Raw genomic sequence first — 288358 nt, forward strand, 5'->3', positions numbered from 1 at the left:
TCTCCTATTATCTACATATATTTCATGTTCATTCCCCACCTATAAAGCTCAGGGAATATAATATACACCTGTTTATATGGGATCTGTGTTCATTCTCCTATTATCTACATATAGTTCATGTTCACTGCCCCCTATAAAGCTCAGGGAATATAATATACACCTGTTTATATGGGATCTGTGTTCATTCTCCTATTATCTACATATATTTCATGTTCACTCCCCCCTATAAAGCTCAGGGAATATAATATACAGCTGTTTACATGGGATCTGTGTTCATTCTCCTATTATCTACATACATTTCATGTTCACTGCCCCCTATAAAGCTCAGGGAATATAATATACACCTGTTTATATGGGATCTGTGTTCATTCTCCTATTATCTACATATATTTCATGTTCACTTCCCCTATAAAGCTCAGGGAATATAATATACACCTGTTTATATGGGATATGTGTTCATTCTCCTATTATCTACATATATTTCATGTTCACTCCCCCCTATAAAGCTCAGGGAATATAATATACAGCTGTTTATATGGGATATGTGTTCATTCTCCTATTATCTACATTTATTTCATGTTCACTGCCCCCTATAAAGCTCAGGGAATATAATATACACCTGTTTATATGGGATCTGTGTTCATTCTCCTATTATCTACATATATTTCATGTTCACTTCCCCTATAAAGCTCAGGGAATATAATATACACCTGTTTATATGGGATCTGTGTTCATTCTCCTATTATCTACATATATTTCATGTTCACTTCCCCTATAAAGCTCAGGGAATATAATATACACCTGTTTATATGGGATCTGTGTTCATTCTCCTATTATCTACATATATTTCATGTTCACTGCCCCCTATAAAGCTCAGGGAATATAATATACACCTGTTTATATGGGATATGTGTTCATTCTCCTATTATCTATATATATTTCATGTTCACTCCCCCTTATAAAGCTCAGGGAATATAATATACAGATGTTTACATGGGATCTGTGTTCATTCTCCTATTATCTACGTATATTTCATGTTCACTCCCCCCTATAAAGCTCAGGGAATATAACATACAGCTGTTTACAGGGATCTGTGTTCATTCTCCTATTATCTACGTATATTTCATGTTCACTCCTCCCTATAAAGCTCAGGGAATATAATATACACCTGTTTATATGGGATCTGTGTTCAGTCTCCTATTATCTACGTATATTTCATGTTCACTCCCCCCTATAAAGCTCAGGGAATATAATATACACCTGTTTATATGGGATCTGTGTTCATTCTCCTATTATCTATATATATTTCATGTTCACTCCCCCCTATAAAGCTCAGGGAATACAATATACACCTGTTTATATGGGATATGTGTTCATTCTCCTATTATCTACATACATTTCATGTTCACTCCCCCCTATAAAGCTCAGGGAATATAATATACACCTGTTTATATGGGATATGTGTTCATTCTCCTATTATCTACATATATTTCATGTTCATTCCCCACCTATAAAGCTCAGGGAATATAATATACACCAGTTTATATGGGATCTGTGTTCATTCTCCTATTATCTACATATATTTCATGTTCACTGCCCCCTATAAAGCTCAGGGAATATAATATACACCTGTTTATATGGGATCTGTGTTCATTCTCCTATTATCTACATATATTTCATGTTCACTCCCCCCTATAAAGCTCAGGGAATATAATATACAGCTGTTTACATGGGATCTGTGTTCATTCTCCTATTATCTACATACATTTCATGTTCACTCCCCCCTATAAAGCTCAGGGAATATAATATACACTTGTTTATATGGGATCTGTGTTCATTCTCCTATTATCTACATATATTTCATGTTCACTTCCCCTATAAAGCTCAGGGAATATAATATACACCTGTTTATATGGGATCTGTGTTCATTCTCCTATTATCTACATATATTTCATGTTCACTGCCCCCTATAAAGCTCAGGGAATATAATATACACCTGTTTATATGGGATATGTGTTCATTCTCCTATTATCTATATATATTTCATGTTCACTCCCCCCTATAAAGCTCAGGGAATACAATATACACCTGTTTATATGGGATATGTGTTCATTCTCCTATTATCTACATACATTTCATGTTCACTCCCCCCTATAAAGCTCAGGGAATATAATATACACCTGTTTATATGGGATATGTGTTCATTCTCCTATTATCTACATATATTTCATATTCATTCCCCACCTATAAAGCTCAGGGAATATAATATACACCTGTTTATATGGGATCTGTGTTCATTCTCCTATTATCTACATATATTTCATGTTCACTGCCCCCTATAAAGCTCAGGGAATATAATATACACCTGTTTATATGGGATCTGTGTTCATTCTCCTATTATCTACATATATTTCATGTTCACTCCCCCCCTATAAAGCTCAGGGAATATAATATACAGCTGTTTACATGGGATCTGTGTTCATTCTCCTATTATCTACATACATTTCATGTTCACTCCCCCCTATAAAGCTCAGGGAATATAATATACACCTGTTTATATGGGATCTGTGTTCATTCTTCTATTATCTACATATATTTCATGTTCACTTCCCCTATAAAGCTCAGGGAATATAATATGCACCTGTTTATATGGGATATGTGTTCATTCTCCTATTATCTACATATATTTCATGTTCACTCCCCCCTATAAAGCTCAGGGAATATAATATACAGCTGTTTATATGGGATATGGGTTCATTCTCCTATTATCTACATATATTTCATGTTCACTGCCCCCTATAAAGCTCAGGGAATATAATATACACTTGTTTATATGGGATCTGTGTTCATTCTCCTATTATCTTCGTATATTTCATGTTCACTCCTCACTATAAAGCTCAGGGAATATAATATACACCTGTTTATATGGGATCTGTGTTCAGTCTCCTATTATCTACATATATTTCATGTTCACTCCCCCCTATAAAGCTCAGGGAATATAATATACACCTGTTTATATGGGATATGTGTTCATTCTCCTATTATCTACATATATTTCATGTTCACTCCCCCCTATAAAGCTCAGGGAATATAATATACACCTGTTTATATGGGATATGTGTTCATTCTCCTATTATCTACATATATTACATGTTCATTCCCCACCTATAAAGCTCAGGGAATATAATATACACCTGTTTATATGGGATCTGTGTTCATTCTCCTATTATCTACATATATTTCATGTTCACTGCCCCCTATAAAGCTCAGGGAATATAATATACACCTGTTTATATGGGATCTTTGTTCATTCTCCTATTATCTACATATATTTCATGTTCACTCCCCCCTATAAAGCTCAGGGAATATAATATACAGCTGTTTACATGGGATCTGTGTTCATTCTCCTATTATCTACATACATTTCATGTTCACTGCCCCCTATAAAGCTCAGGGAATATAATATACACCTGTTTATATGGGATCTGTGTTCATTCTCCTTTTATCTACATATATTTCATGTTCACTTCCCCTATAAAGCTCAGGGAATATAATATACACCTGTATATATGGGATCTGTGTTCATTCTCCTATTATCTACATATTTTTCATGTTCACTTCCCCTATAAAGCTCAGGGAATATAATATACATCTGTTTATATGGGATCTGTGTTCATTCTCCTATTATCTACATATATTTCATGTTCACTTCCCCTATAAAGCTCAGGGAATATAATATACACCTGTTTATATGGGATCTGTGTTCATTCTCCTATTATCTACATATATTTCATGTTCACTTCCCCTATAAAGCTCAGGGAATATAATATACATCTGTTTATATGGGATCTGTGTTCATTCTCCTATTATCTACATATATTTCATGTTCACTTCCCCTATAAAGCTCAGGGAATATAATATACACCTGTTTATATGGGATCTGTGTTCATTCTCCTATTATCTACATATATTTCATGTTCACTGCCCCCTATAAAGCTCAGGGAATATAATATACACCTGTTTATATGGGATATGTGTTCATTCTCCTATTATCTATATATATTTCATGTTCACTCCCCCCTATAAAGCTCAGGGAATACAATATACACCTGTTTATATGGGATATGTGTTCATTCTCCTATTATCTACATACATTTCATGTTCACTCCCCCCTATAAAGCTCAGGGAATATAATATACACCTGTTTATATGGGATATGTGTTCATTCTCCTATTATCTACATATATTTCATGTTCATTCCCCACCTATAAAGCTCAGGGAATATAATATACACCTGTTTATATGGGATCTGTGTTCATTCTCCTATTATCTACATATATTTCATGTTCACTGCCCCCTATAAAGCTCAGGGAATATAATATACACCTGTTTATATGGGATCTGTGTTCATTCTCCCATTATCTACATATATTTCATGTTCACTGCCCCCTATAAAGCTCAGGGAATATAATATACAGCTGTTTACATGGGATCTGTGTTCATTCTCCTATTATCTACATACATTTCATGTTCACTCCCCCCTATAAAGCTCAGGGAATATAATATACATCTGTTTATATGGGATCTGTGTTCATTCTCCTATTATCTACATATATTTCATGTTCACTTCCCCTATAAAGCTCAGGGAATATAATATACACCTGTTTATATGGGATATGTGTTCATTCTCCTATTATCTACATATATTTCATGTTCAATCCCCCCTATAAAGCTCAGGGAATATAATATACACTTGTTTATATGGGATCTGTGTTCATTCTCCTATTATCTACGTATATTTCATGTTCACTCCTCCCTATAAAGCTCAGGGAATATAATATACACCTGTTTATATGGGATCTGTGTTCAGTCTCCTATTATCTACATATATTTCATGTTCACTCCCCCCTATAAAGCTCAGGGAATATAATATACATCTGTTTATATGGGATCTGTGTTCATTCTCCTATTATCTACATATATTTCATGTTCACTTCCCCTATAAAGCTCAGGGAATATAATATACACCTGTTTATATGGGATATGTGTTCATTCTCCTATTATCTACATATATTTCATGTTCACTGCCCCCTATAAAGCTCAGGGAATATAATATACACTTGTTTATATGGGATCTGTGTTCATTCTCCTATTATCTACGTATATTTCATGTTCACTCCTCCCTATAAAGCTCAGGGAATATAATATACACCTGTTTATATGGGATCTGTGTTCAGTCTCCTATTATCTACATATATTTCATGTTCACTCCCCCCTATAAAGCTCAGGGAATATAATATACACCTGTTTATATGGGATATGTGTTCATTCTCCTATTATCTACATATATTTCATGTTCACTCCCCCCTATAAAGCTCAGGGAATATAATATACACCTGTTTATATGGGATATGTGTTCATTCTCCTATTATCTACATATATTTCATGTTCATTCCCCACCTATAAAGCTCAGGGAATATAATATACACCTGTTTATATGGGATCTGTGTTCATTCTCCTATTATCTACATATATTTCATGTTCACTGCCCCCTATAAAGCTCAGGGAATATAATATACACCTGTTTATATGGGATCTGTGTTCATTCTCCTATTATCTACATATATTTCATGTTCACTCCCCCCTATAAAGCTCAGGGAATATAATATACAGCTGTTTACATGGGATCTGTGTTCATTCTCCTATTATCTACATACATTTCATGTTCACTGCCCCCTATAAAGCTCAGGGAATATAATATACACCTGTTTATATGGGATCTGTGTTCATTCTCCTATTATCTACATATATTTCATGTTCACTTCCCCTATAAAGCTCAGGGAATATAATATACACCTGTATATATGGGATCTGTGTTAATTCTCCTATTATCTACATATATTTCATGTTCACTTCCCCTATAAAGCTCAGCGAATATAATATACATCTGTTTATATGGGATCTGTGTTCATTCTCCTATTATCTACATATATTTCATGTTCACTTCCCCTATAAAGCTCAGGGAATATAATATACACCTGTTTATATGGGACCTGTGTTCATTCTCCTATTATCTACATATATTTCATGTTCACTTCCCCTATAAAGCTCAGGGAATATAATATACAGCTGTTTATATGGGATATGTGTTCATTCTCCTATTATCTACATATATTTCATGTTCACTTCCCCTATAAAGCTCAGGGATTATAATATACACCTGTATATATGGGATCTGTGTTCATTCTCCTATTATCTACATATATTTCATGTTCACTTCCCCTATAAAGCTCAGGGAATATAATATACACCTGTATATATGGGATCTGTGTTCATTCTCCTATTATCTACATATATTTCATGTTCACTTCCCCTATAAAGCTCAGGGAATATAATATACATCTGTTTATATGGAATCTGTGTTCATTCTCCTATTATCTACATATATTTCATGTTCACTTCCCCTATAAAGCTCAGGGAATATAATATACACCTGTATATATGGGATCTGTGTTCATTCTCCTATTATCTACATATATTTCATGTTCACTTCCCCTATAAAGCTCAGGGAATATAATATACATCTGTTTATATGGGATCTGTGTTCATTCTCCTATTATCTACATATATTTCATGTTCACTTCCCCTATAAAGCTCAGGGAATATAATATACACCTGTTTATATGGGATCTGTGTTCATTCTCCTATTATCTACATATATTTCATGTTCACTTCCCCTATAAAGCTCAGGGAATATGATATACAGCTGTTTATATGGGATATGTGTTCATTCTCCTATTATCTACATATATTTCATGTTCACTTCCCCCTATAAAGCTCAGGGAATATAATATACAGCTGTTTATATGGGATATGTGTTCATTCTCCTATTATCTACATATATTTCATGTTCACTTCCCCTATAAAGCTCAGGGAATATAATATACACCTGCTTATATGGGATCTGTGTTCATTCTCCTATTATCTACATATATTTCATGTTCACTCCCCCTTATAAAGCTCAGGGAATATAATATACACCTGTTTATATGGGATCTGTGTTCATTCTCCTATTATCTACATATATTTCATGTTCACTCCCCCCTATAAAGCTCAGGGAATATAATATACAGCTGTTTATATGGGATATGTGTTCATTCTCCTATTATCTACATATATTTCATGTTCACTTCCCCTATAAAGCTCAGGGAATATAATATACACCTGTTTATATGGGATCTGTGTTCATTCTCCTATTATCTACATATATTTCATGTTCACTCCCCCTTATAAAGCTCAGGGAATATAATATACACCTGTTTATATGGGATCTGTGTTCATTCTCCTATTATCTACATATATTTCATGTTCACTCCCCCCTATAAAGCTCAGGGAATATAATATACAGCTGTTTATATGGGATATGTGTTCATTCTCCTATTATCTATATATATTTCATGTTCACTCCCACCTATAAAGCTCAGGGAATATAATATACACCTGTTTATATGGGATCTGTGTTCATTCTCCTATTATCTATATATATTTCATGTTCACTCCCCCCTATAAAGCTCAGGGAATATAATATATACCTGTTTATATGGGATATGTGTTCATTCTCCTATTATCTACATATATTTCATGTTCATTCCCCACCTATAAAGCTCAGGGAATATAATATACACCTGTTTATATGGGATCTGTGTTCATTCTCCTATTATCTATATATATTTCATGTTCACTCCCCCCTATAAAGCTCAGGGAATATAATATATACCTGTTTATATGGGATCTGTGTTCATTCTCCTATTATCTATATATATTTCATGTTCACTTCCCCTATAAAGCTCAGGGAATATAATATACACCTGTTTATATGGGATCTGTGTTCATTCTCCTATTATCTACATATATTTCATGTTCACTTCCCCTATAAAGCTCAGGGAATATAATATACACCTGTTTATATGGGATCTGTGTTCATTCTCCTATTATCTACATATATTTCATGTTCACTTCCCCTATAAAGCTCAGGGAATATGATATACAGCTGTTTATATGGGATATGTGTTCATTCTCCTATTATCTACATATATTTCATGTTCACTTCCCCCTATAAAGCTCAGGGAATATAATATACAGCTGTTTATATGGGATATGTGTTCATTCTCCTATTATCTACATATATTTCATGTTCACTTCCCCTATAAAGCTCAGGGAATATAATATACACCTGCTTATATGGGATCTGTGTTCATTCTCCTATTATCTACATATATTTCATGTTCACTCCCCCTTATAAAGCTCAGGGAATATAATATACACCTGTTTATATGGGATCTGTGTTCATTCTCCTATTATCTACATATATTTCATGTTCACTCCCCCCTATAAAGCTCAGGGAATATAATATACAGCTGTTTATATGGGATATGTGTTCATTCTCCTATTATCTACATATATTTCATGTTCACTTCCCCTATAAAGCTCAGGGAATATAATATACACCTGTTTATATGGGATCTGTGTTCATTCTCCTATTATCTACATATATTTCATGTTCACTCCCCCTTATAAAGCTCAGGGAATATAATATACACCTGTTTATATGGGATCTGTGTTCATTCTCCTATTATCTACATATATTTCATGTTCACTCCCCCCTATAAAGCTCAGGGAATATAATATACAGCTGTTTATATGGGATATGTGTTCATTCTCCTATTATCTATATATATTTCATGTTCACTCCCACCTATAAAGCTCAGGGAATATAATATACACCTGTTTATATGGGATCTGTGTTCATTCTCCTATTATCTATATATATTTCATGTTCACTCCCCCCTATAAAGCTCAGGGAATATAATATATACCTGTTTATATGGGATATGTGTTCATTCTCCTATTATCTACATATATTTCATGTTCATTCCCCACCTATAAAGCTCAGGGAATATAATATACACCTGTTTATATGGGATCTGTGTTCATTCTCCTATTATCTATATATATTTCATGTTCACTCCCCCCTATAAAGCTCAGGGAATATAATATATACCTGTTTATATGGGATCTGTGTTCATTCTCCTATTATCTATATATATTTCATGTTCACTTCCCCTATAAAGCTCAGGGAATATAATATACACCTGTTTATATGGGATCTGTGTTCATTCTCCTATTATCTACATATATTTCATGTTCACTTCCCCTATAAAGCTCAGGGAATATAATATACATCTGTTTATATGGGATCTGTGTTCATTCTCCTATTATCTACATATATTTCATGTTCACTTCCCCTATAAAGCTCAGGGAATATAATATACACCTGTTTATATGGGATCTGTGTTCATTCTCCTATTATCTACATATATTTCATGTTCACTGCCCCCTATAAAGCTCAGGGAATATAATATACACCTGTTTATATGGGATATGTGTTCATTCTCCTATTATCTATATATATTTCATGTTCACTCCCCCCTATAAAGCTCAGGGAATACAATATACACCTGTTTATATGGGATATGTGTTCATTCTCCTATTATCTACATACATTTCATGTTCACTCCCCCCTATAAAGCTCAGGGAATATAATATACACCTGTTTATATGGGATATGTGTTCATTCTCCTATTATCTACATATATTTCATGTTCATTCCCCACCTATAAAGCTCAGGGAATATAATATACACCTGTTTATATGGGATCTGTGTTCATTCTCCTATTATCTACATATATTTCATGTTCACTGCCCCCTATAAAGCTCAGGGAATATAATATACACCTGTTTATATGGGATCTGTGTTCATTCTCCCATTATCTACATATATTTCATGTTCACTGCCCCCTATAAAGCTCAGGGAATATAATATACAGCTGTTTACATGGGATCTGTGTTCATTCTCCTATTATCTACATACATTTCATGTTCACTCCCCCCTATAAAGCTCAGGGAATATAATATACATCTGTTTATATGGGATCTGTGTTCATTCTCCTATTATCTACATATATTTCATGTTCACTTCCCCTATAAAGCTCAGGGAATATAATATACACCTGTTTATATGGGATATGTGTTCATTCTCCTATTATCTACATATATTTCATGTTCAATCCCCCCTATAAAGCTCAGGGAATATAATATACAGCTGTTTATATGGGATATGGGTTCATTCTCCTATTATCTACATATATTTCATGTTCACTGCCCCCTATAAAGCTCAGGGAATATAATATACACTTGTTTATATGGGATCTGTGTTCATTCTCCTATTATCTACGTATATTTCATGTTCACTCCTCCCTATAAAGCTCAGGGAATATAATATACACCTGTTTATATGGGATCTGTGTTCAGTCTCCTATTATCTACATATATTTCATGTTCACTCCCCCCTATAAAGCTCAGGGAATATAATATACACCTGTTTATATGGGATATGTGTTCATTCTCCTATTATCTACATATATTTCATGTTCACTCCCCCCTATAAAGCTCAGGGAATATAATATACACCTGTTTATATGGGATATGTGTTCATTCTCCTATTATCTACATATATTTCATGTTCATTCCCCACCTATAAAGCTCAGGGAATATAATATACACCTGTTTATATGGGATCTGTGTTCATTCTCCTATTATCTACATATATTTCATGTTCACTGCCCCCTATAAAGCTCAGGGAATATAATATACACCTGTTTATATGGGATCTGTGTTCATTCTCCTATTATCTACATATATTTCATGTTCACTCCCCCCTATAAAGCTCAGGGAATATAATATACAGCTGTTTACATGGGATCTGTGTTCATTCTCCTATTATCTACATACATTTCATGTTCACTGCCCCCTATAAAGCTCAGGGAATATAATATACACCTGTTTATATGGGATCTGTGTTCATTCTCCTATTATCTACATATATTTCATGTTCACTTCCCCTATAAAGCTCAGGGAATATAATATACACCTGTATATATGGGATCTGTGTTAATTCTCCTATTATCTACATATATTTCATGTTCACTTCCCCTATAAAGCTCAGCGAATATAATATACATCTGTTTATATGGGATCTGTGTTCATTCTCCTATTATCTACATATATTTCATGTTCACTTCCCCTATAAAGCTCAGGGAATATAATATACACCTGTTTATATGGGACCTGTGTTCATTCTCCTATTATCTACATATATTTCATGTTCACTTCCCCTATAAAGCTCAGGGAATATAATATACAGCTGTTTATATGGGATATGTGTTCATTCTCCTATTATCTACATATATTTCATGTTCACTTCCCCTATAAAGCTCAGGGATTATAATATACACCTGTATATATGGGATCTGTGTTCATTCTCCTATTATCTACATATATTTCATGTTCACTTCCCCTATAAAGCTCAGGGAATATAATATACACCTGTATATATGGGATCTGTGTTCATTCTCCTATTATCTACATATATTTCATGTTCACTTCCCCTATAAAGCTCAGGGAATATAATATACATCTGTTTATATGGAATCTGTGTTCATTCTCCTATTATCTACATATATTTCATGTTCACTTCCCCTATAAAGCTCAGGGAATATAATATACACCTGTATATATGGGATCTGTGTTCATTCTCCTATTATCTACATATATTTCATGTTCACTTCCCCTATAAAGCTCAGGGAATATAATATACATCTGTTTATATGGGATCTGTGTTCATTCTCCTATTATCTACATATATTTCATGTTCACTTCCCCTATAAAGCTCAGGGAATATAATATACACCTGTTTATATGGGATCTGTGTTCATTCTCCTATTATCTACATATATTTCATGTTCACTTCCCCTATAAAGCTCAGGGAATATGATATACAGCTGTTTATATGGGATATGTGTTCATTCTCCTATTATCTACATATATTTCATGTTCACTTCCCCCTATAAAGCTCAGGGAATATAATATACAGCTGTTTATATGGGATATGTGTTCATTCTCCTATTATCTACATATATTTCATGTTCACTTCCCCTATAAAGCTCAGGGAATATAATATACACCTGCTTATATGGGATCTGTGTTCATTCTCCTATTATCTACATATATTTCATGTTCACTCCCCCTTATAAAGCTCAGGGAATATAATATACACCTGTTTATATGGGATCTGTGTTCATTCTCCTATTATCTACATATATTTCATGTTCACTCCCCCCTATAAAGCTCAGGGAATATAATATACAGCTGTTTATATGGGATATGTGTTCATTCTCCTATTATCTACATATATTTCATGTTCACTTCCCCTATAAAGCTCAGGGAATATAATATACACCTGTTTATATGGGATCTGTGTTCATTCTCCTATTATCTACATATATTTCATGTTCACTCCCCCTTATAAAGCTCAGGGAATATAATATACACCTGTTTATATGGGATCTGTGTTCATTCTCCTATTATCTACATATATTTCATGTTCACTCCCCCCTATAAAGCTCAGGGAATATAATATACAGCTGTTTATATGGGATATGTGTTCATTCTCCTATTATCTATATATATTTCATGTTCACTCCCACCTATAAAGCTCAGGGAATATAATATACACCTGTTTATATGGGATCTGTGTTCATTCTCCTATTATCTATATATATTTCATGTTCACTCCCCCCTATAAAGCTCCGGGAATATAATATATACCTGTTTATATGGGATATGTGTTCATTCTCCTATTATCTACATATATTTCATGTTCATTCCCCACCTATAAAGCTCAGGGAATATAATATACACCTGTTTATATGGGATCTGTGTTCATTCTCCTATTATCTATATATATTTCATGTTCACTCCCCCCTATAAAGCTCAGGGAATATAATATATACCTGTTTATATGGGATCTGTGTTCATTCTCCTATTATCTATATATATTTCATGTTCACTTCCCCTATAAAGCTCAGGGAATATAATATACAGCTGTTTACATGGGATATGTGTTCATTCTCCTATTATCTACATATATTTCATGTTCATTCCATGGGCAATTTGCATAAGAGATCTATAAAACCCTGCTATATTTTTGGGCCGATAAGTTACTATGTTCATTCTTTTTTATTCCTTTTCTTAATTCTTTTTAGTATGTCCCTCTTTTTATATAGTGTAAGTAAACTTCTGGTTTCACCTGTATATTCGGAAGGCGGCCATACAGTCTGATGTGCTGACTACATATATCTGGCAGGAGCCTACAGTCTAGGACTTCAGGCGAAACCAGGCTCCAAGGCGAGTCCGTGTGGTAGACAGATTCTACAGATGGCGCTAGTTCACATGAAGCGTTTCTCGTACAGATTACAATATGCGCCAATCCGGACTTTAAAGTACAACATGGTTTTAAGGATTTCTTTTTTCTCCGCCTGTAATAAGGGCATGAAACCCCCCACCCACATGTACTGCCTGCATAGTCAAGGTGTAGAGCACGCCGTGTTGTTTTCCTCAGACTTCCCTCAGAGCAGTGGAGCTGCTACACCAGTCAGCATAATGTCACGGTGACGGCCACACAGCAGCCACTGGCCACTGCCACAATACTGGGACAGCATACGCCCCCGCCAATCCCGTGGCTGATTCAGCGTCACGTGATCCATCAGTCTCTGAGGGCGGGAGCTGGCGCGATGACGTCACTCTGAACCTGTCACTGACATGTGACTGCAGGCAAATAGTAGAACGAGGGAGGCTGGAGACTGACAGGGCAGGACTGCATGGCAGGGAGAGGCGTGGACCGCACACAGGGCACTACATGCACGGTGCCTGGGGTAGTCCAGTGTTAGTGCTGCTGGTATACGGCAGCACAAGAGCGCTGCAAGAAGGTGCAAACACGGAACGGTTCAGGTCTGACCCCTGGTGGCCGCAGCAATACGGACCGTGTCTCGGTTACGTCACGCATGGATGCCCAGGTTGGAGAAGAGACCCCTGCGACCAGAGCGGGGCCTGTGCGGCATATTGTGGTGGTGGGCTTCCACCATAAGAAGGGCTGCCAGGTGAGACACTTCCCATGTGCGGGCTGTGTATTACATGCCCTCCGTGTGTGTACAGGGCACAGAGCCCCCGGGGTGCCTGTATACGGCTGTGAGCGCCTCCCTGCATGCTTCTGTGTGCACGATGATTGGGGAACGTCTGTCAGTCACTGCCCATGTCCTGGTGATGGGAGCTCTCTGCTGGTGCCTGGGTGCTTCACCTGCCTTTCTGTAGGTACAGAACACAGCCCACCAGCCTCTGAGGAGTACTGGGGGCGGGAAAGGACATAACCTGCAATGTTTATCCATGTGTCAGGCCTTCATAACAACATCCTGTACACGTCATGCAGGCTGCAGCATAGGCTGTGCACATTGTATAGACGAGCGTATGTATCCTGTACGCATCATACAGGCTGTACACATGGTATAACTATAGGCTGTAGCGTATGTATCCTGTACGCATCATACAGGCTGCACACATGGTTTAACTATAGGCTGTAGCGTATGTATCCTGTACGCATCATACAGGCTGTACACATGGTATAACTATAGGCTGTAGCGTATGTATCCTGTACGCATCATACAGGCTGTACACATGGTATAACTATAGGCTGTAGCGTATGTATCCTGTACGCATCATACAGGCTGTGCACATTGTATAGGCTGTGCACATTGTATAGGCAGTAGCGTATGTATCCTGTACGCATCATACAGGCTGTACACATGGTATAACTATAGGCTGTAGCATATGTATCCTGTACGCATCATACAGGCTGTACACATGGTATAACTATAGGCTGTAGCGTATGTATCCTGTACGCATCATACAGGCTGTACACATGGTATAACTATAGGCTGTAGCATATGTATCCTGTACGCAACATACAGGCTGTACACATGGTGTAACTATAGGCTGTAGCGTATGGTACAGGCTGTACACATGGTATAATTATAGGCTGTAGCGTATGTATCCTGTACGCAACATACAGGCTGTACACATGGTATAACTATAGGCTGGAGCGTATGTAAACTGTACGCGTCATACAGGCTGTACACATGGTATAACTATAGGCTGTAGCGTATGATGCGTACAGGATACATACGCTAGAGCCTATAGTTATACCATGTGTACAGCCTGCATGATGCTTACAGGATACATACGCTACAGCCTATAGGTATACCATGTGTACAGCTTGTATGTTACGTACAGGAAACATACGCTACAGCCTATACAATGTGCACAGCCTGTATGATGCGTACAGGATACACCATACGCTACAGCCTATAGTTATACCATGTGTACAGCCTGTATGATGCGTACAGGAAACATACAGGCTGTACACATGGTATAACTATAGGCTGTAGCGTATGGTGTTTCCTGTACGCAACATACAAGCTGTACACATGGTATACCTATAGGCTGTAGCGTATGTATCCTCTACGCATCATACATGCTGTACACATGGTATAACTATAGGCTGTAGCGTATGTATCCTGTACGCATCATACAGGCTGTGCACATCATACAGGCTGTGCACATTGTATAGGCTGTAGCGTATGTATCCTGTACGCATCATACAGGCTGTACACATGGTATAACTATAGGCTGTAGCGTATGTATCCTGTACGCAACATACAGGCTGTACACATGGTGTAACTATAGACTGTAGCGTATGTATCCTGTACGCATCATACAGGCTGTACACATGGTGTAACTATAGGCTGTAGCTTATGTATCCTGTACGCAACGTACAGGCTGTACACATGGTATAACTATAGGCTGTAGCGTATGTATCCTCTACGCATCATACATGCTGTACACATGGTATAACTATAGGCTGTAGCGTATGTATCCTGTACGCATCATACAGGCTGTGCACATTGTATAGGCTATAGCGTATGTATCCTGTACGCAACATACAGGCTGTACACATGGTGTAACTATAGGCTGTAGCGTATGTATCCTGTACGCATCATACAGGCTGTACACATGGTATAACTATAGGCTGTAGCGTATGTATCCTGTACGCATCATACAGGCTGTGCACATTGTATAGGCTATAGCGTATGTATCCTGTACGCAACATACAGGCTGTACACATGGTGTAACTATAGGCTGTAGCGTATGTATCCTGTACGCATCATACAGGCTGTACACATGGTATAACTATAGGCTGGAGCGTATGTAAACTGTACGCATCATACAGGCTGTACACATGGTATAACTATAGGCTGGAGCGTATGTAAACTGTACGCATCATACAGGCTGTACACATGGTATAACTATAGGCTGGAGCGTACGTATCCTGTACGCATCATACAGGCTGTACACATGGTATAACTATAGGCTGTAGCATATGTATCCTCTATGCATCATACAGGCTGTAGCATACACAGCACTGGCAAACATTAAGAGACCACTTTCAAATGTTCAGTTTGTCTGATTGTTCTCTTTCCAAGTATATTTTTGAGTAAAATGTAAACTGCTGACAACATGTCTTTGAATTTCCAAGTAATAAATTTTGTATTTATTTTCAGAAAATGAGAAATGGTCAAAAGAACAAACAAATGCAGTGCTTGCAGACCTCAAATAATGCTAAGAAAACAAGTTCAAAATCATTTAGAAACAACAATACTAATGTTTTAACTCGGGAAGAGTTCAGAAATCAATATTTTGTGTAATAACCATGATTTTTAATCACAGCTTTCATGCGTCTTGGCATGCTTGCAACCAGTCTTTCTCATTGCTTTTGGGTGACCTTATGCCACTCCTGGTACACAAATTTAAGCAGTTCTTCTTTGTTTTATGGCTTGTGACTATCCATCTTCCTCTTGATTACATTCCAGAGGTTTTCAATGGGGTTCAGGTCTGGAGATTGGGTAGCCATGACAGGGATTTGATGTGGTCATCCTTCATCCACACATTGATTGACCTAAGTGTGTGGCATGGCGCATTGTCCTGCTGGAAAAACCAGTCCTCAGAGTTGGAGAACATTGCCTGAGCAGAAGGAATCAACTGTTTTTCCAGGATAACCTTGTATGCGGCTTGATTCATACATCCTTTGGAAAGATTAATCTGCCCAAGTCCAGCCTTGCCGAAACATCCCCAGATCACCGATCCTCCACCAAATTTCACAGTGGGCGCAAGACACTATGGCTTGTACACCTCTCCAGGTCTCTGTCTAACCATTAGACGACCAGGTGTTGGGCAAAGCTGAAAATTAGACTCATCAGAGAAAATTACCTTACTCCAGTCCTCTATGGTCCAATTGTTATGGTCTTTGGCAAATTTCAGCCTGGCTCTCCTTTGCTTCTCATTGATGAAAGGCTTTTTTCTAGTTTTACATGACTTGAGCTCTGCTTTTAGGAGCCTGTTACCAACTATTCTTGCCTTGCACTTCAGCCCAGCTGCCATTTGCCATTCCTTTTGTAGGTCACTTGATGTCTTCCTGCGGTTGTTGAGTAGCATTCAAATAAGATGACGGTCATCCCAGTCAGTGGAGAGTCGTTTTCGGCCTCTTCCGGTCTGTAGCTTTGTTGTCCCCAATATCTGCTGCTTGACCTTGTTGTAATGGACTGCCATCTTAGAAATTTTAAGGATGGAGGCAACATGACGCTCACTGTATCCGTCTGTTAAGGCCGGTTTCACATTAGCGCTTTTTCAGCGCACGCACGGCCGGGGGTAGCTCCGCCCCCGAGCCGGCTCTCTGCCCGGCGTGCCCGCCCCTTGCTTGTAGCGCCGCCTACTAGCGGACAGCGGCGCCTGCGATCGGCGCACCCTATCTTTAGCATAGGGTGCGCAGGCCGTGCGCTAGTTGCGCTTTGACCTGCGCTGCGCACTTTTGACGGTGCGCCGTGCGCGCCAAAATCAAACTTTTCGGATTTTGGCGCGCACGGCGCACCGTCAAAAGTGCGCAGCGCAGGTCAAAGCGCAACTAGCGCACGGCCTGCGCACGATCTGCGCACCCTATGCTAAAGATAGGGTGCGCCGATCGCAGGCGCCGCTGTCCGCTAGTAGGCGGCGCTACAAGCAAGGGGCGGGCACACCGGGCAGAGAGCCGGCTCGGGGGCGGAGCTACCCCCGGCCGTGCGTGCGCTGAAAAAGCGCTAATGTGAAACCGGCCTAATAAAGCCAGAACTGAGTCCTTCTTTTCCTCTCTCAAGACTTTTTCATTTCAACTCATTTGGCATGGTTAAGTTATTTTTTTTTCATTCCTTTTACTTTTAGGATATTACTAGCACTTGTTTTGCCATCCAGCTTGTCCTATTGCAATAGGATTGGGAACACCACAGCAGGGTTTTTATACTTTCCTTCGTTAAATAAGATTTGGCTGAGGTGACCTAATCAGAAGCACACTAAGTAGAATGAGGGGTACTCTGGTTGGAATTCAACTGACTCTGGAATGGAATAAATGTCAGACATGTACAGAAGCTGATTTTTATAAAACTGTGCAGTGGTCTCTTAATTTTTGCCAGAGTTGTAGATTCTGTATGCATCATACAGGCTGTAGCATGTATGGGCTGTAGCATATATATCCTGTACGGGCTGCAGCGCGTATATATCGTGTGTGCACCGTACAGGCTGTAGCATAACAAATAGTATAATGGAAATTAGCTGTGACAATTAAGGCCAAAACCTGGGATTTGTATGCATATTATGATTTCCACAAAGAATGTATTTGGTGAAATCCACAACAAATCTCTGCATTTTCCGCAGTGAAAACTGACCTGCTGATTAGAAAATATTCAACCCAAGTCAATTTCTGTGTTGAAAATCTCTTCTTTTTGCAACTGTTTCCACAGTGGATTTTTCATCCACCAATCCATATTGAAAATCAAAAGCATTACCCTCCCGTGTGCATGTACCCTTATGGTAAAGCCACATGGATAGGATACACATGAATAGCTCTTATCTGGTCATATGGTCATATCCAGATGTAGTATAGTCTGGCTTTTCTCCTGAGTGATAACCGGTAGTATAATCTAGCTTTGCTCCCGAGTGATATCCGGTAGTATAGTCTAGCTTTGCTCCCGAGTGATATCCGGTAGTATAGTCTAGCTTTGCTCCCGAGTGATATCCGGTAGTATAGTCTAGCTTTGCTCCCGAGTGATAACCGGTAGTATAATCTAGCTTTGCTCCCGAGTGATAACCGGTAGTATAATCTAGCTTTGCTCCCGAGTGATATCCGGTAGTATAGTCTAGCTTTGCTCCCGAGTGATATCCGGTAGTATAGTCTAGCTTTGCTCCCGAGTGATATCCGGTAGTATAGTCTAGCTTTGCTCCCGAGTGATAACCGGTAGTATAATCTAGCTTTGCTCCCGAGTGATAACCGGTAGTATAATCTAGCTTTGCTCCCGAGTGATATCCGGTAGTATAGTCTAGCTTTGCTCCCGAGTGATATCCGGTAGTATAGTTTAGTTTAGCTTTGCCTTCTTGGTCTCTGCCTTGGCAGATAGAGTTTTACAAATTAATTTCTTAATCTCTTTGATTGCTCTCCTATAATGGTATTTGGCCAAATGAGATTGACCTATTCTTGGTTATTAATATCAAATCAGTGGCGATCCATCCCTGATTGGCTGTTAGCAGGTCTAAAAGCAGCCAGTCGATGTAAACATTGAATAGAGCTGTGCTAGCTAGGTCATCAGTATCCTATGCCCAGAGAACTCATGTATGTTGTTGGGGTATGTCTGGTGTCAGATTTGTAATTGTTTCTATTGACAACCATCAATTTCTTAGGCTGTTACTTCACCATAGAAAATAATTTATATAATACTTTGGCTTGTGAACAAGGCCAAAATATAAAGCGTGTGCGAATCATGTATAGTACCAAGAATGGGATCGGATTTTGTCATATGTAATGAGGACGAACCCCAAGAGGGAGGTAATCAATTTGGTCAAGAATATTTGTACTGAGGCCTAACTTTAGATTAAAGTGATTGTAGACAAACGCTCGCTGAGCCTTTGTAGAATCTCTGGGCTCAACTATTGGCTGCAGTACTGACGACCAACAAATACCAGGGCAGTGGCGAGTCTTTTTTTTTTTTTTCCTCTTCACAACTACCACAGTTTATAGCTTATAAACTGTTAAAGGTGACCATAGACTTTAAGAAAATAAAGAAATAAATATATATTTTTGCTTTTTATCCACATTTTTCCCTATACCCTGAGCGGCACTATTTTACCCTTTTGGCACTTTTTGTATTTTCCTGTTGATCTGGTCTTCTGTTATCTGCAGTCGTCTTGTTTGGTGAACACTTTCTATAGTATTCCCTGTCTGAGTGTAAGATGATATTCTCGTTATTCAGGTAAAGTTTTATTTCATAACCCTGCAGTTTTGAGCAAGTTGCCATCTGCATTTATTTTATTAGTCCTCTCAAGGAACTAACAAATGGTCAGAAGTTTAAAAAATATGTTCACCTCGCCCCCCTTTTCCCCATTAGAAATTAAAAAAAAAATTCACACATTTGGTATTGCTGCATTCGTAAAGGTCCGATATTTCAAAATATAAAATAAACTAGATGGAGGCCCGATTCTATTGCATCGGGGGGGTGGTAATATCACAATGGGGGCAGGCTTTGCAGCGTTAAAAATCTCTACCCCCCCCCCCATGTGCTCACCCACCTATCCACTCTCTCTTTCCCCATGTGCGGACTTCTCCCGTCTGTGCGCTCTTCTTTGACCTGTCTACCACATGTGCTATTCCCCTTGTCTGCTGTGTCTCTGCTTACTGTGCTGTGTTCTCCCCTCATGTGATGTCCCGTTTGAGCTGTCTCCCCCTCTGTGCTCTTTCTTACCCCTGTGTCTGACCATGTACAGAACATACCACAGCTCCTAGGCAGGGGAGGAAGCAAAAGACAATACTGACATTCAGGGCTGTGGAGTCGGAGTCGGAGTCGGTGCTCATTTTGGTGGAGTCGGAGTCGGAGTTGGAGTCGGTATAAAATGGACCGACTCCTAAAATATATAATAAATTGGGTACAGTAATTCAATGCAGGATGTGCTGAATATTTTTTCATAGGAGTTTGGGAAAGTTATGAAATGTCCTATAAATGGCTGTTATATTCCTGATCTAAGGCTACATTCACACACAGCGTTTTTCCTGTGTTTTTTGAGGATACGTTTTTCAGCTGCAAAAGCTGATCATCTTTTTAAAAAACTGCATCACCTGAAAGGTTTTTGAGCTCATAGATAATGTTTTCAATAGCAAAAGCAGATTAGAAATCTGCTCTATCTATCCATTTATCCATATCTGTCTATCCATATCGTATCTGTACCAAAAAGAATGAAAACCGGGTAGTACACCAATATATATTCTGTTCTATCTAAATATCTTGATTATTGGATCATAAAAATGATTAAATGTCTGAGATTCACATTGTACTACAATAAATTTTTCACTTAAATATAAGCAATATGTGTGGGAGTCGGAGTCGTGGAGTCGGAGTTGGAGTCGGTGTAAGGGAAATTGAGGAGTCGGAGTCGCAGGTTTGGCTTACCGACTCCACAGCCCTGCTGACATTACAGCAGGAGATCGCAGAGGATACATTTTGTGAGGTAAAATATTGTTTAAAAACAGTCAGTGAAATAATTTACCTCACAAAATGAATCCTCTGTGATCCCCTGCTGTAATGCCAGTATTGTCTTTTTCTTCCTCCCCTGCCCAGGATATGTGGTATGCTCCATACACGGTCAGACACAGACTATTTTTAAAATGAACTTTCGTTCGTGGGAAAACCCCATTAATGTGACCGGCTTCATCTGCCTGTAGACACGTCGAGCATCTGCCGCCGGGATCAGCAGAATGATTCACTGCGCCTGCGCAGAATTAGTGCAGGCGCAGTGCTGGTGGTACTGCGCAAGAGGATGTATGTTAGTGGTGCGTACAGCGTATAGAGTGTGTGTGGTGCGAAATTTCCGCACATTGGTCGTCGGGGTCGCAGGCAATTTCAGAAAAAGCAAGCTGGTCAAATATTAATGTATTTCATGAGCTGATGAACGCAGACAGGTATTTATATATGTAGATTGGTAATACAATTGTTTTCTTAATTAGAGGCCAAAAAATGTTTACCGGTTGAGGTGCCACCTGCAGATCATTGTGTCTTTCTGCAGGTTTATGAAAATTGATGTTTAAACTGTATTTAGTGATAAAATCATGAATGTGTGGTTTGTTTGCTGAAGGGAGTAAGCTTACCTCTCAAATGGTGTATCGTGTGTGAAGTAATTAGCGAAAAAGCAGTGCTTGTTTACAATTGTGTTGGTAGTGTGCTTTGGGGTACTGTGGTGCCACCTGCAGGTCATTTTTCCTTACTGCAGGTTCATGAAAATTAATGTTTAAACTGTATTTTGTGATCAAATCGTGGATGTGTGGTTTGTTTGGCTATTTTCTTGCTGAAAGGGGCAAGTTTACCTTTCAAATGGTGTATAAATTTTGTGTGTGGGAGCAGTATGAACGGAGATACAAAGGAATCACCAAAAAACAGTGTTTAGAAATAATAGAATATATTAATCAGATCAGTAAACTGCGTGATGAGAAGAAAAAACTCCAGAACTGCGTGTTTTTTTTTTTTTCAACAGCAACATAAGCAAAATGTAATAAGAGATAATCAAAACACTTAACTATCCCCAAATGATATCAATAAAAACATTGGCTTGGGGCCAGAAACCAAGCCATCACACAGGTACATATCCCAGAAATTGAAATTGTTACAACTCTCGGAAAATGACAAGCAAAATTTTTTTTTTTTTCTTTTTTACTAATTTGAGAATTTTTTTTTCCTCCACTTAACATACACGTATAGTTATTTTATGTGTGTAATTATGATAACCTGGAGAATGATATTGGCAGGTAATTTTTACCATAAATTGCTTTAAAGACATTGTCCACTACTTTGACTTGGTGAACAAGCCAGAACTCTTAACAGCAGGGCTGTGGAGTCGGTAAGCCACAGTTGCGACTCCGACTCCTGGATTTTATCAGGCTCCGACTCCGACTCCTTCATAAATGGCCAATTCATAACAACAAATTTACTGTTGTAAAATATTAAACATCGTGCTTATTCAGTTTCTCACCATCATATAAGTAATCAGACCACTTAGAGCAAAAACTACATTTATTAGAATACAATTAGAATATAGCAAATAACTTTTATAAACTTTTCTAAACTGTAAGTAAATATGCAATAAACACTTTTATGCAGTTAATAAGAAGAAATCTATAAATTTGTCCTCAGAAAAAGTATTGCCTCTGTCAGATCCTCCTTCATGGATGCCCTCAAATCTGATCTAATTATTTTGAGAGCAGAGAACAACCTCTCTACACTAACTTGTGTTGGTGGCAAAGCAGTAACCACTCGGGCAACATCTTTGACAATGTCAGGATACAGAGGAATCGCTTGTTGCCGTGTTATTTTTGATGAACGGTCAAATTTCTCAATTTCTTTTAGTGCACATGAAAAATTCTGCTGAAATGTACTGGCTGTGTTCCTTGATGGGGATGACTCTTCTTCTATGGGGGAACGCTTTGCACGCTCCTTGTGATCCAAATATTTTTCGAAATTAAATTCATCAGTTGATGATGAGGGTGAAGATGTGGCAAGACGACCAAATTCTTCTTGTTCCTCCTGACTGTTCTGCAACCCTTTCATCCTTACTGCTATTTCAAACAGAGCTTCTTTTCCTTTACTTAGTTGTTGATCATCTAGAAGAATCCGATGCATTGGGTCTACATAAACAGCTGCCAAAAGAATGTTATTTTGTAATAGTAGCTCCTCTCTCCGTTTCATTGATGTAGCAATGCCACTTGCAATTAACCCTCCTCTTTGGGACAGGCGAAACATCAGGTTCTTCGACTCCTTTAAGAAAATACCTGGAGTTAAGTCCTCTGCTTGTAATTTTTTAGTCACTCTAAATGGGTGCTCTAGCAATTTTTCCAGCTCAGTCACCTGATTCCACTGACTTTCATTTAGCGTCAGTTGAGGGTTAGCCATGTCTACAAGAAAGGTTTTCAGTTCAACCAAGCGCTGAATCATTAAGTAAGTACTGCCCCATCGTGTGGCTTGATCAATAATTGCCCCTTTTCCAGCACGTCTCTTCAAAATTGAGTCAACTTTAGGGGTTCTGGCAACAGTAGCCAATTTTCTCACCTTGCCAATCAGTGCAGCAGCATGTCCTTCTTGCAGACTGTCTCTTATAGCCAGCTGTAGCGTATGCACAACACAGCGCATGTGATGAATGAAAGAACATATTGACACAGTTTCAACAAGATCATCTAAACTATCATGTTGCTGTTCATCTGAAGCAACTTCAGTTTGCTCCTCAGTTACAATACTGTGTTCCTCTATTTCAAACATTTCTGTGTCTGTGGACCCAGAATGTTCTTCTAGCTGCTGGTCACCATCATTACTCTCATTCATTAGCTTAATAGTACTTATATTTGAAGCATTGTCAGTTACGACAGAAAGAACTTGCTCTTTTATAATAAATAATAATAATAATTTTTATTTATATAGCGCCAACATATTCCGCAGCACTTTACAATTAAGCGGGGACATGTACAGACAATAAATTCAATACAAGTTAAGACAATTCAAACAATGACATTAGGAGTGAGGTCCCTGCTCGCAAGCTTACAATCTACAAGGAAATGGGGGGACACAGTAGGTGAGAAATGCTTGTTAATTCAGGTCTGGCAATTATAATAGGGATTTTCATATAAAGCTGCATGATCCGGTCATCAGCCCGTGTGTTTAAGCGCAATAGACAAGTATCAAGTGCAGTTATCATGTGCATGAAGGGTGTGGAGACAGATGAATAGTAGGGTGCAGATTCAGAATAATATTTGGAAGGAGGGAACAGGGCAAAGTTAGCTTGCTGAGTAGTTGATGTGATAGGCTTCTTTGAAGAGATGGGTTTTCAAAGCGCGCTTGAATAGGTCAGGGCTAGGTATCAGTCTGATCGTCTGGGGAAGTGCATTCCAGAGAGCTGGAGCAGCACGAGAGAAGTCTTGGAGACGGAGGTGAGAGGTTCGGATTACGGGGGATGTTAGTCTTAGGTCATTTGTAGAACGGAGGGCACGTGTAGGGCGATAGACAGAGATGAGAGAGGAGATATAAGGCGGTGCAGAACAGTGGAGAGCTTTGTGGGTGAGAGAGATGAGTTTATACTGGACCCTGTAGCGAATAGGTAGCCAGTGTAATGACTGGCACAAGATGGAGGCATCGGTGAAGCGGCTGGACAGAAATATGACCCTGGCTGCCGCATTCAAGATGGATTGGAGAGGAGAAAGTTTGGTAAGAGGGAGACCGATCAGAAGAGAGTTGCAGTAGTCCAGGCGAGAATGAATAAGAGCGACAGTAAGAGTCTTAGCAGTGTCAAAGGTGAGAAGAGGTCGGATTCTGGAGATGTTTTTAAGATGCAGGTGACAAGAGCGACTGAGTGATCGGATGTACGGAGTAAAGGAAAGTTCAGTGTCGAATATGACCCCAAGACAGCGGGCATGCTGCTTGGGAGTTATGGTTGAACCCTCCAGGGTTATTTCGATGTTAGGTAGTGTGAGGTTAGTAGAGGGGAGAAACACAAGAAGTTCAGTTTTAGAGAGATTTAGTTTCAGATAGAGGGAGGACATGATGCTAGAGACAGCAGACAGACAATCCTTGGTATTTTGAATTAGGGTAGGGGTGATGTCAGGGGAAGAAGTGTATAATTGGGTGTCATCAGCATAGAGATGATACTGGAACCCAAATCTGCTGATTGTTTGTCCAATAGGGGCAGTGTATAAAGAGAAGAGGAGGGGGCCTAGGACTGAGCCCTGCGGGACCCCGATAGTAAGGGGACGAGAAGAGGAAGAGGAGCCAGAAAAAGATACAGTGAAGGAGCGGTCAGAGAGGTAGGAGGAGAACCAGGAGAGGGCTGTGTCCTTGAGGCCTATAGAGCGGAGCATAGTGAGGAGGAGCTGGTGATCCACAGTGTCAAATGCGGCAGAGAGATCCAGGAGAATCAGCAGGGAGCAATGACCTTTCGATTTAGCTGTTATTAAATCATTAGAGACTTTAGTGAGGGCAGTTTCAGTAGAGTGTAAAGAGCGGAAACCAGATTGTAAGGGGTCGAGAAGAGAGTTATCCGAGAGAGACTATGAACTTTTTTAAGTTCATAGTCTTGCAGAACCTTTTCCACCAAGACCTGGAGAAACTCACTGGTGTGATGAGCTTTGGAGTCTTTTACTGCCAATGTCTTGGTAACTATTTCATTTTTGTCACAAACAAATCGGACATTGATGGCAAAATAGTTCACTCTGTGACGTGTGCAGGCATCCATTTTAAGAAACAGAAAGCGTCCCTTGAGAGTTTTTTTAAGTTCTTCCTTTTGTTTAAAAGCTTCTTCGATTACTAATTTTCTAATACTCTCTCTTTCCAGAGAAACACCAAGCTTGCGGGCCATTTCCCCATTCAGACACACAAAAGCTGGTCGTGAAAATAATGAAAGGCACACTATCCTTTACAACAAGCTCTATGATCTGTTTTTTAAATGTATCTACTGTCATTGTCACAGTAACTTTGTCACTGACAAAATATCTTGCAACTGATGGCTGCAAAGTTCTCTGCTCCTTTGTTTAGCTGGAAGAGCTGGGCACTGGTTCATTGGTTTGGATGCAGTCTTTCTCATCCACTGCTTTCAGTACTTCTGGATGAAAGCGCTGTAAATGTCTCTTTAGATTAGAAGCTCTGGTAGGAGCATTTTTATCTTTGCCTGAATATGCACTCATCTTGGCTTCACAGCATTTGTTTTCGTCTGGATCATTTGTCATACACTGACAGACATAATGTTTTCTATCTTGAGTGATGATGAAATGTTCAAATACAGCTGATTTAATGTGATGCTTCTTTGACATTCTCTGGTTTTTAATTCTGCATTCACAATCCAAATGACAATTGTTTTTCCTAAAAACAATTGTACAAAATTATTGCCAGGTCGTACAACTGATATAGTGGTCAGTAATACTGTTATTATTCCTCATGTTCTCACAGTTAACTGATGCAAAGTTTGTTGAAAGGATAATACTTCTTACAGTCTTCCTCTTCTGAGTAGCAGGCAGCTGTGAGATGCTTGGAAGACGCACACCTAGTATGATCTAGTCTAGAGGAGGAGCTTTACTACTAAGAATTTGCAACACATTTTCACTTTCAGTTTCATACATTGTAAGCAGGGGGGTTGGGGCAGCATGAGGTTAACCAAGTATAAGATTAGATAAGGGCAGTGGAGAACAGTGACACACAAGAAGTAAGAAATGTCTCTATCTCCAGCAGAACTGCTTATCACTGTTGTTCATAGTTTGATAGAACATATATATTTGAGTAACATTTATAAAATTCATATGAAAGTTCAATTATGAAATATTAATACATTTTTTTTAAAGCTGGAGTCGGTACATTTCTACCGACTCCAACCAAAACTAACTCCGACTCCACGACTCCGACTCCACAGCCCTGCTTAACAGGCTAATTAACGGTATAGTACGTCCGATGGCAGTATCCCCCGCTTTGATGTGGGCTCCGGCGGTGAGCCCACCTAAAAGCCGGGACATGTCAACTGTTTTGAACAGCTGACATGTGCCCGCAATAGCCGCAGGTGGAATCGCGATCCGCCCGTGTCTATTAACTAGTTAAATGCCGCTGTCAAACTCTGACAGCGGCATTTAAAGGGAGTCTGTCACCCTTTTTTGGGCCTTTCAGCTTCCGGCATTGACATCAGGGGCTTATCTACAGCATTCTGTAATGCTGTAGATAAGCCCCTGATGTAACCTGAAAGAGAAGAAAAGCACGTTATATTATACTCACCGAGGTGGGCGGTCCGGTCCGATGGGTGTTGCGGTTTGGTCCGACGCCTCCCTTCTTCATGCGATGACGTCCTCTTCTCCCGTCCTATAATGGCTCCGGCGCAAGCGCACTCCTCTGCCCTGTTGAGGGCAGAGCAGAGTCCTGCAGAGCGCAGGTGTCGGGAGAGGTCTGGCGCCTGCGCACTGCAGAATTCTGCTGCGCCTGCGCCGGAGCCGTTACAGGACGGGAGAAGAGGACGTCATCGCATGAAGATGGGAGGCATCGGACTGCAACACCCATCGGACCGGACCGCCCACCTCAGTGAGTATAATATAACGTGTTTTTCTTCTCTTTCAGGTTACATCGGGGGCTTATCTACAGCATTACAGAATGCTGTAGATAAGCCCCCGATGTCTATGCCGGCAGCCAATAAGGCAAAAAAAAAGTGACAGATTACCTTTAACAAGCGCTTCCAGACATCCGTCCGGAAATGCGCTCACCGGTGGGGGGGAAAAAAAAAAAGCACCCAAATTTTGCAACCACCGCCAAATAGTTTCCAGGACAGAAATATCAATACACCTTAAAATTAGGCAAACTTAATTGTAAGGCACTTAGATGGTACGGGAGTCAAGTTCACTTATATTCAGACTTTAAATGCAGCACGGTGGCTCCGTGGTTAGCACTGCAGTCTTGCAGCGCTAGTGTCCTGGGATCAAATCCCACAAAGGAGCGCATCTGTAAGGACTTTTTATGTTTTCCTCGTGTTTGTGTGGATTTCCTCCTACACTCCGAAGACATATTGATAGGAAATTTAGATTGAGTCCCATTGGAGAAATGGCTATATAAGCAAAGCATAAAAAGCTCAGCAGAATAAACACGTTATCAGGTCATATATCAGAGATTGTGCACGAACATGTAATAACAATGTGCCGGAGAGGCCATTTTTAAGAAAACTCTACCTATTTCTACGAAATATTCACAAACTTTGCATTATTCATTCATAAAATGAGCAAAATAAACAATTGTGATGGGGGGGGGGGGAAGCCAAAAAGCGAACCTTCATGCGCAATGAGCCTGAGAGGTCACGGACGTCACACCTGCTGACCGTAAGGACAGCGGTAAATCTGAGTGGAGGGGTTTCAAGCAGCACCTAAAGATAGGAAGGTACTGGGATGGGCGAGATCCACTGCTGCCTTGCAGAAGAGGGGTAAGGAAAAACGTGTGAGCTTTCTGTCAAGCCTCTTGTGCCTGACGCAGGATAAAAGAAGCACTCCTCCTGCTATCAAAGTTTTCTCCTCTTAATATGTTGCAGTCATCATGTTATACGTATATGTGTATCTCCATTCAATGTTAGCAAGCAGTGTGAATGGTAACCATATTATTCAACTTCTGATCTGCACCAGCCTGCTTGTATCTCCATTCAATGTTAGCAAGCAGTGTGAATGGTAACCATATTATTCAACTTCTGAGCTATAATTCATCTGTTACATTGTTCTCAGGACTTAGGGCCCCGTCACACTTAGCGATCTCGCTAGCGAGATCGCTGCTGAGTCACAAGTTTTGTGACGTAACAGAGATCTCACCAGCGAGATCGCTGTGTGTGACAGCGATCAGCCCCCCTGATCGCTGATTGCTATTGGAAAGCCCTGGACATTTTTTTTGGTTGCTGGTCTCCGCTGGCCAGCACGCATCGCTGCATGTGACAGGCGGGAGACCAGCGATCAGCTGGTAACTAAGGTAAACGCAGGGTTTCTAAGCACGGCGCTGTGCTTAGAGACCCTCTGTGTACCTTAGTTACCTGCGCGCTGATGCAGGGAGCTGGTGACTAAGGTACACATCAGGTTTCTAAGTGACGCACGTCGCTTAGAAACCCGATGTGTACCCTAGTTACCAGCTCCCTGCATCAGCGCGCTGGTAACTAAGTACACAGCGACGCCGCGCGCTCGGCGTCGCTGGTCCTGATCGCTGGTGAAGCTGTCTGTTTGACAGCTCACCAGCGATCCTGACACGTTGATATCTTTGTCGGGATCGCTGGTGAGTCGCTATGTGTGACGGGGCCTTTACTGTTGTATATCCATGGGGGGGAATCACTGGAGAGGTTATCTCAGAAGTGTTTTAGCATAGAGATGGAATCAGGACTGGCTCTTTGATCATCTTTTGCACACCAAGAGGTGCTGAGCAGCTGTTGCTAATTTATAACTAAGCAGCTCCCACAATCCCTCTCTCTTGGCCCTGTAGTGGGGTGTATAAATGTAGACTAAAGGGGCCTTTACACCAGGGCTGTGGAGTCGGTAAGCCAAACCTGCGACTCCGACTCCTCAATTTCCCTTACACCGACTCCGACTCCACAACTCCGACTCCCACATATATTGCTTATATTTAAGTGAAAAATTTATTGTAGTACAATGTGAACATCAGTCATTTAATCATTTCTATGATCCATTAATCAAGATATTTAGATAGAACATAATATCTATTTATTGGAATACAACTTTAGAACACAAAAAACTGTAATAAATTGTAAATATGTAATACACTGTTTACATGTATATGGTACAGACCAAAGTTTGGACACACCTTCTCAGTCAAAAAGTGTGAAACAACTGAAAATATGTCTTATATTCTAGATTCTTCAATGTAGCCACCCTTTGCTTTGATTACTGCTTTGCACACTCTTGGCATTCTCTTGATGAGCTTCAAGTGGTAATCACCAGAAATGGTCTTCCAACAGTCTTGAAGGAGTTCCCAGAGATGCTTAGCACTTGTTGGCCCTTTTGCCTTCACTCTGCGGTCCAGCTCACCCCAAACCATCTCGACTGGGTTCAGGTCTGGTGACTGTGGAGGCCAGGTCATCTGGCGTAGCACCCCATCACTCTCCTTCTTGGTCAAATAGCCCTTACACAGCCTGGAGGTGTGTTTGAGGCCATTGTCCTGTTGAAAAATAAATGATGGTCCAACTAAACACAAACTGGATGGAATAGCATGCCGCTGCAAGATGCTGTGGTAGCCATGTTGGTTCAGTATGCCTTCAGTTTTGAATAAATCCCCAACAGTGTCACCAGCAAAGCACCCCCGCACCGTCACACCTCCTCCTCCATGCTTCTCGGTGGGAACCAGGCATGTAGAGTCCATCCGTTCACCTTTTCTGCGTCGCACAAAGACATGGTGGTTGGAGCCAAAGATCTCAAATTTGGACTCATCAGACCAAAGCACAGATTTCCACTGGTCTAATGTCCATTCCTTGTGTTCTCTAGCCCAAACAAGTCTCTTCTGCTTGTGGCCTGTTCTTAGCAGTGGTTTCCTAGCAACTATTTTACCATGAAGGCCTGCTGCACAAAGTCTCCTCTTAACAGTTGTTGTAGAGATGTGTCTGCTGCTAGAACTCTGTGTGGCATTGACCTGGTCTCTATTCTGAGCTGCTGTTAACCTGCGATTTCTGAGGCTGGTGACTAGGATGAACTTATCCTCCGCAGCAGAGGTGACTCTTGGTCTTCCTTTCCTGGGGCGGTCCTCATGTGAGCCAGTTTCTTTGTAGCGCTTGATGGTTTTTGCCAATGCACTTGGGGAGACTTTCAAAGTTTTCCCAATTGTTCGGACTGACTGACCTTCATTTCTTAAAGTAATGATGGCCACTCGTTTTTCTTTACTCAGCTGCTTTTTTCTTGCCATAATACAAATTCTAACAGTCTATTCAGTAGGACTATCACCTGTGTATCCACCAGACTCCTGCACAACACAACTGATGGTCCCAACCTCATTTATAAGGCAAGAAATCCCACTTATTAAACCTGACAGGGCACACCTGTGAAGTGAAAACCATTTCCGGTGACTACCTCTTGAAGCTTATCAAGAGAATGCCAAGAGTGTGCAAAGCAGAAATCAAAGCAAAAGGTGGCTACTTTGAAGAACCTAGAATATAAGACATACAGTATTTTCAGTTGTTTCACACTTTTTTGTTAATTATATAATTCCACATGTGTTAATTCATAGTTTTGATGCCTTCAGAGTGAATCTACAATTTTCATAGTCATGAAAATAAATAAAACGCTTTGATTGAGAAGGTGTGTCCAAACTTTTGGTCTGTACTGTGTGTGTGTGTGTGTGTGTGTGTGTGTGTGTGTGTGTGTGTGTACCTGACTGGTGCTAAAAAAAAGGAGTGTTAGTCTGTGTGCTATCCGGCTTTCATTCTTTTTGGTACAGATATGATATGGATAGACAGATATGGATAAATGGATATATAGATAGAGCAGATTTCTAATCTGCTTTTGCTATTGAAAACATTATCTATGAGCGCAAAAACCTTTCAGGTGATGCGGTTTTTTAAAAAGCTGATCTACTTTTGCAACTGAAAAACGAATCCTCAAAAAACGCAGGAAAAACGCTGTGTGTGAATGTAGCCTTAGATCAGGAATAGAACAGTCATTTATAGGACATTTCATAACTTTCCCAAATTCCTATGAAAAAATATTCAGCATATTCTGCATTGAACTACTGTACCCAATTTATTATATATTTTCGGAGTCGGTCCATTTTATACCGACTCCAACTCCGACTCCACCAAAATGAGCTCCGACTCCACGACTCCGACTCCACAGCCCTGCTTTACACATAGCGATATCGCTAAAGCGTCACCGATTTTGTGACGGAGCAGCGATATCGCTATGTGAGATACTTACCTCCGACCGGCTACCCCGCTGTCTGTCGCTGATCGCGCGAGATCGTCCAGTTCCATTTCTCGTCGGGCACTTCCTGCTGGGCTTCCTGCTGGCGCCGACGAGCGACGCGTGGACGCGGGCGGGAGGACGTCAGGATCGCCGCGTCTGAAAGGTAAGTAACGACTGTTGCTGCGTCGCTACATCGCTGTGAGATCTGCCTGTGTGACAGCTCACTAGCGACCATTTAGAGATGCACCAGCGATCCTGACCAGGTCGTATCGTCGGGATCGCTGGTGCATCGCTAAATGTAAAGGGGCCTTAACTCTAAGGGGCACGCAAGTGAGGGGTCAGCACGCATTAAGCAAAGCATCGCATTAGCTAAGCATCTAGCAAGACAGTTACTCCATGACATTTAGTTAGGACAGGAGTCAGGTAACCCACACTTTGCTGTATTTTTAGCCATGTGCTTTACTTTTATCCTCCTGTGTTCCCTTGCCATCCACATTCACCGCCCCATCCCTCACCCATCACCACTCATACACATCAGCCCCTCTGTACTTACCTCTCCCATGTACAGCTCCCATGCACTTCTCACCTTCCTGAAAAACCTCAGTCCATCTTGCCCAAACACATTCAACAAAAAAACTGCTAACATTTCAAATAACTACTTGCTCTTTATGTTCTTACTCCTACTAATTTCAGGGGACATCTTCCCCAACCCTGGTCCACCATCCTCCAACCTCAACCCCTACCCTACCCCATATCAAAACCAAAATAATCTATTTAATATTACTTGCACTCCTTCATCTCCTTCTTTCAATTGTGCTCTCTGGAATCCATCGGTCTGTATGTAACAAGCTTCCTTTCCTGCATAACTACTTTCTGAACAACTCTCTTAATCTGTTGGCCCTCACTGAAACCTGGATTCAGGATTCTGACACTGTCTCTCCTGCTGCCATTTCCTATGGTGGCTTACAATTCACTCATTCCCTGAGACCCATAAACAGACCTGGTGGTGGAGTCGGCATACTCCTGTCCCCACAATGCACTTTCCAGGTCATCCCCCCAGTTCCATCACTCTCATTCCCTTCTTTTGAGGTCCATGCCATCAGGCTCTTCCGTCCCCTCTCCCTCAGAGTAGCGGTCATATACCTGCACCCAGGCTCACCCACCCACTTCCTTGACCACTTTTCAGCCTGGCTGCCGCACTTCATGTCCTCAGAACTACCAACTCTTATCCTGGGAGACTTCAACATCCCCATTAACAGCCCTACTTCCACATCTGCATCCCAGCTTCTATCACTAACCACCTCTCTAGGCCTCTCACAGCTCTCAACCTCTGAGACACACAAAGACAGTAACACCCTTGACCTGGTCTTTGTCCGGCTTTGCTCAATCTCCTACCTAAATAACTCACCGCTTCCCCTCTCTGACCACAACATTCTCTCCTTCACGTTCACAAATCCTCGCCCACCCCAGCACACTCCTACCTATCACACATTCAGAAATCTACAAGCCATTAACCCTCAGACACTTTCAGATTCCCTCCAATCTTCCCTGTCCCCAATCTCCTCTTTTTCCTGTCCTGATCTGGCTGTTCATCACTACAACAACTTTTACAACCACCCTTGACCAGGTAGCGCCCCTCACCCTCAGAACCTCTAAACACAGAGTAAAACAGCCCTGGCTCACATCGCAAACTCAATTTCTCCAGCGATGCTCTAGGAGTACTGAACGCCGATGGAGAAAAACCCACACACCAGAAGACTTCATCCACTTCAAATTTATGCTAAGAACCTACAACTCTGCCCTTCACCTCGCCAAACAGACCTACTTCACCACCCTGATCTCCTCACTACCCAACAACCCCAAGAAACTTTTTGACACCTTTCACTCCCTCCTCAGGCCAAAAGCACAAGCTTTTAGCTCAGACATTTGTGCAAATGACCTGGCCTCCCATTTTATAGAGAAAATAGATAATATCCGTCTGGAAATCCGCTCCCAACCACCAAGTGCTGTGACTCCCATCCCTACTTGCATTTCCCCTGGCTCACTTTCCACATTTGATCCCATCACAGAAGAAGAAGTCTCCAGACTCCTCTCTTCTGCTCGCCCAATTACATGCACTACCGACCCCATTCCCTCACAACTCCTCCAGTCTCTCTCTCCAGTCATCACAACTCACCTAACTACAATCTTTAATCTCTCCCTCTCCTCAGGCATTTTCCCATCCTCCTTCAAACACTCTATCATTACTCCATTATTAAAGAAACCTGCTCTCGACCCAACCTGCACAAACTACAGACCAGTCTCCAATCTCCCCTTCATCTCTGAACTCTTGGAGCGCCTAGTCTACTGCCGCCTTACCCGTTACCTCTCCACTTACTCCCTCCTAGACCCTTCATAGTCTGGCTTCCGACCACTACATTCGACTGAAACTGCACTCATCAAAGTGACCAATGACCTTCTGACAGCAAAATGTAACGGTGAACACTCTCTGCTCATTCTTCTCGACCTTTCTGCAGCTTTGGACACTGTTGACCACCGTCTCCTACTCTATAGGCTCCAGTCACTAGGCATTAAGGACATCGCTCTCTCCTGGTTCTCTTCCTATCTCTCTGACCGCTCCTTCAGTGTTTTGTTCGCTGGCTCCACGTCATCTCTTCCTCTCGCTGTCGGGGTACCTCAGGGCTCAGTCCTTGGCCCCCTTCTCTTCTCTCTCTACACAGCCCCAATTGGACAGACCATCAGCAGATTTGGCTTTCAGTACCATCTTTATGCTGATGATACACAACTATATACACGTCATCCCCTGACCTTACCCCGGCTGTACAACAGAACAACAGTGACTGTCCGCAGTCTCCAACGTCATGTCCGCTCTCTATCTGAAACTTAACCTCTCAAAAACTGAACTTCTTCTGCTCCCACCATCTACTAACCTCCCTAAATCTGACATTTCCCTCTCCGTGGGTGGCACCATAATATCACCCCGGCAGCAGGCACGCTGTCTGGGTGTTATGTTTGACACCAACCTCTCCTTCACATCCCATATACAATGTCTTGTCCGCTCTTGCCGCCTACACCTAAAGAACATCTCCAGAATTCCCCCTTTTCTCACCATGGAAACAACAAAAACCCTCACTGTCGCATTGATCCACTCCCGCCTGGACTACTGCAATGCTCTATTAATTGGCCTCCCCGCTACTCGACTTTCCCCTCTCCAGTCCATACTTAATGCAGCAGCCAGGGTCATCTATCTGGCTAATCGGTACTCGGACGCGTCCGCTCTTCGCCACTCCTTACATTGGCTGTCCATTCATTATAGGGTCCAATTCAAAGTACTTGTTTTCACCCACAAAGCTCTCCACAGTGTGGCACCCCCCTACATCTCCTCCCTCATTTCTAACAGCGTAGCCGACCGCTGCGCTCTGCAAAAGACTTTCGACTAACCTCTACACTAATCCGCACCTCCCACTCCCGACTCCAAGACTTCTCCCGCGCTGCGCCAATCCTCTGCAATGCTCTACCCCAAGAAATTAGGACTATCCACAATTTGCACAGTTTTAGGCGCTCTCTCAAAACACATCTATTCAGAGCAGCCTATCACGTTCACTAATCAGTCATTTTATGTGCAAGTGTGAGTATGTAGCCCATTCACTATCTCTGTCCCCCACCTTCTCAAGATGGCTGGACCATCATTGTAAATACACACCTGTACTTTATATCTCCCCCCACTTCATTGTAGATTGTAAGCTCTCACAAGCAGGGTCGTTTTATTTTACTTTAATTACTGTATTGTTAACGTTGTTACTTATGACTTGTGTTTTGAAACTGTTAAACTGTAAAGCGCTGCAGAATATGTTGGCGCTATATAAATAAAGATTATTATTATTATAGAAACAAGAGGTCAATTTTCCCTGTATGAGTCATGAATCACTGCAAAAGTCTCTTGCAGGGGGTGGAGGGAGCAGCAGGGTCAGGAGTTGAAGAGGGGAATGAATGAATGCCATCCGCTCAATGCCGACTTTTATTTCCCATTGACTTGCATTGGGGTCGGGTTTCGGATGAAACTCCGACTTTTTTTTCCCTAGTCGGACCAGTTTCATCCTACTCAAATTTTGTTTCAGTCAGTTTTCACGAAACCCGATCCGACCAAGTCGCTCAACTCTTATCTATGGCTTTATAAAGAAGAAGATCCTGACCTTCCAGTGTCCAATAGCCTAGCCCTTATTAAATAGAAAGGAAAGCTTTAGTTGTGGCTTTTCCAGCATTTTCAGTGAAGCTACAGCTGTAATTTTGCTGGTCATCCGGCTTTATAGCGCCGGCTTGCTTCAGACGTGTACAGTTTACACTGGTGTGGTTGATGTGCTGGAATTAGTGTTAGTATATCACAATTTGAAATCTATGTACTTTGGCACCTTCCATAGAGAGAAAGTTTTTCTTTTTTTTTTTTTTTTTTTTTTTTTTTTTGTAATTCTTTATTTTATTAATAAAGAGAGATTACAGCAATACAGAAGCAAGACATGTTCACATTTTGAGGTACAAGTCTGTATGTAGAATTACAGAGCATTGATTATACAGTTTTACTCTTTTCAAACAACATAACACTTAACGAGGTAAATAACCTAACTAAAACTAACCCATTACATAGGCAGGTACCCTTGATGCTCTAGGGCATACTTTACAAAGAAAAACAAGCTCTTGAGGTTCTCCGATAAAAATATTAGTGAAGAGGCCCGATGAACCGCCCCCACCAGAATGTCGCCTCAGCCGATACAACGCTCTCTCATGCACATCTGTTGTAATTATGACCTTAGATAGTTTGAAGAAATTGGCTCAGTGGCCCCCAGGGCTCAATCACTCCTCGCTACTTACTCGGGCGCAGTGGCACCCCCCAGCCTCCCCGCAGTGCCCTACAAGTTTTTCTTTTACATAAAGTGGGTCATATGGTTATTTCTTTTGATTCCCACGCATAACTTACACATTCGTGCATGCTTGTGTTTTGTTGGGTAGACAGGAGTAAGCATCTTCCAGACACCACCTATGTGCAAGTTATTTTTTTAGGAGAATCCATACATAATGTCAAACACGTCCGATCCTTCCTTTTTACTCCAAGATCTGCCGTTGGGGGACATTACCGTACACATTAGGTATTTGGCCAACCCTCATCTAATTTTTCTAAGCAACTTTCATCTGCAAATGCTCAATGATACAGTGTGTGTTAGAATAACATTGTATTTAGAGGTGAGATGATCACTTCACAGCTTATAATGGCTAAATTAGCTTTGTATTAAATTAGATTTGACATGCTAATAGTTTTCATTTGGAGATTATTTATTGTTCAGCAGAATGCTATTTTTTCCACTAAAGGGCATGTCACACTAAGAGATATCGCTAGCAATATCGCTATAACTAGTGACGTTATAGCGATATTGCTAGCGATATCGCTATGTGTGATACTTACCTACGACCGGCTCCCCCGCTGGTTATCGCTGATCGCGCGAGAACGTTCAGGACTGTTTCTCGTCGTCTGCTTCCTGCGGCGCTTCCTGCTGGGAGGACGCAGGATCGCCTGGTGTGACAGGTAAGTAGTGATCCCCGTCCCCAGCGATGTCGCTGGTGAGATCTGCCTGTGTGGCAGCTCACTAGCGACCACTTAGATAATAATAAATAATCTTTATTTTTATATAGCGCTAACATATTCCGCAGCGCTTTACAGTTTGCACACACATTATCATCACTGTCCCCGATGGGGCTCACAATCTAAATTCCCTATCAGTATGTCTTTAGAATGTGGGAGGAAACCGGAGTACCCGGAGGAAACCCACGCAAACACGGGGAGAACATACAAACTCCTTGCATATGTTGTCCTTGGTGGGATTCGAACCCAGGACCCCAGCGCTGCAAGGCTGCAGCGCTAACCACTGAGCCACCGTGCCGCCCGATGTACCAGCGATCCTGACCGCGTCATATCGCTGGTCGGGATCGCTGGTACATCGCTAAGTGTGACAGTACCTTAAGACATTTCCAAAGACAAATTTGAAGCCTTACTTCATTAAAGTGTTTTAGACTAATCTCGTGAATCCAACTCCTTTTTGTTCTAAAGGCACAATCCACATGGTACAATGGATTGAAAGATTCATAAAGGCTTCACGTATACCTTACATTTCTCCGTTGGCTCCATGTCTGCTTAGGTAATGCTTAGAGAGAAAAAATAATAAAGGACTTTACCCATACGCAGAAGTGACAGTTTTTCCACTTCTTTTGGATCTCTAGTAGCATTTCTTTTGTATCTTGTAATTCATGTTGTATTTTTATGTAGACCTTTCTGAGAACCACAGCTAAAATGTTTTAAAAATGTATACTAATCACTGTCTGGAAGGAACTGGCCCTTTGATCTGAGCCATTTAAATTGAAACTGATGAGCTGTGTATTTACCGTAATTTATGAGTGTATTTTATAACGGTTGCGTTGGGTATTTGCATACAATCCATTGTTTACTAATCTGTTAATACAAAAGCTTATAGGCAGAACATATAGGTATACTACCATCATCGGGTATGAGTATTTATCAACCTGCATAATAGTATGAAGCGAGCAGTGACTATAACCAGTCTAACCACATTGGTATGTTCTCTAAACATAGCAATGACCGAACACGTGATGTGTCAGTAGACAATACTATGTGCAAGCGATGTGTGTGACAACTTCATTAACATTTCTGGGGAGCTAAATATTTATGCTGTTACAAAATAGGTGTGTGTGTGTGTATGGATCTGAAAAATGATGATTGCTAACAGAATGCCTGGCGTTTGTAAAAAATGGAGATCGTATATTACTGCCGTGGAAGCAACTGTCCATGCAATTGGAGTATTTAGAAAAAGGATGTCTTGGAAACAGCCCCTTTATGCTGGACTTGCAGCGTGTAAGTTTTTTTTTTTTTTTTTTAAGACCTTTTTTTGCGTAAAGTCTACACTATTACCACTGTATTTGCATATATAGATAACAGTGCCTCTGAAATGGCACAGGGCTCAAGTGAGCAGTGAATAAGAGCACTACATTCACTGGGCCATGGTTCTGTCTAATTGTCAAGAAGCTGTATGCTATGTACAGTAAGGGCCCCGTCACACTAAAAGATGCACCAGCGATCCCGACGATACAACCTTGTCAGGATCGCTGGTGCCTCACTACATGATCGCTGGTGAGCTGTCAAACAGGCAGATTTCACCAGCGAGGATGCTGGTATCCAAGGTAAATATCAGGTAACTAAGCGAGCGCATTGCTTAGTTACCCGCTGTGTACCTTGGATACCTGCGTGCTGGCGCTGGGAACTGGTATCCAAGGTAAATATCGGGTAACTAAGCGCGCGTCACTTAGTTACCCGCTGTGTACATTGGATACCAGCTCCCAGCGTGAGCACGCAGGTATCCAATGTACACAGCGGGTAACTAAGGCCTGTTTCACACTTGCTTTTTTTTGCAGCGCGTTTTTCCCGCAAAAAAACGCATTGAAAAACGCATACAAAAGCATACAACTGCTGCGTTTTTTTCAAGCATTTTTATGAGCATGCTTGAAAAAAACGCAGTGTTTTTATGCGTTTGTATGCGTTTTTAGTGCGTTTTTACCGCGTTTGCGTTTTTTTCCAACATTAGGTGGCCCCTCACACTAACCCAAACCATGACTTTACTAACCCTGACCCTAACCCTAACCCTTAACCAAACCATACTTAACCCTAACCCTGACCCTAACCCTTAACCAAACCATACTTAACCCTAACCCAAACCCTAACTAACCTTAACCCTGACCCTAACCCTAACCCTTAACCAAACCATACTTGACCCTAACCCTTAACCAAACCATACTTAACCCTAACCCTAACTAACCTTAACCCTGACCCTAACCCTGACCCTAACCCTAACCCTGACCCTAACCCTTAACCAAACCATACTTAACCCTAACCCTGACCCTAACCCTGACCCTAACCCTAACCCTGACCCTAACCCTTAACCAAACCATACTTAACCCTAACACTAACCCTAACCCTGACCCTAACCCTTAACCAAACCATACTTAACCCTAACCCTGACCCTAACTCTGACCCTAACCCTAACCCTGACCCTAACCCTTAACCAAACCATACTTAACCCTAACCCTGACCCTAACCCTAACCCTGACCCTAACCCTTAACCAAACCATACTTAACCCTAACCCTAACCCTGACCCTAACCCTTAACCAAACCATACTTAACCCTGACCCTGACCCTAACCCTAACCCTGACCCTAACCCTTAACCAAACCATACTTAACCCTAACCCTAACCCTGACCCTAACAATAACCCTAAACCCCCTTAACTAACCCTAACTCTAACCCAAACCCCTAAATTCCATGGTTAACAAAAAAAAAAATGCATGTGCAAAAAAACGCATACATAAGCATGCCAATGCGCACATATGCGCACCCATAGACTTATATTGGGTGTCTTGCTGTAAAAAAACGCATTGCGCGCGCATGCGTTTTTTTGAGGCAAATCGGACGCACAAAAAATGCAACAAGTTGCATTTTGTGCGCCCGAGCGCATACCACAAAAAAACGCATGCGCGGTAAAACGCGTACAAACGCATGTGTATGCGCACATAAGCGCATCCCATGCAAAGTATAGGAAAAAAACGCATGCGCTATTTAGCGCTAAATTACCGCGAAAAAAAACGCAAATGTGAAACCAGCCTAAGCGACGCACGCGCTTAATTACCCAATATTTACCTTGGATACCAGCTCCCAGCGTCTGCTTACAGTGCTGGGAGCTCGCTGATCGTTGCTCTCCCGCTGCCACACGCAGTGATGCTGGCCAGCGGGAGACAAACGATCAAAAAATGGCCCAGGACATTAGAGCACAATCAGCGATACCCGGCGGTGGGGGCCGGTCGCTGATGCGTGTCACACACAGCGAGATCGCTGTTGCATCACAAAATCGGCGGTCTCTCTGTGTAACGGGGCCATAAGATAAAAGCTTTCATCTGCATGGTGGAAGATAGAAAATGCAAGTCAATTGAAAACTTACATAGTTTCATGCTGTCCAACTAACTATATGAGTTTCATAAGAAACTACCCCTTTAAGGAGGTTGCTTCCCTGTGGATTCAGTGCAAGCTGCTCCCTGTGTTCAGAAGTCAACAGGTGACTAAAAGATCACATCATCAGAGAAGCATCCAATGATGCGCTTTTGTAGTCTCCTGAACTCTGCAGCCTTTCACAGGCATACATAATTGCATTTTATTTCAAGAACATCATCATGAAGGATTCACACAGATTGTGACTGGGGTAGATGGTGTCTCTTATAGCTGTCATGGTAGAAGACATTTTAGATTATGTGAGTCATGAAAATAAAAACCACTTAAAGGTCTGTATGTAATTGAGCTCCTCATTTATTTTAAATAATGCCTATGAAGAATATAACCCTGGGCACTCTGTATAATTTCTCTTTTCAAACTCATGGGGGTCTTCAGTTACCTAAGTAACAGGTGGAAAGGCTGTCTGTTACATTTCCATAATTGCCACCTGTCCTGACATTGGATTCCTTGTCTTTTTTTTTTTGTCATCAAGTGTTTGTATTCTTTCTGCTCTGCATCACTCCATTCTGCTGATAATCATAGGTTCTCTATACAGCCATACTATATCTTTTGTATAATGAAACCATCACCCTTAGGCTTACCCCAAGGAATGTTTTAATATTCTGCATCATAAGCATATAAATGTAGTTCCTAGAACTGTTTTTTTATAACATAGCACTGATACTGAATGTGCAAAAAATTGCAGTGTTAATGTGACCTAAAGATTCAAGTTCTTTGCCAATATGGTAACTCGTTTGTAAGATCTGGCAAACGCTGCATCTCATTACTGCAACCAAACCAGAGAAGAAAACAATGGGACCCTTCATTTCCAAATAATGGATTATTGAAAGGTGCTGTCCCTTGCTTTAAATGTTAATGTGTATGGATGGGCCCAGGGTAGTGAATTTGAAAAAGTAACTAATATTGTCTGGGCCTCCCTCAGACTGGCACCTCTCCACTGCACTGTGTAATGTGTCCGCCGCCAGTTTCCTGACAATGTCACATGACAGCTGCAGCCAACAGCTGCCGTCCTTCCTGGGCCCATACACATTAACTTATAAAGTAGAGTAAAACTGCATGCTTGAGCAGAATAGCATACATACAGATATATTCTTAAAATTCATGGCTTTTTTTTTAACATTTTTAAGAAAGCTCAGAATTAGGGATGAGCAAACGAGAACTGGAAAGTTCGGGGATCATAGACTTCTAGTGTCCGGTACCCCAAACACAGATTACTTGCTGTATTTCCAGCTTTCACGATAGGATACAGAAGTCAACAATCTTTAGGCTGTGGGCACTTCGTGTCCAACACAGCCATGTCAAGTGATGACCCAGCCTGACAGTGAAAAGACAGCTGTAGGCTGATATAGGTTGGGAAGAGCCTAAAAATAGCCACTCTCAGCTGCCCCAGAAATGGCACATCCATTAGATGCACAAATTCTGATGCTTGGCCTCAGCTCTTCCTGATTGCCCTGGCGCCGTGGCAATCAAGCTAATAGTTTATGGGTTTGATGTTAGCTTTTTAATATCAGACACACACACACACACACACACACCTTGCTGAGTTGCTAAATAGCAACATACAAATGGCATGTAACAGCTGCTGGACAGATACCAGTCAAGAGGATGACCACAGGTATAAAGGAAAAACGAACGGAGGTATCACTTATGCGCTGCTGAGATGGAATATCCTTAGAATAAAAACATTTATTAGAACAGGTTAAAAGTCAATGCGTTTTGAGGTCACGCAGGACCTCTTCATCAGGACCAACCTGGTGAGACTGTATTGTGGGGCTGTCTTTTATGCTGCGTTTCTTGAAAAAGACGCCAAACCGGGTACATGGTGTGTCAAAGTTCAAATATGTCACGAGGATGAGTGCCGATATCAGCCAATTTTCCAATTTCAGAACCAGAATACAATTAACACCCAAAATATTGGTATGCTTTTAAAATGTCCTTACAAAAACCCAAGAGATAAAACAATAAAATACATAGATAAATGAAAAAACAATCCATAAAAAAATCAATTGCAAAATGTGTATAGCATTCGAATTAAGTGAACTATAACCCCTGAGTTACCCTGCTTACCAACACACCAGTTCAAGCGGGAAGAGACGAAACGAAGCGCCAGAACTGGTGCATAATGGATGCGCTATTTCTGTGGCTGCCCAGGGCTAGTGGTGTTTGTCTGGGAGGGGGGCAATATCCATGGTCCATTCAAAGCCTATTCACTACCAGGACAACCCCTTCTTGTTCAAATTGGTTGGTCCATAAAATAATAGAGCCTGTACTCCTTTATGGTGCCAGCGCCGTTTCCATGGGGTCGTCAGTTACTCTCCCTGGGGCTCTTGTGCTGTGTTGTGATACCGGCGCCCAGTCAGCGCTGGCATCACTGTCCCCACTTTCGGACAAATCAAACATGATGAGGAAGTCCAGGCTGAAGGTGATACCAGATAAAGTTGGATGGTGTTAGGTTGGGGGCCTCCTTGAGCTCCCCAGCCTTGCTCTTCCTCTCCTTTTGTGGCAGCCTGAGATGACTTCGGACGCCCAGGCAGCATCCCTTCCGGTTGCGGTCCCCTTTTTTTTTTTTTTTTTTTTCTTCTGCCATTGGTTGGTCCCTCTCTTTGGTGCAGGTCATATGTTATGGTAGCCTGATTTCTCCTCCCCTCTCTTTCAGGGGGACAAGGATCTTGCACCAAAGAGTAAAACTAAAGTAACAAGCTATTAATGTGCAATATTTGCAAAGAAGAAAATTAGCCTAGAGGAAGAGTTGGGATATGTGCAAGTGTTCAGGAATTGGTAGTGCTTTGGACGCAGCACATGTCACCGGCGTCCAAAGCACTGCCAGCTATTGAATGAAGGTGAATCCGCATGTGTTCACTAAACTGTGCGAATTCACCTTGTCCAATACGTTGCACAGGTGAAATGTATCTTGCGAAGGCTCGCATCTCTGCTATATAAATAGACATGCATCAGTCTGGAAAGACGCACCCCATGTCCGTCTCCACAGGTGAGCCACGGGCGTCTGTGCACGCATAGTGGACATGGGATTTCTTGAAATCCCATCCACTATGCTGTAACAGTTGGATACTGTGGGTTGGACTCTGCGCAAGTATACAGTGTCCAACCCGCAGCATTTACTGAACGTGTGCACATACCCATAGACTCAGATTCCCAGGAGGATTAGGTCTTTCCCGGGAAAGCCATTAGAGGGGGTTAACCTTAATCCCAGATGTAACCCAGGAAAGTAAAAAATATTTTTCTTCCACCCTGATATCCGGTTTGCAAGGGTTAGGGTCCCGTTTCACATAGCGACGCACCAGCGATCCTGACAACGATACGACCTGGTAGGGATCGCTGGTGCATCGCTACATGGTCGCTGGTAAGCTGCCAAACAGGCAGATCTCTTCAACGATGCACCAGCGATGCGACCTGGTAAGGATCGCTGGTGCATTGTCACACAGCAGCTATTCTGAACGATTCCAGCCTGTGTCCCTGAGTTCTGCGTCGCCAGCGAGATCGCTCATCATCGTCAAACACAGCGATGCATGCTGGCCAGCGGGACGCCTACGATGAAAAAATGGCCCAGGACATTCGAGCACGATCAGCGATATCCAGTGGGGGGGGGCCTGTTGTCACTATGTGTCACATGTAGCGAGATCGCAGGCGAGATCACAAAATCGGTGACACATCAGCGATCTCGCTATGTGAGATGGGGCCCTTACTCTCTTAGGGAGTAGTTTCTCCAAGGGTCATTTACTCTCGGCTTTTCCTGGTTAATAAAAAAAAAAAAAAAAAAAAAGTGAGTCTACAGAATCATCGTAGACTTAAAGAAAGCCTTTGAGCAAATACATCATTCAAGATTGGAGTCCATAAAGTCTATGGTTCCTTTGATGGGGCTGAACTTCGTCATGTCAACTATTGATTCACAGGACGTCTATTATCATGTCCCCATCAATCCAGTCTGCTGAAAATTTCTTAAGATTTGGGGTCACCTGGGGAAAACAGATTCTGCATTTCCAGTTCAACGTTCTGCCGTTTGGAATATCTTCAGCATTTCAAATCTTTACAAAGATCATGGCACAGGTTATAGCTTTCATCAGGAAAGAAAACATCTGCATAATGCCTTATGTCGACGATTACCTATTCGTGTCTCAATCTGTACCATTGCTCATGGAACATATACACAGAACACAATTCAGATTTTGACGTCCCTAGGATGGCTGGTAAACTAGCGGAAGTCAGGCTTGGTCCCTTCCACTACAAAACCCTTCCTAGATATCCTACTGGACTCCCAGAGACAAACATCCTTCTTGCCAAAGGAGAAACAAATCCAACTAAGATCCAAGGTAGCCTTCCTGTGGAGCCATAAATCAATGTATGTAAGATTTGTAATGTCAGTGCTAGAATCCATATTGTCATGCATGCATTCATTCAGTAACATGGCCAGGCCCATACCAGAATTCTACAAACTTGCATCCTTTCAAATTGGGACAGATACCCGGAATCCCTAAACAGGAAGATTCAGGTGCCCAATCTAGTAAAGTCATCTCTAATCTGGTGATAAATGTTATTTGAATACAAATATCAAAAGACTGACTGTCCCATCCAAATATAAATTAGGTTTGAACAGGTGCTTACTAAGAGTAGCCAACTTGCATACTATCAAATAAAGCAGAACTCTGTAGCGCTATAGCATGCAAACATGAAGTATGAAAATTGAATTGCATTGCTGCACTAGAAATATGAAAAATTGAGAATACTTAGCGCATAAATTGGCCAGTTCACGTGTACCCGGCAGCCACGATAAGGTGATTCTTGTTGCCAGGACGTAATGCCAATCCTCTCTTAGGCTGGCTTCACATTTGCGTTCGGCAGAGCTGCGGAGGGCTGCGTAGTTCCTCCTTGAAGCTCTGCCCACTGCCGCACCTCTGGTCAGCTCTGCCTACGTCTGCATGCGGCCTGCGTACCTATCTTTAATATTGGGTACGCAGGCCGTGCGGATGTATGTGGATGCGTCCGCATGCGTCATTTTGACGATACGGCAACCGCAACAAATTGCAACACATTTTGTTTGACGCATTATCAAAACTATGCATGCGGATGCATCCGCATACATCCGCACGGCCTGCATACCCAATGTTAAAGATGGGTACGCAGTCCGCATGCCGACGTAGGCGGAGCTGGCGGAGGAGGTGCAGCAGTGGGCGGAGCTTCACGGAGGAACTATGCAGCCCTCCGCAGCTCTGCTGAACGCTAGTGTTAAAATAGCCTTAGACTGAAGTCTACATCTCTGTGGGAACCTAATGTGAATCCTCTTAGGATATGTGCACACATTGCAGATTTGCCTGCAGAATTTTCTGCACAGAATCTGCACGTCTTGGCAGAAAACGCAGGTAAAAAAAAAGCGTTTTTTATGCGGATTTTCATGCGAATTGTATGCATTTTTGTAAGCTAAATAAAGATGTTATTTAACAAAAAAAATGATTTGTGATGTCATTTCTGGTCCAACCTCCTCTTTTACATTTGTCCAACCCACACTCAATTACACACACAGATTACTAGATATATCTATAGATGGATATATCTATATATCTATCTGTCGATATAATCTATAGATATATCTATCTTTTGACATATCTATGGATAGATATAGATAGATAATAGCAAGGCCAATGTTTATTAATGAACAATGTGTTTAATTTTGAAAAAAAAAATGGGGAAAAAATGGCGTGTGCTCCCGCACAATTTTCTGCACCAGAGAGGGAAAGCTGACGCCCGGGGGACAATATTTGTAGCCTGGGAAGAGGGTAATACCCATGGCCCCTTCCCAGGCTATGAATATCAGCCCGCAGCTGTCTGTGTATCCTTGACTGGCTATCAAAAGAGGGGTGCCCCCCCAAAAAATGATGTGGGGGTCCCCCTATAATTAATAGTCAGAAAGGCTATGCAGACAGCTGCGGGCTGATATTCATAGCCTAGGAAGGGGCCATGGATATTGCACCGCCACCCCAGAAATGGCGCATCTCTAAGATGCGCCAATTCCGGCACTTAGCCTCTCTCTTTCCACTGTCGTGTAGTGGTGGCATATGGGGTAATAAGGGGTTAATGTCACCTTTGTATTGTAAGGTGACATTAAGCCCGGTTAATAATGGAGAGGGGTCAATAAGACGCCTATCCATTATTAAGCTTATAGTATCTAAGGGTTAATAAAACACACACATAAGAATAAAGTATTTTAATGACATAAAACACAACACGATTTTCAATCTTTATTGCACACCTAAAATATATGCAACGCCCTCGATCTCTTGCAAAAGAATTAAAAAAAAATAAATAAACCAATCGTATATTCCCTGTCCGACGCAGTCCAATTAATAAAGAGTGTCCCACAACGATCTCCCTTATAGAACAGTGACTTGAGGTGATTTCACTGCTCTATTGGGCCTCCCAGTGATGCACTGACAGGAGATAATACTCCTGCAGTGCATAACTGAAGAGGTCAAGTGAGTTCATGCTCTCACTTTACGGCAATGCTGTGTGGGAATTTTCTCACATAGCATTGCCGGTGAGAGAATGAACTGAAGTGACCTCTCCTGGCAGCAGCAGAGGGATATACACCGCGGAGGATCACCTCCACTGTCAGTGCATGCCGGAGGCCGTGTAGAGCACTGACATCACCCAATGTCAGTGTTCTACACCGGAGATCGTTATGGGACCACTCATTAATAACTGGACTATGGTGGAAAGGTAAGTATAGGTTGTTTTTTTTATTTTATTAAAAGAGACTAGGGCTTCGGGGACTATATGATTGGTAAGTATGTAATCTATGTTAAGTGTTGTATGTTATATGTATGTTGTTATTTTTTTTGTTTTTTTTCTACTACAGATCACAGCCATTGTCTGATAATAATAATAATAATAAATTTTATTTCTATAGCGCCGACATATTCCGCAGCACTTTAAATTTCAGAGGGGATTTGTACAGACGAGACATTACAGCATAACAATAATACATACAGTAGATTATAACAAATACCAAGAGGAATGAGGGCCCTGCTCGCAAGCTTACAGTCTATGAGGAAAGAGGTAGACACGAAAGGTGGGTGGTAACAGTTGCCCTGATTGTATGGACCAGCCATAATGTTAAGTGTGTAACAGTACAGATGCAGAGGGCTAATGGATGCATAAAGCATGTGGAAACATGATGCAGGAAATCTGGTTATGGTAAAACTTTTGGCTGTGCCACACAGGGATAGATTAGGATAATGTGTTGAGGCGATAGGCCAGTCTGAATAAATGTGTTTTCAGGGCACGCTTAAAATTGTGGGGATTGGGGACTAATCGTATTGACCTGGGAAGTGCATTCCAAAGAATTGGCGCGGCACGTGTAAAGTCTTGGAGACGGGAGTGGGAGGTTCTGACTATTGAGGATACTAACCTCAGGTCATCAGCAGAACGGAGGGCGCGGGTAGGGTGGTATACTGAAACAAGGGAGGAGATGTAGGGTGGTGCTGAGCCATGGAGGGCTTTGTGGGTGAGGGTAATAAGTTTATACTGAATTCTGGAGTGGATGGGTAGCCAGTATAATGACTGGCACAAGATAGAGGCATCGGTGTAACGATTGGTGAGGAATATGATCCTGGCTGCAGCATTCAAGACAGATTGGAGAGGGGAGAGTTTGGTAAGAGGGAGACCGATTAGGCCTGTTTCACACTTCCGTTTTTGTGTCCGCCAAACGGATCCGTTTCCGTTTTTTTGACGGAAACTGATGCAAACGGATCCGTTTTTTAAAAAACGGATCCGTTTTTTTGACGGATCCGCGGTAACCACTAATGGAAGTCTATGGGACAAAAAAAAACGGATCCTGCAAAAAAATGGCGGATCCGTTTTTTTACGGAAACCAACGGATTTTGACGGATTTGAAAAAACGGAAGTGTGAAACAGGGCTTAGAAGAGAGTTACAATAGTCGAGACGAGAATGAATAAGAAAAACAGTAAGAGTTTTTGCAGTCAAAAGTAAGAAAAGGTCGAATTCTAGAAATGTTTTTGAGGTGCAGATGACAAGAGCGAGCCAATGATCGTATGTGGGGGGCAAAGGAAAGCTCGGAATCAAGTATGACCCCAAGACAGCGGGCCTGTTGCTGGGGAGTAATAGTGGAGCCACCCACAGAAATAGCAATGTCGGGTATAGGTACATTAGTAGAGGGAGGTAACACCAGGAGTTCAGTTTTTGACAGGTTCAGTTTCAGATATAGTGAGGACATGATATTAGACACAGTGTTTAGACAATCGCCGGTGTTTTCTAGAAAGGCTGGCGTGATGTCAGGAGAAGAAGCGTATAATTGGGTGTCATCAGCATAGAGATGGTACTGGAACCCAAATCTACTGATTGTTTGACCAATAGGGGCAGTGTACAAGGAGAAGAGGAGGGGGCCTAAAACTGATCCTTGGGGGACCCCAACAGTAAGGGGAAGGTGAGAGGAGGAGGAACCGGCAAAAGATACAGTAAAGGAGCGGTCAGAGAGATAGGAGGAGAACCAGGAGAGAACGGTGTCCTTGAGGCCAATGGAACGGAGCATAGTGAGGACTAGCTGATGATCCACAGTGTCGAATGCTGCAGAGAGATCCAAGAGAATTAGCATGGAGTAATGACCATTTGATTTAGCTGTTAGTAGATCATTAGAGACTTTAGTGAGGGCAGTTTCAGTGGAGTGTAAAGAGCGGAAACCGGATTGGAGAGGGTCGAGAACAGAGTTTTCTGAGAGATAGCGGATAAGACGGGAGTGGACCAGGCGTTCCAGGAGTTTAGAGATGAAGGGAAGATTAGAGACAGGTCTATAGTTAGCGGCACAGTTTTGGTCGAGGGATGGTTTTTTAAGTAGTGGATGTATGATGGCATGCTTAAATGAGGAGGGGAAAAATACCAGAAGAGAGAGAGAGGTTAAATATTTTAGTTAGGTGAGGGGTGACAGCAGGGGAAAGGGACTGGAGGAGATGTGACGGAAATGGGTCACTGGTGCAAGTAGTTGGACGAGAAGATGCAAGGAGCCTGCTTACTTCTTCTGTGACTGGTTCAAAATCAGAGAGTGAGCTAGATGCAGTGGGAGAGGGAGGACAGTGCATGGTATGAGGTGATTGGGAGATAATTTCCTGTCGAATCTGGTCAATGTTTTCTTTGATGTAATTGGCCAGATTGTCAGCTCTGAGCTCTGTGGTTGGGGCCTGTACTCTTGGATTGAGTAGAGAATGAAAAGTGTCAGAGACGTTTCGGGTTATTTGACAGTGAGGTGATGAGGGTGTTGAAATAGGTTTGTTTGGAGAGGTGAAGGGCAGTGTTGTATGTTCTAAGCATAAACTTAAAATGGATGAAATCTTCGTGTAGATTGGATTTTCTCCACAGACGTTCGGCGCACCTGGAGCACCGCTGCAGGAAACGTGTTTGCACCATGTGCCAGGGTTGTCGCCGTCTGCGTTGTGGTGTTCTATTTATAGGGGGTGCAAATTCATCCAGGGCACTTTGAAGTGTTTCGTTGTAATGCTTCAGTGCAGAATCAGGACATGAGAGGGAGGAGATAGGGGCCAATGAAGACTGCAAGTTCTTCATAAGTTTCTGGGTGTTAATGGCCTGTATGTTTCTATAAGTCTCGACAGTGGGGGTGACCTTAGCAGCCTGGCAGTTCTTGATACAGAATGAAAGAAGATTGTGGTCAGAGAGCGGGAGAGGGGAGTTTGCAAAATCATCCACTGCACAAAGCCGAGAGTCTGATGGGACTACTTTCCTATCAGCCGCAATGCTGTTATTGTGAGCATTCATTGCCGGATGGGAGCAGTAGTCCCATCAGACAGTGGATGCCTACACAGACATGCACACAGTCACCGCCCACACACTTCCCTCCCGGTCCACAGCATTTCTCACACCCACATCCGCAGCAAAACCGCAGATATTTTTTACATCTGCGGTTTTGCTGCACATGTGCCTGACTCGGTGCAAGTCAATGGGTGCAGAAATGCTGCAGTTCCGCACAAAGAATTGAAATGTTGCGAAAAATAAAACGCTGCAAATCTGCGTGTTTTTTCTGCAGCATGTGAGCAGCGTTTTTGGCCGAGCGCACCAAATTGCAACAGGTTGCGTTTGGCGCTGGTCGGCGCACCGTCAAAAGGGCTCATGCGCCGCCAAACGCATACCTGCGCATGGCCTGTGTCCCCAGTGCTAAAGATAGGGGACACAGGTCGTATGCAGCGTCATGCGCCCCTAGGCGGAGCTACCGGAGGAGGCGCGGCAGGGGGGTGAGGCTTAGCGGCGGCCGTGCGCAGGCCGATGCTGCTGTTGGAAACGCAAATGTGAAACCACCCTAACGTTGTGTGCACTCTGCACTGCCGATTTGAGGCAATTCCGCGCGTCTGGAAACGCATCAAAATCTGCAATGTGTGCACATACCCTTAGACTTAGAGTGTTGCTTTATTTGTTGTTTAAATATTATTTGAAGCATTCATACTTTTTGTAGTCCTTTAGAAAACTCCGGAGAGAGGATGTGGGAGGAGCTATATGACCTCTTTGTGTTTTCTGTCCCTATAAGGATGTGGTGACATCCCCTTGTGGTGCTGTCCCGGTTTATATTTTTATACAGACACTGTCCAAGTGATAAAGCTGCCCTATTGAATAACAATCTGCAGTGTGCTATTCATTTGTTTTTTCTCTTTTACACAGGCAGCACACTTGCATCTAATACTCTCATCTGAAAGAGCCCCTATCGTATGTCCACAGTTTTTCTTTTTTTTTTTTTTTGCTTGTTTTTTATGTTCACAAATCAAAAACTGCCTCAAATGATCCTTGAAAAAGTTTCCGACAGGGCAGTGGAGTCGGTGCTCAATTTGGTGGAGTCGGAGTCTGTATAAAATGGACCGACTCCTAAAATATATAATAAATTGGGTACTGTAGTTCAATGCAGAATGTGCTGAATATTTTTTCATAGGAATTTGGGAAAGTTATGAAATGTCCTATAAATGGCTGTTCTATTCCTGATCTAAGGCTACATTCACACACAGAGTTTTTGCTGCGTTTTTTGAGGATACATTTTTCAGTTGCAAAAGCAGATCAGCTTTTTTAAAAAAATGCATCACCTGAAAGGTTTTTGGGCTAATAGATGTTTTCAATAGCAAAAGCAGATTAGAAAAACGCCACACAAACTGACATGCTCATTCGGCCCAAAAACAGATCCTCACAAAACAATGTGTCTGAATGTCATATCTTGAAACCCATTGACTTTGCTGGGATTCCCAGAGTCACTGCATTTTACTGCAGAAAACGGATCCGCAAAAACGCTGTGTGTGAGTCATGGCCGTAGCCAGCGATGGGCACTGGGGCAGCTGCCCCCCCTAGAAGCAGGGGCACGCACCTATCAAAACTCACTTGTATGCTGCAGTGCTCCCATCCTGCACCACCGGCTCCAGACTGCAGAGGGCAATCTCCCCTCCTCTGTCCTGTCTTCTGCCGTCTTCACCAGAGAGGGGAGGGGGAGGGGTGCCTGCCCTGCACAGGATCTGATTCCTGGGCCCCGAGCTGGAGAAAGTGAGAAAGTTGTGCACACGCTGCAGATGGCAATAAGAGATAGTCTGCAAGAGGGACATGCTGGAAATCTGATTGGAAAAGTGAGGAAATTGGTTATTGCCACCAGAACCCCTAAAATTGATTCCATCTTGAAGAGACTTGCTGGGAAAGAGGCAATTGTCGATCAAGCCACTTGGTGGGGCAGCACTTATTTAATGATTGAGCGATTGCTTGAACTAAAACAGTTTCTTATAGATATGGCGAACCCTCAGGTATGAAGGTCAATGGACACAGGTGGCTGAATTGAAGGAATTGCTTAATCACCCATTTACCGTGACTAAAAAATTACAAGCTGAGGATTTAACTCCTGGCATTTTCATAAGGAAGTGGAAGAACTTGCTATTTTGTCTGTCCCAAAAAGGAGGTTTAATCGCAGATGGCATTTCTGCTTCAATGAAACGGAGAGAGACACAGCTATTGGAAAATAATTTTTTTCTGGCAGCTGTTTTTGTGGACCCAAGTCATCGTATACTGCTTGATGATCAACAGCTTAATAAAGGAAAAGAAGCTCTGACTGAGGTAGCAGTTAGGATGAGTGGCCTACAGGGGGACTGCCAGGCACAAGAGGACTTGGGTCCTGACAGTGCTACTGCTTGGCATATCTTCATCCTCATCAGATGAGGAGTTTAAACAATATATGTCTGAGTTGGAGTCTGTGTAAGGGAAATTGAGGAGTCGGAGTCGCAGGTTTGGCTTACCGACTCCACAGCCCTGGTTTCCGATTCATTTTAATGGGAAAACCACAAGGAAGTTTCCCCCCCCAAAAAACAAATTTAAAAAAATAAAACCTCTGAATAAACCGTATGGATTCCTGAGGTTAATATCTCCTGAAATCCCTACTCTGTTCTGGCAATGTGTAATGTCTTTCTATATGGATAGGACCCAAAGAATCCAGTTGATAACAAAAATTATGATGCAAAATGTTGGTTCTTTTGCTATCCTTTAGGCCGCTTCCCAAATGACTTTAATAGAGAGGGTAGAAAATATTTGGTGCATGTCCAGCCCATTATTGCTCTGGTGTGTCCTGTCCTTTTGTATCCAATCATGCATTTCTAATCCTTTTTGATGAAGGTAGCAGCCTGACTGGAAACTGTAATTTTAAAATACAAGTAGTGTTTATGGTGAGACAACTGTCAGCAGTAAATTAGAAACCAGTAAGTGGAAATCAGTTTTTATTTTTTTCTCAGGTGGAATTTTCTTACCCTCCTTTGATTTCGGGAGAAGGACATGACAGCCATGTCTTACCAGAGGAATGGAAATACCTACCATTTTTGGCTTTACCAGATGGCGCACATAACTTCCAAGAAGGTATGACAATGCCCAGCTGTATTACAGGTGCTTCTAACAAAATTAGAATATCATCCAAAAGTTAATTTATTTCAGTTCTTCAATACAAAAAGTGAAACATTTATAGAGTCATTACAAACAGAGTGATCTATTTCAAGTGTTTTGTTTCTGTTAATGTTGATGATTATGAAAGCCCAAAAGTCATTATGTCAGTAAAGTAGACAAATTTACAAAAAACACCTGCAAAGGCTTCCTAAGCGTTTAAAAAGGTCCCTTACTCTGTTTCAGTAGGCTCCACAATCGTGGGGAAGACTGCTGACTTGACAGATGTCCAGAAGGCAGTCATTGACACACTCCACAAGGAAAGTAAATTTTGCATGTCATTTGGAACCCTAAGATCCCAGAGTCTGGAGGAAGCGTGGAGAGGTACACAATCCAAGCTGCTTGAGGTCTAGTGTGAAGTTTCCAAAATCCGTGATGGTTTGGGGAGCCATGTCATCTGCTGGTGTAGGTGCACTGTGTTTTGTCAAGACCAAAATCAGCGCAGCCGTCTACCAGGAAATTTTAGAGCATGTCATGCTTTCCCTCTGCCGACAATCTTTTTGGAGATGGAAATTTAATTCTCCAGCAGGACTTGGTACCTGTCCACACTACGAAAAGTACCAATACCTGGTTTAAAAACAACAGTATCACTGTGCTTGATTGGCCAGCAAACTCGCCTGACCTTAACCCCATAGAGAATCTACGGGGTGTTGTCAAGAGGAAGGCACCAGACCCAACAATGCAGACGAGCTGAAGGCTACTATCAAAGCAGCCTGGGCTTCCATAACACCTCAGCAGTGCCACAGGCTGATCGCCTCTAAGCTACGCCTCATTGATGCAGTAATTGATGCAAAAGGAGCCCCGACCAAGTATTGAGTGCATTTACTCGACATACATTTCAGTAGGCCAACATTTCGGATATTAAAATCATTTTTCAAGCTGGAATTGTAAAGTATTCTAATTTACTGAGATAATGACTTCTGGGTTGTCATTGGCTGTAAGCCATAATCATCAACATTAACAGAAATAAACACTTGAAATAGATCACACTGTAATGACTGTAATATAAGTTTCACTTTTTGTATTGAAGGACTAACGTCAACTTTTTGATGACATTCCAATTTTGCGAGACACACCTGTATATTGGTTTGTTTTATTTTTTAATATCAAAGCGTGCCAGGTTATACAAAAAGCATGAACTTGTATGATTAGCTAGAAAGATGCATTTTGCGCTGAACCCCATATACTGTGCAAACAAGCTTTAGGTTTTTCTATACCCCCCCACTGTTTTTTTTTTTTATTATTATTATTGCTTATCATTTGCTCTTTTGTATTTAACAAAAAAAACTACTTTCACTTGATTCTTTTTTCTTTTTCTTAAGGAGATATTCCACATTATGTACTTAAACTTCATGGGTGCCAATAATGATGAACAGGACTGTATGAGCAGAGCCTTAGAGTAAATTCACAAGATTCAGAGTTTTGCTATCACATTCAGTTGAATAAAACTGATTTTCAGTTGCCGAAATTTGGGCAACAAAATGTGCATCATGTGAAGTTTACTTTATACTCCGAAGTTGAGGAGAACTTGATTTCTCCAGATCTATACCAGCAGTTGGCCTCCGCAGACCATCAGGCGGTGTTCAGTAACCGCACTATCTCAGAATTGATTTTATTCACCTGTGGATGAATTTTCTGTATTTACTTTCACAGACACGGTGTTTTTCCACCTCCCACCAAGAAGCGGAGAGCGCAAGACCGTTTATGGTGTTTCTTGTTACAGGCAGATTGAAGCAAAGGTATTGCTGAGCTCAACACCAATTTACTATATCCCAGCATGTAAAACCTATTCATACTGGTTATTTTTACAGACTTTAACCCTCACCAGGAGTGAACATGTCAGAATTTCTGAATATTTGACAAGTGTTAACGATATGAGATGACAAAAAAAATCCCATTCAGTGCACACATTAACTGCAGGTAAATCCGCAGGACAAAAGTCCTGCGATTTATCTGCGGTTTTGCCTGCAGTTTTACACCTCATAATGGATGTGGTGTAAAACTGCTGCGTTTCTGCACCAAACAATTGACATGCTGCGGATTATAAACCGCAGCAAAACCACGTGGAAAAATCCGCAGCATGTGCACAGCGTTTTTTTTTTTCCATTGAAAATAAAGGTACTAGAATCTGCTGCGTTTCTGCAGAGCCAAAACCGCTGCAGATTTCACTACGTGTGCACATACCCTTACTAGCTGCCTTTAGAGCTTATACTCTTTATGTAATCAGCTTTTCCTGTATAATGTTATAGTCTTACGTTGTCTTCTTCTTGTGCTGTTCTGCTCATTCCTTGCAGCCTTTGCTGTAATCAGTTCTGTTTTTTGCAGGCCTTGAAAGTGCGTCAGGCCGATATTACCCGGGAAACAGTGCAGAAAAGTGTCTGTGTGTTGAGTCAGCTGGTAAGATACCGCTGTTGTAGCGTGCCTGGTGAATAAATGACGTGATTCAGCCATGTTATGGTATGAATAGCAGGTCAAGCATGCTCTCTTGGGCAATGAAAGCCAGTTGATGTTTTCTGCAAATATAATTTTAGTACAATTATAACTGATATTAAATTGGTCAAGTGTATGACATTTTATGCCTATGCCACGCAGTACAAGATTGTACTTATTATTTTTCTTATTATTCTTTCATAGTTTAGTTGTTGTAGTTGATGAAGCAGATAACTACAATTCCATTAGCTAATGTGAGTGAAGCATTCTCTCGAACTGCTGCTTCATCTACAAGACTTGTGTGAACTGCTGACCCATCTGGTTATGCTGTATTTCCAGCAGAGGAGACATGTCAGGCAGTCACTAAGGCGTTCTGGTGAAAAATAAAGGAAAATATGAAGTGCAATGAAAACGGACTAGTTTTAGATTGTTTTTTGTTTGTTTTTTTTCTTTTCTTAAGCCACTATATGGATTACTTCAAGCAAAACTTCAATTAATCACTCACGCCTATTTTGAAGAAAAGGATTTTTCACAAATATCTATTCTTAAGGTATGTATGACCAGTAAAGTATGGAACTGTAGCTCACATGGGGGGCCGTGCATTGTTTTATGAAGGGGAAAAGCTAATATAAATTTTTTTTGTAAGTTTCAGATCTGTGCACGTGTAACACTCTCTTATAACTCCTTCATAGACGTAGCTGTATGCATTTTATCTACGTCTTTGCTCTGGTGCCTTTGAAAAAGTTCTTTATGTTTCAGAAGTTGCTCAACATTTTAAAATTGTACAATAGAATCTAGAGCATCAAACATATCCAGAGCCACACTGTATAGAAAATGTACGTTTGTTAAAGGGTTATTCCTAAATAAATTTAAAAGGGTTTTCTGGTCTAGAAAACTCCTCAGGCTGCAGGTTTTTTTTTTTTTTTTACCTCATATTTTATTAAACAAATTATTCTTTACTCATCCTACCCGGGTCTAGGGGTGAGTCTACGCCACTGCTACCAGTGTGTTATTGTGTGCACCATTGACCTCCCGTCAGCAGGGCTGCAGCCAATCGGTGAGCTCAGGGACTCGTGTCATCTCCTCCGGCAGAGCCGCTGAGCTCATTTAAGGGCTGTGGTGCTGTTGATGTAACATCAACACTGCAGACGATAACAAACCGGGAGAAGCAGTAGAGACTTAGCGCTGGACCCGAGTAGGGTGAGTAAAGCAGAGTTTATTTATTTTATTCAAACTGCAGCCAGATGACAGGAGTTTTCCTCAAACTGGAAAACCCCTTTAATAGCACCTATCTGCACATCAAAATACTATTAAAAAATACATATTTACCTCCTGATCTGGCGCTGCTCCTGTGGTGTTGTCGTCGTCTCCTTGCAGTCACCTGACACTGTCAGGTGACTTCTGAAGCCAATCGATATTCCGTTAGAAGAACGGAAGTTGCCTATGATGGAATAGAAAAGTCTGAGTCCCATCAGCGGCAGCTTTTCTACAGTTGTCATGTGACTCTTGGGAGACCTAAAGAATTCATGGGCGGAGCGATGCCAGTCCGGAAAATATGCATTTTATTTTATTCTGCAGGCTAGTGATATTCTATGAAGGCTACTGATAAATTATTAAAAATAAATAACTATATGCTCTGGGATTTGGTAGACATGTTTTTTTTTTTCCCCTACAGGAACTCTATGAACATATGAATGGTTCATTAGGTGGAAGTGCATTAGAGGGATCACAGTTATATCTTGGTGAGTTGCTCTTTGTTCTTTTCTTTGAAGAGGATATCTGCTTACATTTGATCAGTCACAATGCAGACCTTTATTGCACAAGAAACAAATGCCAGGAAATTTGATGGCATGATATATTTTGCCTGACAGCTATTTAGAGTATATTTAGAAAATGGACAAACACAGATTATAGAAAAAGAACCATTATTGCCTAAACTCCTTCATATTAAAAATCCATCTTTTAAAATTGTAAAATTGCATGAGATTGATGTAAAGAAGTTGTCCACTACTTTTACATTGATGACCTATCCTTAAGGATAAGTCATCAATGTCTGGTCACGGTCTGACACCTGGCACCCCCACTGATCAGCCTTGGCTTGAAAAAGGTTCTCGATTGAACCAAAACGGCGCTGAGCCCCTATGGGCTATTAAACAGCAATATCTATTTTTCTCAAATGGTGTGCTGCTTTCATTTTTTTTTATTAATGTTTGGAGGATTGGTGGCACCCGTAGTATTGCATGGTTTGCTAGTGCTGCTTTCATTACACAATGGAATGCGTTGACAACAATAAAACATAAAAATGATCATTATAAATCAAAATTAATATCCCATGGAGGTCTGGATTTGGAATGATACTCAAAATCAAAATGGAAAATCAAATTACAGGCTGATCCGACTTAAGTGGAAATGCCTGAAGACAAAGAAATGATGGTTAGTAGAGTGTGTGGCCTCCACGTGCCTGTATAACCTCCTTACAATGCCTCTGCATGCTACGGATGAGAAAAACCAAAAAAACTGAACTAGAGTATTCTTGAATGACATGCATGATGTAAAAGCATGTTCACACTGGCCATAAAAGCAAGCAAAACCAAAGGAAAAAATAATGTGTGTGTATATACCCTAATGGAAATAAATAAGTAAAAAAAGCTACGGATGAGGCAGCGGATGTTCTCCTGAGGGATCTCCTCCCAGACCTGGATTAAAGAATCAGTCAATTCCTGTACAGTCTGTGGTGCAACATGGCGTTGGTGGATGGAACAAGACCTAATGTCCCAGGTGTGCTCGATTGGATTCAGGTCTGGGAAAAGGGTAGGTTATTTTATAGCATTAATGCCTTCATCATGCGGGAACTGCTAACACACTACAGCCACATGAAGCCTAGTATTGTCATACATCAAAAGGAACCCAGGGCCCACAGTACCCGCATATTTTCTCACAATGGGTTCGAGCGTCTCATCCCGGTACCTAGTGGCAGTCAGGGTCCTACTGGCTAGCACAAAGAGGGCTGTGCGGCCTTCCAAAGAAAAGCCACCACATACCATTACTCGCCCACTGCCAAACTGGTCATGCTAGAGGATGTTGCAAGCAGCAGAACATTCTCCAGAGTGTCTCCAAACTCTGTCACTATGTGCTAAGTGTGAACCTGCTCTCATCCGAGAAGGGCCCCAGTGTTGTATCTGCCTATCTTGGTGTTCTCTGTCATATGCCAATCACACTGCACAGAGTTGGACTGTAAGCACATTGCCCACTGGTGAACTTTGGGCCCTCATACCACCCTCATAGAGTCTGTTTCTTGCCGTTTGAGCAGACACATGAATGTTGGTGGCAGGCTGTCGTTCATTTTGCAGGGTTCTGGCACAGCTCATGTTCCTCCTTTTATAAAAGAGGAGACAGCGATCCTGCTGCTGGGTTGTTCTCCTATGGCCCCTCCATGTCTTGTGGTGGATTGGCCTGTCTCCTGTTATCTGCTGTATGCACTGGCACTTTGCTGACAGACACAGCTGTTCTTGCCACAGATCACATTGGTGAGCCATCCTGGATGAGCTGCACTACCTGAGCAACTTCTTTGGGTCGTAGACACCACCTCATTCTACTGTACAGTACCTTTAGGGGTGAGAGGGTTGACATAATGCAAAAGTGACCAAAACAGCCAAAAGGGATGAGAACAATGAAATGGTCTGTGGTCAACCCCTGCAGAACCACTCCTTTTATAGATCAATAATAAAAAAGTTTCCATCTTCCAAATATACAAAAATGTATTCAAGGCATAAGAACAAGGATAAACGGACATGCCCCATCATAGTGGAAAGGCACAGCAACGCGTATCGAACAATGTTTTTTCGAGCTGCTTTGGGGTGAACAATAATGGGAGATATATACTACCACCCACCAATCAAGTTACAACACACAGTGTATAATCACAATAAAATTACATACAAAAACAAAAAACAAGCAATAGTTAAAAACAATCTGATATAAGATGTATTACCAGGTATGGCAAAATATATACATGAACAATTCCAATGTGCAACAAAGAGGAAAAAAAAATATATGTACATATCAATACTGAAACATAATCTCTTTGCATGCATTCAATCCATTTGGGCCACAGGTTTAAGCTGAAACATCCAGAAAGCTTCTCTCATCATAAGGCGTCTTTTAAGATCACCGCCTCTCAACATAACACATACTTTCTCAATTGCCATCACTTGAAAAGAAGATATATTTCTTTGATGTTGGAAAATAAAATGTTTGGAGGCAAAAGATATATTCCGATTGGAGCTGCCAAGAGAAATTATGTCAGTTATGTGTTCAGAAATTCTTATTTTTAACTTTCTCGTGGTACAACCCACATAATTCAGTTTGCAATCTGTGCACATGATCATATGTACAACATTCTTAGTATTGCAGTTGATAAACTGCCGAATTTTAAATTGCTGCACATTTTTACTATCTGAAAAAATTTTTTATTACCTGAGAATGTGTACAGGTCCTGCATCTGGCTTCACCACATTGGTAAAATCCTTCATGTTGTAGCCAGGTGCGTTTATTGCTTTGGACATCTGAAAAACTGGGAGAAATTATATTACCTAATGTGGCTGCTTTTTTAGCCACTATATTGCAACCCTCTGACAAAATAGCTGACAGAATATCATCCTCATATAAAATTCCTATATTTTTACGAATAATTCGTTTAATGGGATTAAATTGTGGACTAAAATTAATGGAACACACCAATTTTTTATTTTTTGTATTATCCATACTATTATGACCACATATTTTTTTGCGAATTCAATAAATCCTCTCTTTTTATTATTCACAATTTTTTTAGCTCGATCCAATGCCCAATGAGGATAACCTCTTTTTTTGAGTCTATTACAACAAGAATGAATTTCTTGTGTCAGCATCAGTGTGTCACTACAGTTTCTGGTAATTCTGGTGAGTTCCCCCACCGGAATTGCTTTTATAGTATGCTGGGGATGACTACTCCTGGCATGTAAAATATTATTCCCCGCAAGTGGCTTACAATGTGTAGAAGTAATGATGGGAGAGCCTGGAATAAAAATATTTCTTCCCAATATGCCATAACCAAATTGGCGATGGAAGGTGAGTGTTTTCCCACCATTGATATTCCCTTACACTGGAGATAATGATGATGGTTGAACAAAAAATAATTGTGCTTTGAAATAAAACAAATTGCCAAAATGATATAGTCACTTAAATCTTTGGAATAATCACTATATTTATCCAGATGGAATTGAACCGCTTCGATCATGATATGTTGTGGTATGGATGTGTACAAAGAAATAACGTCACCTCCTAACCAGTGAAAGTTTTTTTTCCCATATGATTTTAGACAATTGATTCAAAACATCTTTTGAATCCCTCAGAAAACCTGCTGTGCGAATGCACAGGGGCTGTAAGAGGGAGTCAAGCCAATGACTTAAATGTTCCATAATGGAACCAATGCCCGATACTATTGGGCACATTGGGGGAGGATTCACATTTTTATGCACTTTTGGCAAACCGTACAAAATTGGAACCACTGGGTGTTCAACTTTAATGTATTCAGATTGACTTTTAGTTAATACCCCAAGTGCAAATCCTTCATCAACAAATCTAAATAATTCCTGCTGGAATTTATTTGTAGGATCTGCGGCTAATCGTACATAGGTAGAATCATCTTTTAACAGGCTTTCAATTTGTTGTTGATATACTTCCGTATCCTTAACAAAAGTCAGGCCACCCTTATCAGCTTTTTTTATAGTAATTTGAGACATGTTTTTAATTTCTTTAACCCCTTCCTGACATCCGACGTACTATCCCGTCCACGGTACCCGGGCCCGTATGACCGTGGACGGGATAGTACGTCTACCGCGATCAGCGGCGCCCACGTGGTGAGCGCCGCTGATCGCGGCCGGGTGTCAGCTAATTATCATAGCTGACACCCGGCACAATGTGTCAGGGGCGGTCACGGACCGCCCCCGACACGTTAACCCCTTGCACACCGCGATCAAACATGATCGCGGTGTACCGGGGGTTAAAGGGAAGCATCGGCAGGGAGGGGGCTCCCTCCTTCCCTGAGCCCCCCACGGCAGCGCAATGTGCAGCGCTGCTGCGGGGGGCTCCTTTCCTCCAGGCCCCCGAATCCAAGATGGCGATGGGGGCCTTCGGGGGCCTGAGGAAGCTGGCTTCCTCAGTGCCTGCAAAGCGCAGGCATGAGGAAGCCTTCTGCAGTGCCTGTGTCAGATCGCTGATCTGTCACAGTGATCTGTGATGTGACAGATCAGCGATCTGTCACAGGACAGTGATGTCCCACCTGGGACTATTTAATAAAGTAAAAAAAAAAATAAAAAAAAGTGTTAAAATAATTAAAAAAAAAAATCGCCAAATAAATTAGAAAAAAAAAAAAAAAAATATTCCCCCAATAAATCCATTTTTTGGAAATAATTTAAAAAAAATAAATAAAAGTACACATATTAGGTATCGCCGCGTCCGTAGCGACCCGCCCTATAAAACTGTCCCATTAGTTAACCCCTTTAGCGAACCCCTTAAAAAATAAAAATAAAAAACGAAGCAAAAAATGATTTATTATCATACCGCCAAACAAAAAGTGTAATAACGGGCGATCAAAAAGACGCATATAAATATCCATGGTACCGCTGAAAACGTCATCTTGTCCCGCAAAAAACGAGCCGCCACACAGCATCATCAGCGAAAAAATAAAAAAGTTATAGCTCGCAGAATAAAGCGATGCAAAAATAATTATTTTTTATATAAAATAGTTTTCATTGCATAAAACCGACAAAAACATAAAAAAACGACCTAAATGAGGTATCGCTGTAACCGTACTGACCCGAAGAATAAAACCGCTTTATTAACTTTACCGCACGCGGAACGGTGTAAACGCACCCCCCCAAAAGAAATTCATGAAACGCTGGTTTTTGTTCATTCTGCGTCCCAAAAATAGGAATAAAAAGCGATCAAAAAATGTCACGTGCCCGAAAATGGTACCAATAAAAACGTCAACTCGTCCCGCAAAAAATAAGACCTCACATGACTCGGTGGGTCAAAATACGGAAAAATTATAGCTCTCGATATGTGGTGATGCAAAAACTATTTTTACAATAAAAAGCGTCTTTTAGCGTGCGACAGCTGCCAAATATAAAAACCGCCATAAATAGTAAATCAAACCCCCCGATATCACCCCCTTAGGTAGGGAAAAATAATAAAATTAAAAAAAAGTATTTATCTCCATTTTCCCGTTAGGGTAAGGCTGTGTGCACACGCTGCGGATTAGGTGCGGATTCATCCGAGTGGATTTTGTAAAATCCGCAGGTGAAACCGCAGGTCAAAAGACCTGCGGTTTTACCTGCGGATTGCTCTGCGGTTTTGTCCTGCGGTTTTTCATCTCCTCAATAGAGGAGATGGCAAACCGCAGGAGAATCCGCAGAAAGAATTGACATGTCAATTCTTTCTGCGGATTGAAAACCGCAGATAATCCGCGCGGAAAATTCCGCACCGTCTGCACTGCGGTTTTTGATTCCCATAGGGAATCATGGTACTGTACACCGCAGCAGAAACTGCTGCGGGTCCGCAGCAGCCAAAACCGCTGCGGAACTGCAGCAAAATCCGCAGCGTGTGCACACAGCCTTAGGGTTAGGGTTAGGGCTAGGGCTAGGGTTAGGGCTAGGGCTAGGGTTAGGGCTCAGATTAGGGTTAGGGGTGTGTTGGGGTTAGGGTTGGAGTTATAATTGGGGGTTTCCACTGTTTGGGCACATCAGGGGCTCTCCAAATGCAACATGGCGTCTGATCTCAATTCCAGCCAATTCTGAGTTGAAAAAGTCAAATGGTGCTCCTTCCCTTCCAAGCTCTGCCATGCGCCCAAACAGTGTTTTACCCCCACATGTAGGGTATCAGCCTACTCAGGACAAATTGCAATACAATTTTTGGGGTCCAATTTCTCCTGTTACCCTTAGGAAAATAAAAAATTGGGGGCAAAAATATCATGTTTGTGGAAAAAAATGATTTTTTTATTTTCACGTCCGAGTGTTATAAACTTCTGTGAAGCACTTGGGGGTTCAAAGTGCTCACCACACATCTAGATAAGTTCCGTGGGGGGTCTAGTGTCCAAAATGGGGTCACTTGTGGGGAGTTTCAATAGTTTAGGTACATCAGGGGCTCTCCAAACGCACATGACACCCGCAGACCATTCCATCAAAGTCTGCATTCCAAAACGTCACTGCTTCCCTTCCGAGCCCCGACGTGTGTCCATACAGTAGTTTTCTCCCACATATGGGGTGTCAGCGTACTCAGGCCAAATTGGACAACAACTTTTGGGGGTCCAATTTCTCCTGTTACCCTTGGGAAAATGAAAAAATTGGGGACTAATTGATCATGTTTCTGGAAAAAATACGATTTTTTTATTTTCATGCCCTGGCATTATAAACTTCAGTGAAGCCCTTGGGGGTTCAAAGTGCTCACCTCACATCTAGATAAGTTCCTTAGTGGGTCTAGTTTTCCAAATGTGTTCATTTGTGGGGGGTTTCCACTGTTTAGGTACATTAGGGGCTCTCCAAAGGCAACATGACATCCGCAGACCATTCCATCAAAGTCTGCATTCCAAAACGTCACTACTTCCCTTCCGAGCCCCGACGTGTGCCCATACAGTAGTTTTCTCCCACATATGGGGTATCAGCATACTCAGGACAAATTGGACAACAACTTTTGGGGTCCAATTTCTCCTGTTACCCTTGGGAAAATAAAAAAATGGTGACTAAAAGATCATGTTTGTGGAAAAAATACGAATTATTTATTTTCACGCCCGGGCATTATAAACTTCTGTGAAGCACTGGGGGGGTCAAAGTGCTCACCACACATCTAGATAAGTTCCTTAGGTGGTCTAGTTTCCAAATTGGTGTCATTTGTGGGGGGTTTCCACTGTTTTGGTACATCAGGAGTTTTCCAAACGCGACATGGTGTCCGATCTCAATTCCAGCCAAAAACGTCAAATGGCGCTGCTTCCCTTCCGAGCTCTGCCATGCGCCCAAATAGTGGTTTACCCCCACATGTGGGGTATCAGCTTACTCAGAACAAATTGCACAATAACTTTTAGGGTCCTGTTACCCTTGGAAAAATAAGAATTGAGGGTGAAAAGATCATTTTTGTGGAAAAAATATGATTTTTTAATTGTATGGCTTTATGTTATAAACTTCTGTGAAGCCCATGGGGGTTCAAAGTTCTCACCACACATCTAGATAAGTTCCTTAGGGGGTCTAGTTTCCAAAATGGTGTCATTTGTGGGGGGTTTCCACTGATTTGGTACATCAGGGGTTTTCCAAACGCGACATGGTGTCCGATCTCAATTCCAGCCAAAAACGTCAAATGGCGCTGCTTCCCTTCCGAGCTCTGCCATGCGCCCAAATAGTGGTTTACCCCCACATGTGGGGTATCAGCGTACTCAGGACAAATTGCACAATAACTTTTAGGGTCCTGTTACCCTTGGGAAAATAAGAATTGAGGGTGAAAAGATCATTTTTGTGGAAAAAATATGATTTTTTAATTGTACCGCTGTACGTTATAAACTTCTGTAAAGCCCTTGTGGGTTCAAAGTTCTCACCACATATATAGATAAGTTCCTTGGGGGGTCTAGTTTCCAAAATGGGGTCACTTGTAGGGGGTTTCCACTGTTTAGGTACATCAGGGACTCTCCAAACGTGACATGGCGTCCAATCTGAATTCCAGCCAATTTTGCATTGAAAAAGTCAAACGGCGCTCCTTCCATTCTGAGCTCTGCCATGCACCGAAACAGTGGTTCCCCCCCACATATCAGGTATCTGCGTACTCAGGACAAATTGCACAATAACTTTTGCAGTCCAATTTCTCCTGTTACCCTTGGTAAAATAAAAAAAATTGAACCTGAAGTATTTTTTTTATGAAAAAAAGTTAGATGTTCATTTTTTTTTAAATGTTCAAAAAAATTCCTGTGACGCACCTAAAGGGTTAATAAACTTCTTGAATGTGGTTTTGAGCACTTTAAGGGGTGCAGTTTTTAGAATGGTGTCACTTTTGGGTATTTTCTATCATATAGACCCCTCAAAGTGGCTTCAAATGTGATGTGGTCCTAAAAATAAAATGGTGTTGTAAAAATGTTGTAAAAATGAGAAATCGCTGGTCAACTTTTAACCCTTATAACTTCCTAACAAAAAAAATTTTGGTTCCAAAATTGTGCTGATGTAAAGTAAACATGTGGGAAATGTTAGATATCATGTTTTTTGTGTGCCGTATCTCTGTGATTTAAGGGCATAAAAATTCAAAGTTGGAAAATTGCGAAATTTTCAAAATTTTCGCCAAATTTCCGTTTTTCTCACAAATAAACGCAAGTTATTTGAATGAAATTTTACCACTAACATGAAGTACAATATGTCACGAGAAAACATTGTCAGAATCACCGGGATCCATGGAAGCGTTCCAGAGTTATGACCTCATAAAGGTACAGTGGTCAGAATTGTAAAAATTGGCCCGGTCATGAACGTGCAAACCACCCTTGGGGGTGAAGGGGTTAAGCGCTTTGCGCTGCTGAAAATTCAGATTACACTTAATCTTATCATTAGATAAGGTGGACTGATAGTGATCTCAGATCACGATCCATAGTACACTGGAATTTTTCCATACAGTCAGACCTGGAGCTGACTGGATAGAAATATGGCTTTTTCGTTAATAAATATTGAGCCTGGTTCACTGATTTGTTTAACTCCATACCCTCCTTATTCAGCTCCTCAAGATTTTTTATAGCAAGTTGTTCTTTAAACATCAAATACATTTACAGAAACATAATCACAATTGCCAGATTCACATGATTCCTCACTAAAAAAATGTTTTCTAACTGTGAGGTTACGAATGAAACGATTAATATCCAAAAGTGTCTGGAAAAGGTCAAAGGTTTTATCTGGTGCAAAATTAAATCTCAACGAGAGAACCTGAAGCTGTTCTTTAGTTAAATTACAACTGGATAAATTCAGCACATTGGAAAAATCAAAAACATCTTTAAAAGAAGAAAATAAATTGTTGTCAGCGGTTACTTTTTGTTGCGGGTGGTCATCCTTGTATGCACACCTGTGCTTGCGCCCACCCCGCTTTTTCCGTTTTTTGAAAAATGTCTTTGTTTTTTTATAGTATGAAATGTTCTTCACATGAAAACTTTCAGTTGGGATATTATCCTCATAATACACTTCATTCATACTATTATTTAATGATTCCGCATCTGAGGAGCTAAATGATACATGCCGCTCCAGTGATTGTCGATCTGCCATGCTGTTTCAAAATAGAGCGAGGTGTGGATGTGGATTTAGTCCACCTTCCCCATTCGTACACCTGATTAATTCTGATAGTCATTAACGTCACGTTGGAATTTGCTCTTTTTACGAGACATAATGGTATTTTCAAGTTTAGTTATATTTTGCTCAATATTCAACACCAAATCTTTGCATTTTTCAGGCTCCTTAACTTCAAGCTTCACCTTTTATTGAAGTGATTTCAGCCTGAATTTTTTTCAGATTTACTTCCTCATGTTTCATAATGAGTTGCATGAGTTTAATTGAGCAACTGCTTAAAATTTTATTCCAGTCTCCAACAAATTCCTGTGAATAGACTGTTGTCGGTATCTTCTTGAGACGTAACCCTTTCGGGATCATGTTTTTTTGAACATAATTGTCCAATGTGGTAAAATCCCACCATACTTTCGTCTCTTGAATCATAAGTTTCTCCAATTTTTTTACCATTATCAGAAAAATCATCAGGAGACACATCCCCATCTTCAGCAGATATAGCAGCAGAAAACAGCCTAGCGGCTTTAAAAACTCTGTCCGGACTCATGTCCAAAAAATGCTCTATGATTTAATTATAAACGCAACCACCAAAACCAAACATGTTATGACCAGAAAAAAGCGGGCAAAAAAATGTCCATCAATGATCCAAATGCTCTAAACATTGATAAAATTAGCCCCAGGTTAAGCACGGTAAAAAATCCAGACAATATGTGCAAAAAATAAAGGTAACCAGCTCACCTGCTTTCTTGGCTAGTAGTGGTGCGTGGAAGCTCGGATATTTCGTGAAGCCACATGTGGAGTAAATCGATAATAAAAAAGTTTCCAGCTTCCAAATATACAAAAATGTATTCAAGGCATAGGAACAAGGATAAACGGACATGCCCCATCATAGCGGAAAGACACAGCAACGCGTATCGAACAATGTTCTTTTTCAAGCTGCTTTGGGGTCAACATAATGGGAGATATATACTACCACCCACCAATCAAGTTACAACACACGGTGTATAATCAACAAGCAATAGTTTAAAAACAATCTAATATAAGATGTATTACCAGGTATGGCAAAATATATACATGCACAATTCCAATGTGCAGCAAAGAAGAAAAAAAAAAATATATGTGTACATATCAATACTGAAACACCTGTATTTCTTTTTTAGATTTGAAATTACAAAGTATTCCAGGCTCTCCCATCATTACTTCTACACATTGTAAGCCACTTGCAGGGAATAATATCTTACATGCCAGGAGTAGTCATCCCCAGCATACTATAAAAGCAATTCCGGTGGGGGAACTCACCAGAATTACCAGAAACTGTAGTGACACACTGATGCTGACACAAGAAATTCATTCTTGTTGTAATAGACTAAAAAAAAAAAGAGGTTATCCTCATTGGGCATTGGATCGAGCTAAAAAAATTGTGAATAATAAAAAGAGAGGATTTATTGAATTCGCAAAAAATATGTGGTCATAATAGTATGGATAATACAAAAAATAAAAAATTGGTTTGTTCCATTAATTTTAGTCCACAATTTAATGCCATTAAACGAATTATTCGTAAAAAATATAGGAATTTTACATGAGGATGATACTCTGTCAGCTATTTTGTCAGAGGGTTGCCATATAGTGGCTAAAAAAGCAGCCACATTAGGTAATATAATTTCTCCCAGTTTTTCAGATGTCCAAAGCAATAAACGCACCTGGCTACAACATGAAGGATTTTACCGATGTGGTGAAGCCAGATGCAGGACCTGTACACATTCTCAGGTAATAAAATTTTTTTCAGATAGTAAAAATGTGCAGCAATTTAAAATTCGGCAGTTTATCAACTGCAATACTAAGAATGTTGTGTATATGATCATGTGCACAGATTGCAAACTGAATTATGTGGGTTGTACCACGAGAAAGTTAAAAATAAGAATTTCTGAACACATAACTGACAATTTCTCTTGACAGCTCCAATCGGAATATATCTTTTGCCTCCATACATTTTATTTTCCAGCATCAAAGAAATATATCTTTGTTTCAAGTGATGGGAATTGAGAAAGTATGTGTTCCGTTGAGAGGCGGTGATCTTAAAAGACGCCTTATGATGAGAGAAGCTTTCTGGATGTTTCAGCTTAAAACCTGTGTCCCAAATGGATTGAATGCATGCAAAGAGATTATGTTTCAGTATTGCTATGTACATATATAATATATATTTATTTTTTCTCTTTGTTGCACATTGTTCATGTATATAGTTTGCCATACCTGGTAATACATCTTATATTAGATTGTTTTTAACTATTGCTTGTTTTTTGGTTTTTTGGTATGTAATTTTATTGTGATTATACACCATGTGTGTTGTAACTTGATTGGTGGATGGTAGTATATATCTCCCATTATGTTAACCCCAAAGCAGCTTGAAAAAACATATTGTTCGATACGCGTTGCTGTGCCTTTCCGCTATGTTGGGGCATGTCCGTTTATCCTTGTTCTTATGCCTTGAATAAATTTTTGTATATTTGGAAGCTGGAAACTTTTTCATTATTGATTTACTCCACGTGTGGCTTCACGAAATATCCGAGCTTCCACGCACCACTACTAGCCAAGAAAGCAGATGAGCTGGTTACCTTTATTTTTTGCATTCCTTTTATAGAGGTTGTCTTGCTAATTGCCTATAATTTCTACATGTCTGTTCCATTTGCACAACAGCAGGATAAATTGATTTACAATCGATGTTGCTTCATAACTGGACAGGTTGATTTCACACAAGTGATTGATTTGGAGATACATTGTGTTGTTTAAGTGTTCCCTCTATATTTTTTTGAGCTGTGTGTGCGCATGTTTTTTTGTTATATTAAAAATACTTAGTTCTAAGTAACTTTGTGTTTCTTAATGAGGATGAAAAGTACAGATTTATAGATTTAGTAGTAGGTGGTTGATCATGTGCAAGACGGTCTTCAATCACTGTATCTGCGCCTAATTGAAATTAAATCTCTCCATTCAGGCCAGCATTCTGCCTGTATAGTAATGAGCAAGTAGTATATGCAGCCAGACGGAGCAATCTAATTTTACTGCCCCGCAAAGTAAAATGACTGGCCCTGTTTGCACAAGTGATTTATTACAATATGGAGATTGTCCTACTCTCATGGTGTACTAGTTTCCTATAGCAAAGAAGTAACTGTACAAACGATATAATTTCAAAGGTTAACACGTGATGTATTATACATTTCAAAACAAATCAATATCTAATCCTTTCTAGGTCTTTCTCCACGTGATCTGGTGCTTCAGTTTAGACATAAGGTACTTATTTATTCTATATCAGTGATGTTCTCTAATGGTCAAACATGGCATAGACTATATAGGGATCCTTTTTTGGTGGATTAAAAAAGCACGCATCACCTCTTTCTCACACGTATCTGGTTGGAAAAATTAAAGCATTTCCTCATTTAATTTGATGATAAAAGCACTGTCCCTTTAAGAGAATGGAACTGACGTTTGCACAAACTGAGATTGTCCAATGATTTACCATTTTGACAGCTCTGAGACTTCCTGATTAATAATGTTAGACTCACTCCTTATGTCCATGGATGTGGAAAAAACAAATCGCATACAAGTTACCCTCTATTTGTCATGCATTTATCACAGATCTATTGCAGTTAGTAACATACCAAACTGTATTATACTTAAAATTGTTAATGTATAAAGTGGACGCCATACAAAAGTAAAAGAACGGACATGCTGATGGCATATCGATGACAATATGGATGAAAAATCGTACTTTTTTTTTTTTTTCTTCTCTAAAATGGATGATTTTGCTTACTCTCTTCTAAATCTGGCCTTATTACATTGCAGAATATAGTTCTATATCTAGCAATGTAAGCTGAATACCTAAATGTTATGGAGGTGGATCGAAGCGGCAGTATAGGTGAATCCTACCGACTTCTTTGTCTTTAGAAATTCCCTGGTTTAAGAAGAGGGGGAAAAAGACAAGTGTGGCGCTTCCTCTGGAGTTTCTTTTTACATAAAACAGCCTTCTCTGTGTTTTGGCTGCTGCGGTCTCTGCACAGTATATAGTAAGAAATTTACATTAACCCTTTCGAATCAGCTGTGTCTTCTTCCTTTAGCTGCTCTGCAGCGTACACAGCGACACATCTATTAAAGAACAATGAACAAATGGGCAAGAAATCAATGGTAGTGAAGAAACCAGAGTTTTTTACTATGAGAGGGGAAAAATATAATACAGTAACTCTATATGCCGAATAGCCGAACTTGCCACTCATATAAGTCCCATATGTTCATGAGTAGAGTTGAGCGAATTTGATTGGGTCAGGGCTTATTCGAAACGCTATAGTGCTTACCAAATAAGCTACAGAGGGAACCCGGCTTCCTGGATCACTCCGGCTGATCAGCTGTTCAGCTACGCAGCTGCATGTGTTGCGGCTGTGTCCCTTACACCAGGGGTCCCCAACCGCCGGTCCGCGGCCCAGCACCGGGCCGTTGCAGTGCCCTTGCCGGTCCGCGGACACAAGGGGAGCCGGGGGGCGGTGCAGCAGCTGATACTCACCCTGCATCCCGCGGCGGCTTCATCCAGCAGCGGCTTCATCCAGCGCTGAGCGGTCACGTGCTACCGCTCATTTAAGGTCATGAATATGGACGCCACTCATCTCCCATAGGCGTGGCGTCCATATTCATGGACCTTAATGAGCGGTAGCACGTGACCGCTCCGCACAGGAAGAAGCTGAAGCGCCGCGAGATGCAGGGACGTGAGGGTAAGTATGATGGGGAGGATGGGGGAGCCAAGCGGAGCCATAAATATAAGGGAGAGAGAGTGGGAGCGGAGCCATATACACAGGGGAGGGAGAATGGGAGCGGAGCCATATACACAGGGGAGGGAGAATGGGAGCGGAGCCATATACACAGGGGAGGGAGAATGGGAGCGGAGCCATATACACAGGGGAGGGAGAATGGGAGCGGAGCCATATATACAAGGGAGGGAGAATGGGAGCGGAGCCATATATACAAGGGAGGGAGAGTGGGAGCAGAGCCATATATACAGGGGAGGCCGGGAGACTGGGAGCGGAGCCATATATACAAGGGAGCCCGGGAGACTGGGAGCGGAGCCATATATACAAGGGAGGCCGGGAGACTGGGAGCGGAGCCATATATACAGGGGAGGGAGAATGGGAGCGGAGCCTTATATACTAGGGAGGGAGAGTGGGAGCGGATCCATATACACAGGGGAGTGAGAATGGGAGCGGAGCCATATATACAAGGGAGGGAGAGTGGGAGCGGAGCCATATATACTAGGGAGGGAGAATGGGAGCGGAGCCATATATACAGGGGAGGCCGGGAGACTGGGAGCGGAGCCATATATACAAGGGAGGCCGGGAGAGTGGGAGCGGAGCCATGTATACAAGGGAGGGAGAGTGGGAGCGGAGCCATGCATACAGGATGGGACAGGGGAGCCATGTATACAGGATGGGAGAGTGGGAGCAGAGCCATGTATACAGGATGGGAGAGGGGAGCCATGCATACAACAGGGGGAGCCACACAGCTGGACGGGGGGGACCACACATACATTTTCTGATGATTAGAAAATAATCAGCATGTACAGTACTCCAGTACAATTGTTCTTAAGTGCTCAATGCTCCATTTCCTTGTAGGTTCCAATCATCATTAGCAGTGACGGTCATCAGTAGAAGTAGCCCAGTGCTCCCACTGAAACAGAAACAAGCCAGGTGCTCCCACTCATTCAAAACCTATGGTGAGTTGAATCACATTATAAATGTTATAATTAAATGTATGTATGCATTGCTAAACTACAACCGCGTCCATAGCCCCGCCCCCTTATGACCAAAGCCCCGCCCCTGTCACACCTCCATCCCCGCCCTGCCGGGCCATGGAAGAATGGTCTTGGTTCAAGCCGGTCCCTGGTGCAAAAAAAGGTTGGGGACCACTGCCTTACACGACACGTGCATGGAGAGCCCAACTAACAGGTTCACCATGCATGTATCGTGACTATCACACAGTCGTGGCACATGCAGTGCGGAGCCGAATAGCTGATCAACCGGAGCGATCCATGAAGCCGGGTTCCCTCTGCAGCTTATTTGGTAAGCGCTATAGCTTGTCGAATAAGCCCTGATCCGATCAAACTTGCTCAGCTCTATTCACAAGCTAGCCAGAAAAGCAATGTACTAGCAAGGTGCATATGCAGGTGCTTTTCACAAAATTAGAATATCATCAAAAGTTAATTTATTTCAGTTCTTCAATAGAAAAAATGTATAATTATATACTGTCATTACAAACAGAGTGATCTATTTCAAGTGTTTATTTCTGTTACCCAAAAGTCATTATCTCAGCAAATTAGAATAATTTGTAACGCCAGCTTGAAATATGATTTTAAAATCCGAAATGTTGGCCTACGGAAATGTATGTTCAGTAAATGCTCTCTGGTTAAGCCTCTTTTTGCATCCATTAATGCGGTTGGCATTGATTGTCATAAGTGGCAGTTTAGATAGACATTTGGACAACATGGGTTCTGTTTTGAGTACCTACCAGTGCCTGTTGAGGATCTTATGCATGGGTTTTCCATTGATGGTTATACTTGAAATGTACCCTATTACTGGATTGTTTAATTATTTGCAGAGGTAAGTAAATTGCTTCTCATGGTGTTCCTGGCTCGTAGATAGCCCTTTTTAATACTTCTGAGAATCTCTCACCAAGGTCAATAGATACATTTTCATATTCTCCTTATACTGAGGAATTGACCCACAGGAACCGCACTAATGATTGAACCTAAGGCTGTGTGCCCACGTAGCGATTTTTAAGCGTTTTTGCCGCAATTTTTGGCGTGAAAACGCAGCGAAAACGTTTAAAAATCGTGTACAGAACGCCCCCCATGCATTCCTATGGCGTTCCGCACATGCTGTGCTAATGCTGTGCTTTTTTCAGCGGCGGAATCACATCGCGGAAAAAATCGCAGCATGCTCATTCTTTTGTGCGGAATCGCAAAGAATTGCCGCGATTCCGCACCCATAGGAATGCATGAGAATCGCTTACTTCCCGCATGTGGATATGCCCACCATGCGGGAAGTTAAGCGTCTCATGTGCGGTTGGTACCCACGGTGTGGAGGAGAGGAGACTGTCCTCCAGTCCCTGGGTACCATACCCCTGTAAAAAAAAGAATAAAAAATAAAAAATCGGGGTATATTTACCTTCCGGCGTCACGCGCTGCATTCCCGGCCTAAGCGTTCCCAGTAATGCCTTGCGGCACTGTCCTGTGAGACGTAGTCTCGCGAGATCGCTATAGCAACGCGAGACTACGTCATCACAGGTCTCGCAAGGCATTACTGGGAACGCTGATGCCCGGGATGGCAGCGCGGGACGCCGGAAGGTAAATATAGCCCGATTTTTTTATTTTTTTTTTTTAGCATTTTAACATTCTATCTTTTACTATTGATGCCGCATAGGGAGCCTCAATAGTAAAAATCCGGTCACACTTGTCAAGCACTATGTTTGACGAGTGTGACCAACCTGTCAATCACTTTCCAAGCGATGCTTCAAATCGCTTGGAAAGTGCTTGAATATCGCACACGAAAATCGCGGCAAAATCGCAATCATAATCGCGCGGAAAAACCGCGCTATTTCTGGGAAGGAGTCCGGTTTTTGGTGTGCGTTTTAACACGCAACGTGGGCACATAGCCTAAGGGTATGTTCATATTCACGAGGCGTTTTTGATTCGTCTTTGTAATGCAAATTTTCATCTGCATTTTACAGTACCAGCAAAGTCTGAGATTTTCAGAAATCTCATGCACACCACTTTTTATGTCCTCAGTATTTTGTGCTTTGTTTGGCTTTTACAGAATAGAGCATTATTTCAGCGGGGTTTTTTTCAGCGTTTTTCACCCATTGAAAGTAATGGGTGGTGAAAAAAAAACGCTAAAAATCCTGCAGGTATCTGGTTTTGCTGCATTTTTTGTGCCAAACCTTATGAAATAGAATGTTAATTTTTTTTTGTCACTAAACGTTTATCAGCATGCATAAGAGACAAATGTAGCATGACAAAAACGCCAAGTGCGAGCATAGCCTAAATGTGCAGAAGAGGCGTGCAACAACGCATTCGCTGAAGTCTACTTACAATACACATCTCGATGAAATGAACCTTGGCTTGTGCTTCCTTTTTTGACATCCAGAAAGGAAATCTGATGGTGATAAGTGTATGTGAAGAGTAATTATTTTCATGTTTTGTCTTTTTTTTATTCTTTGTTTTTTAGGTGTTAATTTTGTTTAAACTTATTCTCCTTGAGAAGAAGGTAAGTGTCTTTCACATAGCAATATAAAAATATATAAAGCAGCTGTCATCAAAAATGCCCTATAGCTCACAGATCATACCATAGAAGACCCAGCTGGTGGTTGTGTAAACGTATGTGCAATGACAACTGCCATTAGCAAAGTGAAGACGAGTCTTGCACACACCCCAGTTTAAAAGCAGAACTAGAAACTTCTATAATTTTTATTAGAATTTGGAAGGTTTATGCTGCAATGATCGCTTTACTGAATACTGAGCAGCGTTTTATTTGTTCATTTTGCTTAACGCAAGGGTTCATGTAAAACTTTATCCCCACTTTAACAACATCCAGCTAACAACTGACTCAAATACGTTTTGCGGAAAAGGGCAGCTCAATTTTGCTTGTAGATCTGTTCACATTGACACTAGTTCGATTAGGTGCCAAATTTGCCCTGGAACCATTTTCACATGATAGTTTTGTCCACGTGCAGCTAACCCCATGCATTTCTATGTAATGCAGAGACTACAGAAGTTTATGGGGACTGGTTCCATTACAGAAAATGGAACAATCTGAAATTCAAACGTTGTCATCACCGACATTTCAGATGTTATCCTCCTTAATACATTTTTTTTACGTCTTCTACAGGTCCTATTTTATGTATCTCCTGTTAGCAGACTAGTGGGTGCTTTGATGACGGTCTTGTCTCTGTTTCCAGGTCAGATATGATTTAAAGTTATATTCCTTCTTTCACTAAATGTTCTCGCTGCTTATAATTGTGACTGTATTTTTGTGCTGCATAAGTGGCACATTTGTGCTAGGAACCATAGTTCCTACCTTGCAATTTTTCTGTTTTTGCGCTTTCGTCTTTTGCTTCATAACTTTTTTCATGTACATCAGTATAGCTTTATGAGTGCTTGTTTTTTGCTTTACAAGTTGTACTTTTGAATGACACCATAGAGTGCACTGGAGTCTGGTGAAATTGTAAAAAGATGTGCAATCCCACAATTAGTTTTTTTTTTTTATTTACCAAGTTCACTAATTGCTAAAACTGACCTTACAATATGATTCCCCCAGGTCAATACCAGTATCCAGATAACAAACGTATAAGGTTTTTTTTTTTTTTTAAGTGCTTATTCCACCGTTTACCAAGGCCCTCCATTTTTTGGGAGACTGGGTGATGGGTTATTTTTTGCTCCCCGAGCTGTCATTTTTATTGATGCCATGTTGGTGTAGATATGATGTTTTGATCGCTTGTTATTGCATTTCATTACAATGTTATGGTGGCCAAAAATCCGTAATTCTGGGGTTTTGATTTTTTTCTTATTGCACTGTTTACCTATAGGATTAACCCCTTTCCGGCATTGGGTGTAAATTTACGCCGACGTCTGATTCCCTCCCTTTGATGGGGGCTCCGGCGCTGAGCCCACATCTTTCCTGGGACATGTCAGCTGTTTTGAACAGCTGACATATGCCCAGAATAGTCGTGGGTGGAAACACGATCCACCTGCTGCTATTAACCCGTTAAATGCCGCTGTCAAGCGCTGACAGCTGCATTTAACTCGCGCTTTCGGCCATCGGGCCGGAAATCCGTCCATCGGTGACCTCCATCACACGATTGCGGGTCACCGTTTAATTGACATGGCAACGAGGGGTCTCCCGGAGACCTCTATGCTTGTCAGTGCCGGCTTTCTGTGTGCGCCAAACGGTGATCGGCGCTCATAGCAAGTGAGTAATTCTGCTGTATAGAGGCGATCTGACCATTGCCTGTATGTAGCAGAGCCACTTAAGTTTTGTCAGCTTCTAGTCTCCCATGGAGACTATTGAAGCATGCCGAAAGAAAAAAAAAATGTTTTAAATATAAAAGATTAAATCATTCCCCTTTCGTCCCATTCAAAATAAAACAGCAAAAAAATCAAACATACACATATTTCGGATCTCCGAGTTCAGAATCACCTGATCTATAAATAAATAAAAATAAAAAAAGGATTAACCTGATCGCTAAACAGAGTAGTGAGAAAAAACGCCAAAATGTTTGGGCATGCAAAAATTAACCCTCACTCAACCAGAGATCACAAAAAATGGAGACGCTACGGGTATCGGAAAATGGCGCAATTTTTTTTTTTTTTTTTTTTTTTTTTTTAAACAATTGGAATTTTTTCTTACCGCTTAGATAAAAAAGACCCTTGACATGTTTGGTGTCTGAGTTCGTAATGACGTGGAGAATTATAATGATCAATGTAAACCAAAACTAATATCCCATGAAGGCCTGGATTTGAAATGATACTCAAAATCAAAGTGGAAAATCAATTTACAGACTTATCCAACTTCAGTGGAAATGCCTCAAGACAAGGAAATGATGCTCCGTGTGTTGCGTGGCCTCCACATGCCTGTATAACCTCCCTACAACACCAGTGGGTGTTCTCATGAGGGATCTCCTCCCAGACTTGAATTAAAGCATCTGTCAACTCCTGGTCAGTCTGTGATGCAACGTGGCGTTGGTATATGGAACGAGACATAATGTCCCAGATGTGCTCGATTGGATTCAGGTCGCGGAAACGGCCAGGCCAGTCTATAGCATCAATGCCTTCATCATGCAGGAACTGCTGACACAGTTCAGCCACATGAGGCCTAGCATTGTCCTGCATCAGAAGTATCCCAAGGCCCACTGCACCTGCATATGGTCTAACAATGGGTCTGAGGAGCTCATTCCGGTACTTCATGGCAGTCAGGGTACCTCTGGCTACCACAAAGAGGGCTGTGCGGCCTTCCAAAGAAATGTTTCCCCACACCATTACCACTGCCAAATTGGTGATGCTGGAGGATGTTGCAGTCAGCAAAATGTTCTCCACGCTGTCTCCAGATTCTGTCACGTTTGTCACATGTGCTCAGTGTGAACCTGCTCTCATCTGTGAAGAGCACAGGGTGCCAATGTCGAATCTGCCAATCTTGGGGTTCTCTGCAAATGCCAATCGCCCTGCGTGGTGTTGGGCTGTAAGCACAACACCCACTTGTGAATTTCAGGCCCTCATACCACCCTCATGGAGACTGTTTCTGACAGTTTGACCAGACAGATGGATGTTAGTGGCCTACTGGAGGTCATTTTGCAGGGCTCTGGTACTGCCCCTCCTGTTCCCCCCTTGCACAAAGGAGGAGGTAGTGCTCCTGCTGCTGGATTGTTGCCCTCATACAGCCCCCTTCACGTTTCCTTGGTGTACTGGCCTGTCTCCTGGTATCTGTGGGTTGTAGACGCCGCCTCATGCTGCTGTACAGTACCTCTAGGGGTGAGAGCAATGACAATAAGCAAAAGTTACCAAAACAGCCAGAAAGGATGAGAACAGAGAAATGGTCTGTGGTCACCCCCTGCAGAACCACTCCTTTATAGGGGTTGTTTTGCTAGTTAACCCCTTTCTGACATCAGACGTACTATCCCGTCCATGGTACCGGGGCCCATATGACCGGGGACGGGATAGTACGTCTAAGGCTAGTTTCACATTTGCATTTCAGGGCGCAGCGACGGCCTGCGCACGGCCGCCGCTAAGCCCCGCCTCCTGCCGCGCCTCCTCCGGTAGCTCCGCCTACCGGCACATGACGCTGCATGCATCCTGCGTCCCCTATCTTTATCACTGGGGACGCAGGCCGTGCGCAGTATGCGTTTGGTAGCGCATGCGTCCTTTTGACGGTGCGCCAAACGCAACCTGTCCTCAAAAGGACGCATGCGCCGCCAAACGCATACTGCGCACGGCCTGCGTCCCCAGTGATAAAGATAGGGGACGCAAGCAGCGTCATGTGCCGCTAGGCGGAGCTACCGGAGGAGGCGTGGCAGGGGCGGGGCTTAGCGGCGGCCGTGCGCAGGCCGTCGCTGTGCCCTGAAACGCAAATGTGAAACTAGCCTAAGCGATCAGCTGCGCCCCCCGAAGGGTGTGTCGCTGATCACGGCCAGGTGTCAGCTGATTATCACAGGTGACACCTGGCACTATATGTCAGGGGCGGTCACGGACCGCCCCCGGCACGTTAACCCCTGGCACACTGCGATCGAACATGGTCGGAGTGTACCGGGGGATTAGGGAAGAATCACGCAGGGAGGGGGCTCCCTGCGCGCTTCCCTGAGACCCCCAAAGCAGTGCAATGTGCTGCGCTGCTCTGAGGGCCTCCATCCCTGCAGGCCCCTGGATCCAAGATGTCCGCAGGGGCCTACAGGGAGGCGGCTTCCTCAGTGCCTGGCAGAGAGCATGCGCGAGAAAGCCTGCTGCAGTGCCTGTGTCAGATTGGGTGATGTGAACACTATCTTACTGACCTATTCACTTTTGTGCATGTCCCATGTATTTTTAATCTATTAGTTTCTTGCTTATGCAAGGTTTGGGAGATTCCCGCCCCTTTCCTGTGGGACATGCACATAAGGAGCCGTCTTGCACAGCGTGCCCACATCAGGAAGCGCCTTTCTGAATCCTACTCATATAGGTACTGTTCACATGATCAGGCTTTAAATACATTAGATAGGACTGCTCCGAGATGGGTATACCGTGACGTTGATGGAATGGCTTAGTATACATTTTTTGCAAAAAACGTATCCACTAAATACACTGTTTTTGTTATCATTTTTTTACTAGCACTTGCTGTCTACTGTTATATATATTTTTTACAACAGAGTATTTTTGCACGTTTGACGTACTGTGTTTTTTCTTTGTGTTTCAGTTACTGCACTGCAAAGTGTCAGATCAGCGATCTGACACTTCACAGTGATGTCACTGGGACAAAATAAAGTAAAAAAAATTACAAAAAATGTAAAAATTTATTAAAAAAAAAAAAAAAAATCCCCAAATAAATTAAAAATTCCCTTATAAATTCATTTTTTGGAAATAAAAAAAATGAAATAAAAGTACACATATTTAGTATTGCCGCGTCCGTAATGACCTGCCCTATGAATCTGTCCCTCTAGTTAACCCCTTTAGTGAACCCCTTAAAAAATAAAAATGAAAAACAAAAAAAGCAATGCTTTATCATCATACCGCCGAACAAAAAGGACAATAACGCGTGATCAAAAAAAGTATATAAATAAACATGGTACCGCTGAAAACGTCATCTTGTCCCGCAAAAAACGAGCCACCATATAGTGTCATCAGCAAAAAAATAAAAAAGTTATAGCTCGCAGAATAAAGTGCTGCAAAAATAATTTTTTTTATATACAATTGTTTTTATTGCATAAAAGCGCCAAAACACAAAAAACAACATAAATGAGGTATCGCTGTAATCGTACTGACCCGAAGAATAAAACCCCTTTATCTATTTTACCACACGCGGAACGATGTAAACGCACCCCCCAAAAGAAATTCATGAAATGATGGTTTTTTGTTCATTCTGCGTCCCAAAAATCGGAATAAAAAGCGATCAAAAAATGTCACGTGCCCGAAAATGGTACCAATAAAAGTCTTAGTTACTCACTGGTTAACGGTGTTTTTCGGAGTCCATGACAGCATCACCTGAGAGAGGGGATCTGCCCTTCAGGAACAGGAAACCTACAGATACAAAAGGGCGGCACCTCTCCCACGCATCAGTTGGATTACAGAGCACAAGAGGACCACAATGGTTAATGGCAAAATTTATATACAGTACTTTTACACAACTATTCCTTACCAGTGTACATACAAGAGGAAGAAGTGCACACCCAAATTTAAACTAAAGGGAGGGAATATACGGGTGCTGAGAGAATTACAGAGAGTAAAACTATTTAGGGAGGGACTACAGCCTGCCGTACCCTTATACCAAAAGAGAGGTCTGTGGAAGCACCCAAGTCTAGCCTATAATGACTATAAAAGGTGCTCGGAGAGGACCAAGTAGCCGCCTTACATATCTGGTCAATGGACACTTCTGATCTTTCGGCCCACGAGGTCGCCATGGCTCTGGTGGAATGCGCCCTCAGCTTCCGGGGTGGCGACCTGCCTTTTGAGGTGTATGCTATTGAGATTGCTTCTCTAACCCACCTGGCTAGTGTACTTTTTGACGCTCTACAACCTTTCCTAGGGCCTTGATAAGAGACAAACAGGGCATTATCTTTCTTCCAGGGATCTGTAACTGCCAGATATTCTATGAGGCATTTTCTAACATCCAAGGTGTGAAGTTTCTCTTCCTTCTCATTAGCTGGGTTAGGGAGGAAAGATGGAAGGACTATCTCCTGTGTCCTATGAAAACTGGAAACTACCTTAGGTAAATACGCCGGATCGGGTCTGAGTATTACCCTATCGTCCTTGAACTGTATATAAGGAGGACGTCTAGATAATGCCTGGATGTCGCTTACCCTACGAGCTGAGGTTAGGGCTACCAGGAAGGCTACTTTGAGGGACAGGTTCTTTATGGAAGCTGATGAGATAGGTTCGAATGGGGCTTCTGTCATAGCCGTGAGGACTAGGTTCAAGTCCCACGGCATGAATCTATCTATCGCTATTGGCCTGGATCGACCTGCTGCCTTAATGAATCTACTGATCCAGTAATTACCCGCGATGTTGCAGCTAAAGAGGGCCCCCAAGGCTGATACTTGTACTTTAAGGGTACTAGTGGAGAGCCCCATATCCAGACCTTTCTGAAGAAACTCTAAGATATGGTTTACAGGTGCTGAGGTGCCAGCGACCACTCCAGAGTTCTGCAGGAATTTTTTCCAAATTCTGACATAGATTTTGGTGGTGATGACTTTCCTACTTTTAAGTAGGGTGTTAATCAGGTCTGGGGAGAAGCCTTTTTCTCTCAGCAGTGTCCGTTCAAACTCCACGCCGTCAGATGTAGGCCAGCCACCTGAGGATGGAACACTGGGCCCTGGGATAGGAGATCCGGAATGTCCGGAAGGACCCAAGGGTCGGACACCGACATGGTCCTGAGGCAAGAAAACCAAGCCCTCCTGGGCCAGAATGGAGCGATAACTATCACCCTTGCTCTGTCTCTCCTGATTTTCTTCATCACCAGGGGCAGTAGCGATAGGGGAGGGAAGGCGTAGGCTAGCCTGAAGTCCCACTTTACCAGAAAGGCATCTACCGCCAGGGGGTTTTCTCTGGGATTTAGGGAGCAAAATTGTTTTAATTTTCTGTTTTCCCTGGTAGCGAAGAGGTCTACCTCTGGTTGTCCCCATTTGTGTACCATTCTCCTTGTTTTAGTGGATTGCGGCTCAGGAAATCTGCTGTGATATTTTCCTTCCCTTTTATATGTAGAGCTGTTAAAGATTGAAAATGCTGCTCTGCTAGCTGGAATAGCCGCTCTGCCACATTCATCAGGGGTTTGGAACGAGTCCCGCCTTGGTGGTTGATATAAGCCACGGTGACCTGATTGTCGGAGAACACTCGCACATGATGGCCCTGGAGATACATAAGTAGCTCCTTAGCTGCCTGCTCTACCGCTGTCAACTCTTTCAGATTAGATGACATTTCTATCTGATGATGCTCCCATAGGCCCTGTACCAGAATCTCCCCCATATGAGCCCCCCAACCGGAAGGGCTAGCATCCGTGGTGATTATGCGGGATATGTCATACTCCCAGGAGACCCCTTTGGATAAGTTATCCTTGACTAGCCACCACTCTAGGGATTCCCTTGTGTTTCGGGACAAGGTTAGCTGGCCCTCTAAGTAACCCTCAAGGATTCTCTGATGCCTTAAGACCTCGCCCTGCAGTTTTCTTGTATGAAACTGTGCCCACTGGGCTGCCGGGATACAGGACGAGAGGGAACCCAGAAGGGACATGGCTTTCCTGAGGGACATGGTAGGGTTATTGGAAGCGTTCAGGACCTGATAGTGTAGGCGAACAAGCTTCTCCGGGGGCAGACGGCATTCCTGTTTCTCAGAGTCTAGGATCAGGCCCAAGAATTGTTGGACTCTCACCGGCTGTAACCGAGACTTTTTAATGTTAAGCAGCCATCCTAACCCCTCTAGGGCAGACATTGCCCTTTGTAGTAGTTCCAGACAATGTTCTGCTGTTTTTCCTACGATCAGGAAGTCATCTAAGTAGGGGATCACTAGAATGTCCGATTCACGTAGATGGGCCATAATTTCCGCTACTACTTTGGTAAACACACGGGGAGCGACTGCCACCCCAAACGGGAGGGCCGCATATTGGAAATGTTGGACTGACCCATCCAGCTGAACCGCCACTCTGAGAAACCGCTGATGAGCTGCATGAATGGGAATATGGTAGTAAGCGTCTTTTAAATCTAACACCACCATAAAACAGTTTTGAAACAGTAATTTTATTGTTGATTTAATTGTCTCCATCTTAAACGGGCGTATGACCAGGAACTCATTGAGGGATTTAAGGTTTATTATAGTCCTGAAGGACCCGTCTGGTTTGCGGACCAGGAACAGGGGGGAGTAAAACCCTTTCCCCGTTTCTCCCTCTGGGACCACCGTTAGGACCCTCTTATGGCAGAGATCATGCACCTCGGCCTCCAGGGCAGCTTGTTCTGGTGTGGAAGACCTGAGCGGGGTGACTTTAAATCGATCTTGGGGGACCCGGGCGAATTCTAGGCGTAGACCCGCAGCAATCACCCCCAGTATCCATTTACTATTGGAAATCAAGGACCAGGCTGGGTAGAAGGCAGCTAGTCTCCCCCCTACCGGGGCAACTAGTCATTGGGGCGGTTTTTTAGTGTCACGTGCTGGACCTTCTTGACGCCCCCCTCCTCCGAACATGAAACCTGTACCTCTCCTTCTTTTGTCCTCCCATCTGCCCTGATCTCTGGACGGCCTTCTACGGAAATAGCTTTTCCTGGTAAAGGGACGTCTGTAAGAAGGATTCGGTAGACTGGGGAACTTTTTTATCATCCCCGGCTTTCTCTAGGAGTTCATCCAAGACTGGCCCAAACAGATATTCACCCTCACATGGAATGGAGCAGAGTCGTGATCTGGCCTGGATATCTCCCGGCCAGCATTTTAACCAAAGGGCCCTTCGAGCTGCGTTAGATAAACTCGCAGTTCTGGCTGCCATCCTCGCAGAGTCCGCTGAAGCATCCGCCAAAAAAGCTGCAGCACTTTGGATGATTGGCAGCGTTTTTCGCATAGAAGCTCTTGAGACTCCTTCCTTTAGTTGGGAATCCAATTGGTCTAGCCAGACCATCATGGATCTGGCCGTACATGTGGCCGCTATCGCTGGTCTTAGAGCACCTGCTGACATCTCCCAAGTTCCTTTCAAAAAGGAGTCTGCTTTCTTATCTAGCGGGTCTTTTAAGGAGGCCATGTCGTCGAAGGGAATGGAGGATTTTTTGGAGGCTTTGGCTACTGCTGCATCCAGTTTCGGGGCTTTATCCCATCTGTCTACCACTGGGTCGTCAAACGGGTACCTCCGCTTGAAGGCCGGAGGTAAGGAGCCTCTTTTTTTCAGGTCTCTTCCATTCCCTATCTATTAGGCTCTGGACCTTATCGTTTAATGGAAAGGCCTTCCGCTTCCTGGGATCTAGACCCCCGAACATCACGTCCTGAGCTGAAAGTTCCGTTTTTTTGTCTGCTACCCCCATGGTGGACCTTATTGCTTTAACTAGCTTATCCATCTGGTCTAAGGGGAAGCAGAATCGACTCGAGTCTTCCTCCGAAGAAGAAGATGAAGTGGAGGCCGGGGAATCTGAAGAGTCATCGATCCTTAGGGCGGTCGAGGACTCTGAACCTGAGAAACTACATTCTCTTCCCCTAGAGGAGTCCTTTTTAGATAGGGCCTTTATCTCTGTCCTGATTATGCCCCTCAGGCTCGTGGTGAAGTCCGGCGTTTCTTCCGCTACCTGTATGGACGGGGGAGAGTGTAAGGGCCTGTCAATCTACCCCAGGGCCAACGTCCCCTTCCACCCCTACCGTTTGTCTCACACATGGCTGACACAACTTTTTAGGGTGGTCGTCCGGCAAGGGGCAACTACAGAGGGCACATTCCCTTTGCTTCTGTTTTCCCGTAGCTTTCCTCCCCTGTGAAAAAAACATAAGGGAACACTGCATCAGGGTACATTCACGGAGATCTCTTACCCATGCAGATGAGGCAGGTACCGGATCACGGAGGGAGGCAGGAGGGTCCTTTGTCCTGGAGGAACTTCTGTGGCTCTGTTCGCTCGGACGTTTCTGTTTCTTTTGCTGGCCACTCGCATGTGGTTTCACTGTGGCCTGTTTCTGTGGGTGCTCCTGCACCTCGTCCAGCTGCTCTATGGGGGCTTCTGTCGTATCCATCGCTGGCCTTCAGAAGCACCCCAGCAGCGTCATCTCCTGCCTTTTAAGGCCTCCTTGTCCGGATCAGCAGGGCTCTGGCGCGCACCTCCCACCCGGGACCCCCCCGCGACCCTCCCCCCGCAAGCTCCGGTCATCCTCGCCCAGCATCGCCATGCACACGCGGCGCGCGCCGGAAGCCGGCCGGCACCCGACTTCCGGTTTCGGCGTCCCTGGCCCCCTCCGCCGCGTCACTTCCGCCGCGCAGAAGGAGCCAGCACGGCGCCCCCGGCTCAGGCCAGGCCACAGCCCCCACGCGCGCCGACCTGCGCCCGTCGACCGGGCGCCACCGCCGGCCCGGCCGGAAGAGGGGAGAACGGACCACGGGGAGAGCGCACCAGGAGGGGCCCGGGACATACATACCTCCTGGTGCGGCAACATGGAGGCGGCTGTCCACCGGACCCCTGGCTCCACCTGCTCTCACCACCGTCGTGGAGACCTACCCGGCCCCACCGTGGCGCTTCCAGGGACCCGAGCTTGACCGAGGTAGGAGACCCCCTCGCTACCTGGGTCGGTCAGCCGGCCTGGGAATCCCTCGGCGACTCCATGATGGACGATCTGAAGGAAGTCCCGTCCTCTAGGAACAGGAAACCAACTGATGCGTGGGAGAGGTGCCGCCCTTTTGTATCTGTAGGTTTCCTGTTCCTGAAGGGCGGATCCCCTCTCTCAGGTGGTGCTGTCATGGACGACCAATAAAACATCAACTCGCCCCACAAAAAATAAGACCTCACATGACTCGGTGGGTCAAAATATGGAAAAATTATAGCTCTCAAAATGTGATGATGCAAAAACTATCTTTACAATAAAAAGCGTCTTTTAGCGTGTGACAGCTGCCAAACATAAAAACCCGCTATAAATAGTAAATCACTTTATCACCCCCATAGGTAGGGAAAAATAATACAATTAAAAAATGTATTTATTTTCATTTTCCCATTAGGGCTAGGGTTAGGGCTGAGATTAGGGTTATGGGTTTGTTGGGGTTAGGGTTGGAGTTAAAATTGGGGGGTTTCCACTGTTTAGGCCCATCAGGGGCTCTCCAAACACAACATGGCGTCTGATCTCAATTCCAGCCAATTCTGCGTTGAAAAAGTCAAACGGTGCTCCTTCCCTTCCAAGCTCTGCCATGCGCCCAAACAGTTGTTTACCCCCACATATGGGGTATCAGCCTGCTTAGGACAAATTGCACAAAAACTTTTGGGGTCCAATTTCTCCTGTTACCCTTGGGAAAATAAAAAATTGGGGACTAAAAGATCATGTTTGTGGAAAAAATATGATTTTTATTTTCACGCCCGGGCGTTATAAACTTCTGTGAAGCACTTGGAGGTTCAAAGTGCTCACCACACATCTAGATAAGTTCCTTGTGGGGTATAGTTTCCAAAATGGTGTCATTTCTGGGGGATTTCCACTGTTTAGGCACATCAGGGGTTTTCCAAACTCGGCATGGTGTCCGATCTCAGTTCCAGCCAAAAAAGTCAAATGGCGCTGCTTCCCTTCCGAGCTCTGCCATGCGCCCAAATAGTTGTTTACTCCCACATATGGGGTATCAGCGTACTCACGACAAATTGCACAATAGCTTTTTGGGTCCTGATAGCCTTGGGAAAATAAAAATTGGGGTTGAAAAGATCATTTTTGTGGAAAAAATGATTTTTTAATATTACGGCTGTAGGTTATAAACTTCTGTGAAGTCCTGGGGGGGGGTTCAAAGTTCTCATTACATATCTAGATAAGTTCCGTGGGGAGTCTAGTTTCCAAAATGGTGTCATTTGTGGAGGGTTTCCACTGTTTGGCCACATCAAAGGCTCTCCAAATGCAATATGGCGTCAAGCCAATTCTGTGTTGAAAAAGTCAAACGGCACTTATTCCCTTCCGAGCTCTGCCATGCGCCCAAGCAGTGGTTTACGCCCACATATGGTGTATCAGCGTACTCAGGACAAATTGCACAATAGCTTTTGGGGTCCTGTTACCCTTTGGAAAATAAAAATTGGGGTTGAAAAGATGGAAAAAATATGATTTGTTAATTTTACGCCTGTACGTTATAAACTTCTGTGAAGCCCTTGGTGGTTCAAAGCTCTCATCACATAGCTAGATAAGTTCCTCGGGGGTCTAGTTGGGGGTCTAGTTTCCAATATGGGGTCACTTGTGGGGGGTTTTCACTGTTTAGGCACATCAGGGGTTCTCCAAACATGGCATGGCGTCCGATCTGAATTCCAGCCAATTTTGCATTGAAAAAGTCCCTTCTGAGTTCCGCCATGCGCCGAAACAGTGGTTCCCCCCACATTTCAGGTATTGGCGTACTCAGGACAAATTGCTCAATAACTTTTGCAGTCCAATTTCTCCTGTTACCCTTGGTAAAATAAAAAAAAATTGGACCTGAAGTAATTTTTTGTGAAAAGAAGTTTAATGTTCATTTTTTTTAAACATTCAAAAAATTCTTGTGAAGCACCTGAAGGGTTAATGAACTTCTTGAATGTGGTTTTGAGCACCTTGAGGGGTGCAGTCTTTAGAATAGTGTCACTTTTGGGTATTTTCTATTATATAGACCCCTCAAAGTGATTTCAAATGTGATGTGGTGCCTAAAAGAAAATGGTATAGAAATGAGAAATTGCTGGTCAGCTTTTAACCCTTATAACTTCCTAAAAAAAAAAAAAAAAAAATTTGGTTCCAAAATTGTGCCGATGTAAAGTAAAGATGTGGGAGATGTTACTTATTAAGTTTTTTGTGTGCAATATCTCTATGATTTAAGGGCATAAAAATTCAAAGTTGGAAAAGTGAGAAATTTTCAAAATGTTCCCCAAATTTCAGTTTTTTCACAAACGCAAGTTATATGAATGAAATTTTACCACTAACATGAAGTACAATATGTCACGAGAAAACAATGTCAGAATTACCGGGATGCATGGAAGCGTTCCAGAGTTATTACCTCATAAAGGGACAGTGGTCAGAATTGTAAAAATTGGCCCGTGCAAACCACCCTTGGGGGTAAAGGGGTTAAGGATAATAGAAAAAAATTGGAATCTGGCTCAACAGGACTGGAGTTTCCTTTTCTTTTTATTTTTCAAAAGAAATTATAGTGCATACAAAAGAAAAATGTACATGGTTGACATGGCCCAGTCGACGCTTTTCGACTGCACTAAGCAGAGTTACTCATGTCATGAGTCAAACATGAGACGTGTCATGTTAAACGCGTCGACTGGGTCATGTCGACCATGTACATTTTTATTTTGTATGCACTATCATTTCTTTTGAAAAAGAAAAGGAAAATCCAGTCCTGTTGAGCCGGACTCCAATTTTTTCTATCATCCTTGATGTGAGGCCAGGACGAGGCCGGTGTCTTGAGTCCAGGTGGATGAGCATAGAGCAACTGGGTGAGCTGGAATTAATATTTCATAATGGTCTTGCTAATTGCCTGTCATTTCTACCTGTTATCTGTTTAATTTGCACAAAAGTAGGAGAAATTAATTCACAATCAGTGTTGCTCCATTACTGGACAGGTTGATTTCACAGAAGTGTGATGGACTTGGAATTACCGTATATACTCGTGTATAAGCCGACCCGAGTATAAGCCGACCCCCCCCCCCCCTAATTTTGCCACAAAAAAATTGGGAAAACTTATACGTGAGTCAATAAGCCTAGGGTGGAATATGCAGCAGCTACTGGTAAATTTCAAAAATAAAAATAGATACCAATAAAAGTAAAATTAATTGAGACATCAGTAGGTTAAATGTTTTTGAATATCCATATTGAATCAGGAGCCCCATATAATGCTCCATACAGTTCATGATGGCCCCATAAGATGCTCCATACAAAATACTCCCCATATAATGCTGCACAAAGGTTAATAATGGCCCCATAAGATGATCCATAAAATGCTCCATAAAGGTTATGGCTCCATAAGATGCTCCATAGATTATGCCCCCATAAGATGCTCCATAGATCATTCCCCCATAAAATTCTCCATAGATTATGCCCCCATAAGATGCTCCATACGTTATGCCCCCATAAGATGCTCCATAGAATGTCCCCATATGCTGCCCCATAGACTATGCCCCCATATGCTGCCCCATAGATTATGCCCCCATATGCTGCCCCATAGATTATGCCCCCATATGCTGCCCCATAGATTATACCCCCATATGCTGCCCCATAGATTATGCCCCCATATGCTGCCCCATAGACTATGCCCCCATATGCTGCTCCATAGACTATGCCCCCATATGCTGCTTCATAGAGTATGCCCCCATATGCTGTGCCATAGAATATGCCTCCATATGTTGCGCCATAGAATATGCCCCCATATGCTGCGCCATAGAATATGCCCCCATATACTGCCCCCATATGCTGCTGCAAAAAAAAGCCATACTCGCCTCTCCTCGCCTGGGGGCCAGGTGCCGATGTCACCGCTCACTCAGGACCCATCACCTGAGATATTCACCTGTCCCGAGTCCATCGCTGCTCACCGCTGTCTGTCGCTTCCTGTGTCAGTGACTGTTCAGCCAACAGAGGGCTTGGCGCACACTAACCACGTCATCGCGCTCTCTGCTGTCTGAACGTCACTGACATAGGACGCAGCAGACAGCGGTGAGCAGCAATGGACCCGGGACAGGTGAATATTGGATATACTTACCCCCTCCTGCCGCGGTCTCTGCAGCCCTGCTTCTCCCACGGTCTCCCTTCCTTCTTTCAGTGGTCACGTGGTACTGCTCATTAAACTCATGAATATGCAAATATTCATGAGTTTAATGAGCGGTACCACGTGACCGCTGAAGGCAGGAAGGGAGACCGTGGGAGAAGCCGGGGGGTAAGTATGATCTCTGACACTCTCGCTCCCTCCGACCCCCAGGTATATGACTCGTGTATAAGCCGAGAGGGGGACTTTCAGCCCAAAAAATGGGCTGAAAATCTCGGCTTATGCACGAGTATAAGTATTGTTTAAGTATATTGTTTTGTTTAAGTATTCCCTTTAATTTTTTGAGTAGTGTATATTTAAACCCTTTTCTCGTTTCCTTACCTTGTCACTTGTGGGTCATTAGATAAGTTTTTTATTTGTTGTTGTAAAGGATGTAAAACATTCGAAAAAAATGATCTGATTAAAAGAAAACCCTTGTTTTAGGCTCAATGATTCTTGTTTTAATAGCTTTTGCACTCTTCCATATAGGTATGATTGAGCATGGTCTCACAGACAGCTCCCACTACAGGCCTCGACAAAGTATTGCAGAAGAAGAACTTCCTGTAGTTGCATTTTCTCAAGACAGCAGTCTAACACCATCTCAGATTTCAAGTCCTAAAGATGAGGATACTGAAATCAGGCAAGACTCTTTAGTAGAGCCCAGCAAACCGGAGGTTTCAGGTACAGAACATGGAGTGGATGTTAATGGCAGTATTGAACATCTTAGACCGCCATCTCATACATCTCCAGAGTCCGTTGAGAGTGACTGGGAAACGTTAGATCCAAGCATACTGGAGGAGTGTCTTGCAGAGGATGAAGGGGAAGTGTGGAATGTAGGACCAGGCCCTTGTGAACTTCTTACTAATGACACAATGGGTTCAGGAAGTGTTCCCATAACCGTGCAACCTCAGTCTAAAACAGGCCAGGCCGTATTTACTCCAGGACTTATATCTGGTCTAGAAGAAGACAAGTATGGAATGCCACTAGCAATTTTTACAAAGGTAAGATTGATGGTTAAAGTGAGATCGGAGATTGATACAACGGGCACAAAAAAGTGTTTTAACCCTCACTGATTAGATATTTTTTTCCCACTTTTTGATATCCACATATAAAGCCTGAAACCTTAATGTATATGGGTGAGATATATTTGTGAAAATGCCGCTCAGCTCTATACAAGACTGGGTTCTTTTATGCAGTTCTGCTTTGAAGCATATTGTTTTTGAAGAAAATGCATAAAAAGTAATGTTTGTAGGTAATGGTATATCCACAAAGGTCCAGAAGTTTTCAGAGACTAAAAATCAGCAGTCAAACCTTTGTTTCTAAAATGCTGCCTGTAAATTTACCACCAATTTGACTCTCTAAATTGAAAGCGAGCATTCACTATTTCCCTCTTTTGACACATACATAAGAGAGGCCAGACAGAGTCCAGAGTAACTCTACTGCCCCTTCATAGTGAATGAACCCTTCACTGGTTTCATCAGTGCAGAGCACAGGATAAATGTGATTCCAAACGTTTTGTAAAATGTGCCCAATAAAAGCTTCAACTTTAATTTACAAAAAAGCAAGTCCCTACTCAGGTCCATCATCTGTCAATGGAAATATAGGGTCTTTACACGATATTGGTAATGCAAAGCTCTGGAAAAGCGCAATGGCTCCTCGCCCCCTCAAAAGAAATACACCTCCCAAATACATATGCCCACTTCCTTCTGAGCTCCACTGTGTGTCAAAACCACATTTAGCATCCACATGTTTGGCATTTCTGTAGCGATGAGAGCCCGCTTAATTTACGAGGTCTATGTCTTGAGAAATACAAGTTGGACATAATGTATGGGCACTACAATAGCAGGATTTGCAATATTCACTCTGCAACATCCACTGCTGCTTGTTTCTGAAAAATGCCAATGAAGTCAAAATCGTCACTACACCTGTAGATAAATTCCCAAAGGGGTGTAATTTCCAAAATGGGGTCACACGAGGGGGATTCTACTCTTTTGGCACTTAGAGGCTTTGTTTATGGCGTCTGCAAACTATTGTACAATAATTTGTAAAAGTGTCCCTCCGAGTCTTACGGTATGGCTAAACAGTACTGTACAGCGGAAATTGTTTGACAAATTTCGGTGACATTTTTACCCCTTTCCCCATGTAAAAATGAAAAATCTGGGGCTAAAGCAAAATTTTTTTGCAGTAAAAATGTAATTAGTTTTTCGTCACTGCCCAATGTTATAAAATTCTGTAACACACCTGTGGTGTCAATATGATCACTGCACCCCTAGATGAATTCATTGTGAGGTGTAGTTATGAAGGGGTTCTGCTGTTCTGGCATTTTGGGGGCTCTGCCAATGTAACACGGCACGCTCAAACCATTCCAGCAAAATCTGAACTAAAATATGGAGCTCCTTCCCTTTTGACCTTTGCACTGTCCCTCACATGTGGGGTATTGGCGTACTCGGGAGAAATTGTGCAACAAATTGTGAACTTGGGGTCAAAGCAACATTTTTTGGGAAACATTGTAATTTTCCATTGATTCTGCCCAGTATTATACAATTGTTACTTGCCTGAGGGTCAAAAATACTCACGTCACCCCTAGATGAATTCCTCAAGAGGTGTAGTTTTCAAAATGTGGTCACTTGTCACTAAAACAGTGGCCACTCCCCCACATTAGGGCTCTGCAAACAGCAGTTTTCTACCACATATGGGGTATCTGGGTACTCAGGAGAAACTGCACAACAAATTTTATGGTCCATTTTCTCCTGTTACCTGTGTGAACATGAAAAATTTCACGCTAAAGCAACATTTTTGTGGGAAAGTAAAGTTTTCATTTTTTTTCCCTTGTATGTGGCTTTAAAGGGAAGGTGCCGCAATTTTATATTATTTGCAAAAAAAATTAAGTAACAAAACATCTTGTTTCAGCAAATGTTGTACTAACTAGGATTTATGTTGTTTTTTGTAATAATGTTTTAATGTAGCCACTGGGCGCTGCCATCTTGATTTGCAGATTTGTGGAGGACTCGTACAGTCTGCAAATATGGCAGTCCCTGGACATAGGAGACAATGGTCGGTTCCCGACCCTATCTCTAACATTGCAGCCGCATTAGCAGCGAACTGGGCGCACACCCCTGTGGGCTGCACAATTCACTGCTGTAGGTGTGGCTGGGCACCATTTTACTGTAGCCCAGTGCTATTCCTTGATCTCCACTTACCCTCTATCACAGGATCACTTGTGACATAACAGGTCCTGTGTTGTGAGGAGAAGCTGTAGTTATGGAGAAGGTGGTCAGCAGAGGAGAGAAGCGCTCACTGGAGCCGGAGGATGGAGAGTGGTGGGTGCGGGTGATTTTACCTCCATGCTCCTCTGTCCTGCTACTCCAGGCTCGGCACTGTGCTTCCTACTTCCCCAGGCTCCGCACTGTGCTTCCTGCTCTACTGTGTCCTTCTCCTGCTCTGTCTCCGCCTCCCCACTCACACACAGCCCCAGTGATCTCCAGTAATCTGGCACCTTCGCTTTTATGACAGCTGTCTGAGGAGGACGGTGACATATACATCCCATAGTCTAGTGTATCGTTGGGGGGGAGGGCAGTTTCACCAGTGTGGGTATATCTGTAATCCTCTCGTGTGTGATACAGTCTGGTGACCCGTGTATCTAATCCTATCCTGTGTGATACTGTCTGCTGAGCCGTGTATCTAATCCTATCCTGTGTGATACAGTCTGCAGAGCCGTTTATCTAATCCTCTCCTGTGTGATACTGTCTGCTGAGCCGTGTATCTAATCCTATCCTGTTACTGACTGCTGAGCCGTGTATATAATCCTATCCTGTGTGATACTGTCTGCTGAGCATGTATCTAATCCTCTCCTGTGATACTGTCTGCTGAGCCGTATATCTAATCCTCTCCTGTGTGATACTGACTGCTGAGCTGTGTATCTAATCCTATCCTGTGTGATACTATCTGCTGAGCGTGTATCTAATCCTATCCTGTGTGATACTGTCTGCAAAGCCGTGTATCTAATCCTATCCTGTGTGATAGTCTGCTGAGCCATGTATCTGATCCTATCCTGTGTGATACAGTCTGCTGAGACGTGTATCTAATACTATCCCATGTGATACTGCTCTCCTAAAATACTCTGTGCTGCTGTCACCCTACTGGTTTTATGTGTGATCTACATGGTGGTATTGTGTATGATCTTTATGGTGGTATTATGTGCGAACACTATGCCAGTATTACCTGCTAAAAGGGGAGCCATTCTAGGGTGATTCTCGCTGAGCACCTGCGCACGGTTCTGGGGTAATAGAGGGGGCAGCATGCCCTCCAGGTGGTGCAGTCAGTGGAGGGCTGGTGAGGCAGCTGAAGAGAGGGGTCTCATTTTTATTGTTACTGTATGGCTCCATTTCCCCCCAGCCTGCTTCCCAGCGTCACCCCGGACTGTGCCTGTTGCCTCGCTTTCACACATCGCCAGGACAGGATCTGAGGAGGGGAAAGGGGTCTTTGCATGCAAAGTCTGGATCAGAACAGGCCATCAATCAGCAGAAATGTTTCCTGGATTTCTGTGGAGCAGACAAGCAGACGGTCCATCCATGTGTATAAAAGACTATGCTCTATGTACAATCCCTGGCACCAAATAGGGTGCCCCCCATAGCCCAGAACACTGCTCTCCTGAAATACTGTGCTGCTGTCACCCTGCTCCTTCCACCATATATCTCCCTCTGTGCCCCCCCATAGACTAGCACACTGCACTCCTGAAATACTCTGGGCTCCTGTCACCCTGCTCCCAGAATCCTTGCTACCTGACTGTCTACTTGTCAGTAACTTTGCAGTCACCATCAAAATGGCTGCTCACTATGTTCCTAAATCTCATCCTCTCTTTTCCCTTAGCAAACACCCAGAAGGGGAGGAGTGACATCACACACGTCAGCAGATTCCGCCCATAATTACTGCAGGGCAGTAATGTGAGCTAGTTGTACATTAGGTTTTTGTGTCAAATTTCAGTAGCTGCTCCCCCTAGTGTTAACAAGTGGAAATGCCAAACTTTTTAAAATTATTTTTCATATTTTACTAAATTAAAAACAAATGATATTTTTTAAGAAAATGTAAACATTAATTCTTTATATTTTTTTCAATTGCTTAAAAAAAATTCTTTTGATGGCACCTTCCCTTATTCCCCTAAAGAGTTAATAAACTTCTTGAATGTGGTTTTGAGCACTTTGAGAGGTGTAGTTTTTAAAATGGTGTCACTTTTGCGTACTATCTGTCTGGAGGTGGGCTCCTCAAAGTTACTAAACATGGGATGTGGTTCCTAAAAAAAAAAAAATGTTTTTGTAAATTTTGCTGGAAAAATGAGAAATTGCTGGTAAACTTTTAACCCTTCTAATTTCCTAACAAAAAAATGTTTCAAAATGATACTGATGTAAAGTAGAGATGTGTGGAATGTTATTTATGAATTATTTTGTGTGATATCATGATCTGGTTTAAGGGCCTAAAGTGTTCCAGAGTTATTACCACATAAAGTGACACAGGCTGGAGTGAAGGGGTTACAGTGGTGTTCTCTGTGAATAGAAAAAAAATAAAGGATATGTCTTTATAAATAAATTTGTAAATCCATTTAAATAGCAAATCACATAAGTTTTGCTGAGAGGTAATCACTATGGAATTAAAATAGACTTGAATGAGATATGAAAACATTTCAGATAATTCTGAATATGCAGTTTGTGTGTTTTCATAGTAAAAATACAAGCAATAAACACATGACTTTATCCATAAAGTTCTATCAAAGCCAGGTAATAATAATAATAATAATAATAATAATAAATTTTATTTTTATAGCGCCGACATATTCCGCAGCACTTTACATTTCAGAGGGGATTTGTACAGACAATAGACATTACAGCATAACAATAATCACATACAGTAGATTATAACAAATACCAAGAGGAGTGAGGGCCCTGCTCGCAAGCTTACAGTCTATGAGGAAAGAGGTAGACACGAAAGGTGGGTGGTAACAGTTGCCCTGATTGTATGGACCAGCCATAATGTTAAGTGTGTAACAGTACAGACACAGAGGGCTAATGGATGCATAAAGCATGTGGGAACATGATGCTGGGAACCTGGTTATGGTAAAACTTTTGGCTCTGCCACACAGGGATAGGTTAGGTTAATGTGTTGAGGCGATAGGCCAGTCTGAATAAATGCGTTTTCAGGACACGCTTAAAATTGTGGGGATTGGGGACTAATCGTATTGACCTGGGAAGTGCATTCCAAAGAATTGGCGCGGCACGTGTAAAGTCTTGGAGACGGGAGTGGGAGGTTCTGACTATTGAGGATACTAACCTCAGGTCATCAGCAGAACGGAGGGCGCGGGTAGGGTGGTATACTGAAACAAGGGAGGAGATGTAGGGTGGTGCTGAGCCATGGAGGGCTTTGTGGGTGAGGGTAATAAGTTTATACTGAATTCTGGAGTGGATGGGTAGCCAGTGTAATGACTGGCACAAGGTAGAGGCATCGGTGTAACGATTGGTGAGGAATATGATCCTGGCTGCAGCATTCAAGACAGATTGGAGAGGGGAGAGTTTTGTAAGAGGGAGACCGATTAGAAGAGAGTTACAATAGTTGAGACGAGAATGAATAAGAAAAACAGTAAGAGTTTTTGCAGAGTCAAAAGTAAGAAAAGGTCGAATTCTAGAAATGTTTTTGAGGTGCAGATGACAAGAGCGAGCCAGTGATCGAATGTGGGGGGCAAAGGAAAGCTCGGAATCAAGTATGACCCCAAGACAGCGGGCATGTTGCTGGGGAGTAATAGTGGAACCACAGACGGAAATGGCAATGTCGGGTGTAGGTATATTAGTAGCGGGAGGAAACACAAGGAGTTCAGTCTTTGACAGGTTCAGTTTCAGATATAGTGAGGACATGATATTAGACACAGCGTTTAGACAATCGCCAGTGTTTTCTAGAAAGGCTGGCGTGATGTCAGGAGAAGAAGCGTATAATTGGGTGTCATCAGCATAGAGATGGTACTGGAAACCAAATCTACTGATTGTTTGACCAATAGGGGCAGTGTACAAGGAGAAGAGGAGGGGGCCTAGAACCGATCCTTGAGGAACCCCAACAGTAAGGGGAAGGTGAGAGGAGGAGGAACCGGCAAAAGAAACAGTAAAGGAGCGGTCAGAGAGATAGGAGGAGAACCAGGAGAGAACGGTGTCCTTGAGGCCAATGGAATGGAGCATAGTGAGGAGGAGCTGATGATCCACAGTGTCGAATGCTGCAGAGAGATCCAAGAGAATTAGCATGGAGTAATGACCATTTGATTTAGCTGTTAGCAGATCATTAGAGACTTTAGTGAGGGCAGTTTCAGTGGAGTGTAAAGAGCGGAAACCGGATTGGAGAGGGTCGAGAACAGAGTTTTCTGAGAGATAGCGGATAAGACGGGAGTGGACCAGGCGTTCCAGGAGTTTAGAGATGAAGGGAAGATTAGAGACAGGTTTATAGTTAGCGGCACAGTTTTGGTCGAGGGATGGTTTTTTAAGTAGTGGATGTATGATGGCATGCTTAAATGAGGAGGGAAAAATACCAGAAGAGAGAGAGAGGTTAAATATCTTAGTTAGGTGAGGGGTGACATCAGGGGAAAGGGACTGGAGGAGATGTGACGGAAATGGGTCACTGGTGCAAGTAGTTGGGCGAGAAGATGCAAGGAGCCTGCTTACTTCTTCTTCTGTGACTGGTTCAAAATCAGAGAGTGAGTTAGATGCAGTGGGGGAGGGAGGACAGTGCATGGTATGAGGGGATTTGGAGGTAATTTCCTGTCGGATCTGGTCAATTTTTTCTTTGAAGTAATTGGCCAGATCGTCAGCTCGGAGCTCCGTGGTTGGGGCCTGTACTCTTGGATTGAGTAGAGAATGAAAAGTGTCAAAGAGACGTTTCGGGTTATTGGACAGTGAGATGATGAGGGTGTTGAAATAGGTTTGTTTGGAGAGGTGAAGGGCAGTGTTGTATGTTCTAAGCATAAACTTAAAATGGATGAAATCTTAGCGTAGATTGGATTTTCTCCACAGACGTTCGGCGCACCTGGAGCACCGCTGCAGGAAACGTGTTTGCACCGTGTGCCAGGGTTGTCGCCGTCTGCGTTGTGGTGTTCTATTTATAGGGGGTGCAAATTCATCCAGGGCAGTTTGAAGTGTTTCATTGTAATGCTTCAATGCAGAATCAGGACATGAGAGGGAGGAGATAGGGGCCAATGAAGACTGCAAGTTCTTCAGAAGTTTCTGGGTGTTAATGGCCTGTATATTTCTATAAGTCTGGACAGTGGGGGTGACCTGAGCAGCCTGGCAGTTCTTTATAGAGAATGAAAGAAGATTGTGGTCAGAGAGCGGGAGAGGGGAGTTTGCAAAATCATCCACTGCACAAAGCCGAGAGAAGACCAAGTCGAGGGAGTTTCCGTCTTCATGCGTTGGAGAATTAGTAAGCTGCGAAAGGCCAAATGAGGAGGTTAGAGATAAAAGGTGAGTAGCAGATGGGGAGAGGGGAAGAGCAATGGGGATGTTGAAATCTCCCATGATGAGGGTAGGGATGTCACAGGAGAGAAAATGTGGAAGCCAAGTGGCAAAATGATCCAGGAACTGATGGGAGGGGCCGGGAGGACGATACACCACCGCCACTCGCATGGAGAAGGGGGTGTAGAGTCTGACGTCATGGACCTCAAAAGAAGGGAAGACAAGTGAGGGTACTTGAGGGATAACCTGAAAGGTACATTTTGGTGATAGGAGCAGACCAACGCCTCCACCAGCTCTATTGTCTGATCTTGGGGTATGAGAGAAGTGTAGCCCCCCGTATGAAAGAGCAGCAGCAGCGGTAGTATCTGACTGCTGGATCCAGGTTTCAGTAAGAGCCAGAAGGTTAAGAGAATTAGAAAGGAAGAAGTCATGAATGGAGAGTTTGTTACACACTGAGCGAGAATTCCAAAGTGCACAATTAAGAGAGACAGATGGCATGCAGGGAATATTAATAAGATTAGAGGGGTTTCTGAGTGTAGCAGTGGGGGGGTTTGACTTTCTATAACATGGGGGACCAGGGTTGGGAGCAATGTCTCCTGCAACTAGGAGAAGGAGGATAGAAAGAGTGAGCAGATGGTTAAGTGATTTGTGAGAGCGTCTCTGGTGTTGAATGGTGGGACTGGCTGGATCTGTGCAATTTAACAATGTGAAAAGAGCATGAGTGCTATACATAGGAGAGGAAAGAAGCGAGGGGCCAATATGGATGGAGTGTGGAGAGTTAATGCCAGGGCGGAGGATGTGTGTGAATGCAGCGGCCAGGATAAAAATTACACAAATGCATATGGTATATATTTGTTGTACTCCAAATGTACAGAGAGTAGATGTATATAAATGTCTTACCTGTCTCTTGCCCTGTCTAACTGCCATGTTATAACTGCCAGAAGTACTTTGATACATGTACATAGATTACATGTGCATAAATGCCACCCCTGCATAAATGCTCCCCCTAGCTAAGTCTGAATATATAGGAGGTTAAGGCTAAGTTTTTTTTTTTTTTTTTGGCTCTCTCTGCTCGTTAATCAATCACACTAAATTGAGACACCAGGACCCAATAAAATGTTGTGGTCAAATAAACACATGTCCAGCACTACATGGATCATAAAGCACTTTGAAAAGTTTCTTGACCTCACAACATAAGGGGACAAGGTAACTCGGCAAACAGGAAGTTTCCAAGACAAAGTAGTTTTATGTAACACATGACATACCAAAAATAGGCAAAATTTGCATAAAAAAGTGATAAAATGCAAATAGCCTAACTTGGCTAAATGGTACAAAAATAATGCAAGCAATCTGCAGCGTTGAAAACGCATCAAATAGTAAGGCTGAGTTCACACGTGGCGTTTTTTTCGCGTTTCCGCGGCGGTTTTAACCGCGCGATTTTGCCGCGAAAACGCGAAAAATAAGCATCCCATGCATTCCTATGGGATTCCGAAATACTGTACTAATGCTGCGGTTTTTACCGCGGCGGAATCGCTTCGCGGTAAAAACCGCAGCATGCTCATTAATTTGCGGAATCGCGGCGATCCCGCACCCATAGGAATGCATTGTTCCGCTTACTTCCCGCATGTGGCTGTGCACACCATGCGGAAAGTAAGCAGAACAATTGCAGATGGTACCCACGGTCCGGAGGAGAGGAGACTGTCCTCCGGGCTGTGGGTATCATATCCCTGTAAAAAATAGAATTTAAAAATAAAAAATATTGTTATTCTCACCCTCCGACGTCCCGCGCAGCATTCCTGCTTCTCTTCACGCTCTCGTTCCCAGTAGTCCTTTGCGAAAATGCCCGCGATGGCGTCCGTTCTCGCGGGATCGCGAAGTCTCGCGGTCATTCGCGCGACGTCATCGCGAATAACCGCGAGACGTCGCGATCCCGCGAGAACTGACGTCATCGCGGGCATTTTCGCAAAGGATTACTGGGAACGGATGCGCGGGACGTCGGAGGGTAAGAATAACACCATTTTTTATTTTTTTTTTTACATTCTATCTTTTACTATTGATGCTGCATAGGCGGCCTCAGTAGTAAAAAGTTGGTCACACTTGTCAAACACTATGTTTGACGAGTGTGACCAACCTGTCAATCAGTTCTCCAAGCGATGCTACAGATCGCTTGGAGAACGCTAGCATTTTGCAAGCTAAATACGCTTACAAAACGCTAGTTTTTCCGCGGGAAAATCGCGGGAATTTAAAATGCGATTTTCCCGCGGACTGGAATTCCGGAATTCTCGCGGTAATTTCCGCGAGAGTTCCGGTACGTGTGCACTTAGCCTAATGGTGAGAGCTTAGCGTAATGTAGAAATGTTGTAGACCAAAGACAAAACCTTTCCAATTAATGGAATCCTTAAATTAGTATTTTGGTCACAATTTGTCAGGTTAGTTGTTAACTCCTAGATCACTGAGAATCCAGCAGGTAAGATCTCCACTGATTAATAGACAATTATTTGTGTCCCTCTTTGAAAAGAGGAGCGTTGGGCCATGTGCACTGCGCTTCACTTAATGTGTCATTATTCAAGGAGAAAACAGACCAGATAAATAATATGCACACCTGATGCAATAAAAATGTGAAATATGTAAAAATAATTTTATTAGAAACCTGAGACCGACATAGTGTATATTAAAATCCTTTAAAAACATAAACTGCTCATAATTATAATATCACACCCCTGAGCCAAGACCATATCAAACAATTAATGATCAAAACTCCATTACTGGGTAAGTATGCCGGACATGACAGGTATACACTGCTCAAAAAAATAAAGGTAACACTTAAACAACAGAATATAACTCCAAGTAAATCAAAATGTCCACTTAGGAAGCAACACTGATTGACAATCAATTTCACATGCTGTTGTGCAAATGGAATAGACAACAGATCGAAATTATTGGCAATTATCAAGACACCTTCAATAAAGGAGTGGTTCTGCAGGTGGGGACCACAGACCACATCTCCGTACCACTGCTTTCTGGCTGAAGTTTTGGTCACTTTTGAATGTTGGTTGTGCTTTCACACTCGTGGTAGCATGAGACCGGACTCTACAACACACACAAGTGGCTCAGGTAGTGCAGCTCATCCAGGATGGCACATCAATGCGAGCTGTGGCAAGAAAGTTTGCTATGTCTGTCAGCGTAGTGTCCAGAGGCTGGAGGTGATACCAGGAGACAGGCCAGTACACCAGGAAACGTGGAGGGGGCCGTAGGAGGGCAACTGCCCAGCAGCAGGACCTCTACCTCAGCCTTTGTGCAAGGAGGAACAGGAGTAGCACTGCCAGAGCCCTGCAAAATGACCTCTAGCAGGCCACAAATGTGCATGTGTCTGTACAAACTGTTAGAAACAGACTCCATGAGGGTGGTCTGAGTGCCTGACGTCCACAGATGGGGGTTGTGCTCACAGCCCAGCACCGTGCAGGACGCTTGGCATTTGCCACAGAAAACCAGGATTGGCAAACTCACCACTGGCACCCTGTGCTCTTCATAGATAAAAGCAGGTTCACACTGAGCACATGTGACAGAGTCTGGAGATGCCATGGAGAGCTGTCTGCTGCCTGCAACATTGTTCAGCATGATCGGTTTGTCAGTGGGTCAGTAATGGTGTGGGGTTGCATTTCTTTGGAGGACCGCACAACCTTCCATGTGCTCGCCAGAGGTAGCCTGCCTGCCATTAGGTACCGAGATGAGATCTTCAGACCCCTTGTGAGACCATATGCTGGTGCGGTTGTCCCTGGTTTCCTCCTAATGCAGGACCATGCCAGACCTCATGTGGCTGGAGTGTGTCAGCAGTTGCTGCAAGATGAAGGCATTGAAGCTATGGACTGGCCTGCCCGTTCCCCAGACCTGAATCCGATTGAACACATCTTGGACATCATGTCTCGCTCCATCCACCAACGTCACATTGCACCACAGACAGTCCAGGAGTTGGCAGATGCTTTAGTCCAGGTCTGGGAGGAGATCCCTCAGGAGACCATCCGTGGCCTCATCGGGCATTGTAGAGAGGTCATACTGGCACGTGGAGGCCACACACAATAGTGAGCATCATTTTGACTTGCTTTAAGGACATTACATTCAACTTTAATTTTGTGTGTGACTCCAAATTCAGGCCCTCCATTGGTTAATAAATTTGATTTCCATTTATTTCCATTGATTGTGGTTTTGTTGTCAGCACATTCAACTTAGTACAGAACAAAGTATTTAATGAGAATATTTCATTCATTCAGATCTAGGATATGTTATTTGAGTGTTCCCTTTATTTTTTTGAGCAGTGTGTGTGTGTGTGTATGTGTATATATATATATATATATATATATATATATATATATATATATATATATATATATATATATATATATATATATATATAATTATGACAAATAATTTTCAAGGACATAAAAATTACCACACACAAAAGTGCCAGAATAAATCAATATACAAATGCTAAAGGCTGCAGAGACTTGCTAGATGGATAGAAGAAATTAGTAGCCCATAATACAATCTGAAGCTTTAATGGTTAAAAGACCACCTGTGCAAATGCTTTATGTGGGATCACAGGATATAGACTGCAAGTAACATGATGTGAAAAAGTGTAGCCAAAAAACAGATGCAGATTGAAAATGACAAAGTGGAGGTAGAAATAAGTAGAAATGTCCCTGAGTATGGCTACCTGACCGGTCCTGGAGATCTCATATGGCAAGCCAAAATGAGCAAAGTGTCCACATGGAACAGGGGTGTGGGTAAAACCCCACACGTATCGCTGCTGAAAGCAGCTTTGTCAGGGGAAGTATCACTTTAGTATTGTATATTGATTTATTCTGGCACTCTTGCGTGTGGTAATTTTTATGTCCTTGAAAACTATTTGTCATATTTATGACCTTGTGTGCGTGTATATTTATGTGTGTGTGTGTGTGTGTGTGTGTGTGTGTGTGTGTGTATGTATATACAGTATATATATAATATATTCACACATCTGTCATGTCCGGCATACTTACCCAGTAATGAAGTTTTGATCATTAATTTTAATATATACATGTATGTCTCAGGTTTCTAATAAAACTATTTGTACATATTTCACATTTTTATTGCATCAGGTGTGCATACCATTATTTGTCTGGTCTGTTTTCTGCTTGAATTATGGCTCTTTTTCCATACAAGGTATTGCACCCTAGTCTTTAGTTAACATTTATTTGTTGATGCATGACAGTCACCCTATATATTTTGTAACTCATTTAATGTGTCAGACCACAGAGAGAGCCGTAAAGAGTACACTCGTGTTAGCACCAAGCCCCCCCAATGGCAAATGGTGCTACATACTCGTTCAGAAGGATTGGCCGCCAACTAAATTCTGTTTTTAATCACCTATGTATGGGCTTTTCTCCTTCGCCTCATTGGGGGACACAGATACTGTGGGTGTATGCTTCTGCCGCTAGGAGGCTGACACTAAGTGAAAAAAGAGGTTTGCTCCTCCGCCGTATACACCCTCGCCCCTATTGCGGGCAGAAATCAGTTTTTTGCTTAGTGTCCATGGAGGCACACGTCTGGTTTTTTCTCCAGACTTTTTTCGTCTTTTTCCATGAAGATGTGACAGGGGCAACGGATCCTATTGAAAGGGTCCGATTTCCCCAAACCAACAACGGGCGAGTGTCCCTCCACATATCCTAATTCTTATGGAACTAATTTATGGACTTCCATGCGCTGCTTGACAAAATACAGGTTTCCAATTATGGTGGAAGATTAATCATTTATTCCCAACGCTTTTCGAAGTAAGAACTATTTCTTCCTTAGGGGATGACAAACATTGTTCTTCAAAACGCGTTGGAATAAATGATCTTCCACCATAATTGGAATCCTGTATTTTGTCAAGCAGCGCATGGAAGTTCATAAATTAGTTCCATAAGAATTGTTATATCAGCGGTCACTTGTTTGACCTTTGGACGTGCAGCAGCTGACTACTAATCGTACATAAAACCTGCAAAAGACAAAGTGAGCAAAAACCCTGCTGTAACTAAATAAGTTAAAGCAAAAGTGCATCTAAATAATACAGAGTTTTTAGTAATACTGTTTTTGATCAAAAGTAGCATGAAAGCCATCCCACCACGACAAGGTAACTCTGTTCGGGATAGTCCTACACTGTCTAATATTAAAAACCTTGCTTTGTGTCAAAGTTGACCTCAATGTGTGAACAAGGGCAGACAAAAGGACTGGATCCCAAACAGTAGACACCAGTCTGGGGAAGCTTTATATACAATTTCCAGCTCAGGAGAGGGAGGCCACACCCCAGCTTGCACAGAATGCAAAAAATACAAAGAAAAAACACAAAAATTGAGCTCAAGGTGTGGCCTCCCTCTCCTGAGCTGGAAATTGTATATAAGGCTTCCCCAGACTGGTGTCTACTGTTTGGGACCCAGTCCTTTTGTCTGCCCTTGTTCACACATTGAGGTAACTTTGACACAAAGCAAGGTTTTTAATATTAGACAGTGTAGGACTATCCCGAACAGAGTTACCTTGTCGTGGTGGGATGGCTTTCATGCTACTTTTGATCAAAAACAGTATTACTAAAAACTCTGTATTATTTAGATGCACTTTTGCTTTTACTTATTTAGTTACAGCAGGGTTTTTGCTCACTTTGTCTTTTGCAGGTTTTATGTTTTATGGCCAATGTCAACATGCATTTATACGCTGCATGTGTATCATCTCAAACCAAGCTCAATTTTTGTGTTTTTACTAATCGTACATGCCTGATCTCTCCTGCAATAGGTGAGTGAATTTATTTTATATTTTTTAATATTAACCCTGATAAGACCCTATTTGCGCTTTCTTGTTCCTATAGTGTACTATATTGAAACCTCCACGTATCCTCTCCCGCGTCGTGGGACACAATGCCAGACTTAGCTCTGACCACCCCTAGGTATTGAAACCATGGGCTGTACAGAGGCACAAGACTAGTCTGTGCGGCCCCCACTGCTCCACCAATGCTTAGACTGCGGTGCAGCAAGGTGGCGGATAGTCCCTCTCCTCACCCTCTGAAGGGGTTAGATGGAGCTAGGGTGCCTGCACCGTCCTATTTTTTCAAGGCCCCCTCACATACCTGCGCTCAGGCTGAAGAGGATCATCGGTGAGGAGAGGGTCTGGGAGGGCTCCTGCAAAGATCTCAGGGCTGGAGCCCCCAGCCGGCTGGAGCCACCGGCCATGCAAGGCTGAGGGTGGCTGGATCCGTCAGGCGGTGCCGCGCAGTTAGTGGCGCCATGTTTTTTGTGTACCGCGCCCCCCCTCCGGTCGGGTAGGGGAAAAATTGAGGCTGCGGCTTCAGCCGGAGCTAGGCCGCGGCCGGAAGTCCCGCCCCTGGGGCCGCGCAAAGAAATTTAGGCCCCGGCTTAGGAGCGTGGCTAGGCCGCAGAACGGAAGCACCGCACCTAGAGCGGTTTTACATGCTGGCTCACTCCCACAGCTGGTGGCGCGTGATTTGAAGGAAGCAGCCAGGACGGGGGGGCGCAGGACTGGGGTAAGTGCTGCCCGAGAGGCCACGCTACAGGGAAAACGAGATGCTACCTCCTCCCCACATCCCCAGCAGCGGACAGATACTGCATGTCCGAAAAAGCAAAGACGCACACGTTCTTTTACGCTGCATGCATCTCTTGTCGGGCTGCATTTCCGCGGGCACAGAGCAAGCGATTATGCGAAGCCTGCGAATCCCGCCCAAGAGCCCTCCCCTGCGACCGTGACCAATGTGTCAAATCCCCCGGAGTGGGCCCTATCACTGTCACAGTCCATGGCGTCGCTTACGAGAGCAATAGAGTCCCTTCAAGCTCTAGATAGGGGCAGGGACAATGGCTCACCGGCCTTAGAGGGAACCTCCACCTCACAAAAGCCTCCGGCCTGCAGGGGCTGCTCTCAATCCAGGCAGACCCGGAGGAAACGAATCCACACAGTGTCGCCCAGTCCATCCGGTGCCTTGGCATCCGTAAGCTCTGCTTCTCGCTCCCCGTCACCAGTGGTTGATAGCGAGCAGACCTCAGATTGCGACTCAGACGAGCCCCTTGACCTGGACACTCCCGGGTCACGTGAAACAGTGGACAGCCTCATAGAAGCCCGTCAATCATCCCCGGGGGATTGAGGATAATCCCGCAGCGGCTACGGGGCATGAAGTGGCATTTAAGCGAGTGAACTGCCCGCACAGAATTTTTTCCTCTCACCTGGAGTTTGAGGACATAGTGCAGCGGCACAGAGAACGTCCAGACAGGCGTTTCTCGGGTCAAAAGGCACTCGAAACAAGGTATCCATTTGCTCCGGACCTTCCTAAAAGATGGATGGAATCCCCGATGGTGGATCCTCCGGTTTCGCGCCTAGTCACTAAGACCCTGGTATCCGTCCCTAGTGTTTCCTCGATTAAGGATCCCACGGATCGCCTTATAGAGATCTTAGCTCGCTCAGTATATAAGGCGTCAGGGTCAGCACTCGCTCCCTCGTTCGCAGCAACTTGGGTAGCCATGCTATGATATCATGGTGAGAAATATTAAACAAGGTCGCGCAGGAGCAGGATCTACCTGCAGAGATTTCGGAGGTCGCAGGTCAGATGGCGATGGCCGGAGACTTTGTAATCCATGCGTCTTTGGATGCGGCCAATTGCTTGGCACTTGCTGCAGCTAATGCAATTTCTATCAGAAGAGCCCTATGGTTAAGGACATGGCGAGCCGATTCTTCTTCTAAGAAGTCCTTGACTTCCCTGCCTTATCAGTGCGGCCGCCTATTTGGGGAGAAGTTGGATCAACTTATCTCTGACTCCACAGGAGGAAAGAGCGGTTTTCTCCCTCAACAAAAGGTCAAACCGCTTTTTCGTCACCCGTTTCAGGCACGTTTTTGGGCCTTTCGCAACACCGGGTGGACTACAGTGGCCAATTCCGCCGCCTCAGGCCACCCCAACCAGGATAGGGAGCGGCATGTCTCATATATAGCCAACCCATTGGGGAGAATGCGTACTCAGCAGCCCAGATCGAGGGGATCCAGATCCCAAAGATCGTCGGCCAAATGACTCGAGGAAATTATCAGACGACACCAGCAAGGTGGGCGGCCGCTTTCTCTGGTTTTTCCACGTCTGGGCCAATGTCGCTCATGACGCATGGGTAAAGGAATTGGTGGCCTCAGGTTACGAAATAGAATTTGCCAGATACCCTCCAAGACTGTTTTTTCTTTCCCGGCTTCCCAGGGTGGATGCCCAGGCAAGGGCTCTATTGGGAACCATCAAATTGCTCCAGCACAACGGAGTCATTGTTCCAGTGCCGGAACACAAAAAAAATCAGGGGTTCTATTCCAACCTTTTTGCGGTTCCCAAAAAGGACGGGTCTGTCAGGCCTGTTTTGGACCTGAAGCTTCTGAACAAATTCATCAGGATCAGACATTTCCGGATGGAGTCTCTCCGGTCAGTCATATCGGCCATGGAGCAGGGAGAATACTTGGCCTCAATAGATATCCAGGACGCATATCTGCATATTCCCATTTTTCCTCCCCATCAGCGATCTACATTTTCAGTTGGGTAGCACTACCCTTCAGGCTAGCCACGGCTCCCAGAGTGTTCACAAAGGTTATAGCAGTTGTCATGGCCATACTGCATTCTCGAGGCATAGTCGTCTTGCCTTATCTGGATGACCTCTTGGTCAAAGGCCCTTCAATACGGGCATGCGAGGAAAATGTCAACATCACGATAGATACTCTTGCCCGCTTAGGGTGGTTGGTCAATGCGAAGTCATCCCTTGTGCCAGCTCAAAAGGTCTCCTTCCTCGGAATGATTCTCGACACTCGCTGAGGGTTGGTAATTCTCCCTCAGGAAAAGGTGCTAGCGCTCTGGCAGGGAGTCCAGACACTTCGTCAACCAGTCCTTCATACCATCCGATGCGGGATGAGGAGTCTAGAGAAAATGGTGGCAGCAATAAAAGCGGTACCATTCGCCCAGTTCCATCTTCGCCCCCTGCAGCACGCCCTTTTGTCAGCTTGGGACAAGAATCCATTCACTGTCCTTTCAAGTCGGGCAGTCACTCGGATGGTGGTTAACCATTTCCTCTCTGACCCAGGGGAAACCTTTCCTCCCAGACCATTGGTTGGTGATGACAACCGATGCCAGTCTCCTCGGCTGGGGAGCGGTGTTTCGCCACCACACGACCCAGGGACTATGGTCGCCACAGGAGGCACGCCTCCCGCTCAACTTATTGGAGATACGAGCAATTCGGCTGGCTCTGCAAAAGTTTCATCACTTTCTAGCAGGCCGCCCTTTCTGGATTCAATCAGACAATGCCACGGCGGTGGCTTGCATAAATCACCAAGGGGGCACCCGCAGCAGAGCAACCATGCGCGAGGTGGGGCACGTTCTGCAGTGGGCCGAAGCAAACCACTCGGTGATTTCGGCTGTCCATATCCCGGGTGTGGAAAACTGGGTGGCAGACTTTCTCAGTCGGCAGGGTCATGCGTCCATAGAGTGGTCTCTACATCCCGAAGTCTTCCGGCAGATTTGTCAGCTGTGGGGAACTCCGGATGTGGACCTGATGGCATCCAGAGTGAACGCCAAGGTGCCCACATATGTCGCTCGGGCCAGGGACCCGCATGCAATCGTTGTGGACGCGTTGGTTCTGGCATGGAACCAGTTTCGCCTCCCATATCTATTTCTCTCACTGCCACTACTTCCGAAGGTCATCAAGAAGATCAAGATGGAAGGGGTTCCGGCGATTCTGCTGGCCCCAGACTGGCCCTGTCGAGCGTGGTACGCAGATCTAATGCAGCTGCTCGCCGACATTCCTTGGTGCCTGCCAGAGCGCCCAGATCTACTTTCTCAAGGGCCGATTTGCCACCCGAACTCAGGGGCCCTGTGTTTGACGACATGGCCGTTGAATCTTGGATTCTAACCCAGGCAGGGTTCGGGAGCAAGGTGGTCGCTACAATGATTAGCGTCCGGAAGCCTGTTTGAGCACGAATTTACCACCACACTGGAAGGTGTTTTTTGCTTCGTGTCGAGGTCGCTGTGTTTCTCCGCTGAGGAACTCGATCCCCAACATCTGGACTTTTCTCCAGTCGGGCCTAGACTCAGGCTTAGCCCCAAGTTCCCTCAGGAGACAAATATCGGCCTTATCCGTCCTGTTCCAGCGCGGAATTGCTACCAATCTGCAGGTGAAGACTTTCATCCAGGGAGTCTCCCAGTTGGTACCTCCCTATAAGGCGCCTATGGACGCTTGGGACCTTAACCTGGTCCTAAGTGTTCTGCAGGAAGCTCCATTTGAACTGCTTCAGGATATCTCCTTGAGGTACCTTTCCTGGAAAGTGGTGTTCCTAGTGGCCATCACTTCTATCAGGCGGGTTTCAGAACTGGCAGCCCTATCCTGCCAAGCCCCATTCCTCACTTTCCATAAGGATAAGGTGGTGCTCAGACCAGCCCCTCCTTTTCTGCAGAAAGTTGTGTCCTCTTTTCACATTAATGAAGATGTTGTCTTGCCTTCATTTTGTCCAGCACCGGTGCACCGTGTGGAAAAGGCTCTTCACACGTTGGACCTGGTAAGAGCCCTCCGGAGGAACGTGTCGAGGACGGCACCCTTTTGTCAGACGGACACGCTGTTCGTGTTCCTCAAAGGGCGCAGGAAGGGACTAGCTGCCTCAAAATCGACCATAGCTAGATGGATTCGTTTGACTATTCAGGAATCCTACCGCATTAGAGGCATGCCGATTCCAGCAGGGATCAGAGCGCACTCTACTCGGGCAGTGGGCGCCTCTTCGGCTCTTCGGCACCAGGCTTCGACGGAACAGGTTTGCAAGGCAGCAACCTGGTCCAGCCTGCACACATTTGCCAAACATTATAATATCCATGCTCAGGCCTCAGCGGATGTGAGCCTGGGTAGAAGGATTCTCCATGCAGCGGTGGCGCACCTTTTAACAAGAGTTGCATGTAGCTTGGATCGGTAAGTCAATCTCCCACCCAGGGACTGCTTTAGGACGTCCCACAGTATCTGTGTCCCCCCAATGAGGCGAAGGAGAAACATGGATTTTTGTGATAACTCACCGTAAAATCCTTTTCTCCGAGACGCTCATTGGGGGACACAGCACCCACCCTATTAGCCAGTTGGCTCTTGTTTTGTTTAAATTTATATGCATTTACTAATTTGATACAAGGGTGGTGTTTTGGACATGTTGTACCTGTATTAAGGCTGATTTTGTTGTCCTCCTACTGCTTTGGCACCAAACTGATTTCCGCCCGCAATAGGGGCGAGGGTGTATACGGCGGAGGAGGAGCTAACCTCTTTTTTTCACTTAGTGTCAGCCTCCTAGCGGCAGATGCATACACCCACAGTATCTGTGTCCCCCAATGAGCGTCTCGGCGAAAAGGATTTTACGGTGAGTTATCACAAAAATCCATGTTTTTTGTCGAACTTTAAGAAATGGTTACTTTTACTAAAGTGGATGTTGTAATTGGGTTTCTCCAGCACTTCTAATAGTAATTTATATATGAATTGATAGTTTCATGTCTGATATCTGTTGATATGGGGGAGAACATACAATACCTCTCACGGCCACTACCAAATGTGAGGAGCTGTGCACCATTATTCATCTCAGTCCCATAGACTTTGAATAAAATCAAGCATGCGAGTTTCGACTCCATTCAAACAGGGGACACAGCACCCCAGTTCCTGTGATTGGTTGGGGTCCCAGTGGTGGTAGGACACCTAGCGATGAGACACTTGGCCTCTGTCCAGTGACTGGGTTATAATTGGTTTATTCTGTGAACACGATACATAAAAATAGAAAAAGCTTTGTCATGGAGAGATTGGCTGGCAGCATTTTTCACATTTCATCTCTGCTTTATATTCTAATGCGTGGTCTTATTTTAGGGATACTTGTGTTTACCATACATGGCCCTGCAACAGCATCACCTGCTGTCTGATGTCAGTGTCCGAGGATTCGTGGCTGGAGCCACTAACATACTCTTTCGGCAACAGAAACACCTAAGTGATGCCATTGTTGAGGTGTGTAATTTCGCCTGCAGCCTAGCTGGGTTCTTGTTCGTTTTGAGAGTATTTTTGAGAGAAGTGTGTATGTTTAATAATATAGCTGTGTGTCTGTAAAATATATACTTATTGTTTGTGTGGATAATATTGAGGTGTGTTTTGGTGCATGACATCTAGTATGTGCTGCATGATAACATCATCTTGAAGTATTGGATGATAAGAATAATCATTGTGGTTTTTAAGGTAGAAGATGCAAGACTGAACATTCATGACCCTGAGCTGAGGAAGATACTGAACCCTACAACAGCCGACCTCCGATTCATTGACCACTTAGTGAAGCATGTCACCGAAAACAGGGATGATGTGTTCCTCGATGGCACAGGCTGGGAGGGTGGTGATGAATGGATCAGGGCACAGTTTGCACTTTACCTGCATTCTTTGCTTTCTGCCTCTGCACAGCCAGGTAGTGTAATTCATAACTCATAATGTCTAGTTAAGTAGACTTTTTGTTTTCCCTTAACCCCTTCATGACGGAGCCCTTTTTCGTTTTTGCTTTTGTTATTCTGTCCCCTTTTCCCAGAGCCATAACTTTTATTTTCCCATCAATATGGCCATGTGAGGGCTTGTTTTTTGCTGGAAGAGTTTGTTAAAAAAAATTTAAAATATTACGACATTTTCCCGAGACCCGTAGCGTCTCCATATTTCGTGATCTTGGGTTGGGTGAGGGCTTATTTTTTGCAAGCTGAGCTGACGTGTTTAATGATTCCATTTTAGTGTAGATATGATCTGTTGATCGCATTTTTAATGCAATGTTGCGGCGACCAAAAAAACTTAATTCTGGCATTTTGACTTTTTTACTTGTTACGCCATTTAGAGATTGGGTTAACTTTTTTTTTATATTGATAGATCGGGCGATTCTGAATGCGGCGATATGTGTACGTTTTTGATTTTTTTTTTTATTTATTTTGAATGAGGCGAAAGGGGGGTGATTTAAACTTTTTACATTTTTTTTTAATATTGTTAAAACTTTTTTTTTTTTTTTTTTGTTTTTAACTTTTGGCATGCTTCAATAGTCCTCCATGGGAGACTAAAGGCTGCCATAACCCGATCGGCTCTGCTACATGCAGGTGATGATGAGATCACCTGTATGCAGCAGAATTAATCACTTGCTATGAGCGCCGACCACCGGGCGGTGCTCGTAGCAAGCTAGCAACCATAGAGGTCTCCAGGAGACCTCTGCTTGTCATGCCAACCCATCGATGACCCGCAATCACATGACGGGGGTCACGGATGGGCGGATTTCCCATGCGATTGCCGGAAGCGCATGTTACATGCTGCTGTCAGTTTGACAGTGGCATTTAACGGGTTAATAGCTGCAGGTGGATCGCGATTCCACCCGTGGCTGTTCCAGGCACATGTCAGCTGTACAAAACAGCTGACATGTGCCGAAAAGATGTGAGCTCAGCGCCGGAGTCCACTTCAAAGATAGAGACACGACATGCGCTGTACTAGTACGGCGCATGTCATGAAGGAGTTAAAGTTCTGTATCTTTCAAATCCATATAACCAGGATCCTAACACTATGCCTAGCACGAGACTTAGGAGTGCCAACCTGCTTCATATGAGAGCAGTAGTGATCCCTGTGGTCTTGGATAATTTTATGATTGATAAAACTTCCACTGACTGGTGGGATTGTTAGAAGTGTTATATTTTACTTTGATAGCATATGTTCCTGCTATTTTATCTTTGCAGAGAATGAGAAGATGTTGTCAGACTATGGATCTGCTTTTATTTCAATGTGGAAAATAACACACAACTATAGAGTATGGAACAGCAATAAGCATCCTGCTCTTTCGGAGGTGAATCCATGGTAAGAATAATCAGTATAAAAGAGTGTAAGTTAATAAAGCTGTTTTAGGAAATAATGGTTATTTGTTTCTGTATGAATTCTTAATTAGAGATGAGCGACTATTTCAATGTTCGTTTCGGATTACGTTCACTGAATTTGCAATATTCGCCGATTAATTTGTCGAATATTCACCGAACATAGCTGAACGCCATTCACCTCAATGGGAGGCAAAAACAAACACACGCACAACACCTTAGAACGGCCCCAATTGCTGCCAAAACACATCAAGTGAGGGACAGACGCCAGGAAATTGGCCGCAATTCACCCACAGTACAAATTGCAGCATGGAACTGCAGCAATCAGCCAGGCATGAGGTATCAGGGTCTGGGACAGCATTTACAGCTTTCAATTGAACGTCGCAATTAAACGAGGTGGGTGAGGGATCGGTGTAGGCCCCCTTTGCTGGGAGCCCTGATACCACATGCAACACCTCTACCTGCTTTCATGCTGCTGAGCCACACTCAGGTGGCACAAATGTCAGTTTTGTACAGTAGACTACCATTTATGGATAGTAGCACGGGTAGTTGAGTACAAGGAAGTGGAGGCCTGACTGTCTGGGAGGCCTACTGCTACAGGCAACACGCATGAAGGAGGCCTAACCACAAGTGTTCACATTTCCAAAAATTATTTTCAGACACCACAAGAGTGGCATCAATTTCACCACAGTAGAACTAGTATAATGGGGACCGACAGGTCTTTCACTACACCCAATCCAACAGATGGACACCCTACAAGGAGTGTTCACATTTTAAAAAATGAGGGCCTTTAGGCTAGTTTCACACTAGCGTTCAGGAGGGCTGCGGATGGCAGCAACTTCCTCCTTTCTTTCTCTGTGAAGCTCCGCCTATTTCCACACTTGTCCAGCGTTTCCCTGCGTACCTATCTTTAACCCTTTCCTGACCTTTGACGCCACGTAGGCGTCATGAAAGACGGTGCCAATCCGACCTATGACGCCTATGTGGCGTCATGAATTGATAGCCCCCTTGCGGGTTGGGTGACCGGGGTCACTGAAAGGTCACCTGACCCGCAGGTACAGGACCCTTTGTGGGTGGCTTAGCTCTGATTGGCTGTTACACTTTTAATAGCCAATCAGAGTGATTTGTAATATTTCACCAATTAAATTTGGTGAAATATTACAATCCAGCCATGGCCGATGCTGCAATATCAACGGCCATGGCTGGAGACCTCAATCCGACCCTTCCACGAACTGACGGGGCGACCAGCCCCCGCCACCGACTGACAGCGGCGATCTGCTGCCACCGTCAGCATCTGCTCGCCTGCTCCTTCCCACCGCTCCCCCCGCCTTCCGATCACCCCCTCTCCCCCGGTACCTCCTATGACCCTGTGTCTGTCCCGGTGTCACTCCGGGATCGTTCATGGGCACCGACATCTTGCAAAATGGCGGGCGCATGCCCTGTGTGCCCGTCGAATCTTGCCAGCTGGCAGATTCCATTCATTCATTTTGATCACTGTGATTAAACTCTCACAGTGATCAAAATTAAAAAAAAGTAAATAAACCCCTCTTATCCCCATAGGTAGGGACAAATAATAAAATAATGAAAATATTTTTATTTTTCCATTAGGGTTAGGGTTGGAATTGGGGTTAAGGTTAGGGGTGGGTTGGGGTTGGGAGTAGGGTTAGGCTTGTGTTTAGGATTAGGGGTGTGTTGGGGTTAGGGTTGTGGTTAGGGTTATGGTTAGGGGGTGTTGGGGTTAGAGTTGGAGTTAGAATTGAGGGGTTTCCATTATTTAGGCACATCAAGGGGTCTCCAAACGCAACATGGCGCCACCATTGATTACAGCCAATTTTGCGTTCAAAAAGTATTCCGAGCCCCGACGTGTGCCCAAACAGTGGTTTACCCCCACGTATGGGGTATCAGCGTACTCAGGAAAAATTGCACAACAACTTTGGGGGTCTAACTTCTCCTGTTACCATTGGGAAAATAAAAAATTGGGGGCTAAAAAAATTATTTTTGTGGAAAAAAAAAATGATTTTTTATTTTCACGGCTCTGCGTTATAAACTTCTGTGAAGCACTTGGGGGTTCAAAGTGCTCACCACACATCTCGATAAGTTCCTTGGGCGGTCTAGTTTCCAAATGGGGTCACTTGTGGGGAGTTTCTACTGTATAGGCACATCAGGGGCTCTGCAAATGTAACATGACGCCCGCAGACCATTCCATCAAGTCAGCATTTCAAAACGTCACTACTTCCCTTCCGAGCCCCAACGTGTGCCAAAACAGTAGTCCCCCCACATATGGGGTACCAGCGTACTCAGGACAAACTGCATAACAACTTTTGTGGTCCAATTTCTCCTGTTACCCTTGTGAAAATAAAAAATTGCGCGCTAAAAATCTTTTTTTGAGGGGAAAAAAAATGATTTTTTATTTTCACGGCGCTGCGTTGTAAACTTCTGTGAAGCACTTGGGGGTTCAAAATGCTCACCACACATCTAGATAAGTTCCATGGGGGGTCTAGTTTCCAAAATGGGGTCATTTGTGGAGGAGCTCCAAAGTTTAGGCACACAAGGGCTCTCCAAACACGGCATAGTGTAGGCTAACGATTGGAGCTAATTTTCCATTCAAAAAGTCAAATGGCGCTCCTTCCCTTCTGAGCCCTGCCATGCGCCGAAACAGTGGTTCCCCCCATATATGGGGTACCAGCATACTCAGGACAAACTGGACAACAACATTTGGGGTCCAATTTCTCCTGTTACCCTTGGGAAAATAAATAGCGGGCTAAAAAAATCATTTTTGAGGAAAATCAAATGATTTTTTAGTTTCACGGCTCTGCGTTTATAAACTTCTGTGAACCACATGGGGGTTGAAAGTGCTCACCACACATCTAGATAAGCTCCTTGGGGGGGGGGGAAGTCGAGTTTCCAAAATGGGGTCACTTGTTGGGGGTTTCTACTGTTTAGGCACATCAGGGGCTCTGCAAACGCAACATGACGCCCGCAGAGCATTCCATCAAAGTCTGCATTCCAAAATGGCTCTCCTTCCCTTCAGAGCTCTCCAATGCGCCCAAACTGGTTTCCCCCTACATATGAGGTGTCGATGTACTCAGGACAAATAACACAACAACTTTTGTGGTCCAATTTCTCCTGTTCCTTGTGAAAATAAAAATGTTGACTAAAAAATAATTTTTGAGGAAAAAAAATGATTTTTTCCCGTCTCCCATGACGGCACACATGAGAGAGGGGATCCGCCCAGCCAGGACAGGAACCCTACTGAAGATAAAAGGGCGGTACCTCTCCCTCGCTTCAGTTGGGTTTCCTGTCCTGACAGGGACCCGTGTGAACTGAAGACAGCAGGTCACACTTACCTGCCCCTCTCCCGTGCCGGCGTAGAAGATCAGGCTGGGCTCCTGAGCGCTGGGCGTCGGCATTGAGGAAGCGCCGTCCGTGGGTCCTCCGGGGCTCAGCGTCCGAGCGGGCGCAGGAGCAGCACGGCTGGGGTCCTGGGGCTCTGCCGTGGCTGCCGCGCCACCCTCTCCCCCTCTGCCGGTCCATAGGAGTTCCCTATTCTGGAACAGCGCAGGAGCGTTGAGGGAGCGGCCGCTTCTGGGTCGCGCTACTCTGACGTCACGCGCAGGGCACGCTGGGAAAGGGGCGTGCCCGCGTGACGTCGGGAGGCGGCGCCGGCAATCCAAGATGGTGGCGCCCATGGTAATCAACGCCTACCGTTGGAGAGAGATCCCGGCAGCATGGCGGGGGGGGGGGGCTGTGGGGGTAACCGGAGGAGGCGGAGAGTGCAGTGGATCCCCCTTACAAAAGGGGGATGACCACAGAAGACGCACTCATGCCCAAGGCTTCAGGATGGAAGTGGGGCAAGACGAGCATCGTCAGCAGCAGCGTCAGCAGCAAGACCTCGCCAGATGCCAGGCCGAGCCGCCAGCATACCAGGAGCAGTCGCTCAAGTGGTGGGAGCGGCAGTCATAAGCGCAACCGGCATGACTCTGGGACGTCCAGGAGAAACGTCACGAGTGCATCTGAGGAGCCTCCGAGATCGGTACCCCTGGTTGACAGCGGTGGTGAGTGATCTACGTGAATGTCACCCTTATGGTAACGGGGTTCCATTTTCTCTGTTTGATCACTAGGAGGCGAGAAAGGCCAGCAGCAAAACCAAAAATAGAGAATGCGCCCTATGTAAAAACCCGCTGGCAGATCAGTGGCAGAAAAATCTCTGCGCTGACTGTATAAACAGGACTATACAGGAGGAGACCCCTGATTTGGTGACTAGTCTGAAGGAGTTAATACATCAGGAGGTGAAAGGTTCCCTAAAGGCAGCCCTTAAAAAGAAAAGAAACCGTAGAAGGAGCTCCGGTTCAGAAGCCTCGCCAAGGCAGAAGGGGCGGGATAGATCTTTGTCCCCCTCCACCTCCTCTTCCTCTATTCAGACCTCAGAATCCTCTTCGGACAGCGATATAGGCGGCCGTCCATGTTTCCCAACGGAGGACGTGGAAAAGCTGGTGAAAGCCATTAGAGCTACAATGGACCTTAAAGAGGAAAAAACTCCCAAGTCATTAGAGGATGTAATGTTTGGAGGACTGGAGGAAAAGCGGAAACGTACCTTCCCTGTAAATGATAAAATAAAAGCACTAATTGACAGGGAATGGAAAAAGACGGAGCGGTTAGGGGGCTTACCTTCCACATCAAAGAGGAGGTACCCTTTTGACCAGAAGGACTCAGAAACCTGGGAAAAAGTCACAAAAATTGATGGGGCTGTAGCCAGATCCTCAGAAAAGGGTATCCCTACCATTAGAAGATTCTGGCGTGTTGAAAGACCCGCTTGATAAGAAAGCAGATGGGTTTCTGAAGCACATCTGGGAAGCTTCAGCAGTGGGATTGAAGCCAGCAATAGCCGGTGCCTGTACCGCTCGTGCCCTCATGGTCTGGCTGCAACAAATAGAGGACCAGATCAAGGATAGAGTTCCTAGAGACGAAATTCTAGCTAATCTGACACTGGTGCGCGGAGCAGTGGCTTTCCTGGCAGACTCCTCTGCAGACTCCGCAAGATTGACAGCTAGAGCAGCAAGCCTGTCAAATGCGGCAAGACGAGCCCTTTGGCTTAAAGGGTGTCCCGGAGATTTGCCCTCTAAGCATAAGTTGTGTTCCATTCCATGTGATGGCCAATTCCTCTTCGGGAAAAAACTAGAAGAGATTTTGGAACATGCGGGGGATAGGAAGAAAAGCTTTCCCCGATTTCCGGGAGAACCTAAAAAGCAGCCCTTTCGGAGAAGGAGATTTAACAGGGGTCGTCCCCCGGGAGATAGAAAAAGCTGGGACTTTAAAGAAAAAAGAGGATCGGGCTATATGTTTAAAGGGCCCTCCACTTCCTCCAAAAAATCTCCCCAATGACATTGGGCCGGAGGTAGGGGGAAGGCTTTCTCTCTTCCTTTCCGCCTGGGCAAATATCTCCCCCAGTACATGGGTCCTAAATATAATCAGGGACGGTTTAAAAATAAAATTCATCCGTCCGCCCAGGCATACCTTCATAATAACACCCAGAAGGAAAGCCCAAGAGCAACAGCTGGCCCTGGAGACGGAAGTCTTGGGACTAGTGAAAAAACAAGTCCTACTGGAAGTTCCAGTGCAAGAGGAAGGAAGGGGGTTCTACTCCCCCCTCTTCTTAATGCAAAAACCAGACGGCTCTTGGAGAACCATTGTCAACCTGAGGAGACTCAATCAGTGGATAGACAATTGCTCCTTCAAAATGGAGTCAATCAACACGGCCACAAAGATTCTGTTCCAGCATTGCCTCATGGCAGTGATAGACTTAAAAGATGCCTACTATCACATCCCAATCCATCGGGAGTATCAGAGATATTTGAGAGTAGCGCTCTATGTCCAGGGGCAGGTGAGACACTACCAATACGCAGCCCATCCGTTTGGCCTGTCTACAGCCCCCAGAGTATTCACCAAAGTGATGGCCGAAGTAATGTCTTTTCTGCGATCCAGGGACATAGTGATCGTCCCATACTTTAGAAGACTTTCTGGTAATAGGGAGGTCGGAGGCCCACTGCACACATCAAGTGAAGGAAGTGATAGGAATTCTAGTAGGACTAGGATGGATAGTAAACATCCCCAAGTCAAGGATAACCCCAGTAAAAGAGCAATCCTTCCTAGGATTGATATTGGACTCCGAGCAACAACGCTGCCTCCTACCAGAGGGCAAAGTGACCAAGATAAGAGGCCTAGCTCGCACGGCAATACAAAGGCCAAATATGACACTGAGGAACGCAATGTCCCTTTTAGGCTCACTGACATCATGCATACCCGCAGTAGCTTGGGCACAGTGCCACTTAAGGCAACTACAGTGGGAGGTTCTGTGAGCACAGAAACAATTAAAAGGGCATTTAGAAGGCAAACTATGTCTCTCAGTGGCTGTAAGAGATTCCCTGCTCTGGTGGACTGTAGAGAAGAATGTAACAGCCGGTGTCCCGTGGCAAAAACCAGTCGAGGACATCATTACGACAGACGCGAGTGCCACAGGATGGGGAGCACAGCTGAGATCCCACACAATACAGGGGACCTGGTCCTCGCTAGAAAGGGATCACGGTTCAAATGTAAAAGAACTATGGGCAGTGGAAAAAGCCGTGAAACATTTCCTTCCCTTACTTCGGGGCCGCCACACCCGGGTCATGACGGACAATCAGGCAGTAGTAGCCTACATCAATCATCAGGGGGGAACGAGATCTCGGGGCCTCATGCAAATATCAGATCTACTCTTCCAGCTAGCAGAACAACATCTGTTATCCATCACAGCACTGCACATAAAGGGGGCAGAAAATATACAAGCAGACTTCCTGAGTCGCAGGCATCTAAGACAAGGGGAATGGTCCCTAAACCCCCAAGTCTTCCAACAAATAGTTCAGGCCTGGGGCAAACCAGAAATAGACCTGTTCGCTACCGCACAGAACCGGAAGGTCAGGAAGTTCTGCTCACTAAACCCAAGGGAAAACCCCTTCGCAGTAGATGCCCTACAAATACCCTGGAAGTTCATCCTGGCCTATGCATTTCCCCTGATAACAATGATCCCAGTAGTGGTCAGGAAAATCAGGGAGGATCGAGCGAGAATAATTCTTATAGCTCCATTCTGGCCGAGAAGGCCTTGGTTCTCCCTTCTGAGGCTCATGTCAGTGACAGATCCATGGATACTACCGGAGATTCCAGACCTGCTTTCCCAGGGACCAGTGGTCCACTCTCAGGTGAAGGGCTTCCATCTAGCAGCCTGGAATTTGAGAGGGCGCTACTGAGTCGCCAGGGATTCTCTCCAGGGTTAGTCTCCACCCTGTTGAAAAGTAGGAAACCTATAACATCCCAAATCTACGGTAGAACGTGGAAAAAGTTCCTAGACTTCCTGGGGGAACCCTTGGGGGATGTAGCGCCAGTGGGACCTATCCTAGAGTTCTTACAGTCGGGGCTACAACTGGGGTTAGCCACTAATACACTCAAAGTTCAAGTCTCCGCTTTGGGGGCCCTATATAACTGCAACTTAGCAGCCAATAGGTGGGTGTCCCGATTCATAAAGTCCTGTGGCAGGTCAAGGCCGGTCATTATCCCAAAGATACCACCCTGGGACCTCAACCTAGTCTTAGAGGCTTTAACCAAAGACCCCTTTGAACCACTACTAGAGCTGTCACAAAGCTACTTAAACTTAAAACTGTCTTACTGGTAGCCTTAACATCAGCCCGAAGAGTCAGCGACCTTCAAGCTCTGTCTATATGTTCTCCATATACACAGATATTGGAGGACCGAGTGGTTCTAAGACCAGACCCGGCCTATCTCCCCAAGGTAGTCCAAAAGTTTCACAGGACTCAGGAGATCTCCTTGCCATCGTTCTGTAACAATCCTAGAAACCCTGGGGAGCAAAAGTTCCATACATTAGATGTAAGAAGAGCCATATTACAATATATGTCAGTAACTAGTCAGTGGAGGAAAGATCAGTCCCTTTTTGTAGCCTTTCAGGGTAGTAGAAAAGGGCACGGGGTAGCTAAGAGTACCATTGCCAGATGGATCAGGGAGGCCATTATGTTATCCTACTCCGCAAGTGGCGCTCCGGTTCCAGAAGGCATCAAGGCTCACTCCACCAGAGCCGTGGCTACCTCCTGGGCAGAGAAGGCTGAGGTATCAATTGAACAAATTTGTAAAGCCGCTACTTGGTCCTCACCTTCGACCTTTTTTAAGCACTACCGACTTGATCTGTCTTCCTCTACTGACCTAACCTTTGGTAGAAGGGTGCTGCAAGCGGTGGTCCCTCCCTAAGGTGTCTTATTCTACAAAAGTCTCTCATGTGTGCCGTCATGGGAGACGGGAAAACACCAAGGTTACTTACCGGTAGCCGGTTTTTCTGGAGCCCATGACGGCACCTGTATATTCCCCCCCTTTTCACTCCTTTGGTGTGCACTATAGTTTGGGTGTTTTTTTAGTTAGATATAATGTGGTGATAGTTTTACCATGTGTACTAACCTGGGGGGCCTCTCATGCTCTGTAAACCAACTGAAGCGAGGGAGAGGTACCGCCCTTTTATCTTCAGTAGGGTTCCTGGGCGGATCCCCTCTCTCATGTGTGCCGTCATGGGCTCCGGAAAAACCGGCTACCGGTAAGTAACCTTGGTGTTTTCTTTTCACTGCTCTGCGTTATAAACTTCTGTGAAGCACTTGGGGGTTCAAAATGATAAGTTCCTTAAGGGGTCTAGTTTCCAAAATGGTGTCGCTTGTGGGGTTTTTTCACTGTTTAGGCACACGGGGCTCTCCAAACGCGATATAGTGTCCGCTAACGATTGGAGCTAATTTTCCATTGAAAAAGTCATGCCGTGCCCCCAAACAGTGGTTTATGACCACATATGAGGTATCGGTGTACTCAGGAGAAATTGCACAACAAATTTTTCGATCCATTTTATCCTGTTGCCCATGTGAAAATGAAAAAACGGAGGCTAAAAGAAAATTTTTGTGAAAAAAAAAAAAAAAAAAAGAACTTTTTTTTACGGATCAATTTGTGAAGCACTAGGGGCTCAAAGTGCTCACTACGCATCTAGATAAGTTCCTTGGGGGGTCTATTTTCCAAAATGGGGTCACTTGTGGGGGAGCTCCAATGTTTAGGCACACAGGGGCTCTCCAAATGCGACATAGTGTCTGCTAACGATTGGAGCTAATTTTCCATTCAAAAAGTCAAATGGCGCTCCTTCCCTTCTGAGCCCTGCCGTGCCCCCAGTGGTTTATGACCACATATGAGGTATCGGTGTACTCAGGAGAAATTGCACAACAAATTTTTCGATCCATTTTATCCTGTTGCGTATGTGAAAATGAAAAAATTGATGCTAAAAGAAAATTTTTGTTGGAAAAATTAAAATATCCATTTTTTCCTTCCACATTGAAGCACCTGAAGGGTTAATAATCTTCTTGAATGTAGTTTTGAGTAGCTTGAGGGGTGCAGTTTTTAGAATGGTGTCACTTTTGGGTATTTTCTGCCATATAGACCCCTCAAAGTGACTTCAAATGTGAGGTGGTCCCTAAAAATAATTGTTTTGTAAATTTTGTTGTAAAAATGAGAAATTGCTGGTCAAATTTTAACCCTTATAACTTCCTAACAAAAAAATTTGTTTCCAAAATTGTGCTGATGTAAAGTGGACATGTGGGAAATGTTATTTATTAACTATTTTATGTCACATAACTCTCTGGTTTAACAGAATAAAAATTCAAAATTTGAAAATTGCGAAATTCTCAATTTTCTCCAAATTTCTGTTTTTTTCACAAAGGTAAAAATTATTGACCTAAATTTACCACTAACATGAAGCCCAATATGTCACGAAAAAACATTGTCAGAATCGCTAGGATCCGTTGAAGCGTTCCTGAGTTATTACCTCATAAAGGGACACTGGTCAGATTTGCAAAAAATGGCCTGGTCATTAAGGTCAAAATAGGCTGGTTCATGAAGGGGTTAACATTGGGTGGGTACGCAGGGACATGTGTTGTATGCGGATGCGTTTGCATGCAGCGATTTGATGTGTGTGGCGACCGCACGAAAAAAATGACTGCTGTGCTGTAGTTGCAAGAACGCCGCGCCTCTGGGCTCTGAAAACCACCTCCCCTCATCAAACACGTTACAAAACGCTCATCATACACCATCATTATTGTTGCTAAAGTGCTGAAAGTATTTTTGTGGCAACGCAAATATTTTTCCTCACTTTTACCAAATATTACTGATTTTATAAAATTTTGCACAGGTTTCCGATCACAAATCCGAAAGTGCCATATTCGTGCCGAATTTGTTTGGTAATCGTTTTCCTAACAAATTCGCTCATCACTATTCTTAATGCTTTTATTTACTGTTGAGCGATTCACATGTGATCTGCGCTGCTCGGTACAAGACGGGGCATTGGTTGCTCTACAACAACTTTTAATCTGTTAATCTTTTTTAATCTTTACAGCACCTGCGTGTCAGTCATGTGACCAAGACAGATTATTATTATGCCCTGGATGTAACCAATAAAAGTTGTTTACAAATTTCCCAAGGTTTTCAAAATTTCTGCTTCCTTCCTGCACTTTATAAAGAAAGTATATTAGTAAATTGCATAACTTTATCTAATGTACCTAGAAGGAATATAGCGCGCACATAGGGTCTTATCCGAGATAAAAGGAATATTCGTGAGGGATAATCAAATTCACTCACCTATTATGGTTGTATGAGGCACAACCACTGCATTTAGCATTGGCGGCTGCTGGAATCCCCGATGTGATGATCTGTTGCTAGGTGAAGAGAAAGGGGCATCAGACTGTGCTGCACGCCTGTCAGGATGCTGTACCAGAGGAGTCCAAGTGGATGTAATAGAAAATAGACTTTATTTCTACGCGTTTCGTGGTGATCACATGTGTATAGACTGTCCTGAGGAAGTGGTGTGATCACCACGAAACACGTAGAAATAAAGTCTATTTTCTATTACATCCACTTGGACTCCTCTGGTACATTATCCTGACAGGCGAGCAGCACAGTCTGATGCCCCATTCTCTTCACCTAGCAAAGGATCATAACTTTATCTAAAAAATACCATGTTTGCTGAAACCAAAATACCCTTTAACCCCTTAGCGACAGAGCCAGTTTGCAGCTTAATGACCAGGCCAATTTTTACAATTCTGACCACTGTCCCTTTGAGGTTATAACTCTGGAACGCTTTAATGGATCCCGCTGATTCTAAGACTGTTTTTTCGTGACATATTGTACTTCATATTAGTGGTAAAATTTCTTCGATAAGTCTTGTGTTTATTTATGAAAAAAATGGAAATATGGCGAAAATTTTTAAAATTTTGCAATTTTAAAACTTTACATTTTTATGCCCTCAAATCAGAGAGATGTGTCACACAAATTTCTTAATAAATAACATTTCCCACATGTCTACTTTACATCAGCACAATTTTGGAAGCAAAATTTTTTTTGTTAGGAAGTTATAAGGGTTAAAAGTTGACCAGCGATTTCTCATTTTTACAACAAAATTTACAAAACCATTTTTTTTAGGGACCACATCATATTGAAAGTCATTTTGAGGGGTGTACATGACAGAAAATACGCAAAAGTGGCACCATTCTAAACACTAGACCCCTCAAGGTGCTCAAAACCACATTCAAGAAGTTTATTAACCCTTTAAGTGCTTCACAGGAACTAAAGCAATGTGGAAGGAAAAAATTAATATTTAACTTTTTTTTGCAAAAAATTTACTTCAGAACCAATTTTTTTTTATTTTCACAAGTGTTAAAAGAGAAAATCAACCACAAAATTTGTTGTACAATTTCTCCTGAATACGCCGATACCCTATATGTGGGGGTAAACCACTATTTCAGCACATGGAAGAGCTCGCAAGGGATGGAGCGCCGTTTGACTTTTTCAACGCAGAATTGGCTGGAATTGAGATCAGATGCCATGTTGCGTTCGGAGAGCCCTTAATGTGCCTAAACAGTGGAAACCTCCAACAAGTGACCCCATTTTGGAAACTAGACCCATTAAGGAACTTATCTAGATGTGTGGTGAGCACTTTGAACCCCCAAGGGCTTCACAGAAGTTTATAACGTAGAGCCGTGAAAATAAGAAATCTATTTTTTTCCACAAAGATGATCTTTTCGCCCCCAAATTTTTATTTTTTACAAGGGTAACAGGAGAAATCATACCCGCACAGTTGTTATGCGATTTGTCCTGAGTACGCCGATACCCCATATGTGGGGGGGAACCACTGTTTGGGCGCATGGGAGAGCTCGGAAGGGAAGGAGTGCCATTTTGGAATGCAGACTTTGATGGAATGGTCTGCGGACATCATGTTGCGCTTGCAGAGCCCCTGATGGGCCTAAACAGTGGAAACCCCCCACAAGTGACCCCATTTTGGAAACTAGACCCATTAAGGAACTTATCTAGATGTGTGGTGAGCACTTTGAACCTTCAAGTGCTTCACAGAAGTTTATAACGTAGAGCCGTGAAATTAAAAAATCCATTTTTTTTCCACAAAAATGATATTTTCGCCCCCAAATTTTTATTTTTACAAGGGTAACAGGAGAAATCATACCCGCACAGTTGTTATGCGATTTGTCCTGAGTACGCCGATACCCCATATGTGGGGGGGAACCACTGTTTGGGCGCATGGGAGAGCTCGGAAGGGAAGGAGTGCCATTTTGGAATGCAGACTTTGATGGAATGGTCTGCGGGCATCATGTTGCGCTTGCAGAGCCCCTGATGGGCCTAAACAGTGGAAACCCCCCACAAGTGACCCCATTTTGGAAATTAGACCCCCTAATGAACTTATCTAGATGTGTGGTGAGCACTTTGAACCCCCAACGCTTCACAAAAGTTTATAAACGCAGAGCCGTGAAAATAAAAAGTCTTTTTTTATTTCCACAAAAGTGATTTTTTAGACCCCAATTTTTAGACCCCCAAAGTTGGCAAATAGTGGAAACCCCTCAATTCTTGCTCCAACCCTAACCCCAACACACCTCTAACCCTAATCCCAACCCTAACCCTAATCCCAGCCCTAATCCTAATTCTAACCCTAATTCTAGTTCGCCCTAACCCTAATTCTAACCCTAGTCGTGACCCGAGCCCTAACCCTAGCCTAACCCTAGCCCCAACCCTAACCCTAGCCCAACCCTAACCCTAGCCCAACCCTAGCCCTAGCCCTAACCCTACCCTAACCCTAATGGAAAACTGAAAAAAAAAATATTTTCTTTATTTCATTATATTGGCCTATATAAGGGAGTGATAAACGGGGGGGTTATGTACTATTTTTTTTATTTTGATCACTATGATCGTTTATCATAGTGATCAAAATAATGAATGGAATCTGCCAGCCGGAGCCGGCAGATTCCCGGCGGGCGCACTGCGCATGCGCCCACCATTTTCAAGATGGCGGCGCCCATCGGAGGATGCCGGCGGGACGTGGGACCACCGGGAGGGGACGGAGGGCCACGGAGAGGTACCGGGGGGGGGGGATCGGGGACCCTATTTCTCTCTCCTCTGATGTGCGATCACATCAGAGGAGAGAGAAATTAAATGTAAAATCGCGGCTTTTTTTTTTTTTTGCGGTCGCCGTTATAGGGTTAATAACGGCGATCGCAAAAGCGGGGGTCGGTAAAAACCGACCGATTCATGTTCTCTGGGGTCTCAGCTACCCCTGGCAGCCGAGACCCCGGAGAAAATCCGACACTGGGGGGGCGCTATTCACTTAAATCACAGCGCCGTGAATTAACGGCGCTGTGGTTTTAGTACCCTTAATTACCGCCGTTAAAAGGCATATCGGCGGTCGTTAAGGGGTTAAGTTAATATTTGTAAACTATTCCGAAATACCTTTTAGATGTATACTTTGTTCTGCTTTTTGTTTTTTAATTCCCCTGAAAACATGAATAAATTAACAACCGATGTCTACTATTTCCCTTGTTCATGGAGTGTGTCCACAAATCTAACTGCCTGGCCTTTTTAGTGTAACAAATGGTGGTATGCAAATTCTATGCGTTGATGCTTCGGGAATGCGGATTTTTACCAAATCGGAAGTGGAGGGCTTCTTTTAAGAATAACATTCTTGTTTTAGTAATTTTCCCTGACATGACAATTCTGTTTTATAAAGCTACGTTGTGCCACTCTTCTATTATTCCTACAAGAAGTTTTTGAACAAATTAATAGCTGGTGTTTCCGTTTTTCAGTTGTGACTTGTTCCTACACCGGCTGGCACTGTCCAGTCAGCTTCTATTGTGTAGCTATTCACTCCTTAGATAAGGGGAATTACCATCCATTTGTCAATTTCTTCATACATTTCTGGGAATAATTACATTTGCGTGGGAAGTATTATGCTGACAGGTCCTCTTTACATTACTCTGCCCTGGCAAGCAGTCATGCGAGTATGAATTGTGGAAAGATACCCATCAGGAATGTTCCTGTGAACCTGGGACAAAGTTGTGATCACCCAAGGCTCATAGATGCCCACTGGGAAGAAAGGCTAAAGTGTCTGCCCCAATCCCATAGAACAACACATAATGCTAATGATTGCTTTGATTAAAAAAAGTCAACACATAATGCATTTAAGCTTGCTGCTTATGGGGCTGCCCAGCGTCCTTCCGTCATTGGGACACCTATTATGGGCACATGAGCATCAGAACTGCGCAATGGAGCACTGGAAGAAATTGCTCAGGTGCATGTTTGAGAGAGAGATTGCTCCAGGATATGGTATGTGAAGATGGGTAGCAAGCAATAAGACAGTTGATGCTCTGCTGAGATCTCTCACTGCTCAATACATGCTGCAGTTGTCAGGGTGGGCAGGTGGCAGTTGGATACACTTGGACTCTTTAAGTTTGACAACTAAAATGCTCATGTCATTGTCTGAATTATGTAGCCATTCTGACACACTTTTCATTGTTTCTGAATCCGTTCCCCCAAAAAGAGTAACTGCGTGATGAACCTATGTTTGTTTGTCATTATCATCACCAATAATGTATTGTGCCTCCAATTTTTATCTGCCTGTAACATCTTGTCTTTCAGCCATCCATTCCAGGGCAATTATAGTGTATCAGATGTAAAGCTAAGACTTTCACAGTAAGCCCTGGTTTTCTGGATTTCATTTACTAGTTTTAGACCCATTACCCCTATTGACTGCATTAATAAAAATAAACATCTCTGTTATTTTAAAGCTCAGTCCAGAACAGTGAAAGAGGAAAGAAGCTTGGCAATGCTGTTGTCACCACAAGCCGTAACATGGTTCAGACGGGTAAAGCAGTGGGTATGAGAAAATATTTTGATGTTCATTTTTCTTTGTATCAATTCATCTCGGGGCAAATAAATATCAACATAACTTTGTCACGAGCATTGACCCTTATTTATTCTGTTTATGTAGGTCAGTCAGTTGGCGGTGCACTGATCAGTGCAAAATCTGCAATGTCCTCCTGGCTTTCTACCTTCTCTCAGCCATCAACCCAGGAACAGCAGGAAGAGAAGCACTGAATAATAGACGGTTGTTGATTTTGTATCTGTTCCCTTTATGGATTGCTTTATGCATAAGTCACGTGTATGCTCTTCTTAGGCCTCTCACCTCTGTAAAAGTCTTTTTGAGGATTCTATTTTTACTATTTGCCTTCCTTCTACTATGATCCACTCTTTTTTTGGCAAATAAAAAAATATACCGTCCTTAGAAGTATGAATGAAGGGAAATGTGAATGCAGGTTTAAAGTGGCCATACACTATAGATTGTTGGTGAAACCTGCCGATTTAGTCTTGACTCAACATCCAAGTAATGATTATGGTGGTATCCAAAGTCTCACCCTGCCATCAGATGTCAGAAAGAAAATGGATCAGGCTATTGGATTTCAGCATGTGAGATGTTTGTCAGTGTCTTCATTCCCTTTTCACTGAAAACACATATGCACTAGACCAAGCTGAGATTGTATTTTTGTTAGGGGATTGGTAGGAAAGTGTACGCCCAACTTGAGACTGGAGCAATTGTACCATTCAAGTCACAAAAAACAAGGTGAATGAAAATTATTTCCATATATCTGTTGTTGTGTCTGTTTTTTTCTTTCTCGGGCTACATTGACACATCCATATAACATCTCCATGTTATTTTTTTTTCTTTTTCTTCTTGAGCAGTATACATACCCATAGCGACATGCATTGTAAAAATAAATCTGTTCTCCTGTCCATAAGTCTCAAAGTATATCCTATCCTCATCCATTTTACCAATCTGACATGGTCATGAAAGTTCATACGGATCCATATTAAATAGATGAAACATGGAACACGTACTTTGTTCTTAAGTTTTTCATCCATTTTTCAATCATATATATTTCTGTTGTCTCGTTAACAATATAAGTTCACACAATCTACCTCCTTCAGTTTTAAAATGGGGTAATGATGGGATCCACGTATACAGTCATGGCCAAAATTGTTGACACCCTTGAAATTCATCCAGAAAATGAAGTATTTCTTTCAAAAAATTATTCCAATTACGCATGTTTATTTCCTTTTGTGTGTATTGGAACTACACAGAAAAAGTAACAGGTGTAACAGAAAGAAGAGAACTGTTTGAGAACTTGAGAACCAAAATTGTTGAAAAATATCAATCTCAAGGTTACAAGCCCATCTTCACAGATAAAGATGTTCCTTTGTGTACGGTGTGCAACATAATCAAGAAGTTTGCAACCCATGTCACTGCGGTAAATCTCCCTGAACGGCAGAGAAAAATTGATGAAAGGTTGCAACGCAGGATAGTCTAGATGTTGGATAAGCAGCCCCAATCAAGATCCAAAGAAATTCAAGCTGTCCTGCAGGCTCAGGGTGCATCGGTGTCAGCACGAACTATCCGTCGACATTTGACTGACGTGAAATGCTATGGCAGGAGACCCAGGCATAATACATAATACAAGCAATGTTCGTGAGTAAGCCAAAATCCTGCAAAAGCTCCTTGTGGACAGATGAGACCCAAGATAAAGCTTTTTAGTAAAGCACATAATTTTATGGTTTACTGAACATAGAATGAAGCCTACAAAGATAAGAAAACAGTACCTACAGTTAAATATGGTGGAGGTTCAAAGATGTTTTGGGGTTATCTTGCGGACTCTGGCACAGAGTGCCTTGACTGTGTGCAAGGCAATATGAAATTTGAACGTTGCCAAAGGATTTTGGGTCGCAATGTAGTGCCCAGTATTGGACAGCTGTTTTTGCATAGTACGTCATGTCTTTGAGTAGCACAATGACCCCAAACATACTTAAAAACTTCAAGAAGCACCCAGAAATGGACAGAAACAAAGCGCTGGAGAGTTCAGAAGTGGGGAGTTCAGAAGTGGCCAGCAATGAGTCCGGATCTAAATTCCATTGAACAGCTGTGGAGAGATCTTAGAATTGCTGTTGGGAGAAGGCACCCTTCAAATATGAGAGACCTGGAGCCGTTTGCAAAAAAAGAGTAGTCCAAAACTCCAGTTGAGAGGTGTAAGAAGCTTTTTGATGGTTATAGGAAGCGATTGATTGCAGTTATTTATTCCAGAGGGTGTGGAATCAAATATTAAGTTGAGCGTGTCAACCATTCGGTCTGGCCAATTTTTGTGGTTTTATATGAAATTGTCCAATTTGCCCTTTTTTTTCCCCTCTCTTTCCTTTTGTGTGTATTGAAACAAAAAAAAAAAAACATGTATAATTACAATAATTTTGTAGGAGTAATACTTTATTTTCTGGAACAATTTCAAGGATGCCCACACGTTCAGCCTTGACTGTATTTTAATGGTCGAGTCTGATCTATAAAACTGATAAGAATAAGATGTGCTCTGGATCTCATGGATCACAAACTGGATATATTTTTAAATCGGGTGCATATGGATCAAGAAAACTTTGTGTCAGTGTGTTATTCGAGAAAAAACACAGACTTGTCACACGGATGTGTGAATGCAGCTTTAGGCAATTATTTCCCAGTTGGCAGTAGAGCTATGACTGAATGCAGTCATCTGCAGTTTACATTTTTCCCTTAAAGTTTTTCACTACTTGGAAAACTTCTTGCCATATCCCACGCTTGGCCCCGATTAAAATAATAAAAAAAATAATAAAGCTTATACTCCCCTCCCGTGTTGGCGCCGGTCCTGAGGTTCTGCACTTGTTCACGCGGACTCCTGTGCTGGCATAAATGCCTCTGCTTCCTGTTGAATTAAGCATGCAGAGGAAGTCAGATTAGCTGCAGCCCGGACATCCTCTTTATGTTCGATTTGTCCAGAGGCGGGGACAGTGACACCAGTGCTGATTGGGTGCTGGCATCACGTGTCTCCCACACTGCACGAGCTTTCGGCAGAGCAACTGCCAACACTGCGGGAACAGCATCTGCACAGGAGTTGAGTATACCAAACATTTTGATCAAGACGGAGTTGTCCTAGTAGTGGACAACCCCTTCTAATAGTAATAAAGCCATACTTTGTCTAGAACTAATTGGATACTGCATGATTTTGCAACTTTGTAGCCCAACTGGTGAACGGTTATTTCTTTTTATTCCAATTGGTTTAGCGTGTTTTTTTTTAAAATTTATGCAAGTAAAGGCTATTTTTTTGCATAATGAAAGTGAATAGGACAGGTGCATGATACCTGCCAGGCCAGCTACACATGCGTCCCAGAACATATCCGTAGATGTGACCCCACTTGCACCCTGGTAACCCTTTAATGTAACTATTATGGTTCCATTTCCACTTGCAGATGGCATAGGTTTTGAGATATTGGGGAACAAAAATGCAAAGTATGTAGAAAGTTGGTGAACTTGCCATTCCCGATTTCATGCAAAAGCCATTTAGAAGGCAGGTGCTATCATTTTCTTTACAACTCTTTCAAATTAGCATCTGTTGCCATAATGACCCTGCACCAGGCAAAACTCAATGCATAAGACAAATGTTTGCCCTAGAACTTCCTTTTAATCAGTAGATAAACCCAAAATGCCCTTTCAGCAAGTTTTGCTCCTCACTAGAATGTGTTGGTGTTTGTACTACTGAGAGGCACAATCAAATAGTACCTGTAGCTGATGTGCATTAGAATATTATCCCACCACACCATATGCATCTGCCTTTTTAAAGACCTTTGATTTTGTTTTCTTCCCTCTTGGATTATTGGAACATGTATAAAAGAAATCCCAACAGTATTGTCTGTCTCTCTGTATCCTGCTGTCGTGGTATGGCTATGTGATGTTGGTCACTGCTGTACTCCCATGCATTGACTTATGTGGTCACATGCCTGTCCCTGCTGGATAGAAAAGCCAGGAGACCCTGGCTACCGCTAAGAGAGGAACAGTGGCGGCCGGCTGGGATCAGTAGGTGTATTATTATTTATTATGTTGGGCTGCTTACAAAAAAAAAAACGGTTGTGCAGCCCTTAAAAGCAAAACTGGGTTTGTAACCTTAAACATCAAGCTTTCCTTCTATAGGAGAGGGAGGGCTGGGAGCTTGCATCGCATCCAAATGAGAACGGCTCTGGGCTGAGTTGAATAATGCACAGGTGGATGCACAAATTTGCAGGTGAGCACAGCAGGTATCCACAAGAAAAAGAAAATTGTTCAGCACACCGACCATAAAATGAAAAACTCTTATTGGGCTATTATGCCATGTTAAAATGTAGAAAACACCTGAAGCGTTTCTGGTGCGCAGGGGCACCCTTAGTGATAGGCTATGACTAAGGGTGCCCCTGCGCACCAGAAGCACGTCAGGTGTTTTCTACATTTTAACATGGCATAATAAGTCCAATAAAAGTTTTTCATTTTATGGTCAGTGTGCTGAACAATTTTCTTTTTCTTGTGCTTTCCTTCTATAAGTCACCCTTGAATTCAGAGTTTATATGTAGTTATCAATAAGTGAAATATACAAAAATGTATTTATAGAGCTTTATGAGTTTGTTACGAGAGTGTGTGTAGAAATCGGACCAATTGCATTGTTTTTTTTTCCTTGGTCATTGGGTTCTGAAAGGGTTTTGCTGAAAGATGTATGTTATCTTTTGTGGAATGCTGTTATTTCTGCGACGGAGCAAGGTTTGCTGCTATAACTGCTAGGAGTACAGTGCATCTTAGCAGAAAACATTTCAGCTGTATATTATTTGAACAACTGCATTTATTGCTTTGCTGAAATACAGTACTTTAGTGTTTTTTCTTTTTAAATATTTGATTTAGAATTTTGCTTTATTTGTAAATGATTTTTCCATTGCACATTATAGACCTAATTGGAAATTTGACCTATCATTGATCAAGTGCTGTGCAGGATAGTCCGAATCAGCTTGTCTACCAACCTCTAAACACCACTCTGATAGTCTCACTATTATTCATTAGTTGTTTAATGCCATAGCCATAGTAGTCTCCATTATCACAGCTAGATTACATCAGTTTGTTGAAAGGAAGTGTTGTGGTTGGTTTCATTTTCCAAAAGCAAGGGATCTAACCAACCTACTTGGTATGTTGCACCTTGCACTGTTTTTGCATGTATGTTCACAATGAAGCAGATCTGATATATAATGTTATACTGGCTAATGAAGTGGTAATTCTTGGTGATGGGTTGACTTTCATTCCAAAATGTTTCTGATTTGTAAAGGGGCTGTACATTTTTTTTTTTTTTTTTTTTTAAAGTAATATATTTAATGTTTTTTAGTTTTGTATATGTGTGGACCAGTTTCTGTACGTATGCAAACAATGTGAATGGAAATGTAATTGTCTGGTAACCAAGCCAATGATTGATCTGTATCTCTACAGTGGTTTCTCATGTCTGTTGTATATTACAAATATATGAAGACTAGATGAATTTAATGATTTTGTTTCCTGTTTTATCGAGACATTTGTCAGTTCATGTGCTCTACATCAGATCCTGTGAATGACCTAAATATACATTTGCTTACAAATTACAAAATGTGCATGCCTGAAACGTGTCAATTTAATTTGCAATTCTAAGGTGAGAACAACATCCTCTACCCACTATGGACTCATTCAGACTTTTCATATGTAAAAACAGACTGCTGTTCATTAGTCTGTCATCAGAGTTTGGGTAGTGTGTCAGTTTTTACATCAGTGTTTCATCATTGAATTTCACATATGGGAAAAAATATAACTTGTGAAGATGCTCCTACCCATTGCAATGTTGAAGGGGTTGTCCGACTTTCTATAAGTTTGCGCTCACTCTATGTATTCATTGAGAGAAGCCAGATATGTCTAGTCAGACGAGAAATATCTATATTTTTTTATGCTTGGCGGTCACATGACCGTCCTGTTTTACTGGCAATACTGTTGAATCCTAACAGGTACACACTGCAGGCTGTCAGGATTCAGAAGTCTGCAGTAAGAGTGATCGAAAGACACAACAACCCCTTTAACCCTATCAAGACACGACTTACAAGTACATCATATATCACGTCCCTGCCTTTGTCAATATGTTAAATGTCACTGTGAATCTCCGACATTGCCATTTAACGCACATCGGTAGGGGGCATCGGAACTGTGATGTGATCGCTTGGCACCGATGGAATGTCATGATAACCAGGAGTCTGCAGATGACCTCTTTGCTTGTCCTTACGATCTTACTGTGAAAGCCAGCCTGTAGCTGGAGTTCATAGGTGATCTTGATTTTAGCTATACATAGCAGTGCTGAGGCAAGCGATCAGATGGCTGCAGATTCATGTCCCCTAAGGAGACTATTAAATACAGTAAAAAGTAAAAAAAAAAAAAAAAAAATTAAAATAAAAAATCACAAGTTCAATTCCACCTACCCACTTTTGCTCCATTATAATTAAAACCATTACAAAAATATACAGTTAGAACGCTTACGAATGCAGCGATTCTATCTATTGAAATATAAGGTAAGTTAATTCGGTTGGGAAACAGCGTAATAAGAAAATAAAAATCAAAATAACAGAATTGGGGGACTTTGGCCACAGCAACATTGTAATAAAATGCCGTAAGAGGCAATCAAAACCTCGTATCTACCCTAAAATGGTATTATAGTAAAAATGTCAGCTCAGGGCACAAAAAATAAGCCCTCACACAGCCCCATATCCTGAAAAATCATAACCTACAGCTCTCTGGAAATGGTGACAAGATCAGTTATTTTTTTTTTCATCACTTGAATTAAACAAACATGTAGTAGTGTTTTTTTTTTTTTTTTAAATCTGCGTACTCATACTCAACTGGAGAATCCTGCCAGGTCAGTTTTTTACCATGTAGTAAACATGGTAAATCAAAAAATGCAAGGCACTCTGATTTTTTTTTTTTTTCCTGTTTTCTAGTATATTATGTGGTAGAATTAATGAAGTCTTTCAAAAATGCAACTTGTCCCACAAAGAAAACAAGGCCTCATGCAGAAAAATAAAAAGTTATGGCTCTTACAAGAAGGGGAGGAAAAAACTAAAAAGTGTAAAAACCACCAGGTCATGAAGGGGGTTATCACAGCCCGTATATAGATGGCACATCAACTTGTATAGGTAATTTTGATCTGTGACAGTCTGCAGAAAGCTGACATATGAACCCATTGACTTTAATGGGTACATGTCCTATCTGTTAAAATCGTGGCTGAAAAACTGACATTTCAGTGAGGCCGAAGTGTAATTTAGTAATGGGTAAAATGACACCCTTGTAATTGCTATGCTTCATTTGTTGCATTCAGCATTTTAAAATGTGGCTAATGTAGTTTTATGTAGTAATAGTTTAGTAGTTTACAAAATTTCTCTAGAGCCTTGAATCTTTTAAACCTTATTCAGATTTATGTCTTTTTTTTCCACATACGCAATAAAATGGTACTAGTGTTTGGTCAATTTGTAAGTTTTTCCGATCCATGTTTCATCAGTGATTTTCATGAAAAAAAAAAATAAATATTTGCAAAGCTTTTGTATGTGGCGTGATGGAGGCCATATACTTGTATACCAGGATGGAGGCTATATGTAAAAGGATTGGGACCATAGGTCTTTTGACTAACCCCTCAACAACCGCCGATGCACATTAAACCGGCGACCGCTTAAAGTACTTGTTCCTTCATTGCCGTATTAAAACTGCGATTGGGAATAAGGCTGTAGTGCTCTCCAGAATTGGAAAATCTCCAGGGTCTTAGCTACCGGGGGTTGCCAAGACCCTGAAGAACATGATCAGGATGGGATTCTCTGTGCCCCGACATGTGAATGCCGTAATTTAAAAAAAAATTAAAAAGTGTGCCCGCTGTTGCAATGATTACATGTCAGAGGAGAGAGAAATGATGCCATCTGAGACCCCCTAATATCTCTGCCATCCCCAGACCCTCTGCTCCGTCTCCTGACCTTCCGCGTCATCTTCCTGAAAAAAAATGAATCTGCTGGCCGGTACCCAGCAACATTACATTTTCCTTTGTTCCTTTTCATTACTGTGACAGACCCTATCACAGTGATCGAAAGAAAAAAAAATAGTAAATCATGTCCCCATTTGTCACCCACTTAGATAAAGATTATAAAATAAAAAATATACAATACCATTCAAAAGTTTAGGGTAATTTAGAAATTTCCTTATTTTTGAAAGAAAAGCAGTGTTTTCCAATTAAGCTAACATTAAATGATTCAGAAATACACTCTACACATTGTTAATGTGGTAAATGACTTCTAGCTGCAAACGTCTGGTTTGTAATGCAATATCTTCATAGGTGTATACAGGCCCATTTCCAACAACCCTCACTCCAGTGTTCTTATGGTACTTGTGTTTAGCCTTCTTACACAGTTAGCAATGAATGGTTAGAATACCCTTGAAAACCCATGTGCAAGTATATTGGCACAGCTGAAAACAGCTTGGCTGATTAGAGAAGCTATAGACCTGACCTTCCTTTAAAATGGTTGAGAATCTGGAATATTACATTTTTTTGGTTCCATTAAACACTCAAAATGACCAGAAAAAAACTTTCATGTGAAACTCGACAGTCTATTCTTGTTCTTAGAAATGAAGGCTAATCCATGTGAGAAATTGACAAGAAACTGAAGATTCCCTACAACGGTGTATACTACTCCCTTCAGAGGAGAGTGCAAACAGGCTCTAACCAGAGTAGAAAGAGAAGTGGGAGGCCCCGCTGCATAACTGAGCAACAAGACAAGTACATTAGAGTCTGTAGTTTGAGAAATCGACGCCTCACAGATCCTCAACTGGCAACTTCATTAAATAGTACACGCAAAACGCCAGTGTCAACGTTTACAGTGAAGCGACTCTGGGATGCTGGCCTTCCGGGCAGAGTGGCAAAGAAAAAGCCATATCTGAGACTGGCTAATAAAAGGAAAATATTAATATGGGCAAAAGAACACAGACATTGGACAAAGGAAGATTGGAAAAAAGTATTATGGACAGATGAATCCAAGTTTGAGGTGTTTGGATCACACAGAAGAACACTTGTGACATGCAGAACAACTGAAAAGATGCTGGAAGAGTGCCTGACGCCATCTGTCAAGCATGGTGGAGTTAATGTGATGGTCGGGTTGCTTTGGTGCTGGTAAAGTGGGAGATTTGTACAAGGTAAAAGGGATTTTGAATAAGGAAGGCTATCGCTCCATTTTGCAACGCCATTCCATACCCTGTGTACAGCGCTTGATTAGAGCCAATTTCATCCTGCAACAGGACAATGACCCAAAGCACACCTCCAATTGTGCAAGAACTTTTTAGGGAAGAAGCAGGCAGCTGGTATTCTATCAGTAATGGAATGGCCAGCGCAGTCATCAGATCTCAACCCCATTGAGCTGTTGTGGGAGCAGCTTGACCGTATGGTACGCAAAAAGTGCCCATCAAGCCAAACCAACTTGTGGGAGGGGTTTCTGGAAGCATGCGATGAAATTTCTCCAGATTACCTCAGCAAATTAATTGCTAGAATGCCAAAGGTCTGCAGTGCTGTAATTGCTGCAAAGGGAGCATTCTTTGACAAAAGCAAAGTTTTAAGAAAAAAATTATTTCAAATAAAAATCTTTTTTTGAACCTTGCCAATGTCTGGACTAGATTTTAAATTCATTCAGCGACTCATTTGATTAATAAAAGTATGAGTTTTCATGGAAAACACAAAATTGTCTGGGTGACCCCGAACTTTTGAACGGTAATGTATTTTTTTTTTTTTTTCATTCTTTGCAGGTGGGGTTAGAATTGGGTTTTTTCAAAAGTGAAAAAAAGAAATGATATGACGGCTAGTGTTGAGCGCGCAAGTGCTTGCTACTCAAGTTTGCATCGGGTACTTTTGCAGATCCCAAGGGTGTGGACTCGAGCCTGTCACTTGAGCAACCGTGATATTCTGCGCATACCAGAGCACCCGCTGCAAACTGGAGTAGCGAGCACTTGCTCTCAACCCTAAAGACAGCGTTTCAAAAATTGTGCTGATGTAAAGTGGGCATGTGAGAAATGTTATTTATTAACTATTTTGTGTGACACAACTCTGATTGGAATAAAAATTAAGTTTGAAAATTGCTAAATTTTAAAATGTTTGCCAAATTTCCTTTTTTTTTCCAAAAATAAACGTAAGTCATATCGAATTAATTTTACCACTATCGTGAAGTACAGTATGACACGAAAAAACAGTCTCAAAATCAGTGGGATATGTTGAAATGTTCCAGAGTTATAACTACATAAAATGACACTGGTCAGAATTGTAAAATTTGGCTTGGTCATTAAGGTCAAAATTGGCTGTCACTATGGGGTTAAAGGATCTAGAATGCTACAAGGGCCCATAGATCTGATTAACATGCCAATGGAGGCGCAAATCCAAATTTTCCACTGGGGCCAATTGGATTCTAGTTATGCCACTGCGTGAGACCTATGTTGCTGTGTAGCCTTAACCAAAATGGCCATTAGTGTATATCTTTTGACTCTGATGTATGGGTGGAGGACTGTGCAAATTCTTGGTGCAGTTGCAGCAATCAACATGAGAAACCACAATCAGTGCAAGCAACTGGAATATGTTAATAGAAATACCTATTGAATATCGACTGAAGTTTTCAAAACATGATTAAAAAGTATAACTGCAAACACGCTGCCATCTATTGTCAATGTGAAAGACCTTGAATCCAGGAACATTTCATAATATTGTTAGGGCCATTCATCTGTGTGTCCTTTTTTTTTTTTTTTTTTTTTTATACAGGAATTTGTTCTTTTCGATCACTTTTGTCCTCCATGGTATGATTTGCATCAAACAAGTGCCCACAAAGGTGACATTACATTGTAAAACCGAAGTCTTCATTTTCATCGCAGCTTTATGCATGGAATAATCCATGCCACAATATACTGACTTGTTTATTGAGAAGGCTGTTTTATTCTGTAAATGGTACATTTGCTGTTAGTGTACAAGTCATCTCCAGCAAGGTTTGAGGGTACGCAGATAGGGGCCAACTTTATCATCATTAAGACATCGATAATGCAGGAGCATTTTAGCGAACACATTATAGGTGCGAGTCCTGGCCTGGGCCTGAGTGTTATGATTGGAATGAATCTTAACATAGGGAACTGGGATGCTCTAAATTTGTGTCATTAACTTCTCAAAGTACAGACTCTAAAAAAAAAATTGCAAGAGTTTGAAATTAGGCCTTAATGCAATTGATTTCATTATTATTTCCAAGAAATAGAAGACTGGAATTGGTAAAAAAAAAACAAAAAAAAACTAAACAGAATTCTGAACATGTGATGAGGAAATTAAAGAGGCAGTATTAGATGTCAAGGATTGATATCATTAACAGGGCCCTTGTCCAGCAACATCTCTAGAACTTGCATGTCCAAATCGGCTATTTGTTATAACTCTGTAAAATATAAAGGGTTATAATCATGAAGATAAATTACAATTACAAAGTGCTTGTAAAAAGCAGCTTTGCAATTTACTTAATAAATCTCAAAAATGTAGGTATTACATTTTGTTGCCTACTGCTTTTTTCCTAGGTTACCAATCACTTCTACAGTCTTTCAGCAGTGGCTGGTCTAGGCAAGAAGAATTATGTGCTTAACCAAAAAGCTCTATCTTGGTCTCATTTGTCCACAAGACACTTCCAGAAGGATTTTGGCTTACTCAAGTACATTTTGGCAAGCTGCAGTGTAGCTTTTTGATGTGCTGTATCAGCATTGAGGTTCTCCTGGGTCTCCTGCCATCATGTTTCATTTAATTAAAATGTCGACAGATTGTGCTGACTTTGATTCACTCTGAGCCTGCAGGACAGTTTAAATTTCTTTGGAACTTGATGGGGGATGACTAACCACAATGTGGACTATTCTACATTGCAACTTTTCATCAATTTTTCTTTGCCATCCACATCCATTGAGAATAGCTACGGTGTCATGGGCTGTAATCTGCTTGGAATATGTTGCACGCCATGGACAAAGGAAAATCAAGATCTCTGGAGATGGACTTGTAACCTTGAGATTGTTGATATTGCTCAACAATTGTGGTTCTCAAGTCCTCAGTTCTCATTCTGTTCTCCATTCTTAGGGTGAAACAGACACACGGTGCAAATATTGAGTCAACTTCTCCCCTATTTATTTGGTTTCAGGTGTTATTTTCACATTGCCCACACCTGTTACTTGCCACAGCTAAGTTGAAACAAGCAATACATGCTTGAAACAAAGTTGTTTACGCACAATTTTGGAAAGGTACCAACAAATTTGCCCATTTTGGGGGTTTTGTGTGAAATTATGTCTAATTTGCCTTTTTTTTTAATCATTTTTTGTATTGTTTCAATACCCACAAAGGAAATAAACATGTTTAAGCTTGTGTAATTGCAATAATTTTCTGGGAGAATACTTCATTTTCTGGAACAATTTCAAGGGTGACAACACCTTTGGCCATGACTGTATGCCATGTGCCCTGTCTATGGAAAGCTAAAATCATGATAGGAAATATGGCTTTAATATCTCCAGCCTGGAACCTGCAGTGGGGGCAGATATCCTTAAAGAGGGGGATCCCATAATGTTTGGGACTGGAGCCGCATCCCAAGGACCAGCTCCATGTGAGCTCACCGAAGGAAGTTACTTTTATAATAAAAGCAGGGTTTAAATTCTTATCATTGTTCAGTATTGGAAGATATAGCTCGCTATAGGACTGCGCCACTTTCCAATTGGGTTGCTCCCTTCCCCTAAGATCTGTGCCATTTCCTTGACATCAGGTCTAGTAATTTTCTTTTGTTCATTTTTATTTTACATATTTGTATATACTGTATCCTTCGTCCCCTTTTGCAGTATCTTTTGTAAATTTTTACAAACACTCCATAGTTTTTTGGATAAAATGTAATAGCTTTGTTCCTCTTGCTGTATAAATCGCATCTCTGAAGCCTCAGGAGGTCATACGTTACGGGTAACGGGTGTCCAATCAGCCTGTATAAAGAATTGGTGGTGGAGCTAGTTTTTATATTCCATGAGTTGGAATCAGATGTGTATATACTATACGTTCACTAGAAAGCGCAAAATAACCTGCCTAGTAGCAAAAGCAACTGTGGTTTTGTCTATCAGTTGTCAGTCAGTTGTATAATTCTGGCGATTTGGAAGCAGCGGAGTGCCAGTTCGTGACAAAAAAGAGACACGAGAAATCTGCAAGATCATCTGGCAATATTTTCTTTTTCATGCATTCTCATTCCTCCAGCACTTCATTTATCTCAGTTCTGTCTGAACCCATCACGGAAGAACAAGTTACCAGGCCCCCCCACATCTTCTCACTCTATTACCTGCACCAGTGTACCTATTACTTCATATCTTTTTAAATCAAATCATTTTTATTGAAACACTCCAAATACAAATTTTCCATCTTTCAAATAACAAGTGACACAATTCCAAGGGCAGCACGGTGGCTCAGTGGGTAGCACTGTAGCCTTGCAGCGCTGGAGTCCTGGATTCGAATCCCACCAAGGACAGCATCTGCAAGGAGTTTGTATGTTTTCCCCGTGTTTGCGTGGGTTTCCTCCGGGTACTCCGATTTCCTCCCACATTCCAAAGACATACTGATGGGGCTCACAATCTAAATTCCCTATTGGGGACAGTGATGATAATGTGTGAAAACTGTAAAGCGCTGCGGAATATGTTAGCGCTATATAAAAATAAAGATTATTAATTCCATAGTATAATAATTAAACAAAGTAGCTCAACTTCAGTTCCCTAACCCACCCTAAATCCAAATCCCAACATTCCAGAGGGCAACTTTTTCTATTTCAGATCATTTCTAAAATAACAGTATAAAATTTGTAGAATGGGGAAGTAGAAGGAAAAAAGAGGACTAACAATTAAGTAAATATTTTATCTCGAATTAGATTTGTGGTCAGCCCTGGAGTATACAACCAAGGACTCCATTAGAGTTACTTGTATGATAGACTTCTCTTTCCAACCAGATATTATTTATCCTTTGTTGTAGTTCTCCCATATATGGAGGTTGTGTATAACCAATGAAATGCAAAAAGTTTACTTGCTTGAAATAAGATATATAAGGGAATCTGAACAATTTAACTTCATATACTCTTTCTAACAAGATCACCTCATTTCAATAAGGTCCTATCTGTCTACATTTCCACATCATATGCATCAAATGTGCCTCATCAATCCCATGCCTTGGGCATTTTGCATCATGGTGATTAACCTAGTGTAAAAAGCTTGGAGTTTTGTATAGTCTGTGAATTAAAAATAGTTAGGAGCCTTTGGGCCTCACATGGAGATCATTTGGAAACAGTTTCTAGAATCTTGCCATTGCTCCATCGATATAAGTCCTACATCTGCCTCCCATTGATCTTTAACTGTCAGAGGGTGATTATTCAGTTGGGATGACAATAGGCCCTTATATATGGTAGAAATTAAACCATTTGTATTAGCTAAAGAAGCAATAGTATCTATTATGGGATGCTGTACACGAAGATCCATCAGACCTGATTGAGCTGAAAGAGCATGTCAGATTGTAGGTATTGGTAAAAAGTGTTACGCAATAAATTGTATTCCTCTTGGAGTTGTTAAAAACTTTTAAGGACAGAGTTTGTAAATAATTGTTCTATCGACCAGATCAATTTTGCTCCCAGTAAGAAAGACCCTTTAACTTTGATGCTTCACCTAAATTAGGATTATGCCATAGTGATGTGTATTTGGTGAATCCCTTAATACCCATAAATTTCTTTCCTCAGTCCAACACTTCATACACTAATGCCAAAGTGGGTGTAAGAGGATTCCCTACGACAGAAATTCCAGACTCCAGAATATACAGGGTTGAGGCCCATTTCATATTCTGTAACATAAGAGCACCAGACTTGCCCATATCATCTCTACTTCCCCATCTATGGAGGTGTAATTAGGATGCAATAAAATACAGCAGCCATGGATCAGGAATAGCCAGTCCACCAAATTCCTTATTATGTTGGAGAGTTTGTACGTCCACTCAAACATGCTGTTTACGCCATATTGTTTCTCTGAACATGGTTTATACATTATAAAATATGGGGGGAGGAATCCAACAAGGCGCATTATGTAGCACATATAACAATTGTGGTATAAGGATCATCTTGATAAGATTTCCTGTACCTATAACTGATAGCGGGAGTTTGGACCATGCGTTAACCTTAGATATGTGCACACGTTGCGGATTAACCTGAATTTTACACACAGAATCTGCATCTCTTGGCAGAAAAAGCAGGCCAACATGCTTGCGGATTGTCATTCGCTTTTTGATGTGCGAATTTGCCTTTCTCAATGTATAGACAATGGGTGCAGAAACGCTGCGTTTCCGCACAAAGCAAAAAACAGTGAATCCGCATGGATTTTTCCACAGCATGTGCACAGCAATTCTCAAATTGCCATTGACTATCATTGTTACTGTACTACACTGCGGATTTGATGCAATTATGCGAGTCCAAAAACGCCTCAAAATCCGCAACATGTGCACACAGCCGAAGTTCTAAATTTATCTAACAAAAGGTCTACATTTAATGTTACATTTTCTTTGCTTGGGCGAAGAGAAAGGGCGACAACTAACATCTCTGTCTAGTGCCCCTCTGTAATTTTAAAAGTCTCAGGAAGTTGGCCATTCACTCAAATTATACCACTCCCCAGTTGCTAAAACAGACTGGTTAAAGAAATGTAATATGTAGTGATGAGCGAGCATGCTCGCCACTACTCGGTACTCGCCCGAGCATCTCACTGCTCGACATGCTCTGAGCTCACCGAGTATTTCCGAGTTTGGCACTCTTCAGAGAGCCAATGAACATGCAGGGATTGTCTGTCACACACTGTAATGCCGCAGCCATGTTGCTTTTGGGATTACAGTGATTGGCTTGCCGCACAGCATCCTCAGGTCTATATCAGACCTGGCACCGCCATGCTCATCACAGTCTCCTCCGGAATCGGGCAGTGTAGGTAGAGGTGCTGCTGAGCTATGGAGAGATTTGCTTGTTTCTTAGTGGAGGCATACAACAATATATTATACACATATCCATCTCAACTAACAGTCCTTCTGAGGACTAATCCATCTGCATAGATATCAGTGCTAGGTAGGCAGTGTATGTGGCAGACTGCAGTGCATATAGCAATAGGGTCAATTCCAATTCTGTCTGCTGATGATGCTTTTACAGATATTTCTAGACATAGCCCCAGGTATCAGGGGCCAGGAATATTTTTTTGTATCTTAATCCTGATTATTTGCTTGAAAAAAAACAAGGGAACACCATTTCTCTGCTCCATTTGCTTGCTAGCACTGCAGAATACAGCCAGATCCTTTCAATAATACAGCGCTAAAAATTGATCTGTTTAAAACTGTGGTTTGTCAGTCACATGGATCACGTATAAGTGCGCTCAAAATTCTGCCATTTCTGGACTCCATTTAAATTTTGTTGCAGTGTGTTAGCGAAGCTATTGACATCAGTTTGCTGTTAAAATAGTTACCTACAGGCCAGCTTTTTAAAACTGTGGTTTTTACCTTTGCTGCTAGCATTCACTTGGTACATCACCCAACTTTCCACACAGACTCTTCTTACCTTTGCTGCTAGCATTCACTTGGTATGTCTTTACTTGCTTTACCCCAGTGTTATTTATGAGCTTGTTTACTTTGGCTTGATCATATGCATCTGATCCACTCTTAATTATCTGACCAAGATGAGCTCAGACTACTTCTATCTGCTTCACACCTGAATGCACTTTGTAGCACATATATTGCACAGCATAAGTCTGACAAGACTTTAGTCTGCCCCGTGCATCATATAAATGTATCATGCAAGTGTGAGATATGAATTAATCCAGAATGGAACTGATGGTAACTGGATACAGTCACAGTAAACAATGTTTCTGTTAGTATTCACTCTCGCCCCTATAATCCTTTTTGCCAACCCCAGTAATCCCTACACCTAGTAAGGAACTGTTCATCTCTTCAATCCTCCCCATCCATCTCACCTCCTCAGAACTGTTCCTCAACATGCAATCCTCTGACTCCAAACACAGACAGCCCTCTCCTCCCACCTGCTAACACTTTCTCTGCTCCTCACTGCTGGTGATATTGCTCCAAATTCTGGTCCTCCTCACCACATTCCCACAGTCATTTCTACCTCCCATCCATGCTCTATCACAACTTTCCGTAACCTCTCTAAAGGTACTGTCACACTTAGCGATGCACCAGCGATCCCGACCAGTGATATGACGCTGTCAGGATCGCTGGTGCATCGCTAAGTGGTCACTAGTGAGCTGCCACACAGGCAGATCTCACTAGCGACATCGCTGGGGACGGGGGTCGCTACTTACCTGTCAGACCAGGCGGTCCTGCGTCCTCCTGCCCGGCTCCACGCGTCGCTCATCGTCACAGCAGGAAGCGCCGCAGGAAGCTGACGACGAGAAACAGTCCAGGACGTTCTCGCGCGATCAGCGATAAGCAGCGGGGGAGTGGGTTGTAGGTTAGTATCACACAGCGATATCGCTAGCAATATCGCTATAACGTCACAAGTTATAGCGATATTGCTAGCGATATCTCTTAGTGTGACAGTACCTTTACCTTATACCCATTCGCCCTGCCCTGCTTCCCCAGTCTCACTAACAGGAGCTCTATGGAACGCTCGCTTTGTCTGCAACAAACTTTCCTACAGCCATGATCTTTTCATTACTAACAAACTTTTTCCTTTCTCGCCATCACCGAAACCTGACTCACCCCCTCTGACACAGCCTCTCCTGCTGCACTTTCGTATGGTGGTTTCCACCTTACCCACACCTCCCGCTCCAGCAGCAAGCATGGCGGAGGAATTGGTTTTCTCTTGTCAGATAACCGCTCCTTTGCCCAAATCTCACTGCCACCCTCTGTTACCCTCCCATCCTTTGAGGTGCACTCTGTGCGCATCTACTCCCCCTCCAACTGGCTGTCATTTACCACCCCCCAGGGCCAGGCATCACCTTCTTTGACCACTTCACCACCTGGCTACTTCATTTCCTCTCTGCTGACATCCCCACTATCATCTTGGGCAACGTCAACATCCCCATTGACACTTCCCTCTTAGCTGCCACTAAGCTTTTATCTCACTTCCTCCTTTGGTCTCACTCAATGGTCTTCTGCAGGTACTCACAAAGATGGCCACACACTGAACCTCATCTTCACCCGCCTTTGCTCCCTATCTAACCTCTCTAACTCACAGCTCCCTCTTTCTGACCACAACCTACTTACATTCTCTTCCCTCTCCTCTCCAGGTCCACAGTTCCCACCTCATAAACTTGCATACCCTCGCAGAAATCTTAAACAACTCAATCTACACTCACTGTCTGAATCCCTTCTCCCTCTTACAGATATAAGTTCTCTACACAATACCGATGCCACTGCCGCTCTATATAACACCACAATAGCTGCAGCTTTGGAATCGGTTGCCCCTCACACACATACCAAAGCTCACAAAATCAACAGACAGCCCTGGCACACCAGCCTGACCAAAAAACTGAGATGGGCTTCCAAGGAAGCGGAGGGGCGATGGAAAAGTTAACACTCAATGAGGACTTCATCGCATTCAAACAGTCCCTCACTACTTTCAAGACCACACTCGCCACAGCTAAACAAACCTACTTCTCATCTCTAATATCATCCCTGTCTCACAACCCTAAACAGCTATTCAACACCTTCAGTTCTCCATCCCTCAGTGCTGTAACGGGGTCTACCAAGCTGGGGTACCTCTTTTAGTACCACCCTGTGTTTTCAGAGGTCCGCTCTGTGTTGGCTGGATTCTGAATGAATGACGCTGGCTGGAATCCCTGGGTTACATGGGCGCATATAAAAGATCACTGCTCCATGTATTTCCAGTCTGACAACACTTTACTCACAGGACACAGAATATATCACACAGATACAGAGGGCAGGCCAAAAGAAAAGCGGCAGGCCAGACATGCATTACAAAAGCCGCAGGTGACCGGTGCCTGCCGATGTTTACTGTGGAAATTACAAAGGTGGGGGGAGGGCGGACAAAAGGGGAATGCAGATGCATTAGGGACATGCATCTCACCTGGAACCTATTATCCATACATATAACTGCACAACATATTCTGGGTGCTAAGTGGTTCTCTAACACGGCTCCCCTTTTCAGCGACACGATGGGCATACACAGTCTGATCCTCAACGGATCGGTTTGGGGATGACCGAAGTTTATGGGGTTGGTACAAGTTCTGTTTGTCGACTTAGTCCATCGGCGTTACCGTTTTGTTTGCCGGGTTTTTAGTGGATGGTGAAGTCCAGAGGTTGTAGGGCTAAACTCCACCGCAGCAATCTAGCGTTGTCTCCGGAGACCCGATTAAGCCAGACTAGGGGATTAACGTCCGTTAGGAGGGAAAACTGTCGTCCATACAAATATGGTTGCAACTTCTTGAGTGCCCATACTACCGCCAGGCACTCCTTCTCGATGGCTGCATAGCTTACTTCACGGGGCAGTAGTTTCCGACTCAGGTAAGCTACCTGGTGTTCTTGGCCGTCCGGCCCGACTTGGCTCAGTACTGCCCCCAATCCAAACATAGAAGCGTCGGTATGAACAAGGAAACGTTTAGTTGGATCAGGTGCGGCCAATACAGGGGTATTGGTGATGGCGTCCTTTAGTTGGCGGAAGGCTTCCTCACACTCTGAGGTCCAGGTTACCTGGCGGGGTTGGTTCTTACGGGTCAGATCAGTGGGGGGCTTGGCTACGCTGCTGTAATTGGGAACAAATTTCCTGTAATACCCTGCTGTCCCTAGAAACGCCATGACCTGGGTTTTAGTGCGTGGGATGGGCCATTTGGCTATGGCCTCAATCTTGGCTGGTTCTGGTCGCTGTTTCCCACTTCCCACCCAATGCCCTAAATACTGAACCTCTGCTTTGCCCACGTGACACTTGTTTGGGTTCAGGGTGATTCCGGCCTGGTGGATCCTGTCCAATACTATCTCTAAGTGATTTAGATGCTCTTCCCATGTCGCACTGTAGATGGCGATGTCGTCCAGGTAGGCACAAGCATAGTCCTGGAGACCATCCAGAAGCCGGTCAGCCAGCCTTTGGAAGGTCGCCGGGGAATTCATCATCCCGAATGGCATAACTCGAAACTGGAATAAGCTGAACGGGGTGACAAATGGCAACTTGGGAATAGCGTCAAGACTAAGGGGAGTCTGCCAGTAGCCTTTGCATAGATCGATGATGGTCAAATACTTTGCCCCCGCCAGCCGGTCTAACAACTCATCCACACGCGGCATGGGCTATGCATCCGACACTGTTTTCTCATTGAGCTTACGATAGTCTACACAAAACCGTGTAGTCCCATCCTTCTTGGGCACTAAAACTGCGGGGGATGCCCAGGGACTATCTGACTCTTCAATGACCCCTAAACGCAACATCTCTTGTATCTCTTGTCGCATCCCCTCTCGTACAGACTCAGGGACGCGGAAGGGGTTTTGTCGCAGGGGGGTCTGATCCTAGGTCTCAACCTTGTGTTGTGCCAGGCGAGTGTACCCCAGTCTCTCTGAGAACATCCTCTGTCACAGCCTCAACAACGCCTCTGCCTGCTGTCTCTCCCAGGGGCTAGGTCTTCACCCAAGTGTACCTGGTCCCATGTTTTAGACTGAGTCCTTTCCCCTAAGACATCCGGCAAGGGAAGTCCAGCTAAATCCTCTGCTTCAGGTGCACAGATGGCCACTACCTCTTCAGGGCGCTCCCGGTAGGGCTTCAGCATATTCACGTGGAACATGCGGATAACCCTGGGGTCGTCACAATCGGCGACATTATAGGTTGTGTCGGCTATTTTCCCCACTGCATGGTAGGGCCCCTGCCATGCAGTTTGAAACTTATTCTGCTTAGTGGGCTCTAACACCAGGACCTTCTGTCCTATTTCCAAAGTGCGCTCTCTGGCCCTCCGATCGTACCATATGCGCTGGCGCCGCTGGGTCGCTTGCATGTTCTCACGTACAGCTTGAATCAGCTCCTGTAGGCGGTCCCAGAATTCCAGCACATAGGGTATAATAGGTACCCCTTCTATGAGGCAATCCCCTTCACAGTGTTCCAGCGCTAAGTCTAGGGGTCCCCTTACCCGTCTCCCGTATACCAGCTCGAACGGGGAGAACCCCGTGGATTCTTGGGGCACCTCCCGATAGGCAAACAGGAGGTGTGGCAAGAATTTCTCCCAGTCCCTGTAGGTCCTGGTAAAAGTCCCAATGAGCTGTTTTAATGTCCCGTTAAAGCGTTCACACAACCCATTGGTTTGCGGGTGGTACGGGGTGCTTCTAATGGACTTTACGCTGCACAGCTTCCACAGTTGGTTGGTCACCTCTGCTGTAAACTGAGTACCCTGGTCTGAGATAATCTCCCGGGGAAATCCAACCCGTGAGAAAACCTGGAGCAGGGCGTCCACCACCGTCTCTGCCAGCATGTTAGGTAACGCAACCGCCTCTGGATACCGTGTGGCATAATCTACCACGGTCAATATATACTTTTTCCCGGACGGACTGGGTTTGGCTAAGGGCCCTATCAGATTGACCGCTACTCGGCTAAATGGTTCCTCCACAATGGAGAGGGGGCATAATTTGGCCTTGCATCGATGCCCCCTCTTGCCAATGCGCTGACAACTGTCACAGGTCTGGCAGTACTGACGAACATCATAGGTTACCCCCGGCCAAAAGAAGTTTTGTGTCAGACAATGCCTGGTGCGACTGACGCCGAAGTGCCCGGCCAAGGGAACTTGGGAACTACCAGCTGTTGTTTTATAGTGGGGGTCGTCCCTGTGTGGTGCTGTTCTGTGATCCGGAAGAGGAGTCCCTGCTTCCATACAAACTGTTCCCCTTCCAGTACTCCTCTCCCCTCCTTTGCCTTCCCACGATATCCCTCTAATGAAGGATCCTCAAGTAACTCCCTCTTAAATTCATCTGGGGTGGCCCAAGAAATGCGTCTGGCTATGGGAATACGTGCAGGGCTGGGATGTCTTACCTGGGCCTCCTCTGAGTGTGATTCTGCCTCCGCAGCTCGAGCTTGTCTCCGGGTGGTCACAGGATAGGTCTCAGCCAGAGGGGCCACCGAGAATGCAGACATCATGGGCCCCAAGTCATTTCCCAGCAAGACGTACGCAGGCAAATCCTCCATCAAGCCGACCTCAACAAGGCCATCCCCGACTCCCCAGTTCAGGTGAATCCTGGCAGTGGGTAGTCGATGTATAGCTCCCCCTGCTACACGGACTGCCACTGTCCGGTCCGTCTTCTCTTGGTCCCGGACGAGATGAGGCTTCACAAGGGTCAAAGTTGCTCCGGAATCTCTTAGTCCCTGCATACATTTCCCATTAACCCACATGACTTGTCGATGCTGTTGTCGATTATCTGCCCGAGCTGCCTGCACAGGGTCTACTTCATGCAGCACTTCCTCCATCTCTTCCACCCCTTGGCTAGTCGTAGCACCCAATGCCGGGTCAGCTTCGCCTTGGTAGCAGTGTACAGCAGCCCGGCTGAAGGTAGCTGTTCCCGACTTTGGCCACTGGGTATGCTGAGTCCGGTTGGGGCATTGTCTTTGCAGGTGGCCCAGCTGACGGCAGGTGTGGCATCGTGCCCCAGGGGGACTGTGGTAGGCCGGGTTTCTAGCTGGTCCCCCTACAATCTTCGGTGGTTTGGGGCCCTCCAGGTCCATGGGTGGGCCCCTAATGACCACCTTTGGTCCGGAGAACTGCGGCCTCCTGGCATCATGATGTTCATCGGCCAGACGAGCGGCTTCCTCAAGAGTCGTTGGCCGCCTGTCCCGAAGCCATTCCTGTGTCTCGGGGTTTAGTCCATTAAACAATCGTTCTAACAAGAAGAGCTGGAGGACGTCCTCCTTAGTGGTTGCTTGGCTCCCTTGAACCCACTGTAGCAGTGACCACCGTAATTTACAGGCCCATTCAGCGTAGGTATCGGTTACGCGTTTTATAAGTCCGCGGAACTTTTGGCGATAGGCCTCTGGTGTCAGCGCATACCGGGCCAAGATCACTTATTTGATCCGCTCATAGTCCATACAGTCCTCATCAGGTACCGTGCGATAGGCGTCCGCTGCCCGGCCTGTCAGCTTGCTGGCCAGAATCTGAACCCGTTCCTCCGGCTTCACTTGATGAAGGGCACACTGCCGCTCAAAGTCCTGCAGAAAGCCATCAATGTCTTCCTCTGCCTCCCCCAACTGTCGGAAGGCATTATACTGGATCTTTTTGTGGCTTACTGTTGAAGGTACCTGGTCGAAGGCCAGAGCTCCTCCTGCTTGCTGGCTCTCCTCTCTCCGCTCTGCCATCTCCATCTTGGCCAGCTCCACTTTGGTCCGCTCTGCCATCTCCATCTTGGCTAGCTCTATCCTGGTCCGCTCGGCCATCTTTTCCTTCAGATCAGTACGCACATCAGCCATCACCTCTCGTATGATCTCTACTGCAGGATTTGGGCCATAGAACGCCAGTCTGTTCTTTACCTCCCTCTGGAATTCGGTCTCCTCCACGTTCACATTGGGGGGCGCTGCACTTTCGTGTTCCTTGATGGCTGCTATCAAAGCCGCTTTTGATTTGTTGCTGGCGATCAACCCTCGGGCTTCCACCAGATCTTTTAATGTAGTCCTCTTTAACTTCTGGTAGTTATTTTCCATTCACTCCTTTCCTCCTGTAGAAGGAGTATCAAATCCAGCTGTCTGCCACCAGTGTAACGGGGTCTACCCAGCTGGGGTACCTCTTTCAGTACCACCCCGTGATTTTGGAGGTCCGCTCTGTGTAGGCTGGAGTCTGAATGAATGACGCTGGCTGGAATCCCTGGGTTACATGGGCGCATATAAAAGATCACTGCTTCTCCATGTATTTCCAGTCTGACAACACTTTACTCACAGGACACAGAATATATCACACAGATACAGAGGGCAGGCCAATAGAAAAGCGGCAGGCCAGACATGCATTACAAAAGCCGCAGGTGGCCGGAGCCTGCCAATGCTTACTGTGGAAATTACAAAGGCGGGGGGAGGGCGGACAAAAGGGGAATGCTGATGCATTAGGGACATGCATCTCACATGGAACCTATTATCCATACATATAACTGCACAACATATTCTGGGTGCTAAGTGGTTCTCTAACACGTAACAAGCACCTTCTCCATGTCCACTTATCTCAGCTGAATACTTTGCCTCATTCTTCTGATAAGGAGAGAGTTAAATTAACCCTTCACGGTTGAGCCAGTGATTTCCAAATTATTCCAGTGTTGCTAGCAACTCAAATGACCACACGGAGACGGGGTCTCTGTACGGGAGGATCGAGGCAGATCACTAAGCCCCTTTATTTTAGTCACATCTTTTATAATCTTTTGCTTAATTATGCAAGGTTCTCAAGTACCAATAGCATCATTTCACTTTTAAGCCAATAATATTGCAAGAAAACCGGAAACTACATATAAGTCCGTATCCAAATAGAAAGTAGTATAATGGCATATTCAGAGCAATACACTCCCCCCCCCCCCCCCCCCCCCCGAGCCCCTTATCTTGCACCTGATGGAAACAGCCTGGTTTCATGACAGGCCATGCCAATTATAAAAATTTATCTTACAACAACAAAAACGGAGAAACGAAACCTTACATTGAATGGATAAAACGAAACTTCAACTCTGATTTTAGTATTAACCCTTAACATTCCCCCCTAGATAAGTTTTTTTAACACGTATGCAGCATCAGAGGTGCTATCCCAAGCTAACAGCTTGAGGGGTACTGGTCTTCACATGACTGATGCCATGTTACCAGTCATGGCTGTCGCGGCGCACCCGTCCCCCCTGTATACTGCAGTTCACGAATAACAATTTTTGATGACGGTGGTGGGGTTCTTTTGTAGGTAGCCATGCGCTTGGCTTCAACATCTTCATCAAGTAGCCTTTTGAGATCGGTGTAGAGAAAAGCAGAAGCAACAACACCTTTGGTATCATCATTAGCTGTCTTAGTGCAGAATTTCCTAATACATACAGAAATACACCAAAGAACAAGTTTTAGTATCACATATACAACAAGGATACAGGCAGCAATGTGTAACAAGCTTTGTAAGATCCCAGCTATCCAGCCCCCAATTCCCTTAAACCAATTGGCTGAATTGAAAAAGGAGAAGGTGTCTGAACAACCAACTGTCCTTATTACGATCATTGTCTTTATCGTATTAATCTCTGAGTCATTGAATATCTTCTAACTTTAACCTTTAACTTCTACCAATAATAATATGAAAAATGCGGAAAACCAAAACATTATGCCCCTTCATTTGCTATTGGCTTGTTGGGTGATGAGGAGAACTTGATAGGGACCGTCATACAAGGGTTCTAGTCCGTGCTTCCTGACATGCCTTATCACGACTACCAAATCGCCAGGCTTCAGGTTATAACAGGTGTGGTTTCTGCTGAATCTGGAAAGGAAAAGAAAACTAGAACATAGGTGTTAGCAAGATTTTTACTAAGCAGAATAACATATTGAACAACACGGTCAGTCTCTTCTGATAACTGCTGAGGCTGGAAATTTGCAACTGGGGGCCTAGTACCAAACAATATCTCATATGGGGACAGGCCATATTTTGTAATAGGGGTAGTACGGATGTGGTATAGCACAATGGGTAGGCGCTCTGGCCATGGAGCCGTAGTCTCCTGCATCATTTTGGTCAATTGTCCCTTCAGTGTGCCATTCAACCTCTCAACTTTCCCACTGGATTGTGGGTGGTACGGAGTATGGAGGGCTACAGTGGATGCAAGCATTGTCAGAACTTCTTGGTACATATGAGAAGAAAAGGCCGGGCCTTGATCACTTTCAACAACTTCTGGAACCCCATATCTGCATATAACTTCCATCACCAGTTTCTTCGATGTGGTCTTTACAGTCATGTCGGTAACAGGGAATGCTTCCGGCCAACTGGAGAACCGGGGCCCAGTAGAATTTTTGCACCAGTGCGAGGGCCTGATTCTTTCCTTGATATATAGATCCATGTGCCCATATGGCAATAGCAGGGTACATCCGCTTAGGGAGACACACGAGTTGGTCCTTTTTCCAGAGACCATTATCCATACGTGCCCCATCAGTCTTCTATTGCTTCACCTCTTCCTTTGGAGACATTCTCTGCATCGTCATTAAGCGGTCTAGCGGGGTCCGACAGAAAACTTCAGTCTGTTGTAGATCATCAGGTTCTTGTAGGGTCAATGCTTCTTGTAACTGTTTACGCTGAGAGCGTGTGGTCACCATAGCTGGTATGGTTGGTTCAACGGATAAGAGAGCGGCGGCTTTTGCTTGCATATCCGCAAATGTGTTGCCAACAGTCTGTGGACTGTTCCTAGGACCGTGCGCCTTAACTTTGATAATAGCCACCTGAGTAGGTAATTTGATCGAGTCCATGAGGGCTTTAACAGCTTCAGCATTTTTCACTGGGGTTCCGGCAGTAGTAATAAACCCTCGATTGGCCCATAGAGCCCCAAAATCATGAGCAATACCAAATGCATACCGTGAGTCCGTGTATATATTAGCCCGTTTGTTCTTGGCCAAAGTACATGCAGTAGACAGAGCCGGAGTTCTGCTTCTTGTGCTGACTGTGAGGGCGGGAGCGCAGCTGCGTGCACTACAGTGTCCTCTGTGGTAACAGCATATCCCGTGTGGAATCTACCAAACTCGTCAGCATATCTTGAACCGTCCGTGTATAACACCAGATCAGGATTTGGGAGTGGGTTCTCACTGACATTTGGTGGAGTAGCTGTTTCTTCAGTCAAAAGTTGGGAACAATCATATTGGAGGTAATCCTCATCACTGCCATCTTTCCTTATAGTTCATTATACCGTCTTTCAAGGCGTTGTAAAGGGGTTGCATTATGCGGGATGCATCCGGTATCCACTGACAACAATAAGTGCATAGTCCAAGAAAACGCTGGAGTTCAGTTTCATCTTTTGGGAAAGGAAGGGAGCTGACAGCTATTATTCTTTCTTCTGCGAGGTGTCTGACACCCTGAAGGAGACAGTGACCCAAGAATATCACTTGACCAAGGCAGAACTGAAGTCTCGAGGCCGAAACCCGACAGTTCAGTGCTGCCAGATACTTAAGGAGGCTAACAGTGGCAGCAATGGCAAAAGACACCTGCTCATATTTTTTTGCAAACTGGTTGGGACTGTTTTGGGCCCCTTGTGACATAGCAGGGACGACAGTTAATATGGACAGTTAAGTGAATACAAATAGAAACTGGCAGTCTGGGTATAAGGGAATGCTAAAGAAGGCATTGGTAAGATCAATAACTGTAAACCAAGCAGCATCCTGGGGTATCTGACCATCATCTTGGAATTGTATTCAGGAGCGGAACTGCGATAATAAATCTCTCCCTAGTAAATTTACAGGGCATGTGGGAGAGATTACAAACTGGGCAGTAACTTCGGGGAAGGGTCCCACAGAAATAGGGTTTATAAAAGTATATTAATTGGGTCTATCATCTACTCCGATCAAAACAGCAGGGGAATGACAATCTCTGATAGTGCTCGAGTCTGGCGCATCGCCAGAATTAGCAGGGAGGGGCTGAGGAGCAGGATTCCCAGTAGCTGAAGTCTGAGGGAGGGGGGGCCAGAGTTTGCTGTGTGCTCCAGTGATAAGAGATTGGCTGTGCACTCGCAGCTGCAGTGGGGGCGAAGGGGGATATGGTGTGGGCTAAGATGGGAGGGGGTACTGAAGCAGCTGCAGCTGTTAGCTTGCTTTTTTTTTTCTTTTTTTTTTTTTTTTTTTCAAATCATCACTTTTAACGATTTCCCTGACACATTAACCTCGATCTCAGTGTCGTCTCCGTTAATCACATTCTCAATTCTCTCCTGTACCACAACACTTTCTGTCTTTTTCACAGTGTTAGACAATTTTCCTTTTTCCACATAGTAATAAAAACAAGCAGAATTCACTTCCTCTGTTCTTCCTAACACCTTCGTCACACAATTCATGTGCAACAAGTTCCACCCAAACATCAAACTCACCCTCAACTCTTCAAAATCCCAAATCCATTTTCTAGAACCAACAGTCAAGCTCTAAGGTACATTCAGATCTGTTCAGACAATGAGGATAGAAAACTACAACTACTATCACGCCTATCCTCAAAAAGCCCTCTCTTGACCCATCCTCTGTATCCAGCTATCGCCCTATATCACTTCTCCCCTATGCCTCCAAGCTACTGGAACAACACGTCTACCTTGAACTGTCCTCCCATCTCTCTTCTTGCTCCTTCTTCGACCGCTTACAATCTGGCTTCCGGTCACACCACTCTACTGAAACTGCCCTTACTAAGGTCACCAATGACCTCTTAACCGCCAAGAGCAAGCGACACTACTCTGTCCTCCTCCTCCTGGACCTGTCGGCTGCCTTTGACACAGTGGACCATTCCCTATTACTACAGACCCTCTCATCTCTTGGCATCACAGACTTGGCCCTATCTTGGATCTCATCATACCTAACAGACCGGACATTCAGCGTCTCCCACTCACACACCACCTCCTCACCTCAGAGACCTCTGCTCTCTCTCCTCACCTCGCCCCCTATCCGTCGGAGTCCCGCAAGGTTCAGTCCTTGGACCCCTACTCTTCTCCATCTATACCTTCGGCTTGGGACAGCTCATAGAATCTCATGGCTTTCAGTATCACCTCTATGCTGATGACACACAGATCTACATCTCTGGACCAGATATCACCTCCCTACTAACCAGAATCCCTCAATGTCTGACTGCTATTACATCCTTCTTCTCTGCTAGATTTCTGAAACTTAACATGGACAAAACAGAATTCATCATCTTTTCCCCATCTCACGTGACCCCCCCCCAACGAACCTATCCATTACAGTAAATGGCTGCCCACTCTCCCCAGTCCCACAAGCTCGCTGCCTCGGAGTAATCCTTGACGCTGATCTCTCCTTCAAACCACATATCCAAGCCCTTTCCACTTCCTGCCGACTTCAACTCAAAAATATTTCACGAATCCGTTCATTCCTAAACCAAGAATCTGCAAAAACCCTAGTCCATGCCCTCATCATCTCTCGCCTTGACTACTGCAAACTCCTGCTCTGTGGCCTCCCCTCAAACACTCTCGCACCCCTCCAATCTATTCTAAACTCTGCTGCCCGACTAATCCACCTGTCCCCCTGCTATTCCCCAGCTTCTCCCCTCTGTCAATCCCTTCACTGGCTCCCCATTACCCAAAGACTCCAGTTCAAAACCCTAACCATGACATACAAAGCCATCCACAACCTGTCTCCTCCATACATCTGTGACCTCGTCTCCCGGTACTTTCCTGCACGCAACCTCCGATCCTCACAAGATCTCCTTCTCTACTCCCCTCTTATCTCCTCTTCCCACAATCGCATACAAGATTTCTCTCGTGCATCACCCCTACTCTGGAACTCTCTACCACAACAAATCAGACTCTCACCTACCATGGAAACTTTCAAAAAGAACCTGAAGACTTACCTCTTCCGACAAGCCTACAGAGTCATACAGAAAAGGACTACCAGAGAGTCATTTTGAGTCCAGAAAATTCATAATACTCAATCATGTGTCAGAAAAGACCAAAGTAAATGATCAATATCTTTATTTCACAATACAGAAATCACCAACAATAATTCACAGGTTATAAAATGTAGATAACACAAGAACGGGCGGGCAGCTCCATTACCATATATGCAATGGTAAGCACCATAATTATGGACTAACAAATTGTCTATTCATGATATGCATATGAATCTTCCAGTAAAAGTGCATAATAAATGATATCATAAATTGACAAAGTAATGCAAAGTATATGTCCATTGAAGCAAGGCTCAGGAATAGGGCGATAGCGTTAGAGTACAAAAACTCAAATATGGGTTATCAAAAAGTACTGTGCGGCTTATGTAGTAACTCACAAAGTGTGCCTATAAAAGAGCAACATAGCCAAAACATAAACAACCCTATTCCCCAACAGATCCTAAGCGATGCTTACCCATAATGGATGCATTACCAAAGCGCAGGTGCCCCCTGCAGTAACCACCGATTGACGAAACCACTGCACGACCAGCTCTACCCTCACCTACTGTATCCTCACCCATCCTTTGCAAATTGTGAGCCCTCGCAGGCAGGGTCCTCTCTCCTCCTGTACCCGTCATGACTTGTGTTGTTTAAGACTACTGTACTTGCTTTTTATTATTAAGGGGATTCCTACACATGGTCCTTCATCATTCAACATGTGGTACGTCCCAATAAAATGTGGTATCAATAATACATATTTTTTGTTGTCTAATCATGTGCCACTTTTAATGTGTATGCTTTATTATGTATCATTGTATTTAATAAAGATTTTTCTATTTTGTCAATAGAGTTTCCTAATTTCTTTTTGTAGGATAGTTTGTTTTTTATTATGTATACCCCTCCTCACATGTAAAGTGCCATGGAATAAATGGCGCTATAATAATAAAGAATAATAATAATAGTCTGTCTGTCACATGGATCACATTTAAGTGCGCTCAAAATTCTGCCATTTCTGGCCTCCTTTTAAATTTTGTTGCAGTGTGTTAAGAAAGTTATTGACACCAGATTGCTGTTAAAAATAGTTACCTACACGGATCACATATAAGTTCGCTCCAAGTTCGGGCATTTGTAGTGAACGTGTCCTCCATTTAAAATGGGCAAAGGCGCGTGGCAAGGGATGGCAAACTTGACGTGATGGTGATGGTGCATGCAGAGGCCGAGGTCGTGGGAAAGCTGAAATTGTGCCACAACAAAAAGCCATATTTTCTCGCTTGACCTTCCTGTCCCAATTACTAGGGGACCACGGCACACCACTATTGAAACAAGAGCAGTGTCAAAAAGTTGTTGGTTGGATAGCTGATAATTCTTCCAGTCACTTTGCCATCACCACCACCACCCTGTCTTCCACACGGTCAAGTCTCAGTAGATGTGAGTCTGGATCGCATACTCCTCACCCCAATCCTTCCTGCCACCATGCCGAATGCCCGGAGACAACTGATCCCACACTTGGACACTCTGTAGAGCAGTTCATTTTTCCATTTATAGATTTGGGTCTCTCGCCTGGTCCCCTTGAAGGGGAGCTTGAGGAGATCGCATGTAGCGATGCCCAAATATTTGAGCAGCCACGGTCACACGAAGGCGATGGTGGGATAGTGTCACAAGAGGTGGACAGTGATGAGACAATTGCCAGAAAGTCAGGAGGAGGACCAGGGGGCGGAAGTGGAAGACGAGGTGGTGGATGATATAGTAACTGACCCAACCTGGTAGGAGCACATGCAGATCGAGGACAGCAGCACACAGGAGAAGGGAGGCGTAGCACCCCAACAGGCAGGAAAAAGCAGTGTGGTTGCCACAGACAGAAGGCAGGCAACCGTTACTCGTAACAACAACACAACGGCAGTTGCCAGTGCTACTGTTAGGTGTTCCGGAGTCTGGTTGTTTTTTAAAGACTGCTGATAACCCCAAAAAAGTCATTTGCACCACCTTCCAGACCAGCATCAGCAGGGGTAGCCTGATCAGCACCAGCATGATCAGGCAAATGTCAGCAAAGCACCCGACTTTGTGGGTCGATCCCCAGGGTCCAGGAACAGTGTCTGCGGGTGACACCACTACTTCTTCTGCTGTTGTGCATGCAAACCAATCCCCTGTCCATGATGCATGCAAAGATGCCTTCTACCCTGTACCTGTCATTGTACACACTCAACTAGCACCATCAGCAAGCATGTCCACGTCCAGTTGTCCATACCCCAGTCCTTGGAACACAAGTGTAAATGCGCAGCCAATGCCTCACAGGCCACACTACTAAATTCCCACATTTCTCGACTGCTTGCTCTCAAAATGTTGCCTTTTAGGCTGGTGGAGACAGAAGCTTTCCGCAACCTGATGGTGACAGCCATCCCTCGGTACTTGGTCCCCAGCCGCCACTATTTCTCCCGGTGTGCCGTCCCCGCATTACACGAGCACGTGTCCCACAACATTAGCTGTGCCCTCATCCACGGACACATGGACAGGTGCTTGTGAGCAGGAATGGTACATCTCACTGGCAGCACACTGGCTTAACATATTGGAAGCCGTTACCCAGTCGGACCTTGGGATGGAATACGTCCTCCCGATGCCAAGGATTGCGGGCCCTAGGTCAATCAGGGTTGCCCCCACAGTCTCCTGCGCCTCATACTCCTCCTCCTCTTCAGCCTCCATCTCTGAAATGACCACATCAGTCACAAGCTGGAAGCACTGCATCACTGCCTCAGCAAAGCAGCAACAGGCTGTGCTGAAGCTAATACGCTTAGGTGACAAACTGCACAAGGCTGAAGAGTTGTGGACAGCTCTGAAAGAGCAGGCATGTCTGTGGCTGACACCGCTGAACCTACAGCCAGGCATGGTCGTGTGTGACAATGACCGAAACCTGGTGGCGGCTCTGAGGCGAGACGAGCTCACACATGTACCTTGCCTGGCCCATGTGTTTAACCTTGTGATTCAGCTGTTTCTGGAGCTGCTGGATCTGCTTTTCAAAGTACACCGCCTGTGTGCCCCTTTTAGAAAGTCATCTAAAGCTTCCGCCACCCTTGCCAAGCTTTAGCAGCATTTGCAGCTTCCGGCTCACCGACTGGTGTGTTATGTCTCCACACGTTGGAACTCTACACTGCAGATGTTGGGAAGGATTTGTGAGCAGAAGAAGGCAGTTGTTGACTACCAGCATCAACAAGGCTGTCGGTATTTAGTTCAGACTTTGAGGACTCCACCAAGATGATGAGCGGCGATGACGCCATAATTAGCATCACCATCCCGCTTCTCTGTGTTCTGAAACGCTCTCTGCTCACAATCAAAGAGGATACATTGCAGGCTGAGCACGATGAGATGGAGCAAGGAATCATACAGGGTGGTTACATACAGTCCAGCCTCAACTCATCCCAACGTGGGAGACAATGAGGAAGAGGAGTAGGAGGAAGAGCAGGAGTTAGTTTCATGCGCTATAGACAGTACTACCTGCACAACTGTCATACTGTCTGTTCAGCCTGGATGGCCTGAGGACAGGGAGGAGGAGGAGAGCACGGTCAGTCATCCTCTTGGTGAGGACACTGAAGTCTTGCCTGTTAGCAGTCTGGCACACATGGCTGAGTTTATGTTACGCTGCTTTTCCTGTGACCCTCACATTCTTAAAATTTTGGGTGGAAATCATTGCAGGTTGGTAACACTTCTAGAGCCATGCTACAAGGAGAACTTTCTATCTCTTACTCCTGAGGCGGACAGGTCTACTAAAATGGGGCAGTACCAGAAGGCCCTTGTTGTGAAACTATTAAAAAAATTCCCATCTGAAAATGCTGGTGGCAGAGGTCACAGTTCATTGGACAACCCAGGGATAGAGGCGAGAGTGACACAGCTCCAATACAGCAGAGGCAGGGGAACACTGTCAAAGTTCTGTGAGAGTTTTCTCAGACCTTTCCATCGCACAGGCCCTGAGGCATGGAGTACTCTCACAAGGAGTGCAAAGTTACGGCAGATGCTGAGGGAGTAACTTGCTGACTGTACCAATGTCCTCCGTGATTCCTGTGTGCTTTATAATTATTGGGTATCCAAGTTGGACACGTTGCATGAACTAGCTCTCTATGCCTTGGAGGTCCTGGCCTGCCCTGCCGCTAGCGTTTTGTCAGAGTGGGTTTTTAGTGCCGTTGGTGGAATTATACACGTGGTCAAAATTGTTTGTACCCCTCGTTTAATGACAGAAAAACCCACAATGGTCACAGAAATAACTCGAATCTGACAAAAGTAACAAATCTAAAATCTATGAAAATTAACAAATGAAAGTCAGACATTGCTTTTCAACCATGTTTCCGCAGAATTTTAAAAAGCAAAACTCATGAAATAGGCCTGGACAGAAATGATGGTACCCTTAACTTAATATTTTTCTGCACAACCTTTTGAGGCAATCACTGCAATCAAACTATTCCTGTAACTGTCAATGTGACTTCTGCACCTCTCGACAGGTATTTTGGCCCACTCCTCAAAAGCAAACTGCTCCAGTTGTCTTGTGTTTAAAGGTTGCTTTTTCCAGATGGCATATTTCAGCTCTTTCCAAAGATTCTCAATAGGATTTAGGTCAGGGCTCATAGAAGGCCACTTCAGAAAAGTCCAATGTTTTCCTCTTAGCCTTTCTTGGCTCTCTAAGAATAGTGACGGCCAGCTGCTGGCCCTTTAAGAATAGTAAAGGCCGCCTGATGGCCCTATAAAAATAAGCTTTGAGACTTTCAGAGTCCCTCCTTCATAAATGAAACAGGATGTGTGTGATGATGTGTCACACACCACATGGCCAGATAACGTTGTAAAATGTTTAGATGATTTTTCCAGTGAATGCATTTATTTTGGTTGAAAGCAATGCTAAAGTTCAAAAACGCATCAAAAACGCTATGTGTGAATATAGCCCAAGGTATAGAGGAGCACTTTTGTTTTTGGTTATTTATTTTGCCTTATATGCAAGTAATTACTCTGGAAAGGATGTTCCTTAACATATTTCCCAGGAAAATCCATTTTTGTTTAGTTTTTGTATGTTTTATTGTGAGTCTGTAAAAGTGGTCTAAGACTCTGACAACATTGTTCACTGCAGTGATCTGGGAGTCAGGAATGCTTCCAGGGATCTTCCCCATACTGTTCCAATGCTATTTGAGCACTGTTCCCATCGATTTCCGCAATTTCTAGTCCCTCTGCAGACTGCCGGGGCGCCGCCGGAAAAATGCTTGAGTTTCCCATAGACTTACATTGGGCTCGTTGCTCGGGTGGAGCACCCAAGCATTCCAATTTGCTCGACCCGAGCAACGAGCGCCCGAGCATTTTAATGCTTGCCCATCACGAGTAATATAGACCAAAGCCCATCTTTTTCAAAATGGCCCAGAGGTAGCTCCATTCTACACAGTCAAATGCTTTGTCAGCATCTAAGGACATAAACGCCCTTGTGCCATTGTAAGCAGGTTGTGAGATGCAGTCACAGATGGGAGACAGATCAAGGGTTAACGTATTTACTTTAACAGGGATATACTCCATGCAGGGAGTTAAGCAGTTTTGCATGGATATTACAGTAATGGGGTAACTACAGGGAACTAAGGAGAGTGCAGAAACATCGGTAATCAGGCTGAAACAAGTTCTTAATGTAAAACTTATCCAGTCAGTCGACTTCTAGTTAATGGATCCAATGATGCTGAGTGGTGACGCCAACAGCAGTCAGCGAAGGCTTGTTCCGGTGGTGTCCTGATGTCAGTGGGGATCCGGTGGAGTATTGATGACAACAATCCGTCTCTGATACCCTAACGCAGGGTTCTTAGTCCAGGGATTGTGGTCGCAGGCTAAGCAGGCGGAGCACTCACTTCTCCCTGCCACACGCTGTCTGTTCCTGCCAAATCTGATTGCTTTCACGTTTGCTCAGCGCTCCCTAAGTTAGTCACGCCCCCCACTACTGAGTGCAAAGGTCGGTCCAGTTCCTTAAGCTTTCTCCTGGACAACAGTGGAGACAGCCCCGACATTTCCGGACTTGGCACAAGAAAGGTACCCCCAGCCGGCCCTTCTGCTTACACCATCTCCCTTTGAGCTCATTTGGAGTTTGAGGAATAGATATTTCAGATTTATAGCGGTAGATGCATTTGACATAAATCCAGATTGATCCTCATGCACTACTTCTCTAATACCTTTAATCAATCTATTGGCTAAAACCTTAGCTAGTAGTTTAATATCCACTGGGAGTAGAGAGATTGGACTATTTGAGGCAAGGTTTGGCCATACCTTTCCTGGGCTTTAGTATTAAAACTATTATGGCTTCATTCATAGAATCTGGTAGAGAGACCCTCTCTAATGCCTTCTTAAAGACATTTAAGAGCTTTGGCAACAGTACCTATTTATTTACTTTATAAAATTCTCATGGGAGACCATTGGCACCAAGCTCTTTCTCATTTTGCAATGTTTATAATGCATCTAGTAACTCCAAGTCCAGGGGCTGATGCAAAGCCTCCCTTGTAGCTCCGGACAGTCTAGGAAGAGCAATTCCATCTAGGTTAGAGGAAAATCTCTCCCTCCAAAGCATTAGTGTTAGATGTGTACATGTTTGTATAATAAGAATGGAGAAGTTTAATAATCTCCTCAGTGTCCATAACCACCCTCCCATCTGTTGTGACCAGTCCGTTTATACAGGCTATTCCCATCTGTGCTTTATCTATAGTTGCCAGTAGGTGGCCTGAACTCTCACCCTCTATAAAATATTTTTGCTTAAACAGTTGTTTCTCTGAAGTTAATGATATTTATTTTACTCACTTATATAGCGCCATTATTTCCACAGCACTTTACAGACATTACCGGCACAGCTCCCACTGAGGCTCACATTCACAATCTAAATTTTTTATCAGTATGTCTTTGTAGTGTGGGAGGAAACCAGAGGAAACCCACACAAACATGGGCAGAACATACAAACTTCTTGCAGATGTTGTCCTTTGTGGGATTTGAACCCAGGCCTCCAGTGCTGCAAGGCTGCAGTGCTAACCACTGAGCCACTGTGATAGCAAATGATCAGTCAATATTTTCTGTCCATTTTCCCATTCTATTCTACGTGTCAAAGATATCTGCCACAAAAAGTGCCTTCTTTTCCCAAACATTTCCCATATAAATCTGGTAGATGATGATCCATCATTAAAATTCTAGACCTAAGAGTAGGGACAGTTAGTTGCAGCCAAAAAGGATTGAGGCGCCCTGTATATCCTCCTGAAGATTTCACAACAACTATCTGCGATTGTACCTGTATAGAGGCGAGTGGTCTGAGACATTTTTGGCAGATACCTCACAGTTTAAATATGGAGTATTATTGATTCAGACCCAATGGCTAGGTCTCTTCTTGACAAAGAATGATGGGAGGCGGAATACCCGAAATATTTTCTAACATCAGGGTGCAATAAGTTCCACCATGCAAACCTCCTCTAGCAAATAATGCAGAGATGTATCTTGCACATTTTGAGAAATATTTGCCATATGAAATTCGTCCCAGAAAGGGTGGTAATAAGTGTTAAAATCCTCAACTATAAGAACCGGTGTCTCTGGAAGGGAATTTATTAGTGATGAGTAGAGTTGAGCGATACCGTCCGATACTTCAAAGTATCGTATCGGATGGTATCGGCCGATCTTTAAAAAAAGTATCGGTATCGCCGATTCCGATACCGGAAGTCCCATTCAAGTCTATGGGACTTCCGGTATCGGAATAAGAAAAACCCTTTCCTGCCCTTGTACAGCCTCTCTGGGGTCTGTACGGGCCTTTCGGGGGGCTGTGCCGGCCTGCCAGGGGGTCTGTGCAGGCTCCGGTGGTCTGTGCTGGCCTGCCGGTGGTCTGTGCAGGCTCCGGGGGGCTGTGCTGGCCTGCCGGGGGGCTGTGCCGGCCTGCCGGGGGGCTGTGCAGGCTCCGGGGGGCTGTGCCGGCCTGCCGGGGGGCTGTGCCGGCCTGCCGGGGGGCTGTGCCGGCCTGCCGGTGGTCTGTGCAGGCTCCAGGGGCCTGTGCAGGCATCGTCTGATGGGACTACAAGTCCCATCGGGCGATGCCTGCTACCATGACAGTGATTGACACATTAGCCAATGATGGGACAGTAGTAGTCCCATCATCCGGCTAATGTGTTAAATGTAAAAAAAAAAAAAAAAAAATTACATGCTACATACATACAACATGCATACTACATACATGCTACATTCATACTACATACTACATACATGCTACATTCATACTACATAAATACTACATGCAACATACATACTACATATATACTACATGCATGCTACATACATACTGCATGCTACATACATACCACATATATACTACATACATACTACATGCATGCTACATGCATGCTACATGCTACATACATAACACATATATACTACATGCATGCTACATACATACTACATGCTACATACTACATATATACTACATGCATGCTACATACTACATGCTACATACATACTACATATATACTACATGCATGCTACATACATACTGCATGCTACATGCATGCTACATACATACTACATACATACTACATGCTACATACATACTACATATATACTACATACATACTACATACATACTACATGCATGCTACATGCATGCTACATACATACCACATACATAACACATATATACTACATGCATGCTACATACATACTACATGCTACATACATACCATATACATACTACATGCATGCTACATACATACTACATGCATGCTACATACATACTACATGCTACATACATACTACATATATACTACATGCATGCTACATACATACTACATGCTACATGCATGCTACATACATACTACATACATACTACATGCTACATACATACCACATATATACTACATACATACAATACATTCATACAATACATACATAGACATACAGTACATATAACATAGAGTAACATACTTACCAATACTTGTCACATTGTTCCCCGGAGCCATTGTCTTTTCCGGAATAAATATTAACATAACAAACCACAAAAATACTCACCCACGATCCGAAGCAGTCCACGAGTGTGTCCCACGACGATCTTGGGTAGAGAACTGCAGCATCAGATGATGCTGCCGTTCTCTACGGGCTGCAGGAATCCAATGACGGAAGGTAGGTATCCTTCCGCACTGTATTCCTCCGCCACTTAAAAAAAAAAAAAGTCCCTAGTCTCACTTTATGCCATTGCTGTGTGGGAAATTCCCACGCAGCAATGGCATAAAGTGAGACTAGGGACTTTTTTTTTTTTTAAGTGGCGGAGGAATACAGTGCGGAAGGATACCTACCTTCCGTCATTGGATTCCTGCAGCCCGTAGAGAACGGCAGCATCATCTGATGCTGCAGTTCTCTACCCAAGATCGTCGTGGGACACACTCGTGGACTGCTTCGGATCGTGGGTGAGTATTTTTGTGGTTTGTTATGTTAATATTTATTCCGGAAAAGACAATGGCTTCGGGGAACAATGTGACAAGTATTGGTAAGTATGTTACTCTATGTTATATGTACTGTATGTCTATGTATGTATTGTATGAATGTATTGTATGTATGTAGTATATATGTGGTATGTATGTAGCATGTAGTATGTATGTAGTATGTATGTAGCATGCATGTAGCATGTAGTATGTATGTAGCATGCATGTAGTATATATGTAGTATGTATGTAGCATGCATGTAGTATATATGTAGCATGTATGTAGTATGTATGTGGTATGTATGTAGCATGTAGTATGTATGTAGCATGCATGTAGTATATATGTAGTATGTATGTAGCATGTAGTATGTATGTAGTATGTATGTAGTATGTATGTAGCATGTAGTATGTATGTAGTATGTATGTAGTATATATGTAGTATGTATGTAGCATGTAGTATGTATGTAGCATGTAGTATGTATGTAGTATGTATGTAGTATGTATGTAGCATGCAGTATGTATGTAGCATGTATGTAGTATATATGTAGTATGTATGTAGCATGCATGTAGTATGTATGTAGCATGTAGTATGTATGTAGCATGCATGTAGTATGTATGTAGCATGCATGTAGTATGTATGTAGTATGTATGTAGTATGTATGTAGTATGTATGTAGCATGTAGTATGTATGTAGCATGCATGTAGTATATATGTAGTATGTATGTAGCATGTAGTATGTATGTAGTATGTATGTAGTATGTATGTAGCATGTAGTATGTATGTAGTATGTATGTAGTATATATGTAGTATGTATGTAGCATGTAGTATGTATGTAGCATGCATGTAGTATGTATGTAGTATGTATGTAGTATGTATGTAGCATGCAGTATGTATGTAGCATGTATGTAGTATATATGTAGTATGTATGTAGCATGCATGTAGTATGTATGTAGCATGTAGTATGTATGTAGCATGCATGTAGTATGTATGTAGCATGCATGTAGTATGTATGTAGTATGTATGTAGTATGTATGTAGTATGTATGTAGCATGTATGTAGCATGTAGTATGTATGTAGCATGCATGTAGTATGTATGTAGTATTTTATTTTATTTTATTTATTTATTTATTTTTTTTTAACATTTAACACATTAGCCGGATGATGGGACTACTACTGTCCCATCATTGGCTAATGTGTCAATCACTGTCATGGTAGCAGGCATCGCCCGATGGGACTTGTAGTCCCATCGGACGATGCTTGCACAGACCCCCGGACATCAGCACAGCCCCCCGGCAGACCGGCACAGCCCCCCGGCAGGCCGGCACAGCCCCCCGGCAGGCCGGTACAGACCCCCACAGGGTGCACAGACCACCGGCAGGCCGGCACAGCCCCCCGGCAGGCCGGTACAGACCCCGGGCAGTCCACACAGCCCCCCGGCAGGCCGGCACAGCCCCCCGGCAGGCCGGCAGAGACCCCCCGGAAGGCCCGAAATGACGGCGCATCATGATGCGCACACACCGCGCATCATGATGACGTCAGGCCGTCAATCAACTGAACTTCCGATTCCGATGCCGAATTCCGATATTGAAAAAATATCGGAAGTCGGTATCGGAATTCCGATACAGCAAGTATCGGCCGATACCCGATACTTGCGGTATCGGAATGCTCAACACTAGTGATGAGCAAGCACTAAAATGCTCGGGTACTCATTACTCGAGTCGAGCAAATCGTAATGCTTGGGTGCTCAACCCAAGTAATGAGTATAATTCAAGTCAGTGGGAAACTTGAACATTTTTCCAGCAACGCCCCCCCTAATAAATTTAAAAATTGCTGGAATCTGCCCTGAAATGGCATGGTACCAGCATAGGGAAGACCACTGGAAGCATCTCTGAATCCCAGGTCGCTGCTGGTTACAATGTTGTCAGAGTATTACGCCACTTTTATGGACTGACAATAAAACATATAAAACCGAAGTTAAAATGGATTTTACAGGAAAAAAATGTAAAGAAATATTCTTTCCAGGATAGTAACTTGTTTATAAGGCAAAAAAAAATGCTCCTCCACACCTTGGGCTATGTTCACACGCAGTGTTTTTGCTGTTTTTTTGGATGTTTGCATTGCTTTCAATGGTGAAAAACTATTCAACAGGAAATGTAATTTTATCACTTTAATACCTTATCTGGCCAGGTAGTTTCTGAGACATGATCAGACATCTCCTGTTTAATTTATGAAGGAGGGACTATCAAAGTCTCAAAGTTTTGTTTTTTTTCAGGGCTGTCAGGCATCCCTCACTATTTGCGGGGGGGGCCCTTACTATTGTTAGAGGGTAAGCAGCCAGCCCTCACAAAGCAATTTTGGTGGGCCAGCAGACGGCTATTCTTTGCATAGCCGTATATTGCTACTGCATTATAATTTATCCATCTGAGGTGGGCAAATTGTAAAGCATATCATTCTTTTGCTTACTGTAAAAGAAGTAAGGCATACAAATAAAAGAATGTTGTAGCTACAATCAAATATGGTGGAGGTTCAAAGATATTTTGGGATTTTTTTGCTGCCTCTGTACCTGGGTGCCTTGACTGTGTGCAAGGCATCATGAAATGTGAAGAGTCCCAAAGGATTTTGTGTTACAATGTAGCACCTGGGGTCAGAAAACTGGGTTTGCATCCTAGGTCATGGGTCTTCCAGCAGGATAATGACACCAATCATACTTCAAGAAACACCCAGAAATAGATGTAAAAAGCACTGGAAAGTTCAGAAGTGGTAATTCCAGCTCCAGTAGTATAAAGTCTCCCACCACTACCTTTTACATAGAGATGCTACAGAGAAACTGCGAATGGACACATTATGTCTTTTAATTTTGCCTGCTTTGATGAATTTCTGAGTACAGATCAGAGTAAAAATATGAATAAGTCAATGAGTGCATGGAAAAAAGCAGCAAGGCTTAGAATTTATAAGGCAATAATCCCTGACTAGATGCCTGTCATATGCTATACTTAGTGCCACACCTCACCATAGATGAATTGCAGATAAGAGAGGTATTATTATAACAGAATAGAATCTATTTAAATTAGCCCTGAAAAAAGCGATTAGTTTAATGTAGCAGCATCAACCCTGCTAGGGAATGTAGTGGAGCGTTTCTCATCTACTTGTGATACATATGTGATATGTATGGTGTATGTATGAAGAAGATAGGTGCACAGGTGATCATGGGTCTTATTGTCCCGTTTTGCAGTAATTCAGCACAAGTTTAGAAGAACTGAACTTGACCGATACATGACCTGTTAGGAGATATGATGAGAACGCGGTAGGTTGAGTGATAAACAACCGCAATGCGCCTGCGTAACACGAGCTGGCCACGAGCTCAAAGATTAACCACGCAGGCGCCAAGCATGAACGTGTTATATAAGCATTACTTGCAGAAAGTACTGCGCATGGTTGAACTGATATCTGATTAGAAACAATATAAAACAAAGGGGACTTTCATTGGGAGGGAGGGACATTTCCAGGAGGCTTTATGGACGCATAACTTCTGTGATGTTGTGTTAACTGGATGTTTCCTCTTAACCCGTCGAAGTCCCCCGAGGGAAGAGTGATGCTCCAATATCCGGTAAAAAACGAATTGATGCTTACTTTTCTCTATTTTATAGATGATGATAATGATCAATGTAATGTTAGACTAGTGCTGCTATAATTCATGTGCCTATAACACACATATCAAAGTGTTACCTAAGTCATTAATTACTTAAATGTTTTCTCATTACTAATAAAATATAAATTGTTTTACCAAAATAAAGACCTAGTAGTCTTTTTGCCTAATTAGTATATTAGTGAGCGCTACGTAAGTAAGGGGCTTGCCCCTCTCAAAGTGAAAATTCGGTAAGACACTACTCAGCCCTGAAATGGAGGAGACCAGTAACTTCTTACTGTACAAACACTGTCCGGGTTGTGAAATTCTGTATGCTGTGTGAGAACACCCTATGGGACAACCACCTAACAGCCCACAACAAGGCACTGGATCATAAACTAATAGAATCCACTGTCTCTTTTGGTTTCCAAAACTGTTCCCTCTACCAGAAGGTGGAGCCTCAGAAAAGCATTTTTCCCATTATTAAAGAGTGGGTCTCCTAGATTGTTAAAGTGTATGCACTAAGTTCAAGGGATGCCAAAAATTCAAAGGAGTCACTCCAAATTAGAATATCATCAAAAAGTTAATTTATTTCAGTTCTTCAATACAAAAAGTGAAACTCATATACCATATAGAATCATTACAACCAGAGTGATCTATTTCAAGTGTTTATTTCTGTTAATGTTGATGATTATGGATTACAGCCAATTTATCTCAGTAAATTAGTATAATTAACAAAAACCATCTGCAAGGGAATGGCATCAGAACATAAATTCAGCCATGTGTGCCAGACTAATTTAACACAAGGAAGCTTAGAGTATAATCCAAAAATTAAGCATTTTTTGCCAATTATGATTATATACTGCATTTGTTGCCCTTATGATATTTATTGGAATGTTACTATTTAATATGGGCTTTGTGCAATATTTTTAGACATTTTGCCAGTGTATAGTCCCTTTGTGTGCAACAGTAGTCTCTGCTTTACTATTTAAACAAAAAAATGTTTTTGGATTGGAATAAAATTAATTTTTGGATTATACTCTGAGCTTCCTTGTGTTAAATTAGTCTAATAGGGTTCTCTGTCCAAATTTATATATTGTGGACTATTGTGTATAATGTGTGCCAGACTGCCATCATCCAAGACTTCCCTGTACCCACCAAGAGAACGACTGTCAATGCTGTCCTCATCGTCCTCCCTCTCCTCCTCGTCTTATGGCTATGTATGGTAAACAAATAGGATGAAGATGATTTGGATATTATGGTCTGCAGACATAAAGCTCCTGTTTCTTCTCCGCCTCATTATCACCCAATCCGCGTTGAAAAGATGAGGTGAGGCTGGAATGTGTCATGCAGTATAGTTTCTTGCTGCATCTCAACATGCTCCGCCTGCAATGCCTGCTTTTTAATTGTGATCAGCAAGTGTTTCAGTAGACAGAGAAGCGGAATGGTGTCGCTGATTGTGGCGTCATCGCCACTCATCATCTTGGTCGAGTCCTCAAAGTTTTGGAGAACTGCACAGATGTCAGACATCCATGTCTACTCATCAGCTTTTATGTGCGGAGGCTGACGGAATACTGACAGGCATGGTGTAGCTGGTATTGAACTACTGCCCTCTGTTGCTCACAAAGCCTTGCCAAGATATTGTTGATTACTAATGTATGGTGACATCACACACCAGTCGGTGAGCTAGAAGTTGCTTGGGCAGCACCAACAGTAGCTGACGTGCAGAATTTGGCACACATGTGTCTTACTTTCACAAGTAGGTCAGGCAGATCTGGGCAGGTTTTAAGAAACCGCTGAACTGCGAAGTGGGTCAGGCATTGTATGTGTGTGAGGTTGCAAAGCTTCAGAGCTGCCACCAGGTTATGGCCATTGTCACACACAACCATGCTTGGTTATAGGTTCAGGGGCGAGAGCCACAGATCAGTCTGGCCTGTTAGACATTTCAACAACTCCACGGTGGTGTGCGGTTTGTCACCTAAGAAAATTAGGTTCAGCAGAGACTGTTGCCACTTGGTCCAGGCAGTGCTGCAGTGCTTCCAGCTTATGACCAATGTTGATGTTCAGAAGATGGAGGGTGAGGAGGAGGAGGTGAAGGAACTGCTGTAGAGGGTGGAGGAAGCCCTGATTTAACCAAAACCCGCATTCTTCTGTGTCAGTAGCCCATGTTCCATCCCAGGGTCCAACTGGTTCCCAGCTTCCAGAATGCTCACTCAGTGTGTCGCCAGAGAAATGTAGCATTGTAAATGTACCACAAGCACTTGTCCAGGTGTCTGTGGTTAATTGGAACTTCCCAGTAACCATGTTGGCTAGGGCATGGCTGATGTTATGGGACACATGCTTGTGTAAGGTGGGGATGGCATACTGGAAAAAATAGTGCTGCTGGGGACCGAGTACCAAGGGACAACCACCTCCATGAGATTGTGGAAAGCTTCCATCTCCACAAGCCTCAATGGCAACATATAGAGGGCAAGCAGTCTGGAAATGTGACGTGTGAATGGGTGGCTGTGTATTTACGCTTACCGTTGTGAGTTCATTTTCCCCTTCACCATTGAGGTCTGATGAACTCCCTCTTCTGGTGAAGGAAGGTAGTGAGGCTGATTACCAAGCACCTGAGCAGGATGATGATGACTGGGTGACTGGAATTGCTGACTGGATATAAGGCAGGGATTCTAGGAGACCAGTCTGATTCCTGCTCCTCAAAAGCTAAGTTTTCTGCTCTGCTTTTTGCATTTGTGTTTTGGTTTTGTTTTGCCTTGTTTTTCTGGATTTCTGCCATTCCCTGCTGGGGTGAGCTGAATTCCTTTTTGCTCTCTCTTCAGAAAATACCTTAATACTGATATAGTCTTTTTGAAGCCTAGCGTCTTCAGGGCTTTTTTCCCTATCAGTCTGTTGGCTCCTGTTTTGATAGGGTTTTGGCGGATTGCAGACAGCAGCTTTTCTATCCTGTCCTATTTAGTTAACTTGGGCCCCATCATTTGCTCAGCCTATCTTTCTATCTGTGTGAGTGTTTTTCATCTTGCTTCACCGTCATTATATGTTGGGGGCTGCCTATTGCTTTGGGGTCTGCACTGGGGCAGTTTAGATTTCCCTTTCTGTCTTTAGGCTATTTAGTTCTCTGTCTGTGATTGAGGGGTCTAGGGCACCGTAGGAACCCCCCACGGCTACTTCTAGTTGTTGTTGATAGGTTAAGGGGTCTGCAATCCGATAGCTGCCAACTTCTCTGGTTTTCTGGACTTAGCTAGTATTTCTGTTTTTGCCTCCTACGGTGACTCATTCATAACAGAATCACCAGCCATACCGCAGATCCTAGGGTACTCAATAGCAGGAAAGAATTGTAAAAAAAAAAAAAAAAGTGTGTATATTTTTTCCTCTATATCTCTGAGGCCGTAGGGGGAATTTTTTTTTCTCTCAATGGAGATTAAGCAATTGTCTGATCATGTGGAGCAGCTCGCTGTGGAAGTGCGGGGAATTTCCACCTACCTTGCTCATTCACATGCTGCTGAACCAAAGATCCCTACTCCTGATGTGTTTTTTGGGGATCGGTCTAAATTTTTGAATTTCAAAAATAATTGTAAATTATTTTTTGCCTTAAAGCCTAACTCGTCAGGGAGCTCCGCGCAGCGGGTTAAAATTATCATCTCTTTGCTGCGTGGTGATCCCCAGGATTGGGCGTTTTCTTTGAAACCAGATGATCCTATTCTGACTAATGTGAACGCATTTTTTCAAGCCTTGGGGTTGTTGTATGGCGAACCTAATGCTATTGATCAGGCTGAAAGGAGCCTGTTGGCATTGAGCCAGGGTCGAGATTCTGCAGAATTGTACTGTCAAAAATTCCGAAAGTGGGCGGTCCTTACTACCTGGAATGATAATGCCTTGGCAGCTCTCTTTCGGAAGGGTTTGTCAGAAGCCATAAAAGATACTATGGTGGGATTTCCTGTTCCCTCTGGTCTTGACGATTCTATGTCATTGGCCATTCAGGTTGATCGGCGTTTGCGTGAACGCAGGACTGCACGAGAGGTGTTGCCACCTGTTGAACAAGTGTCTGAACCTATGCAATGTGATAGAGTTTTGTCCAGGGAGCAACGTCAGGAGTTCAGAAGGCGTAATAAGCTGTGTTTTTTTTGTGGAGATGCCTCGCATATTATTTCTGTCTGTCCTAAACGAGAGAAACGTTTTGCACACAAGTTTTCTGTGGGTGGTGTTCAACCTAAGTTTCTTCTTGCAATTACTCTGATCTGCTCCCTGTCCACATTTTCCGCCAAGGCTTTTGTGGATTCGGGAGCAGCCCTGAACCCAATGGACTTGGATTTTGCTAAACGTTGTGGATTTCCGATGACACCTCTGCGGACGCCTATCCCTTTGAGGGGGATTGATGCTACTCCTTTGGCGAAAAATAAACCTCAGTTTTGGACCCAGGTGGTAATGCGGTTCGCTCCAGACCATCAAGAAAATTGCAGATTTTTGGTGTTGCATAATTTGCATGATACCATTGTTCTGGGGTTTCCCTGGTTGCAAATTTATAATCCAGTTTTGGATTGGAAATCTGTGTCTGTGGTGAGTTGGGGTTGTCGGTGTGCCCTTAGTGAGGCTCCGGATTTTTCCACCTCTCCTCAGTCGCATGATGTTCCTGACTATTTGGCGGACTTTTATGATGTATTTAGTGAGAATGAGTCTGCGTCTTTGCCTCCTCATAGGAGTTATGACTGTGCAATTGAACTGAGCCCGGGGTGTAAATTTCCCAAGGGTCGGCTCTTCAATTTATCTGTACCCGAGCACGAGGCTATGCGATCCTATATTAAGGAGGCATTGGAGAAGGGTCATATTAGACCATCCTCTTCACCCTTAGGTGCCGGTTTTTTTTCGTGGCCAAAAAGAATGGTTCATTAAGGCCTTGTATTGATTATCGTGCCCTCAACAAAATTACTATTAAATATCAGTATCCGTTACCCCTGATTTCGGATCTATTCTCCAGAGTTAAAGGTGCTTGCTGGTTTACCAAGATTGACCTCAGGGGGGCGTATAATCTTATCCGCATTAAGCATGGGGATGAATGGAAGATGGCGTTTAATACTCCGGAGGGACATTTTGAGTACCTGGTGATGCCTTTTGGGCTCACTAATGCCCCTTCTGTCTTCCATTGCTTCATGAACGACATTTTCCGGGACTTTGTGGATAAATTTTTGATTATCTATCTGGATGATATTTTGATCTTCTCCAAGGATTGGGATTCTCATGTGGAACATGTTCGGACTGTGTTCCGGATCTTGAGGGAGAATTCCCTGTATGTCAAAGGATCGAAATGCCTTTTTGGGGTACAGAGGATTTCATTTTTGGGATTTATTTTGTCTCCATCAACTATTGAAATGGACCCGGCCAAGGTACAGGCCATTTATGATTGGGTTCAGCCCACTTCTTTGAAGGCCCTCCAGAAGTTTTTGGGTTTTGCTAATTTTTATTGGAAATTTATAGCAAAATTTTCTAGTATTGCCAAGCCATTGACTGATCTGACTAAGAAGGGTGCTGATGTGTTGAATTGGTCTCCGGAGGCTGTTTCTTCCTTTCAGAAGCTGAAGCGAAGATTCACTTCTGCCCCGGTTTTGCGGCAACCTGATGTCTCACTCTCGTTCCAGGTAGAGGTGGACGCTTCTGTGATTGGTGCAGGAGCTGTTTTGTCCCAAAAGGATCCTGCAACATCTAAAATGAATCCCTGTGCTTTCTTGTTCTCGCTCTAGTGGGTTGTTGATGCCTTTGCCGGTCCCCAGGAGGCCATGGACCCATATTTCAATGGATTTCATCTCTGATATGCCTGTCTCTCAGAGAATGACTGTTATTTGGGTGATTTGTGATAGGTTCTCTAAGATGGTTCATCTTGTACCACACCCTAAGTTGCCATCTTCCTCTGAGTTGGTGCCCCTGTTTTTGCAACAGGTGGTTCGCTTGTACGGGATTCCTGAGAACATTGTATCTGACAGAGGAGTTCAGTTTGTGTCTAGATTTTGGAGGACTTTCTGTTCCAAGCTGGGAATTCAGTTCATCCTCGATTTTCTTCAGGGCAGGTGGAGCCTTCTGCCTGCCCAGGTGTTGACACTGTGGTGGAGAGAATGCACCAGATCTGGGACCAAGTGGTGGATAAGTTATCTCTCTCCCAGGGAAAGGCCCAGCGGTTTTCCAACCGACATAGGACCATTGGTCCCCAGTTTAAGGTTGGTGATATGGTTTGGTTATCATCAAAAAATATCGCTATGAAGGTGGCTTCTCTTAAGTTTAAGCCTAGATCTATTGGACCTTACAAGATTTTGGAGATTATTAATCCGGTCTCTTTTCGTTTGGCTCTTCCTGTCACATTTAAAATCCATAATGTGTTTCATAAGTCCTTGTTGAAGAGGTTTGTTGAACCAGTTGTTCCTGGGGTGGCACCTCCGGACCCTGTATTGGTTGAAGGTAACTTGGAATATGAGGTAGAGAAGATACTGGATTCCCGTCTGGCTAGACGGAGACTCCTGTATTTGGTTAAGTGGAAGGGTTATGGTCAGGAGGATAATTCCTGGGTCTCTGCCTCTGATATTCATGCCAAAAGATTGGTGCGTGCCTTTCATTGGGCACACCCTGATCGCCCTGGTGGCGTGGATGAGGGTTCGGTGACCCCTCCTCAAGGGGGAGGTACTGCTGTGAGTTCATTTTCCCCTTCACCATTGAGGTCTGATGAACTCCCTCTTCTGGTGAAGGAAGGTAGTGAGGCTGATTACCAAGCACCTGAGCAGGATGATGATGACTGGGTGACTGGAATTGCTGACTGGATATAAGGCAGCCGACGCCCTTCTGCCTTGCTGGTGATTTCTCAGAGGGATTCTAGGAGACCAGTCTGATTCCTGCTCCTCAAAAGCTAAGTTTTCTGCTCTGCTTTTTGCATTTGTGTTTTGGTTTTGTTTTGCCTTGTTTTTCTGGATTTCTGCCATTCCCTGCTGGGGTCAGCTGAATTCCTTTTTGCTCTGTCTTCAGAAAATACCTTAGTACTGATATAGTCTTTTTGAAGCCTAGCATCTTCAGGGCTTTTTTCCCTATCAGTCTGTTGGCTCCTGTTTTGATAGGGTTTTGGCGGATTGCAGACAGCAGCTTTTCTATCCTGTCCTATTTAGTTAGCTTGGGCCCCATCATTTGCTCAGCCTATCTTTCTATCTGTGTGAGTGTTTTTCATCTTGCTTCACCGTCATTATATGTTGGGGGCTGCCTATTGCTTTGGGGTCTGCTCTGGGGCAGTTTAGATTTCCCTTTCTGTCTTTAGGCTATTTAGTTCTCCGGCTATGATCGAGGGGTCTAGGGCACCATAGGAACCCCCCACGGCTACTGCTAGTTGTTGTTGATAGGTTCAGGGGTCTGCAATCCAATAGCTGACAACTTCTCTGGTTTTCTGGACTTAGCTAGTATTTCTGTTTTTGCCTCCTACGGTGACTCATTCATAACAGCTTACATTTACGGATGAGCGAGCATATTTGTGGGTATTCGGTACTCGGCGAGTAATGAGGTACCTGGTACATCGCAAGTATTTCACGACTCGCCTTGCACTATTCGGTTCTCCCGCCCAGCAGTTGCCAGTCACAGTAATACCGCACCCTTCTTGGTTGTGGGCAGCATTACTATGATTGGCTGGCTGCCCAGCATCCTATGAGTCATCATAGCCTGGCACTAAGCCCTGCCGCCGCCATTTTCTGCACATGCATGCAGAACACAGCTAGTGTAGCGAGTGTGAGCAGCTGCTAGGGAGAGTTGTGTTTTTGGTGCAAATCATCCAGAAATCGTCTGTGAAATCCAAAAGCTCTTTTCAGAGCTGAAAGTATAAGGTCAGGGACTGAGTAGTGACCATTTTTCCAGCTTTTTTTGAGGTCACATTTACCCCTGCAGGGCAGTTTTTTTGTGCTGTTGTGGTGCTGTGTTCACAGCGAATAGTACGTACGCATGGTACTGCACAACTGAAACGCAGCCAGCACCGCTGTCTTGTGTGGTGTCTGGGGTGCGTATTCTTGCCTTAAACCTCAGTGCAGTTTTTTTGTACTGTTGCGGTGCTGTGTTCACAGCGAATAGTACGCACACACGGTACTGCACAACTGACACGCAGCCAGCACCGCTGTCTTGTGTGGTGTCTGGGGTGCGTATTCTTGCCTTAAACCTCAGGGCAGTTTTTTTGTGCTGTTGCGTTCTGTGTTCACAGCGAATAGTATGCACACACATGGTACTGCATAACTGACACGCAGCCAGCACCGCTGTCTTGCGTGGTGTCTGGGGTGCGAATTCTTGCCTTAAACCTCAGGGCAGTTTTTTTGTGCTGTTGCGGTGCTGTGTTCACAGCGAATAATACGCACGCACGGTAGTGCACAACTGACACGCAGCCAGCACCGCTGTCTTGTGTGGTGTCTGGGGTGCGTAATCTCACCTTAAACCTCAGGGCAATTTTTTTCTCCTGCTGCTGTGCTGTTTGTAAAACACAAAGCAGTACTAGTGCTACCTTCCACAAAGCACTAACTGCTCCTTGTTCCCCAATATCTGCATCTGAACATCTGCAACTATGGCAGAAAAATTCAAAATTCCTAAAAAGGCTGTTGTGAAGGGACAGGGATGTGGACGTGGGGTCTCTGGTGCCCAACAAGGGACAGAGTCTGGGAGATCGAAGAAGGTTGATGCATCTAGGTTCCTGGTGAAATTTCCCGGTCTGGAACATAAACGGGCCTGGAAGCCAGAAGAACAAGAGCAGATACTGTCTTGGATGGCCGATAAGGCCTCAACGAAATGTTCTAGCAGCACCCAATCGTCCATGACAAAACGCTGGGTCATCCTATTCTCAACCTGTTCCTAGTTCATCACCCGGTCAGGAGTCACAGGAAATATTTGGCCCCAACCTTGGTCAATCCAAGGATCTGTTTGATCCATTTCCTTGAATTGCCTCTGGCCTCTCACCGCACGACATTGAAGAGGAACATGAGGGGGTATCGTCTGTTGAAGATGGCCAAATATTTGAAACCCCACATCTAGAAGAAAGCCACTTTCATCCACATGATATACCGGGTGAAGAGGTGGAGGCTGATGGTGATGACACACAGTTGCCATCTGGCCAGTTGCCAATATCAACACGGAAGGGGGATGACATGTACGACGAGGTGGTCGATGATGAGACCACCAATCCGACCTGGACCGTTGGCACACATAGCCAGCACAGCCGCTGTCTGGAATTTTTTTTCCGATAGTCCTCCTGAACCAAATGTTGTAATCTTTAGCATCTGCCATAGGAAGCTGAGCAGCGGCCAGGGCAAAGGCAACCAAAGCACCACCATTTTGCGGAAACACATGGCAGCCAAGCACCCAAGTCGGTGGGCTGAACAACAGGGTACCAAATCAGTGTCTGCGACTGCGGGTCAAACCACTGCCATGTCGCCTGTGATACGTCCTTTCCAATCTGCTGGGCAGGAAGCAGGTGGTCATCATACCTCTTGCTCACAAGCTGCGGTTGCACTGCCACAGGCCACAACAAGCTCATCCACTTGTTTGTCCCAGGAAAGCGTCCAATTGTCCGTGCCCCAGATGTATGAAAGTTTGTAAATACCAAGCCACACACCCACAAGCACAAATACTGAACACGCACATTGCCAAGTTGCTAGCTGTGGAGATGTTGCCGTTTAGGCTTGTGGGGACACAGTCTTTCAGTGATCTTTTGGCTGTGGCTGCCCCATGATACTCGGCTCCCAGCACTATTTTTCTCGTTGTGCCGTCCCCGCGTTACACCTGCATGTCTTAAACAATCTAAAGCGTGCTATCACCAACGCCGTAACCGGGAAGGTCCATCTTACAACCGACGCGTGGACAAGTGTGAAGGGTTAAAACTAAAATCAGAGCTTAAGTTTGTTGCTGTAAGATAAATTTTTGTAATTGGGATGGGCTGTCATGAAACCAGACTGTTCCCATCATGTGCAAGATAAGGGAGGCGGGGGTGTAGAACTCTGAAGAATATGCCATTATACTATTTCCTATTTGGATACGGACATATATGTAGCTTCCGGTTTTCTTGCAATATTATTGGCTTATAAAGTGAAATGATGCTATTGGTGGTTGAGAACTTTGCATAATTAAGCAAAAGATTATAAAAGAAGTGACTAAAATAAAGGGCACTAGTGATCTGTCTTGATCCTCCTGTACAGAGACCCCCGTCTTCGTGTGGTCATTTGAGTTGCTAGCAACACTCTGTGGAATAATTTGGACATCACTGGCTCAACCGTGAAGGGTTAATTTAGCCCTCCCTCAATAGCTACCCCGACAGCTGGCGCCCAACGTGGGGCCCCCGAATAGGGACGCCTCTGCCCCCGGAGGACAACAAGACAAAGGACCATCGGAGCGGACACAGGTGCTGGAAAATTGGGACTGATCATCCCCCACAACAACCACGGTAAGTTGACAGTTATACTGTTCAGACTGACCGTTGGTGTGGTTTTCCTGTGCTTGCTGCTGCAAAGAGGATCTGAGGTTTGTCCCCGTGGTGGGGTGATTCATGGGTGGAATCATATAGAGGTGCAGTCCCATTGGGGGCCCAGTGCTCGAACCGTACCTCATAAGGGACGGACACCCCGGATTGACCAGTGATTGTGGCTCTCTTTATTGTCAAAATATCCTGAAATCCTGAATTTACTGTTAAAGTCAGGTGTGGTGATGTGATCGAAGACTGGGTAGGATACGTAACTCAGGTATATATAGATAGATATATATAACCAGAGGTGTCCGGAGGGATAGTCTGAGACGCCCTCCTCCTTTCACTGAATACCGCGAAGAAATTTTGGGCTTCCCAGAGGGGGTTGACCCTGTGGAACAGACTGATACGGCCACTCCAGATCTGTACACAACTGAAGTAAGGATATTTAGCTCTAAATGAGAGAATCCGTGGAAGGAAAAGAAGAATTTTGTGGCTTGGCACATGAATTGTGTGGCGAAGGTGTTAGGAAGAACAGAGGAAGTGAATTCTGATTGTTTCTGTTACTGCTATGTTGAAGAAGGAAAAATTGTCTATTATTATGGCAAGGACTGGATGTTTTGTGGTTCAAGAAAGTTATTGTGGTGTGAGAATTGAGGAAGTGATTAAAGGAACTGAGATCGAGACTAATGTGTCAGGCAGATAAATAGTTAAAAGTGAGGATTTGAAATAAGAGGTCTCCCAGCTAGATGGCAATTGTACAAGGAGACCGGGAGTAGCAGCCCCCACCTTTACTGATGGTACCTATTATCAGCCGCCTGCCTTAGTAGTGGTTCACCAGATCCAGAGGAAAAAAAAGAAAAAAAAGTTTTCAGAAGACTTTAACCCACTCTGTTCAGCAGAGAGAGGAAAAAAAAGCAAGCTAGCAACTGCAGCTGCTCCAGTTCACCCTCTAATCCCAGCTCCCCCTCCCACATTGCCCCCACCGCAGGTCGTTCACACACAGCAAACCCCAGCCCTCCCTGCTAATTCTTGTCTGCAATTCTGGCGCTGTGCCCGATTCGGACACTTTCAGAGAGATTGTCATACAGGCCGCTGTTTTAATTGGAGTAGATGGCAGACCCAATTAATATTCTTTTATAAACCCCATCCCTGTGGGACCCTTCCCCGAGGTTACTACTCAGTTTGTAATCTCTCCCACATGTTCAGTAAATTTACTAGGGGCAGATTTATTATCACAGTTCCGCTCCAGAATACAATTCCAAGATGATGGTTAGATGGCTCTTATGTTATATAATCCCTATGTAGATGAAGACAGTGAGAAAATCTGTATTTTTCATGCCTTTCCCACAGATGCCACAAGGGGCCCAAAACAGTCCCAACCAGTTTGCAAAAAAAAAAAATATGAGCAGGTGTCTTTTGCCATTGCTGCCATTGTTAGCCTCCTTAAGTATCTGGCAGCACTGAACTGTCAGGTTTTGGCCTCGAAACTTCAGTTCTGCCTTGGTCAAGTGATATTCTTGGGTCACTCTCTCCTTCAGGGTGCCAGACACCTCGCAGAAGAAAGAAAAATAGCTGCCAGCTCCCTTCCTTTCCCAAAATATGAAGCTGAACTCCAGCGTTTTCTTGGACTATGCACTTATTTTTGTCAGTGGATACTAGATGCATCCCGCATAATGCAACCCCTTTACAACGCCTTGAAAGACGTATAATGAACTATAAGGAAAGATGGCAGTGATGACTGTTCCAAACTTCTGACTGAAGAAACAGCTACTCCACCAAATGTCAGTGAGAATTCACTCCCAAATCCTGATCTGGTGTTATATACGGATGTTTCAAGATATGCTGATGAGTTTGGTAGATTCCACACGGGATATGCTGTTACCACAGAGGACACTGTAGTGCACACAGCTGCGCTCCCGCCCTCACAGTCAGCACAAGAAGCAGAACTCCAGGCTCTGTCTACTGCATGTACTTTGGCCAAGCACAGACGGGCTAATATATACACGGACTCACGGTATGCATTTGGTATTGCTCTCGATTTTAGAGCTCTATGGGCCAATTGAAGGTTTATTACTACTGCCGGAACCCCAGTGAAAAATGCTGAAGCTGTTAAAACCCTCATGGACTCAATAAAATTACCTACTCAGGTGGCCATTATCAAAGTTAAGGCGCACGGTCCTAGGACCAGTCCATAGACTGTTGGCAACACATTTGCGGATATGCAAACAAAAGCCGCCGCTCTTTTACCCATTGAACCAACCATACCAACTATGGTGACCACATGCTCTCAGCGTAAACAGTTACAAGAAGCATTGACCCTACAAGAACCTGATGATCTACGACAGGCTGAAGTTTTCTGTCGGACCCTGCGAGACCGCTTAATGACAACGCAGAGAATGTCTCCAAAGGAAGAGGTGAAGCAATGGAAGACTGACAGGGCACGAATGGATAATGGTCTCTGCAAAAAGGACCAACTCGGGTGTCTCCCTAAGTGGATGTACCCTGCTATTGCCACATGGGCACATGGACCTACACATCGAGGAAAGAATCAGGCCCTCGCACTGGTGCAAAAATTCTACTGGGCCCCGGTTCTCCAGTTGGCCGGAAGCATTCCCTGTTACCAACATGACTGCAAAAACCACAGCGAAGAAACTGGTGATGGAAGTTATATGCAGATATGGGGTTCCAGAAGTTGTTGAAAGTGATCAGGATCTGGACTTTTCTTCTCATGTGCACCAAGAAGTTCTGACAATGCTTGGATCCACTGTAGCCCTCCATACTCCGTACCACCCACAATCCAGTGGGAAAGTTGAGAGGCTGAATGACACACTGAGGGAACAATTGACCAAAATGATGCAGGAGACTATGGCTCCATGGCCAGAGCTGCTACCCATTGTACTATACCATGTTCGTACTACCCCTGTTACAAAATATGATTTGTTCCCATATAAGATATTGTTTGGTGCTAGACCCCCAGTTGCAAATTTCCAGCCTCAGCAGTTATCAGAAGAAACTGACCGTGCTGTTCAATATGTTATTCAGCTTAGTAAAAATCTTGCTAACACCTATGTTCTAGTTTCCTCTTCTTTTCCAGATTCAGCAGAAACTGACAAATGTCATAACCTGAAGCCTGGTGATTTGGTAGTCGTGAAAAGGCATGTCAGGAAGCACGGACTAGAACCCTTGTATGACGGTCCCTATCAAGTTTTCATCACCCCTATATCAGTGAAACTAGAAGGAAGATCGACTTGGATTCACGCATCGCACTGCAAGCTGGTTAAACAAGCCAATAGCAAATGAAGGGGACATAATGTTTTGGTTTTCCGCATTCTCCATATTATTATTGGTAGAAGTTAAAGTTAAAGTTAGAAGATATTCAAAGACTCAGAGATCAATACGATAAAGACAATGATCGTAATAAGGACAGTTGGTGGTTAGACACTTTCTCCTTTCTCAATCCAGCCAATTGGTTTAAGGGAATTGGGGGCTGGATAGCTGGGATCTTGCAAAGCTTGTTACACATTGCTGCCTGTATCCTTGTTGTATATGTGATAATAAAACTTGTTCTTTGGTGTATTTCTGTATGTGTTAGGAAATTCTGCACTAAGACAGCTAATGATGATACCAAAGGCGTCGTTGCCCCTGCTCTTCTCTGCACCGATCTCAAAAGGCTACATGATGAAGATGTTGAAGCCAAGCGCATAGCTACCTACAAAAGATCTCCATCACCGTCATCAAAAATTGTTATTCATAAATTGCAGTATACAGGGGGGATGGGTGCGCCGCGACAGCCATGACTGGTAACACGGCATCAGTCATGTGAAGACCAGTACCCCTCGAGCTGTTAGCTTGGGAAAGCACCTCTGATGCTGCATATGTGTTAAAAAATTTTTTATCTAGGGGGGAATGTGAAGGGTTAAAACTAAAATCAGAGCTGAAGTTTCGTTTTATCCATTCTCTGAAGGTTTCGTTTCTCCATTTTTGTTGCTGTAAGATAAATTTTTGAAATTGGGATGGGCTGTCATGAAACCAGACTGTTCCCATCAGGTGCAAGATAAGGGAGGCGGGGGTGTAGAACTCTGAAGAATATGCCATTATACTATTTCCTATTTGGATACGGACATATATGTAGTTTCCGGTTTTCTTGCAATATTATTGGCTTATAAAGTGAAATGATGCTATTGGTGGTTGAGAAATTTGCATAATTAAGCAAAAGATTATAAAAGAAGTGACTAAAATAAAGGGGACTAGTGATCTGTCTCGATCCTCCCGTACAGAGACTCCCGTCTCCGTGTGGTCATTTGAGTTGCTAGCAACACTCTGTGGAATAATTTGGACATCACTGGCTCAACCGTGAAGGGTTAATTTAGCCCTCCCACAATAGCTACCCCGACACAAGTACTTGTGGCCAGGGACGATACATCTCTGTCACGACACACTGGCTCAACCTGGTGGAGGGTGGGACAAAGTCACAAACTGGACCATCAACACATAGCCTACCCACACCACGAATAGCGGGCCCAACCTCAATCAGAGTTTCTGCCTCATCATATACGTCCAGCCTCCCCTCTTCCTCCTCGTCCGCCTCGTCATCCTATGCTGATTTACCCTCCACATCACTCCCAAGTTGGGAGCTGTGTAGCAGCACATCGGCAAAGCGGCAAAACGCTCTGCTGAAGCTGATCTGCTTAGGTGAAACACCACACACTGCAGCAGAGCTGTGGCAAGGAATAAAACAACAGACCGATCAGTGGCTCTCCCCACTGCAACTCCAACTTGGTCTGGTTGTCTGCAACAATTGGCATAACCTGGTGGCGGCTTTAAAGCTCGGGAAGCTGGTACACGTGCCATGCATGGCTCACATGCTGAACCTGGTGGTGCAGAAATTTATAAAAACATACCCTGACTTGCCGTACCTACTTGAGAAGGTGCGCCGTATTTGCGCCCATTTCCGCCACTCCTCAACTGCTGTTACCGGTCTTGCAGCGCTTCAAAAGCAATTTAATTTGCCAAACCACAGACTCATTTGCGACCTGCCAACACGGTGGAACTCAACATATCACATGTTGGCAAGGGTAAATGAGCAGCAGAGGGCACTTTCTGAATACCAGCTGAAACATGCCCGTCACACTGAGACTCAGCCAAAGACACAAAACAACTGTCGAGTGGGTGTGGATCGCTGATATTTGTGAGGTGCTTGATAACTTTGAGTACTGCACCAAGCTTGTGAGCGGTAATCAGGCTATTATCAGCGTAACCATCCCTATGCTATGTCTGCTGAAAAAATTGCAGAATCAAAAAATGGAATCTTTGTGTGCCCAGCAGCTGGGTATGGAGCAAAATTTCACAATGGGTGATCCTACCTAGCCCAGCCAATATCACCAGGTAACATTGGGGGATGAAGACGATGATGAAAATGAGGAGGAAGAGGACTTCTTTTTCAGTGGTACCGAGGGGACACCTCATGCAACAGAGGGTAATCCCAACTGTTGTGAGTTCATTTTCCGGTCCACCAGTTGTGAGATCTCCTTCCAGGCTCCCTCTGGTGGTAACTGGAGGTAGTGAGGCTGATTTAATCAGTAGTGATTTGCCACCTGATAATGAGGATGACGATTGGACCTCAGGAATCTCAGACTGGATTTAAGACAGCCGACGCCCTAGTCTGGTGCTGGTGATTCCTTCTGGCTTTTCAGGTCCTGGTTTTCAGCTCTGTTCCAGTCATTTCAAGCTAAGTTTTTCTGCTAATGTTCACACTTGATTTTGTTGGTCTATTAAGTTTTTAGTGTGGTCAGGCAGCCCCGGCTGGGGCTGTGCTGAATTTTCACTCTTGTTTATCTGTATTTGCCAATTTGCTTTTTTGTCCCTTATTAGATTGGCCTCTTTCTTTGCTCTGTCTCAGAATATTTCAGAGTGCTGAAATAGTGGGAGAAGTCTAGTGACTTCAGGGTTAATTTTGCTATCAGACATGTTGGACATTATTTTTGTAGGGTTTTTGGCAGATTGCAGACAGTCTTTCCTTTCCTATCCTTTCTAGTTAGTTTGGGCCCCATCATTTGCTCAGCATATTTTCCTGCCTGTGTTTGTGCTTTCATCTTGTTTCACCGTCAATACATGTGAGGGGGCTGTCTTTCCTTTGGGGTCTGCTCTGGGGCAGTTAGTTTTCCCCTTTTCTTGCTTTAGGCTTATTTAGTCCTCCGGCTGTGACGAAGCGTCTAGGACCATCGTAGGTACACTCCACGGCTGCTGCTAGTTGTTGTGGTTAAGATCAAGGATCTGCAATCTGCATAGTTACCCATCTCTCTGGTTTTCTGTGACTTAGCTTGTTTAGTCTTTTTCTCCTCGGTGACTCATTCATAACACCCAACCCCAGCTTTATGTCTGTCCAGCATGGGTGGGCTGAAGAGAAGGAGGTGGAGGAGGAGAGTCAGTGTGAGGAGAGGATGGGTATTGTTCCTCCATCAGGGGTCACAGAACATTTGCCTCTTTGCAGCTTGGCACACAAGGCACACTTCATATCTGACTGTCTGTGCCAAGACCCTCGCGTAATCCACATTTTCAGTAGCAACCTATACTGGTTGGCCACCTTTCTAGACTCACGGTACAAGGACAAATTTCCTTCGCTACTTTTGCAGTCACCAAGGGGTTTCACAAAGGAATCCTTCAAGAAGGCCGTTGTCAATCATTTGATGGTAACAGCACCCTCAGACACCACTGCTAGCAGAGATACCAGCTCTGTGCAACAGCATGCATTAATGGGGAGAGATACACCAAGCAGGTCCAAAAGAGGTGGTGGTAAAATGTGTCCTGTTGTGAGTTCATTTTCCCCTCCGTCACTGAGGCCTGGTGAACTCCCTATTCTAGTGAAGGAAGGTAGTGAGCCTGATTATCAGGCACCTGGGACTAATGAAGACGATTGGCTGAGTGGAGTCACTGACTGGATTTAAGGCAGCCTACGCCCTTTCTGCCCTGCGGGTGATTTCTCTGTGGACTCTTGGACACCAGTCTGATTCCTGCTCTCCTAAAGCTAAGTTTTCTGTTTTGCCTTTTTGCATCTAAGATTTGTTTTTGTTTTTCCTGCTTTTTGGATTCTGCCACTCCCTGCTGGAGTGTGCAGTGTTCCGTGAGCTCTGTCTTCTGAAAGTACCTGAGTGCTGATTTAGTTTTTGAAGCTTAGTTGCTTCAGGGCCATTTTTATATCAGCTTGTTGGCTTTTGTCTCTGATAGGGTTTTGGCAGATTGCAGACAGCAGCCTTCCTATCCGTTCCTATCTAGGTAGTTTTTGGGCCCCGTCTTTGCTCAGCCTGTCTTTCTGTCTGTGTAAGTGTTTTCATCTTGCTTCACCGTCATTATATGTGGGGGGCTGCCTATTGCTTTGGGGTCTGCTCTGGGGCAGTTAGATTTCCCCTTTCCTTCTTTAGGCCTATGTATCTCTCCGGCTGTGATCGAGGGGTCTAGGTCATCGTAGGAACTCCCCACGGCTACTGCTAGTTGTGTTGATAGGTTCAGGGGTCTGCAATCTGATAGTTGCCAACTTCTCTGGTTTTCAGGACTTAGCTAGCATTTCTGTTTTTGCCTCCTACGGTGACTCAATCATAACAGAATCACCCGCCTAACCGCAGATCCTGGGGTACTCAATAGCAGGAAAGAATTGTGTTTAAAAAAAAAAAAAAAGGTGTGTGTATATTCTTTCCTCTATATCTCTGAGGCCGTAGGGGGAATTTTTTTTTTTTTCTCTCAATGGAGATAAAGCAAGTGTCTGATCGTGTGGAGCAGCTCGCTGCTGAAGTGCGAGGAATTTCCGCCTATCTTGCTCGTTCACATGCTGTTGAACCAAAGATCCCCACACCTGATGTATTTTTTGGGGATCGATCTAAATTTTTGAGCTTCAAAAATAATTGTAAATTATTTTTTGCTTTGAAGCCTAACTCGTCAGGGAGCCCCGCGCAGCAGGTTAAAATTGTCATCTCTTTGCTGCGCGGCGATCCCCAGGATTGGGCGTTTTCTTTGAAACCAGATAACCCTATTCTGACAAATGTGAACGCATTTTTTCAAGCCTTGGGGTTGCTGTATGACGAACCTAATGCTATTGATCAGGCTGAAAAGACCCTGTTAGCATTGAACCAGGGTCGAGAATCTGCAGAGTTGTACTGTCAAAAGTTCCGAAAGTGGGCGGTGCTTACTACCTGGAATGATAGTGCCTTGGCTGCTCTCTTTCGGAAGGGTTTGTCAGAAGCCGTAAAAGATACTATGGTGGGATTTCCTGTTCCCTCTGGTCTGGACGATTCTATGTCTTTAGCCATTCAGGTTGATCGGCGTTTACGTGAACACGATTACACGAGAGGTGTTGCCACCGGTTGAACAGACGTCTGAACCTTTGCAATGTGATAGAGTTTTGTCTAAGGCGCAACGTCAGGAATTCAGAAGGCGTAATAAGCTGTGTTTTTTCTGTGGAGATGCCTCACATGTTATTTCTGTTTGTCCTAAACGTGAGAAACGCTTTGCACACACGTTTTCTGTTGGTGGGGTTCAGCCTAAGTTTCCTTTGGCAATTACTCTGATCTGTTCCCTGTCCACATTTTCCGCCAAGGCTTTTGTGGATTCGGGAGCAGCGCTAAACCTAATGGACTTGGATTTTGCTAAACGTTGTGGATTTCCGTTGACACCTCTGCAGACGCCTATCCCTTTTATTATTATTATTTATTTATTGTTATGGCGCCATTTATTCCATGGCGCTTTACATGTAAGGAGGAGTATACATAAAAACAAGTACAATAATCTTAAACGATACAAGTCATAACTGGTACAGGAGGAGAGAGGACCCTGCCCGCGAGGGCTCACAATCTTCAAGGGATGGGTGATAATACAGTAGGCGAGGGTAGAGCTGGTCGTGCAGCGGTTTGGTTGATCGGTGGTTACTGCAGGTTGTAGGCTTGTCGGAAGAGGTGGGTCTTCAGGCTCTTTTTGAAGGTTTCGATGGTAGGTGAGAGTCTGATATGTTGTGCTAGAGAGTTCCAGAGTAGGGGTGATGCGCGAGAGAAATCTTGTATGCGAATGTGGGAAGAGGAGATAAGAGGGGAGTAGAGAAGGAGATCTTGTGAGGATCGGAGGTTGCGTGCGGGAAAGTACCGGGAGACGAGGTCACAGATGTATGGAGGAGACAGGTTGTGGATGGCTTTGTATGTCATGGTTAGGGTTTTGTAATGGAGTCTCTGGGCAATTGGGAGCCAGTGAAGGGATTGACAGAGGGGAGAAGCTGGGGAATAGCAGGGGGACAGGTGGATTAGTCGGGCAGCAGAGTTTAGAATAGATTGGAGGGGTGCGAGAGTGTTTGAGGGGAGGCCACAGAGCATGAGGTTGCAGTAGTCAAGGCGAGAGATGATGAGGGCATGGACTAGGGTTTTTGCAGATTCTTGGGTGAGGAATGAACGGATTCGTGAAATATTTTTGAGTTGAAGTCGGCAGGAAGTGGAAAGGGCTTGGATATGTGGTTTGAAGGAGAGATCAGCGTCAAGGATTACTCTGAGGCAGCGAGCTTGTGGGACTGGGGAGAGTGGGCAGTCATTTACTGTAATTGATAGGTTCGTAGGGGGGGTCACGTGAGATGGGGGAAAGATGATGAATTCTGTTTTGTCCATGTTGAGTTTCAGAAATCTAGCGGAGAAGAAGGATGAAATAGTGGACAGACATTGAGGGATTCTGTTTAGTAGGGAGGTGATATCTGGTCCAGAGATGTAGATCTGTGTGTCATCAGCGTAAAGATGATATTGAAAGCCATGAGATTCTATGAGCTGTCCTAGGCCAAAGGTGTAAATAGAGAACAGCAGGGGCCCAAGGACTGAACCTTGTGGGACTCCGATAGGGTGCGAGGTGAGGAGGTGGTGTGTGAGTGGGAGACGCTGAATGTCCGGTCTGTTAGGTATGATGAGATCCAGGATAGGGCCAAGTCTGTGATGCCGAGGGATGAGAGGGTCTGTAATAAAAGGGAATGGTCCACTGTGTCAAAGGCAGCCGACAGGTCCAGGAGGAGGAGGACAGAGTAGTGTCGCTTGCTCTTGGCGGTTAAGAGGTCATTGGTGACCTTAGTAAGGGCAGTTTCAGTGGAGTGGTGTGACCGGAAGCCAGATTGTAAGCGGTCGAAGAGGGAGCAAGAAGAGAGATGGGAGGACAGTTCAAGGTAGACATGTTGTTCCAGTAGCTTGGAGGCGTAGGGGAGAAGTGATATAGGGCGATAGCTAGATACAGAGGATGGGTCAAGAGAGGGCTTTTTGAGGATAGGAGTGGAGGCATGTTTAAAGCTTGAGGGGAAAACACCAGTTGTTAGTGATAGGTTGAAGAGATGGGTTAGGGTTGGGATGAAGACTGTGGTGAGGTTTGGTATGAAGTGGGATGGGATCAGATCGAGTGCACAGGTGGTGAGATGTGATCTTGAGAGTAGAGTGGAGAGTCGATCTTCTGTAATGGTGGAGAAGTTGGTTTTGAAGGTGGAGGGCTGGGAAGTCGGGAGGAAGGGCTCTGGGGGTTGTTGACCAAAACTGTCCCTGATGTTATCAATTTTCTGCTTGAAAAATGAGGCAAAGTCTTCAGCTGAGATGAGTGGGGAGGGAGGAGGTGCTGGGGGGCAGAGGAGAGAATTGAAGGTGTTGAATAACTGTTTAGGGTTGTGAGACAGGGAGGATATGAGAGATGAGAAGTAGGTTTGTTTAGATGTGGCGAGTGTGGTCTTGAAAGTAGTGAGGGACTGTTTGAATGCGATGAAGTGCTCGTTGGAGTGGGATCTTTTCCATCTGCGCTCAGCAGCCCTGGAAGCTCGCCTCAGCTCTTTGGTCAGGCTGGTGTGCCAGGGCTGTCTGTTGATTTTGCGAGTTTTGGTATGTGTAAGTGGGGCAGCGGATTCCAAAGCTACAGCTATTGTGGAGTTATATAGAGCAGCAGCGTCATCTGCATTGTGTAAGGAACTTATATCTGTGAGAGGGAGGAGGGATTCAGAGAATGAGTGTAGGTCAAGCTGTTTAAGATTCCTGCGAGGGTGTGAAAGTTTGTGGGGTGGGGATTGTAGACATGGAGTGAAGAGGGAAGAGAATGTGAGCAGGTTGTGGTCAGAGAGAGGAAGAGGTGAGTTAGAGAGGTTAGATAGGGAGCAGAGGCGGGTGAAGATGAGGTCCAGTGTGTGGCCATCTTTATGGGTGGATGTAGAAGACCATTGAGTGAGGCCGAAGGAGGAAGTGAGAGATAGAAGTTTAGTGGCAGCTGAGAGGGAAGTGTCAATGGGGATGTTGAAGTCGCCCATGATGATAGTAGGGATGTCAGCGGAAAGGAAATGAAGTAACCAGGTGGTGAAGTGGTCAAAGAAGGTGGTGGCTGGCCCTGGGGGGCGGTAGATGACAGCCAGTTGGAGGTTGGAGGGGGAGTAGATGCGCACAGAGTGCACCTCAAAGGAAGGGAGGGTAACAGAGGGTGGCAGTGGGATTGGGGTGAAGGAGCAGGTATCTGACAGGAGAAAACCAACTCCTCCGCCATGTTTGCTGCTGGGGCGGGGGGGGTGAGAAAGGTGGAAGCCGCCATACGAAAGTGCAGCAGGAGAGGCTGTGTCAGAAGGGGTGAGCCAGGTTTCGGTGATGGCGAGGAAGGAAAGTCTGGTAGTAACAAAAAGATCATGGATGTAGGAAAGCTTGTTGCAGACAGAGCGAGCGTTCCACAGAGCTCCTGTTAGTGGGACTGGGGAAGCGGGGGCTGGGTGAATGGGTATAAGGTTGGAGAGGTTACGGAAGGTTGTGATAGAGCGTGGATGGGAGGTAGAAATGAATGTGGGAATGTGGTGAGGAGGACCAGGATTTGGAGAGATATCACCAGCAGTGAGAAGGAGCAGAGAAAGTGTTAGTAGGTGGGAGCAGGAGAGGGCATGAGGGGGCTGTCTGTGTTTGGAAACAGAGGATTGTATGTTAAGGAACAGTTTTGAGGTGGAGGTGAGGTGGATGGGGAGGATTGAAGAAGAGATGAACAGTTCCTTACTAGGAATAGGGATTAGGGGAATTAGCAGAAAGTGAAGGATTATAGGGGTGAAAGTGAAAACAAACAGAAACATTGTTTACAGTGACTGTGTACAGTTACCTTCAGTTCCCTTCTGGTATCCCTTTGAGGGGGATTGATGCTACCCCTCTGGCTAAAAATAAACCTCAGTTTTGGACCCAGTTGGTCATGCGGGTCGCCCCAGACCACCAAGAAAATTGCAGATTTTTGGTGTTTCATGGTCTGCATGATGCCGTTGTTCTGGGGTTTCCCTGGTTGCAGATTCATAATCCAGTTTTGGATTGGAAGTCTGTGTCTGTGGTGAGTTGGGGTTGCCGGTGTACCTTTAGTGAGGCTCCGGTTTTTTCCACCTCTCCTCAGTCGCATGAGGTTCCTGACTATTTGGCGGACTACTATGATGTATTTAGTGAGAATGAGTCTGCGTCCTTGCCTCCTCATAGGAGTTATGACTGTGCTATTGAACTAAACCCGGGGTGTAAATTTCCTAAGGGTCGGCTCTTCAATTTATCTGTACCCGAGCACGAGGCTATGCGGTCCTATATTAAGGAGGCGTTGGAGAAGGGTCATATTAGACCATTCTCTTCACCCTTAGGTGCCGGGTTTTTTTTTGTGGCCAAGAAGGATGGTTCTTTAAGGCCTTGTATTGATTATCGTGCCCTCAATAAAATTACTATTAAATATCAGTATCCGTTACCCCTGATTTCGGATCTATTCTCTAGAGTCAGAGGTGCTTGCTGGTTTACCAAGCTTGACCTCAGGGGGGTGTATAATCTTATCCACATTAAGCAGGAAGATGAATGGAAGACGGCGTTTAATACTCCGGAGGGACATTTTGAGTACCTGGTGATGCCTTTTGGGCTCACTAATGCCCCTTCTGTCTTCCAGTGCTTCATGAACGATATTTTCCGAGACTTTGTCGATAAATTTTTGATTATTTATCTGGATGATATTTTGATCTTCTCCAAGGATTGGGATTCTCATGTGGAACATATTCGGACTGTGTTCCGGATCTTGAGAGAGAATTCTCTGTATGTCAAAGGATCAAAATGCCTTTTTGGAGTACAGAGAATTTCTTTTTTGGGATTTATTTTGTCTCCATCAACTATTGAAATGGACCCGGCCAAGGTACAGGCCATTTATGATTGGGTTCAGCCCACTTCTTTGAAGGCCCTCCAGAAGTTTTTGGGTTTTGCTAATTTTTATCGGAAATTTATAGCAAAATTTTCTAGTATTGCCAAACCATTGACTGACCTGACCAGGAAGGGTGCGGATGTGTTGAATTGGTCTCCGGAGGCGGTTGCTTCCTTTCAGGAGCTGAAGCGTAGATTTACCTCCGCCCCGGTTCTGCGGCAACCTGATGTCTCACTCCCGTTCCAGGTAGAGGTGGATGCTTCTGAGATTGGTGCAGGAGCGGTGTTGTCCCAAAAGGATCTGGTAACATCTAAAATGAATCCCTGTGCTTTCTTTTCCCGTAAGTTCTCTTCATCTGAACGTAACTATGATGTGGGGAATCGGGAACTGTTGGCCATGAAATGGGCATTTGAGGAGTGGAGACATTGGTTGGAGGGAGCCAAACATCAAGTTGTGGTCCTCACTGACCACAAAAATTTGATTTACCTAGAGTCGGCTAAACGCTTGAACCCTAGACAGGCTAGGTGGGCCTTGTTTTTTACACGTTTTGATTTTGTGGTCTCTTTCCTTCCTGGAACTAAGAATGTCAAGGCTGATGCCCTCTCTAGGAGTTTCTTTGCTGATTCTCCTGTGGTGACCAAGCCTGCCACCATCTTAGGCGAAGGGGTAGTTCTTTCTGCCATCTCGCTCGATTTGAGACTTGCTCTGCAAGCGTTCCAGGAGGACAAACCTGAGCGTTGCTCCAGTGGAAAGTTGTATGTTCCTGACCAGTGGAAGAAGAGAGTGATGTCTGAAGTTCATTGCTCTGCATTGGCTGGTCATCCAGGTATTTTTGGTACTAGAGATCTGGTGAGTCGCTCTTTTTGGTGGCCCACCTTGTCTCATGATGTCAGGAATTTTGTGCAGTCCTATGGGACTTGCTCCCGGTCTAAATCTTGTTCTCGCTCTAGTGGGTTGTTGATGCCTTTGCCGGTCCCCAGGAGGCCATGGACCCATATTTCAATGGATTTCATCTCTGATATGCCGGTCTCTCAAAGAATGACTGTTATTTGGGTGATTTGTGATAGGTTCTCTAAGATGGTTCATCTTGTACCACTCCCTAAGTTGCCATCTTCCTCTGAGTTGGTGCCTCTGTTTTTGCAACAGGTGGTTCGCTTGCACGGGATTCCTGAGAACATTGTATCTGACAGAGGAGTTCAATTTGTGTCTAAATTTTGGAGGACGTTCTGTTCCAAGTTGGGAATTCAGTTGTCCTTCTCCTCTGCTTTTCACCCTCAGACCAATGGGCAGACAGAGAGAACAAACCAGACCTTGGAGTCGTATTTGAGATGTTTTATTTCCGCTGATCAGGATGATTGGGTTTCATTTTTGCCCTTGGCCGAATTTGCTTTAAATAATAGAGCTAGTTCTGCCACTTTGATGTCACCTTTTTTTTGTAACTTTGGTTTTCACCCTCGATTTTCTTCAGGGCAGGTGGAGCCTTCTGCCTGCCCAGGTGTTGACACTGTGGTGGAGAGAATGCACCAGATCTGGGACCAAGTGGTGGATAAGTTATCTCTCTCCAAGGAAAAGGCCCAGCGGTTTTCCAATCGACATAGGACCATTGGTCCCCAGTTTAAGATTGGTGATATGGTGTGGTTCATCAAAAAATATTGCTATGAAGGTGGCTTCTCCTAAGTTTAAGCCTAGATTTATTGGACCTTACAAGATTTTGGAGATTATTAATCCGGTCTCTTTTCGTTTGGCTCTTCCTGTCACATTTAAGATCCATAATGTGTTCCATAAGTCCTTGTTGAAGAGGTTTGTTGAGCCAGTTGTGCCTGAGGTGGCACCTCCGGACCCTGTATTGGTTGAAGGTAACTTGGAATATGAGGTAGAGAAAATTCTGGATTCCCGTCTGGCTAGACGGAGACTCCAGTATTTGGTTAAGTGGAAGAGTTATGGTCAGGAGGATAATTCCTGGGTCTCTGCCTCTGATATTCATGCCAAAAGATTGGTGCGTGCCTTTCATCGGGCTCACCCTGATCGCCCTGGTAGCGTTGTTGAGGGTTCGGTGACCCCTCCTCAAGGGGGGGGTACTGTTGTGAGTTCATTTTCCCCTCCGTCACTGAGGCCTGGTGAACTCCCTATTCTAGTGAAGGAAGGTAGTGAGCCTGATTATCAGGCACCTGGGACTAATGAAGACGATTGGCTGAGTGGAGTCACTGACTGGATTTAAGGCAGCCTACGCCCTTTCTGCCCTGCGGGTGATTTCTCTGTGGACTCTTGGACACCAGTCTGATTCCTGCTCTCCTAAAGCTAAGTTTTCTGTTTTGCCTTTTTGCATCTAAGATTTGTTTTTGTTTTTCTTGCTTTTTGGATTCTGCCACTCCCTGCTGGAGTGTGCAGTGTTCCGTGAGCTCTGTCTTCTGAAAGTACCTGAGTGCTGATTTAGTTTTTGAAGCTTAGTTGCTTCAGGGCCATTTTTATATCAGCTTGTTGGCTTTTGTCTCTGATAGGGTTTTGGCAGATTGCAGACAGCAGCCTTCCTATCCGTTCCTATCTAGGTAGTTTTTGGGCCCCGTCTTTGCTCAGCCTGTCTTTCTGTCTGTGTAAGTGTTTTCATCTTGCTTCACCGTCATTATATGTGGGGGGCTGCCTATTGCTTTGGGGTCTGCTCTGGGGCAGTTAGATTTCCCCTTTCCTTCTTTAGGCCTATGTATCTCTCCGGCTGTGATCGAGGGGTCTAGGTCATCGTAGGAACCCCCCATGGCTACTGCTAGTTGTGTTGATAGGTTCAGGGGTCTGCAATCTGATAGTTGCCAACTTCTCTGGTTTTCAGGACTTAGCTAGCATTTGTTTTTGCCTCCTATGGTGACTCAATCATAACAGTGTCCACAAGCTGGGCCATCTTCAATAAACCGGCTCATCACCAAGGACTAGCTGGAACAATAGCAATGTCAAGGAGGGAGTAGTTGAACAAGATGGTCAACGACTATCTAAGTGACCATACCTGCGTCCTTCCTGATGCTTCTGTACCGTTTAATTACTGGGTCTCCAAGCTGCATAGTTGGCCCGACCTCCCCTTCTATGCCTTGGAGGTGCTGGCCTGCCCTGCTGCTAGTGTGATGTCAGAGCGTGTTTTCAGTGCCGCTGGGGCAATCATCACAGATACACGCACATGGTTGACAACAGAGAATGCAGACAGGCTGATAAAATTTAACAAGGACTGGATTTCGTAACAGTATTTAAGCCCTCCAGATGACAGTATCCCAACCTAAAGTCATCCAACACAATTTTTTTTTTAAATTGGTGATCACATTCATCCCTTCCCATACAAGACCCTTTTCTTCTTCTTACACGTTTTCAAAACCTGCTTCTGACACATGTACCTCATGGTCAATAAGCTAAAAACAATGTTATGTTAATTAATATTTCCCATCGGAGGCACTTGTGATGAGAGTGAGACTCTTCTTCCTTCATCAACCATGGTATCATGCCCCTTGGGCTAATTTTTGGAGATACTATGGCTATGCCTGGACACTGGGCACTGCCATTGGGTCGCCCTCCCAGGGCTGTGGGGTACTCGGTACCCGGCCGGTGTTGGCGGGATGTGTCACAGCAGCGGTGACCCGGTCCGTGGCCCTGGGCGCCCAATTAATGGGGGAAATTGAATGGTAGAATGTAGTGAATGGAATAGTTCTTGACGCCACCTGTGGTGTTCGGCAAGTGAGATGTTAGGCCGATGCTGCATGCAGATTCTCTGGGGCTGGTGGTGTTTTGCAGCCAAGATGGTGAAGCTCCCCACAGGTGGAGCTGTAGCCCCAGGGCAGTGTAGATGTAGGGGAAGAGGAGAGGCACAAGTGGTGTAGAAGCTGGTACCCAGATGTAGCAGTGTTGGGTGCGTTGGCGCAAGAATGAATGGAGGACACCAGGGCTTGTAGTTCCAAAGCTTTACTCACAGTCTGTAGTACACACAGGTGCCTGCCTCCATGCCGTGTCCTCCGGGTCAGGGACTCAGTCAACCTCCAGGCAAGATGAAATGCTCCCTTCCAACGCGCCGCCAACATGTACCTTTCTGAATGTCTCCTCTTATAGCGCCTTTAAGTGTGAAGATCTCCTAGTACTGAGTTACACTGGAGTTGCTCCTGACAGATGTTCCCAAGAACTCTACTTGTACGGCAGACAGCTGTAGCCTGCTTCGGGGACTCCTCACTCCTCAGTCCCGGCTCACTATCCAAGTTGCTGTTGTGCACCAAGTCTTAGATGGCAGTAGTGCATTTACAGCCCACTACTCCACCGGAGTCTGCTGCAGGACCATTAGCATCCATACAACCTCGGGGACCTTGCCCTGGCCTTGCGCTTAGAACTTCTACGCAGGGTTCTTTCCTAACCCACATCCTCTGTTCCCTTTTACTCCTTCGTTCCGTACTAATCTCTCTCTTATGGAAGATCAGGTTTCAGTTCAATGTCTTTCTCCTTCTTTCCTTTCCCGTGCCAGCAGACCCAGGTCACTGAGGTCTGCTGCAGCACCTCCTTCCTCCATCCCTCTCTCAGGGATCTTCTTTCCTCACTCTTCTCTGAGTGGCTTCCTCTCCCAGACTGACCTGTAATCCTAAACATTCCCGCTCTTTTATGTATTCTCAACTCCACCCGCCTCCCAGCACATTTAGTGTTCCAAGCAGGGAACCACCAAAGGTGCTCTGTTGTGAGCTCATTTTCTCGTTCACCTTTGATGTCCGATGAACTCCCTCTGCTGGTGAAAGGAGGTGGTGAAACTGATTTGGATGGGAGAAACCTGTCACCTGAACAGGTGGTTTGCAATTGGACATCCGGAATCTCTGAGTGGATATAAGGCAGCCGACTCCCTGTAGGGTTGCTGGTGATTTCTCTGCTCTGAGCTCTGGCCTCCAGTTCAGTTCCTGTCTTCTAAAGCTAAGTTTTGCTCTGTTATTGTTCCATGAGATTTTGTCTGATTTGCTTAGTTTTGTGTTCTGCCAGTCCCGGCTGGGGCTCTGCTGAATTTCCATTTTTTGCTCCTGATCGGTTAAATCTCTTTTGCTCTGTCTTCAGAATATATCGGAGTGCTGATATAGGGATTTTGAAGTCTAGTGACTTCAGGGCCGTTTTTCCTATCAGACGTGTTGGGACATTTTTGGTAGGGTTTTTGCGGATTGCAGCCAGCTTCTTTTCTGTCCTTTCCTATCTAGTTAGTTGGGCCCCATCGTTTGCTCTGCCTGTCTTTCTGTCTGTGTTTGTGTTTTCATCTGTTTTCACCGACAATACATGTTGGGGGCTGTCTATTGCTTTGGGGTCTGCTCTGGGGCAGTTTTTATTTCCCCTTTCTTTCTTTAGGCTTATTTAGTTCTCCGTCTGTGAAGAGGCATCTAGGACCACTGTAGGAATGCTCCACTGCTACTGTTAGTTGTGAATAGGATCAGGGGTCTGCAATCCGCTAGCTACCAACCTCTCTGGTTTTCTGGACTTAGCTTGCATTTTTGTTTTTTCCTCCTCCGGTGACTCATTCATAACAGAATCACCAGCCATACTGCAGATTCTAGGGTACTCAATAGCAGGAAATAATTGTAAAAAAAAAAAAAGAAAAAAGTGTCAGAATTTTTTTTTTTTTTTAATGTATATTTTTTCCTCTTTTTCTCTGGGGCTGTAGGAGGAATTTTTTGTTAACGGAGATTAAGCAATTGTCTGATCGTGTGGAGCAGCTCGCTGCTGAAGTGTGGGGAATTTCCGCCTATCTTGCTCATTCACATGCTGCTGAACCAAAGATTCCTACTCCTGATGTGTTTTTTGGGGATCGGTCTAAATTTTTGAATTTTAAGAATAATTGTAAATTATTTCTTGCCTTGAAGCCTAGCTCATCGGGGAGCTCTGCGCAGCAGGTTAAAATTGTCATCTCTTTGCTGAGCGGCGATCCCCAGGATTGGGCATTTTCTTTGACACCTGTTGATCCTATTCTAACTAATGTGGATGCATTTTTTCAAGTCTTGGGGTTGTTGTATGATGAACCTAATGCTATTGATCAAGCTGAAAAAGCCCTGTTGGCATTGAGCCAGGGTCAGGATTCTGCAGAGTTGTACTGTCAAAAATTCCGAAAGTGGGCGGTCCTTACTACCTGGAATGATGGTGCCTTGGCAGCTCTCTTTCAGAAGGGTTTGCCAGAAACCATAAAAGATACTATGGTGGGATTTCCTGTTCCCTCTGGTCTTGACGATTCTATGTCATTATTAGCCATTCAGGTTGATCATGGTTCATGTGAACGTAAAATTACACGAGAAATGTTGCCACCTGTTGAACAAATGTCTGAACCTATGCAATGTGATAGAGTTTTGTCTAGGGCGCAACGTCAGGAGTTCAGAAGGCGTAATAAGCTGTGTTTTTTCTGTGGAGATGCCTCTCATAATATTTCTGTCTGCCCTAAATGAGAGAAACGTTTTGAACACACATTTGCTGTAGGTGGTGTACAACCTAAGTTTCTTCTGGCAATTACTCTGATCTGCTCCCTGTCCACATTTTCTGCTAAGGCTTTTGTGGATTCAGGAGCGGCTCTGAACCTGATGGACTAGGATTTTGCTAAACGTTGTGGGTTTCCTATGATACCTCTGCGGACGCCTATCCCTTTGAGGGGTATTGATGCTACTCCTTTGGTGAAGAATAAACCTCAGTTTTGGACCCAGGTGGTAATGCGGGTCGCCCCAGACCATCAAGAAAATTGTAGATTTTTGGTGTTGCATAATTTGCATGATACCATTGTTCTGGGGTTTCCCTGGTTGCAAATCCATAATCCAGTTTTGGATTGGAAATCTGTGTCTGTGGTGAGTTGGGGTTGTCAGTGTGCTCTTAGTGACACTCCTGTTTTCTCCACCTCTCCCCAGTCGCATGATGTTCCTGACTATTTGGCTGGTTTTTATGATGTATTTAGTGAGAATAAGTCTGCGTCTTTGTCTCCTCATAGGAGTTATGACTGTGCAATTGAGCTGAGCCCTGGGTGTAAATTTCCCAAGGGTCGACTTTTCAATTTATCTGTACCCGAGCATGAGGCTATGCGATCTTATATTAAGAAATCGTTGGAGAAGGGTCATATTAGACCATCCTCTTCACCCTTGGGTGCTGTTTTTTTTTTCGTGGCCAAGAAAGATGGTTCATTAAGGCCTTGTATTGACTATCGTTCCCTCAACAAAATTACTGTTAAATATCAGTATCCGTTACCCCTGATTTCTGATCTATTCTCCAGAGTTACAGGTGCTTGCTGGTTTACCAAGCTTTACCTCAGGGGGGCGTATAATCTTATTTGCATTAAGCATGGGGATAAATGGAAGATGGCGTTTAATACTCCGGAGGGACATTTTGAGTACCTGGCGATGCCTTTTGGGCTCACTAATGCCCCTTCTGTCTTCCAGTGCTTCATGAATGATATCTTCCTGGACTTTGTGGATAAATTTTTGATCATATATCTGGATGATATTTTGATCTTTTCCAGGGATTGGGACTCCCATGTGGAACATGTTCGGACTGTGTTCCGGATTTTGAGGGAGAATTCCCTGTATGTTAAGTGGTCGAAATGCCTTTTTGGTGTACAGAGGATTTCATTTTTGGGATTTATTTTATCTCCATCAACTATTGAAATGGACCCGGCCAAGGTACAGGCCATTTATGATTGGGTTCAGCCCACTTCTTTGAAGGCCCTCCAGAAGTTTTTGGGTTTTGCTAATTTTTATCGTAAATTTATAGCTAATTTTTCTGGTATTGCCAAACCATTGACTGATTTGACTAAGAAGGGTGCTGATGTGCTGAATTGGTCTCCAGAGGCTGTTTCTTCCCTTCAGGAGCTGAAGCGGAGGTTCACTTCTGCTCCGGTTTTGCGGCAACCAGATGTCTCACTCCCGTTTCAGGTAGAGGTGGACGCTTCTGAGATTGGTGCATGAGCTGTTTTGTCCCAAAAAGATCCGGTAACATCTAAAATGAATCCCTGTGCTTTCTTTTCCCGAAGGTTCTCCCCATCTGAACGCAACTATGATGTGGGGAATCGGGAACTGTTAGCCATGAAATGGGCATTTGAGGAGTGGAGACATTGGTTGGAGGGAGCTAGACATCAAGTCATGGTCCTCACTGACCACAAGAATTTGATTTACCTTGAGTCGGCCAAATGCTTGAATCCTAGACAGGCTAGGTGGGCCTTGTTTTTCACACGTTTTGATTTTGTGGTCTCTTTTCTTCCGGGCACTAAGAAAGTCAAGGCAGACGCCCTCTCTAGGAGTTTTTTTGCTGATTCTCCTATTGTGACCAAGCCTGCTACCATCTTAGGTGAGGGGGTAGTTCTTTCTGCCATCTCGCCCGATTTGAGACGTGCTCTGGAAGAGTTTCAGGAGGACAAACCTGAGCGTTGTCCCATTGGAAAATTGTATGTTCCTGACCAGTGGAGGAAGAGAGTAATGTCTGAAGTTCATTGCTCCGCATTGGCTGGTCATCCAGGTATTTTTGGTACTAGAGATTTGGTGAGTCGGTCTTTTTGGTGGCCCGCCTTATCTCGTGATGTCAGGAATTTTGTGCAGTCCTGTGGGACTTGCTCCCGGTCTAAACCTTGTTCTCGCTCTAGTGGGTTGTTGATGCCTTTGCCGGTCCCCAGGAGGCCATGGACCCATATTTCAAAGGATTTTATTTCTGATCTGCCTGTCTCTCAGAGAATGACTGTTATCTGGGTGATTTGTGATAGATTCTCTAAGATGGTCCATCTTGTACCACTCCCTAAGTTGCCATCTTCCTCAGAGTTGGTGCCCTTGTTTTTGCAACAGGTGGTTCGCTTGCATGGGATTCCTGAGAACATTGTATCTGACAGAGGAGTTCAGTTTGTCTCTAGATTTTGGAGGACTTTTTGTTCCAAGTTGGGAATTCAGTTGTCCTCCTCTGCGTTTCACCCTCAGACCAATGGGCAAACGGAGAGAACAAACCAGACTTTGGAGTCTTATTTGGGATGTTTTATCTCTGCTGATCAGGATGATTGGGTCTCATTTTTGCCCTTGGCCGAATTTGCTTTAAATAATAGAGCTAGTTCTGCCACTTTGATGTCACCTTTTTTTGTAACTTTGGGCTTCTTCCTCGATTCTCTTCAGGGCAGGTGGAGTCTTCTGCCTGCCCAGGTGTTGACACTCTGGTGGAGAGAATGCACCAGATTTGGGACCAAGTGGTGGATAAGTTGTCTCTCTCCCAGGAAAAGGCCCAACGGTTTTCCAACCGGCATAGGACCATTGGTCCCCGGTTTAAGGTGGGTGATATGGTTTGGTTGTCATCAAAGAATATCTCTATGAAGGTGGCTTCTCCAAAGTTTAAACCTAGATTTATTGGACCTTACAAGATTTTGGAGATTCTTAATCCGGTCTCTTTTCGATTGGCTCTTCCTGTTACATTTAAGATCCATAACGTGTTTCATAAGTCTCTGTTGAAGAGGATTGTTGAGCCAGTAGTTCCTGTGGTGGCACCTCCTGACCCTGTATTGGTTGAAGGTAATGTGGAATATGAGGTTGAGAAGATACTGGACTCTCGTCTGGCTAGACGGAGACTCCAGTATTTGGTTAAGTGTAAGGGTTATGCCGAAAGATTGGTTTGTGCTTTTCATCGGGCCCATCCTGATTGGCCTGGTGGCATGGATGATGGTTCGGTGACCCCTCCTCAAGGGGGAGGTACTGTTGTGAGCTCATTTTCTCGTTCACCTTTGATGTCCGATGAACTCCCTCTGCTGGTGAAAGGAGGTGGTGAAACTGATTTGGATGGGAGAAACCTGTCACCTGAACAGGTGGATTGCGATTGGACATCCAGAATCTCTGAGTGGATATAAGGCAGCCGATGCCCTGTAGGGTTGCTGGTGATTTCTCTGCTCTGAGCTCTGGCCTCCAGTTCAGTTCCTGCCTTCTAAAGCTAAGTTTTGCTCTGTTATTGTTCCATGAGATTTTGTCTGATTTGCTTAGTTTTGTGTTCTGCCAGCCCCGGCTGGGTCTCTGCTGAATTTCCATTTTTGTCCCTGATCGGTTAAATCTCTTTTGCTCTGTCTTCAGAATATATCGGAGTGCTGATATAGGGATTTTGAAGTCTAGTGACTTCAGGGCTGTTTTTCCTATCAGACGTGTTTGGGACATTTTTGGTAGGGTTTTTGTGGATTGCAGCCAGCATCTTTTCTGTCCTTTCCTATCTAGTTAGTTGGGCCCCATCGTTTGCTTTGCCTGTCTTTCTGTCTGTTTGTGTTTTCGTCTGTTTTCACCGACAATACATGTTGGGGGCTGTCTATTGCTTTGGGGTCTGCTCTGGGGCAGTTTAGATTTCCCCTTTCTTTCTTTAGGCTTATTTAGTTCTCCGTCTGTGAAGAGGCGTCTAGGACCACCGTAGGAACGCTCCACAGCTACTGTTAGTTGTTGTGAATAGGATCAGGGGTCTGCAATCCGCTAGCTACCAACCTCTCCGGTTTTCTGGACTTAGCTTGCATTTTTGCTTTTTCCTCCTCCGGTGACTCATTCATAACAGTGCTCTGCTACTCTCTAAGCAAGGAGCCGCAATGTGGCTTTGCTGAACTACTCTGTTGTGTGGGGTGCGAGTGTTGGAGCGTGGTCAGGAGCCCCCAACTTACCTGGATGGTGGGGCACCACACCTCAGGAGGAGGTGCAGTACCTCTGTGGCGACTGAGCCTCAGGGGCGCCACATACCCCCGTTAAACACAGCACGTCCGCGGGCTGCAATGCAAAGTTGACAACACAGGAACATACAAATTTTTGTAATGCTGAATAAACAGTTCTTATACTAAACTTCCCAATGTGGGAGGCACTCACTCTTGAACATTGCAAACAATTCTTAATTGACTATCTAAAATCTTAAGTCAAAAGTGCAATTTTCAATACAATACGTAATTCAAAGTGCTATTGTCTGTTACTATCACTTCAGTATTCTTCATCAACACATTTCTTTCCATCTTTAGTGCACATTTTCTACTTTTTTTTAACTCTGAGTGACAACCGTGGTGCCTGGTTCATCACCTACATTTCCAGTTCTTTATTCTTTATTCAAATCTCTCATCTCTCTGTCAAAACATTCCTAATTCTATATAAAAGCCATTTCCTAGTTACCAATACTCTCATAAGACACATCATTATCAAATACTTCACATTAAAACCTTCAACAATTCTTGTAAACGCTGGACACCGCTCCCAGCTGGGATCTCTTGCAGTGTCCTTTGATTGGAGTCATACTCCAGATGAGGTAGACCTTATCTTCGAAAAGTGTCTATGTAAAACCAAGAGAGGGCACCTAAAGAGGTGCAACTATTTAAAATTGCAGTTCTGGACCATTCAGCGTTCATGATCTCTATAGTTCAAGTATAAAGGCTGCCAACAAAACTGGGCAACTCTGGAAAAACCAAAACTAAAACATAATAGAAAAGCAAAACACAACTGTGCAAATAAACCCTCCTGGGTAACGAGATTTACTAATGGTTGTTGTTTCCTCCTGGGGTTTCTGAACTGGAACCGCTACCAGATGAAATGCTCTGGGTGTCTTCATCTTGTTGCTGGTTGCTTGCCAAAGGGCATGGTGTTGGCAACTGGTGCGATTGCTGCCTAGGGCCTTGAAGCTGTGGTAAAGGGAAACCATGATGCACATCGATACCCATCAACTGTTCCTCATGGGTAGGTGGTTCTGTTGCTCTGGTGCGTGGCCTAGCACTAAGGGATGCCGCAGCTTGCTGGCGCTGATAGGCGACTACATGGGGACTCGGCAGCCATGGGATCCCGAGGTCACAATCCCAAAGCGACCTAGATTCCTCCAATCCCCGAAGGTGCCGAATCGTGCGCGCCTGTTCCAGCTGTACCCTTCTCAGTAAGGACCTCTTCCACCTCCCCATTTCCGACAGTCTAGTGCCCCCAGCTGACTAGTCTAACTACCCCATTTCGAGTTCCCTCAAGCCAGCCTCTGACAACATGAATTCGGGGGGCAACCCATTAGGAGGGCCGGGGTATATACCTGGTGCCTCCCGGCGGTGCGGTCTCTGCTCCGGTGCAGGCATGGTGGCAGTGGACGCCACTCAGTGGGACACCGGGAACGGCAGTGGAACTAACGGGTCCGTGGGGATCTTTGACGGGACCTGCGCAGCCGCATCAGGTCCGGGCTGGAGCTCCTCTTCCTCCGCTTCGGCTCCCGGGGCCTCATACAATTCCTCCTGTGGCGGCAGCGAAGGGGCTCTGGATGCTGCTGGTGGTGTAATGGCGGCGGCAGGCTCCACGGAATCTGCCTGGGGAAGCTCCGGTGCAGCAGCGGCGGGTACCGGTGTCGCGGGTACCGCAGGTGTAGGCCCCTCCTGGGCGCGCTGCAGATTCAATGTCCATAGCGCTTCCTGCCTCAGTTGCAGGCGGCGCGTCAGCTGGGCAATTTCGTCCTCCAGCTGCTGGCGGTTCATCTCAGATACTGGGTTGGAGCCTTCAGCCATGGTGCCAGGGAGATTCAGCATAACCTCCTTGCGCTCCGCAGGCCTCCTCCCGTCTCTCTCCAAGATGGTGTTCTGGTGTTCTTCCTGTCTTGGCTCTTTTCCCGCCACTGGCTTCTGCCCCTCCTTCTTGGGGCGGCATCTTCTTCCAGCGCCTCCATACCAAGCCAGTACACGAACCCCTCGGGGGGTGGGCCATGTTGCGGTCACATAGTAATTCAGGCAGGGGAGGCCCAAGACTGTTCGCGGTCTTTTGCTAGGACCTCCCATATCATCACGCCCTTCTTCTCCGCACCAGCGGCCATTTTTAATGTTTATTTTACAGTCTATTAAATTGGGTCTTTTGCACATTCTCAAAAGTTTTAAGTCCAACAAATCTTAGGCACACAGAACCCGATGGTATCGGGTCTCATCATCCTGTTCGATGGCATCGGGTCTCGTCATCCTGTTTGCGACGCCAAGTTGGGTCGCCCTCCCAGGGCTGTGGGGTACTCGGTACCGGGCCGGTGTCAGCGGGATGTGTCACAGCAGCGGCGACCCCGTCCGTGGCCCTGGGCACCCAATTAATGGGGGAAATTGAATGGGAAATTGAATGGTAGAATATAGTGAATGGAATAGTTCGTGACGCCACCTGTGGTGTTCAGCAAGTGAGATATTAGGCCGACGCTGCATGCAGATCCTCTGGGGCTGGTGGTATGTTTCAGCCAAGATGGTGAAGCTCCCCACAGGTGGAGCTGTAGCCCCAGGGCAGTGTAGATGTAGGGGAAGAGGAGAGGCACAAGCAGTGTAGAAGCTGGTACTCAGATGTAGCGGTGCTGGGTGCGTTGGCGCAAGAATGAATGGAGGACACCAGGGCTTGTAGTTCAAAAGCTTTACTCACAGTCTGTAGTACACACAGGTGCCTGCCTCCGTGCCGTGTCCTCCGGGTCAGGGACTCAGTCAACCTCCAGGCAAGATGGAATGCTCCCTTCCAACGTTCCGCCAACATGTACCTTTCTGAATGTCTCCTCTTATAATGGTTTTTAACAGGGAAAAATGCAAAGTACTACATCTGGGCAATAAAAATGAAAAAAGCATATACAGAATGGGAGGAATAGGCCTAAGCAACAGCACATGTGAAAAAGATTTGGGTATACTAATAGATCACAGACTGAATATGAGTCAACAGTGTGATGCAGCAGCAAAAAAGGCAAATGCAATTCTAGGATGTATTAACAGAAGCATAGTCTAGATCACGTGAAGTCATTATTTCCCTCTACTCCTCTTTGGTCAGACCTCATCTAGAATATTGTGTCCAGTTTTGGGCACCACGTTTTAAAAAAGACATCAACAAACTGGAGCAAGTTCAGAAAAGAGCGACCAGAATGGTGGCCGGTCTGCAAACCCTGTCTTATGAGGAAAGGTTGCAGGATTTGGGATTGTTTAGTTTGCAAAAGAGAAGACTGAGAGGAGACTTAATAGCTGTCTACAAATATCTAAAGGGCTGTCACATTGTAGAAGGATCAACTTTATTCTCATTTGCACAAGGAAAGGCTAGAAGCAATGGGATGAAACTGAATGGGAGGAGACACAGATTAGATATTAGAAAAAACTTTTTGACAGTTAGAGTGATCAATGAGTGGAACAAGCTGCCACGAGAGGTGGTGAGTTCTCCTTCAATGGAAGTCTTCAAACAGAGGCTGGACAGACATCTGACTGGGATGATTTAGCGAATCCTGCTTTGAGCAGGGGGTTGGACCAGATGGCCCAGGAGGTCCCTTCCATCTCTATGATTCTATGATTCTATAGCGCCTTTAAGTGTGAAGATCTCCTAGTACTGAGTTACACTGGAGTTCCTCCTGACAGATGTTTCCAAGAACTCTACTTGTACAGCAGACAGCTGTAGCCTGCTTCGGGGGCTCCTCACTCCTGAGTCTCGGCTCACTATCCAAGTTGCTGTTGTGCCTCAAGTCTTAGATGGGAGTAGTGCATTTACAGCCCACTACTCTACCGGTATCTGCTGCAGGACCATTAGTATCCATACAACTCGGGGACCGGGCCCCGGCCTTGCGCTTAGAACTTCTACGCAGGGTTCTCTCCTAACCCACGTCCTCTGTTCCCTGTTACTCCTTCGTTCCGTACTAATCTCTCTCTCTTATGGAAGATCAGGTTTCAGTTCAATGTCTTTCTCCTTCTTTCCTTTCCCGTGCCAGCAGACCCAGGTCACTGAGGTCTGCTGCAACACCTCCTTCCTCCATTCCTCTCTCAGGGATCTTCTTTCCTCACTCTTCTCTGAGTGGCTTCCTCTCCCAGACTGACCTGTAATCCTAAACATTCCCACTATTTTATGTATTCTCAACTCCACCCGCCTCCCAGCATGTTTAGTGTTCCAAGCAGGGAACCACCAAAGGTGCTCTGCTACTCTCTAAGCTAGGAGCCGCAATGTGGCTTTGCTGAACTACTCTGTTGTGTGGGGTGCAAGTGTTGGAGCATGGTCAGGAGTGCCCAACTTACCTGGATGGTGGGGCACCACACCTCAGGAGGAGGTGCAGTACCTCTGTGGCGACTGAGCCTCAGGGGCGCTACACCACCTCTATGCTAGTAGTCCTAGCTTCATCATAATTGTTTGGCCCTTCAGACCTGTCTTGCTTCATTCATCAACTATAATACAGCCCCTTGGGCTAATTTTTGGAGACACTATGGCTATGCTTGGACATTGGGCACTGCCACCTCTATGCTAGTAGTCCTAGCTTCATCATAATTGTTTGGCCCTTCAGACCTGTCTTGCTTCCTTCATCAACTATGATACATCCTGTTTGGCCCTTCAGACCTGTCTTGCTTCCTTCATCAACTATGATACAGCCCCTTGGGCTAATTTTTGGAGACACTATGGCAATGCCTGGACACTGGGCACTGCCACCTCTATGCTAGTAGTCCTAGCTTCATCATAATTGTTTGGCCCTTCAGACCTGTGTTGCTTCCTTCATCAACTATGATACAGCCTCTTGGGCTAATTTTTTGAGACACTATGGCTATGCCTGGACACTGGGCACTGCCACCTCTATGCTAGCAGTCCTAGCTTCATCATAATTGACTGGCCCTTCAGACCTGTCTTGCTTCCTTCATCAACTATGATACAGCCCCTTGGGCTAATTTTTGGAGACAATATTGCTATGCCTGGACACTGGGCACTGCCACCTCTATGCTAGTAGTCCTGGCTTTATCATATTTGTTTGGCCCTTCAGACCTGCCTTGCTTCCTTCATCAACCATGATACAGCCTCTAGGGCTAATGTTTTGAAGACACTATATCTATGCCTACATATTGGACAGTGGCACAACAAGGACTGTAGTCCAAGCTTTATAATTGTGAATCCCTTGTGATGATGATGATGATGATGATGGGTGGCTTCTTCCTGCATTAACCATAACACAGCCCCTAGGGCAGATTGCTTTCCTTACACCACTTACACAGTTAGCTGTCAGAAGATCACCTCTATCATCACTCGCTCTTACGGCACTCCTGATATATCACTGGCACTTCGTATGTGGCGTACGAGTCCCGCTCTTCCGGCAAAAAACTACAGGACTTCAAATAGTGTTTGTACATTCTAGTGAAGCAGTGGTGTAAACACAATCGTGCAGCCCCTGACCAGGTGCCCCCATGTTATATACATTTATTTACAGCATACATTTTTTAACATTTACACATTTTTTAGCCTTTTCCTCAGCCGCCAGACCGCTTTTTAGGGTCCAGCAGACAAGTACTCGCATTTTCCATTGACTATCATTGGATTCGCTATTCGTACCGAATACCCGACTATTAAGGTATACTCGGTACGAGTATAGCAAGTCTGAATACTTCAGTACTCGCTCATCCCTACTTACATTCCAAGGACTGGAGTAGGGACAACTGAATGTTGCATCCATGTCCTAGGATAAGGGTGTGAATGTGGTTGCAAGTTTACAATGACAGGTGCAGGTTGACAGGCATCTTCACCTACATCATGGACAGGGGCTTGGCATGCACGTAGAACAGGGGAAGAGACAGTGGGGTCAACCTGCAGACACTGTTTCTGGACCCTAGTGTTTGGCCCAAGTAGTCGAGTGATTTGCTTGTATGTGCCTGAGCATGCTGGTGATGGTCAGGCTGGTAGTTGTGCTGCCCCTGCTGATACTGGCATGGCAGATTTTGCAAATGGCCTTTTTTGGGTTAACTGGACTGTTTTTAAAAAAGAACTAGACACGAGAGCACCTAACCCTTGGCTTGGCTACTTCACCCGTTGTTGGTGCTCTGAGGAACAGTTGCCCACCTTGTGTCTCTGGCCACCACACTGCCTCTTCCTGGCTTTTGTGGTGCTGTGGATCGCTCCCCCTGTGTGGCTGGGGCATGAGGAAAGAATCTGTCAATGGAAATGTGAACTGCTCTTTGCAGTGTCCAAGGGTGGGATCACTTGTCTCCGGGCACTCAGCATGGTGGGAAGGAGGATCATGGTGAGGATTAAGTGGTCTAGAATCACGCCTACTGAGACTGGACCATGTGGAACACAGGTGGGTGCTGGCAAAGTGACTGGAAGAATTATCCACTATCCATCCAACAACCTTTTCACAATGGTCTGGTTTGAAGAGTGGTTTTCCGTGCCCCCCTACAAAGTGGGACAGGAACCTAGATCGACACTGTGTGTGTTGTGCTCCTGCAGTAGGTTTCACCTTGCCCACGACCTCCGCCTCTGCACTCACCATCAGCAATACGTCCACTTTCCTATCCCTTACTAGGTGCCTTGCCCCTTTTAAATTATGTATGATATATCCCTGTTGAGAAAACTTTGCAGTTTTACTATCTCAGGAAAATTTGCCCACCTCAGATGGACTTCTTACACTGCAGTATCAGTATATCAGTATAGCGATGCTATTTCTCACCAACCAAGTATGTCTTTTTTGTTGTGATGCACTACTGGAGCAGTATAAATGCTGTATAATATTTGTCTGCTGAAAAACTTGGCAGGAATACTAGCACAGGAAACATTGCCCACCTCACATGGACTTTTTACTGTGCCAGAGCTGTATAGCAATGCTATTTCTAATTAACTTTGGCTTTTTTATTTTGATGCACAACTGGCTCAGTATAAATGGCGTATAATATTTGTCTGCAGAAAAAAATTGTCTGGAATACTAGAACACACAAATTTATCCACCTCACATGGACTTGTAACTGTGCAGGAGCGAAACAGCTATGCTATTTCTAAAAATCAAACTATGGCTTTTTATTTTGATGCAGAACTGGTGCAGTATAAATGGCATAAAATATTTGTCTGCTGAAAGAAATTGCAGGAATAATAGAGCACACTAATTTACCCACCTCACATGGACTTGTTACTGCAGTATCATTATAGTGATGCTATTGCGGTCCAACCAAATTTGGCTGTATGCTTTTGATGCACAACTGGCACACTATAAATGCCTTATAATATTTTCACTGCTGAAAAAAATTTGCAGTATTGCTATAACTGGAAAATTTGCACACCTCAGATGAACTGGTTACACTGCAGGAGCAATATTCCAATGCTATTGTGATCCAACTGTAAGGAGGTGAGATAGAATTACCTCTTTGCTTCCCTTTCTCTAACTGTTTTTGATCTATTAATGTTTACATATTGTTAATGTTGATTACGTCTATGATAAATGTTTGCAGTACTGCTGCCTCAGAACATGTATTACCACTAATCTTTTTGGTACTGCCACAATTATATATGTATTACCATGATTTAGAAACTGCATTCCTTAGTGCTACACTGTATATAATATAAAGTGATGTATATTGATGATCATGTATAGTTTAGGGTAAGTAAGTGCATCCTTTTGGGGACATTAGAGGAGGGTGTTAGGGCTGGCGGAACGCATCAAATATTATAACGGGAGATATGAGGTGCTTTCGCAGCCCGGGGTCCACCGTGCAGAGGTGGAACCTGCTGCTTAGTATTGACGGACAGTATATGGCAGTAAAGCTTAAACAAACATGGGTTAACTTCACCCAGTATGTTTGAGGCGGACCCTGGTACGTCACAAGTCTGCAGTACTGCAGAGAAAACGCTAGTGTTTTTTGGTCACAAGACCCTTCCTCCAAGGACAAGGGGTTAGAGTCCCTCTAGACCCACTAGCGTCTGCGCCGCAACTGCGGTGCCAGAGTAAGCAAACTAAGGAAAGCGCACTAAGTGCGTACAGCGCTGCTCTGGCGGACGCCACTAACCGCCCAAAGCTCGGGCCAGGAAAGCACACTTTATGTGCACAGCGCCACTCTGATGGACGCTGCTGTAGATGCAGTACTATCGTGCCTAGTGCTGGATGGTACAGGCTGGCGCTAGTTAACTCAATCACCCAACACATGCAACAATGCTAGGGAGGGGAACATAATGAGTTATTCACTAGATATCAGACACACATCCACACATACATGAATATAATTTTATACTAGAGCATGGCCGGGCGGCCATGCAGACCTTTTATAGCTGCAGCCTTCCGGGACCTTCCCAGTGGTCCAACTGAAGCAGCAACAGGACCTGAGCATGTGACCAATGGCCTCCAATGAGAGGACATCCCACAGGCTTGCTCAGTAGGCTGAAAGAAGGACTTAGCCCCAAGAGCAGCTCACTGCTGGCTAGTGCAGGTTGCTAAAGCAGAACCAGGGGTGGCAGCAGAAACTAAACCGACAGCACTAACCTGAGCAAGACACCGGGATCGACTCCTCTGCTGAGCAGCCTCTTCTCGAGGCCGAGACTGAATGGGAGACCGCAGAAGGCAAGGCTTGGGATTCCTTCTGTGCAGAGGAAGAAACCCGATGCCTAACAGAGGGCACTTTAGTATATAGTTCTTATTCATAGGGTAAGTGTAGTTCTGTTGAGAGCCACTAGATGGAGGCATACTAGTGGGCCTTGTAGGTATAGTTTATAGGATTCTCATAGAGGGTTAATTGTCAGAGGGGCTGCTGGGTAGTAAGAGAGAAATTTCTAGGAAGTTAGGTCAGATGGGGCCAGAGTGCCCTAGTGTCCACATGGGTTATCGGCCCGGATAGCTTGGCAGCAGTTCTGCAGCCCACGTTACGCAGTGGGCCAGTACAGGAAAGGAAAGATGTGGCGACTTATCGCCTGGGCAGATGCTTTTAGGGCAGGAGTCGGTTGGACTGAGGAGATGAAGGAAGTTGGAGCTTTGATGAGATACAGAGGGGCCGGATGCTTTACCAGAGGCAACCAAACCTGGTGACTGATGATTTCAAGTCTGGGGCATAACAAGCAGAAGGAATTGTCATCATGGCGAGGTCAGGCCAGGAAGGAATGGGGGAGCAGTCTAGGACAGTTTGGTCTGGGCGTGTACTGCACAGAAGTGACAGTCAGAAAGGGAAACATAAGGAACCAAGTGAATATCATGATATGCCAACTGTGGATGTAACGTGTGAAGTATTAAGTAAAGAAAGTGTTCAAGTTAACCTGGACTGTGTCTCCATTACTGGGGTCACCTGAAGGAGGGACTGTCGTCCCCTGGGAAGTGTCCAGGGGAGTCTGGATGTGGAGATGCAGGTATCGGAGCAGAACAGAGCTTACTCCAGAGATATGGGAGCAGAACTGAGCTTACTCCAGAGATATGGGAGCAGAACCGAGCTAACTACAGAAATATGGGAGCAGAACGGAGCTTACTCCAGAGATTTGGGAGCAGAATGGAGCTTATTCCAAAGATATGGGAGCAGAAGCGAGCTTACTACAGAAATATGGGAGCAGAACAGAACTTACGCCAAAGATTTGGAAGCAGAACGGAGCTTACTCCAAAGATTTGGGAACAGAACCGAGCTTACTACAAAGATATGGGAGCAGAACAGAGCTTACTCCAGAGATTTGGGAGAAGAACGGAACTTACTCCAGAGATATGGGGGCAGAACTGAGCTTACTACAGAATTATGGGAGCAGAACCGAGCTTACTCAAGAGATATGGGAGCAGAACCGAGCTTACTCTAGAGATATGGGAGCAGAACCGAGCTTACTCCAGAGATATGGGAGCAGAACAGAGCTTACTCTAGAGATATGGGAGCAGAACAGAGCTTACTCTAGAGATATGGGAGCAGAACAGAGCTTACTCCAGAGATGTGGGAGCAGAACAAAGCTTACTCCAGAGATTTGGGAGCAGAACAGAGCTTACTCCAGAGATGTGGGAGCAGAACAAAGCTTACTCCAGAGATTTGGGAGCAGAACGGAGCTTACTCCAGAGATATGGGAGCAGAAGAGAGCTTACTACAAAGATATGGGAGCAGAACTGAGCTTACTCCAGAGATATGGATTAGAACGGAGAATACTCCAGAGATATGGGAGCAGAAAGGAGCTTACTACAGAGATATGGGCGCAAAACTGAGCTTAGTACAGAGACATGAGAGCAGAACCAAGCTTACTACAGCGGTATGGGAGCAGAACCGAGCTTACTACAAAGATAAGGGAGCAGAACCGAGCTTACTACAGAGATTTGGAGCAGAACTGAGCTTACTCCAGAAATATGGGAGCAGAACAGAGCTTACCACAGAGATATGAGAGCAGAATCCAGCTTGCTATAGAGATATGGGATATATATAGTGCGATGGCCCCAGTTCCCACCATAAATATAATGCGATGGCCCCAGTTGCCCATATATATAGTATGATGGCCCCAGTCCTCCCCACATATCTATTATGATGGCCCCAGTTCTCCCCATATATATAGTATGACGGCACCAGTTCTCCCCATATATATATAGTATAATAGCCCCAGTTCTCCCATATAGAGTAGGATGGCTCCAGTTCTCCATATTAAAAATAATTACGTTTATACTCACCTCATCCTGATTCCCGGCACTGCAGCCTCCATTTCCTCTTCCAGTCCACAGAGCAGCATGAGACAATAATATCATCACGCCACCTGCGTGAGCACACGGAAGTCTCAGAAAGCTGCGGTCTGCAGCTTATGAGACAGACCAGGACTTCCACTAGGATTTTCGTGGCCCCATAATGGCAAAATTTTTGGGTTCCCTTGAGACTCCGCCCAGGTTCCACACAAGCTCCGCCTCCACCATCCACTCTTGGAAAAACTCACCACCACATCCTCACCGATCAGATATTAACAGTTCCCATCAAACACCAGATCACATTCATAACCAATAGCTTTTGTTCTTGCCAAAATAATTTTTAAGCTGATACCACAACACGTTAGACTCTTTCGGCCGGGTCCTACTGTACTATAAACTATTAAAAATAAATATGTATTTTAGTATTTTTCTTAAAGGGAATGAGTCACATACATTTACATTTTTTTAAACAACCATTAATACCACATACAAGGGACAAATATCTTTACACCATGACCAGACCACATATTACCACCACATAGTGACCGAATAATACCACATACAAGGAGCAAATACCACCGCACCATGGCTAGACCACATATTACCACCACATAGTGACTGAATAATACCACATACAAGGAACAAATAGCGCCACACCATGACCAGACCACATATTACCACCATATAGTGAATGAATAATATAATACTGATCATTAATTAAAAAAACCCACAATACTAAGTGCCATTGTATACAGGAACTCTGTATTTACTGCCAGTGTACAGGTAATACAGTGATCACTGGTGACATCACACACAGGAGCTCTGTTTATAGTGTCAGTGTACAGGTAATACAGTGATCACCAGTGACATTATGCACAGGAGCTCTGTATAAAGTGTCAGTGTACAGGTAATACAATGATCACCGATGCTAATGTACACAGGAGGTCTGTATATAGTGTCAGTGTACAAGTAATACAGGGATCACCACTGCCAGTGACAGTATACACAGGAGCTCTGTATATAGTATACAGTGTATAGTGTCAGTGTACAGGTAACACACTGACTCACCAGTGATGTCTCTAGCTGAAGTCCTTCATCTTTGCTTTTCTTTTTCATCCAGCACAGAGCGCCATCACTTCTTCCAGCCAGGACTCATCTCTGCATAAAATAACATAGTTACCTAGAGCGCCACTTCCAGAGCACATTCCCCACTTTTTCCCTTTCTTCTACACTACACATCTGAATACAGAGGTGCAAACACAATCAATACATAATTGGTTATTATACAACCCACCATTCCAAATATAAATTATAATCCACCACTCTGCACCCACTAACTATAAATGCCACATTCCTCATTTAATATATAAATGAATTAGCACCTGTAATCTTTCCCTCAATTCATTGCCAGGCACTTCATCCTCAATGCCCCCACTATGTACCTAGAGCACCACTTCCAGAGCACATTCCTCACTTTTTCCCTTTCTTCTACACTACACATCTGAATACAGAGGTGCACACACAATCAATACATAATTGGTTATTATACAACCCAACATTCCAAATATAAATTATAATCCACCACTCTGCACCCACTAACTATAAATGCCACATTTCATTTAATATATAAATGAATTAGCACCTGTAATCTTTCCCTCAATTCATTACCAGGCACTTCATCCTCAATGCCCCCACTATGTACCTCCTGCTCTAATCCTAATCCCGATTCATTGTATTTACATGCCTCCCCCACCTCAATTCATTGTCCTGTCTTTCTTTCCCACCCTCTATTCATTATCAACTGCTCAACCCCACATTCAATACATCACTTACTCCCTCACACTCAAAATTCTTTATTTGTTCTCAAGATAGATAATTTGCCCTCCCCAGCTCCCACCTTCAATTTATCATTTGCTCTCCTCACCCCCCACCTTCAATTAAATTGCTGTGCACCATCACTCACACTGAATTCATCATTTGCAGTCCCCGTCCTCTCCCCCACTTCATCATTTGCAGTCCCCCCATTTTAATTTGCAGTCCCCTTACTTCATCCATTGCAGTCCCATATCACCCCTCACTTCATCTGCAGTCCCCATCATCATTTGCAACCCCCTATCCCCCTTCCATTTCATCATGTGCAGTCCCCCTTACCCCCCACTTCATGTGCAGCCCCACTCCCCATCATCATGTGCACTCTTACCCCCACATCATCATGTGCAGTCACCCTTACCCCCCACTTCATCATGTGCAGTCCCCCTTACCCCAACTTCATGTGCAGCCCCACTCTCCCATCATCATGTGCACTCTTACCCCCACATCATCATGTGCAGTCCCCCCCACTTCATGTGCAGTCCCCCTTACCTCCCAATTCATCATGTGCAGTTCCCCTTACCCCCAATTCATCATGTGCAGTCCCACTTACCACCCAATTCATCCTGTGCAGTTCCTCTTACCCCCCAAGTCATCATGTGCAGTCCCACTTACCACGCAATTCATCCTGTGCAGTCCCCCTTACTCCCATTTCATCATGTGCAGTACCCCTTACCCCCACTTCATCATGTGCAGCCCCACTCCTCCCACTTCATCATGTGCAGCCCCACTCCCCCACTTCATCATGTGCAATCTCCCTTACCCCCAGTCATCATGTGTAGCCCCACTCCCTCTTCATCATGTGCAATCCCTCTTACCCCTGTCATCAAGTGCAGCCCCACTCACCCCACTTCATCATGTGTAGCCCCACTTCATCATGTGCAGCCCCACTCCCCCGACTTCAACATGTGCAGCCCCCCTACCCCCTTCATCATGTGCAACCCCACTCCCCCTTTATCATGTACAGCCCCGCTCCCCTTTCATCATGTGCAGCCCTACTCCCTCACTCCATCATGTACAGCCCTATTCCCCCCACTCCATCATGTACAGCCCCACTCACCCCCTCCATCATGTACAGCCCCACTCACCCCCCTCCATCATGTACAGCCCAACTCATCCCCCTCCATCATGTACAGCCCCACTCACCCCCCTCCATCATGTACAGCCCCATTCACCCCCTCTATCATGTACAGCCCCATTCACCCACTTCATCATGTGCAGCCCCCACACCCCTCTCCATCATGTACAGCCCCATTCACCCCATTCATCATGTGCAGTCTGTGCACCCCCTTCCATCATGTACAGCCCCACTCACCCCCCTCTATCACGTACAGCCCCACTCACCCCCTTCATCATGTGCAGCGCCCACACCCCCCTCCATCATGTACAGCCCCACTCAGGGGCATATCTAGGAGGGGCAGCCGGGGCAGTTGCCCCGGGCGCAGCTGGCAGGGGGCGCAGTCGGGCCGCCTAATGCAGTGGTCCGCAGTGTCCTCCCTGGCGGCTGCGCTCTGCCACCCCCCCGGCCTGAGAGACGGCGGTTCTCTGTGTCAGCTGTCAAGCTGACAGCTGGCGCAGAGAAGGTGCGCGTGCTAGCTCCCAGGGAACAATTGTACTGGCGTCTATACAGACATCAGTACAATTGAAGCTCTGACTGCCGGGCCAGAGCGACGTCAGCAGCGTGATCAGGTCATGTGATCACGCTGCTGACATCACTCCCCGGTGCCCAGAGCGAACGCTGGTGGTAAGTGCTCCACTGTGGAGCTGAAGATGCCGAAGATGGAGGGGTGTTAATGTGGGGAAGGGGGTTAATGAGTGGGGAAGGGGGTTAATGTGTGTGGGGGGTTAATGAGTGGGGATGGGGGGTTAATGAGTGAGGATGGGGGTTAATGTGTGGGGGTTTAATGAGGGGATGGGGGTTAATTTGTGTGGGGGGTTAATGAGTGGGGATGGGGGTGAATGTGTGTGTGGGGTTAATGAATGGGGATGGGGGTTAATGTGTGGGGGGTTAATGAGTAGGGATGGGGGTTAATGTGTGGGGGGTTAATGAGTGGGGATGGGGGATACTTAATGTGTGGGGGAATTTGGAGTGGGGATGGGGTTAATGTGTGGGGGGATTTGGAGTGGGGGGTACATAATGTGTGGGGGGATTTGGGAGTAGGGATGGGGGGTTATTTAATGTGCGGGGGGGTTGGAGTGGGTATGGGGGTTATTTAATGTGTGGGGGATTTGGAGTGGGGTTGGGGGGTTATTTAATGTGTAGGGGGATTTGGAGTGAGGATGGGGGTTATTTAATGTGTGGGGGGATTTGGAGTGGGGTTGGGGGGTTATTTAATGTGTGGGGGGATGTGGAGTGGTGATGGAGGTTATTTAATGTGTGTGGGGATTTGGAGTGGGGATGGGGGGTTATTTAATGTGTGGGGGGATTTGGAGTGGGGTTGGGGGTTATTTAATGTGTGGGGGGATTTGGAGTGGGAATGGGGGGTTATTTAATGTGTGTGAGGGATGGGGGATTTAATGTGTGTGGGGAGATTTGAGGACACAAAATGAAGAGTATGTATGAGGAAACAGTATGGGGGATGGGTGCAGACAGTATGGGGAGCGAACGGGTTAATGTATGTGGACACAGTATGGGGTGTGAGGGTGATGGGATGTGTGCAGACACAGTATGGGGAGTCGGGGGTATGTGTGAGCAGACAGTATAGAGAGTGAGGGGGTAAATATATGAGGAGACAGTATGGTGAACAGAGGGGATGTTAGAGGAGACAGTATGAGGAGGGAGGGGAATAGTGTGAGGCGACAGTATATTGCAGACATTTTTATTTAGGTGCATTATAGTGACACTTCTATCTTTAAGGGGATCGTGTGGAGATTTGCTGCAGAAGACCAGAGAAGATGGACATCTACAGAGACAGCTGTGGATGAGAAAACTCATCATGGGGTCTGGACAAAAAGAAGAAAAGGAGACCGACTGCAGAGACAACGTCATCTATAAGGTACCTGGATGTAAATATTATTTGTGATACTGACTAATTCTCATGTTTTTATTTGTTAGGAACATTAAAGGGGTTGTCCAGGTTTGTGCTGAGTCTGCAGTCATTCTATGTGACTGCAGACTTCTGAATTCTCACAGTGCTCACTGAACGCTGTTAGGATTCTCTTGTGTCTGTAATTTACATACATGCAGTCACATGCTGACTAGACATGTGTGGCCTCACTCAATGAAAATGAACAGAGCGAGACCGGGCACGTCTAGTTGGAATGTGGCAAGAAGTATATAAATCACATGCTTGTGCTGACATGACTGTACATCGGCAAGGGAGAATCCTAAATGTGTGCAGTGCATTAGTTGTGAGAATTCAGAAGCCTGCAACATCAGGATTCAGCTCTGCAGGTTTCAGTGCCATCACATAGACACTTCACTCATGCAATTTTCATAGTTATGGTCCTGTGACAACGAGCTTCACTTCCTGCTTTCAGTTTTTTACTGAACATTGAGAGGATTAGGGAGAGCAGTTCGTGGGTACACGACTAACTGTGCAAGTCGCATATGTACTTGGGGGGGCGCCGAACCAAATTCTTGCCCCGGGTGCCAGAAAGCCTAGATACGCCTCTGGCCCCACTCACCCCCCTCCATCATGTACAGCCACCTTCACCCATTCATCATGTGCAGCCCCCCAACCCCTCCATCATGTACAGCCCCATTCACCCCCTTCATGATGTGCAGCCCCCGCACCCCCCTTCATCATGTGCAGTCCCCGCACCCCCCTCCATCATGTGCAGCCCCATTCACCCCTTCATCATGTGCAGCCCTATTCATCCCCCTCCATCATGTGCAGCCCCATTCACCCCCTTCATCATGTGCAGCACCCCCACCCCCTCCATCATGCACAGCTCCATTCACCCCCTCCGTCTTGTGCAGCCTCCGCACCCCCTCACCCACTAAATTCATTTTATAAAGAAAAACAAGTTTCCCATACTTACCCCACAGCTGCACCCCAGCAGCGCCTCTCTGCATCCAGCGTCATGTCGGAGCGTGCACGATGATGTCATCGCTCAGGCCCGACACACCTGACCCGGAAGTAGAGAGGGAGGGACCGGGAGCTGCGCAACCATCAAGGTGACGTCCGTGCACTCCCGCAGCCCTAAAGTGACACACTGTGAAGCGGGCAGCTGTGTCTGCTGCCGGCCGCGTCACAGTACAGAAGGCACGGCTGCGCACAATTTGCTGTGCTTATTGTATCATTAAATCAATATTTGAATTAAAAAAATCTTAGTATAGACACGTCTGTAATGACAGGACCTATAAAACTGTCTCACTAGTTAACCCCTTTAGTGAACACCATTTAAAAAAAACAAGGCAAAAAAAATGCTTTATCATCATACCGCCGAACAAAAAGTGGAATAACACGCGATCAAAAAGCCGGATATAAATAAACGTGATAGCTCTGAAAACGTCATCTTGTCCCGCAAAAAACATGCACCATATAGCTCCATCCCCAGAAAAATAAAAAAGTTAAAGCTCTCAAAATAAAGCGATGCAAAAATAATAATTATTATTATTTTTTCTATAAAATAGTTTTTATTGTACAAAAGCGCCAAAACATAAAAATATATAAATGAGGTATCACTGTCAACATACTGACCCAAAGAATAAAACTGCCATATCAATTTTACCACACACAGAACGGTATAAACGCCCCCCCAAAAAAAATAAATTCTTGTATTGCTGGTTTTTGTTCATTCTGCCTCCCCAAAAATCGGAATAAAAAGAGATCAAAAATGTCATGTGCCCGAAAATGGTACCAATAAAAACGTGAACTCCTCCCGCAAAAAACAAGACCTCACATGACTCTGTGGGCCAAAATATGGAAAAATTATAGCTCTCAAAATGTGGTGACGCAGAAACTATTTATTGCAATAAAAGTGTCTTGTAGTGTGGGACAGCTGCCAAACATAAAAACTCGCTATAAATAGTAAATCAAACCCCCATTTATCACCCGCTTAGTTAGGTAAAGATAATAAAATTTAAAAAATGTATTTATTTCCATTTTCACATTAGGGTTAGGGTTAGGGCTAGAGTTAGGGCTAAAGTTAGGGTTAGAGTTTGGGCTAAAGTTAGGGGTATGGTTGGGGCTAAAGTTAGGGTTGGGGCTAAAGTTAGGATGAGGGTTGGGAATAGGGTTAGGAGTGTGTTAGGGTTAGGGTTGGATTTAGAATTGAGGGGTTTCCACTGTTTAGGCACATCAGGGGCTCTCCAAACGTGACATGTGCCTGATCTCAATTCCAGCCAATTATGCGCTGAAAAAGTCAAACGATGCTCCTTCCCTTCCGAGCTCTGCCATGTACCCAAACAGTGGCTTACCCCTACATATGGGGTTTCAGTATACTCAGGACAAATTGTGCAACAAAAAAGGGTAATATTTCTCCTGTTACCCTTGGGAAAATGAAAAACTGGGGGGCGAAAAATCATTTTTGTGAAAAAAATAAGATTTTTTATTTTTACGGCTCTACATTATAAACTTCTGTGAAGCACTTGGAGGTTCAAAGTGCTCACCACACATCTAGATAAGTTCCTTAGGGGGCTTACTTTCCAAAATGGTGTCACTTGTGGGCGGTTTCCACTGTTTAGGCATTTCAGGGGCTCTCCAAATGCGACATGGCATCCGATCTCAATTCCAGCCAATTTTGCATTGAAAAGTCAAACGGCGCTCCTTCCATTCCGAGCTCTGACGTGCGCCCAAATAGTGGTTTACCTGCATATATGGGGTATCAGCGTACTCAGAGCAAATTATACAACAACTTTTGGGGTCCAATTTCTCCTGTTACCCTTGGTAAAATAAAGCAAATTGGATCTGAAATAAATTTTTTGTGAAAAAAAGTTAAATGTTCATTTTCTAAATTCCAAAAATTGCTATGAAGCACCTGAAAGGTTAATAAACTTCTTGAATGTGGTTTTGAGCACCTTCAGGGGTGCAGTATTTAGAATGGTGTTACTTTTAGGTATTTTCTATCATATAGACCCCTCAAAGTGACTTCAAATGTGATGTGGTCACTAAAAAAAAAATGGTGCTGTAAAAAAGAGAAATCGCTGGTCAACTTAACCCTTATAACTTCTTAACAAAAAAAATTTGGTACCAAAATTGTGCTGATGTAAAGTAGACATGTGGTTAATGTTATTTATTAACTATTCTGTGTGACATATTTCTCTGTTTTAAGGGCATGAAAATTCAAAGTTGAAAAATTGCGAAATTTTCAATATTTTTGCCAAATTTTCACAAATAAACGCAAGTCATGTTAAAGAAATTTTACCACTATCATGAAGTACAATATATCACAAGAAAACAATGTCAGAATCACCGGGATTCATGGAAGCGTTCCAGAGTTATTACCTCATGAAGGTACAGTGGAACATAAATGTATTAATATGCTTCACACAAATCTTCAGGTTTCAGCCTTATACAGTGCCTTGCGAAAGTATTCGGCCCCCTGGAACTTTTCAACCTTTTCCCACATATCATGCTTCAAACATAAAGGTACCAAATGTAAATTTTTGGTGAAGAATCAACAAGTGGAACACAATTGTGAAGTTGAACGAAATTTATTGGTTATTTTACATTTTTGTGGAAATTCAAAAACTGAAAAGTTGGGCGTGCAATATTATTCCGCCCCTTTACTTTCAGAGCAGCAATATCACTCCAGAAGTTCATTGTGGATCTCTGAATGATCCAATGTTGTCCTAAATGATTAATGATGATAAATAAAATCCCCCTGTGTGTAATCAAGTCTCCGTGTAAATGCACCTGCTCTGTGATAGTGTCAGGGTTCTGTTTGATGCACAGAGAGCATCATGAAGATCAAGGAACACAACAGGCAGGTCCGTGATACTGTTGTGGAGAAGTTTAAAGCTGGATTTAGATACAAAGTGATTTCCAAAACTTTAAACATTCCAAGGAGCACGGTGCAAGCAATCATATTGAAATGGAAGAAGTATCATACCACTGCAAATCTACCAAGACCCGGCCGTCTCTCTAAACTTTCATCTCAAACAAGGAGAAGACCGATCAGAGATGCAGCCAAGAGGCCAATGATCACTCTGGATGAACTGCAGAGATCTACAGCTGAGGTGGGACAGTCTGTCCATAGGACAACAATCAGTCGTATACTGCACAAATCTGGCCTTTATGGAAGAGCGGCAAGAGGAAAGCCATTTCTCAAAGATATCCATAAAAAGTTTTGCAACAAGCCGCATGGGAGACACACCAAACATGTGGAAGAAGGTGCTCTGGTCAGATGAAACCAAAATCGAACTTTTTGGCAACAATGCCAAACGATATTTGGCGTAAAGGCAACACAGCTCATCACCCTGAACACACCATCCCCACTGTCAAACATGGTGGTGGAAGCATCATGGTTTGGGCCTGCTTTTCTTCAGCATGGACAGGGAAAATGGTTAAAATTGATGGGAAGATGGCTGGAGCCAAATACTTCTTGAAGAAAACCTGTTGGAGTCTGCAAAAGACCTGAGACTGGGACGGAGATTTGTCTTCCAACAAGACAATGATCCCAAACATAAAGCAAAATCTACAATGGAATGGTTCACAAATATAAGTATCCAGGTGTTAGAATGGCCAAGTCAAAGTCCAGACCTGAATACAATCGAGAATCTGTGGAAAGAGCTGAAAACTGCTGTTCACAAATGATCTCCATGAAACCTCACTGAGCTCGAGCTGTTTGCCAAGGAAGAATGGGCAAGAATTTCAGTCTCTCGATGTATAAAACTGATAGAGGCATACCCCAAGCGACTTGCAGCTGTAATCGCAGCAAAAGGTGGCGCAACAAAGTATTAACTTAAAGGGGACAAATAATATTGCACGTCCCACTTTTCAGTTTTTGAATTTCCACAAAAATTTAAAATAACTAATAAATTTCGTTCAACTTCACAATTGTGTCCCACTTGTTGTTGATTCTTCACCAAAAATTTACATTTGGTATCTTTATGTTTGAAGCATGTATGTGGGAAAAGGTTGAAAAGTTCCAGGGGGCTGAATACTTTCGCAAGGCACTGTACACAGAATAATAAAATGAATAATGAAACATCCTTTATATATATGCTGCTTTTTCGAAAATCTTACTCACACATCTATATATATAAAACTGCGTATATGTATGTATGTACAGTATGTATTTATGTATGTGTGTGTGTTTGTATCAAGCCACGCCCACTCCACATAGCATCCAATCACTAATCATCTTTCATTTTACCAGAGCTGTTTAAAAGATGAAAGCTGAGCTGTGATTGGTTGCTATGAGCAACAGTTTTCCTTTTAGACAGTTGTGGTAAACTGAGACATATTATTCTTATCATTTCTATGGTGCAATCTTCCTTCTGTAAAGCTGGAAATGACACAATTTATTACCATGCTGACGCAGACCACCCTCTGACACAGACTACAGGGGGAGCCCAGGGGGTGCAGTATCACACAGGATAGGATAAGATACACGGCTCAGCAGACTGTATCACACAGGATTGGATTAGATACATGGCTCAGCAGACAGTATGACACAGGATAGGATTAGACACGCGGCTCAGCAAACAGTATCACACAGGATAGGATTATGTGGCACCCCCAGGAGTATGGTCGCCACGGTGGCTTTGCCTTCCTCCAGGGGAGGGTAATGCCAGGCTTGGAGGCAGTGAAGGGTCTCTCTCGCAGTCAACCTATGCATATAACACAGTTCCACTCCAGGCCAGCAGGGGGAACTCTGAACCGAAATTAAGGGGGCGGAGTGCTCCCTGAGGGCCAAGACGAAGGAGGAGTGAGTTAGTCTGGGGAGGGTGAAGTGTGCAGATGTGTAGAGAGAAGCTGGAGGTTGAGCTGAGGAAAGAGAGCTCCCTCACAGTGAGAGCGCATGATCTGGAGCCTGGTCTCCACAGCTGTATGGACACTGATGGTCCTACAGCAGATACCAGAGGAGTAGGAGGCTGTAAATGCCCTACCCCCATCTAAGACTCGGAGGCACAACAGCACGCAGTGAGCCAGGAGAGTAATAGCTGCTACAGCTGTCTGCCATACGAGGAGTGAGAGTAGAAGAGAATTGAGAGGAACTTCAGTGTAACTCAGTACTAGAAGTACTTCATTCAAACAAGCGCTAGGAAGGAGACTGCACAGCCCTTCTGCTGAGAGAGAATCCTGAGCTGCTTCCAGGCTAGCCTGCTTCGATACCATCTGTAATCAGGACCCTGGACTGCATTTATCAAGTAAAGGTACAGAAATTGCACCCCACTGTGTCTTGTCTGCTTCCTACCTTTCCGGCACTGCAACATCCCCGTGCCCATCACATCTACAATGCCCTGGGACTACAGCTTCACCTGTGGGGAGCTTTTACATCTCTGCTGCATCCTACCATCAGTCCCAGCGGATCTCCATGCAGCGTCGGCGTAACACCTCCCTTTCCGAGCACCACAGGTGGCGTCACAAACTATTCATCTAACTACATTCCACCATTACATTCCCCCATTACTTGGGCGCCCAGGGCCATGGACCGGGTCACCGCTGCTGTGACACATCCCGCTGACACCGGCCCGGTACCGAGTACCCCACAGCCCTGGGAGGGCAACCTAATTAGATACACAGCTCAGCAGACAGTATCACACAGGATAGGATTAGATACACGGTTCAGCACACAGTATCACACAGAAGAGGATTAGATACATGGTTCAGCAGTCGGTATCACAAGGATGGGAATAGATACACACGTAAGCAGACAGTATCACACAGGATAGTATTAGATACACGGCTCAGCAGACAGTATCACATAGGAGAGGATTAGATACACGGTTCAGCAGACAGTATCAAACAGAAGAGGATTAGATACACGGCGCAGCAGACTTTATCACACAGGATAGGATTAGATACACGGCTCAGCAGACAGTATCACACAGGATAGGATTAGATACATGGCTCAGCAGACACGGCTCAGCACACATTATCACACAGGTAGGATTAGATACACGGCTTAGCTGACAATATCACACAGTGATGCCAACATTTACAAGGTCTCTGGCTTGCAGGTGATGCTGACTTGTAGGACTGGGCCACAATGAAGTAGACAAGCAACGGCTCGAACAAGTGACTTCCAGGTTGAGAACATGCTGAACCAATGAGATTCCAGGTGCTGACTTGAAATCCCTGTATGTAGAGCAGACACTCGAGGACGGAGCTCTTCGTCGGCATCTGGATCCACTAGTTCGAACGTATAGGGCCTGTCGATGTGGGGCATCGAACGGTACAAGGAAGCAGGGCCTGTGAACCATGTACTGTCCTTAAGATGACTTGGAGCGACAGATCTAGTCGCATGGTCTGCAGGATTGAGGTGAGTGGGCACATAGTGCCACTGATTAGGGCAGGTGGATCTTCTTATTCTCAGTACCCGGTTGCTGACGTAGACATAAAAGCGTCGCGTTTCATTGCAGATGTATCCTAGATATATCCTCTTCCCCGTATAGAGGAATCTCTGTCAGCACTAAGAAGAGCCAAATTCTTTTCCACACTAGACCTCGCCAGTGGATATTGGCAAGTACCAATGTCAGAACGGGATCGTGCTAAAACCGCCTTCATCTTGCCGATGGGCTTATTCGAGTTCAACCGCATGCCGTTCGGCCTGGCCAATGCCCCTGGTACTTTTCAACGACTTATGGAGCGATGTCTGGGAGATTTAAATTTCAAAGCCACTCTCATTTACCTGGATGACATCATAGTCTACGCGTCTTCGTTCGAGGAACACCTACAACGCCTAGAACAAGTGTTGAGTCGCTTGCAAAAGCACGGGCTGAAAGTGAAGCCTCAAAAATGCCATCTATTTCACACACAAATCGAGTACTTGGGGCACGAGGTGTCTGCAGAAGGAGTGAAGCCCTCCCGGGAGAAGGTCGCAGTGATACAAGATTGGCCCACTCCAGAAACCGTGAAGGATGTACAGTATGTGTCTTTCTGGGACTGACTGGGTATTATCGTCGCTTCATGAAAAACTAGCAGACCGCTGATAGAACTACTGAGGGGAGCGCCTTCAGGTGTTAAGAACTGGAACATCCATTGGAAAAATACACAGGAGGAGGTCTTCTGGGACCTAAAGAAAGCGTTGACCGAAGCACCCATGTTGGCGTATGAAGACTTTGCCAAACCGTTCATTCTCCACACTGATGGGAGTTTGCATGGACTTGGGGCTGTATTGTCACAGGTGCAAGACGTAAGAGAGAGGGTGATCGCCTATGCCAGTCGATCTCTTCACGATTCCTAACATAATTCGGACAATTAAATTTCCTTTAAGTTAGAGCTGCTGGCGGTGGTGTGGGCTATGACGGAGAGGTTCACAGAGTATCTTTCCGGGTCGGAGGTCCTCATATGCACTGATAACAACCTCCTAGCACATCTAGAGAACGCAAAGCTGGGAGCCCTGGAACAACGGTGGGTGGCCAGAATGGCGAAGTTCCGGTACAAAGTTATGTACAAGAGGGGAGCAGAGAATACCCACGCCAACACTCTTTCCAGAGTCAGACATACTGGACCCGGACCGAATAGAGATGAAGAATTAGAAAGTGATGACGTTCCCAAGTTCTTAGAGTCCGCCAGAGCAGTGGTGATGACACAGCTTCAAGTGCAGGCACAGAACAAACAAGGTATCTTGGGATGGTCCCGGGATGAATGGGTCTGGCTACAACAAGAAGATGGAGAACTTGCTCTGTTGAGGCAGTGGGTAACTGCAAAAAGACTACTAAGCCTTACTGAAAAGAACACTTTGTCCCCAGAAACTTTACAGATTCTTCTCCAATGGAAACATCTGCAGATGAAAAATGGCTTACTCTACCATAAAATACAACTGCAGTCAGAGCCGGGAGCCACCTGGCAGGTTATAGTCCCGAAGTCTGTTGTCTGAGGTCTCTGTTGAAGCTCATGAACAAGGGGCACATTTTGGGCCAGAAAAAAACTTTTCAGTGGTTGCAGCATTTCGTTTTTCATCCGCGGTTATAGGGGTCAGTGGAAGAATCCTGTCAAACTTGCCAACTGTGTGAATTAACTAAACCACCAGAAGACAGCGCTCCCATGCAAACTATAGTGACATCGGCCCACTGGAACTATTGATGATAGACTATCTAACCATCGGGTCAGGCCAGCCCATCAGTGATACGAACATTGCTTAGTGATGATAGACCATTTCACTAAATTTGCTGTCGTCTCTAACACACGAGATCAAACTGCAGAGTCAGCCGCCTATGCCATCTGTAAGAACTTTATTCAAGTTTACAGCTGTCCTAAATGGATACACTCAGACCAGGGAGCCTGTTTCCAAGGAAAAGTGGAAGAATTACATCGGATGTATAGAATAGACAAGTCACAAACCACTCCGTATCATACCCATACAAATGTTGAGAAGTCTTGAGGAGGACTGTAAAGCCCGATGGCCTGAATATGTCTCAGAACTAGTCTGGGTGTACAATAATCGAGTGCACCGTACCACGGGACACACACCCTACTATCTCCTTTTTGGCAGTGCTGGAAAAAGTATCACTGAGTTAAAGTTGGACCCAGAAGAGGAAGGCCCACAAACTGGGGTACCCTCATGGACCCGGGAACACCGTCATGGCTTACAGACATTGCATAGATTGGTACACACTCGTCTACGAGAGTTGGAACACGCTGACAGAACTCCGCCGTGAGCAACAGATCTATAGGAGGGAGACCGTGTTCTACTAAGAGAGCGGCGTCCACAAGACAAATTGGTACATCGTTGGGAGAAGGTCCCATACTGCATTAAGAGGCGAGTCAATTCCGAGGGTCCTGTGTATGAAATCCAAAAAGAGGGAGAAGCGGACTCTTCCACACAGATAGTGAATCGAAATATGCTCTGACTCTGTCTTTCAAGAGATCCCGTACAGGTCGAAGAAGACGCAGTGCCCTCAGAATCGGCATCAGTGATAACCGTCAAAGAAGATGATGAGGAGAATGATGTTGCAAGAGCTGAGGCTCCAGAAGAATGTGATACCGAAAATGTAAGGGGAGGCCAGGACAATAGTCGTTGCCAGAGACACAGAAGCATCTGTGTCCTGACCTTCCTTCACAGAAAGCTGTAATTCACTGCTCAGCATACCTGCGTCTCCAGGTTCGGGTCCCCATGAGCACTTCCCAAGCGGTGTTGGCCCTTCTCCGAGGTGACTCCCAGTAATTGAGGCACAGTCCAGAGTAACTTGAACATTTTCTTTACTTATAACTTCACACAGTATATCCACAGTTGGCACATCATGGGATACACATTCAACTTCACTTGCTTCCTCAGCTCTCCATACTTTGCTGATACTTCTGTACAGCACACGTCCGGACCAGGCCATCTTAGACTGCATCCCAGTTTCTTCCTGGGCTAACCTTGCCATGATGACAATTCCTTCTGCCTGTTTCGCCCCAGACTTGAAATCATCCGCCACCCGGTTTGGTTGCCTCTGGAAAAGCATCAGGCCCATCTGTACCATTCCCTGCGAAGCTTCAACTTCCTTCCGGTCCTCACTCCAACCGACTCCCGCCCTAAAAGGCGCCCGCCTAGGCTATGAGACCCCACATCTTCTTTCTCTACTGTACTGGCCACTGCAATGATGCCCACTGGCAGTGGATAACGTGGGCTGTCGCTGCTTAACGTTGCATGGCTGCCAAGCCGTCCAGGGCCTATAGCCCATGTGGACACTTCCGGCACCCTGGCTCCGTCTAACTAACTTCCCTTCTGCTCTAACCTTAGCTCCCGGCAGACCCTCCTACACTTAACCCTATACTACTACTAACTGTTCTGTATACTAGAGTGCCCCCCTCTAGTGTCTAAACAAGAGCACTACGCTTTCCCTATACTGTAAATGAAATGTAGTGAACATTATCACAACTATGTGCAATTAAGAACAATAAAATGTGAAGACAAAGCAATGGTAATACCCAGAAGGGGTAGCAGTACCATATCATACATGAGGTAGTACATGTAACATGTAGCAATACCAGTTAGCAAAAAGTCATAAATGCAACAATGAACATTATTAACTTAACCCCTTTACAAAAATACAGACCAACCCGGGCTCTCTTTAAACCAGCCGGATTCCACTACTCCAGAGGATTCCACTGCTCCCTCCACCTTATGATGCTCCAAACGAACAACTGCTGGCAAATCCCCCAATCGTTAAGAGCAAGAGCAATTTATTTGGCAACAGCGAGTTCAGCCGGAGAAGATAAACTCATTTGGCTCTTAGAAATCCTCGCCCGTGGAATGGCGAGCGAAAGGAGTGGGGTAATGTAGCAGGATGGACCGGGTTAGGGCTACTTCACATGTCTCTGGGCTGGAACTGCCGAGTCTGTCACCATTGTTGCTGGGGGGAAAATTTTCTGACCTGGACAGACCTGAGCATCTGACTTTAAGGGGCAGGTCAGTTATAAAAGGGAAGGAGCGTGGGCTTTGGGGGCTTTTGGCGGAAGGAGAGCTGACACAAAGGGAGAAGGTTGACTCTGTCTCCACATTGCCTGACACAGCATACAGCCAGTTCGACTGCATTCCCTCCTCGACGCATGCTGATTGTGCATTGCCTGACCGCCAATTACCTGAGATTGAGGTCCATAGCTGCCCTCGCAGACCGGTGTCCACAACTAGGTCCGACATGCGCACCACCTCTGAGCCTCGTCACCATCCTACATGGGAGGGTGCGTCGGCAGCCGGTACGCCAGGTTCTCACGCTACGCACTCAGTGCCAGAGTGCTTCTTCATTGTGTACCAGAACTGAGAGTCTTCGCTGGGAAAAGCCAAGGAGCACCATTTCAGGACAGAGACTGTGCGGTAACTTCAATCGGGACCGTTTCAACGCTATCTCACGACACCTTAGTCGCCATCGAGGACTCTTCCAACCTCCCTCCATCTAGGAGCTATGAACTGATAAGTTTACACATTCCATTTGTTTACTCTTATCTCTGTAAAGTGTTTATCGCACATTGTCTGTGTACTGTGTACTGTTATACCGTTGTTAACCCCCGAACGCCCTGCGAGGAGCATACACTGCTATTCTTATTCTTTCATAAAACACCTGTTAATTCTTGGTTTGCCTCCTACTCATCACTGCATCCCGCGCACCTGCTAGCACTTAACAGTAGCATTGCCTGTCACCTGAGTAATACACTCCACATACCTCAACACTCTCTGGGATATATCCTGTAATTACTCCATTGTTGCTCAAAACCATGCAAAAGATACATTCTCTATTAACATATGTCCCAACAGGAGATAAGTAAAGTGTGCTAGACACTTTAAATCAATAAATTTATCAAATGGATGGCAGATAAATAGTAAGTACTACCAGCACAAGAAGAGATTCTAGTAAATATTAACATGCAAAATATTTTACTTAACAAAAAATATACCATATTTTTCACACTATAAGATGCACTTTTTTTCCTCAAAAAATGTGGATGAAAATGGGGGGGTGCATCTTATAGTCCGATGTACCTGCTCTGGCTGTGGGGGAACAGTTTTGGTGGAGCAGCAGGTCACAGAGGCAGGAGCCAGTGGATGCGGCTAACTCCTGTGCCCACTGCTGAAAAGAAATTAATATTCACTCGATTCCTCGCCCATAGGCATGGAGGGCAATGAATATTCATTTCTCTTTAATGGCATCCTGGTATGATTGGCCCCCTTCCTGGTCCTGGTTTGATTGGTCCCATCCTTTCCAGAAAACATTAAAAAAACAAAGTTTTACACTTACCTTTCCGACCTTCCTTCTTAATGCTTGTGAGCAGCGCATGGCAGGGAAGTCATGTGCTGCTTGCAAGCCGAAGGGCAACTGTCAGAATACTCAATGCACTGCATGCCGGGACTGTGTGTGCGCAAAGCAGCGAGTATTCATTGCTCTCTAGCGAGCACAGTGTCAGTCGGAAACTTCCCGCTGCTGTCGGATCTCACGTCTGCCGATACTTAAGAGAAATGAATATTCAAATGAGACGGACCAATGCGTTTCAGCAAGGAGCCTTAATCATGGTGCATACATCATGTGATTATCAGTGGGTTACTAACATTTGCTGTATTTTTTTTAATGGGTTAATTAAAAGTTAAGTTTTTTTTTACTTTTTATGACTACATCTTTGCATTTCATCGCTGGAGACCATCTTTCTCTCTTTGCCTTCACCGATTGCTTCAGAGACTGGAATGGCTCCATACGAATTGTTTATCCAGAAAAGGTGCATTTGAATACGGTGAGCTGAATTTCCTTACGCCCTTTCCTTTCTTGCGGTCATCCTTCTGCTTAGGCTAGTTTCACACTAGCGTATGGCTGAGGTGCGGAGGGCTGCAGGCTTCCTCCGTGAATGCAGATGCCTCCGCATGCATCTTTTTGACGGTGCGGCGACCTGCGCCAAATGCAGCATGTTGCATTTTGGTGCGCTCGCCGCACCGTCAAAAAGATGCATGTGGAGGCATCTGCATTCATCGGCACGGCCTACGTACATAATGCTAAAGATAGGGTATGCAGGCCACTTGCCGGCAGAGGCGGAGCTGACCGGAGGAGGGGAGGCTGGGGGTGGGGCTTCACGGAGGAAGCCTGCAGCCCTCCGCACCGCAGCCATATGCTAGTGTGAAACTAGCCTTAGTTACATAGGATCAGGTTCAAGATTTCTCTGCTAATTGTACATTTTGTAACTAAATTAACTATAACCCTCAATGTTCTGTGTATTGAAGAAATCATCCAGCCATTTTTTAAAATCTGTTATTGTCTCTGCCATTACTACCTCTTGTGGTAAGGTATTCCACATTCTGACTGCTCTAACTGTAAAGAACCCTTTCCTGTTTAGCTGTCGGAATCGCCTTTCTTCCACCCATAAAGAGTGACCCTGGTTCTAAGTATGGCCCTTGGAAGGAATAAGTCATGTGCCATTCCTTTTTACTGACCATTTACATTCATGTAAATAAGATGCCCTCTAAGACGTCTTTTTTCTAAGCTAAACAAGCCCATCTGTTCCGACCTCTCATCGTATGAGATGCCTTCCAACCCTTTTAATAATCTAGTTGCCCGCTTTTGAACTGACTCTAATTTCTGAATATCCTTTTTTAAATGTGGAGCTGAAAACTGAATCTCATATTCTAGATGTGGCCTCACAGCTATTTTATAAAGAGGTAACAATACGTTGGGAATGTGGGATTTTATCTCTCTTTTTATGCACCCTAAAATCTTGTTTGCTTTTGCAACTGCTGCTAGACATTGATTACTGCTGCTCAGCTTACTTTGAACCAAAATACCCAAGTCCTTCTCCTGTTCTGTAGTCCTGAGTATACGCCCATTTAATGTATATACAACTATAGGATAACTCCGTCCTAGGTGCATTACTCTACATTTATCTATGTTAAACCTCATTTGCCAAGTGTTTGCCCATTCAGTCAACTTATCCAGATTGTTTAGCAATGTTGCAATGTCAAGGTCAGATTCTTATATCTACACAGTTTGGTGTCATTTACTCTCAATCCCATCCACAAGGTCAATAAAGGGAACCTATTAGCAGGACTGTGCACAGTAACCTACAGACAGTGTCAGGTTTGTGCTGTTATACTGATTAAAATAATACCTTGGTTGATTAGATCAGTCTTGTGGTTGTTGTTTAATTTATTTTCAGTTTTGAGGATATGCTCATGCTCTGAGGTGGGCCTGTGGGGAGTCTTCATGTGGTGCTCTGATTAGGTATTCATCAGTGTGGCTTCTGACAGGTCACTGATCCATCAGTAAGGAAGAACACTGTATGCACTACTTAGGAGGGTGCACAAGTAGGTCCCCACGCCTTTGTATAAACATAAAAAACTTGGCAATCAACTTCAGGAATAATGCTGGTGTATATTAATGCAGCCAAAGTAAATTAAATATTTCGGCCAACAGCGTCCTTCATCAGTTTGCTATGGATATAAATAGAATACAATATAAACATATGAGTCCATAGATACAAAAGTGTGCATAAAAAATGAAAAAGGAAAATAAAACAAAGTATATACAAAAGTCAAATACATGGGACAATGGTCTCTTATATAAAGAATCAAATGGTATTGAGCAAAAGACAAACAGTATAATGCCCCAGTGCAAAGCATTTTATATGGTGGTCTGGTCAGTGGTAGAAAGGGAAGACAAATACAACCTACCAGACTGCTATATAGTATTTGATGTCTGATCAGGGTGAGGTGTAAAGAAATTTACTACATCTGTTATAAGAGAAAAAGGGTGGTAGCTAGGAGGTGGATGGAATGGTCCACAATAAGTGAAAACAGGATAATAAAATGGGCATACCACTTTATGTGTGGCAGCTGGAGTGCAGCGCTGGTATGAACGCAAAAGATGTGAGCCTTCCTAATGGAAGAGACAGACTAGTGAGCGCGATATACTGGGGTACTGTTAGAGAGGTCACAGGAGTAGTGCTCACTTTATAGAGAGCGTGTGCGGCCTGCAGCGACACAGTATCCCCCGCTTGTCGGCTGTGCAGGAGCGTGGAGTGACAAAACATAAGAAAGGAAGGGGCGGACCAATACTATGGCAGTGACCTATCAGTGCTTGGTGGAAGTGATGTCATAGATGGCAGTGCGTTCCACATGCGTTCCAGCAGCCATGTTAGAGCATCTCACAGTGGAGTTATGCGTTCCAGAGGACCAGAAGCAGGAGGATAAGGTGGAAGCAGCATAGAGAATACAGATGGGTGTTGCTGTAGGGCTCAGAATCGTTGACAGGGATCCAGAGAGAGAAGTGCATTCAATATAAGTGGGTCGCCCTCCCAGGGCGGTGGGGTACTTGGTATCGAGCCGGTGTCAGGGGGATGTGTCACAGCGGCGGTGACCCGGTCCGTGGCCCTGGGTGCCCAAATCAATGGTGGTTGTGGAATGTAGTTAATGGAATAGTTTGTGACGCCACCTGTGGTGTTCGGCAAGGGAGGTGTTAAGCCGACGCCGCATGCAGATCTGCTGGGACTGATGGTGTAGTGCGGCAAAGATGGTGTAGCTCCCCACAGGCGGAGCTGTAGTCCCAGGGCAGTGTAGGTGCTATGGGTGAGGAGAGGCGCAGGATGGTAAGGATGCTGGTACCCAGATGTAGCGGTACTGAAGGTGTTAGCGCACAAATGGAGGACACCAGAGCTGTAGTTTCAAAGCTTTACTCACAGTTCGTGGTACACACTGGTGCCTGCCTCCGTGCCGTGTCCTCCGGGGTAAAGACTCAACCAACCTTCCGGGCAAGTCAGGGCTTTCCTCTCTAACACTCCGCCAACATGTACCTTCCTGAACGACTCCACCAATGCGCTTTGTGGTGTGAAGCACTCCAGTACTTAGTAACCCTGGAATGCCTCCTAAGAGATGTTCCTAGGACTCTACTTGCATGGCAGACAGCTGTAGCCTACTTCGGGGACGCCTCACTCCCGGCTCTCTATCTGTGTTGCTGTTGTGCCTCAAGTCTTGGATGGGAGTAATGCATTTACAGCCAACTACTCCACCGGTGTCTGCTTCAGAACCATAAGTGTCCCTACAACCTCGGGGACCGGGCCCCGGCCTTGCGCTGAGAACCTATAGGCAGGGTTCCTCATCTGACCCACGTCTCCTCTCTGTTCTCTACTCCTTCATTCCGTACTTGACTCTCCTTCCTATGGATGCTTATGTTACAGCTCTACGTCTCTCCACCTTTCTTACTTTCCCGTGCCAGCTGGCTCAGGTCACTGAGGCAGCTGCAGCACTCCTTCCTCCATCCCTTCTTCCAGGGATCCTCACTCCTCACTGAGTGACTTCCTACTCTGCCGACCTTCTGTCTGACTGAGCCCCCTAAAGGACTGACTTGTAATTCTAAACCTTCCAAATTTTTATTTGAATCTAAACTCCACCCACCTCCCAACACATCCAGTGTTCCAAGCAGGGAACCACCAGAGGTGCTCTGCTACTCTCTACGCATTGAGCCGCAATGTGGTTGTGCAGAACTACCCTGTTGTGTGGGGTGTGAGTGTAGGGGTGTGGAAAGGAGCTCCCAACTTACCCAGACGGTGGGGCACCACACCTTAGGAGAAGGTGCAGTACCTCTGTGGCGACTGAGCCTCAGGGGCGCCACATACCCCCCGTTAAACACAGCACGTCCACGGGCTGCAAGGTAAACAAAGTTGACAGCAGAGAAACATACAAAAGTTTTTGCAATGCAGAATAAACTTTTCTTATACTAAGCTTCCTAATATAGGAGGTACTCATTCTTGAACGTTACCAACAATTCTATCTAAAATTCTAAGTAAACAGTGCAAATCTTTCTCAATTCAAAAGTGCTGCACTCTGTAACACATTTCTTTTTCACTCTTCTCTCTTCTAGATGCAAGACGCTGACCGCAAATACCTGGTCCGTCACCTTTCACTTTCAATTCTTTATTCAAATTACTCATCTCTATATCATGAATCCAAAGGGAGTTTGTAGCTATATTCTGCGCTGCCGCTTTAGACAAATTCCAGGAGAATGCTGTATGATTGCAGTGGTTTTATTCTACGCGTTTCAGGGGTCTCATGCCCCCTTCATCAGGAAATACCACAAATACATACAGGTATCACAGACATAAATAGGTTTGGAAGGATGCTGGATTTCAAAAAAATGAGCGCCAACAAGTCAGATGATGCAGTGTCAAAGTTCAATGACACCACATGGTTAACAGTTAACCTAAGATATATTACAAAAGAATACGTATTTTAAAAGATTTTTTGATTAAATTTTCGTTTACAAAACAGATAATAAAGTCAAATTTACGATTTAAACAAAAAAAAAAACAAAAAAAAACAAAAAAACAAAAAAACAAAAAAAAAAAAAAAAAAAAAGGGGGAAGGGGGGAGTTTATTCCTGTTTAGAGGTGGATACCTTACAAGTGGACTATCATATGGAAACAGCAAACCGCTTTTTTTTCATTGAAAGCATTGCAATCTTTATACAAAAAGGGGAAAAAAGTAAAAACATAATTTTAATTCTTTACCAATAAAAAATATATAATTTTAGTTAAATTCTAAAAAATTAAATATAAAATTATTTTTTAGTATAGAGGAAATGGGTTAAAAAATAATAAAGGATGCTAAAAGCAGCAACACACGAGAAGCTGCACAGCAGCCAGCGCTGCTCAGAATGAGAACGCAGACAGCATGGATTCATTACTTCACTAATACAAGGATCATGGGCAAATTTTAGATATAACATGAAGCACATAAAAAAGGGGGTTAATATCAGATGCAGCAACACACAGGACGCTGTGCAGGAGCCAACTACTGCTCAAAGAAAAAATGCAGGATAAAGCGGCAGAGTGAATGGGTGGCTTCATTAATAGATAAGATCGCAGGCAGCTTTAGTGTTCACCCCCTGACACATAAGTCTTTTTACTGTGAAGGAGTGGCAGTAACATTCTTGCACTGTTCACTAATCTCTATGACTAGGCAATATATGCATGGGAGCTGAGTTAAAGGAGAAATAAGATACTATTATCAGCCGGGGTCATTCTTTCATGTCAGACTAGTAGAATTAGTAGCGCTTACCCGGGCTTAATTAAAAAAGAAAAAAAAAAAAAAACTCTTCAAAAAATTCTTCAAAAAATGCAACTAACAGAGATAATGTTTAAGACAGAGGTATGAAAGTGATTGCTCCCAAGGGCAAAAGGAGCTAAACCTGATAGGAGGCTATACAGGATTTTCATATATATAACACTCTTTTAGAGCTAACGCACAAGCAATATTTAAGCAAATACATAAATATTTTTTTTTTTTTTTTTTCTTTTCTTTTTTTCTCTTTCCCTTCTCTCTTCTTCTTTCATTAGACCAAGGAGGCACAGTATTGTAAAATTAATTATAAATATAAATATAAAATTGCAATTAGGTATTGCATTAAGTGCAAACAAATCTATAAAAAAATATATAAAAAACCACAAAGCGGGGACTGCATAACTAGGTTGACATTATAAACAAGGGAAACTGACACAAATAGTGCAAATAAAATTTTAAATTTAAATAGAACAAAGAGAAATTTATCGCAAAGAACTCAGAAGCCATCTATACACATGAGGGTTTTTTTTTTTTTTTTTTTTTTTTTCCCTTTAAGGTTGCAGAGCATGTGAATATAGATATAAACAAAAATTCCACTGTCTAGGTAAAAACCTCAGTTATTTCATTTAGACCCTGTGGTTTCAGACTCCCTAATTTGTAGATCCAATAGGCTTCCTTTCTATTTAGTTTCGTAGATCTGTTCGGTGCACATTTAGGTATATGATCGATAGGGCTAATTTTTAATAGTTTCGAATTCTTATTATGTACCAAGGCGTAATGTCTGGACAGCCCATGAGTAAGCAGGCCTTTTTTAATATTATGCCGATGGGAGTTCAGTCTGAGGTGTAGGGGTTGTGTGGTCCTCCCCACATATTGCTTACCACAGGGACATTCAATGACATAAATGACAAAGTCAGAGTTACAATTTAGAGCAAAAGGGATCATAAATTTCTCTTTGGTAGAAAATGAAATTATATAATCAGCTTTATGATTTATATTAGAACAGCATAAGCAGTTCCTCGTGCCACATTTAAAGATTCCTTTAGTTGAATTCAGGGTGTAACCGTTAATGGGGCTAGCATGAGGTCTCAGGCGGCTAGGGGCTATTAGATCCTTGATTGTGGGGGCTCTACGGAATGTAACCCCGGGATTCCTAGGAAGGATATTGTTCAGAATGGGATCGTTCAGTAATATATGCCAATTCTTATGAAAAATTCTACGAATTTCATTATGTTCAATGGAGAATTGCGTTATAAAATTCATTGAAAAGTTCTTATCAGTAATAACTTGCTCTTTAGGCTCCAGCAATGCTCTCTGATTTACTTTGATAGAGTTTTTAAAGGCATTCTTAATTAAATGTGAAGGGTATTTTTGGGCAAAAAATCTTTTCTTTAAAATATTGGACTGATCTTTAAAGTCAGTATCCAATGAGCAGTTTTTTCTAATCCGGTGAAATTGATTGTTAGGAATGTTATTCAACCATTTATTGTAGTGCCCACTATTAAAATGAATGTAGCCATTGGTGTCTACTTTTTTAAAAAATGTTTTGCTACATATTCTGTCTTCTTTAATAAAAAGGTTAATATCTAAAAAATTAATTAAAAGACTGCTGTAAGCTGCTGTAAAAGAAAGATCCCAGTCATTACAATTTATTGTCTGAATAAAAGTTTCAACATTGTTAGTGGAGTTGTCCCAGATAAAAAATAAATCATCAATGAATCTTTTATAAAAAATAATATTTTTGCTCCAATTTTCATTCAAAATAAAGGAATTTTCAAAAATCCCCATGAAAAGGTTAGCGAAAGTAGGTGCTACCTTCGAGCCCATTGCGGTCCCCTTAACTTGTTGATAAAATATTTTTTCAAAGGTAAAAAAATTATTTTTCAATATAAAATCAATACCTTTTAAAATAAAATCCTTTTGAGCCAAAGAAAGTCTAATGTCAGATTTTAAAAAATGATGAAAACAATTCACACCTACATCATGTGGAATATTAGAATAAAGTGCAGTCACATCCATAGTAATGAAAACATATTGTGGTTTCCAAGTGATTTCTTGGAGTAGATACAATAGATGAGTTGAGTCTCTGAGGTGACTTTTTAATTCAAATACATGCGGTAACATAATCCTATCAATGTAATGAGCTAGATTAGAGGTTAGAGAGTTAATACCCGCAATTATCGGTCTGCCAGGAGGATTGCAAAGACCTTTATGTACTTTAGGTAAGTGATAAAAAAAAGGAATGCTTGGGTTTTTAATGCTTAAAAACTTTTTTTCTTTATAATTGAAAATATTCTGGGAAAGACCCTTGATGATTAAAGCATTATAGGCTATAATAGATTTAGAATAATCGCTAAATGAGCTTTTGATGTAGTAGCTAGTATCAGATAAAATTCTATGAGCTTCATTAATGTAGTCACATCGATTTTGGATTACAATCCCACCACCTTTGTCAGCCTGTCTAATCACAATCAAACTGTTAAGAGAAAGGGATTTCAATGCTTGTTTCTCTTGTCTATTAAGATTAGGTTTCTTCCTTTTACTAATGCCCCTCCGTGTTATTTTTTCAAACTCTTTTTGTACAATATCGCTGAAGGCATTAATCTGATGACTTTTGTCCTCAAGGGGATAAAAATTAGATTTATAAGGTACATCGAGATGAAAAAGATCATGAACATCTTCATCCATTTCAGCAGAATCCTTTGTGGTGTTTTTAGCAAAATGTCTTTTGAGAGTTAATTTTCTAATAAAAATCTGCAAGTCCAAAAAGAGGTCAAAATCCTTCGATTTATTATTAGGGCAGAAGGATAATCCTTTGGAGAGAAGGGCTGTCTCACTACTGGTAAGATCATAATCTGATAAATTAAAAATATTAGAAGCATGACCCTCCTCACTACTTGTTAAGGTAGTATTTTTCCTTTCTTTTTTTCTCCCACCTCTTGTTCCTCTAAAGCATTTTTTCTTTTTCCTTTTTTTGGAAGAAAGAACTGATCTATTTGAGGTGTGCTCTTGAGAGCACAGGGTAAAAAAGGCACAATACCATTTTTGGAAACATTGGAGTTATCCAGTATAATGGTATTAATAATTTCTGAGGAAGTAATAGCACTTGTTGTGGGAATATTCACAGTATCAAGCTCATTAGTATTGAAAGGTTGAGAGGGTAAAAGCATGCTTGGTGTAGTATCATGTATAGATAAATCCAGTAATGAAATGGGAAGGGGGGAAGATACCGATAGGGAAACATTGCCCCCTTTCGTGGGTGGACAAGAATTTTTGAAGGTGGAGGACATTTTTACTTTTTCCATTTCCTTATCAGCAATGTTTTTGTTAATCTGAATTTTAATCTTTTCAAGGTGTTCCCTTGCTTCAAGCAGGGTTTGGGAGTGATTAAGAAAACTCTTATTAAGAGCTTTGCCAGAGGATTTTGGAGTACTCATATTATCTGGGGGGATACTGGAGACAGAATTATTGTCCAGATTAGTAATAGGAGTTTTGGTATGGAGGGGTTGTGGGCTAGATCCACCCGAATCACCATTTGATTTCTTTATTTCTGTAAGAGATACAGTATAGGTCTGTTTATTAATAGGCTGTAGTGAAGCAGAATCATTTTTAGTAGAGGCAATTAAACAATTGCTCTTTAAGTTCTTATTCTCGTTATTGTTTTTTCGTTTATAATCTTCCCTGTCCCTCTGTAATTTTTTGGATTTCTTCATTATCGTGTCATTTTCTAGCTGCATAATAAATGTCGTCACATTTGAATTTATTTTCCTATATTCTGGGTGCGCTATAAACGGTAAAAGATCATTGTAGATTTGTTTGATCTTAATTGTTGCTATATCGCAAAGCTGGGACCTCTTTTTAAAGAGGGCAGATAACATTTCTGACATGCAATTATTTACAATATTATTCCAGTCATTTGTGAACTCACAGTCATCCGGAAAAGGTGATTCATGCATTATTCTGAGACCTCTGGGGCAGATATTTTCTCTCAAATAAATCGAGAGAAAATGAGCATCCAGATGAAAGTGAAGTTCTTCTTTAAGTGCTTCCTTGAAACTATAAAATATTTTACGAAGATTTCTAGTTTCTTCATCAGTAAATATGTGTTGATTCAGATCCACAGCAGAGCTGGGTTCAACACAACCAATTGTCTGTTTAATCAGGCGTTCTCTAGAGGCCAGTCGATTCTGAAAGTATTCCATAGTCAAAAAAAAAAAAAAAAAGGTGAGAAAGTAACGGACCCTCTGCTGCTGTGCAGTCTTGAACCAGGAGGATTTTCCAGATCCTGCTAGTTGATAACTATTGCAAAAAAAGGGGGAGACAAAAAAGCGCAATAGGGTCTTATCCACGTTACAAAAGACAGTATATCATGAAATATGCTCACCTGGTTAGGATGAGATAAGAGCGTGTAGGTAGCGGCTGCTGCAGATCCACAGGTCTTCAGTGACCAAAGAAATGATGAATCCAAAGGGAGTTTGTAGCTATATTCTGCGCTGCCGCTTTAGACAAATTCCAGGAGAATGCTGTATGATTGCAGTGGTTTTATTCTACGCGTTTCAGGGGTCTCATGCCCCCTTCATCAGGAAATACCACAAATACATACAGGTATCACAGACATAAATAGGTTTGGAAGGATGCTGGATTTCAAAAAAATGAGCGCCAACAAGTCAGATGATGCAGTGTCATCATCTGACTTGTTGGCGCTCATTTTTTTGAAATCCAGCATCCTTCCAAACCTATTTATGTCTGTGATACCTGTATGTATTTGTGGTATTTCCTGATGAAGGGGGCATGAGACCCCTGAAACGCGTAGAATAAAACCACTGCAATCATACAGCATTCTCCTGGAATTTGTCTAAAGCGGCAGCGCAGAATATAGCTACAAACTCCCTTTGGATTCATCATTTCTTTGGTCACTGAAGACCTGTGGATCTGCAGCAGCCGCTACCTACACGCTCTTATCTCATCCTAACCAGGTGAGCATATTTCATGATATACTGTCTTTTGTAACGTGGATAAGACCCTATTGCGCTTTTTTGTCTCCCCCTTTTTTTGCAATAGTTATCAACTAGCAGGATCTGGAAAATCCTCCTGGTTCAAGACTGCACAGCAGCAGAGGGTCCGTTACTTTCTCACCTTTTTTTTTTTTTTTTTGACTATGGAATACTTTCAGAATCGACTGGCCTCTAGAGAACGCCTGATTAAACAGACAATTGGTTGTGTTGAACCCAGCTCTGCTGTGGATCTGAATCAACACATATTTACTGATGAAGAAACTAGAAATCTTCGTAAAATATTTTATAGTTTCAAGGAAGCACTTAAAGAAGAACTTCACTTTCATCTGGATGCTCATTTTCTCTCGATTTATTTGAGAGAAAATATCTGCCCCAGAGGTCTCAGAATAATGCATGAATCACCTTTTCCGGATGACTGTGAGTTCACAAATGACTGGAATAATATTGTAAATAATTGCATGTCAGAAATGTTATCTGCCCTCTTTAAAAAGAGGTCCCAGCTTTGCGATATAGCAACAATTAAGATCAAACAAATCTACAATGATCTTTTACCGTTTATAGCGCACCCAGAATATAGGAAAATAAATTCAAATGTGACGACATTTATTATGCAGCTAGAAAATGACACGATAATGAAGAAATCCAAAAAATTACAGAGGGACAGGGAAGATTATAAACGAAAAAACAATAACGAGAATAAGAACTTAAAGAGCAATTGTTTAATTGCCTCTACTAAAAATGATTCTGCTTCACTACAGCCTATTAATAAACAGACCTATACTGTATCTCTTACAGAAATAAAGAAATCAAATGGTGATTCGGGTGGATCTAGCCCACAACCCCTCCATACCAAAACTCCTATTACTAATCTGGACAATAATTCTGTCTCCAGTATCCCCCCAGATAATATGAGTACTCCAAAATCCTCTGGCAAAGCTCTTAATAAGAGTTTTCTTAATCACTCCCAAACCCTGCTTGAAGCAAGGGAACACCTTGAAAAGATTAAAATTCAGATTAACAAAAACATTGCTGATAAGGAAATGGAAAAAGTAAAAATGTCCTCCACCTTCAAAAATTCTTGTCCACCCACGAAAGGGGGCAATGTTTCCCTATCGGTATCTTCCCCCCTTCCCATTTCATTACTGGATTTATCTATACATGATACTACACCAAGCATGCTTTTACCCTCTCAACCTTTCAATACTAATGAGCTTGATACTGTGAATATTCCCACAACAAGTGCTATTACTTCCTCAGAAATTATTAATACCATTATACTGGATAACTCCAATGTTTCCAAAAATGGTATTGTGCCTTTTTTACCCTGTGCTCTCAAGAGCACACCTCAAATAGATCAGTTCTTTCTTCCAAAAAAAGGAAAAAGAAAAAATGCTTTAGAGGAACAAGAGGTGGGAGAAAAAAAGAAAGGAAAAATACTACCTTAACAAGTAGTGAGGAGGGTCATGCTTCTAATATTTTTAATTTATCAGATTATGATCTTACCAGTAGTGAGACAGCCCTTCTCTCCAAAGGATTATCCTTCTGCCCTAATAATAAATCGAAGGATTTTGACCTCTTTTTGGACTTGCAGATTTTTATTAGAAAATTAACTCTCAAAAGACATTTTGCTAAAAACACCACAAAGGATTCTGCTGAAATGGATGAAGATGTTCATGATCTTTTTCATCTCGATGTACCTTATAAATCTAATTTTTATCCCCTTGAGGACAAAAGTCATCAGATTAATGCCTTCAGCGATATTGTACAAAAAGAGTTTGAAAAAATAACACGGAGGGGCATTAGTAAAAGGAAGAAACCTAATCTTAATAGACAAGAGAAACAAGCATTGAAATCCCTTTCTCTTAACAGTTTGATTGTGATTAGACAGGCTGACAAAGGTGGTGGGATTGTAATCCAAAATCGATGTGACTACATTAATGAAGCTCATAGAATTTTATCTGATACTAGCTACTACATCAAAAGCTCATTTAGCGATTATTCTAAATCTATTATAGCCTATAATGCTTTAATCATCAAGGGTCTTTCCCAGAATATTTTCAATTATAAAGAAAAAAAGTTTTTAAGCATTAAAAACCCAAGCATTCCTTTTTTTTATCACTTACCTAAAGTACATAAAGGTCTTTGCAATCCTCCTGGCAGACCGATAATTGCGGGTATTAACTCTCTAACCTCTAATCTAGCTCATTACATTGATAGGATTATGTTACCGCATGTATTTGAATTAAAAAGTCACCTCAGAGACTCAACTCATCTATTGTATCTACTCCAAGAAATCACTTGGAAACCACAATATGTTTTCATTACTATGGATGTGACTGCACTTTATTCTAATATTCCACATGATGTAGGTGTGAATTGTTTTCATCATTTTTTAAAATCTGACATTAGACTTTCTTTGGCTCAAAAGGATTTTATTTTAAAAGGTATTGATTTTATATTGAAAAATAATTTTTTTACCTTTGAAAAAATATTTTATCAACAAGTTAAGGGGACCGCAATGGGCTCGAAGGTAGCACCTACTTTCGCTAACCTTTTCATGGGGATTTTTGAAAATTCCTTTATTTTGAATGAAAATTGGAGCAAAAATATTATTTTTTATAAAAGATTCATTGATGATTTATTTTTTATCTGGGACAACTCCACTAACAATGTTGAAACTTTTATTCAGACAATAAATTGTAATGACTGGGATCTTTCTTTTACAGCAGCTTACAGCAGTCTTTTAATTAATTTTTTAGATATTAACCTTTTTATTAAAGAAGACAGAATATGTAGCAAAACATTTTTTAAAAAAGTAGACACCAATGGCTACATTCATTTTAATAGTGGGCACTACAATAAATGGTTGAATAACATTCCTAACAATCAATTTCACCGGATTAGAAAAAACTGCTCATTGGATACTGACTTTAAAGATCAGTCCAATATTTTAAAGAAAAGATTTTTTGCCCAAAAATACCCTTCACATTTAATTAAGAATGCCTTTAAAAACTCTATCAAAGTAAATCAGAGAGCATTGCTGGAGCCTAAAGAGCAAGTTATTACTGATAAGAACTTTTCAATGAATTTTATAACGCAATTCTCCATTGAACATAATGAAATTCGTAGAATTTTTCATAAGAATTGGCATATATTACTGAACGATCCCATTCTGAACAATATCCTTCCTAGGAATCCCGGGGTTACATTCCGTAGAGCCCCCACAATCAAGGATCTAATAGCCCCTAGCCGCCTGAGACCTCATGCTAGCCCCATTAACGGTTACACCCTGAATTCAACTAAAGGAATCTTTAAATGTGGCACGAGGAACTGCTTATGCTGTTCTAATATAAATCATAAAGCTGATTATATAATTTCATTTTCTACCAAAGAGAAATTTATGATCCCTTTTGCTCTAAATTGTAACTCTGACTTTGTCATTTATGTCATTGAATGTCCCTGTGGTAAGCAATATGTGGGGAGGACCACACAACCCCTACACCTCAGACTGAACTCCCATCGGCATAATATTAAAAAAGGCCTGCTTACTCATGGGCTGTCCAGACATTACGCCTTGGTACATAATAAGAATTCGAAACTATTAAAAATTAGCCCTATCGATCATATACCTAAATGTGCACCGAACAGATCTACGAAACTAAATAGAAAGGAAGCCTATTGGATCTACAAATTAGGGAGTCTGAAACCACAGGGTCTAAATGAAATAACTGAGGTTTTTACCTAGACAGTGGAATTTTTGTTTATATCTATATTCACATGCTCTGCAACCTTAAAGGGAAAAAAAAAAAAAAAAAAAAAAAAAAAAACCCCTCATGTGTATAGATGGCTTCTGAGTTCTTTGCGATAAATTTCTCTTTGTTCTATTTAAATTTAAAATTTTATTTGCACTATTTGTGTCAGTTTCCCTTGTTTATAATGTCAACCTAGTTATGCAGTCCCCGCTTTGTGGTTTTTTATATATTTTTTTATAGATTTGTTTGCACTTAATGCAATACCTAATTGCAATTTTATATTTATATTTATAACTAATTTTACAATACTGTGCCTCCTTGGTCTAATGAAAGAAGAAGAGAGAAGGGAAAGAGAAAAAAAGAAAAGAAAAAAAAAAAAAAAAAAAAAAAAAAAAAAAAAAATATATTTATGTATTTGCTTAAATATTGCTTGTGCGTTAGCTCTAAAAGAGTGTTATATATATGAAAATCCTGTATAGCCTCCTATCAGGTTTAGCTCCTTTTGCCCTTGGGAGCAATCACTTTCATACCTCTGTCTTAAACATTATCTCTGTTAGTTGCATTTTTTGAAGAATTTTTTGAAGAGTTTTTTTTTTTTTTCTTTTTTAATTAAGCCCGGGTAAGCGCTACTAATTCTACTAGTCTGACATGAAAGAATGACCCCGGCTGATAATAGTATCTTATTTCTCCTTTAACTCAGCTCCCATGCATATATTGCCTAGTCATAGAGATTAGTGAACAGTGCAAGAATGTTACTGCCACTCCTTCACAGTAAAAAGACTTATGTGTCAGGGGGTGAACACTAAAGCTGCCTGCGATCTTATCTATTAATGAAGCCACCCATTCACTCTGCCGCTTTATCCTGCATTTTTTCTTTGAGCAGTAGTTGGCTCCTGCACAGCGTCCTGTGTGTTGCTGCATCTGATATTAACCCCCTTTTTTATGTGCTTCATGTTATATCTAAAATTTGCCCATGATCCTTGTATTAGTGAAGTAATGAATCCATGCTGTCTGCGTTCTCATTCTGAGCAGCGCTGGCTGCTGTGCAGCTTCTCGTGTGTTGCTGCTTTTAGCATCCTTTATTATTTTTTAACCCATTTCCTCTATACTAAAAAATAATTTTATATTTAATTTTTTAGAATTTAACTAAAATTATATATTTTTTATTGGTAAAGAATTAAAATTATGTTTTTACTTTTTTCCCCTTTTTGTATAAAGATTGCAATGCTTTCAATGAAAAAAAAGCGGTTTGCTGTTTCCATACGATAGTCCACTTGTAAGGTATCCACCTCTAAACAGGAATAAACTCCCCCCTTCCCCTTTTTTTTTTTTTTTTTTTTTTTTTTGTTTTTTTGTTTTTTGTTTTTTTTTGTTTTTTTTTTTTTTGTTTAAATCGTAAATTTGACTTTATTATCTGTTTTGTAAACGAAAATTTAATCAAAAAATCTTTTAAAATACGTATTCTTTTGTAATATATCTTAGGTTAACTGTTAACCATGTGGTGTCATTGAACTTTGACACTGCATCATCTGACTTGTTGGCGCTCATTTTTTTGAAATCCAGCATCCTTCCAAACCTATTTATGTCTGTGATACCTGTATGTATTTGTGGTATTTCCTGATGAAGGGGGCATGAGACCCCTGAAACGCGTAGAATAAAACCACTGCAATCATACAGCATTCTCCTGGAATTTGTCTAAAGCGGCAGCGCAGAATATAGCTACAAACTCCCTTTGGATTCATCATTTCTTTGGTCACTGAAGACCTGTGGATCTGCAGCAGCCGCTACCTACACGCTCTTATCTCATCCTAACCAGGTGAGCATATTTCATGATATACTGTCTTTTGTAACGTGGATAAGACCCTATTGCGCTTTTTTGTCTCCCCCTTTTTTTGCAATAGTCATCTCTATATCAGACATTCCTAATTCTTCTAATAAAGCTATTTCTCAGTTATTAATACTCTCAGAAAACACATTATCAAATACCTTTCAATAAAACAGTGCAAAGATTCTTGTAAGTGCTGGACACCGCGCCCAGCCGGGATTTCTTGCAGTGTCCTTAGAAGTAGACATAATCTTTGAAAAGTGTCCATGCAGAACATTATTCTCGCAAAGTGTCTATTTGTAAAACCAAGAAAGGGCACCTAAAGAGGTGCAAACTATTTACAAGAAAGTTTTGGATCATACAGCGTCCATGATCTCCTCAGTTCAAATGTAGAAAAACGCTGCCAATCAAGAACGAGGCAACAAAAGTGCTACCAGAGAGAAAAAAACAAAAAACATAATAACCAAAAATGGGGCACAACTGGTACAAACAAACCCTCCTGGGTAATGAGACTTATAAAATTTAGTGCTGATGATCCCTTCCTGGGGTTCTGGAAGCTGGTGAACCGCTACCAGACGAAAGGTACTCATCGGCAATCTTCAGGTATTTTTCCTCCCAAGGGGTCAAATTGGAGAGCTTTGGTTTAGGCTGCCGGGCTGGAGCTACTGCAGGGGCAGCGGGCTTCCTGGAAGCAGGCTCCTGCACAGCTTGTGGGGCAACAGTAGGTGGAGGGGCAGCAGGTCTCCTCTACTGGTAGCTTGCGATACACTCCTCCGGAATACGACGGACATCCAGGGCGTACCACCCCCTGAGCCCCTCTTGCCGGGTGAAAGTCACATAATCAACAGGCCGCAGGTCTCTATCAGGATGTCCCTTTCTCAGATGCGACTCCACATCCCGCCGACTGAAGAAAAGGTCACTTATTCTCTTGGGGTCTGCAATGAATCCGAAACCCCTCTCCTGATTCACGTTCAAAACCTGTCCCCATCTAGCTGCGTCCCGGGGACTGAAGTAACCAGTACGGGCTCTCTCCTTGTGGTCTAGATCAGGACCCAGCACTGACATCCTCCTCTGCTCCCTCTCCCGATATTCAGCCGCCAGCTGCCATAGGGTAGCCCGGCAACAGGCCTCAGTCTTCTCTTCCTCCTCCCGGGACCTGCTCTCACCCACTGGGGCCTGCGGTACCACTGCCAGGGGATCTGGTATCTCCCCCTGTGGACAGGCATCCCGATCCCAGACAAGGTCCAGCACAACCTGTCCTGCCGCTACTACGGGCGGACACCCCAGGGCCTTCTCAGGTGCAGGGACTGCAGACATTACTGAGACCTCCTGACGGTGCTCCGGCTCCGCTGCAGGGGGATCCACCGGAATGGCTGGTCCAGGTGCTGGGAGTGGTGAAGCGGATGACGGCTCCAGGTCCGCGGGGGCTTCAGTAGGGACCTGCGTGGCCGCGACAGGTCCGGGTGGGAGCACAGTCTTGACTCCCGGGTCTTCCGGTAATTTTCCCGGGCAGATGGCCTTCAGCCTTACGGACAGCGTGGAGGTAAAAGTCAGCGCTGCCGGAGTACAGTCCGGCGCAGTGGTAGCAGGTACCGGTGTTGAGGGTACCACAGGTGTAGACCCTTCCTGGGCTTGCTGCCGGCTCAGCCTTTCCAAGGTCTCCTGCCTCAGCTGTAACCGGGTGGTCAGCTCGGCTATCTCTTCGGCCAGCTGCCGGCGGATCATCCCAGAAGTCGGGTTGGAGCCTTCAGCCATGGCGCCAGGGAGATCCATTTCCCCGCGCTCCACAGGCTTCCTTCCCTCTCTCTCCAAAATGGCATTCTCTCCTTCTTCTTCCTGCCTCTGCCCCTTTTCCGCCACTGGCTTCTTCTGCCCCTCTTTCCAGGGGCGGCGTCTTCTTCCAGCACCTCCATACCAAGCCAGCATACGAACCCCTCGGGGGAGCGGGCCATGTAGCTGTCACATAGTAATTCAGGCAGGGGAGGCCCAAGACTCTTTGTGGTCTTTTCCTAGGACCTCCTATCTCTTCACGCCCTTGTTCTCCGCGCCAGCGGCCATTTCTAATGTCCATTTTACAGTCTATCAAATTAGGTCTTCTGCACATTTTCAAAAGTGTAAAATCCAATAAATCTCAGGTGCACAGAACCAGATGGCATCTGGTCTTGTCATCCTGTTCGTGACGCCAAAATTGGGTTGCCCTCCCAGGGCCGTGGGGTACTCGGTACCGGGCCGGTGTCAGGGGGGATGTGTCACAGCGGCAGTGACCTGGTCCATGGCCCTGGGCACCCAAATCAATGGTGGTTTGTGGAATGTAGTTAAAGGAATAGTTTGTGACACCACCTGTGGTGTTCGGCAAGGGAGGTGTTAAGCCAACGCCGCATGCAGATCCGCTGGGACTGATGGTGTGGTGCGGCAAAGATGGTGTAGCTCCCCACAGGCGGAGCTGTAGTCCCAGGGCAGTGTAGGTGCTATGGGTGAGGAGAGGCGCAGGATGGTAGGGATGCTGGTACCCAGATGTAGCGGTACTGAAGGTGTTAGCGCACAAATGGAGGACACCAGAGCTGTAGTTTCAAAGCTTTACTCACAGTTCGTGGTACACACTGGTGCCTGCCTCCGTGCCGTGTCCTCCGGGGTAAAGACTCAACCAACCTTCCGGGCAAGTCAGGGCTTTCCTCTCTAACACTCCGCCAACATGTACCTTCCTGAACGACTCCACCAATGCGCTTTGTGGTGTGAAGCACTCCAGTACTTAGTAACCCTGGAATGCCTCCTAAGAGATGTTCCTAGGACTCTACTTGCATGGCAGACAGCTGTAGCCTACTTCGGGGACGCCTCACTCCCGGCTCTCTATCTGTGTTGCTGTTGTGCCTCAAGTCTTGGATGGGAGTAATGCATTTACAGCCAACTACTCCACCGGTGTCTGCTTCAGAACCATAAGTGTCCCTACAACCTCGGGGACCGGGCCCCGGCCTTGCGCTGAGAACCTATAGGCAGGGTTCCTCATCTGACCCACGTCTCCTCTCTGTTCTCTACTCCTTCATTCCGTACTTGACTCTCCTTCCTATGGATGCTTATGTTACAGCTCTACGTCTCTCCACCTTTCTTACTTTCCCGTGCCAGCTGGCTCAGGTCACTGAGGCAGCTGCAGCACTCCTTCCTCCATCCCTTCTTCCAGGGATCCTCACTCCTCACTGAGTGACTTCCTACTCTGCCGACCTTCTGTCTGACTGAGCCCCCTAAAGGACTGACTTGTAATTCTAAACCTTCCAAATTTTTATTTGAATCTAAACTCCACCCACCTCCCAACACATCCAGTGTTCCAAGCAGGGAACCACCAGAGGTGCTCTGCTACTCTCTACGCATTGAGCCGCAATGTGGTTGTGCAGAACTACCCTGTTGTGTGGGGTGTGAGTGTAGGGGTGTGGAAAGGAGCTCCCAACTTACCCAGACGGTGGGGCACCACACCTTAGGAGAAGGTGCAGTACCTCTGTGGCGACTGAGCCTCAGGGGCGCCACATACCCCCCGTTAAACACAGCACGTCCACGGGCTGCAAGGTAAACAAAGTTGACAGCAGAGAAACATACAAAAGTTTTTGCAATGCAGAATAAACTTTTCTTATACTAAGCTTCCTAATATAGGAGGTACTCATTCTTGAACGTTACCAACAATTCTATCTAAAATTCTAAGTAAACAGTGCAAATCTTTCTCAATTCAAAAGTGCTGCACTCTGTAACACATTTCTTTTTCACTCTTCTCTCTTCTAGATGCAAGACGCTGACCGCAAATACCTGGTCCGTCACCTTTCACTTTCAATTCTTTATTCAAATTACTCATCTCTATATCAGACATTCCTAATTCTTCTAATAAAGCTATTTCTCAGTTATTAATACTCTCAGAAAACACATTATCAAATACCTTTCAATAAAACAGTGCAAAGATTCTTGTAAGTGCTGGACACCGCGCCCAGCCGGGATTTCTTGCAGTGTCCTTAGAAGTAGACATAATCTTTGAAAAGTGTCCATGCAGAACATTATTCTCGCAAAGTGTCTATTTGTAAAACCAAGAAAGGGCACCTAAAGAGGTGCAAACTATTTACAAGAAAGTTTTGGATCATACAGCGTCCATGATCTCCTCAGTTCAAATGTAGAAAAACGCTGCCAATCAAGAACGAGGCAACAAAAGTGCTACCAGAGAGAAAAAAACAAAAAACATATTAACCAAAAATGGGGCACAACTGGTACAAACAAACCCTCCTGGGTAATGAGACTTATAAAATTTAGTGCTGATGATCCCTTCCTGGGGTTCTGGAAGCTGGTGAACCGCTACCAGACGAAAGGTACTCATCGGCAATCTTCAGGTATTTTTCCTCCCAAGGGGTCAAATTGGAGAGCTTTGGTTTAGGCTGCCGGGCTGGAGCTACTGCAGGGGCAGCGGGCTTCCTGGAAGCAGGCTCCTGCACAGCTTGTGGGGCAACAGTAGGTGGAGGGGCAGCAGGTCTCCTCTACTGGTAGCTTGCGATACACTCCTCCGGAATACGACGGACATCCAGGGCGTACCACCCCCTGAGCCCCTCTTGCCGGGTGAAAGTCACATAATCAACAGGCCGCAGGTCTCTATCAGGATGTCCCTTTCTCAGATGCGACTCCACATCCCGCCGACTGAAGAAAAGGTCACTTATTCTCTTGGGGTCTGCAATGAATCCGAAACCCCTCTCCTGATTCACGTTCAAAACCTGTCCCCATCTAGCTGCGTCCCGGGGACTGAAGTAACCAGTACGGGCTCTCTCCTTGTGGTCTAGATCAGGACCCAGCACTGACATCCTCCTCTGCTCCCTCTCCCGATATTCAGCCGCCAGCTGCCATAGGGTAGCCCGGCAACAGGCCTCAGTCTTCTCTTCCTCCTCCCGGGACCTGCTCTCACCCACTGGGGCCCGCGGTACCACTGCCAGGGGATCTGGTATCTCCCCCTGTGGACAGGCATCCCGATCCCAGACAAGGTCCAGCACAACCTGTCCTGCCGCTACTACGGGCGGACACCCCAGGGCCTTCTCAGGTGCAGGGACTGCAGACATTACTGAGACCTCCTGACAGTGCTCCGGCTCCGCTGCAGGGGGATCCACCGGAATGGCTGGTCCAGGTGCTGGGAGTGGTGAAGCGGATGACGGCTCCAGGTCCGCGGGGGCTTCAGTAGGGACCTGCGTGGCCGCGACAGGTCCGGGTGGGAGCACAGTCTTGACTCCCGGGTCTTCCGGTAATTTTCCCGGGCAGATGGCCTTCAGCCTTACGGACAGCGTGGAGGTAAAAGTCAGCGCTGCCGGAGTACAGTCCGGCGCAGTGGTAGCAGGTACCGGTGTTGAGGGTACCACAGGTGTAGACCCTTCCTGGGCTTGCTGCCGGCTCAGCCTTTCCAAGGTCTCCTGCCTCAGCTGTAACCGGGTGGTCAGCTCGGCTATCTCTTCGGCCAGCTGCCGGCGGATCATCCCAGAAGTCGGGTTGGAGCCTTCAGCCATGGCGCCAGGGAGATCCATTTCCCCGCGCTCCACAGGCTTCCTTCCCTCTCTCTCCAAAATGGCATTCTCTCCTTCTTCTTCCTGCCTCTGCCCCTTTTCCGCCACTGGCTTCTTCTGCCCCTCTTTCCAGGGGCGGCGTCTTCTTCCAGCACCTCCATACCAAGCCAGCATACGAACCCCTCGGGGGAGCGGGCCATGTAGCTGTCACATAGTAATTCAGGCAGGGGAGGCCCAAGACTCTTTGTGGTCTTTTCCTAGGACCTCCTATCTCTTCACGCCCTTGTTCTCCGCGCCAGCGGCCATTTCTAATGTCCATTTTACAGTCTATCAAATTAGGTCTTCTGCACATTTTCAAAAGTGTAAAATCCAATAAATCTCAGGTGCACAGAACCCGATGGCATCTGGTCTTGTCATCCTGTTCGTGACGCCAAAATTGGGTTGCCCTCCCAGGGCCGTGGGGTACTCGGTACCGGGCCGGTGTCAGGGGGATGTGTCACAGCGGCAGTGACCTGGTCCATGGCCCTGGGCACCCAAATCAATGGTGGTTTGTGGAATGTAGTTAAAGGAATAGTTCGTGACACCACCTGTGGTGTTCGGCAAGGGAGGTGTTAAGCCAACGCCGCATGCAGATCCGCTGGGACTGATGGTGTGGTGCGGCAAAGATGGTGTAGCTCCCCACAGGCGGAGCTGTAGTCCCAGGGCAGTGTAGGTGCTATGGGTGAGGAGAGGCGCAGGATGGTAGGGATGCTGGTACCCAGATGTAGCGGTACTGAAGGTGTTAGCGCACAAATGGAGGACACCAGAGCTGTAGTTTCAAAGCTTTACTCACAGTTCGTGGTACACACTGGTGCCTGCCTCCGTGCCGTGTCCTCCGGGGTAAAGACTCAACCAACCTTCCGGGCAAGTCAGGGCTTTCCTCTCTAACACTCCGCCAACATGTACCTTCCTGAACGACTCCACCAATGCGCTTTGTGGTGTGAAGCACTCCAGTACTTAGTAACCCTGGAATGCCTCCTAAGAGATGTTCCTAGGACTCTACTTGCATGGCAGACAGCTGTAGCCTACTTCGGGGACGCCTCACTCCCGGCTCTCTATCTGTGTTGCTGTTGTGCCTCAAGTCTTGGATGGGAGTAATGCATTTACAGCCAACTACTCCACCGGTGTCTGCTTCAGAACCATAAGTGTCCCTACAACCTCGGGGACCGGGCCCCGGCCTTGCGCTGAGAACCTATAGGCAGGGTTCCTCATCTGACCCACGTCTCCTCTCTGTTCTCTACTCCTTCATTCCGTACTTGACTCTCCTTCCTATGGATGCTTATGTTACAGCTCTACGTCTCTCCACCTTTCTTACTTTCCCGTGCCAGCTGGCTCAGGTCACTGAGGCAGCTGCAGCACTCCTTCCTCCATCCCTTCTTCCAGGGATCCTCACTCCTCACTGAGTGACTTCCTACTCTGCCGACCTTCTGTCTGACTGAGCCCCCTAAAGGACTGACTTGTAATTCTAAACCTTCCAAATTTTTATTTGAATCTAAACTCCACCCACCTCCCAACACATCCAGTGTTCCAAGCAGGGAACCACCAGAGGTGCTCTGCTACTCTCTACGCATTGAGCCGCAATGTGGTTGTGCAGAACTACCCTGTTGTGTGGGGTGTGAGTGTAGGGGTGTGGAAAGGAGCTCCCAACTTACCCAGACGGTGGGGCACCACACCTTAGGAGAAGGTGCAGTACCTCTGTGGCGACTGAGCCTCAGGGGCGCCACATACCCCCCGTTAAACACAGCACGTCCACGGGCTGCAAGGTAAACAAAGTTGACAGCAGAGAAACATACAAAAGTTTTTGCAATGCAGAATAAACTTTTCTTATACTAAGCTTCCTAATATAGGAGGTACTCATTCTTGAACGTTACCAACAATTCTATCTAAAATTCTAAGTAAACAGTGCAAATCTTTCTCAATTCAAAAGTGCTGCACTCTGTAACACATTTCTTTTTCACTCTTCTCTCTTCTAGATGCAAGACGCTGACCGCAAATACCTGGTCCGTCACCTTTCACTTTCAATTCTTTATTCAAATTACTCATCTCTATATCAAACATTCCTAATTCTTCTAATAAAGCTATTTCTCAGTTATTAATACTCTCAGAAAACACATTATCAAATACCTTTCAATAAAACAGTGCAAAGATTCTTGTAAGTGCTGGACACCGCGCCCAGCCGGGATTTCTTGCAGTGTCCTTAGAAGTAGACATAATCTTTGAAAAGTGTCCATGCAGAACATTATTCTCGCAAAGTGTCTATTTGTAAAACCAAGAAAGGGCACCTAAAGAGGTGCAAACTATTTACAAGAAAGTTTTGGATCATACAGCGTCCATGATCTCCTCAGTTCAAATGTAGAAAAATGCTGCCAATCAAGAACGAGGCAACAAAAGTGCTACCAGAGAGAAAAAAACAAAAAACATAATAACCAAAAATGGGGCACAACTGGTACAAACAAACCCTCCTGGGTAATGAGACTTATAAAATTTAGTGCTGATGATCCCTTCCTGGGGTTCTGGAAGCTGGTGAACCGCTACCAGACGAAAGGTACTCATCGGCAATCTTCAGGTATTTTTCCTCCCAAGGGGTCAAATTGGAGAGCTTTGGTTTAGGCTGCCGGGCTGGAGCTACTGCAGGGGCAGCGGGCTATATGGAAGCAGGCTCCTGCACAGCTTGTGGGGCAACAGTAGGTGGAGGGGCAGCAGGTCTCCTCTACTGGTAGCTTGCGATACACTCCTCCGGAATACGACGGACATTCAGGGCGTACCACCCCCTGAGCCCCTCTTGCCGGGTGAAAGTCACATAATCAACAGGCCGCAGGTCTCTATCAGGATGTCCCTTTCTCAGATGCGACTCCACATCCCGCCGACTGAAGAAAAGGTCACTTATTCTCTTGGGGTCTGCAATGAATCCGAAACCCCTCTCCTGATTCACGTTCAAAACCTGTCCCCATCTAGCTGCGTCCCGGGGACTGAAGTAACCAGTACGGGCTCTCTCCTTGTGGTCTAGATCAGGACCCAGCACTGACATCCTCCTCTGCTCCCTCTCCCGATATTCAGCCGCCAGCTGCCATAGGGTAGCCCGGCAACAGGCCTCAGTCTTCTCTTCCTCCTCCCGGGACCTGCTCTCACCCACTGGGGCCCGCGGTACCACTGCCAGGGGATCTGGTATCTCCCCCTGTGGACAGGCATCCCGATCCCAGACAAGGTCCAGCACAACCTGTCCTGCCGCTACTACGGGCGGACACCCCAGGGCCTTCTCAGGTGCAGGGACTGCAGACATTACTGAGACCTCCTGACGGTGCTCCGGCTCCGCTGCAGGGGGATCCACCGGAATGGCTGGTCCAGGTGCTGGGAGTGGTGAAGCGGATGACGGCTCCAGGTCCGCGGGGGCTTCAGTAGGGACCTGCGTGGCCGCGACAGGTCCGGGTGGGAGCACAGTCTTGACTCCCGGGTCTTCCGGTAATTTTCCCGGGCAGATGGCCTTCAGCCTTACGGACAGCGTGGAGGTAAAAGTCAGCGCTGCCGGAGTACAGTCCGGCACAGTGGTAGCAGGTACCGGTGTTGAGGGTACCACAGGTGTAGACCCTTCCTGGGCTTGCTGCCGGCTCAGCCTTTCCAAGGTCTCCTGCCTCAGCTGTAACCGGGTGGTCAGCTCGGCTATCTCTTCGGCCAGCTGCCGGCGGATCATCCCAGAAGTCGGGTTGGAGCCTTCAGCCATGGCGCCAGGGAGATCCATTTCCCCGCGCTCCACAGGCTTCCTTCCCTCTCTCTCCAAAATGGCATTCTCTCCTTCTTCTTCCTGCCTCTGCCCCTTTTCCGCCACTGGCTTCTTCTGCCCCTCTTTCCAGGGGCGGCGTCTTCTTCCAGCACCTCCATACCAAGCCAGCATACGAACCCCTCGGGGGAGCGGGCCATGTAGCTGTCACATAGTAATTCAGGCAGGGGAGGCCCAAGACTCTTTGTGGTCTTTTCCTAGGACCTCCTATCTCTTCACGCCCTTGTTCTCCGCGCCAGCGGCCATTTCTAATGTCCATTTTACAGTCTATCAAATTAGGTCTTCTGCACATTTTCAAAAGTGTAAAATCCAATAAATCTCAGGTGCACAGAACCAGATGGCATCTGGTCTTGTCATCCTGTTCGTGACGCCAAAATTGGGTTGCCCTCCCAGGGCCGTGGGGTACTCGGTACCGGGCCGGTGTCAGGGGGGATGTGTCACAGCGGCAGTGACCTGGTCCATGGCCCTGGGCACCCAAATCAATGGTGGTTTGTGGAATGTAGTTAAAGGAATAGTTCGTGACACCACCTGTGGTGTTCGGCAAGGGAGGTGTTAAGCCAACGCCGCATGCAGATCCGCTGGGACTGATGGTGTGGTGCGGCAAAGATGGTGTAGCTCCCCACAGGCGGAGCTGTAGTCCCAGGGCAGTGTAGGTGCTATGGGTGAGGAGAGGCGCAGGATGGTAGGGATGCTGGTACCCAGATGTAGCGGTACTGAAGGTGTTAGCGCACAAATGGAGGACACCAGAGCTGTAGTTTCAAAGCTTTACTCACAGTTCGTGGTACACACTGGTGCCTGCCTCCGTGCCGTGTCCTCCAGGATAAAGACTCAACCAACCTCCCGGGCAAGTCAGGGCTCTCCTCTCCAACACTCCGCCAACATGTACCTTCCTGAACGACTCTGCCAATGCGCCTTGTGGTGTGAAGCACTCCAGTACTTAGTAACCCTGGAATGCCTCCTAAGAGATGTTCCTAGAACTCTACTTGCACGGCAGACAGCTGTAGCCTGCTTCGGGGACGCCTCACTCCCGGCTCTCTATCTGTGTTGCTGTTGTGCCTCAAGTCTTGGATGGGAGTAATGCATTTACAGCCAACTACTCCACCGGTGTCTGCTTCAGAACCATAAGTGTCCATACAACCTCAGGGACCGGGCCCCGGCCTTGCGCTGAGAACCTATAGGCAGGGTTCCTCTTCTGACCCACGTCTCCTCTCTGTTCTCTACTCCTTCATTCCGTACTTGACTCTCCTTCCTATGGATGCTTAGGTTACATCTCTACGTCTCTCCACCTTTCTTACTTTCCCGTGCCAGCTGGCTCAGGTCACTGAGGCAGCTGCAGCACTCCTTCCTCCATCCCTTCTTCCAGGGATCCTCACTCCTCACTGAGTGACTTCCTACTACGCCGACCTTCTGTCAGACTGAGCCCCCTAAGGTACTGACTTGTAATTCTAAACCTTCCCAATCTTTTATATGAATCTAAACTCCACCCACCTCCCAACACATCCAGTGTTCCAAGCAGGGAACCACCAGAGGTGCTCTGCTACTCTCTATGCACTGAGCCGCAATGTGGTTGCGCAGAACTACCCTGTTGTGTGGGGTGCGAGTGTTGGAGTGTGGAAAGAAGCTCCTAACTTACCCAGACGGTGGGGCACCACACCTTAATAGAAAGTGCAGTACCTCTGTGGCGACTGAGCCTCAGGGGCGCCACATAAGCGACTCCGCAAAGATAATAGACAGCAATTAGTAGTGGAATATAATGAAATAAACATTAATAAAATGCAAGACTCGTCATTACTGCAAAGCAATCACTGTAGAGACCACAATGATAATTGGAGACACACTATTTACAGGTATAATATGGCAAAGGACATAAGAGCAATAAAAGGCATAGCTAAATAGAATATAATGTATAACTTATAGAACAGTATATTTCAAAGAAAAGGTAATAAGTCATACTCCCGATTTAGGCCTCTGGGTGTCATCGTATCAAGCGTATGTATCCAGTATGCCTCCCGCTGTTTTAATAATCTAATGCGATCACGTCCCCTCCTAGGTAGGGATACCTGTTCAATAACTTGAAAGTGTAGTTTGGATATCTTATGGTCCATGGTAGTAAAGTGATGGGGGATTGGAAGCAACAGATTTTTACACCTGATGGTGGATTTGTGCTTGGATATCCGATCCTTAACAGGTTGTGTAGTTTTCCCCTATGTACATTAAACCGCAAGGGCACTTGATAAGATAAACTACGTATGATGTATCGCAAGTAGAAAAATCTTTGATTTTGTATGGTTACCCAAAATGAGGTGAGGATGGTGTATAGTATGACCTTTTATGACATTGCTGCATTGATTGCAGCGGAGGCATGGGAAGGTTCCTGCTTTAGGCCTTTGAAGGAATTGTTGCATACATGAGAGAGTGCCTGTCTTTAAATCTGCTGCAACCAGCTTATCTTTTAGGTTTGCAGCCCTTTTGAAACAAGGAAGGTATGGTTCACGGAATTCAGGAATATCTGGATGGGCCTTGGTAAGCAGTTGCCAATGTTGGCGGATGATCTTATGGAGTTTATAGACAAAGGGGTGGAATGTATGGACAAAAGGTATGCATTTGCCTGAGGTATGGCGGGTAGTGGGACAGCATTGCATGGAATCAGAGAGCGTATGTTCAGTATAACCTCTGTCTCTGAATTTGGATTGCATCTCCTTGAGTCGTATCGGACGTACCGATTCGTCCACCTCCTAGCTACCACCCTTTTTTTATCTTATAACAGATGTGGTAAATTTCTTTACACCTCACCTTGATCAGACATCCAATACTATATAGCAGTCTGGTAGGTTGTATTTGTCTTCCCTCTCTATCACTGACCAGACCACCATATAAAATGCTTTGCACTTGTGCATTATACTATTTGTCTTTTACCATTTGATTCTTTATATAAGATGGCCACTACCCTATGTATTTTGGTTTTGTATATACTTTGTTTTATTTTCATTTTTCATGCACACTTTTGTATCTATGGACTCGTATGTTTATATTGTATTCTATTTATATCCATAGCAAACTGATGAAGGCCGCTGTTGGCCGAAACATTTTATTTACTTTGGCTGCATTAAACTACACCAGCATTTTTCCTGAAGTTGAGTGCCAAGTTTTTTATGTTTACACTGATCTCTCAGTGGCCTGCCCCTTGGTTTACATAATGTATATTATATACCGTATTTTGTGGTTTATAAGACGCACCAGATTATAAGACACACCCTAATTTTGAGGAGAGAAATAGGAAAAATACTATTTAAAATAAAATGGTGGTTCTTCTAACAATCCATGTGTCTTATTGCTTACCAGAGGTGGTGGCTGCGGTAAAGCGGGGTCCCAGGGTCGCTGCTGGCGGAGGCAGACGTGGGGTGATGCTGTGGACCCCAGACTAGGAGAAAGTGGTGTTCGGATGTGCGATGCTGCGGGTATTCGATGGTGTGGGGGCTCCGCCGACATTTTGTGAAAGCCCGAAGCCCCTGTACTTCTATGGTTTACTTTGCTATGGGAAAATTGCTGCTGGGGGCGGCGCATGCGCAGATGGAGATCTTGGTGCTGAGAACTCATCTCCTGAGATCTTGGTGCCGAGATCTCCATCTGTGCATGTGCTGCCCCCAACAGCCATTTTCCTGGAGACCACCGCAATGTAAACCATGGAAGTGCTGGGGTCCTGGGCTTTCACAAAATGTTGGCAGAGCCCTCGCACCACCGAACACCCGCAGTGTCACACCTTTTTTTTTCCATATATGTACCTACCTACTGTCAATGTAATGCCTTTATGCATCTGTATCTGTACTCGTTCCTGCCTTGCTGCTGTAATGCTCTGAATTTCCCCATGGTGGGACGATTAAAGGATTATCTTATCTTATCTTACAAATACCCCTCATCCTAGCCTGCGGCCTGCATCAACGTGCCACTTTTGCCTCCTCCTGCAGCGACCCTGGGACCTTGCTCTACAGCGGCCGGTAAGGTATATTCGAATTATAAGATGCACCCCCATTTTCTTCCAAAAATTGGGGGAAACACGTACGTCTTATAATGCGAAAAATACGGTATATTTAAAAAAAATCCCTTTCTGCAGGCAGGCGCCGGCAGCAATGCTTGCGCTGCAAAATGATTGCATCCATGATGTGCATTTAATTATTCTTTTTGATGGTATCCATAAATTCATTTAAAAAAAAATCAGTTTAACATTGGCGCCGGCCACGCCTGCGCAGTTGCAGCTATCAGCGAACCAATAGCTGCTACTGTGCAGGCACCGGTGGCGCTGTCTTGCTAGAGAAAAAAATTGCCTCCTCCAAGATGGCGCCACCTGCACAGTAGCAGCTATCGGAATCAAGCAAAAATTCTACCGGGGTATATAAACTTTTGAGCACAACTGTATTTATAAAAATTTGGGGGATTTATTTTAATGTGGCTGGCAAGTGAATAACTTTGCCTACTTGATTTCTTTTCTTACATTTTTTAGAGATATTTATACTCCTGAAATGCAATTTCAGTATTCTCTGCCTTCAAGATTTTGAATGCATTTGTTTCAGTCTTACTAAACTTTGCACTGTCTTATTTATCCTCATTGGTGTCTGTTTATTCCTGAACATTTTATTTACAGAGGGTATAAGTTTTCTACAGGATTCTAGTAGTATATCCTTAAAAGATTATGGTCGGTATCCCCAGTTACTATGACATGGTCCCAGTTTACACAATTAAGCTCTTCCCTTAATTTGTTGAAATCAGCTTTCCTAAAGTTCCAGGTTTTTGCATTTCCCCTTTTGAATGTTTGATTGCAATTTACTTTGAAACTTACCATATTCTGGTCACTGCATCCCAAATGTTCCCTGACCTGTAGCTCTGAAATCGTATCTAGTTAATTTAACAGAACCAGATCCAGCAGATTATCTCCCTGGTTGGTTCACCTAACAGCTGAGAGAGGTAATTGTGCTGAATTGAGAGAACTTACAGCTTTTAGCACAACCAGAAGATTCTATGTTCCATTGAATGCCTGGATAGTTAAAATTCCCCATAATAAGGACCCTATTATTATTTGCAGTCTTTTTAATTTGTTGCAGCATTTCCTCCTCTACCTGTTCTGCTATATTAGGAGGCTTATAGCAAACTTCAATTTGCAGCTTGCCATCCCCATGTACATTTACCCACACTGACTCTACATTGTCGCAGTTCCCCCCAATGTCTTCATTAAGCACAGGTCTTAAGTTAGATTTAATAAAAATATATACCCTCCACCTTTTCTGTCTTTCCTGTCCATTCTAAATGTAGTGTAACCCTTTACGTTTGTCATCCAGTCACGGCTTTCTTCCAGCCAGGTTTCTTTAATGCCTACCACATCTAATTCTGTGGCTGACATAACAATCTCCAGTTCATTCATTTTGTTTGCAAGACTTCTTGTATTTGTCAGCAAACATTTAATATTATTAACATTTATTACTCCTTCTCACCTTCCTATTTTGATTGCATGACCAAGTGCACCTAAATCCTCATTGACCCCTACTGTCTCACTCTCTCTGTCTACCCATTTTCATCACATCTACCCTCCCGCCCCCTAGTTCCTAGCATAAAAGCTCCAGCATTCATCTGGTAATTTTTTCCCCAAACACAGCTGCACCCTCCTCATTGAGGTGCATTCCATCCCTACCATGAAGCCTGTAGCAACAAAGAAGTCATCCTAGTTCTCCATGAACCCAAAACTTTCCTTCATCCACCAATTTCTAAACCTTTTATTTACAGTATCTCCCTAAGCTCCTGCTTTTTATATAATGATGCTCGTGGCACAGGCAGTATTTCTGAAAACACCACTTTGGAGGTTCTTGCCTTCAACTTCTCACCTAATTCCCTGTAATCGTTTGTAAGAGACTTCCACCTCCCTCTAACTTTGTCAATGGTACCGATGTGTACCATGAACACTAGATTTTTCCCAGCCCCACCCAGGAATCTGTCTATCTGATCCACAATGTGCCGAACCTTAGCACCGGAAGAAAACACACTGTTCAGCATTCACGGTCTTGGCGACAGATGACTTCCTCCAAATACGGCAAGTGGCGTTGATATCAAAAAGGTCTATTTTGGTCTCTTATGAAAACATAACCTTATCCCATACCTCCTCTGTATCCTCCAATTGGTCACTGATGAACTTCAAACAGGCCTGGACATGTGCTGGCTTGAGAAGGGGGACCTTGAGTGCCCCACAGGATTTTAATCCTTGATATGCACAGTGTGTTTCTAATGGTAAAATTTGAGACAGTTGTCTGAGCTTTCATGAAGTCATTGACCAGGTCCTCCCATGTAGTTTTGAACTGTTTCCTGACCTTTTTCAGAATCATCCTTACCCTTTGATTAGATAACTTGCATGGAGTTCCAGACCGAGGAAGATTGATAGTCATTTTGTGTTTCTTCCATTTTCTAATAATTGCACCAACAGTTGTTGCCTTCTCACTAAGCTGCTTGCATATTGTCCTGTAGCCCATCTCAGCCTTGTGCAGGTCTACAATTTTGTCTCTGATGTCCTTAGACAGCTCTTTGGTCTTGGCCATGGTGGAGAGATTGAAGTGTGATTGATTGAGTGTGTGGACAGGTGTCTTTTATTCAGGTAACCAGTCCAAACAGGTGCAATTAATACAGGTAATGAGTGCAGAGTAGGAGGGCTTCTTAAAGAAAAACTAACAGGTCTGTGAGCCCAAATTCTTGCTGGTTGGTGGGTGATCAAATAGTTATATCATGCATTAAAATGCAATTTAATAATTTAAAATTATACAGTGTGATTTTCTGGTTTTTATTTTTAGATTGTGTCTCTCACAGTTGAAGTGTACCTATGATAAAACTTACAGACCTCCACATACTTTGTAGGTGATGAAACTTGCAAGATCGGCAATTAATCAAATGCTTTTTTCCCCACTGTATACATACACACAGTATATATTATTGACCCTGTTTTCAATTTATTGGGGTTACTATAGCCTTCATTTAGGTTAACATTTCTAGTTACCTGTCTATATCTTTTTAGCTTATGTTTGCAATCTTATTGCAGGTCCAAACAGGCTACCACACCTGGTATATCAGAAGGTCATGACTACCATCAGGATTATGTCAATGGGGGGGCGATGCAGTAAGAGAGGGAGACACATCCCTTTCACAACCCTCTAAATTCTGCGGTTGCTATTGACCATTGTATCTAGAGAGTTAAGCAGCCAAAGACTCTGCTGGCACCAGCCCTGCCTGCTACTGCCAGAGTTTAGCTGCCTGTTGAGCCAAGCTTCCACAATGATTGCACCAGGCATGGGGTACCCGCACTATCAGCATGATGTACCAGTACGTTCTTTTGTGGGAACTCCATTACAAAAAAAACATACAATCGTGTCTAGTGTCGATAAGGGGTTAAAATTGCTGCAGAAAGGGAAACACGACTTCATTTATATTTATTTGGCCCTTTGTAGTCGTTAAAAATAAAATGCAAGCATGTTTTTCACATTTTTGCCATTTACTTTAACTCATGAGCTCAACCAAAAATAATATACAAACATGACATAAAAAGAAGGTCCCACATATTAAGAAAAAAAAGGATCAGACATTAATTAAATAACCAAGCAAGAAAACATCTCGGCAGTTCTTAAAACTTAATTTACATAAAAGAACAAGAAAATAGGCCTGATCATAAAGGAGAAAAAATGTGCTGTTCTTGAACTGACTAAAAAACCATACTTTCCGCCTGATGCTTTGAAGAAAAATGACATAGACCCCACAAAAAAGCTAAAATTAAAAAAAATTTAATGTATACTTTTTTTTAGATTTCTAGTACACTCCCAGCAAACATCTGGCTCCAGCATTTCAATGAAGACATTCCTAAAAAATGATGTGAGTTAAATCAACTTTTCTATTTGTTTCCATTCTCCTTGATTTACCATTCTAGCTCTGCTGTGTCTCCAGGCTGTTTAAGGCCATGGCACTCCTTCATTTTGCCAGGAATTCAGCTGTACTTAATTTTGATAAATCTTATACTCTTATCACAATGTTTTCATTTCTTAGAGAAGGATGGGATTACAGATTTTGAATTTTTTGAGTTCTCGTTATAAACTCCCATCAGGAAGTATAATATGATTTATGGAGCAGGCTTAATTCTTAAGGAAAACAAGTAGTTTTCTGAGAGTCATGAGATCTGAATCAAAGAACCAGGTCCAGGGAATTCAAAAGACAGCTGCAGTTTATGTCAAGAAAAATCCATAAACTGGATGAGGCCGATGTGATTTCTATGCAGTTCTTCTATATCACACTAAAATCCAAATTTAGATTTTGCTCCATTGCAAATCAGAGACACAGAATTGGGACTTATGACAATGTTATGGCAGAGGAATTTAATAAATCAATAACAATTAAGTTAGTAAAATAGCTTAGAAGTGAGTCGGTCGAGCATGCCAAAAGACTGAGAGACATTAATGTAAAGCATCCACGCACAGGTCTACGTAAAGTGTGGAAAAGACTTGATGAATGCTATGGGACAGTAGAAGACATAGAGAATGCTTTATATAAAAGAATTGATGATTTTCCTAAGATAGGACCTAAAGGTTATCAAAAGCTTAGAGAATTGAATGATTTATTGATAGAGTTACAGGTTGCCCAGGAGAAAGGAGATTTGCCCGGATTGGCATTCTTAGACACCATTAGGGGTGTCAATCTAATAATACAGAAACTTCCTTACAACCTAAAAAAAAAGTGGGTTACATGTGGTTCACGGTATAAACAAAATCAAAATGTACCATTCCCTCCTTTCACTGTATTTGTTGATATTTTGTCACACAACAATCTAGGATGAGAAATGACCCTAGTTTTGACTTTACTCTGTTGTGTTCCACTGCCCCCGGTGTCAAACCCAGTAGGACACCCGTGGCAGTCCACAAAACTAACATTGTTTCCACAGGCCCTCCTCACAATGTGAACAAACCTCCTCCAGACGAGAGCAAGCCTCAGGATGTCAGTAAACACTGTCCTCTACACAAGAAACCACATCCTCTACTAAAATGCAGAGTCTTCAGGGAGAAGTCTTTGGAGGATCGCAAAGGTTTACTCAAGGAGAACAACATCAGTTTCAAATGTTGTACCACAACCTCTCACTTCGCCAGGAACTGTGAAGCTAGCGTGAAATGTGCAGAATGCAGCAGCACAGATCACAATACAGCCATGCACCCTGGATCACCTCCACGAGTGTTGTCGCAAGCAGAGGAGCACGATGGGAAGCAGAAGGACACTGATGAAGACACCCCTGAGGTCAGCTCTAAATGTATGGAGATCTGTAAGGGACTGACAGGAGGAAGGTCCTGTTCAAAAATCTGCCTTGTATGAGACTATCCTGCAGACCGCAAGGACAAAGCCCTCAAGATGTATGCAATCCTTGATGACCAAAGCAACAGGTCCCTAGCCAGGTCCATCTTCTTAGACAGCTTCAGCATAGTAGGCCCTGGTTCTCCCTACAACCTGAGGATGTGTTCAGGTACTGTTGAGACAGCGGGGAGGAAAGCAACCGGATACAAGGTGGAGTCCATAGATGGCCAAACCTGCCTATCATTGCCGACCATCCTGGAGTGCAACCAGATTCCTGACAACAGGTCGGAAATACCTTCACGGGAGGTGGCGACACATCACCCCCATCTAAAGTGTATAGCCCACCTGATACCTGGGATGAATCCAGGAACCCCAATAGCTCTACTTCTGGGAAGAGATATACTACGATTCCACAAGGCTAGGAATATATAAACAGCTCTAGGAAGGCTCCGTACGCGCAGAGGCACGACCTTGGATGGGTCATCATAGGAGATGTCTGCCTAGGAGGAGCACACAAGCCGGCCTTAGTCAACAGTATGCTTACCAGCACACTAGAAAATGGACGTCCATCTTTCTTCTAGCCATGTCAGAATAGTCTGCTGGTAAAGGAATTGCTGAACAGCACTCCCCTACCTTGCCCTTTCTTAGTACCTACCAACGAAGACCACGCCTGTGAAGGTGAACTAAACCACATGGGATGTATGGTCTCCCACAGGACAAAGGAAGACGACAAGGTAGCGATGTCCATAGAAGATAGGATGTTCCTGGACATCATGGATGGACAAAAAGTTAAAGACAAATCGAATAGTTGGGTCGCACCTTTACCATTTTGACCTCAAGAAGGTGCCTACCCAACAACAGGGAACTGGTCTACAGCCGATTCATCTCCTTCAAGCACAAGCTTCACAAGTCACCTGAGATGAAGGAACACTTCTTTACCTTCACGAGGAAGATATTCCAGAACAACCACGCAGAGATTGCATCTGAACTTCGGCCTTCAGAGAAGTGTTGGTACCGTCCCATCTTCAGAGTATACCATCCTAAGAAGCCAGGTCAGATAAGAGTGAGACAAAGACATCACAGAATACCGGATAAGGGTGCACATTTTTGGGATCAGCCCTTCCCCAGCAGTCACTATCTATGGCCTCCAAAATTCTGCCAAAGTATGGGTCAGATGTCAGATCCTTCGTAGAAAAGGACTTCTACATAGACGACTGTTTGAAGTCCACACTGACAAATGAGGCTGCAATCAGTCTACTAAAAAGGGCTCAATAAATGCTTGCTCAGTCTAACCTAAGGTTACACAAGATTTCCTCCAACAGCCGAGAGTTGATGGAAGTCTTTCCCTCTCATGACTATTCCAGTGAACTAAAGGACCTAAACCTAAGCATTGACTCCCTTCCCATGCAGCGGAGCCTTGGATTGCTTTGGGATCTGAAGACAGATGCCTTTGCCTTCCAGATCAGTAAAGACGAGAAACCCTTCATGCGCAGAGGAGTTCTCTCTTTTGTGAATAGTCTAAATGACCCCCTGGGATTCGTAGCTCCAGTAACTATCCAAGGAAAACTGATGCTAAGAGACTTCACCCAAGCCGCGTCTGATTGGTATGATCCACTTCCAGAAAAGCAGACCTGTGGGAAGAGTGGAGGAGGTCTCTCGAGGCCTTGACTGAACTTCGTGTGAAATGACCGCATGCTCCTGTGCCATCCACAGAAGTCTCTTCTGTGATGCATCAGTCAAGGCGATCGCAGCAGTAGCATACCTCAAAACCATAGACATGAATGAACAGAGCCACATCAGGCTTGTGATGAGCCAGACTAAACTGGCACCACTCAGTGAACACACAATACCAAGACTGGAACTCTGTGCTGCTGTCCTCGCAGTTTAGTTGGCTGAGCTTATCTCAGATGCGATGAATCTGGAGACCAAAGATGCAGAGTTCTACACCAATAACAAGGTGGCACTAGGATACATCTGCAATGAAATGCGACGCTTTTATGTCTACGTCAGCAACCGGGTACTGAGAATAAGAAGATCCACCTGCCTCAATCAGTGGCACTATGTGCCAACTCACCTCAATCCTGCGGACCATGCGACTAGATCCGTCGCTCCAAGTCATCTTAAGGACACTACATGGTTCACAGGCCCTGCTTCCCTGTACTGTTCGATGCCCCACATCTACAGGCCCGATACATTCGAACTAGTGGATCCAGATGCCGACGAAGAGCTCTGTCCTCGAGTGTCTGCTCTGCATACAGGGATTTCAAGTCATCACCTGGAATCTCATTGGTTCAGCAGGTTCTCAACCTGGAAGTCACTTGTTCGAGCCGTTGCTTGTCTACTACATGTGGCCCAGTCCTACAAGTCAGCATCACCTGCAAGCCAGAGACCTTATAAATGTTGGCTTCACAGCAAGCATGTGTTTACCGTCCTCAACCTGGAAAGAGCCAAATTGTGGCCCATTCATGTGCAGCAAGACTTTACTTAAGTGCCGTTCCAGCTATGGCCATTAGATGTCATAGTCGCCCTTCTCTTTCCTGTTCATGGATTTAGAATCATTTCTCTTTAATGGTTATTCTGTTCAGAACCACCCCTTCTTCCTTCCAGGTTAGCAACATGTAGCCATTTCTCCCAGACTTCTGAGGTACTCACATGTGCCCAGCTCCCTGCAAGATCACTGCTAATATCAAGCGGATTCCGGTAAGGTTTTAATGCAGTTATGTGCTATGCATCTGTGTTAGCTGGCCATAATGCATGCCCCATGATACTTGCAATGTATTTTCAGCTCCTGTAATGCTCTTACACTGCATGATAGACAGATTCACCCCTGTTCATTTAATGCATTGCTGGCAGACATAAGTTGTTTAGATATCTCTTTTCTCCTTTCACTGCATTGTATGTTGTATTGTACAGCACTCTGTAGACTGCATGCTACTGATATAACAGCACTCTGTATCATTGCTTTACTGTTATGATAGCACCTTGTGTTATTGCTGTGCTATTATCTGCCAGTACTGACATACTGCACTGTCTGTATCCTTATAGTTTTTACCTGTTTCATCCACAATTGTGATCAACATCCTCTGATTTCATCTACTACTGTGTTCACCAATCCCACCTACTATACCATCTGTTATCATCTACCATTGTTGTTCATATCATCTCAATTAATATAGACTTAAACACCCATACAATCTTTTTACTGGGAGTGGATGAAGGGTTTAGCCGTATGCTGGAATCCACACAGTGTCATACGTGGAAGAAGGCAGAACATTTGATATTAACAAAATGTCTGTCAGTTCACAAGCAATCAATCATCCATGCAATGGAAGATTTCTGTTGGTTTACATTAGCTTTCCGTTGCAATGGTTGGTCATCATAACTAGCTTTGTCTTAGTCATCCATTTCACACTGACGGTCACACTTGTACCGTGCCTGTGCCTGGTGTAACTCAATATCCCCTTCCACATCTTGCTGCTTTAACTTTGTCACTGAGGGTCCCCAACAGGACCAGGGCAGCAATGAACATGTACTGTAGAAGTTGCCATTCATCCTACATTTCTCCCATTGTTTTTCTGAAAAATATTAGGGTTATGACAGTGGTCATTAACATAGTTGTCCCTTGATTAAATTTAGTAGCCACTTTGAAAGGTCTTAGTCGGAAACATTTGTTGCTCATCAGCAGCCAATGGTTGAATATCAAAGTAACCCATGCTTAAATTTACCTGCTGCATAATGTAATCAGTCACTTCTTTACTCTGTCCACTACTAGGACAAACCATTCTCAATCTGAATGTTTTATCTCCGTTAAAATAAGAACACCTATGCTCACCTCTTGTGTCAGTGCCATTCCAGAAGTGTCAACAATCACTCTCCCGAGGCTTAGGTGAGGTTGCCAGCTGCAGCTCTCAATACCTTTTGAATAGTTATACATGTGAAGGTGGGTATAGTGACGCCAACACAACAACCTCACATGAGTCCTGGAAACATGATTGCCAACACTGCTATAATGATGCCGGTACGGGAGGTGAGTATAGGTGTTTATATTTTAATGAGTGAAAACATTCAGATTCAGAAGGTGTTGCCTAATAGTGGATAACTCCTTTAATTTAGGACGTCCACCATGCAGGTAGCTTATGTTACTTTTTCCAAAGAATAGTGCATGAACTATGATTCGGCATTGTCGCTTACTACAGTGTACAGTTGTAGTTGTCGAAGAGCCACCAGCGTAAAATATGCTTTGTGATGCAGAGGAGCAACTTGTCTGCTGTATGGCTTTTGCTGACTATGGTAATAAGCCCATTATGTAAAACAGTTTGGCAGTGGTTGAGTTTACATGAACAAAAAATGTGAAGCGTGAGGAGTGGATGAAATGTTCTGCCCTGCTTCTGTTGGGGATGGTCTGAAGCACATTAAAGAGGATGTGGAGCAGATGGAGGTGGATGAGCATCAACCGGAGTTGGAAACAGACCTAGCGCTAAACTATGTGCCTTTACCTGTCCTGGTGCATTGCTGTCCTTCAAAGTAATTACCCTGTGGGTTGTAAAAGACATTCTGAACCTGTTTAACCGCTTAGCGACAGAGCCAATTTGCAGCTTAATGACCAGGCCAATTTTTACAATTCTGACCACTGTCCCTTTATGAGGTTATAACTCTGGAACGCTTTAATGGATCCCGCTGATTCTAAGAATGTTTTTTCGTGACATATTGTACTTCATGATAGTGGTAACATTTCTTCGATAAGTCTTGTGTTTATTTATGAAAAAAAACGAAATATGGCAAAAATTTTGAAAATTTTGCAATTTTAAAACTTTATATTTTTATGCCCTTAAATCAGAGAGATGTGTCACACAAATTTCTTAATAAATAACATTTCCACATGTCTACTTTACATCAGCACAATTTTGGAAGCAAAATTTTTTTTTGTTAGGAAGTTATAAGGGTTAAAAGTTGACCAGCGATTTCTCATTTTTACAACAAAATTTACAAAACCACTTTTTTAGGGACCACATCATATTTAAAGTCATTTTGAAGGGTGTACATGACAGAAAATACCCAAAAGTGGCACCATTCTAAACACTAGACCCCTCCAGGTGCTCAAAACCACATTCAAGAAGTTTATTAACCCTTTAAGTGCTTCACAGGAACTAAAGCAATGTGGAAGGAAAAAATTAACATTTAACTTTTTTTTTGCAAAAAATTTACTTCAGAACCAATTTTTTTTTATTTTCACAAGTGTTAAAAGAGAAAATCAACCACAAAATTTGTTGTACAATTTCTCCTGAATACGCCGATACCCCATATGTGGGGGTAAATCACTTTTTCAGCACACGGCAGAGCTCGCAAGGGATGGAGCGCCGTTTGACTTTTTCAACGCAGAATTGGCTGGAATTGAGATCGGATGCCATGTTGCGTTCAGAGAGCCCTTAATGTGCCTAAACAGTGGAAAACTCCAACAAGTGACCCCATTTTGGAAACTAGACCCATTAAGGAACTTATCTAGATGTGTGGTGAGCACTTTAATAATCTTTAATAATAATCTTTATTTTTATATAGCGCTAACATATTCCGCAGCGCTTTACAGTTTGCATACATTTTTCATCACTGTCCCCGATGAGGCTCACAATCTAAATTCCCTATCAGTATGTCTTTGGAGTGTGGGAGGAAACCGGAGTACCCGGAGGAAACCCACGCAAACACGGGGAGAACATACAAACTCCTTGCAGATGTTGTCCTTGGTGGGATTCGAACCCAGGACCCCAGCGCTGCAAGGCTGCAGCGCTAACCACTGAGCCACCGTGCTGCCCACTTTGAAAATTCAAGTGCTTCACAGTAGTTTATAACGTAGACCCATGAAAATAAAAAATCCATTTTTTTTCCACAAAAATGATCTTTTTGCCCCCAAATTTTTATTTTTACAAGGGTAACAGGAAAAATCATACCCGCACAGTTGTTGTGCGATTTGTCCTGAGTACGCCGATGCCCCATATGTGGGGAGGAACCAGTGTTTGGGCGCATGGGAGAGCTCGGAAGGGAAGGAGTGCCATTTTGGAATGCAGACTTTGATGGAATGGTCTGGGGGCATCATGTTGTGTTTGCAGAGCCCCTGATGGGCCTAAACAGTGGAAACCCCCCACAATTGACCCCATTTTGGAAATTAGACCCACTAAGGAACTTATCTAGATGTGTGGTGAGCACTTTGAACCCCCAAGCGGTTCACAAAAGTTTATAAACGCAGAGCCGTGAAAATAAAAAGTCTTTTTTATTTCCACAAAAGTGATTTTTTTAGACCCCAATTTTTAGACCCCCAAAGTTGGTAAATAGTGGAAACCCCTCAATTCTTGCTCCAACCCTAACCCCAACACACCCCTAACCCTAATCCCAACCCTAACCCTAATCCCAACCCTAATCCCTAATCCTAATTCTAACCCTAATCCTAGTTCGCCCTAACCCTAATTCTAACCCTAGCCGTGACCCGAGCCCTAACCCTAGCCCTAACCCTAGCCTAAACCTAACCCTAGCCCAACCCTAACCCTAGCCCAACCCTAACCCTAGCCCAACCCTAACCCTAGCCCAATCCTAACCCTAACCCTAGCCCAACCCTAACCCTAGCCCTAACCCTAACCCTAGCCCAACCCTAACCCTAACCCTAACCCTAATGGAAAACTGAAAAAAAAATATTTTCTTTATTTCATTATATTTGCCTATATAAGGGGGTGATAAACGGGGGGGTTATGTACTATTTTTTTTATTTTGATCACTATGATTGTTTATCATAGTGATCAAAATAATGAATGGAATCTGCCAGCCGGAGCCGGCAGATTCCCAGCGGGCGCACTGCGCATGCGCCCGCCATTTTCAAGATGGCGGTGCCCATTGGAGGACACCGGCAGGACGTGGGACCACCGGGAGGGGACGGAGGGCCACGGAGAGGTATCGGGGGGGAATCGGGGTCCCTATTTCTCTCTCCTCTGATGTGCGATCACATCAGAGGAGAGAGAAATTAAATGTAAAATCGCGGCTTTTTTTTATTTTATTTTTTTGCGGTCGCCGTTATAGGGTTAATAACGGCGATCGCAAAAGTGGGGTCGGTAAAAACCGACCGATTCATGTTCTCTGGGGTCTCGGCTACCCCTGGCAGCCGAGACCTCGGAGAAAATCCCACACTGGGGGGCGCTATTCACTTAAATCACGGCGCCGTGAATTAACGGCGCTGTGGTTTTAGTACCCTTAACTACCGCCGTTAAAAGGCGTATCGGCGGTCGTTAAGGGGTTAAAATTGCAGCTCTGTGTATCACCCATGCAGTGCACTTTAAAGCTCATTGATAAGTCCAGAGCAGCCCACGTTCCCTTTCATATGACAGCACAGAGTGGGAACTCCTTTCTGTAACAAATAATGGTGGGTGATTATTTTCTAGCCAGACTGAGCACTTTTCATCATTTATCATAAAGGGCAGCCTGGTTGCTCAATGGTTAGCACTGTAGCTTTGCAGCACTGGGGTCTTGAGTTAAAATCAGGGCCGGACACTGACAGCTTGGGGCCCCTGTGCAAGAAATGTGTCTGAGGCCCCCCTCCCTGCCGGGTACGCTGCCTATGATGAGGGCAATATGAACCCCTGGAGCCTTGGACTCTGAGAAACAAGCCAGATCACCCTCATTATTACCGCCCTGCAAGCAGAGGTGTACATAGCAATCACAGGGCCTCGTTGCAAAATTCCTATTTGGTCCCCAACACCTCTGAAAAGTATATATATTTATATTTTTTCACTGAGATGGACATTTATATACTGTACTGTATGTGTAATATATATACATATACTGTAAATATACAGTGTATATATATATATATATATATATATATATATATATATATACACACTAGCTGAAGAGCCCGGCGCTGCCCGGGCATAGTAACTAACTGTGGATAGTTATAACAAATTATAATTATCCTCCATCCCATAGTCCCGTGCCCATATACCCGTCATACATATCCTCCATCCCATAGTCCCGTGCCCATATACCCAACATATCCTCCATCCCATAGTCGAGTGCCCATATACCCATCACACATCCTCCATCCCATAGTCCCATGCCCATATACCCATCATACATATTCGCCATCCCATAGTCGAGTGCCCATATACCCATCACACATCCTCCATCCCATAGTCCCATGCCCATATACCCATCACACATCCTCCATCCCATAGTCCCATGCCCATATACCCATCATACATATTCGCCATCCCATAGTTGAGTGCCCATATACCCATCACACATCCTTCATCTCATAGTCCCATGCCCATATACCCATCATACATATCCTCTATCCCATAGTCCTGTGCCCATATACCCATCATACATATCCGCCATCCCATAGTCCCGTGCCCATATACCCGTCATACATATCCTCCATTCCATAGTCCAGTGCCCATATACCCATCACACATCCTCCATCCCATAGTCCCGTGCCCATATACCCGGCATACATATCCTCCATCCCATAGTCCAGTGCCCATACACCCTTCACACATCCTCCATCCCATAGTCAACCATTATGACATCATAATGAGCGGCGGGGCTTGCAACTTATCGTCGCCATGGCAACCATTATGACATCATAATGAGGGGCGGGGCTTGATACACACACACACTTTTTCCCCATTATGTAGATAGGGGCAAAATTGTTTGGTGAATTGAAACGCGCGGGATTAAAATTTCGCCTCACAACATAGCCTAGGACACTCTCGGGGTCCAGACGTGTGACTGTGCCAAATTTTGTGGCTGTAGCTGCGACGGTGCGGATGCCAATCCCGGACATACATACATACACACACTTGAGCTTTATATATTAGATATATATAAAAAGTTGAGGCAGCACACCATAGATCAATTATAAAGTGCCATTTAATGGCCCATGTGGCAACGTTTTGGTCCATAAGTGTGAGTGGCCAATAAATAACACCTTATAGCTGATCTATGGCAGGGGTCTCAAACTTGGCAGAGTAAATGGGCCACACATGAAAAAAATTTAAGCTGGTGGCCGAATTCCTTTCAAACTTAATACAGTACAAAATTATTGTTAAACAATTGTTTATTTGAACTACTATGACAATTCTATATTACTGTACTATAATACTGCTAGGTTTAAACTTATGTAGGGGCAGTTACAGCACAGGTATGGGGGCTGTGCACCTGTATGTAGGGGCAGTTACAGTGTAGTTATGGGGGCTGTGCACCTGTATGTAGGGGCAGTTATAGCACAGGTATGGGGGCAGTGCACCTGTATGTAGGGGCAGTTACAGGACAGGTATGGGGGCAGTGCACCTGTATGTACGGGGCAGTTACAGCACAGGTATGGGGGCTCTGTACCTGTAGGTATGGGGGCTGTGCTCCTGTATGTAGGGGCAATTACAGCACAGGTATGGGGGGCTCTGTACCTGTATGTAGGGGCAGTTACAGCACAGGTATTGGGGCTCTGTATCTGTCTGTAGGGGCAGTTACAGTGCAGGTATGGCGGCAGTGCACCTGTATGTAGGGGCAGTTATAGCACAGGTATGGGGGCAGTGCACCTGTATGTAGGGGCAGTTATAGCACAGGTATGGGGGCTCTGTACCTGTATGTAGGGGCAGTTACAGCACAGGTATGGAGGCTCTGTACCTGTATGTAGGGGCAGTTACAGCACAGGTATGGGGGCTGTGCACCTGTATGTAGGGGCAGTTACAGTGTAGTTATGGGGGCTGTGCACCTGTATGTAGGGGCAGTTACAGTGCAGGTATGGCGGCAGTGCACCTGTATGTAGGGGCAGTTACAGGACAGGTATGGGGGCAGTGCACCTGTATGTACGGGGCAGTTACAGCACAGGTATGGGGGCTCTGTATCTGTCTGTAGGGGCAGTTACAGTGCAGGTATGGCGGCAGTGCACCTGTATGTAGGGGCAGTTATAGCACAGGTATGGGGGCAGTGCACCTGTATGTAGGGGCAGTTATAGCACAGGTATGGGGGCTCTGTACCTGTATGTAGGGGCAGTTACAGCACAGGTATTGGGGCTCTGTATCTGTCTGTAGGGGCAGTTACAGCACAGGTATGGGGGCAGTGCACCTGTATGTAGGGGCAGTTACAGGACAGGTATGGGGGCAGTGCACCTGTATGTACGGGGCAGTTACAGCACAGGTATGGGGGCTCTGTACCTGTAGGTATGGGGGCTGTGCTCCTGTATGTAGGGGCAATTACAGCACAGGTATGGGGGGCTCTGTACCTGTATGTAGGGGCAGTTACAGCACAGGTATTGGGGCTCTGTATCTGTCTGTAGGGGCAGTTACAGTGCAGGTATGGCGGCAGTGCACCTGTATGTAGGGGCAGTTATAGCACAGGTATGGCGGCAGTGCACCTGTATGTAGGGGCAGTTATAGCACAGGTATGGGGGCTCTGTACCTGTATGTAGGGGCAGTTACAGCACAGGTATGGAGGCTCTGTACCTGTATGTAGGGGCAGTTACAGCACAGGTATGGGGGCTGTGCACCTGTATGTAGGGGCAGTTACAGTGTAGTTATGGGGGCTGTGCACCTGTATGTAGGGGCAGTTACAGTGCAGGTATGGCGGCAGTGCACCTGTATGTAGGGGCAGTTACAGGACAGGTATGGGGGCAGTGCACCTGTATGTACGGGGCAGTTACAGCACAGGTATGGGGGCTCTGTATCTGTCTGTAGGGGCAGTTACAGTGCAGGTATGGCGGCAGTGCACCTGTATGTAGGGGCAGTTATAGCACAGGTATGGGGGCAGTGCACCTGTATGTAGGGGCAGTTATAGCACAGGTATGGGGGCTCTGTACCTGTATGTAGGGGCAGTTACAGCACAGGTATTGGGGCTCTGTATCTGTCTGTAGGGGCAGTTACAGTGCAGGTATGGCGGCAGTGCACCTGTATGTAGGGGCAGTTATAGCACAGGTATGGGGGCAGTGCACCTGTATGTAGGGGCAGTTATAGCACAGGTATGGGGGCTCTGTACCTGTATGTAGGGGCAGTTACAGCACAGGTATGGAGGCTCTGTACCTGTATGTAGGGGCAGTTACAGCACAGGTATGGGGGCTGTGCACCTGTATGTAGGGGCAGTTACAGTGTAGTTATGGGGGCTGTGCACCTGTATGTAGGGGCAGTTACAGTGCAGGTATGGCGGCAGTGCACCTGTATGTAGGGGCAGTTATAGCACAGGTATGGGGGCAGTGCACCTGTATGTAGGGGCAGTTACAGGACAGGTATGGGGGCAGTGCACCTGTATGTACGGGGCAGTTACAGCACAGGTATGGGGGCTCTGTACCTGTAGGTATGGGGGCTGTGCTCCTGTATGTAGGGGCAATTACAGCACAGGTATGGGGGGCTCTGTACCTGTATGTAGGGGCAGTTACAGCACAGGTATTGGGGCTCTGTATCTGTCTGTAGGGGCAGTTACAGTGCAGGTATGGCGGCAGTGCACCTGTATGTAGGGGCAGTTATAGCACAGGTATGGGGGCAGTGCACCTGTATGTAGGGGCAGTTATAGCACAGGTATGGGGGCTCTGTACCTGTATGTAGGGGCAGTTACAGCACAGGTATGGAGGCTCTGTACCTGTATGTAGGGGCAGTTACAGCACAGGTATGGGGGCTGTGCACCTGTATGTAGGGGCAGTTACAGTGTAGTTATGGGGGCTGTGCACCTGTATGTAGGGGCAGTTACAGTGCAGGTATGGCGGCAGTGCACCTGTATGTAGGGGCAGTTACAGGACAGGTATGGGGGCAGTGCACCTGTATGTACGGGGCAGTTACAGCACAGGTATGGGGGCTCTGTACCTGTAGGTATGGGGGCTGTGCTCCTGTATGTAGGGGCAATTACAGCACAGGTATGGGGGGCTCTGTACCTGTATGTAGGGGCAGTTACAGCACAGGTATTGGGGCTCTGTATCTGTCTGTAGGGGCAGTTACAGTGCAGGTATGGCGGCAGTGCACCTGTATGTAGGGGCAGTTATAGCACAGGTATGGGGGCAGTGCACCTGTATGTAGGGGCAGTTATAGCACAGGTATGGGGGCTCTGTACCTGTATGTAGGTGCAGTTACAGCACAGGTATGGAGGCTCTGTACCTGTATGTAGGGGCAGTTACAGCACAGGTATGGGGGCTGTGCACCTGTATGTAGGGGCAGTTACAGTGTAGTTATGGGGGCTGTGCACCTGTATGTAGGGGCAGTTACAGTGCAGGTATGGCGGCAGTGCACCTGTATGTAGGGGCAGTTATAGCACAGGTATGGGGGCAGTGCACCTGTATGTAGGGGCAGTTACAGGACAGGTATGGGGGCAGTGCACCTGTATGTACGGGGCAGTTACAGCACAGGTATGGGGGCTCTGTACCTGTAGGTATGGGGGCTGTGCTCCTGTATGTAGGGGCAATTACAGCACAGGTATGGGGGGCTCTGTACCTGTATGTAGGGGCAGTTACAGCACAGGTATTGGGGCTCTGTATCTGTCTGTAGGGGCAGTTACAGTGCAGGTATGGCGGCAGTGCACCTGTATGTAGGGGCAGTTATAGCACAGGTATGGGGGCAGTGCACCTGTATGTAGGGGCAGTTATAGCACAGGTATGGGGGCTCTGTACCTGTATGTAGGGGCAGTTACAGCACAGGTATGGAGGCTCTGTACCTGTATGTAGGGGCAGTTACAGCACAGGTATAGGGGCTGTGCACCTGTATGTAAGGGCAGTTACAGGACAGGTATGGGGGCAGTGCACCTGTATGTACGGGGCAGTTACAGCACAGGTATGGGGGCAGTGCACCTGTATGTAGGGGCAGTTACAGGACAGGTATGGGGGCAGTGCACCTGTATGTACGGGGCAGTTACAGCACAGGTATGGGGGCTCTGTACCTGTAGGTATGGGGGCTGTGCTCCTGTATGTAGGGGCAATTACAGCACAGGTATGGGGGGCTCTGTACCTGTATGTAGGGGCAGTTACAGCACAGGTATTGGGGCTCCTCTGTATCTGTCTGTAGGGGCAGTTACAGTGCAGGTATGGCGGCAGTGCACCTGTATGTAGGGGCAGTTATAGCACAGGTATGGGGGCAGTGCACCTGTATGTAGGGGCAGTTATAGCACAGGTATGGGGGCTCTGTACCTGTATGTAGGGGCAGTTACAGCACAGGTATGGAGGCTCTGTACCTGTATGTAGGGGCAGTTACAGCACAGGTATGGGGGCTGTGCACCTGTATGTAGGGGCAGTTACAGTGTAGTTATGGGGGCTGTGCACCTGTATGTAGGGGCAGTTACAGTGCAGGTATGGCGGCAGTGCACCTGTATGTAGGGGCAGTTACAGGACAGGTATGGGGGCAGTGCACCTGTATGTACGGGGCAGTTACAGCACAGGTATGGGGGCTCTGTATCTGTCTGTAGGGGCAGTTACAGTGCAGGTATGGCGGCAGTGCACCTGTATGTAGGGGCAGTTATAGCACAGGTATGGGGGCAGTGCACCTGTATGTAGGGGCAGTTATAGCACAGGTATGGGGGCTCTGTACCTGTATGTAGGGGCAGTTACAGCACAGGTATTGGGGCTCTGTATCTGTCTGTAGGGGCAGTTACAGTGCAGGTATGGCGGCAGTGCACCTGTATGTAGGGGCAGTTATAGCACAGGTATGGGGGCAGTGCACCTGTATGTAGGGGCAGTTATAGCACAGGTATGGGGGCTCTGTACCTGTATGTAGGGGCAGTTACAGCACAGGTATGGAGGCTCTGTACCTGTATGTAGGGGCAGTTACAGCACAGGTATGGGGGCTGTGCACCTGTATGTAGGGGCAGTTACAGTGTAGTTATGGGGGCTGTGCACCTGTATGTAGGGGCAGTTACAGTGCAGGTATGGCGGCAGTGCACCTGTATGTAGGGGCAGTTATAGCACAGGTATGGGGGCAGTGCACCTGTATGTAGGGGCAGTTACAGGACAGGTATGGGGGCAGTGCACCTGTATGTACGGGGCAGTTACAGCACAGGTATGGGGGCTCTGTACCTGTAGGTATGGGGGCTGTGCTCCTGTATGTAGGGGCAATTACAGCACAGGTATGGGGGGCTCTGTACCTGTATGTAGGGGCAGTTACAGCACAGGTATTGGGGCTCTGTATCTGTCTGTAGGGGCAGTTACAGTGCAGGTATGGCGGCAGTGCACCTGTATGTAGGGGCAGTTATAGCACAGGTATGGGGGCAGTGCACCTGTATGTAGGGGCAGTTATAGCACAGGTATGGGGGCTCTGTACCTGTATGTAGGGGCAGTTACAGCACAGGTATGGAGGCTCTGTACCTGTATGTAGGGGCAGTTACAGCACAGGTATGGGGGCTGTGCACCTGTATGTGAGGGCAGTTACAGTGTAGTTATGGGGGCTGTGCACCTGTATGTAGGGGCAGTTACAGTGCAGGTATGGCGGCAGTGCACCTGTATGTACGGGGCAGTTACAGCACAGGTATGGGGGCTCTGTACCTGTAGGTATGGGGGCTGTGCTCCTGTATGTAGGGGCAATTACAGCACAGGTATGGGGGGCTCTGTACCTGTATGTAGGGGCAGTTACAGCACAGGTATTGGGGCTCTGTATCTGTCTGTAGGGGCAGTTACAGTGCAGGTATGGCGGCAGTGCACCTGTATGTAGGGGCAGTTATAGCACAGGTATGGGGGCAGTGCACCTGTATGTAGGGGCAGTTATAGCACAGGTATGGGGGCTCTGTACCTGTATGTAGGTGCAGTTACAGCACAGGTATGGAGGCTCTGTACCTGTATGTAGGGGCAGTTACAGCACAGGTATGGGGGCTGTGCACCTGTATGTAGGGGCAGTTACAGTGTAGTTATGGGGGCTGTGCACCTGTATGTAGGGGCAGTTACAGTGCAGGTATGGCGGCAGTGCACCTGTATGTAGGGGCAGTTATAGCACAGGTATGGGGGCAGTGCACCTGTATGTAGGGGCAGTTACAGGACAGGTATGGGGGCAGTGCACCTGTATGTACGGGGCAGTTACAGCACAGGTATGGGGGCTCTGTACCTGTAGGTATGGGGGCTGTGCTCCTGTATGTAGGGGCAATTACAGCACAGGTATGGGGGGCTCTGTACCTGTATGTAGGGGCAGTTACAGCACAGGTATTGGGGCTCTGTATCTGTCTGTAGGGGCAGTTACAGTGCAGGTATGGCGGCAGTGCACCTGTATGTAGGGGCAGTTATAGCACAGGTATGGGGGCAGTGCACCTGTATGTAGGGGCAGTTATAGCACAGGTATGGGGGCTCTGTACCTGTATGTAGGGGCAGTTACAGCACAGGTATGGAGGCTCTGTACCTGTATGTAGGGGCAGTTACAGCACAGGTATGGGGGCTGTGCACCTGTATGTAAGGGCAGTTACAGGACAGGTATGGGGGCAGTGCACCTGTATGTACGGGGCAGTTACAGCACAGGTATGGGGGCAGTGCACCTGTATGTAGGGGCAGTTACAGGACAGGTATGGGGGCAGTGCACCTGTATGTACGGGGCAGTTACAGCACAGGTATGGGGGCTCTGTACCTGTAGGTATGGGGGCTGTGCTCCTGTATGTAGGGGCAATTACAGCACAGGTATGGGGGGCTCTGTACCTGTATGTAGGGGCAGTTACAGCACAGGTATGGGGGCTGTGCACCTGTATGTAGGGGCAGTTACAGGACAGGTATGGGGGCAGTGCACCTGTATGTACGGGGCAGTTACAGCACAGGTATGGGGGCTCTGTACCTGTAGGTATGGGGGCTGTGCTCCTGTAAGTAGGGGCAATTACAGCACAGGTATGGGGGGCTCTGTACCTGTATGTAGGGGCAGTTACAGCACAGGTATTGGGGCTCTGTATCTGTCTGTAGGGGCAGTTACAGTTCAGGTATGGCGGCAGTGCACCTGTATGTAGGGGCAGTTACAGCACAGGTATGGAGGCTCTGTACCTGTATGTAGGGGCAGTTATAGCACAGGTATGGAGGCTCTGTACCTGTATGTAAGGGCAGTTACAGCACAGGTATGGAGGCTCTGTACCTTTTATGACCACAGCACACACATACACAATGCTGACAGACCCCACTGATCGGACAGTCGTCGCCTATAGAGCGGTGTGACAACCTCTGCAGTGAGCCTGCTGTGATGAGAAGCTGATTTGCTCCTGCTCCGTCCACAGCCAGAACTTTACATCCAGTCACTAATCCCGACAGTGAGCGGCAGCACAGCTCTGCAGGAGCAGCACAGGTGAGACATTGCAGGCGGGTAACACAAGCGCGCAGTTATTAACCCCTCCATAGCCGCCCCCACTGTATAACATGGAGCAGTCCACAGCCGACACCAGCACACAGCGCTGTATAAAATGTACCTGAGTTCTCTCACACACACGCTGGGAGAAAGCTGCAAACTGCTCCCACAGGACCTGCAGTGATGACAGTCATGTGATCAGTCACATGGGAGGGAGGAGTAACGAGATGAGATGTTTTTGTTGTGAAGAGGTTGTTGGAGTCTAGTCACAACGGAGCAGCACACTCCTCTCTAGCATGAAACATGTGGGGCACCGCGGGCCGCTGATGCCTGCCTCAGGGGCCCAGCATCGGCCGCGTGTTTGAGACCCCTGATCTATGGTGTGCTGAGTCAACTTTTTTTATTTATCTGGAAGAACTGGTATGTACCTATGAGGCTTTCCACCGTATACCCACTTGTGTTGCTTTTTACTTTTTTATATATATATTAGCTGAAGAGCCCGGCGTTGTCTGGGCATAGTAACCCACTGTGGTTAGTTATAACAAATTATAATCATTATATTGCACATAAAAACCGTGCATCTAATCCTATCCTGTGTAATACTGACTGCTGAGCCGTGTATCTAATCCTATTCTGTGTGATACTGTCTGCTGAGCCGTGTATCTAATACTATTCTATGTGATACTGTGTGCTGAGCTGCGTATCTAATCCTATCCTGTGTGCTACTGTCTGCTGAGCCATGTATCTATTCCTATCCTGTGTGATACTGACTGCTGAGCTGTGTATCTAATCCTCTCCTGTGTGATAGTGACTGCTGAGCCGTGTACCTAATCCTATCCTGTGTGATACTGGGCGCCCCCTGCAGTCTGTGTCAGAGGGTGGTCTGGGTTGGCACGGTAACAAATTGTGATATTTCCAGCTTTACAGAAGGACGATAACACCATAGAAATGATAAGAATAATAGGCCTCAGGTACAACAACTGTCTACAAAGAAAACTGTTGCTGATAGCAACTAATCACAGCTCATTTTTCATCTTTTAAACAGCTCTGGGACAGCGTGGTGAGTTTTGAGTGGCGACTTTTGTGTTTCGACTTTTATGTGGCGAGGTTGGTGTATGTGTGGTGAAATGTGTGCTGAGGGTGGTATATGAGCTGAAGCACGTGGTAGTGTGTGGCGCATTTTGTGTGTGTGTTCATATCCCCGTGTGTGGTGAGTATCCCATGTCAGGGCCCCACCTTAGCAACTGTATGGTATATAGTCTTTGGCGCCATCGCTCTCATTCTTTAAGTCCCCCTTGTTCACATCTGGCAGCTGTCAATCTGCCTCCAACACTTTTCCTTTCACTTTTTCCCCATTATGTAGATAGGGGCAAAATTGTTTGGTGAATTGGAACGCGCAGGGTTAAAATTTCGTCTCACAGCATAGCCTCTCGGGGTCCAGACGTGTGACTGTGCAAAATTTTGTGGCTGTAGCTACGACGGTGCAGATGCCAATGCATACATACACTTTTACCCCATTATGTAGATAGGAGCAAAATTGTTTGGTGAATTGGAACGCGCGGAGTTAAAATTTCGCCTCACAACATAGCATATGACACTCTCGGGGTCCAGACGTGTGACTGTGCCAAATTTTGTGGCTGTAGCTGCGACGGTGCGGATGTCAATTCCGGACATACATACATACATA

At 44.3% G+C, this 288358-nt stretch overlaps 1 protein-coding gene and 1 long non-coding RNA gene across 3 annotated transcripts in view; both read left to right on the forward strand.

The window, feature by feature from the left end:
• Positions 1–13698: 13698 nt before the first annotated feature.
• AVL9 (AVL9 cell migration associated) lies at positions 13699–130934 on the forward strand. 2 transcript variants are annotated; one of them, XM_073549942.1, is made up of 16 exons: positions 13699–14057; positions 54405–54525; positions 56260–56345; positions 56932–57003; positions 57497–57586; positions 58712–58778; positions 71611–71651; positions 76625–76663; positions 77285–77354; positions 92006–92517; positions 112899–113033; positions 113259–113478; positions 114767–114884; positions 129929–129982; positions 130078–130154; positions 130281–130934. In XM_073549942.1, exons 1-16 carry the CDS (start codon positions 13962–13964, stop codon positions 130385–130387), a joined length of 1905 nt encoding a protein of 634 aa, XP_073406043.1. In that variant the 5' UTR covers positions 13699–13961; the 3' UTR covers positions 130388–130934. The 2 variants fall into 2 exon arrangements, with proteins under 2 accessions (XP_073406043.1, XP_073406042.1); XM_073549941.1 differs by having other exon boundaries at positions 13701–14057; positions 130078–130166.
• A 155940-nt stretch (positions 130935–286874) lies between these two features.
• LOC141052688 (uncharacterized) overlaps positions 286875–288358 on the forward strand; it is a 2952-nt gene continuing 1468 nt past the window's right edge. The window contains exon 1 of the long non-coding RNA XR_012220876.1: positions 286875–287091. This is a non-coding gene — a long non-coding RNA (uncharacterized lncRNA). The remainder of the gene's footprint in view (positions 287092–288358) is intronic.

Source organism: Dendrobates tinctorius, unplaced genomic scaffold (genome assembly GCF_039654945.1).
Source record: "Dendrobates tinctorius isolate UK_male_01 unplaced genomic scaffold, ASM3965494v1 ptg000162l, whole genome shotgun sequence".
Classification (NCBI taxonomy): Eukaryota; Metazoa; Chordata; class Amphibia; order Anura; family Dendrobatidae; genus Dendrobates; species Dendrobates tinctorius.

Bases quoted from the DNA above. Each gene is read 5' to 3' on its own strand.
- AVL9 (XM_073549941.1), top strand. From the start codon at position 13,962: ATGGATGCCCAGGTTGGAGAAGAGACCCCTGCGACCAGAGCGGGGCCT. The intron at 54,526-56,259 runs GTATGACAATGC...TTACTTTCACAG, and splicing joins CGCACATAACTTCCAAGAAG to ACACGGTGTTTTTCCACCTC. The intron at 71,652-76,624 runs GTACTTATTTAT...TTTGTTTTTTAG, and splicing joins TGCTTCAGTTTAGACATAAG to GTGTTAATTTTGTTTAAACT.